General features: G+C 45.9%; 1 protein-coding gene across 7 annotated transcripts; it reads left to right on the plus strand.

The window, feature by feature from the left end:
- The first annotated feature begins 2503 nt into the window (after nt 1-2503).
- ATP9B (ATPase phospholipid transporting 9B (putative)) lies at nt 2504-220310 on the plus strand. Of its 7 annotated transcripts, none has more exons than XM_060029250.1 (29): nt 2504-2637; nt 17487-17660; nt 25127-25277; nt 27764-27877; nt 39031-39139; nt 55065-55123; nt 63371-63422; nt 77637-77731; nt 88674-88754; nt 97246-97321; nt 107686-107762; nt 141709-141869; nt 160491-160633; nt 173167-173279; nt 176528-176773; nt 192311-192472; nt 193157-193249; nt 194788-194871; nt 194979-195149; nt 197755-197853; nt 199824-199913; nt 202455-202599; nt 202864-202928; nt 203489-203644; nt 203745-203809; nt 209221-209329; nt 216582-216639; nt 217304-217507; nt 219780-220310. In XM_060029250.1, the coding sequence occupies exons 1-29, from the start codon at nt 2525-2527 to the stop codon at nt 219914-219916; spliced, it is 3402 nt and encodes a 1133-aa protein (XP_059885233.1). In that variant the 5' UTR covers nt 2504-2524; the 3' UTR covers nt 219917-220310. The 7 variants fall into 7 exon arrangements, with proteins under 7 accessions (XP_059885233.1, XP_059885237.1, XP_059885234.1 ...); XM_060029253.1 differs by lacking the exon at nt 2504-2637 and adding an exon at nt 2847-2970; XM_060029254.1 differs by lacking the exons at nt 192311-192472; nt 193157-193249.
- The last annotated feature ends 18305 nt before the right edge of the window (nt 220311-238615 follow it).

Here is a 238615-nt window from a genome sequence, read left to right on the forward strand (position 1 = left end):
GGTTCCCTTTTCTCCACACCCTCTTCAGCATTTGTCTTTTGTAGACTTTCTAATGACGGCCATTCTGACCCCTGTGAGGTGGTATATCATTGTAGTTTTGATTTGCATTTCTCTAATAATTAGCAATTTTGAGCATCTTTCGATGTGACTTTTGGCCATCTGTATGTCTTCTTTGGAGAAATGTCTATTTAGATCTTCTATTTTTTTGATTGGGTTGTTCCACTTCTTATCATTATTGAGACTATGGTACTGTGCCTAGAAAGATTCTCAAGCATTGAAATGAAAGGTAGAAAGACCTTGTCAGCCACAAAGCTGTTGATACTGAACAGCCTTATTGATTCCAAATCCCAACCAACTGTAACGAGACTCCACAGAGTAAAGCTTGTTTCCAGTTTATTTATTCTTTAGCTAACCCTTTGAAACTCTCCATGAGAAGCTATTAATTGCATTTTTTCCCATTTTCATAGAATAGTTGAAACACCTATGGTTCATTACAAAGCAGTAATTGAATGAGTGGTTTAAAGGAAACTATGGACCCTCTAAATACATTGATCTAAACATACTTCAGCTGGATCCTAAACAGCCAGGAGTTCTTTTTCAAGTTATCGGTTTTCTAAGGTATGGCTGAAGTTGCGGGTGCGGAATAAATGCCACATATACATGCACCCACTCACACACATGCACACACACATGCTCACACACACATTTTTGTGGTTGACTTAAATTCTTCCTTCAGAATATGAGAAGCTAGAATAAATGACTGCACAAAAATACATTCATTTTAAATTATGAACTAGCTATAATTAATGTGAGAGCATTGTGTGGTGAATTGAATAAAAACCTTATTCTGTTGGAGTTACATTTTTCTCCTTTATAAGAAATCAAGGCATCATAAATCTGGAGGGTACTTAATATTTCCTCTTTAAAATATATTTCTATTCAAGGAATGAAACATGATGTTGGAAATCTTGTGTTTTGGTCCACGCTGGGATCTTCCGAATCCAGATATATGTTAGAGGGGGTGGGAGTGAAGATTAATTTTGTTTAACTTCCCATCTTCCATCCCCTAGGTAACCTGTAGAGAGAAAGAATGCATTTCTCTAGAGGGAGAGTTCCATGAGAGCAAAGCAAAGAAAGTATCAGGAAGAAATCATAAATGCTAAAATTGGCTTATAAAAGATATATTTAAAGGCAGATTTTTACAAGATTCATATTTTATGGTAGTTTTTTTTTTTTTAAAAAACTGCATTACGATAGCAGTCTTTGAACTTCTTTTTTGTTCATTGACTCCCTAGAATTTTGTAGATGTATTCCTTCACACATTTTGTACTGATAGTTCAAAGTTTTAATTACAAGTGTAAATAGTTACAACTGATGCATTTTTGGCATTTAGTATTTACATTTAAAAAACAGAACTGTGACATCACTCTTTCAAATGTATTGAATGGCATTTAAATTCCATGATTCGATACCCAGTCATCCGTTTTTAAAAATACATAAGGAAGCTCTTTTCCAATATTTGAAAATTTGCCTTTTTGCTAAAGTATAATTTTCGAGAGGTAAAACAACTCTCGTGAAGATACATAATAAAGATGGGCCAAAAATTTTATTCAACTTATTAAGAGGGAAGATACAGTGAGTCAGATATTGAGATCAGCTCAAAGAGTATTGCAGGACCGAGGTATTTAGAGGCGATTTAACATAGGAATGTTAGGGTAAGACTGCTGGGTTATACACAAAACTGGCTAACAGCCTATAGGACAGTAAAGTATATCCTTCAGCGTTGTCAGCTGTTGAGAGTGGTGATCTAGCCGGACACTCAAGGCCCACATGCTATTGTAGCAACAGGCACTGGCCACCAGCTTCATTCACCATAGGGGGGACCTGCAGGGACCGCGAGCTGGGGCGCCGCCGAACGGAGGAGGGAAGGCCGGTCAGCCCCGCGCGGCGTCCAGGTTGCGCACTGCGCTAAGGAGGTGGGTCGGGCTCCGGTGCAATGGGGTACCAGGGCTGGGCGGCAAGGCCCTCGGTGCCCCGCACCGGGCTCTCAGGGAAGTCCCCACGGGCAGGGCACACCGGCACTTCTTCCTGGAAAGCGCTGCGGCTCATGCGCGCTCAGCACAGTCCGGCCAGCGGCGCATGCGCGCACGCACCCGGCCCAGCCCGGTATCCCTCGGCCGCCGCTCTTGCCCTCGCCGCGCGGTGACGTCACCGGTGGCCGACGCGCGAGGAGCCGGGCCTCCAAACGCCACCGCCTTCCGCTCGCCCCCTCGCCGCAGGTGACGTCACTGGCCCCGACGCGCGGGGGGCGGGGCCTCGGGTGCCTCCGCCTCCCGCACCGCACCGTCGCTGACGGCGTTGTCATCGGTTCCCGACACGTGGTGACGCCATCAGGCCTCGACGCACGGTGAAGGGGCAGGGCGCGCGGGCGGAGCCTCAGCGGGGTCGGAGCTGAGAGGAGAAGGCGGGGAAAGGCGACGAACTGAGGGGGATCGGGGAGGGGCGGGAAGGTGGCGGCCAGAACATGGCGGAACAGATCCCTCTGTACCCGGTGCGCAGCGCGGCGGCCGCGGCCAGCTGCAAACGTGCGGCCTACAGCGCGGCGGGGCCCGGGCCGGGGGCCGAGCGGTCCAGCAGGTAACGACGGTGCCGCCCCACCGTTCCGCCCAGGCGCCCCTCCCCGCCCGGCCCGGTGGGGTCCGCCCAGGGCGGCCGGCTCCGGAGCCCCGCGGGTGCGCCTGACCCGGGGAGGGCGTCCACGGTCCGGGAGGTGCCCGGGCGCTGCCACGACCCTGGTGTGCCCCGGCGCCTGGCTGAGCGCAGAGGAGGAAGAGCCTCTGGTTCGGGGGGCTGCTCCCTCAAGTAGCACTGGCACCGCAGGTCGCACGGCACCGATCACGCAAGTTGTTAGTTTCCGAGACCTGTACTGTGTCACCAGAGAAATCGCGAAGATGGCAGATACAACTTCCAGTTAGTTTTAGAAATACAAATCTTGTTGGGAATCACTTTCACAAGTGTAAAGAGCAAGTGAAGACATTTCAGTTTGTTTACTAAGTGCACGTTTTACTTGAACGTGTACATACAAAGTACTTTGTGTTGACAAGAATTTTTGCTCTTAAGAATGGGAAACGGAGATTCAGAAAGGTTAAATTGTTACAGTTAGTAAGAGGTAGAATTAAACAGTGCAGACCTTTGATTTAAAATGGAAGTCTCATACCCTAGTTGGTTTTAGTTCGTAACTTATTTCTTACCCAAAGCGAAGAATACTACACTTATAAATGATAGCGTGGTTAGAAAAAGAAACTTATAGGAAGGGGAGATAATGCTTTTCAGAGTTGTTAAAATTTTATTCCTGGGCAATTGTAGAAGCAATCAGTCTTTAGTACATAGAGTGAAAAAGTACGGGTTTCAATATCCAGTTGCTTCAGGATTCCAATTTTAGAATAGTTTTTGGTTTGGGCTATTTGAGAGGCTGTAACATGTAGTCAGAACAGTACATATTATGATGCTACAGAGCTGGATTAATCTTGGTTCATTTCCGTATTAGCTAGCTGTTTGATCTTAGGTAACCATAGGCCCTAATTTCCTCTGCTGTAAAGTGGGGGGGGGGGCAGTATTTTTCCTCATAGAATTGTTGAGGGTTACAGGAGAAGTTAGTAAGGTGCCCATTTTTAGTGTTTGGCCCTGAAGTGAAGTATCGTTTCCTTTCTTCCCTGATATTACCTGGAAGAGTAATTGCATAGGTAATCTTCTAAGTGGTTGATTTTAGGAGATATTATTTGAAAACGTGCCACCTATTTCACAGTCGGTTTCCATCACAGTTCACATCTGTGAGTTTTTGCCTTATATATTTTAAGGCTCAGTCATTTGGTAAATACACGTTTAGGATCTCTGTGTCTTCAGGGTGGATACTTCTTTTATTGTCAGGTAGTATTTCTCTTTTTGTCTCTGGAAATTTTTTTTACTCTGGAGTCTACTTTAGTAGACTGGTGTAGCCACATCTGCTTTTTGTGGATAAATGTTTGCATGGTGTTAGCATTCAACCTATCTAAGTTGTTGAATTTGAAGTGAGTTTCTGTTGGGTCATGTTTCTCCATTATTCAATCCGTCAATCTCTGTCTTTTGATTGGTATGTTGAGGCCATTACATTTCAGGTGATTATTGATACATTAGAGTTTTTTATTAAGATTTTTTTTTTTGATGTCTGTATTGAATTTGTTACAATATTGCTTCTATTTTATGTTTTGGTTTTTTGGCCCTGAGGCATGTGGGATCTTGGCTCCTGACCAGAGATCGAGCCCATACCCCCCGCATTGGAAGGCAAAGTCTTAACCACTGGACCGCCAAGGAAGCAAGGAAGTCCCCGATACATTAGAGTTTAAGTGTGCCACTTTATTAATCTGTTTTCTGTTTCTTTGGATTCTCATTCTTCTGTTTCTCTTCTTACTTTCCTTTTACTTGAACGCTCTTTTGATATCGCTACAGTGTTTTTTGGTGTAGGTCTTTGTATAGTTTTTATAGTGTTTGCTCTGGGTATTACAGTATATGTATGTGACTTATCACCATAGTGTATTGGTATCAGTATTTTACTATGTGGAGTGATTTGTGGAAACTTCATTTTGGTTCCTTTACCTCCCTTTTCCCCCCTGCAATTTAAATATCATGTCCTGAGTATCAGATGGTGTTATACTTTTTGTTTAAATCATCAAATATGGTTTATAAAACTTGTGATGATAAGGATAGATTATTGTATGTACCCATATTTTTGCTCTTTTTTGTTCTTCCTTCCTGATGTTCCAGGATTCTCTCTTTTTTCATTTCCTTTCTATTTCAAGACCTGCCTATAGCCCGTCTTGAGATTTCGTCTTAGAAGGTCTTTATTTCTCCTTTATTCCTGAAAGATAGTTTTATTGGATGTAGAATTCCTGGTCACTTCTTTTCTTAGTACTTGGAAACTCTTGTTCCACTTCCTTCCAGCCTTCATAGTTTCTGCTTAGAAGTCCACTGTCATTCCAGTTGGTGTTCCCTATAGGTAACTCATCATTTATGTCTGGCTGCTTTCACGTTTTGATGTATGTTGGTATGATTTCTTTGGGTTTAACTTGTTTGGTAGTCACTGAGCTTCTTGATTCTGTTGTATTTTGTTTCCCCAAATTTAGGGAGTTTTTAGCCATTATTTCTTCAAGTCCTCTTTCATTTCCACCCCTTTCTCCTCTTCTTTCTGGACTCCAGTGATACAAATGCTGGATCTTTTGTTAGTTTTACGTAATTCCTTTAGGCTCTTTTATTTCGCAGTTTCTTTTCTCTGTGTTGTTCAGACTGCGTAAATTCTATTTACTTGTTCTCAAGTTCCCTAATTCTGTTCTCTGTCATTTTCACTCTACTATAGATCCCATCCAGTGGGGTTTTGTTTCTACTATTTTATTTTTAAGTTTTATAATTTCTTTGTTTCAAGAGAATTTGAAATTGATTGTTGAAGCATACTTATGTTCGGTGCTTGAAATGCTTGTTACATAATTCCAGTATCTGAGTTCATCTTAGTTTTGGTGTCACTTGATTGTCTTTTCTAATTCCCACTGTCAGTGTTTTGGTTCTTTGTATGATGGATGGTTTTTGATTGTTTCCTGGATATTTCATCTATTGGGAGAATGTGGGCCCTGTTTATATCTTTTATTTTAGCAGATGATCACCCTGTTTAGATTTAGCACGTAGGTCCTGGCCTACCTTTGTCGGCTGTGGTTCCAGTGACAGTTTAATTCTCAGGGTTGTGATTTTTGGTGTGCTTGGTTTATGTGGTGCTACTGGAGCTCTTACTTGTCTCTACTTATGCTGCTGAGGAAAAGAAGGGATTCCCCTAGGCCCAGTGTCTTTTGGTGAGAGGTGGTTGTGTCATCCCATGTGGATGGTGAGGCTGTGTTGGCTGGGAAGTGGCTGTGGACGTGCCCCCTCCATATGTGCCCCCTGACTTTCCTGGTGTGTCTTGGTAGGAGAGGAGACTCAGCACCACTGTGGCCAGGAGGCTTTCTGTGCCCAAATCCTTTTTTCTGGTGCCCCTGGCTGCTCTGGCATCGTGGGGAAGAGGAGAGGCCATGGAGAGAAGCCATTTCCTGAGCTAGCTGCTTCAGTCGCGGGGTTGCACTTGTTGGTGCTGCTGGCCGCCCCCCAGCCTGCTGAGAGAGGGGTGCCTCAGGCTCATGGGGACACGGAGGCTTCCTGAGGCCTCTAACCTCTTGTTGTGGCAGGGACCCTACCTGGTGCCACGTGGATGCCCTCGTGTCCCTGGGTGGGATAGGGGAGTCTCAGGCCTGTGGGGAAGGATGCCAATTCCCATGGCTACTTGTCAATTTTATCTTGCTGGTGGTGGTGGACTCTTGTTCTGCCAGGGGAGTAATGGCCTTCCTGGGCTGCCTTTTCTTGCTAGGTTGGGAGTTAGGCAATGCCGAGCCTGTGTCCTTCCTTTTGTCCGGTGGGGGCATGTGAGATGTCCTGCCACTGTGTTCCTCCAGTTCTGCATCCCAGATCAGCCCAGCTCTCTTCCTCTCACTGCTGCCTTCTTCCCACCTTCCAGAGCTCTCCTGTGGTTGGCTCTTGCTTTATTTCCAAGGTTTATAGTTGTACTTAGGTGAGAGGAGCAGGGAGAAATGGATTGTGACTGGAAGTTGTGCTTCTGCATTATTTTGTGAAGTTCGGCTTTGGTTGTATTTTATCATGGTAACATTTACGAATAGTTTAAAAAGTTAGTTGGTGGTAAAAGGCTTATGATAAGATACTGTGGCCCTCACCCCTCATCTTCATTCTCCCTTATCCCAGCCTCTCATCCCACAGGCAGTTACTTTGGACTCTTCTAGCTGTTTCTTCTGGCACTTACACATCTCCGTTATTTCAGTGGCGTTATTCCTGACTTTGTCAGCATCTGAAATGACTATTTCTAAAGGCTTCCTTGATCTCAACCCCAGCCAGGATAAAATGGGATGCTCCTGCCAGGCTCCTGTAGGACTCTGTTTCCCCTCATACCACAGATTGCACTTGACTATAACTGCTTCTCTTCTCATTAGACTTTAAATTCCATGAATAGAGTGGCAGTGATGGTCAGATTTTACCCCTGTTACCTGGCCCCACGAGATGCGTAGGGAAATGTTCCCTTCTCTTTTACTTTCTGGAAGACATTGTGTAAAGTTGGTGTTACTTCTTTAAATATTTGCTATTTTCCAGTGAAACCATCTGGACGTGGCGATTTCTTTTTAGGGTGTTTTAATTTAAAATTCAGTTTCTTTAATAGTTATTGAGCTATTCAAATGACCTATTTCCTATTTGGTGAGTTTTGATAGTTTGTGCCCCATGACCAATTGGTTTGTTTCAGGTAAGTTGCCGTATTTATGTGTGTAGAGTTGTTTGTAGTAGTCCCGTATTTCCCTTTTGATGTTGTTTCATTCAGGTGTTGGTGGTTTGTGCCTTCACTTCTATTTGTTGGTCATTCCTGCTAGAGGTTTGATCTTTTCAAAGATCCATCTTTATTTTACTTATTTTTTCTATCGTTTTCTTTTTTTCAACTTCATTAATTTCTGCTCTTTATTTTTTCCTTCCTTTGCTTACATTAGGTTTATTTTTCTCTTCCTCTCATTTCTTAAGGTGAGAGCTTGGATTATTGATTAGAGACTTCTTTTTAGTATAAATGTTTAGTGCTGTAAATTTCCCTCTTGGTACTGACTTATCTGTGTCCAACAAATTCTGGTATTTTGATTTTCTCTGAGACATCCTCTTTGACCCATGGATTATTTAGAAGTGTGTTTGGAAAATTTACTGTTATCTTCCTGTTACTAATATCTAGTGTGATTCCTTTGTGATCAAAGAACACACTTTGTGTGATTTCAATTATTCTAAATTTGGTGCAGTTTGTGACTGAGGATATGGTCTGCATCAGTAAGAATTCCTGGGGCTCTTGAAAAGAAAGTGTATGGTGCTGTTGTTGGGTGAAATGTTCTGAAATGTGATTAGATCTTGTTAGTTAATGGTGTTGAGTTCTTCTCTCCTTCCTGGTTTACTGTCTAGTTGTTGTATGGGTTGTTGAGGGTGGGTAGTTGAAGTCTCTTGAGTGTAATCATGGACTTGTCTATTTCTCCTTTTAGTTTTTTCAATTTTTGCTTCACATATTTTGCAGGTCTGTTGTTTGGTGCATTCGCGTTTGGGATTGCTTTGTGTTCTTGAGGGCCTGACACTTTTATCCTTATGTAATTTCCCTGTCTGTCTCTAGTAATTTTATTGCTCTGAAGTTTACTTTTTTTTTTTTTTTTTTGCGTTATGCGGGCCTCTCACTGTTGTGGCCTCTCCCGTTGAGGAGCACAGGCTCCGGATGCACAGGCTCAGCAGCCATGGCTCACGGGCCCAGCCGCTCCACAGCATGTGGGATCTTCCCGGACTGGAGCATGAACCCGTGTCCCCTGCATCGGCAGGCGGACTCCCAACCACTGCGCCACCAGGGAAGCCCTGCTTTCTTTTGATTTATGTTGGCCTGGCGTATAATTTTCCATCCTTTTAAATTCAACCTACTTATATTTCAAGTGAGTTTCTTTTAGTGTGTGTATGGTTGGTTTATATTTTTTATCCACTCTGCCGATCTGTGTCTTAGAGTTGATGTATTTAGAACATTTACGTTCATTGTAGTGATGGTTAGTTAGTGCTTACATCTGCCATTTTACTTTTTGTTTTCTGTGTTTTTTGTTTCTCTGTTTTCTTTTTCCTGATTTCTTGTGGGTTACTTTGAACACTTTTTAGAATTCCATTTTGGTTTACTTATGGTGTTTTATGTTGGATCTTCTCTTTGTATAAATACTATTTAGCAGTTCTAGATATTATATTATACATACATAACTCATCACAGTATACTTGTGTTGATATTTTATCAATTTGAGTAAAGTGTATAATTCTTACCATACATCCTTTTATTCTCCCCTATTAGAAATGTAATTATGGGCATACCTTGTTTTATTGTGCTTTGCATTATTGTGTTTTTTACAAATTGAAGGTTTGTGGCAACGCTGCATTGTTAGATGATGGTTAGCATTTTTAAGTAATAAAGTATTTTTCAATTAAGACACGTATTTTTTTTTTTTTACACATATTGCTGTTGCACAGCTAATAGACTACAGTACATTGTAAACGTAACTTTTATAGGCACCAGAAGACCAAAAATTCATGTGACTCACTTTATTGCCATATTTGCTTCATTGCAGTGGTCTGGAACCGAACCCACAATAACTCTGAGGTATGCTTGTGTCTTGTAAAATTATATGTAAATTTTACATATGTAAAAGTACTTAAATATTTCCCTTACATACAATTAGAATTGCACATCAGACAGTGTTATAATTTTTGCTTCATCTTTCAAACATAATTTAGAAAACTCGAGAGGAGAAGGATGGTCTGTTATACTGACCCATATTTTTGCTATTTCTGTTGTTCTTTTATTTCCTGATGTACCGAAATTCTTTATTTCATTGTTTCTGTTCTGCTTTAAGAATTCCTTAGCTATACTTTGAGGGTAGGTCTGCTGGAAACAAATCTTTTAGTTTTACTTCATCTGAGGATGTCTTATTTCCCCTTCATTCCTAAAGGATATTTTCACGAGATATACAATTTGGGGTCGAGCACTTGAAAAATGTTATGTCACTTCTTTTTGGCCTGCATGATTCTTGATGAGAAATCTGATGTCATTTGAATGATTTTTCCTTTGTAGGTAAGATATCATTTCTCACTACTTTCAAACTCTGTCTTTAGTTTTCAGTAGTTTGATTATTATGGGCCTTAGCGTAGATTTCTTTGAGTTTATACTGTTTCACTTAGTTTCTTGAATCTTGTGTCAAATAGAAGTTTTCAGCCTTTATTTGTTTGAATACGTATGTTTGGGACCTTCTTTTTTCTCTTCTTCTGTTACTCTAGTGACACCTTGTGAGATCTTTTCTTTTAGTCCCATGTGGTCATGAGTTCTGTTCATTTGTTTTAAGTCTGTTTTCTGTTCAGATTGGGTGATTTCTGTTGTTCTGTCTTCAAGTTCATTGATTTTTCCTCTGTCTCCTGCATTGTGCTGCTGAGCCTGTCCATTCAGTTTTTAAGTCTCTGCTATTTTTTTTTCTCGTTTCAAAATTTCCAGTTGATACTAATTTATATTAGCTGTTTCTTTGCTGAGTCGTTCTATTCTTTTGCATATGCTTCAACATGTTTGTATTGCCTGTTGAAACATTTTTATGATGAATGTTTTAAAACCCTTGTCAGATAATTGCAACATCTGCATCATTTTGATGTTAACATCTCTTGATTCTCTTTTCTCATTCAATTTGAGGTTTTTTGGTTTTTGGTGTAATGAGTGATTTTTGCTTGTATCCTGGACATTTTGGTGTTATGCTATGGGGCTGTGGACCTTATTTAAGTCTTCTGTTTTATCAGTCTCTTTTAAAAAGAGACTCATGCTGAGAACAGATGCCTGTTGTCTGATTATCTCTAAAATATTAGTACATTTCTTAGTAGAGGCAACACTATTTTTTTTTAGTGTTAGTTTTCTCATTGAGTGTCTACATACAATTTTCTCTGAATCTTAAAAATTTTACAATTATCATGATGATAAAAAAATATTTTACAATTTGTAAAGATGAAACTTTTCCTTTGCTGTGATGGTTTGCAATTGAAAGCTTTTTTAAAGTACAGAATGATTAGTAAGATAGCATTTATCCAAGTACCCAGGCCCAGGATTCCTTGGAATCAGAGACATAGTCTTAAAATTTATAGAATTAATTTCCTTTACGGGGGCTGTAGTTCGCACACGTTTGCGACATTCTTCACACTTGCCAGCATGGAAATGTCTCACTTAATTTTCTAAACCGACAGTGTCAGCATGAAGATAGAGTTGGTGATTGGGATAGCACATTCTGGGCAACTGGAGTGTGTGTCCTGAGCTAACTGGGCTGCTCATCTGTAAATTTCTAGATTGACATTTACATATATTAGATATCGCACCATTAACTCTGATTCAGAAGTTTGTCTCCATTTATGTATAGCATTAGTGTAATTTCTTATTTGAGAAGGTGGTATTCTCATCTCTTACAGAACATTGTGTAAGAGGAGTCAGTAACTCCAAGGTTACTGCATAAACAGTGTGTGGCCGGGGGCCTCAGCTCGAGGGACTGCCTGACCCTTGTCCCTGTTGCTTGTTTTTGCTGCTGATGTCAAGGCATGCTGCTCTGGTGCTGTTCCTTTAAATTTTTTTTTTTTTTAAACTATTCCCTTGTTCATCTCCTCTGCTGCTGTAGGAAGGAAGGAGTTCCAATTTTTCAGAAGTTCATACAGTTTTGCTGCTCATTAATGACTCATCAGTGACACAGTTGAACTTGGAAGCTCTATTGATGAAGAAAATATGCACATTTCTCTATAGCATTTTGTCGCTTTGTTTTTCTGCGTTACTTACATGTAGGCAAAGAGGGAGTGTTTATTTTTCTTAAAGAAGGTTTAAGCATTAGGCATATTTTAAATGTTTTTCTCCCTTTAATATCAGTTGACTCTCAGAAATGTTTCTCATCAAAGTGGAAACAATAAGGCTGTTGGATACTTAAGATAAAAATGTGAGTTTAAGATAGTTATTGTATTGACCTACTTTTACTTAGATACATGTAAATTATTCGTCTTCCAGTACTTGAATGTTTTGTTGAAAGTTCCTAATTTTTTTAAACCTTTGGCAGCAGCTAAGATAGCTGTCTTCAGTTCTTACCGTGGCGGTACTCTTGGGTTCAGTATCATCCATTCTGTCGTCTTTGTTCACATTGTTGTTACTCATTTTAAAAATATGTTTCCAGAATTATACTTAATTGCTGGAAACGTTGATCTTTCTTGAGTGACAAACCAATTAAGTGTGTATGACACCAGGCAACAAAGACACTTAATATTCTCTGCTTATCCTGTCTCTGAAAAATCCATTATTCATCATCTTATTGTTTTTAAATACTGAGGTAAAATTTTCAATACAATAGGAAAATTGCTTTGGAAGTGGAATAAATTGCTTGCCAGTTCAAAGTCTCCATTTCTGAAGTTGAGGTTACTAAACATGATGTTGCTTATATTCATTATCTTTCAGACTCATTGTACTGCTTTTCTAGCATTAAACTTGATAAGATTGTGACTTTTGCTAAAAAACAACACAACGGCTAAAAGAGCTTAATGAAAAAGAGTAAAAATCTCATTTTGTATACTATGTTATAATATATTTAAGTGTTTTTTGAATTTTAATTGCATTTTGTATAAATATTCATTTTCTAGTTGACTGTTTTAAAAGAAGTAATCTACACAGAAGTAAGAAAAAAGGAATTTTTGAGAGGAAAAATATTAGTTCTGTTTTAGATTTTATGTAATTTTTTGCCTGAACCATCTCAGATGATAGGTCACTTGCTGTAGGGATGTTCGGTGATGGTATCAGTAGTAATTGCAGTTGTTTGTAGAAGATTACATGGAGAGATTAAAACGAGTATCCCTTTGATCAGTGGAGTAAGGTGTTCAAAAGAGAGGTGAAAATAGTGACTGCTACTTCTCCTGACATATGCTTTCAGCTAGAGGTCTTCTGCTCTCTTGCTTTTAGTGATGATATGGTATTCCATCATGTATTAAAAGCAACTCTGATCATTGATAATGAGGTTTTTCCAGGCTTTTGGGGTGCACAGCACGGTGATCATTATCTTTGTAGATATATCTTGTATATATTTTTAATTTTATGAGATAATAGAACCTGTGCATTAAAGTTTAATTGCATTACCAAAAAAAAAAAAGAAAAAGGCTTTCGATGCATCTTCACAAATTAGTCTCCCAAAAGTTGTTCACATTCTTACCAGCAATAAGAGTCCCTGGTTATCCGAGACTGTTGTCCATGCCAAATGTTAAGAATTATTTTTTCAGTTGTTTTAATTTGCATGTTTTAAGCGTCCTTTTTGAAAACAAAAATTGTTCCCAGGCTTAAAGCCTTCCACTGCCTTCCCCGCCTTCCACTTTGAATTCGCACGACGCTCTTCCTTTTGGCCTTCCAGTCTGTGGGGCTTGCCCCTCTGCGTCTGCAGCTGCATTCGCCGCAGCTCCGCCCGGCTCGCTCCCTCCAGCCACACTGGCTGTCTCTCCTCCTGCAGCCCTCCAGGCTCTGCAGCCCCTTCTAGGCCTTCCTAGACCTTGGTGTGCTTGGCTGCTTTTCGTCCAGGTGTCGCTTCTTGAGACTCAGGCTCCTGGACAATCTGAGGAAGACCCCTCCTGTCACTTCTGGTCTCATCATCCCCTTTATTGTCTTCCTAGCACTTTCCCCTTTGAAAATAGTTTACGTCTTGTTTTTGTCCTGTTAGTACCTAAGCTGTGTATGAGCAAGGGCTTCGTGTGCCTCTTTGCTTCTGTACCCGCAGGGACAGCGCTAGCATGTAGTAGACGCTCAAGTGTTTGTCGTAAGGTCCTAATGTGGTGGAGTGTAATTTTCTAAGTATAGCTGTATTTCTTCCTTTGTGAATTGTCTTTGTTCATGTGTCATTCAAAGTGTTTGCTTTTTTATTGATTTTTATTGATTTGTGAGAACTACTTATAAAGAATCATTTTTTCTGTCACGTGCTGCATATTTTCCCCCATTTTCTCATTTGCTTTAAAGTTTTCTTCTTTGATGATGCAGCATACAGACCTCCAGAGTGCCTGGCCATAGTAAGGACTCAGTAAACTTTAGCCGTCCATTTTCCCGGGCTCCTTCGTCTAAGACGCCTGCAGGAGTTCTTTTTCATTCTGGTTTATTGTCTGATTGACAAGCCTGTTCCCCAAATGATGGATCTCTTGAGTAAACTTGCCCCGTGCGTAAGGGTGCAGCACACTGACTGTGGCAGCCAGCAGGAGCACGAGGAGAAAGGGCCCCGTGCTCAGTGCAGGGAAAGCCGTGTTGCAGGAATTAGCTCGCGCGCTGGGGGTGTGGGTAGTGATGAGGGGATATCCGTCTCCCCGTGGTTACTTGGCTGCGGGGGAGCAGGGCGTCATCAACAATAAGTACAGAATCTGTTCTTTTTTAAAGAATTGTGGTAAAGTATGCGTAACGTAAGAAATACCATCTTAACCGTTTTTAAGTGCACAGTAAATGGCGTTAAGTATGTTACCGTTGTTGTGTAACCACCACCGCCATCTACCCACAGAACTTCCATCTTCCCAAACTGAAACTCTGTGCCCCTTAGACACTGACTTCCACCGTCCCCCACTGCCCGCTCACCTGTCTTCCTCCTGTCTCTGGAGTTGACTGCTCTTGGGACCTCATGTAAGTGGAGTCATTCAGTGTTTGTCTTCTCGTGTCCGGCTTATTTCACTGAGCATAATGTCCAAAAGGTTCTCGTTGTAGCTTGTGTCAATTTTCTTCCTTTTCATGGCTGAATGATAGATATCCCATTGTATGTATGGTCCGCGTTTGTCTATGGACATTTGAGTTTTTGTTCTTTCTTATAGTATGGTTTTCTGTGTTAATTGTCTAAACATGGGAATTAAATGAATATACGTGACGTGCCTAGATTACTGCCTGAGAGTCTGAGCTCTCAGTAACTGTTCAGTGCTGGTTTCCTCTCCTTTAGATCAGCAGCATTGTCCCTTCAACAGTGCATTAGTAATCAGCAGGGTAGTGGGAGGGACAGGTTGGTGGCTCCTTCACTGAGTCTTCTGTTTTCAGCACAGCCTCCCTTCCCCAGAGGAGGGGAGGGCTGGTTGCCTAGTTGGGTGGGAGGGGGGCTGCAGTGTAAGGATCCAGATGTTTCTTTCAGAGCTTTCAGTCGGTTCTTATTTCAGCGTCCCTTCAGAGCGCTCCCAGAGGCACCCAGCGCTGCCGGTCTTCAGCCCTGCTAGGGTCCTGAGGTTCCAGTCCCTTGCTTCTCTGGATTCTTCACTGCTGGCTTCAGACTCCATTTTCATGGTTCTGCTTAGTTGTTTACCATCCACACATCTGCTTCCCCAGCTTCTTACATTTTGTTATCTCCTCTTTTGTTTTCTGTTCTTGCAGATTGACGCTTTTTAAAAAAAGCAATATTTTGCATATTGAAAGTAGATTATGTATTTAATCTTCCATGAAAGATTAAACATGAAACATTTTAATCTTGAAACATGAAACAAGAAACATGAAACATTTTTTCATTTTACACGTATCTGTCTGATTCGTTCTTCTCTTTCAGAAGACTGGTTTTCTGGTTTCTTACTCTACGTACTGGCATAGACCTCCAACAGCTCCTATCACAGGAGATAGTAGCTTTAGTTATCGAGAGAGACTGCCGCCTTTTTCTCAGCTCCAGTCGCAGAATTTTCCTGGACAGCTGTGGCTTAGCTTGGTTGGCCGCCTGTCCCCGACCAACCACAGGAGGGTTTGAGGGTCCCAGGCAGCTACACAGCAGCCCTTCCTGGGTGGTGGGTGGAGTGGGCCAGGTTCCTAAGGAAAGAGGAGCTGGTGACCTCCCAGCTCCTGCCTGCCCTTGGCAGGCCAACTCCGTTTATAGCAGCTGCCTGCGTTGTATTTCAGAGACCGCAGACTGAAAATGAATAAAAGCAGACTCAAGATTCTCCCTCTGCTGCCAGAAGCCTGCTTCTGCTAGTGTTTTCTGTCCTACTGAGCGGCACTGCCGTCCTTCCCGTACAGGCCGGTCATCCTTAGGCTCTTGTGTCCTCTGAGTTCACAGTCAAACATCACCTGTCTGTGTGCTCTAGCTCTTAAATGCCCCGAATCTACCCACTTCTCTCCTGTTTCCTCCAGCTCCTTTGTTCAAGCACTGTCTGCCTCTGTCCTGGACTCTTGCAGCGGCCTCCTAATTGGCTCCAGCTCTGCCTCGACCAGTTCTCCAGGGCAGCCAGAGTGCAGAGCGAATCTCATGTTTGCCTCTCACCTGAAATGGTTGTCTTTCCTGTGATTTGCAAGGGCCTCCACTGCCAAGTTCCTTCTGCCTTTCTGGGCTCGCAAGAGGCCCTGATCTTACGTCTGCACGGGCCACCCCTGCTGCCCCTTATCTTCTGAACTGCGTCCAGCTAAATTGAATTTTCCGTACGAGAGGGGAGCAGCCTCGGCCATAGCTCATTGGTGGTGTAGGGCCCGTGTGACACCAAGGTGCTCTCCTTCCCTTAAATGAGTAAATGTACCCGCCCCAGTCTGATAAGGCTGAGGTAAACTGCTTCTCGTGTTTTTGGTATCTCTCATAGCTCTCATATTGGTGGGAGTTTAAATTTGCAGTTTGGCAATATGTATCGAGTGTTTTACAGCTTATGACTTTACATAACAATTCTAGTCCTGGGAATCTCTGAAAGAATTCATCTAAAATATGGGAGAAGTGCTATGCACAGATATATTCACTGAAATATTTTTTAATGGGGAGTTATAAATGTCTTCCCTGTAGGGGATAACTGAGTAACCTGGTAAATCCTTTCGCTGGACTATTTTTTAGTTACCAAATGTTGAGAAGACGGTAGAGAAACTTAGGTGGGAGGTTGACATTGGCCTTCACGTCCAAGGACTTTTTTCCATCACTGAATTCCATTTGGGCTTGGGTTCTTGACAGCTAGGCCCTTATTTTAAGAATAAAGTCTCATGAAGACAGGCTTTGGGAATCTTGCCTGCTGACCTTTTCACAGAATCCTGGTAGGCAGAGTGGTACACGGCACCGTTGCCACACACTCACATGTGCACTGGCACACCCAGGCACCCACCCACCCGTGCACAGGCCACACACACGTGCACACACACACTTCCCTGAAGGATTCTAAAAAGATAGCTAACTGCAGATACAAAGCTTGTTATAAACTGTAGGAGATGCATTTTACTAAAGTTCAGAGCAGAATGGAAGTTCTGCTAGTGCTGTTGGATATTCTCGATTCTCTGGAGTAGCACCCGTCATCGTCCGCCCTTCCGTAGGCCTTCATCTCCAAAGCGTTGGCTCTCGAGAGTGACAGGAGATCTAGAGAAAGAAGATAGTAATGATGGAGAAAACGACAAGTGTCCAGGTGACCACAGGTCTCAGAGGCAGTGGCAGGAGAAAAGATGGAGAAGCTGTAGATAGAAGTAATGGAGAGTGGACATCTATTCTAGTCTTAAATTTTTTTCCCTTGAGTATAGTCTCCCCAGTTGCTCATTATAAGTTATTTCAAGCATACAGAAACATCAAGAGAATGGTCTTTTATGTAGATACAACAGCTACACATGGAAGGCTGCTTGGAGGGTTCCGCTCACGGCATGGTAACGGCAGCTTCCTTGGACAACCTTTCCTTTCCTGCTTACCTTGGTTAAGTTTTTTGCAAAGGAAAGTAGCATTACTGTGCAGTGTTATTTGTAATGCTTTGCTTCCCCTGAAGACAGCTTAGTACGAGGGAAAAAGAAAAGTGTGATTAGTAGAATTGGGCCAGCTCTTGCCCTAAGCCAGACCCGTATCATATACAGAAGACTGCTTGGCCTGCCTCAGTGCTCTGTTCTTTCCTTTATCCAGGTACCAGCTGGAAGATGAGTCTGCCCATTTGGATGAAATGCCATTAATGATGTCTGAAGAAGGCTTTGAGAATGATGAAAGTGATTACCACAAATTACCACGAGCTAGGATCCTGCGAAGAAAGAGAGGCCTAGAGTGGTTTGTCTGTGGAGGATGGAAGTTCCTCTGTACCAGGTTTGTTCTCCATTGCTGCCAAACCTACACACCAAGGTTACACAGTTATTTATAAGCTTAGCTTCTAAACACATTTGTTTCTATATCAAACTAAAGAAGCCACTCTCTAAATGACATCATGGAGAGTATTAATAACCTTAGTCAAAACCAAACAGTGCTAATCCCAAAGGGACAGAAAGCCAAATTCACTTTTTTGTGAGATGTTTTAATGTTTAAAAGATGGAGAAAATTAGTGATTTTGTAATTACTGCATGGTAGAATTAATTCTGGTCACTGTACTGACATTTATAAACTGTGTTCCTTTCTGTTCCGTCTGTGACTATAGAGGCGTCCCTTGGTATCTGTGGAGGATTGGTTCTGAGACCCAAATCAGTGGATGCTCAAGTCCCTTTATTTTTTCAGTTATACGTATATATATATTTTTTCAGATTCTTTTCTATTGTACGTTATTACAAGATATTGAATATAGTTCCCTGTGCTATACAGTTGGTCCTTGTTGTTTATCTATTTTGTATATAGTAGTGTGTATACGTTAATCCCAGACTCCTAATCTACCCCCCCACCCTGCCCTCCCTGCTATCCCCATTGGTAACCGTAAGTTTTTTTCTATGTCTGTTTCTGTTTTGTAAATAAGTTCATTTGTGTCATTTTTTACTTTCTACATATAAGCAATATCACATGATATTTATCTTTTCTCTGACGGACTCGCTTCACTTAATATGATAATCTCTAGGTACATCCATGTTGCTGCAAATGGCATTATTTCGTTTCTTTTTTATGGCTGAGTAATATTCCATTGTATATCTGTACCACATGTTCTTTATCCATTCCTCTGTCGATGGGCATTTAGGTTGCTTCCAGGTCTGGGTTATTGTAAATAATGCTGCAGTGAACATTGGGGTGCATGTACCTTTTTGATTTATGGTTTTCTCCGGATATATGCCCGGGAGTGGGATTGCTGGATCACGTGGTAACTCTACTTTTAGTTTTTTCAGGAACCTCCATACCATTCTCCATAGTTGGAGTTGTAAATTGGCTGTACCAATTTACATTCTCACCAACAGTGTAGGAGGGTTCCTTTTTCTCCACACCCACTCCAACATTTATCATTTGTAGACTTTTTAATGGTGGCCATTCTGACTGGTGTGAGGTGATACCTTATGTAACTCTGTCATGTACTGGATTGGTCTAAGACAGATAGTTCTGTCAGATCCAGAAGCAGGATCTGGACATGTAGGTTTGAGAGTTGTTGTTACTGTAGTGATAGTGGAAACCACCCGGAAGGATGACATTCCTAAAATGGCAGCGGTGTGGTAGAGGTCTGTGAAGGAAGAAGGAAAGGGACCCTTTGGGGAAAAGGACAGTGTTGGAAAGGAAGGCTAATAATCCTTTTCTTAGGCAGCAGAAAAAATAGGGGAGCAAGTGTGAAATAGTGTTGGAGAGGATGACTTTTATCTTAACCTCAGTTGGGAACATTAGTTCATTTAAGTGAGGAGGTGTCTGGGATACACATGAGGACTAAAAAAATGACAAAATTGGTCCTGCCTCGGTAGAGATCATCAGTAATCACACATCTGTATTGAACCCAGCATAATTTTATTACTGTTTGTCCATCAAGGAGAAACGTGAGCCATTACAGAACCAGCTGTGGAAGCGAGGGTGTGGGCAGTTACGGTGGGAATGGTGGCCAGTGTTGTGAGTTGAAGAGACGGCTGCGGCAGAGGAGCTTTGGGCGGTGCCGCAATTGCAGTTTGATGGATGTGTGGTGTGTGTTTTCCATTAGTGTGGGGTGGAAGAAAGAGTGGGATCAGACCCAGTTGTGCTGTTTGAGATGAGCATTCTCACAGCCGAGAACTAGAAGAGGCCCTCTCCTGATAGCTAAGGGCCAAGCCCGAAGTTGAGCCAGAGTCTGACTTGACTCGCCAAAGCCTTTCCTTGCTCTTCGCTCCGCGGACTGGGAAAAGTGCTAGGACGAGGAGGTGTGCCCCAAATGCGATAGGTCCTGATTTGCACTCTTCAAGCAGATAAGTGCCTGGTCTCACCCTCCTAAAGGGAACCTGACGTGAAGATCAGTGGGACTGAGAAGGCTGAGAATCTTACCTACTGTGCACGGAGGATCCCTGCATGACAGAGTTGCTAGAAACTGGGGACGTGGGAGTGGGTACTGATGGACCTGAAACTTTAAGGTCATAGTCTCGTGCGCATGGTGTGGACTTCAAGAGGGCAGGCCATGTGTTGGAAGTGATACTTATCCATACCAGTGAAACGGTTGCCAAGAACTGTGGACATTGTTGAAGGCCGAGTGCCTTGTTGAATTAATTATTTTTGGTCTTTTACAGGATTTTGTTTTTACCAAATGGAACATAGCCAAGTTTTTGATTTCATTTGTAATATTCCTTTTCTTAAGGAAGATATTAAGAATATATTTGAAAATCTAGGTGTTAGTGGCAAAAACTAACATGTTTTGGGGATATTAAAACAGCTCAGTAATATATACTCGACATGTATATATAGTCTTTATCTTAGTGAATGGTGATCATGTGGGCAGAGCTGACCGAACCATCGTGGTGGCTTCACTCACGAGTGTCTCTTTCCATGTGGACGAGAGTGACCTGAGACATGGCCACACTTCGTGTTCAGTGTGCATCCACTACACCAGGAAATTGTTATGGAAATTAAAACTGCACCTTACAGAACAAACTGTACAGTTAGCAACTTAGATGGGTCTTATTTTCTTTATTATAAATTCCCAGTTTTGAATATTTGCTAACCTTTTTATTTTCTAAATACCAGGCATTATAAAAGTCAGTGTTATTAAGGTTATTAGGCGAAGGATCAAAGAGTAGAAGATATATAAAATTACTTAGTTTAATTGCAGAAGAAAACGTCAGTGAATATTGTAGTAAAGATAGATAGCAAATGATATTAATGAGTTGCAGATATTTCATTGTATTTTTATTTGTAGATTCTGTGAGTAGTCAGGTTTATTTTTAAATTATTCTTCTTCTGGGATTGAGTAGGCTTTAATTTCTTCATGGCTTAAGACCTGCCTTCTCATTTTTATTATTTGGCAAAAATTCCAACTCTGAAAAATTTGACTCTGGAAAAACTTTTTCTGTAATCTGTCTTCTAAACCTTTGGGTGTCCTCCACGTGGGTTACCGTGATGCACACCGGTATGTAGTTCTGGGGGACAGTAATGCCTTTCTCACGAGGTTTACATTTCACTTGCTATCAAAAATCACTTTGTCCCCATGAAAGTGGAACCCTTGAATGGCATTTCCATATGAAGGGGGGTATCAAATGCTAGGATTGTTCCCGGTCCTAAATGGCCTCTACACTTTCAGTTAATCGGCAACACGTTTGGAGTGCAGAAGCATGGGAAAATGCTGATCTCTTGAGAGGACATGAGTGCTGTGTTGCTTTTGGCTTGGTAACCAAAGGTACCTGTTGGATATAATTATTTATTTATTTATTTATTTGGGAAGGAGGCTTTCTAAATTTTGGAAGTTATTTAATTATGGCCCCTTAAAATTTTACAAGACAGGATCTTGGCATATAAAGATGTGCTTTATTGAGTATTGGAGTACTACTTTGATTGTAGAGGCATTTGCAAAAACTTACTAATCCTAAAATGTTTTAAGAAAAAAGTATAGTTTGTACACTATTGGATTTAGTTTCAATTTGCCTCGACAGTGTGAGGCGATTTACATATAAATGGGAAAGTGTCTTCTGAATACAGAGTAACTGAGGAAACGTGCAGTGCGCATAGAAATGTTCCTGGGTAAAGCTTCTGGTTTCTTTCTTCCAGGGACTCCTCTGCATCTCCTTCTCACTTACCGGTATTTACCAGTATGTTTTACTCTCATTACTTTGCCTTCAAAAATTGCCCATAGTTTTACTTTCTCCCTTAGCTCTACAGCTCTATAAGGCTTACTTACACGTATTTTTTTGGTTACAAGTATTTTCTTTATGTGGGGGGTTTGTCTTCTCTTTCTGGTCATATTTTCTGTCTGCATAATCCAGTGGCAATGCTGGCAGAGCCCCAGGCTTTTAAAACTTCGAGACTGTGTATTCATTTAATATTGTGGAATAGCGGGTGGTTTAATAGTGGCTCCCTAACCACTGCTTGATTCTGTCTTTGCATGAAGAAATAATAATAAGATTTTAATTTGGTAATAGTAGTAGCAAAGTGTTATGAATAATTTAATTACATTTTGGAAGTCTAGGAATCTTAGTTTTTTCTATACAGTGTTATAGAGAAAAACTGAACTGTTGAGTATGTGTTTTTAGCCCCTCGTATTTAATTTAGTTTCTAGAGTATGAAGCTTTGAAAGTTAATGGGATGTTAGTTTCATGTGCTGCTGACAGTGGTGTAGATGTTGAGGTTTTTATTCTAGCGAATGTTTACAGTGTCATGTGCTGCTGACAGTGGTGTAGATGTTGAGGTTTTTATTCTAGCGAATGTTTACAGTGTCATGTGATGAAGACAGTGGTTTTGCATTTATAGAGCTTTTTGCCTGTAGAATATGCCGATACCAGCCTAAACTCTGGAAAATCCACATTTCCTAAGTTTTATTTATATTTTTTCAAACACTGAGCTTTGACTATCCTCCGTTTCATCTTAAGACTTGTCTGACTTTTGCACATTAAACCATTAGATTAGATAATTATGTGTTTCAGGAGAAAAATTCATATCTGAATACATTCCTGGAGGATTTTTGCTGTATTTGAAATGCTGAAGGAAGCGTGCACACGAGGACTGCTGTCCTAGCTGTCGTGCTTGCCTGAAGAGTGCTTTGTGTGTACCAGCCCTGCTCCAGTGCTTCCCTGGGATGCTGAGAATATTCTAGATCTGTGACGTCCAATATGGTAGCCACTGGACAAGGTGGCTGTTGAGTCCTTGAAAGGTGGATAGGGTGACTGAGGAACTGGACTTTTTATTTTACTTAACATTAATTAATTCCCACTAAAATAGCCACATGTGGCCAATGGATGCTTTATTGGACAGTAACTTTTTGTGCCAATTAGTGTTATAAGTTTGGAGACATTCTGAATGTGACAGCGAGAGGCAGCACAGTGACAGCAGAGCTCTGAGTGCTTTCCCTGTGGCAGGCATTGTGCCAGGAGCTCAGAGCGTGTCACCTGTAACCTCATCAGCGCTTCTGCGGTTGAGGAAACAAAGACTTAGACCAGGGGACCACCCCAGTGCCACTTGCTGGGAGTTGTTTCCAAAAGCACGACCTTAAAGTCCACATTTTTCCCATGGAGTCCTGTGGCCTGCTCATGCGTTTTTCATTTATTTCCATCGTCTGTTGAATGGCTGCCGTACTGTGTGCTGTGCTAAGCACAGGCCGTCTGTGAAGATGAGCAGGCGCCGGCCTGCCTGTTGTCCTCGCGGCAGGAGGAACACGGGGTTGAGTGGGGACTGAGGTCCAGGCTGTGTGTCAGCCCTGCCCAGCTGTTGTGCGTACATCGCTCACTGACCTCTGTGGCCTCCGGTTTTCCCTTGTGTACCGTGTGGGAGTTTGTCGTCTGTGAGTGTGGTTGCGGGGGTCTGAGACGAGGAGTTGGTGTTGTAACTGGACAGAGGTGGGCAGTGTGCGCCCTCCCTCCCGGCTGCGGGGAGGTGCCCCAAGGAGAGGCGCGGGTCCGGCAATTTGGTTCCGTGTGGGTGTTGGTGAGGGAGCTTGGGCTGGAGGCAATCCAGGTCCTACTGTAAAAGCAACAGGAAGGTGAGAAATAGTAGTTTGAAGCTTATTATATTTTATTTGAAGCCTTATTTAATTTTTGTCTCATACAAGCATAAACAAGATAAAATATTACCAATATTGACTGAGATCTACTTGACCAGTCCCCTTTCCCCCACCAACAAACAGTAAGGATGGGAATACTTATTTTGACAGTCTTAAATCGTTTAGTAATACTGTGATTTATAACTGTTGGGGATTTAAAAGTATGCTTTATGCGTGGAGATGCTCTCCGTTCTGATTTATTTTTTAAAACGTGATGGCAAGCAGTGATAAGAAATTTCTGCTCTTGGAGAGTTGGGTCTTCTTTGCTCCAATTGAAGCAGAAGACGGGGTGCGGAGAATGTTTTAGAGCTGATCTGCTTGGTATGCATTTGGCGTTCCTGGACCCCCCATGGGGTAGCTCCTCAGGACGGCAGAGCCTGACACTCCTGCGGGCGATGAGCTGTGCCCACGCCAGGAGGACTCGGCAGTTTTCAAAGGGCAAAGCCCTGTCCTTCCAGGATGAAGGTTTTCTGAGCACAGCCAAGAACTAGGTGGATACTTAATAGGGATATACTGATTTCAGTTTAAACACATAATGTATTCTCTCATACGGGGTGCTGCTGTGGGTGATTTATGAAGTAACACATCTGAGTGTGTTAAAGGGAAGAAAGACATGCAGTGAATTTGACACATAGTCCTGAGGGGTCAGCCTCATCTTCTAGTCACACCTTCTAAGGCTGTCATTATCCTGCAGGATTTCAGGTTAACTCTTGAGCTTGCTTTGTCCCAAGTGAAGTTAGGAATTTCCGCCTTATCCTTCTGGCTTGCAGTTCTAGCCTTGGCTACGTTCAGAAGATGACGTTTAATAACTTCCCTTCCCTTATTAAACCTCTCGGAGTCTTTCTCTGCATTTTGGAAATTTTAATTAAACTGAATTGTTAATACTGAATTTTAAATTCAGGATTATTTTATGCTTAATAGAGGTGAATTTGATACCTTTTCATCATTTTCTGAAGTATTTTAAGAAAAGTTATCCCACTAGAAACTTTATACTCTCTATTCAAATATGGTGGTTTGGATGTCCAGGAAGGAGAAGAGTTTGTGCTCCTGGAACCCTGAGCAGGGTTGGAGCAGGGTAGATTTAGATTAAAATCTTCGTTGCATAGATGAAGGTAGCCACATGGAAATACAATCAAGCTTTTAAGCCATTAGAATAGTCCATTAAACATTGGTATCCTTTCTAAATACTGAATTGAGCCATACGTCTTAGTTTTATATTAACGCGATCACTTAAAGGAGGAAAAAAGTGACTGCTTAAGACAAGGGGGTGGGTCACATCCTAGTTAATTGACGTCTGAGAGCCTTTATCACTGAATCACCAAGTGGTGTATTGAGAATTACCCATAACATATGGCGATTCTTTTCTCAGCATGTAAAGCATTGACTGCTTCAGAATGTTAATGGTTTTATTTTGCCAGTAAGAGGGTCTAAACGGGGAGGATAATTTCCCTGAGGTTCTAGGAGTCATTGCACACTTATTCAAGCTCCTTCAGTATCTTCATATCAAATTTAAATTAGTATAGCTGACCTGTTTTAAGAAAACCCTTACAGATTAACAGTAGATATGCTATTGGTGTCTGGTAAATACAATCAGTATTGGCTCTGGATATATAGAATTAATTCAAAAACTTTTGAAAAAGCATACGCAATATGTATCTTTTGTTTCATGCAGTTGCTGTGATTGGCTGATAAATATTTGTCAAAGAAAGAAAGAATTGAAAGCTCGTACAGTGTGGCTTGGATATCCGGAAAAGTGTGAAGAAAAACATCCCAGAAATTCTATAAAAAATCAGAAATACAATGTATTTACCTTTATACCTGGGGTAAGATTGTTAAATTCTTGAAAACGGGCTGCATATCAGAGATTGCTAACTTTGTTTTCATTTTTTTCCCTCATTAATTCTGTCGTATCCAAATCAGAGTCCTTTTGCTTTGGAACCATGGGTGTTTCAAATAATTGTTAAGTAATTCATATGCATTTGTAATAGCCACATGATAAGGGTTCAACTCAAGAAAGTTTATAGTTTGATTATTGCCTTCAATTCTAGATAAACATCACATTTATATTATTGTAGAAATAATCAAGTAAAGCTGAATAAAATTATCAGAAAATAAGTCATAGATTTTGTTTGGCTGGGAATTTGTTAGGCGGGAAAAGTGGAATGTCTCTAATGTTTAAAGCCTGCCGAGGCTGTCACATGAAAGTAGAATGACTTTTTACACAAACATGACTCCATAACAAAGTATCTATAAGCATTTATAGATTTCTTTTCTACTTCACATTGTAAATTTCAGGCCTTGTTGTATTGTTATGTCAGTAGTTATCTTTAATTAGGTATTATGCTAAATTTAAATTCTGAAGTTTAAATATTTACTACTTTTTTTTGTTGCCAGTGATATTTGTGGCTTAAATTATAAAACTGCGATTATATGTATTTAGATTAGTGGAATTATTTTTGCTTTTTGTGCATCATTCCCTATTTTAATAGACAGATTTATTTATCTTTCTAAAGGCAAAAGAAAGCTGGGACTGATTTATGTTTCCAGTATCAAAGTTTTTGATATGTTCTAGGTGTTAGCTCTTACGCTATTTTGCAAAAACCCCTCTTGATTATGTGAAATGAGGGCTGCTTTATCTTTCATGTTTTTATTTAAATAACCATGCTGACTTGATATTGGGCATTGATCAGCCCTCACCCCCCCATCCGTCCAATAGTTGTCAGATGCTTGATGTCTAATATGCTCCTTTATTAAAACACACAAAACTAATGGCTTCATAATTAAAAGACTGATCTTTTGTTAGGACAATAAAGTGTAAACTCGCTTTCAGGCAGATAAATATTCTCATCTTTATTGAATGAAGCTACTGTTTTCTCCTTAGGTTTAAATTATTAAATACTCCCACGTTGGCTAAGTGTTGTACATTTTCCTAAAGCCCTCCAGAAGTTCACTCAGCAGACAATCACGTCTTGATTGCAGTGGTTTAAGGTGGATCGGGCAGCTTAGTTTTGATCCGAGTGAGTTCACTTGGCTACCAGGACGGCTGTCCAGAAGAGACCTGTTGATGTGTCTGTACAGCTGTTACCGTGGGAATGACTTTTTTCTTAGATTGTCTCTTAAATTAGTCTTTTCATCTAAAACGTAGTATTTCAGAAACATTTGCTAATTGCACAGCAGGAATGCTATGCCATTTTTAGCACGAACGGCAATTTCTGAATTGCTCCTAGATATAATCTATGCTAGCTGAGACTTGAAAGAAATCACTGAGGAAAAAGAGTTTTCTCTCCTGCTAAGATTAATTTATGAAATGATTCAAAACAGTTTTAGACCGCAGTTGAACATGATTATGAATATAAATGTGTCATTGATGTAACTGATGTTTTTAGTCATACACATAACTGTGTGATGATGTATATAACTTCATTATATAAACACTGTGGTTCCAGACTCTTTAGGTCAACAGTAAGTACTTAACGCATTGCTCTGCCCTTGTGAAAATTTCTGTACCTTCCACGTTGTATTAGAAAATGGCATCCCAGGAGATTTTGATGTGCAGTTTGCAAGTCTGTAAGTTTCATTGTAATCGTAGTGTTGAAGGTCAGCTACCGTATATCAGCTATCATATAAAGAATATGCAGGTAGCTGTCTTCCTGAAAATTGGTCTGCAATTTACGTATTTTTATATTTTATCATTTCTTATACTTCGAGGGAAGTAAATACCGGAGATTAAAGTAGGTTTTTGTGTGTGTGTGAAGTCATACCTGTACATGGTTTGCTTGTTCACTCGATCTTTGTAAAACTACCTAGATGTCCACATTCAGAAAGCGTGGCTGTCATGTTTTATTGTTTACCATTTCATAAATACAAGGTTAACACCACTTTTCCATAAGATTTTCTGAGTTGATATGAAGAGATACATTTGTATATCTATATTAACTGACTTACTAACATTGGGAAGGTTTTGCTGTCTCATTTGGTGTGCGTGTAAAGATTTATAGAAGATGAGAGTGGGAACCTGGAAAATTGCATGCAAGAAAATAAGAAACTTTTAGAGGACACTTAACATAGTTGAAAGTTCTAATTGTCTTTTTTTTCAGTTTATTTTAAATATAATTTGGGGTAACCTTAGCTCTTTTTTGTGATTTAGTTATTGGAAAGCCATTGTCAAAATTAATGTATTGTGACTCAGGGCATGTTTTCACTGTTTGATGGAAATACAGTTAGATATTATGTTGATTTTAGTTATTTAATTAAGATATGAAAGATTTTCCTTGAAGAGATTATGTTAATTTTTTCTTTTTCTTTTTAGGTTTTGTATGAACAATTCAAGTTTTTCTTGAATCTCTATTTTCTGGTAGTATCCTGCTCACAGTTTGTGCCAGCATTGAAAATAGGCTATCTCTACACCTACTGGGCTCCTCTGGTAAAAAGAAAAGATTTTTGAAATTAAGTGAAATTATTAAGTATTTAAAATATAGCTTTAAGAGTGGAGATGGTTAAAAGATAAATCAATCGTATTTTTAAAATGTGATATGTTGCTGTGTGTCACTGAACTTTTGTTACAAGGTTTCACAGGAGTGTGAGGGCAGCGTGCGGCGCTAGGTTGGCTGGAGAAGCTACAGAGCACCTTTGCTGGTGGGGCTGGGCGTTCTGTCGGACCCTAGGGTGGCAGCTGTGTGTCCCCAGCCCCGCTGCCCCGTACCGGAGGAGCTCTTGGGAGAGATGGGGCGGGCCTGTGCGAGTCTGCCCAGCGCCTCTGACATCCTGACGGGTGGGGAGCTTTTCCCTCTGCCTGATGGCGACAGTTCTGAAGCATCTCAGTGAAGTCTGGCAGCCGCTGGTTGACAGCTTGGGGCGTGACATTTTTGGGAAGGCAAATGATGTTTGTCATTGAATATTTCCATCTCAAACATGCTATCTTGATAGTTTTATACTGTTTGCAGATAGTTTTCATTGCTTTTCAGTTTACAGAGGTAAGAGGTATGTCTCCTTCCTTCTTTTCACCTAGAAGCGGGTACTGCTCCCTTTGGTGTGCTCCCTCCTGGGCAGATCACCAGTGTGATCTGGGCAAGAAAACATGGCGAGTGAGATGATTCCTGTAGCGAGGGAGCAGGGCAGTGCTCAGGTTTCCCGCCCTCAGAACTGGAGATCGGAGCCCTGTGCTCTCCAGTTGATCTGTTCTGCTTCGTGCAGCCCTGCTGCCTCTGAGGCTGTGCTTTCAGGTGCGGCAGGAGGGCTGGAAGCGGGGGTAAGTTTAAGTCCCTCTCCGGTTCCTGTTCACGTAGACTTTAGGGTGGCGTGGGTCTGAGCAATGAAAGCAACTTATGTGTAATCTAGATACAAAATTACTGAATAAATGGATACCTTTTCCACTTGTTGTATTTGCCAGATCAACAGAGACATTGGTGCTGATGATGTGAAGCTGTGATTCTCATCCACTGTTGTGTAAACATAAATCTATACAGCCTTTTTTTGGAGGATAGTTTGGAAATATATATAAAATGCCTTATAAATGGATTCAGCGTTTCTATTTGAGGAATTTATCTTAAAGCAATAATGATCAGTCATAGAGTCTAAAGAATGTCTTTACTAATGTCTATTATTATTCTTTTTAAAAAGTATTTATTTATTTGTTTGTTTATTTATTTATTTATTTATGGCTGAGTTGGGTCTTTGTTGCTGCGCGCGGGCTTTCTCTAGTTATGGCAAGCTGGGGCCACTCTTCCTTGCAGGTGCGCGGGCTTCTCATTGTGGTGGCTTCTCTTGTTGAAGAGCACAGGCTTTAGGCGTGTGGGCTCAGTAGTTGCGGCTCGCGGGCTCTAGAGCGCAGACTCAGTAGTTGCGGCGCAGGGGCTTAATCGCTCCGCAGCACGTGGGATCTTCTCCGACCAGGTCTCGGACCCATGTCCCCTGCATTGGCAGGCGGATTCTTAACCAGTGTGCCACCAGGGAAGCCCTATTATTCTTGATGACAAAATTATTTGAAAAGTCAAATGTCTAACTGGATTGTTTAACTGTGCTTTATGCCATGCATTGTTGGAATACTGTGCTACTGTGTACCTTTGAAAATGATGTTTAGAAAAAGTATTTAATAACACTGAAGGTGTACATATTAGAAAAATGGGGAAAAATGGGTTAAAATATGTATGGAATGAAATACACAATTCTTTGATCAGCCCCCACTGAGTTCGTTTGTGTCCAGCACTAGTGAAAGCAGTGTTGATTCAATTGTGAATAAGACAAACCCTGTCCTAATAGAGCTTATATTCTGGGGGAGAAAGACAATTTAAATGATCCGTCATGCCAGGAAGCCTGCCATGAAGCCGTGAAGCCGAAAATGTAAAGCAGGATATGGGGGTAGAGAATGACCGGGTTATTTTAATAGGGTGGCTAAGGAAGTCGCCTTTGTTGGGGTGGCATTTGACGACATCTGGATGATAGGAGGGAGTGAGTGGGCCGTGTGCAGAGCAGGTGTTGCAGGCAGAGGGCACAGTAGTTGCACAAGGTCTGGACGCCCTGGAGTGTGTGGACGTGCAACTCTGGTGGGAAGGGGGCCCGGAGGGGCGGTGGGCGCTCAGATTTCATCCTGAATAGGATAGGGGCGTGTGTCTGTGTGTTGCATATGTCACACGAGGGAGAACACTGAAGCTTACACCACAGTTTTAAAAGTTGATTTTCAAGCCACACAGCCATGGAGAGGGAACATAGGTGACTTTTCCTTCTTTCTTTTCTCTCACTTTTCTTCTCATTGGAGGTAACCTCTATTCTGAATTTGAGATTAAATTGCTGTGTATCTCTTAATAATTTTGCTACTTATGTTTGTATTTTTAAAACAAGATGCACTGTTTTGGCATGCTTTAAAAATTCTATGTAACATTTGTCTTGCTCTAAGTATCCTTTTGTAACATGCTTTTTTGACTTTACATTGATTTATAAAATTGACCCATGTGGACACACATATCTAGTTCCTTCGTTTTTCACTTCTCTAAAATATTCCATTGTGTGAATGTATCACAATTGATTTGTCCATCCTCTTGGGAAAGGAGACTTTTAGGTTGTTTCTAATTGTTCTCAGTTACAGACTGCTGCACGATCAGTCGAATTGTGTGTTATTCCTTACACACTTGTGCCAGAAATTCTGTAGGCTGTATGTGCCCTCCTTAAAAGTGCTGTTTATTTTGTCCATTTTCTAATAAAGCAGTCTAGCATTACAGAAATTTTAGAACATAGAAAATATACTTGCTAATGCTGAAAACACAAACTTATTTATGGTTTTCATGTGTTTATTTCTAGCCCCTATTTTCTATTCCTAGCAGTATTTACCATTTAAATAGTATTTTCTACCTTGGGTTAAATTAATTTTAACTCAAACAATGAGTATCTGAGAACACAAATTCTTCTTAAAAATCTGAAGTAAAATATATTCATTTGTATCTTGCTTTTGTCTCTGGCCTTTTTAACTCTGATTTAACTAGCTTTTAACCAAAGAAAATGTTCTATTTTGATGGATTCTTTTCGAAGAATTCAGTGTTATCTGTTCACAGATTGACCTTGTTGGCCAGGCTTGGACTGAGTGCACAGCATACATGGGCCTCTCTAGTTTCTCTGTTCTCTAGCGAGAGCTCATTTCCAGTTCTAGATTGGATTTTAGGTCCTTTAACTTGAATTCTCAGGTTTTTTGAAGTACTTTATCATTTTTTTTTGACATGAGAAATAAACTTTATTATATTTAGATAAATACCTCAGTACGAACCTCAGTATCCACATAAGGGGACCATTATTCTGCTGTGATTATGTGTTCCTGCTCCAGAGAGCAGAGAAAAGCCCCTCCCCTTCTTCGATTCGGGCGGGGCTCGACACGCGGGCGGGCGCTCCCCTGCTCCGCTCTGCTGGCCGCCACACCCTCAGACCTGGGTTCCCACCCTTCCCTCTGCTCCTGGGTTTGGCAGCAGCCACAGGTGACGCCTCTTCTCAGAAAACACATAATGAAGGTTTGTTAGTATCTTTGCTTGCACTTTTTATCTGCATTTTAACCTTTGACTTGGCAAGAATCTCACAAAGTTGATGTGCGCATTGGGCTCACTTTTGAATCCACGAAGCTGACTTAGGGTATATTGGTTCTTTGATCCAAACTCACCTCACAACACCTTTTAAATTTTTGAAAATTTAGATACTATCTGTAGAAGATCTTTTTTATTAATCTGGGCAAAGTTAAAGAACCTTTAAACTAAATCTAAAATATGCATGTGTATTTTTTTTTTTTTTTCTTTACCAAGGGAAGTATTCTTGATTTCTTCCTAAGCCCTTGTTCTTTCTACGCCTGTGTATCTTACCCTGTCCCATCCCAGGGCCTAGAAGAGCAGGGATCTTCATATACACATTGAAGCTTTTGACATCTTTTCTCTGCTTGCACTCTAAGGTTCTATAAGTTGCCCAAAAGAGGAATCAGTTAGCATTTGCAGTTTTCTCCTAGCCAAAAACCTGCCAGTGAAGCATAAAAAATCTTAAAGCTGGTGATTATGAAGTCTTATGTCTGATGTCCACTCATTTTAAAGAAAACAAGTTAATGCAAACTTAATCCCTCTGCTCTCTATCTAAAATTAGGATGTTTCTGAAAACAGTGATAGCTTAATTAATAATCTGTCTATTTCAATTACTCCTGGCAGTGTTGTTTACTGGCTTCAGGTCTGAACTAATTTCTGTTATATTTTGTTGTATAATAGGAAGAGTAAACTGAAAATAAGTGATTTCATTACATTGTATCAGAATGAATATTACCCTTCATACTGTTCAGATTTCAGAACACTTCTTCAAGGCAAAGCTGCTGTAATCAGAGTAACAAAATGGGTTGTAATGCTTCTATCAAAATTAATAAGGTGGAGTAGATCTATCCATACAAAAGGTTTTTAGAAAAAGAATATACGGATTTTTAATCTGTACATCTTCCATATAAAATATCTTCCTGGTGCTCTGTTAATACATAACTGGAAACCAGACAGGCTGTGTAGGTTGGAAATCAGTCCTGTGGGGGACTCTGATTTTCAGTCTGATTTTAAAATCCTTCCTTCTATCCACCCTTTCTTGTGAGTGTCTCTGTGAATTGGAGGTGTGGGCAAAGTATGAAAAGGAGAAAACAAAATCAATCATTTGGAATCCTGCCATCCAGAGACAACCACTGTTTACATGAACTTTGTGACCCTGACTGAGTTACTTTTTCTTTTTGTATTTCAGTTTCCTTATTTGTAAGTTAGAGCTAAAAGTACACGTCTCCTAAGGTTTTTGTGACATTTAAAAGGTAATTCATTTAAAATATGTAGGAGTGTCTGGCATATAATAATCCCTCAAAGGTAAACTGATGTGGTAACATAATAAAATCTTTTTTCTCTTTGCTAAATTATATATTGTTTTGACACTCACTCCATATGGTTCCTGGGTTATATGGAGAAATAGAAAAGAATCCCACTTTGTGATGTAAGATTTCATCACGGGCTGTGGACAGGCCATGCGAGATATTCTTGTCATCAGTGCTGATGCACCAGTGCTGTTGATTCTGGGGGACAGCATGTCACTGTGACCCTATTGTGTGCAGTTTTGGTTTTTCTGGGTAGCAGTGCTGTAGCCGACATCTCTGACCTGGTTGGTGCTGAGGTCATGGGCAGGCCCAGCTGCTCCTGCAGGAGACTTGTGTATCCACATCTTCCCTAAACCACCCATCTGTTATGAGCCCAGACCTCTTCTGAGGTCTTAACCTCAGAAGATGTAAACTTGAAAGGTAGAGGCCCATTGGTTGTAACTCCAGTGGTCAAGAAGGAGATGGTGGCATCAGCTTGCCTTTCCTTTGATCTGTTTTATGTTCCTAGGCTGGTCACTGGGCATCTTCTCAGAATATATGTGCTAGAGGTGGGCATGACGGTGTGGGAGGGACCCCTCTTGGCTGTTTCTGGCCCTACCCGTCTATTATGTATCCAGAGGAACCTTAGACTTGGAATGAGGCCTGGAGCAGCTTAGAGCTGTCAGTAGTCCTTGCCTGTGACCGGGACTCTGCTTCCTCTTAGGGGTGTTGAACTCGTCTTTAGAAGTTGGGACCTGCCCCTCTTTGGCGCGTCTTCTCTGATGATATCACATGAGAAGGGGCAGCTTGCGCTCACTCCTGGGGTTCTTAGGGGCACTGGGAACTAGCACAGTTGTTGTGGTTTATAAACTTAATAGATTCAGAGGTAAATTTTGCTGTCTTTAAGCTGTAGGTTTAAAGGGTAAAAGTTAGATTCATCTGGGGAGTTTAAATACCATTTGTATGTCGGGGTGGGGGAGGGGGTCAGTTCCCTGGAGATTAGAGGTAAAGGTACATATTTCAGGTAGGGCCTGAGCACATCTGTGTTGCAAACAGTTGTCTGAGTGATTCTGATATGCCTGTCTGATAGAAAGCACTTCTTTAAAAATACTGTCTTCATTGTATAAATGAAGCATTCCTGACACTCACTCTCCTCTTGTCTCTCAAGGTGAGTCAGTCACAGGTAGAGTTTTAAGGAATTACTTCCACACCGTCACATGAGTCTGTAACCGTAAATATTCTCCTACACGAGAGTGGCTGCATAGAACTGTATTTTTTGGATTCATAGATGCATATTTTTCATGTTACTGAAATTGTGACTTATAAACGGTTTATGTATTTAAAGTGATATTGTCTTCCCACCAGGACTGTTACTAAATTAATAATGATGTATCTTTTTTTTCAAAATAAATCTATCTATCTATTTATTTATTTATTTTTGGCTGTGTTGGGTCTTTGTTACTGCGCACGGGCTTTCTGTACTTGTGGTGAGCAGGGTCTAGTCTTCGTTGCGGCGCGCGGGCTTCTCCTTGCAGTGGCTTCTCTTGTTGCAGAGCACAGGCTCTAGGCACGGGGGCTTCAGTAGTTGTGGCACGCGAGCTCAGTACTTGTGGCACATGGACTTAGTCGCTCCATGGCATGTGGGATCTTCCTGGACCAGGGCTTGAACCTGTGTCCCCTGCATTAGCAGTGAGATTCTTAACCACTGTGCCACCAGGGAAGTCCCAATAATGATGTATCTTAAAATCAACAGCATCTTTGAATTAGGGAAATAAAATATTTCATCATATAGAGTATCATAAATTTCTTATTTGGACTTTCAGGTTTCCATTTTTTTCATATTCAGTGCTGGGATCCTTGGTTTTATTTTATTTTTTTCTTTAGGCTAAGTTTCTAGAAGTGAAGCTGCTTGGTTAATATGTGTATAAATTTTAAGGCTTTTGATAATACTAAATTTCTTAAAGCTAATGTTTTTGATATTTGATGCTCTTATTTTATTTTATTTTTGTCTTACCTTTGCTAACCCTAGCTCTAATAAAATGATGAATTTGCATTCAAGATAAGAGTACTTCTCTGCCCCCAACTAATAGTTTCTTTGACGACCACTTTATTTCATCACTGCTTTGTCATGACAAGTCACCAGCTTTGGAGAGGCTGGCCATTTGTCCCTAGAGCACATACTTCCCTCTAGTATGGAGATTCTTGGTCATAATGTAGAAATCTCTCTTGTTCTTAAAATTTTGTACTTTGCACAGCTAACATACTTTTAATGGTAAAAGACTGGATGCTTCCCCCTAAGGTCAGCAGCAAGACAAAGATGGCTACTCCCACTGTTTCCATTCAACATTTTATTGAAGGTAAAATGAATAGTGCAGTTAGGCAAGAAAAAGAAATAGGAGGCATCTAGATAGAAAAGAAGAAAAGCTATCTGTCTCTATTCGCAGATGGCATGATCTTGTATATAGGAAAATCTAAGGAATCCATGCACACACAAAAATATTGGGACAAGTTAGTGAGCCGTAGGGTACAAGATAAATATACAAAAATCATTTGTATTTCTACACACTAGCAATGATCATCTGAAAATGGAATTAGGATAACAATTCTGTTTATAACAGCATCAAAAAGGAAAAAAAGGAATAGATTTAGCTAAAGTGCATATCAAAAACTATAAAACATTTTTGAAAAAAATTAAGATATAAGTAAATGGAAAGTCGTCTCATGTTCAAGAATTGAAAGACTTAGTATTACAATGACAGGACTCTCCAAACTGATCTACAGATTCAGCGCAACCCGAATCAAAATCCCATTTGGCTTCTTTTGCAGGCATTGACAAGCTGATGCTAAAATTCATGCAACAACGGAAGGGTCCCAGGGTAGCCAAAACAACCTAGAAAAGTAGATCAAAGTCGTAGGACTCATGCTTCCCCATTTTGAAACTTCTTACAGAGCTGTAGTAATCAAGAGAATGTGGTACTGGCAGAAGGATAGGTATGTAGATCAAAGGATACAATAAACATTTATGACAAATGGATTTTCAACAAGGTACCAAGACGGTTCAATGGAGAAAGAGTAGTCTCCAACAGATGGTGCTGGGACGTTTGGACAGCATGTGGGAGGGAATGAAGTTGGACCCCTACCATAGCATACACAAACCGTCACTTAAAATGGATCATAGACCTAAATGAAGCTGAAACTGTAGGACTCCTAGAAGAAAGCATGGAAGTAAATCTTTGTGATCTTGGACACTAAGAGCCCAAGGGACAAGAGAAAAAACTTGAGTAAGTTGGACTTCTTCAAAACTAAAAACTTTTGTGCATCAGAGGACAGCATCAAGAAAGTACAACGATAACCCAGAGTGGGAGAAAGTGTTTGTAACATCGTATTTGTAGGTCACATATTTGACAAGCACTTGTATGCAGAATGATGTAAAGGGCTCTTCCAGCTTAACAACTAAAAGATAAGTTGACCCAGTTATAAAGTGGGTGTAGGATCTGAATTAACATTTCTCCAAAGAAGATATACACATGGGCAATAAACACATGAAAATTGGTGTCATCGCTTTAGAAAACAGTTTGGCTGTTGTCAGGAAGCTAAACGTCGAGGTTACCGAATCACCCGTAATAGGCAAATCCACAGAGATGGAAGGTAGATTAGTGGTTTCCAGGGCGGGGACCGGAGGGGGAATGGGGGCTGGTTGCTCTTGGGGTTTCTTTTGGGGGTGATTAAATAAATAAATAATATGCTCTAGATGGTGGTGATAGAGGCACAGCTCTGTAAATAAACTAAACAAGTGACGTGCGTGCTTTAAAAGCATTTTAAGGTATGTGAATTAATCTCAACAAAACTGTTACTAAAAGAAAAATGTGTGTTAAAGGTCCTGCTACGTGAGGGTCACCCTGCCCATCGTCAGCTGTCCTCAGGCGGTGATGGCAAATCCCTGGCACGTGCCGTGCCTGCCTTCCTCTCTGTGGGTGGGGCCCACCAGCAACTGCTGTTCACGGCTTCTCTTTATGATTCCAAGAGTAGCTTTGGAATACTTCTTAAAATAGTGCTTTTAGCAGCCACTGGAAAGACACTGGCAAAGACCGGATGGGAGGCGTCATGCTGTTGCAGGAGACTGCTGATAGTGTCCTGGCGTTGGAGGATAAAGGCGGCACTGAGTGGGCCACGAGGCTAGAGGTCTGTCCTTAAGGCTGTGCTTTAGCGAAGGAGCGTGAACAGCGGGGACTGTTGAGGTTTCAGGCAGTGAATTGCTGGGGCCCATCCCTGGAGAAGGATTTTGCCACATACTTGTCAAATTTATATTGCAGAAGATACTTTGGGAACTGTGTGGAGGGATGACTTTGAGGGGAGTGAGGCTGGAGGGCGGGAGGCTGGCCCAGTAGTGATGGTGGCCGTGAGAACCAAGGGGGCCTGGGCCAGGCTCCCACATCACCGCTGAGAGTGGTCTAGGCCTCAGGCGTGCTGGGAAGCACAGTCAGCAGGTGGTGATCCGTGATGACACTGAGAGTCAGAGAGCAGTAGTGATGCTGCTTACTGGTGGTGCCTGTACCATGAACGTCAAGACTGAAGGCTACTGAGTGAGTGGAGAACTGGGCCGTGTGCACTGAGCCTGGAGCCTCACACCAGCCTTCAGGCACAACTGCTTAAAGAGGACTGCACTTCTGAACACAAGAAACATTCTCCAGAGGCCTACTTACTTTAGCCTATTGGTTAGACAGAAAAAAACCTATGCAGAGCTGATTCACTTTGCTGTACGGTAGAAACTAATACGACATTATAAATCAACTGTATTCCAATAAAAATTAATTAAAAATATATAAAACAATAAAAGCGGGATGGTGGACTTCCCTGGTGGCGCAGCGGTTAAGAATCCGCCTGCCAATGCAGGGGACACGGGTTCGAGCCCTTGTCCGGGAAGATGCCACATGCCATGGAGCAACTAAGCCCGTGCACCACAACTACTGAGCCTGCACTCTAGAGCCCACGAGCCACAACTGCTGAGCCCGCATGCCACAACTACTGAAGCCCGCACACCTAGAGCCCATGCTCTGCAACAAGAGAGGCCACTGCAATGAGAAGCCTGCGCATCACAATGAAGAGTAGCCCCTGCTCGCTGCAACTAGAGAAAGCCCGCGCAGCAACGAAGACCCAACGCAGCCATAAGTAAATAAATTAGTTAATTAAATTAAAAATAAATAAATAAAAGCAGGGATGGCAAACCATGGGCCAAATCTGGACCTCCCTCTGTTTTGTACAGCCTGAAAGCTAAGAGTGGTTTTTAAACTTTCAATGTTTGAAAAGCATCAAAAGCAGAATAATATGCTATGACATATAAAAATTATATAAAATTTAAATTTCCGTGTCAATAAACAAAGGTGTTCTTTTAATTCAAAAAAAACCAAAAACAATAAACCTGGAATAAGAGATTATTGTACTTTCAGTGGAAATTCATCCAGTGTTGTGTAATTTACATGGTACGCTGGAGCATGTTTGTCATTAAAATGAAGCCTACTGAAGAGGTCTCTCTTTAATCATAGGGAACTTGACTTGAAGAATATTCTTGTATTGTGTGTCAGAAAATACATATGTAGCCTTTAAAAAAGATGGACGTTAGCCATGTGTTAGTAACAGATTTCACAATCGATTACAAGCATACAGAAGTTTTATTTTGATAGCATCAAACTCATCTGTTCAGGTTTTTGCTTAACAAAATGAGAGAAAAAGAGCACTATGGCCATACCTGTGCTCTCAAATGCATTTGCATGGTAATGCATGCTGTAAGGAAGTTGATGTGTAAGTGTCATATATGGGAATTGTTTTGTGTTCCTAAATGCTTTTATTCTATCAGAAAGATTTAAGTGCACGTATTGTAAGATTTTTATGTCAGTCTTTGTTAATGTGATATTTGAATGCCTGAGTGTTCTAAATATAATTCATGGGTTTATTGAAGATTAATTTCTTTTTCTTTGGGTTATTAAATATTTTCTGATGTTTAGCTTGAAGTATATATTAAGGTGTGAATTTTTTAAGTTTTCTGGGGTATAGTAAGAATTGTAAATCTTTCACGATGCATTACTATGTTCCTTTTGTAGCGTTTGTTACTTTTTGTCTTTTTTTTTCATTTATTGTATATTTTACAACTAATATAAATTGAACGAAAAAAAGTAAAGCTAAACAGTAAAAGAATTTTCCCTTTTTGTTGAAGTCCAGTTTTCTCAAATACTTTATTTTGTTTAAAGGGGTTTGTCTTGGCTGTTACTATCATGAGGGAAGCAATTGATGAATTTCGGCGTTTTCAGCGAGACAAGGAAGTGAATTCACAACTATACAGCAAGCTTACAGTAAGAGGTGAGCAAGATACTTTTAATTCAGTTTATCATTGTTTAATATAATCATCATTTTAGAATTAACATAAATGTAAGAAAACGTCTTAATTTAGTTACTGAAAATAGTATTATGCGATTGTGTGTTGTCTAATTTTCTTATAATACTATAATGCATATAATTTCAGGGTAGCTTTTTATTCATTCTCTAGATGCTTGGATGTATGTGTTTATGAATATTAATATATACACAAACCCTTAAATACATGCATGCACACATACATATACATAAATATTAATAGTTTTAGAGTGCGCTGTTACAGTTTGTATATAATGCACGTGTCCTAGAGACACGTGAAGCTCAACTGGTGTGTACGCATTGTCTGTGAAGGGTAGTTATCACTTCCTCTAAGGTCTCTCTTTGCTTTATATTTTAAACACAGTCATTAAGGTCAGACATCTGGTATCTTGGCCTTGAACTATACTTAAGGAAGAGGGCTTTGAGCAGCTGAAACAAATGTCATGGTCCAAAGTGGTAACTGATGTGCGCCGATCCCCCTGCAACGTTCATTTAAGGCTTTAACCCTCGCCCAGTTTATGTTCTTGAGAGTTGTTTATTTGGTTTTTCAGTCCATTGTAGAAAAGAAGCAATGTATTAGGGAGAGAGTGGGTGAAGGTATTACAGGTAAGCGTGATGACAGTAGAAAGTGACAGTGAAAAACTAAATGGATATTCATAATGACTCAGAGCCTGTTTAAAAATGGAGAAGTTTAGAGTGGAGTTTATGTCTTCTGTTTATACATGGACATTTGTACAATGAATTATTATTATTTTTTAATTGTCCAAAAAGTGTTTTTATGCTTTATTGGAGTATTTTTCACATAACATAAAATTCATCCATTTAAAATATACAGTTCAATAGTTTTGGGTATAGTCACAGAGTTATGAAACCATCACCACCATCTAATTTCAGAACGTTTTTAACATTCTAGAAAGAAGCTCTGAATATCTATTAGCAGGCATTTCCCATTCTTGCCGCTTCCCTATCCCACTCCAGCCCCAGGCAACTACTGATCTACTTTCTATCTCTATGGATTTGCCTGTTCTAAACATTTCATATAAATGGAGTCAGGGAGTGTGTGGCCTGTTGTCACTGTTTCCTGACACTTGGCATCATGTTTTAAAGGTGCATTCATGTTGCAGCACATACCAGTACTTAGCGTCTTGTTGCCAGGCGATATTCTACTGTATGATATATCATATGGATGGACATTTGGGTTGTTTCCACTTTTAGGCCATTATAAATAATGCTGCTGTGAACATTTGTGTACAAGTTTTGTGTGAACATTGTTTTTATTTCTTTTGTATATATACCTAGGCGTGAAATTACTGGACTGCACGGTAATTCCATGTTTTTGAGGAATTGCCAAACTATTTTCGTAATTGGCTGCACCGTTTTACGTTTCCACCAGCAATGTGAGAGGGTTCCAGTTTCTCCACATCTTCAACAACACTTGTAGCCATCCTAGTGGGTGTGAAGTGGTATCTCACTGTGGCTTTGGTTTGCATTTCCCTAATGACTAATGATGTTAAATGTCTTTTCATGTGCTTTCTGGCCATTAGTATATCTTCTCTGGAGAAATGTTTATTCACATTCTTTGCCTGCTTTTAAACTGAGTTATCTGTTTTAATTGTTGAGCTGTAGGAGTTCTTTCTATATTCTGGATTTAAGTCCCATGTTAGATATATGTGATTTGGAACTGTATTGTCTCATTCTATGGGTTGTATTTTTTCTTTCTTGATGGTGTCCCCTGATACACAAAAGTTTTTAATTTTCATGAGTCCGAGTTCATCTGTTTTTTTCTTTTTGTCGCTTATGTTTTGGGGTTGTATCTAAGGAACAGTTTGCCAACCCAAAGTTACAACGATTTACTTCTGTATTTTCTTCTAGGGGTTTTATAGTTTTAGCTCTTACATTCAGGTCTGTGACCCATTTTCATTTTGTATTTTGTATGTGATGTGGCTTCTCATCCTTTTGCTTGTGAACACCAAGTTGCCCCAGTATCATTTGTTGAAAAGACTGTTCTTTCTCAATTGAATTGAAAAATTAATTATTAAAAAGCTTTAATGCATAAAGTATTGGCATGGTAGAGGAAAGGTGTGTTGTAGAAAATAAGGTAAGCTTTAGCTTTGGGGAAAAGAGTCCTCAGAATGGCCAGGTAAATTAGGTGTAACTTTGGTTTGTCTATTTTGGAATACAGTGTAGGTCCTGGCTTATGTTTTAAATTGTTTCGTATTGTGGAATTTGGGCTGAGCAGAGATTTGTTTCTGGGCACTAATTGTATCATTCACAAATAAACGGTGCGGTGATGTCAGCAAAAATGACAGAGTACGCAGCTCCACAAATCAAGCAGAACGTGGCAGAGCTAACTTCGTCAAAACTCTGGAAACAGTCAAACTTTACAGCATCCAGGTGATTGTTGCATCCAGGAAAAGGCCTCCTAAAAATCGTAGGAAAGCCTTTTAATATTTTCACCTGCCTTTGCTCCACCCACTCCGTGTCATGGCAGCCGCCGGGAAGACAAGCAGCAGCCATGTTCCCAGTCTGGGCTCTGGACCCGGCCCTGGAGGGCACAGAGCAGGACGAGCTTGCAAAGCTTTGTGTCTGTCTGTCTAACCTGTCTGGGGGCTACTTGAAGGACTGACCCAGTTCACTCGCCTGTCTTTCACCTAGCTTGGAGTTCAGGGCAGGAAGGCTGAAAAGCTGCAGGCGTATCTCCTTGTGTCAGACTCGGGTACAGCCGGAGTCGCCGGGCAAAGATTAGTTGGGGTTCACACACGAGAGTGTCACTTCCAGGCAGGAAAAGATGCGAGAGAATCCAAAGTGCCCCTGTTTGCTCGGGGAATTTTGAAAGCTACATTCAAGGCCAGAGCTGGATGCAAGCTCAGAAAAGGCCTGACAAGGTCTTTTGCTTCTGACCAGTTTCTAGGCTCAGGACAGGCGGAAGTGAAGGCTGAGGCAGAGCTGTAAACAGCCGGACTAAGCGACAGGGTGCCCAGCACAGAGCCACGGTCTGCAAAGGCGGAAGAGGCTGTTCTTCCTTTCTGTCGTCTTCCCTCCCTCCTTCCCTCCCTCCTTCCCTCCCCCCTCTTTGTCACCATATGTGACAAAGAATACATGCTTCACAAAAATAGTTTAGAAAAGTCACTAAATATACATGGCTATAGCATATACCAAGCAGCAAAACAAATCCAGAAGAGGGGGGGGATAGCTCATTTCCTGGGTTACCAGATTATAATACTCAAAATGTCTAGTTTCCCACAAAAAATTACAAAGCATGCAAAGAAAGTGTAGCCCATTCACAGAAGAAATTAACAAAAACTTTCTCTGAGGAAGCCCAGACATTGAACTTACTAGACAAACACGACGTCATCCGCCTCAGATATGCTCAGGAAACTAAGGCAAACAATGGACAAATTGCTAAAAGATACCAGAATGAGATGTTAACAAATGGAGAATATCAGTAAAGGTATGTAAGTTTTAAAAAAAGAAGCAAGAAATTCTGGTGCTGAAAAGTACAATAGATGAAGAGAGAAACTCACTAGAGAGTTTCAGTAGCAGATTTGAGCTGGCAGAAGAAAGAATCAGTGAACTTGAACCTAGATCACTTGAAATTATCCAGTCTGAGGAGCAAGAAGTAGAATGAAGAAAAATAAACAGATCCTAAGAGACTTGTGGGGTAGCATCAAGTGTACTAAGGTACACGTGATGGGCATCTTAGAAGGAGAGGAGAGAGAGAGCACAGAGAGAATACTTGAAAGGATAATGGCCATTAACTCCCCGAATTTGAGAAAAGACGCAAATCTACACATTCAGGAAGTGCACTGAACCCCAGAAGGATAAATGCAGAGATCCACACTAAGACACATTACCATCAAACAGTTGAAACCCCAGGACCAAGAGCACACCCTGCAAACGGCAAGAGAGGCGGCTTAGCACATGCAGGGGGTCCCCAGTGAGGTGAGGAGCCATCTGCAGACTTCTCATCAGAAACCTTAGAGGCCAGGGGGAAGTGGGGTGATGTTTTTAAAATTGGGAAAGGAGAAACCGTCAACAGAAAATTCTATGCTAGTAAAACTGTCACTCAAAAATGAAGGCGAAATTAAGATATTCCCAGATAAATTGAGAATTAAAAATAGGGACTCAAACACAAATACACATATACCCATGTTATCACTGCACTGTATACAATTGCCAAAAGGTGGTGATGACGGTCCAGATGTCCATCAGTGGGTGGATGGATAAACAAATTATGGTCTCTTCATACATTGGGATATTGGGATATTATTTAGCTGTAACAATTACTGAAATGCTGATACATGATAGAATGTGAATGAACCCTGAAAATACTATGCTTTGTAAGAGAAGCCAGACACTAAAGGTCATATATTGTATGATGTCATTCTTTTGAAATATGCAGAAGAGGTAAGTTAATAGATGAAGAACGCAGATTGTGGTTGCCGTGGCCTGGGGGAGTAGGGAACGGCAGCTGCTTAATGGGTATGAGGTTCTTTTGTGGTGATGAACGCGTTTTGGAACTTGATAGAGTTGGTTGCACAATACTGTGAATGTACTAAGTGCCGCGAATCATTTACCTTAAAGTGGCTGACTTTATGTCATTTTCACCTAAAACAGTATAAAATGATGAGGAAGACAGACTGGTGTATGTCTTTTACAATTCTGTAATATTTGAATTCAAAATACTCTAAAAACAATTTCAGTGGTTTCATTTCAAATGCAAGTGAAAATTCACGTTTTTTAAAAAAATCGGTCCTCATTGCCTGTGATCTGAGAAATGGACATTTCCCATGCAGATAGATGTCGGGAGCGACAGCTGCTCTTTTGGACTTCCGTGTGTGTCAGAGCACTTTCCCTGTGCTCATTCACATAACCACCGCCCAGGGGTGGCTGGCGTGGTCTCCAGTGACAATGAGAAGCCTGCAACTCATGCTGAATAATTTGCCCGAAGTTGCCATCCTTCTTGGCAGAGTTCGTATTTGAACCTGGACCCTCTGACCTCAAATTCAGTGTTCTTTCAGCTGTGGCACATTGCTTTGTGGCTGGTTATTCTGATGTAAATGACTGATAAGTAAAACTTAGTATATAGAAAGTGCATGTGTATGCTTATTATTGAGTATAGTTTAAAATTTATTTTTGGAATGGCATTGATTTCTTTCTGTGATTTATTGCAGTTTGTTGTATCATTTTACAGCATGTGAACTTTTTATATTTAGAGTTCTGAAGCACATTCTTGTAGAAATACATTGAGAAAATGTTCTGTGTTGTTATTTTTTTCTTTTGAAAAGGAAAGCCACTTCCACTGTTAAATATGCTAACGACTTGAAGGTGCTGTGTTTGGAAGCAGAGAATATTTTAACTCTGGCATATGACCTTAGTGAGCACCGAATGAGTTTTAGTTTGCCCTTTATTTCATTGCCTGATAAGCTGCTTTTCTTGCATGGGAATTTTCCATACCTGTTGCTGCTAGCTTCCTTCCTTTCTCTTTATGACTACTTCTGCTATTCATTGTCTCCTAGTGAACAGCACCAGAGGCAGAGGCAAGGAAGAGAAAATAACGTAGATTTTCCTACTTCCTGGCAGCTTTTGCGAAGAGTTGGAATTGTGTGGCCATTCTACTTTTGGCTTCTTGGAGACAATGCTGTTTTTTTCCCTTGTTGCTAGGGAGTCATGTATAGATTGTGTACCTTGTCTGTAATCATCCAGATGGCTAGTTCACAATTCATTTCCACAGATATTTACTAAGTACCCACTATGTGTTGGGTACCGTGATAACTTGATGAGATTCAAATATGGATAAGTCCTGAACTAAGCTTTTTAAAGAGCTCATGCAGTCAGTATTCTAGCAGATAGGATCAATTCAGAAGTCTTCGTTTATTTGTGTTTTCATCAGCTGCCAGATCTCAGCAGGGCTAAGTTATGTCAACCACTATTAGTGTATTTCCCAAATTTAAACCTAAAGCTAACATGGAACTTGATATTTAGAAATGAAACTTGAATTAATTTTGTGCTGTTGGGTCCTTCATACAGCTCGTGATGATTGTTTTCCAGTATATCTTAGTTATTTCTTTTTTATTTTTTAATAAATTTATTTATTTTTATTTATTTATTTTTGGCTGCATTGGGTCTTCGTTGCTGCACGCGGGCTTTCTCTAGTTGCGGTGGGCGAGCGGGGGCTTCTCATTGTGGTGGCTTCTCTTGTTGTGGAGCACAGGCTCTAGGCTCGCAGGCTTCAGTAGTGGCTCGTGGGCTCTAGAGCGCAGGCTCAGTAGTTGTGGTGCACGGGCTTATTTGCTCCGCGGCATGTGGGATCTTCCTGGACCAGGGATCGAACCTGTGTCCCCTGCATTGGCAGGCGGATTCTTAACCAGTGCACCACCAGGGAAGTCCCTTAGTTATTTCTTTTACTAGTTCTGGCGTTTTGTCGTTTAACATGTTTTCAAGTATTCAGACATAGGAGAGAGAGAAAAATGTCTGTGACTTGAGCCTTATGTAAAGTACTTGTGTTTGCGTATTCGTGTGTGTGTGTGTGTGTGTGTGTGTTTGAGAGAATGTGAGAGAGAACATTTGCATATTTACATGTCTCTTGTGGTCCAGTTTCCTTGCCAAAAAGGAAGCTTATCTGTGCAGAGTATAGAAATTCTTTATTCCTGTGTATTTTAGCATCTTTGATTCATATTATCAACACTGTGTTGTCCCACACTTGTTAACATTCTTACTCTGTTTTTTTTACGTTAAAAAGATTTTTATGGAATGTCGAATGAAATTTTGCCATCTTTTAGTGAAATTGACTCCATTTGTCAGTAATAATCATTCCTTGAAAATCAAGAGATTTTAAAATCCCTCGTTAGTGCCTTTTACATATTGTCTATGCAATATGTCGCTTTCACTAAGTCATCTTTCTTGTCTGTGATCTGAGCAGCATTTTAAAATACCCTCTTCCAATGCTCATTCCAGAATATTCAGCATACACTATTGCATTTTTACTCTAAGTAACATTTGTCAATCCATTACTATATGTCAGGCACAAACACTTTACATACACTCCCTCATTTGTTTGGTTCTCTGTGGCTGTATCATGGTGGACACGTATCCTCAGGACTGGATAGATAGGCAAGAGTGGATGTACATACTCATTATCTGCATAACTGGTATTTTTTCTTAGGTCACCCTAAGTATGAATTCATTTCTTCATGATATTAAGCGTTTAACATTTTTTATTGCATCGTTTGGAGATTAGGGCCTGGAACCCATGAAACATAACTTTAAAAAATACTTGCTTGCACAGGGTACCTTCTCACACAGACGGGCGTTTCGTGTATGTCTGGATGCTGGTAGCATCCTCTGCTTCCCTCTAGTGACTGGCATCAGTAGTTACCTTTAATGACTGCTGGTTACCTTTAATGACTGAACTCCCAGCCACACGTTTTTTTAAATTTCCAGTTTGGTGAAAAATGCTCTCATTGTGTTTTCTTGCTATTTATCTTTTAGCACTTCACTGTTTGTTTCTTATCCTTTATGGACGTTTATTCCGCCGTTGTTCCTATGTTCATCTTTATCTTATAAGTTCTCTACTAAGATAAATTTATCACATGTGGGAAATACTTTTATCTTGCTTGATTAATTTTTTCATTTTTTTTAAGATGTAGATAAATTTATATTTTTCATGTAGGCATATCTTCTGATCCTTTTCCTTTGTGGTTTTTACCTCCATCATAGGAAGTCCATTCAATACCAATATATTATAAGTGACTATTTTATTTTATTTCTTTTAATTAAAAAAATATTTATTTTATTTATTTAGTTATGGCTGTGTTGGGTCTTCGTTGCTGTGCACAGGCTTTCTCTAGTTGTGGCGAGCGGGTCTACTCTTCGTTGCAGTGCGTGGGCTTCTCATTGCGGTGGCTTCTCTCATTGTGGAGCACGGGTTCTAGGCGCGCGGGCTTCAGTAGTTGCGGCACGTGGGCTCAGTAGTTGTGGCTCGCGGGCTCTGGAGCACAGGGTCACTAGTTGTGGCGCACGGGCTTAGTTGCTCTGTGGCATGTGGGATCTTCCCGGACCAGGGATTGAACCCGTGTCTCCTGCATTGGCAGGCGGATTCTCAACCACTGCACCACCAGGGAAGCCCCTAAGTGACTATTTTAATTTCCTTACAGTATTTCTGTGTTTTCATTTTTTGTACTTGAATTTATTTATTTATTTATTATTATTATTATTTTTTGCGGTATATGGGCCTCTCACTATTGCGGCCTCTCCCGTTGTGGAGCACAGGCTCCGGACACGCAGGCTCAGTGGCCATGGCTCACGGGCCCAGCTGCTCCGCGGCATGTGGGATCTTCCCGGACCGGGGCACGAACCCGTGTCCCCTTCATCGGCAGGTGGACTCTCCACCACTGCGCCACCAGGGAAGCCCTGTACTTGAATTTTTACCCCATTTGCAGTTCTACGTGTAAAAGTATGTATTGTATGGAGAAGGGATCTGACTTTTTTTTTCTCAAATGGTCAGTTAGTTACTTTAAAACCAGTTATTCAAGTTACTAACTTCTCTCAGATCTTTGAGAAATATGTTAGATTTGTTTTGGTCCTTTCCTCTAGTTTCTGTGCTCTTCCACTGATTCATCCAAATTTCCATGCCAGTCTCATACCAGTTTTAAATGTTCCTTTACAGTACATTCTGGTATCTTGGGAAACCTCTCCGTTCCTCCTTCATCCCCTCCCTCCACCAGTTATTTTCATTTTTTTCTTGTGTTCTCTGAGAAGCATGAAACGCTCTAAATATAAGAGTCCTGGGGAACTTTCTGTCTGCTCGTGACTTAGGCCAGTGGCCCCTGGCCCTCCAGCAGCCTCACAGCTGTCTTGCCACCTCCATCTGTGGATTTCTTCACTGTCTCCAAGTCTCCACACTTAGGTGGATTGAGAAGTAAACCACTGTCATGTGGGTTATGTAAACGTTAGAGGAAAAGAGAGACCAGGGACTGTCTTGACCTGGGTTTGCTCACATCTCTCTCCATAGTAACATGACCGTACACACTCAGGTAGGACACTTGGGGTTTGTCCATGGTGTGAGTCCATGGTAGAGGGAGACTGCTTTTTTGTACTGTTTCTGATTTTAGTGATTGAGAGTCTTAGAACTTGTTAATTACGAACCATTCATATTAACAATATTTTGTATCTTCACCTTTGATAGATATTTAACAAGCCTATGTAACTATAGGAAACAAAGGTTAGAAATTTCTTTTATGCAAACAGCAGAGGGCTTAATGAACACTTTGGAGTGTGTCCTCTCTTTATTGATACCATATAATTTCTATTTGTATCTGTTAGTTGGTAAAATATCTAACGTTTGAGATACTTATTAAAATTTTCAAACTGTTGTGATTTTCTGCAAAATCTTTTATCTGGTGAATGCAGTGAATTACTGTTGACACTTATTTCAGTGTTAGGTTCTGCATATAGCTTTAGGCAAAAGCACGTGCACTGGCTGGCTGTAAAGCCTGCCTGATAGCCTCCTCTGACAGCCCCTGGAGTCTCCCTTGGCAACTTGCATAGATAGCTTGGACTCCCTTAGCCAGTGAGAGGCTAATATAGTTTATCCGGTGAATAACATTCAGTGTTTTATCTTTAAATATTTCTTATGGTAATGTAGTATTTCATTATTCCAGTATTCCTCCCAAAGCTATTCCAGCTCTTTTTTTACTGATAGTAGAGGAAAAAGAATTGATTGTGTTTAATTTGAGCATCTTAATTTTTTTGTTGTTGCTTAGGAATGTTATTAAATAATACCTTGGTTATTGCTAGTAAATGTTTAAGAGTAAAAATTGGTTACTTTTGGCAAGATGCTTTATAATTCTTACCCCCAGGCTGTAGTATTTCTTTTTTTTTTCTTATTTCCTAGGCTGTAATTATACAGTCCATTTGTTGTTATATTTTATTTCACTCTGCCTTACTTAATATTGCTAGAATATAAGCTACCCATTTTGTTCCCACTTATGTCCCTGGCCTGTACCGGGGGAAGGGTGTCCACGTGCCCTTGAGTTAATCCTGACTTCCTCTGGCACCCTCAACTTCGTCAGCCGAGGTCAAGGGGAAGCCTGTGCCCTGCCCAGCTTCAGCCGGGGTCAAGATGGGGTCCTGGGCTCCCCGGGCCTCTCAGCCTGAGCGCAGTCTTGGCCTGTGTACCCCAGGACTAGCCTCACGGGACCTTCATCTTGGTTCGTGTCTCAGACTTTAAAATCACTCTTCATCTTCTGCGTTTTAATCACCACAAGATTCTGTACATCTTCATTCTTAGCATTGCCCTTTTTTCACTGTGCCTTTGGAATTCTGGTTTCTTCATCACCTGAACCTTTCCATCATCAGACTCCTCTGAATGTGCCTTCTTGCTTTCATTAAAATGTGGCTCTTCTGTGAGGGTCCTGCTTCCCCTGCAACTCTCCTAAATGTTTGCTATTTTTCTCCCGTAATCTTGGGGCCACTTGACCTGGAATTAGAGTCCTTCCTATCTTTGTAGCTTATTCCCTCTTGCACCTTCTTCCGGCTATTTTTCAACCGCCAGTTCATTGATCTTACACCTTTGTGCTGTTCCTTGCCCCTTTGATATTCTAGTTGATGGAGTCCAGTGTATCAGTTTTTTCTTTTATGATTGTGCTTTTGGTGTCCTATCTGAGAACTCTTTGCCTAAACTCAAGTTCACAAAGATTTTCTGTTACATTTATTTCTCTGATGTTTCTTCTTCTAGAGGTTTTTTAGTTTTAGGATTTGCCTTATATGACAGGTCTTTTGAGTAAAGTTTTGTATTGGTACAAGGTGTGCGTGTTGTTGTTTCTAGCACCAGTTTTTGAAAAAGTGATCCCTTTACCACCACATTGGCTTACACTTCTGTCAACAATTAGTTGTCTTTCATGTGTGGGTTTATTTCTAGACTCTCTCTTCACTCTGTTGATCTATTTGTCTCTTTTATGCTAAAACAATGGTCTTTTGATTACTGTTGTTTCATAATAATTCTTGAAAGCAGTAGCGTTTGCCCTCCAAGTTTGTTTTTCCTTTTTAGACTTGTTTTGGCTAGACTAGATCCTTTGTATTTCCATGTGACTTTTATAAATTTATTTATTTATTTATTTATTATTTTTGGCTACGTTGGGTCTTTGTTGCCACATGTGGGCTTTCTCTAGTTGCGGTGAGCGGCGGCTACTCCTTACTGTGGTGCGCAGGCTTTCCATTGCGGTGGCCTCTCCTGTTGTGGAGCATGGGCTCTAGGCGTGCGGGCTTCAGTAGTTGTGGCACATGGGCTCAGTAGCTGTGGCTCGCGGGCCCCAGAGCGCAGGCTCAGTAGTCGTGGCGCACGGGCTTAGTTGCTCCGCAGCATGCAGGGTCTTCCGGGACCAGGGCTCGAACCTGTGTCCCCTGCACCGGCAGGGCAGGCAGACTCTTAGCCACTGTGCCACGAGGGAAGTCCCTCCATGTGACTTTTAGAATCAGTTTGTTAATTTCTATTAAAAAAAAAAAGCCTGCTGAGGGCTTCCCTGGTGGCGCAGTGGTTGAGAGTCCGCCTGCCAACGCAGGGGACACGGGTTCGTGCCCCGGTCCGGGAAGATCCCACATGCCGCGGAGCGGCTGGGCCCGTGAGCCATGGCCACTGAGCTTGCGCGTCCAGAGCCTGTGCTCCGCAATGGGAGAGGCCACAACAGTGAGAGGCCCGCGTACCACAAAAAAAGAAAATAAAAAGCCTGCTGGGATTTTGATTGGGATTGCATTGAATCTATAGATAAATTTGGGGGAGAATTGACTTTTTAATAGTATTAAGTCTCCTGATCCATGAATGAGGTATATCTCTTCCTTTATTTAGGTGTTTTAAAATTTCTCTCAGCAATATTTTGGGTTTTTTTCAGAGTATAGGTCTCTCTCTTAATATAATACGATGTGATATAATATAGTATAGTATAAAACTTATTTCCCAACTACCCACTTTGCTTCATAATCTGGAGTTAGGCTCCTACCTCCACACCCACTTCAAATGGTGAGAGAGTTGGGGGAGAATGCCATTCCCACCCAAATAATGAAGACAAGCCCAATAACTTGCCAATTTCACGGGTGGTGGTCTGCCCAGGAAGCAATACGTGTTAATCCGAAGTGACCTTCTAGAGGGCTCCTTATATGCGATCAAGTGCTTTTTAAAAAAGTTGCTTAATTATTTGTCACCCTTATCTCCTTGTGTGTGTTTTGTTGGGAAATAAGTAATTAATACCTTTTCATCCTTATTTGGTAATGTCTGTGTCTAGTTAGATGTGGTGTTTATGGTTATGCTCTCTTTAATCCATTCCGGCATTTGACCCATTTTAACTGATTAGGGGTAGAATGGTTATCAACTCCTGTTCTTTTAAAATGGGTTAAGTTTGGATATGCATTTGCGAAGAACAAACTAAATGTCCTAAAAGTGCACAGGATCTGAAATTTGGTAGACACTCAGGTGTTTGAATATTTATAGCATTATAGCATTTTAAGCACATTGTGTAGCAGTGTGTATAAAATCCTGCTGATGCTTATACAGGTTACAGAAGGCTTCATGGGGTTATATTTGCTGTGCAATTAAGGAGGCCTGGGGAGGGAGGGATTTCAGTCAAAAGGAGCAGCAAGTGCAGAGAACCTGTAAGAATAAGCAAGGGCCTTACACGGTTGTCGGATAAGGTGCCAGACTAACATAGAGCAGGAGCAAAGGGAAATAGTAGGTAAAGCCGGAAAGTTAATTTGAGATCAGCTGTGAAGAATGTGTATACATGCTGCAAATTTGATTATCTTCTAAGTAATTGTCCAGTAATGGAGGGTTTGGGGTGAGGATGAACATAATCCTTAATTTTTCAACTAGTTCGTTTGGAATTATGCTGAATTCAGAAAATAATAACAGTGGCGACCATTTAGTTGTGTCTTGTTTCTACAGGTGATGCTGATGAGTGGCAATGAGAGTGGTAGACAGGGCACGTGGTTAGACACTCTGCAGGAAGAAGAGTGGTTCTTGGAGTGATTTTTGATCTCTCTTCGGAGGAGCCAATAAAACTTGGTTCACGGGGCAAGTGAGCTAAATGCTTGCCTCCCGTGATAAGGCACACATAAGCCATCATACTTTTGAGGCATAGTGGCAGGGAACGTTTATTGCTAGAAGAAGGATTTAATGGAAGGATTTACCTGCAGTAGTTTAGAGAGAGGAAAGGACTGCTGTTACCTTACTTGGTAATAGTCACTATTCACTGTTTCATCAAAAGAAAAAGGCTGGTAAGGTACGACTTCCTGAGTATGTACTTGACAGTAAATGGAGTAGGATATTTTTAAGGAAAACTGTCATTAGGTTTAAATACTGGTGTACACATTGAAGTATCTTTGTTACTCTATTTAGAACTTGCTTCTATCAAATGGAGCTCTGAAGTTACTAAATTTTAAATGCTCATTCAATAAACACTTTGTGTTGTTGATGGTTCCATTGGTTTGTGAGAGCAGGTGGCCGTTGTGTGTCTTCTATGTGCTGTGACTTGTAAAACTTAAGGAATATCTCTTGTTACCAGTCTCTTCCAACTCTGATATTAGTATGTTGCTAGCTAGGATCAGCTATCCGTTCAGCTCACAAAGGGTGGCCAGAAATCAAACCGTTAGTGGAGGCGTGGACTCTGCAGATTAGGCTGCGGAAGGTCATGATGCTGGGCTGTCAGTGCTGGACAGGTGCATGGGGAGTGGGTGGCTTTCCTCCATCTTTTCTGTCCGATGCCTTCGCTGTTCTTTGGGAAAGAGAACAGAGAAGAAGTCCGTGAGTTCATGTGACAAAGGCTGTAAAGGAAGTGCAGGCAGTCCCTTGAACACAAGATCAGAGTTATTAGAGAATTCAGAACTGTTGAACAATTTGACCAATTCTTCAAAATTTAGACATGTGTACTTTGAACAGATAAGTGAGGCAGATTATCATACTGATTTGACACTGTGCTGTGTTTAGCCTTCTCGTATTTTGTTCATGTTGTAATATTGTGTAAGAGCTGAGAACTTTCAACAGTGCGTTTTACCATAAACTGTTTTACTTAAACATGTAATTGCTAGTAAGTTCCATAGAAATGAATAGTGATCACAATTAATGCCTTAAAAATTAAAGGCTATTAAATATAAATTGTGTCTATTACCATGTGAGAGAAGGTGATAAATCTCTCAGAAATGTAAGGTCTTGATTAAGGAGTCAATAAAGGATGCGTTTTCTTTGTTTCAAAATAGTTTAAAATTATTTACTACATCTTATGACTGCAACCATTTCTTTTTCTCTCTTTTTTAAATGTGTCTATTAAAATGTAAAAAAGCAGAAGGAAGGAAAAGTGGATTGGAGAGTAGGAGAGAAAATAAAATTAAATGATAAGACAGGAATTCTGCTGAGTTAATACTCAGGGAGTATGAGATAAGTAATATGTCTTTACTGCCTGATGCTTAGCTATAAAAAACATAATAGTGGGAGTACAGACCTGAAGCTTGAAGTGACCAACTGAAAAAAAAGATTTAAAGTAGACATTCTTTTGCAAGTATGTTTTTTGGCTACTAATTGATGTATACTTATCACTTATGAAAATATCGTAAGATTTGCTTCCATGCAATTCTAAAGAACTTTGCTATTTTATAATATGAATAAAAAGTAGCTTCATCTCCCCCCTGAAAAGTTACTCCAGCCCTTATGTATTTATTGTATAATTGAGGAAAATGGAAAAATATAACAGCAAAAATATAATATTTACAAAACGTTTTGATATCCTCAAAACAAATTGTTAGGAACTGGTATGGTTCTATTGAAACTCAGCTGCTTTAAGAGGTATTTAGGAAATAAGGCTTTATAATAAGTTGAATTGGTCTAAAAGTCAGTGTAATGACTGGTAATGTTAGTATTTGATAATGTAATATGAACTTAGCTCTTGTTCTGTGAGCTTTCAGAATAAACTGAATGTAAAAGAAGTGGACCTTTTCCCATGTCAAAACAGTAGTTACAAAAATGTAAAGGCAGATCCATAAGGCTGTTGCTGGTTTCAAAAGGGAGATGGACGGAGGGAGGGAGACCAAGATAGGGAGGTGGGGAGAGAGGGAAGGAGGGAGAGAAACAGAGGGGCGAAGGGAGGCAGGGAGGGAGGAGACACAGGGAGCGAGAACTGACCCAAGTCTTGTTGCTGCTTCAGGACGGTGTCTCCCATTGTCCACGCCAGCTTCTCACCTCCTCTCTGTGGCACTAACATGATGTAGATGTTGTGTGTTAGATTTTGTAAATGATTACAGTGCACTAGATACTAGAGAGACAGTTTAAGAATTTACACAGTATACCATGTGGAAGCATCACATTTTGTGTAAATCTCTAGACCTTAGTTTTCAGTCCTGACCTGTGTCTGTAAAGCTACTAGTGGAGGGTGGTTTTACATGTAATTTTCTTCGTTTCTTTTTTCTGCCAGTTATGTGCCAATCACTGCCTCCAAAACATTAATGTAAGGATTTTACATCTACGTGTTACTCAGCTTCAGTCATCAGATTATTTTATTTAGTGATATTTTTGATCATCCGTAACTTGACTCAGACCTGAAATAATGGCAGATGTGGGAAGAACTTTGCAGATGGAATCCTCTTCCCCACTCTCGCACGTCTTTTATTGGGGGATAGTTAATTGTATTTGGGAGTTCACTAGGAGAAGTAAATTTTCAGCGACTGTGTCTATCTGAAATAAATTTATTTTGAAAGTATAAGTATAGATAAATTTCTAAAGTGTTATTTTTTTCTCCCAAAGTTATTTCTAAAGTATTATTTATCAACTGAAAGTTTAACTCTGATGTGCTATTATTTCCTTGAGTTGATTATACTTCTTCTTTTTTTTAAGGTAAAGTGCAAGTTAAGAGTTCAGACATACAAGTTGGAGACCTCATCATAGTGGAAAAGGTTGATGCATTTTTAATATCTTTTAGACATGTATATGCCAGTTATGAACATTTAGCCTGATTGCAAGTAACTTTTGAATCTGAAGGAAATTGTTTGAGACATGTATTTTAAATCTTAACATCTTTGTGTAAGGTTTGATATATGTGAAGAAAAAAATACAGGTTTCTGTGTAGTCTGTTTTGCTAAAGTACGTTTCAGTGTGTGTAGGTAGTCATATTTTGTCTAAAATAAGACATGTTAACTGTTTATTGTTGCATTATCAGAATTATATCTTTTGACCAAAGAATTATATTAGTTAGAACCTATTTATAATGTTTCAGTTTCTAGAGCTTCTTTTTATAGACAGATATATATGTAATTATTGGATATTAATTCTTATGGCTTAAAAACTTAACGAGGGGGCTTCCCTGGTGGCGCAGTGGTTGAGAGTCCGCCTGCCGATGCAGGGGACACGGGTTCGTGCCCCGGTCCGGGAAGATCCCACATGCCGCGGAGCGGCTGGGCCAGTGAGCCGTGGCCGCTGAGCCTGCGCGTCCGGAGCCTGCGCGTCCGGAGCCTGTGCTCCGTAACGGGAGAGGCCACAACAGTGAGAGGCCCGCGTACCGCAAAAAAACCCCAGACAAACAAACAAAAAAAACAACTTAACGAGGGAAAGGTAAATGGAAACAAGAGGATTAGAAAGAAAAAGTTTAGGTCAATGTAGGAAGAAGCCATTTTAAAAACCCCACAGTGGTCAGAGGTGGCTGTTGGCAGGCCGCTACTGGCCCGGAGCCTGGAGGCCTGGGCTGTCTGCCTTTGCGGAGAAGCGTTTCTGCCCGCACAGCCTTCCTGAGTAACAGTGACTGAGGGCATAGTCTTTTTGTTTTTCCTTTTTTAAGGCTCTAGAACAACATTTCAAAAAATATAGAATGAGAGGTTTTCATAAGGCCTCTTACAGAGGAGTGTGAGCCGCTGGTACCAGCTGATAGCCACATGGGGACCCATGGGAACATACCCATCCTGAGCCGCCCGTGGGGAGGTTGAGTGAGAGCCTTCTCCTCAGGAGGAAAGCGGTCTTCATCTCACTGCAGTAAAAATCCATACGCAGAGAACGCTTCGGGCTGTCTTTGTCGGATTTTACGGAAAGGAGAAAATTAAACATACTGATTTGCAGCTTATTTACGTAGTATTCAGTTATATGGATACTGTAAGTTACTAACTTCTGATCCATTGTTAGATTTTGGATGGTTTCTCTTTTCTGCTGTGAGAAGTGCTATAATGAACATTCTGGTACACATATCCTTGCAGGACTCTGTAGGATAAATGCTGACAAGAGGGATGGCTGAGCCATATGTTAGTCATATAAATTTTGATGCAATTTTTAGGAAACAGCAACCTTTGTTTTCTCAGGTTTCTGTGGTCAGGCATCTGGATGCAGCCTAGCTGCATCTCCTGGCTCTGGGTCCCCCTTAAGGCTCTCAGTCAAGTTGTGTCAAGGTGTCAGCCCAGTAGCCATCGCCTCCAAGTTCCACGGGGGTGGAGCTGATGCCAGTCTCACTCTTGGGGTTGTTGGCAGGACTTGGTGCCTCTTTGGACTCAGGGCCTCAGTTCTACGAGCTTTAGGCCTGTGGCCACGCTCATTGCTGGACACATGGGCCTCTCCACCGGGCAGCCCACCACCGGCCTGCCAGCAGGAGGGGTAAAGAGAGAGTGTGAGTACCAGCAGAAGGGTTGCACAGTCTCCGAGACCTGGACTCCAGAGTGATGCCCCAACACTTTGTTTTCCTCTTGACTTTTAGGAGGATATCCTGTGTTTGTTGTGTTGAAGGTTAGGATAGAATCTCTCTTTGTGAATCAGGTGAGTACTGTTTGGCCTTTTCATTCTTTCATCTCTTATTTCCTCCTTAACTTTCCTATTTACCCTTTTTTTCCCTTACCTTTGCTGTTTAGTTTGATGTAGAAGTACACTCACCTTCCTGTTTTCCCTCAGTCCTCCCATTTTTACTGAGTAACAGGTGCACCCTTCTTGGCCATCTCATTGGTCATACAGGTAGATGTGAAAGAGAGATCTACATCTGTGTCTGGGTGTTCCTCTTCAGTGTCTCTCTGGCCTCACAGGTGTCTTCTCCATCAGTAAGAAAGATTGGTGAGGGACATAGGCCTCTGTAGACATCCAGGTAAAGGTTTCCGTTTGATGTGGAGCTGCACCTCTTTGTGTTTGTTTGTTATTTCAGTGTCCAGTGGATAGCACGTTGTGGATGACGCACCAGTGTTACATATATGTGAGCATGTGTGTGGTATCCTGCGCTACTCTGAAATGTAAAGGTTTGGTGGCAGAGCTAGAGGGAAGGCTTCTGACTGTTTTCGCTAGCCTTCAGGAAGCACTGCTGCCACAGCATAGGGCGGCACCACCTGCCTCATTCAGGTTTTATATTGCCAATTGTACTTTCATTTTCATATATTTCAATTCCCTGGAAAACATTGAGTATTCTGAAGTTTGATAACATAGTTTCCAGTAACTACTGGGAAATGATAAATTTTTAGTAGTAGGTTCATGGTATTTGTCAAACCAATTTTGTGATTTTTGTAGTGATAAAAGGTTTTTTTCTTGCCAGTTGATATAATCATCATAAGGAAATAGCAGAGATCTGGCAGCAAATGGCTTTGTCCTTCTACTTTTTTTTTTCTTTTTTGCGGTACGCGGGCCTCTCACTATTGTGGCCTCTCCCGTTGCAGAGCACAGGCTCTGAACGCGCAGGCTCAGCGGCCATGGCTCACGGGCCCAGCCACTCCGCAGCATGTGGGATCTTGCTGGACCAGGGCATGAACCCGTGTCCCCTGCATCGGCAGGCGGACTCTCAACCACTGTGCCACCAGGGAAGCCCATATTTCTCTTTTATTTGACCATATTCCTATTTATAAATTAACGTTTGGATATTTCCATGGTGGATTTTATGTTATAGGATAGTTGTAATTTTTTATCTTAACATGGAATTAAAATTAGTACATCGATATTCATTTTATGGGTATTTAAAGAAATAATGCTAATCAGCTTTGGCTCAGTGTTATAGATGTCAGTAGCCGTAGAACATGGGAGAGCAGCAGCCTGGGACAGAAAGTGGAAAGAGGATGATGCGGCCTTCAGTGTTCACTGAGTCTAGGTTTAAACTCCTAGTTCTCCAGTTTCAAATTCAGCCTAGGAGAAGTATGTGTTTGACATGTATGTGGAAATTGGGAGGGTAGGACCGTTCAGAGTCAAGGTCAGATGATCCTTTATGCATGCAAGGTGAAGCAAGAAATTCCAAAGATTATCTCCCAGCTTAATAAGGAAACCTGAACAGTAACTGAATTCTTACACAGATGTATGTATCAAAATCTCAGCAAGGTTTTTTCTTCGTTCGTTTGTTTTGGTTTTAAAGACAAAATAAGATTTTTCTAAAACTGATTTGGCAAGGCACAGGCCCTAACATGGCAAAAACAACCTTGACAAGGAGAATAAAGTGAAAAGAGTCACTCTCCTAATCTTAAGGCATACTTCCTACTATATTAACATAGGGCAGAAGAAGGGTAGAAACAAAGATAATGAAACATCAATGGAGAACCCAGAAATAGACCCACCCAAATATGCTCAAGTGATTTTTGACAAAGTGCAAAAGCAATTAAAATGGAGGATGGATAGCCTTTCAACAAAGCAGGCTGGAACTAGTGGACATCCATGGGTAAAAAATGAACCATAATCTAAATGTCACACCTTATGTAGATATTAAAGTGGACCAGGGACTTAAATATATAATGTAAAACTGTAAAACTTTTAGAATAAAACAGGAGAAAATATTCAGAATCTAGGGTAGGAAAATAGTTTTTAGACTTGACACCAAAAGCACAATGCATATAAGGGTGAAATTGATAGATTGCATCATTAAAATTAAAAATTTGTGCTTTGTGAAAGAACATGTGAATATGGTGGAAAAACAGACTGGGAGAAAGTATTTGTAAACCATATATCCACAAAGATTTGTATCTAGAATATGTAAAAATGCTAAATACTCAACAGTAAAAAAAAAAATCAAATTAGAAAATGGGCAAAAAAAAACCCATTTAGCCAAAGAAGACATACAGATAGAAAATAAGCATATGAAACGTTATTCAACATCATTAGTTATCTGGAAATGCAAATGAAAATACAGTGAAATATGACTACACATATAGCAGAATGGCTACAATGAAAACTGATGACAGCACAAATGCTGGCAGTGACATGAAGACAGTGGATCACATGCAATTCATGTGGGGATATCAAATGTTACAGCTATTCTGGAAAATCATTAGACAGTCTGTTAAAAAACTGAGTATACAACTATCATTTGACCCAGAAGTTGAACTTTTGGACCTTTATCACAGGTAAATATTAATTTAGATTGGCACAAAAGCTTGAACATGAATGTTTATACCTGCATTATTCATGATAGCCAAAAATCAGAAACAGTTCAGATATCCTGAACGGGTCATGGTCAAAGAAACTGCTGTACATTATACCATTGGTAATTTCATATTAAGAAAACACAGGTCCCTGCTCCTAATTGCTCAGAGTCTTGAGAGGAGGGAAAAATAAAAATATCCAATAATTATTCTGAAGTTTCTAGTTTACTTATTAATGCCTCATAGAAAAATAAAACAGGATAAGGGAATAAAGGGTAGTGGTCTAAAATTAAGAAAAAAATTCCATGTATGATAGTATCAAAGGAATAAAATACTTATAAATAAAATCATGGTTAAGAATAAACTTAACAAAAGAACAAAACTTGTACTTTGAAAACTACAAAACATTGTTAAAACACAGTAAAGAAGAGCTGGATAAACAGAACGACGTCCCATGTTCATGGATTGGAAGTATTCATATGTTAAAATGGCAGTACTCCCAAACTGACCTACAGGTTCAGTGCAGTCCCTCTTAACATCCCAGCTGACTTCTTTGCAGAAATTGACAAGCTGATTCTAAAATTCATGTGGAAATACAAGAGATTCAGAATAGCCAAAGCAGTTTTTAAAAATGTGAACAAAATTGGCATATTCACACTTCTCCATTTCAGAACTTTCTGCAAAGTTAACATTAATCAGGACAGTATGGAATTGGCATAAATTAAACATTGAGAGTCCAGAAATAAAGCTTTAAATTTCTGGTTAACAGATTTTCAACAAGGGTGCCTAGAAAATTCAGTGGGATGGGGCTGTGTTTGGGTGGGTGCTTATTTTTGACCCAATACTGATTATGAGAGTCTTCATTTTGTTGTGTGCAGCTGTAGTTCATTCATTTTGTGGTTACATAGTATGCCTTGTGTCCATTCTACTGTTGGTGGGTATTTGGGTTGCTTCTAAGTTTTGCCTGTTAGGGTTGATACCTCTGAGTCATACTTGACCACGTCTTCTGGCTCACATGTGCACACATTGCTGCTGCATGTGTACTGAGGAGTGGACTTGTTGGATTTGGGGGTGAGTGTGTATGCTGCACTTGAGTACTTACTGCAAATGATTTTGCAAAGTGATGTATCAAATTATACTCAGATCGACAGTGAGTAAGAGTTCCCATTCCTTCATGTTTGCCAACACTTGGCATTGCCAACCTTTTAAATTTACCATTTCCAAATTGTACATAGTGGTTGTGGTTTTAATGTGCATTTCTGTAAAGACTAACAAAGTCGGACACCTTTTCATATGATTTTGGATATTTTTCTCATTTGGGAAAAGCCTGTGAGAATCTCTTGCTGTTTTTCTTCAGAGTTATCCTTTCTTAACAGTCTGCAGGCCTTCAAGTACTCTGGATGGGAGTCCTTTATTAGTTTTATGTTGTGAATATCTTTTCCTTCCTAGTGTGCTTTGTGGAACAGAGATGCTTAATGAATTCAATATACTATCATTCAAAGAAAAATTCTAATGAAGTCAACCTTATTAATCTTTTCATCTGTAATAAATTTTTTTTAAAATTTGTGGTGGTAGGGGGAAGGAGTCTTGTTTAAGAAATCTCTTCCTACCAAAAAGTCATGAAAATATTCTTCTGTATTATCTTTTAGGTTTTATTGTTTTGACTTTGACATTTTTTAAAAATTTATTTATTTATTTATTTTTGGCTGCGTTGGGTCTTTGTTGCAGTGAGTGGGGGCTACTCTTCATCACGGTGTGCGGACTTCTCACTGCGGTGGCTTCTCTTGTTGCGGAGCACGGGCTCTAGGCACCCAGGCTTCAGTAGTTGTGGCACATGGGCTCAGTAGTTGTGGCTCGCAGCCTCTAGAGCTCAGGTTCCGTAGTTGTGGCGCACGGGCTTAGTTGCTCCGCAGCATGTGGAATCTTCCCGGACCAGAGCTCGAACCTGTGTCCCCTGCATTGGCAGGCGGATTCTTAACCACTGTGCCACCAGGGGAGCCCCTGACTTTGACATTTAGAAGTATAATTCGTTTGGAATAGATTTTCGTGTTTCGATTGAAGTAGAGGCCAGGTATTATCTCTTCTCATTGCCCATGGGTATCTAGTTTTCTCAGCACTGTTTATTGAAAAGATGTCTGCAGTGCCAACTTTCTCATAAATCTGGTGTCCATGGATGTGTGGGCCGACTTCTGGATTCTCTGCTTTTACATTACTATAATCATCCATCTTAGTGGAATACCATCTTGTCTTAATTATTCTATTTTAGTATTTAGTTTTGTTATAGTGTACAGACAGCTCTCCATGTTGTTTCTCACACTTGTCTAGTCATTCTTGGCCTTTGCATTTCCCTGTAAATATTAGGAATATCTTGTCATTTCCCACCAGAAAAGCATGTTAAGATTTTGCTTGGGTTTGTGTTGGATGTATAGGTCAGTGTATGCACACCTCACATCTTTGCAATACTGTCTGTTCTAACTTCAGGACATGGTGTTTTCTGTTTCCTTAGGCTTCGTTTAATTTCTTTCAGTGATGTTTCACAGTGTTGTGTTTAGAAGGCTTGCCCATCTTTTATCAGTTTTATTCTAGTGCTAGTCTTTTCTTATTACCGAAATGGGCCTATTTAAAGAAATATTTACCTTCTTGCTGTTTGTTACTGGTATGTATGTTTTTGTTTCCTGTGTCATTAATTTTGCTCTTATATTTCTTTACATCCTTGTACTTTCTTTGGGATTTATTGGCTGGGTTTTTTTTTCCTGCTTTCGAATGGATATTTAGTCCTTTGTATATTTTTAGCCTCCCTTTTCTGTTGTGTGCAGTTTAGTCATGTATATTTTCCTCTTATCATTTTCCTGACTTCGGCTGTGTTACACACATGATATGTTGATATGTTGAGTTTTTATTACCATTTCATTAACAATATTTTCTAGTTTCCATTGTGATTTCCCCCTTCACCTAAAGGTTCTTTAGATCTTAACAATTGCCTAAAGAAATGTTAGAAATAAATAGCTCTGTTCTACAGCATATCTTCTTTCCGCTTTAACAACTTATGTTTGTTTTTGTTGCTTGCTGACTGACAAGTAGTTCATTTCTTTACTGTGTGTAGATAAATCTTAACTTAGGTCTTAAAGAATATAAATAATTCATGAAACTATGTGAAGTATTCTTATTATAATTATATTTTTCTTTTAGTTTGTATAGCTTTCCCAACTAATTAATGGTAATTAGTATTACTAATTATTATTAGTAATACTAATTAATACTAGTATTAGTAATAGTGATTAAATAAATGTATGAATAGTGACCTTTGAGTTTTTCTCCTTTCCTGCTTTGTAAAAAGAATATCTCCTCAAATTTGTGGGGTTTTGTTTGCTCAGTTGTACATTTATTCTTTCATTCAACATTTATTAAGTGTTTCGTTTTCGATATGCTCTGTTTTGTGTTAGGTGTTGGAAGAACACTGTCCTCACTTTCTAGGTCATTAGTCTGATAGGGAGGTCGTCATTTTTTTATAAGGCAGTAACTGTTATATTGTACGTGTGAGTTGAGGTACAACAGAGGCCACAGAAATGGTAATATTTAACATTTTTCAGGAAATGAAGTAGTTTTCAGGCCATCACTAAATGCCATTTACGTGGTTCATTGATGCGGAAAGAAACTTCGAGGTCTAACTAAAATATGAGTTAAAATATTCATTTTTATTATACAAATTATGGATGTTAATTGTTTCAGCATAGAGTTGAAATATAACATTATTTTAGTTGTTTTTAGGAGCTATTTCTCCTTTGGAATGGAATTGTGTTAATTTGTAGACTTGCATATAGATAATTAATATTTTATATTACTCTGCAGAATCAAAGAATTCCATCGGACATGGTATTTCTTAGGACATCAGAAAAAGCAGGTATTTTTATTTTTATTGCTGATGATTGGTATTTTGGCAGTTTAATTTTCATTTTGAAAGATAAAAGTTAAATTTATTCTTGTAAGAATTTTTCTTTGATAATGTATTGAATTCATTAATTTCTAAATCACATTTAACTGTTTATGTTTAAAACAATGATTTTACTGTGTAATATGTTGGTTTAAAAAATATCCTTTCCTATATCAAGTGAAAGTTTTCATTTGAATCCATTTTGATATCCAAATAGATGGTGACGTTCCTCAAAACTTGATTGCTATTCTGCATTTGCATTTCTCATTCAGCAAACATTTATTTAGCACTTACTATATGCCAGGCACTACCTGTTGCTTAGAATACAAAAGGGAGTAAAACCGAGTTGCTCTCTTCAAAGAGTTTATGATCTACTTATTTATGGAAGTACACACATTGACGATTAGCAATACTCTGATTGTATAGATAGTATAAATATTAAAAGGCATGTGGAGGGCTTTGCTGGCGGCGTAGTGGTTAAGAATCCTCCTGCCAATGCAGGGGACACGGGTTCGAGCCCTGGTGTGGGAAGAGCCCACATGCCGCGGAGCAACTGAGCCCGTGCGCCACAACTACTGAGCCCGCGAGCCACAACTACTGAGCCCGCGAGCCACAACTACTGAGCCTGCATGCCACAACTGCTGAAGCCCGTGTGCCTAGAGCCCGTGCTTTGCAACAAGAGAAGCCACCACAATGAGAAGCCCACGCGCCACAACGAAGAGTAACCCCCGCTTGCCACAACTAGAGAAAGCCCATGCACAGCAATGAAGACCCAATGCCGCCAAAAATAAATATACAAACAAATAAATAAATAAAAGACATGTAGGGGTAATGGGAGGGAACAGACAATTTGCCTAGGTGAGTTGAAATGGGCTTCACAGAAAAAATGATACTTATATGACCAGAGCTTTAAACAATAAGAAGAAGGTGCAAAAGGGGTAATGAGAAGGAAGCCTCATGTGGTCAAGGAAAAAAAATCCATTGGTTGGAAATCAGGAAACCTAAAATCTAGTCTGCTTTGACCAATTTCTAATTATATGACCTAGCCACGTGGTCATACATTTTCATCATCTCTAAAATGATGAGAGGTTTGTCAAGTAATATCCAAAGTTCCTTCTGCCTTATATTTCTGACTTCGTTGCATAAATGAGCAATATTTTTATGGGAAGCTCAGCATATGTATTATTATTTGTAGCATGAAAACTCTAGAAAGGACATGGTTAAAATTTAGAGTTGTTGATTTAGTTTTTTCTCCATTTACAAACAGTGGGGGTTTTTTTGTTGTTTTTTTGTATTTTTTAAAAAATTTATTTATTTGGCTGTGCCGGGTCTTATTTGTGGCATGCGGGATCTTCATTGCCACATGCGAGGTCTTAGTTGTGGCACGCAGGATCTAATTCCCTGACCAGGGGTCGAACCCGGGCCCCCTGTGTTGGGAGCGAGGAGTCTTAATCACTGGACCACCAGCAAAGTTCCTAAACAGCGTTTCTTTAAAAGGACATTTTAAGTCATGAGAGAGAAGAAAAATGTTTTCTCTTTTCACCAACTGTAGTTATGATTACTTACATCGTAAGATGAGGCTGCCATTAACAGCAGAATTCAGTTACACCTAATAATCAAGTGACCTCTGTACACTTGATACCTTTACTTTATTGTGTGCTGTTTAATGTGTGGTTTTGTTTTGCCCATAGGGTGGAGACTGGAGAACTACTTTTCCAGTCCATTTCCCTTTCCTGTCCAGTTAGATGGGGCCATGCCCTGAGGTATGGCCGAAGGAGGGTGGCTGAAAGTCATGCGTACCACTTCCAGCCTCGGCTTTCCCTGTACTGGCTATGTGTCCATGACCAGGGTAACCTTGGAAGCTGCCTGTTGAAGATGGCAGAGCTTCCCTCAGTTTAGGTTCCTTAATGTCTGTGCGGAACAGACTCCCCTCCCATTCTGTCACCAAGTGGACTCTGTATGACAGAGAAGTATTATTAAGTACCAGAGTTGCAAGTTTTATCTTTTACAAATAGCTAGTGTTCCCTTAACACCTGCAGAGCTGTGTCAGGCAGTTAAAACTCTGCCTTTGCCTTCACTTGCTTGTACAGAGCCTCAGAGTCAGCCAGGTGTGAGAGATTCGGGCCTCTCGGGTTTTCAAGGGCATTGTGTGCAGCCCTGCACTGGCAGGTGGCCTTCTAGGCTCTTGGGAATATGATAGAGCTTTTGCTCCTTGTTATCTGATTTTTCTTTTAAATTTTTTTGGTCAGCTTGTTGTTTACCCCAGCTTTAACCACCACCCAAGGTAGCTGTGACATTAAACAATGGCCACTGTTTGTTTTTGACAAACATTCCAGGGAAAACACATTCTCAGTGAATGAACTGTGGGTTGAGTCAAATCCAGACAAGCTCTACCTGATCAGGTGGTTACAGTTGTCTGGGCGTGGGGTTTGGGGAGTCCTAGCCCTGGTTTCTTCCCCTCAGTGGCTACCAGACCATTGGTTTGCTCAGCTACTGTGGAGTTTGACTGGGGGCAGGGTACTGGCAAAGGGACAAGTCAAAACACCACACATCTCACTCATAGCTAGATTTAGCCGTGTTTCTTGAATAAGTGCACCTGGGATTGTTGCAAGTCTTTGATTATTTTCCAGAGTTTTGAAAAAGTTGCTTTAGACAATTTTTGCTTATGTTGTCATTACAGTTATGGAGGAACGGGTTTTCAGAGATGTTTACACTGCCATCCCTACTTATTTATGATTTCTTTGTCTTTGTTTGTAAATGTATTCAGTATAATGAATAACAAACAGTTTGCATTTGGGAGATACTTTTTTTTTCTTTTTTGGCTGCACCACTTGGCATGTGGCATCTTAGTTCCCCGACCAGGGATCGAACCCGTGTGCCCTACACCAGAAGCACAGATTCTTTTCTTTTCTTTCTTTTTTTTTTTTTTGCGGTACGCGGGCCTCTCACTGCTGTGGCCTCTCCCGTTGCGGAGCACAGGCTCCGGACGCGCAGGCTCAGCGGCCATGGCTCACGAGCCCAGCTGCTCCGTGGCATGTGGGATCTTCCCGGACCGGGGCACGAACCCGTGTCCCCTGCATCGGCAGGCAGACTCTCAACCACTGCGCCACCAGGGAAGCCTGGAAGCACGGATTCTTAACCACCGGACTGCCAGGGAAATCCCGGGAGATGCATTTATATTTAATTGCCCTTGTAGTGATCATGGTAGGAATGTATGTAAAATTAAGAATATCATGCTCAATGTGGAAATGGCTTTAGGGAATTAACGTAGAAGAAATAGAGTATACAGACTATGTGAGGAGACAAAGTGTGGACAAATCCATCTCTTCAAAGCTGGAAGGTTGTTAGAAGTGTCCATTTTTCAGAGGAAGACTCTGAGGGCTAGTAAATGTTTGCTGAAGTTTCAGAAATTGTTCTTCAGCCACCGTATCATTGTTATGGCGTAATAAGATAGCAAAACATGCAGAGAATATTAGAGAATTAGGCAAGTGAGATACTCTCTGATGTGCCAACTACAGATAAATAACGTTATATCCAAATTGATTATGTTTTAAAAATGTTTTTTTTCCTCAAATTTTGCTTTGTATTCTATGTTGTAGGGACAGTTTCTTTCTGTAGGGTAATGATATTTAATATTTTGGAGGTCATGGGTCTTTCTGAGAATCTTAAGAATTATCACTTTGTTCCTCAGAAAAATGTACATAATATACACGTATGCTAAATTTTTACTATTTAACATATTCCTGGAAGGTTATTAATGGCTCCAAGTTTAGGACCTTACTGTCATCTGTTTTAACCTGTGGTTCTATTATATTCCTCAGTTTTATGATTTTTTTCTGTCAAATTTAAATTGTTAAAACAATTACTGTTACTCTTATGGAGATACTAAATGTCAGATTACTGTTTCATGATATTTTTCTTCTCTTTATAAAATGGACCAGACAGCTTCCCAGCTGTGTAAAATGTGTCATAACACTGCTTTCAATCAAGGTTTCTTAGCTTTAGAAATTCTGTTTGTGTGACTTTACATAATTATTTAAGGTTTTAAATTAAAGCCTTGTTTTTAAACTTACATGTTTAGAATTTTTTATGTATCTGCTAACACTGTTAATATTACTTTATTATTTTTCAGTTTCAGTTCAGAAAACCCTGGTAATACACTGTCTGTTATAGTAAGAATCTCTAAACCCTAGCCAGTGTGAAAGTCTTAAATCTACGCAGCGTGTTGAGTTTGGACGATAGCCACTGGGCGTTTGTCAGTACAGCTCAGTGAGTCTCTTCGTGGCATCATATTGACTGTGTATTAATACAGGGTATTCTGTTGGGCCGTCAGTTGATTGTTTAGAATGTAAATGAGGCTGTTGATGGATCTGGTGACTGATGGCTTAAATTCCAATTAATCAATTGCTTCATCAGTTTCTTAATTCAGATCAAATATCTCCTGAATGCACACAATTCTTTTAGTGGTATTAAGAGAAATTAATGCTTTAGAACTAATTTTCATCAATCTCTTATAAATGCCAATATCTTTTTCACTTGCCTCCTAAGTGATGGCATTATCGTTTAAGTGTTTGGGACATATTACAATAGCTCAGCTGTCACTTGTTAGAGGGCGAGGGGTAGGTAAATGACACTGTACTCATCCACATTCTCTCCGTGGTGCTATTCATCTTGCCACCAGCTTAAAAATTTCATGCAGAGTCATTAAGCCATATAAATGATTTAGAAATTAAGTTTAATGGCAAACGATCTGGTGTTATATATGCAAAGTCAATGTCTATTTTTCTTTTCTTGGGCACATACTGTAGCTATCTCTTTCAGACCTATTGGATTTGTGAGCTGTTGCAGGCAGTCTGCTAATATTACAGGGTAACTTATTACAACATATGACAGACTCATGTGCCCTGTGTCACAGTGTCCCATCAATTACTTTATCACCACTTGATGCGGCTCTCCTAGGTGACATATACACGAGTTGATCTTCATTTGATTGTCATTAAACCTGTCCTTTGCTGTCAACTCTTGTCAATTATACCAAATAAAATCAAGTATTCATAAGAAGTCAGTAATAGGATATAAGCAGACCAATTTAATAATTCATTTTTACCGAGCCTTAACTGACATCAGTTGTAGCTAGTGCTTGCTGTGAAAAAATTACTAGATATACTTTGTGTAAGACAAGTCAAGTTGGCCATACTTCTGATTTTGCTGCAGTTCATTCCCTCTCTCTGTCTTTCTCTCTGTCTCTTTAAATCATATCAGTTACTGTGAGCCTAGTAATGTAATTGTACTTGAAGATAAGTAATACGTCAGTTTCCTCTAAATTTTAAAAAGTGTGTAATTATTTAACATGAGGCATACCCTTTTACTTTTAAGAATGGCAAGTATATTGTTTCCAGTGTTTAATAAGTTTATAGACATCTACATAAGGTATTAGTTTCACTTTTAGAAACACAAAATGTTCGAAACTTAAGAGACTGTAGATATTCTCACCTTTTCCTATTTTCTATGTTAGAAAGCAAACCTGGAGCAGAGCTGTTGGCATTGATGTCTCAAAGTCTGTGTCATACAGAATCTAGAATCCAATCCCTTTTAAGTTGCTTTTATACTTTATAAAACACACACATACAGATATATATAACCATGCATATATTTAAGAGGAAAAAAAAATCAATCTTGAGTAAAAGGTTTAAGTGTAAAATAATGGATACTGCAAATTTCCTAGTACTCCTTTTTAGTTGAAACCAGTTATTCTCCTTATCATAAATCTTTTTTTTTTTTAAATTTATTTATTTTTTATTTTTTGTGGTAAGTGGGCCTCTCACTGTTGTGGCCTCTCCCGTTGTGGAGCACAGGCTCCGGCCGCGCAGGCTCAGCGGCCATGGCTCACGGGCCCAGCCGCTCCGCGGCATGTGGGATCTTCCCGGACCGGGGCACGAACCCGTGTCCCCTGCATCGGCAGGCGGACTCTCAACCACTGCGCCACCAGGGAAGCCCCATAAATCTTTTGACAAGTAATACATAAGAAAATTTATTTACATAACTAGATATATTTTTCAAAGTGCATGAAATCAGATGAAGGTCTCATAGATATATCTTCAACTGATAAAATAGGTGATTGAAAAATCTTTTCTTAGCTCTCTATCTTATTATGTCTTACAGAAGTGACTTAACCTGTATGAATCTCCTAGTTTCATGTTGGCAACACTAATGCCTGTGCCATCGGTAGTTAAAAGGGTTAAATGCACTTGGTTAAGGAATCAGTGGGGCGCATTTCAGATGCTGAATTGCTGGTGGCTGTAATTAGTTGAAAGTGCATTGGCTCCAAGAGAAAAGTATTTGGTATTTACGCAGAGTAAGAGAGCAAGGAAATGCTTACAGATGTGCAGGGGTCCATTTCTTCTAGGGGTGGATGTGGATTCGCACGGACCCATTTTAGTTTTAGAACATTGTGCAAAAGGTGCACTGGGCTAAGCTGTGTAAAGATGTGTTCTTACATAGCTACCTTAGCTAGTTCCCCAAATTTCAGAAATAATTAGCTAAGGAATTAATAGGTTCCTGGTGTATACCATTCGCTGGCAGATTTCAATAGATTTGCCTCTAAATTTTACACCACCACTCCAGAGTAAGTCTTATTTTTTCCACTGTGCACATGAAAACCTTCATAAGGTGAAGTACCTGGACAGGGAGCTCAGTGAGTGGGTTATTAGGCAGTGCTCAGCCCAAGACTGGCTCTTCCCACTGCTACACCAGCTTTTAAGTTTTGAATTGCCTTCAGTACTGTTGACGTTTGGGGCCTGGTATTTATTTCTTTGTAGTGGTGGCTTGTCTCTGCCCTGCAGGGTGTTGAGCAGTATTCTTGGCCTCGACTCCTCGGGTGCCAGGAGCACCCTTCCAGCCCCCACCCCCAGCGCCTACTGTGAAAACCAAGTCTCCAGACGCTTCCTGAGGGCAAAATCGCCCCTGGTTGAAAATCACTAGAGGATTGTTTCATCGATGAAAATCCCTAAAATAAATCTTCAGTATTCAGTTGTATATCTTTTGAAAGTAATTGTTTTAATATTCTTCAGAGATCTTTCTTGATAAGAACAGATTGATCCTGTGGAATTTTAGCCATGACCTACGCCAGTTCCATGTGAAGGAAGCTTCTGCTCTAGGCCAGTGCAGCCGAGAAATCAGGGCCTCCATCTCCCTGCAGCTCCCAGGCGAAGGCCAGGGCCTCACCCTGGAGGGGTACCCACCGTCTAATGCTTCTGTTTTGCTGTAGTGATCACTACTGAAAGCTGACCTGGCATACGGCAACCTCTTCCTCTGGATAAAAGGGAAAAGGCCATGAGATAACTTGTTGATGAAATTAGCTGCTGAAGTGGAGAGGACATGCAGTGTGAGCTCTACTGCAGGACCACGTTTGCAGTCAGCTGTTCACCAGAGCAACACTGGTGCTGAACTGCGCTGATCAGTAGTATAATTCTACATGAAATTGATGGATAGGAGCAAACACTGATAGACAGGGGAAGGGGAGCTCGGAAATACAGATATGAGAAAAGTACAATGGAAAGTAGTCTCCATCTTTGCGGGTGTTCAAATATAAATTTAAATGTGAATTTCTGTAGTGCAGTTTCAGTTATTTGCAGTGTTCTTTTCCTGCAAAGAAAAAAGTTTGTATAATATGTTTGGTGTATATTTTCTGTGTTAATCTGAATATGTTTCTTAAAAAATTTTTTTTATTTTGTACATTTTTTAAAATTATATTTATTTTTATTTGTGGCTGTGTTATGTCTTCATTGTTGCATGCAGGCTTTCTCCAGTTGTGGCAAGCAGGGGCAACTCTTGGTTGTGGAACATGGGCTTCTCATTGCGGTGGCTTCTCTTGTTGTGGAGCACGGGCTCTAGGAGTGCGGGCTTCAGTAGTTGTGGCACGCGGGCTCAGTAGTTGTGCCTCGCGGGCTCTAGAGCGCAGGCGCAGTAGTTGTGGCGCACGGACTTAGTTGGTCCGTGGCATGTGGGATCTTCCCGGACCAGGGCTCGAACCCGTGTCCCCTGCATTGGCAGGCAGATTCTTAACCACTGCGCCACCAGGGAAGCCCTGTACTTTATTGTTTTAAGTTCACAAAAAAAAAGTGAGAAGGCGGTACAGAGATTTCCAGTACGCCCCATGCCCTCACACCTGCGTAGCTTCCCTCATCATCAGCATCCCCCACCAGATGATGCATTTGTTGCAGTTGATGGACTGACGCTGACACATCATCCTCACCCAAATTCCATAGTTTACATGAAAATTCACTCTTGGTGTAGTACATTCTATGGGTTTTGGCAAATGTATAATGACATCCATCCATCATTATATATATCATACAGAGGATTTTCACTGTCCTAGAAATTTTCTGTGCTGTGCCCATTTACCTCTACCCCCAACTCCATCCTGGGCAGCCATAGATCTCTTTAGTGTCTCCCTGGCTTTTTTCTTTTCCAGAATGTCACGTAGTTGAAACCACATAGTATGCAGCCTTTTCAGAGTGGTTTCTTTTACTTAGTGATAAACATTTAACGTTCCTTCTTATCTTTTCATTACTTGATAGCTCATTTCATTGTATCGCTGAATAATTCTCCATTGTCTGGATTTACCATAGTTGATCCATTCACCTACTGGAGGACATTTGGTTGCTTCCAAGTTTTGGCAGTTATGAATAAAGCTCGTATAAAATCTGCATGCAGGATTTTGTGTGGACATGAGTTCCCCAGCTCTTTCGGGTAAATGGCAAGGAGTGCAATCGCTGGATCGTATCGTAAGATTATGTTTAGCTTTGTAAGAAACCACCAAACTGTCTTCCGAAGTGGCTGCACCATTTTGCATCCCCACCAGCAATGATGAGAGTTCCTGTTGCTCCGCATCCCCGCAAGCCTTGGTGTTGTCAGTGTTCTGGAGTTTGGCCATTCTCATAGGTGTGGAGTGGCGTCTCGTTGTTTTACCTTACATTTCCCTGATGATGTGATGTGGAGCATATTTTCATATGCTTATTTGCCATCTCTGTATCTTCTTTGTTCTGGTTTGGCCCATGTTTTAACTGGATTGTTTTCTTATTGTTGAGTTTTAAGAGTTCTTTATATATTTTGGATAACAGCCCTTTATCAGATGTGTGTTTTGCAAATATTTTCTCCCAGTCTGTGCCTTGTTTTCTAATTCTCTTGCTGATATGTTGCAGAACAGAAGTTTTAAATTTTAATGAAGTCCAATTTATCAGTTTTTGCTTTTTTTTTAAATAGATCACGTCTTTGGTGTTGTATCTGAAAAGGCACCACCATAGCCAAGGTCATCTAGGTTTTCTCCTAGGTTATCTTCTAGGACTGTTATAGTTTTGCATTTAAGTCTGTGATCTATTTTGAGTTAATTTTTTATGAAGGGTGTAGGTCTGTGACTAGATTCATTTCTTTTGTGTATGGATGTCTGGTTGTTCCAGCACTATTTGTTGAAAAGGCTATCTTTGCTCAATAGTACTGCCTTTGCTAGTTTGTCAAAGATTACTTGACTATATTTATGGAGTTCTATTTAAAGGTTCTCTATATTCTATTCCCTTCATCTATGTCTACTCTTTCACCAATACCACACTGTCTTGATTACTGTAGCATTATAGTAATTTTTTTTCAAGGTTGGTGAATGGTTTTACTTTTGAAGTGAATTTATTTTTTTTCTTTTTTACTGTGTTCAAACACACGTAACATAAAATACACATAAGCCCCAGCCCTGGTGCCACCGTTCCACTTTCTGTCTATGAATTGGACAATCTAAGACCCTCAGGTAACTGGATTCATACAGTGTTTGTCTTTCTGTGACTGGCTTGTTTCACTGAGTGTAATGTCCTAAAGGTTCATCCATGTTGTAGCATATTGTAAAATTTCTGTCCTTTTTCAGTCTGAATAATACTTCATTGTATGTATATACAACATTTTCCTTATCTATTCATCCATCAGTGGACACTTGGGTTACTTCCATGTTTTATTTATTGTGAATAATACTGCTATGAACATGAGTGCACAAATGTCTCTTTCAGACCTTGCTTTCAGTTCTTTTGGGCCTACACCCAGAAGTGGAATTGCTGGGTCATATGGTAATTCTTTAAAAAACTTTTTTAGAAACTGCTGTACTGTTTTGCATTGAATATCTTCTTCCATCCTTTCACTTCCAGCTTCTTTGTATCTTTGTATCTAAAGTGAGTCTCTTGCAGACAGCATGTGCTTGGATCGCGCCTTTGTCCATTCTGCCAGTCTCTGTCTTTGGTAGGAGTCTGAATAATATTTACCTATTTACCTATTTATATTTAAAGTCATTGCTGATAAGGAGCAACTTCTTTCATTGTGCAGTTTGTTTTCCTTATGCCTTATAACTTTTTTTTTTTTTCCTTCATTTCCTACATTACTGTCTTTTCTGGTTGATATTTCGTAGTAAAATATTTAAATTCCTTTCGCATTCCCTTTTGTGTATATTCGGAACTCTGCTCCTTTATAGTTCTATCCCCGTCCTTTCAGGTGTTGATGTCACAGAATTACATCTTCATACACTGTGTTCCCAAGACATAAACTAATAATTATTTTAAATGCATTAACCTTTTAAATTATGTAGAAAACAAGATTAGAAGTTACAAACCAAGTTACAGTAATTCTGGCTTTTAGACTAATAATTTCTTTAAATGTATTAATCTCTTGAATCGTGTAGAAAAAGTGCAGTTCAAACCATTCTTACAATAATAGTAGCTTTTATAACTGCCATGCATTAGTAACCTTTACTGAGATCTTTATTTCTCCACACAGCTTCACGTTACTGTCTACTGGCCTTTCATTTCACCTACCAGACTGCCTTGAGCACTTGCAGGGCAGGTCTAGTGGTCACCAGCTTCCTCAGCTTTTGTTTACTTGAGAATGTCTTGATTTCTCCCTCACATTCAAAGGGCAGTTTTGCTGGATTGAAGATATTTGGTTGCAGTTTTTTTCTTTTAGCACTTGGAGTTGATTGGTTCACTGCCTTCTGGCTTCCATAGAAATTCCATCTCTTTCTGATGAGCAATCTGGTGGTTATCTTACTGAGGATCCCTTGTATATGATAATTCTCTTTTCTCTTGCAGTTTTCAAGATTCTCTTTGTCTTTGAAAGTTTGATTATAATGTGTCTTGGTGTGGGTCTGTTTGAGTTCATATTACAGGCATGGTTTCCTGGTACTTGTAAAAGTTATGTTTACACTATACTTCAGTCTGTTAAGTGTGCAGTAGCATTATGTGTAAAAAAAAGTACAACCTTAATTAAAAAATACAAAACAAAAACAATAAGTTTTGTCTTTGTAGTAACAATTTTACTACAATAGTAAAATCAAAGAACAATGATCACAGATCATCGTAACAAATATAACAATAGTAAAAAGTTTGAAATATTACAAGAATTACCAAAATGTGACAAAGAGATGCAAATAGAGCAAATGCTCTTGGCAAAAATGGCCCTGATAGACTTGCTTGATGCAGGGTTGCCACACACTTCCAATCTGTGAAAGAACATAGCATCTGCAAAGTGCAACAAAAGAACGTGTCTCTGTGCTTGGATTTTGTTGGGGTCCTTGGGAGTTTATATTCATGTCTTTCATCAAATCTGGGAGGTTTTCAGCCATTATTCAGATATTCTCTCTGTTCCTTCTTCTCTGTCTTGTCCTTCTGGGCCTCCCACAGTGCATATGTTGGTCCACGTGACAGTGTCCTATGGGTCCGTTTGTCTCTGTTCACTTTTTTCCCATCTTTTTCCTTCTGTTCCTCAGGTTGGATCACTTCCATTGTCCTATCTTCAGGTTTGCTCATTCTTTGCTATGCCTGCTCAAATCTGCCTTTGACTCCCTCTAGTGAAATTTTCATTGCCCTTGAATTTCTTTTTCATTTCTTTTTGGGTTTTCTCTCTCTTTATCGATATCTCCATTGTGTTCATACATTGTTTTCTTGACTTTCTCCACATCTTTCTTTAGTTCTTTGAGCATCTTTTTAGACAGTTGCTTTAAAGTCTTTGTTTAGTAGAACTACCGTCAGGTCTTTTTTGAGGACAGTCTCTGTTGATTAAGTTTTTTCCATTAAGTTGGCCATACTCTCCTGTTTTTGTTTTTGGTTGTTTTTTTTTTTTTTTTTTTTTTTTTTGAACACTGGATATTTCTATCTAATAATGTGGTAACTCTGGAGATTGTCCCCCAGTGGTGGGACAGCTGGAGACTCTATAATAATAGTAATGGCATTGGAGTGAAACTCCTCAAGTACTGGAGCTCATTCAGCACACACAAACACACATACACACACATGCCTAATTGGTCTCCTTCCGAGGATGGCAGGGTACTAGTTCATTGCCTTGAAATGTGGGTAGATAACAACAGGAGTCAGTGCTTTCTTATAGGAACTTTCCCACCAGGTGAGCCAACTGGATCCAAAGAGCAGAGGCCTCTCCTTTTACATTTTATTCCAGGTAAAAGGTGAAAAAGAAGGATAGACTGCTGCCTTCTGCACCCTCTGGTGCAGTAACGGGTACCTCTAGTGGGCATTAAGCATGAAGGGCTGTTGGCATCAGAGAAGAGCAGGCCATTGTACCTCTGGACGGAAGCAGGGCAGCATTGCTGAGGGTCAGTGGAGTCTGAGCTGGGCTCCGTGTGCAGGAGCCAGCGTTGTAGGACCCACAGAGGGAAGGGGAGCAGGCTGGCCTGGACCCCGAGTGTTCAGTCAGCAACACGCAGAACCAGCCTTTCAGCAGACAAATTGGAAGGAGGGGTGGGGAGGGCCTGGGGTGAAAAGTGATTTTACAGACATTCCCAGAGTGGGCTCTGCAGTGGTGCTAAGGATGTACATCTGCACAGGGACGTACAACTGACAGTCCTGCTGCTTTACAAGCAGGGAAGGGGCTGCAATGGGGTCGGGGCACATGCAGCATCTCCTAAGGGGTCTCACAGTTGTGCACAAGATATTTATCTTGTAGTAATTTGTAAGGTGTACATATGCTTGTGTGGCTTTCTGCAACTATTTTATTTTACAGTTAAATTTTTGAAAAACCTCAAAAGTCACTTGAATTCATTATGTGGTTAAACTACTAATTTGTTACTTAGTTTTATCTGATTCCTTTTATATTTTCGGGGTCACTTTTTTGAAGTTTGATGTGATTTGGCTTTTTAATTATGTGAATCATGTATGATCTCAGAGCGAACAGTGTAACATGGGATGCACTCCCCAAGGTGTTGCTTCTGGCCCGCCCCTCCCCTTTCCCCTTCCTTCCTGTGGGCAGTGTCCCTCCCTGCACACGCGCATACAGACACACTCACTCACGCTTTCCCCACCTTGATCTCCAGTAGCTGGTGTTACTTTGTTCCCAGTGTTGTGCACCTGGCTTTTTTCATTAGATGGTATATATATCCTAGAGAGATTTCTCAGTAGAAATGGAGGCCTTTCTCATCTCTTTTTCTTTTTCCTTTCTGTCTCTTTTTCCTTCCTTCCTTTCTTTGCTTTTTTTTTTTTTCCACTGCTGCATGTGCTCCCTTGTATTCAGCTGATTCCCTGATTTTGTGTTCCCACTCCTTTGGTTATGATTAATAATGTTGCACAGTTGCCCTGTATGTATGTGTTTTGTGCTTTGCTGTTGTGTAAGAGGATACGTTATAAGAAATGGTGTGACAGCATGGGCAAAGAGTAAATGGACTTCTGTAATTTAATATTTTTTATGTTTAAAATTGGATGGGGTTGTGAGTATGACAGTAGCTCTTTTCAGGCTTTAGCATTTTAGCTGTGCTTTTATTATTGAGCATATGTTTTATAGTGGTACATCATATATTTTATTAGCAAAGTTATATCACACACTCTTGGGTATTTTTGTATATTTACTTATTATTGTGTTATTATCAAAACATAAGCTAAAGGTAGAAATGATCAATGTAGTCTTTCTAAAATAAAGTAAACCTTTATTACTAGTAAACCTTAATAGTCTAGAACACCAACTAGGAGACAAGTGAATAAACAATGACTTCTATCTTTTCAGCAGACTCATTTTGTGAGTCAAATAAATAGTACTTTTAAGGATTTTTTGTTAATGGGAATCTGTAGATATATCATTTCTGTATCCCACTGTGCTGTGAATTGTGGCTTTAAAGTACCTGTAACTTAGGAGTTTTTCCTCTCTTATTCCAAGGTTCATGTTTTATTCGAACTGATCAACTCGATGGTGAAACTGACTGGAAGCTGAAAGTGGCGGTGAGCTGCACGCAGAGGCTGCCGGCTCTGGGGGTGAGTGTTGCTGTCATTATTCCATCATTTACTGTAGTGGCCATTTCTGTGCAGTAGATACAGTTCTGTTTATACCAACTTAATTAATGTGTTGATAATGTTTTAAAATAATTTCTTCGTTACTAAGTTCATTGAAAATTATGCCCACGTAATTTCTCTGGTGTCTTAGCACATAACCTTTTTGAGGTATAGTTTTAAATGTTCCTTTTGGCTTGACTCTTAGGTTTTCTTTCTTTTCTTTCTCTTTCCTTTTTGTTTCTATTTTTAAAACCCCCCCTCATGCGAGTAATCTTTGAAATCGAGAACTCTTGGTGGGGTTAGCTACATCCATTTTTGGTAACTGACTGACTCCCAGGAGGCTGTTCAGATACTGCTTTGGTAGAACGCACGTGGGCTTAGCCCAGCCTTGGACACCAGCCTGTCCACTTCAGCTTTTCCCTTTGAAGGTGAAGGGGAAGTGAATTGTTCCTTCCTAGGGAGGGGGAAGTGAAGTGTTCCTGTGTGTCTCGGCAGAGTGAGAAGGGGAAAGACACCTTTGGACTTCTTGCTTGGCCTTTGCTGCCTGGGGAACGGGCAAGAGGTGGGACCAGAGGGCACAGTACTTAACGGATCTCAGTGTTTTTAGTGATCTCTGAAACAGATCTCACGAGTGCTCAGAACCTCCTAAACTGCTATACTTCTTTTTTTCTTTTTTTTTTTTAAGTCAAAATCACGGTTGTGGTCATTTGGTGTTTGTTTTGTGTTATACGTATGATTTATCTGAATGAGAGAAGCTTTATCTTACATGATTTGCTGATATTCACTGGAGAGTAAAGAAAGATTGAGGGTCTTCAGAATGACCTTGGACCCAAGCAGTTGTTGGTTAAGGGAAAGGAAATTGAATCCTCTGGATTTGGTCACTTTCCTTAGATGGGTTGGATTTGATAGGAATAGCTACTGCACATAGCTTACAGTTAATTACTGTGAATAGCAGGAACCTTCCTTATTGTAAATATTGTACTTTCTGGAAACTAAATCTGTTTGGCATGTATAAGGCTTGGCAGTATTTTGTTTCTTTAGGTATCTTCCATTGCCTGTACTTAGGTAGTACCAAGGTTGAAATTCATTCCTTGCTTAGAGTTTGTTGGTTTCTTGGAGCTGTGGGTTCCTGGTTTTCTTCTCTTTTCCGTCCTCCTTTCTGCGCAGACCCCTGTCTCTGGGACACGAGCGACAAGTGTGTTAGACTTGCTGTTCCTGCAGGTGTCGAGCTTCTGCTGCTCTCTTCTCAGTCTTGTTCTCTTTCTGTGACTCAATTTTGACAGTTTCGGTTGCTCTTTTTTTTAGTTGCACAGCTTTTGGGATTTTAGTTCCCTGACCAGGGATTGAACCCAGGCCCTCAGCAGTGAGAGCACAGAGTCCTAACCACTGGAGCATCAGGGAATTCTCATTTTGCTCTGTCTTTAGATTCACTAATTTTATCTTGTGCAGTGTCTAGTCTTCTGTTAAGACCACCCAGCTCATTTTTTTATTCCAAATCTTGTATTTTTAATCTCTGGAACCAGATTCCACCTGGTCACCCATTTTTGTTATTGTTTGAATACTTTTCTTTCCTAATATGTTCATAGTTTCATTTAAATCTTTCAGCAGTTTACAACACTTATTCTTCGTCTGTTAATGCCATTGTCTCTGTTATTTTGGGCATGTTTCTTCTTAAAAAAATGTTCTCCTTGTTACAGGTCACACTTTCCTGCTTCCTTGCACAGCTGGTAATTTTTAGTTGGATGCTGGATATTGTAAATACTATATTTTTTTCTTCCTTCAAAACCTGTTGATCTTGATTTTCTTAATTCAGTAACTTGTGGATAAACTTGATCTTTCCAAGAGTTGTTCTTAAACTTTGTTGGGGTGGCCATGGCTCACGGGCCCAGCCACTCCGCGGCATGTGGGATCTTCCCGGACCGGGGCTCGAACCCGTGTCCCCTGCATCGGCAGGCGGACTCTCAACCACTGCGCCACCAGGGAAGCCCCTGTTATATGTTTTTAAAGAGGTCTTTATATATAGTTTGCGAATCATCTTTCATTCGTTTGTTTTAATCTCTTCTAAATATTTTCATTTATAGTTTCTGTTGTCCGTATAAAAGTTTAGCATCCTTATATAAGGTGACCTAACAGTAATTTTACAATAGTCTTTAAAATAGTTACTTATGTAATGTGATAGAAGTGCTAATTATTACTATGGTGATGATCATATTACAATACGTAAACGCATCAAACTGACTTGTACACCTTAAATTTATACAATGTTATATGTCAAGTATATTTCAATAAAAATATTTTTAAAAAAATAAATAGTTACTGCTTTTGGTTTTATGCTTAGACCATTTCCACTCCATGACTATGTTTTAAATGGTTACTTTAAAATCACTCCTCCTTTACACATGAACTCTCCAGTCCAGCTAGCATTTGTTTGGAGTCGAGCTCTGAGTAGGAAATCAAACGTAAAACAACCTGCTGGCTGGTCGTAGCAGTACCGTTTGCTGAATAGCTCACTGTTTTAGCACAATTCTAAAATTGCCCTGGGAGGTTCCAGCTTTAAACTCTCGCCCTCAGTGTGTGAGTGTGCAGGGTTCTCCAAACCTTTGCCGAGTGAGTACGTGTCGCAAACCTATTCCCCCAGCCTGTTTCCTGACTTTTCGCTTTAAAATACCTTTTGCCATATAACTTTGTTTAGGTAAATATTAAAATTAACTTTTGTTTAGGTAAATATTTATACGTTTTCCTTTTTGTTTGTGGATTTTGTGTTGTGCCAGAAGGCTGTTCTCCCACCAGTGTTCATTTATCATCTTAACCACTGTCAGTGTTTGTCAGTGGGTAGTCTAAAAGTGAGAGGCTGGCCATTAGCACTTACTGTCTTGTAATTATTAAAATATTCCCCGCACATGGACCCGTAGAGAAGAGAGTTCAATCACATCATGAAATCTGTGTGGCTGAACGATAGATTTATGAGTGAGGTCGAGTAAGCCCTTGTTAATAGAGCCTGCAGCTGGGCCGCAGTTTTCTCTGCCCAGGCTCCTCCTCTCTGCTCTCTCCAGCCTCACTCAGACTCCCAGTGTTTTCTGTGTGCTCTTCCTTCTTTCGCGTGGTGAGATAAATCTGTGCTGTCGCCTTGTCCCTGAAGACACCCAGCTTGCAGTTCTCACGCTACTTGTTAAAATGGTTAGTTTTCATCCTGAGACAGTCGTGGAGCCTGTTGACTTTCTAACGTGCTTTGAGCCCATTGCTGGGCTCCCGCTGCTCTTGCGCGCTTGCCTTTTTCCTCCTCTTTGTGCTTTCTCGTTTTTCTAGTGCGCGTCCTCAAGTGGTCTCTCCAGGATTGAAGGGGGAGGAAAGGTCACTAACCCCAAGTGACCGGAGGGTTTCTGTTTGCCATCAGGCTTGGAGGCCGCACCTCGGAGTCTGTCCCTCTGCACCTCACTTCCAGCAGTCACAGGTGCTCCAGGGCACACTGGGAAGCAGTTGCACAGAATAATCCTTTGTAGCAGATTTAATTCGCTGAGAGTGTTAGAAAAGAAGTGCATTGTTAAGATACTGTATTAGAATTTTTCTGAAAGAAAAGCCGAACGACGAGTATGTGGTATGTGATGGCACTACCTGGATTCCAGGAGAGTGGGTCAGCTGTGACAGAGGCTAGTGTCGGGGAGGGGCGTGCAGAGGACTGCTAGAAATGTCCACCCCTTGGTCCTGGTGGTGTTGTTGGTGCGTGCTTGTATTCCAATGCAGAAAATTGTACACTTTAAGCATGCATAATTTATTGCTTGTAAACGATATCTTAAGAAACTATTTAAAATTCCACTATGATGTTATCTATATTTTTGAATATTCCCTTTGCTGTGATCACAGGAGGTACATTTTATTATATTCAATATTATAAGGATGTTTTCCTCATTTTTATTAGTGACAGATATGTATAAATTGCAAAATACTTAGAAAGTCAGAGTATGCAATTCATGCAGTGCTACTTCTAAAATTTTATGGTTGATACACTTTGATAAAGAGTGTGTTAAGCATTTGGGTGAAGTAACTGGAAAATGAAAACGTTTTAAGTTTTGATATTATCATAAAACCAAAAGGCAATATATTTTAGAAAGCAGGAAATTTAGCTGAATTTGTGATTCATCCATCAATTTATTTATTTATTTATAAAATTTATTTATTTATTTTTGGCTGCCTTGGGTCTTCGTTGCTGCACGTGGACTTTCTCTAGTTGCGGCACGCGGGGGCTACTCTTTGTCGTGGTGCGTGGTCTTCTCATTGCCGTGGCTTCTCTTGTTGCAGAGCACAGGCTCTAGGCGTGCAGGCTTCACTAGTTGTGGTACGTGGGCTCAGTAGTTGTGGCTTGAGGGCTCTAGAGCGCAGACTCAGTAGTTGTGGCACACGGGCTTAGTTGCTCTGCGGCATGTGGGATCTTCCTGGACCAGGGCTCGAACCCGTGTCCCCTGCATTGGCAGGTGGATTCTTAACTACTGTGCCACCAGGGAAGCCCCATCCATCAATTTAAATTTGTAGCTTCATATAATTTGACATATCAGGTATAGACTTTTTTTCATAGGAAAGAAAGCTCTAATTTCATTATGGACATAGACAAGGCAATTTGGTTTTTCATCAAATAGCTTACGCTGTCCATAACTGTCACTCATTTTGACTTTTATGTCTCTAATGTGATGGACCTGGGGAGTGTTTGGTGACATTCGCTGTTTGTCGCATCATCAGTGGAGCATTGTGTCCACAGTGACACCAAGAATGATTAAACCTACAATCCTTAGAGCTCTTTTTAAAGAATTGAGGATGCCACCAAGAATAAGCTCTCGAATTCTGTTGTGTCCAGAGCACCTAATGTGATCAGAGAATTGAAATTTAGTTGGAGCGGTGCTGCCGATCCAAACCTGTGACGGCAGGTCCGGCTTCTTGCTGTCGCGGACATGGAGACGTGTGGGAATGTGTTTCTGCTCTTGTGATCAGGCAAATTTATTAACGACAGTGAGGGCACAGTAATTTTCAATAAATCATGACTCGCTGATGTATTTCAAAAGATCCATATAGGAGTAAACAATACCATTTATATTTAATTAGTTTTATTGAACGAAAGGCAACTTTATTGGTAATGAACCACATGTTATGATTAAGGATGTATTTTAATGACCTTTAAGTAATGCGAACAAATGTTGCCCTTGACCTAATAGCAGAGGCTTTCCTACATTATTGAAAACTTCAGAATGATTTTTAAATTATCATGAAAAGCTTCGAATGACATTCTCATTATTGTGCCATTATTCAGTCATTTGATGTCTAATGTACTAGATGAAATGCATTCCTCTAAATGTTCATGTGCATGTGGAAATACGGGGGTTGTTGCTAGGCTGTTCTTTATTTCCATGTATCAAAAGGCAGTCTGTTATAGGAGAACTTCATTTTTTGAAAATGACTGTGACGGTATAGGACTTAAATGACGAGTGATCCTCCAGCTTGCCTTGTGCCAGGAGTCGGTTGGCTGTCTTTTCACAAGTCTAAAATTATTACGCAATGCATTTCTTCTTGTGTAAACTAGCCTGGCTTAATTAACTTGAACATAAATTTTTATTAGTTAACATATAATCTAAGCTGCAGTAGCAGACCCACTGTGGTGAGCTGGTGTGTTCACCCTTCATCCAGTGCAGCGTCTCTGTTCTTCAGAACCTTAAAAACTAACCTGCACGTATTTTGCAGGCCCACTTGAAGGCATGTGAATGAGCTTCCCCAAGTTTAACGAGCTCTCAGAGAACTCTCACGGCAGGATGGGAGTGAGCTGTCCCTCTGCCCCACTGGCATTCTCAGCTGGCAGGTGCTGTCCTCAGCCCCAGGGGTCTGTGTGGTAGTTGCTGTGTAGGCAGTGGCCTCCCTTGCAGCCTGGAGTCATGGCTACTGGTCTGGAACTCAATAGTGGCCGTGGTGTTTTCGGTAGAGGATCATTCTGAGAGTGATGTTTGGAGGTTCAGTCATGAGCTCAAACCTTCCTAAGGCTTTGGAAGCACTGCATTCCATGTGTTAAGTCCCTTTCTGCTCTGAGATCTGGAGTGATACATCCCAGATCCAGAGAGACGTTTCTTCTCCCTCACCTAACAGCCCAGAGGTGGGTGGTCCCAGCTGAGCGCGCAGCTCTGTCCTCCGCAGTCAGTGACCTTCAGCCGCGTCCCAGTGTCTGCTCCCCTGCAGCCTGGCCAGCGGGAGCGGAGGGCACGGGGATGGGGCAGCGGCCTCGTCACCCTCCTCCCTCCAGGTGAGCGGTGTGGGGAGGGCTGGCTGTGACCGTACTGAGGGGGAGCCACGCGCCCACGCAAGGTCGCAAGTTCCGTCTTAAAACGGCGACGTGAAGAATGGTGGAGAGTGGTGTCTGTCATCATTCCTTCATTTTGTTTTCCATCGAGTTTCTTTGACTACTTCCTACGCTGCTTACTGGGTGGTGTACGCTAGCGCTTCTCCGTTGGTTCTCCTGGAGGGTTTACTGCCCTCAGAGCAGGCTGCTCCATGTAGAACTGTTGCTACGATTACCATTTTTATTAGAGTCACTTGTTCTCCAAGGAGCTTGAAGCAACATGAAAACTTGTATGTCCCTCAGCTACGTTGGAGTAGGAAATAAATGAAATGTAAGTGCCAAACCGTCCGTATGTCTTCTAGGAAGGAGAGGAGCCATATTAGTTGTAGAGTGTTGCCTGTTCTCTGTTGAAGAATGTTTTCTTGAAGGGATGGAGCTTTCCAGACAGCCCATCAGGCAGGGCTGCCCTGGCAGAGGAGCTCTCCTGGGGAAGAGCCCACAGCCAGCTGCCCCTCCTGAGAGCCGGTGGGCGGCCGGGAAGGCAAGACCCGTGTCAGCCGAGCCCTGAGCCTCTGTGAATGTGGAGCGGCAGGAGCAGAGGGAATGAAGACGGGTCTCGAGGTTGCTGTAAGAAATCTGGGAGGACATTAAGTCCAGACAGGAGCTGTGAGAAACGATCAAGAGCAGAGTAAGACCTCTTGGAAAGACACGTGATGGCAGAGGTCCGTCGAGTATCAGGACAGGAACGTGGCTCAACAGGGGAAGCAGAGTGGCACTTCCGGGTCTAGCTTGGTCCTCAGCACCACCTGTCCTCCTCCTCTGCGTGTTGTTAACTGTCCCGAGGTAAAATTGGCATACAAAAAAAAAATTGCCCAGAATTAAACTGTGCACTTCGCTACACCAGTGAAACCATCACAGACAAGATAGGGAAACCCCTGTCACTGCCAGCCTGTCATCCTTTGTGTGTGTGTGGTCAGCTGGGGTTCCTCTTTTCGATAGCAGTGCTTTCCCACTTTTCCACTCTCCTGTAATTTCTGCTCCACCCGCCTTTCTCTCATCAGGTGATCTTACCTTGCAGAGAAAAAGCATTAAATCAAATGGAAATCCACTCCATTTCCCACCCTCCCGGCACCTCACCCCCCACCTGCTGGTGCAGCGAAGCCGTGTCCCCTCTCCTGTCTGAAGGGAAGTCTTCTGCCGCCTTTGCCTCCCCCTGCTTTCTCGAGACCTCCACCTGCCGGTTACTCCCTGCCCTGCCTTCTCCTAGCCTCTCCCTCTGCCGACCCCTTTTTCTTAGCCCTCAGGCCTTCAGCCAACTCTAGTGTCTCAGGTGGCGCTTCCTCAGGTTTAGGTTACTTGAATATATTTAGAAAGCTGACTTGCTTTGTTCATTGGCTTTTCAGCTATTCTACCTCTTTGCATGTTTTTACTACTTGCTAGAGATGGCAATATGCAGTTAACTAAAAGTGTATTGTGAAAACAACGTTGTATCACTTCACATTAAATTAAGAACCTTGTAGTTGAATAGATCCATTTACCCCGCTCATTTTTGACGCTGAAGCACATTGCGCATGTTTTGTGTGCATACATATTTGTATGCATTTAGATACTTTTTGTATATGCAGTGTATCTACGTATAGCATAAACTGTTCTGTTTTATCTGTATCTTAAAGAAGTAAAGTGAAGAGACAGGATTTTTGTTTTTCTTTTGATATTAACCATGTTTGTTCCTTACCATTCCTTCCTAAAGATCTGAGTTTCTACTGGATATCATTTCCCTTCAGCCTAAAGAACTTCTGTTAGCATTTCTCGTAGTGCATGTCTGCTAGCAGTGAATTCGCATTTTCATTTATCCAAAAATATCTTAGTTTCACCTGTCCTGTTTTTGTGAAGTATATTTTTGCTGAATATTGAATTCAGGGTTGACCAGTTTTTTCTCCCCACAGCACTTTAAATGTTTTGTTCCATTGTGTTCTGCTTTCCTTATTTGTGATGAGAAGTCAGTGTTATTTTGCTAGTTTTTGCCTGCATGTAATGTGTCATTTTTCTCCAGGTATTTTTGAGATCCTTCTCTTTGGTCTCCTATTATGCTGTGACTTTGATTGTTTAAAATTTTCCTCATCTGTCGAGGGTTCGCTGGGCCTCCTGAATCTGCACATTTATGGCTGTCAGCCAGTTTGGCATATTTTCAGTCATTGTTTCTTCAAATACCTTTTCTTCCTCGTTCCCTCTGTGTGCTGCTTCCAGGAACCCAACTGCAAACAAACTCCTGCTGTTCTCTCAGGGACACTGCGCCCAGACTCACCTTCAAGATCTCTCTCCTCTGTGTTCTTCAGAGTCATCATCTCTTGGCCTGTCTTCAAGTTCACAGACTGTTCTCCAGTCTGCTGTTAAGCCATCTAATGCATTTATTTCAGATGTATTTTTTTCAATTATAGAATTTCCAGTTGGTTCTTTTTTTGTATACGTGTTTTCTTTTTCTCTGCTGTGGTTTCCTGTTTGTTTATTGTTTATTAGGAGAATGTTTTCCTTTAAAAATTTGAGATGTTCTAGTAACTGCTTTGAAATTCTCGTCTCTTAATTCTGATGTCTAGTCATCTCAGAAGTAGTCTTCTTTGATTGGACTCTACTTGAATGTGGATCCTGTGTTCTCATTTCCTCCTGTGTCTGGACATTTTGATTGGATCTTCAGCATTACTGATGCATTGTAGAGACTCTGGGTTCTATGATGTTCTTCTGAAGAGCATTGGGGGTTTTGTTTGGTTTTGTTTTGACTGGTGGTAACTGAGTGAAGTCAGACTGCCAGCTCCATCTTCCCTTCAGTGAGGAGCGGCGGAGGTCTTTGTTCCTTTCTTCTGGCCGAGCCGGACTGCCTGAAACCTGCCTGCACAGTGGCTTGGGCTGAGCATCAGAGCGCGCACAGCACTGCGGCCCCCTGAGGCCGCCTATTCCTCCCGCACGTCAGCGGCTGTGGTCTGACCTTTGTTCTTCATGTCCGGAAGGCTGTGTTTTCTAAGTGTTAGCAGCCATGAGGCAAAACCAAAACAAAACAGGAAACAAACGAAACCTATAAAAATGGCAAACTGTCTGTGACGGGGGATCCTCCAGACGCCCCCAGTTTTGATGATTCTCTCGGAGGGCTCCCAGGGCTCAGCGTCTTGTCCTCCTCGTGGCCATGAGTGGTTACAGTGAAAGGGCTCAGAGCAGTCAGCACAGAGAACAGGCACAGGGCGACATCGCAGGAAAGCAGGCAAGAGCTTCCAGACTCCCCTCCCAGGGGACTCACACAGGACACGCTGAGGTCCCCACCATCATGTGGGAACATGTGGGAAGTAGTTTCTACCAGGGAAGCTCATTAGAGACTCACAGGGCCTTTACTGGGGGCTGGGCCTGGAGGCACCCTCTGCCTGGGACGTACCACACGCCAGATGCACCCCCCCATATCCCCCGCCCCCCACAAGAAGGAAAGTGGGTGTTCGTCATGAGCCGTGTTGCTTGAATAACTGGTTTAGGCACTCTCTTATCTGGGAAGGGTGGCAGCTCTCCTGGGATCCACATTCCCAGACCGCAGCCAAGGGCCGGCCTTGCAGGCAGGGCTTTCTCAGGCCTGCTGTGTGAAACTTCCTGCACAGCCCACTCGCTTGGCCGGGGCGTGTTTGCAGCAAAAGTATACGCAGCATTGTTATCCTTAGACCCGGCGCAGCTGGGTGAGACCAGCCCGCACTCTTGGTGTTGGTGAGCCCTTTGGGAGGGCTGAAGCAGTGCCCGTGCACCGTCACCGAGGAGCCCGAGCTGTCAGGTGTGCCCAGCGGCCCCTTTGGGTTTCAGGCGCCGGCCTCTGGCAGAAGCGGTCAGGACAGTGCAGGTTTCCTCAGCGGGAGGGGAGCCTGCGGACGCTTGTGGGAGGCTCAGCTGATCTTGTCCTCTCTCTGCTCCTCCCCAGGGTCAGGGCTTTGTTCCTTCTGTCATCACAGGATCCTCGTGCACCAGGCAGCAATCCTAACTCTGTCTCTTCAGACATCCCTTCCTCCCCAGGCCTTTCAGCTGGAACGGTTTTAGGCAAGAAACAAAGTATTTTTTGCAGGAAAATATTTTCCTATAACTTAACCAGGAAGACACACCATGTTCAGGATTTGGTCAAGAAGAACGCTGAATCCTCAGACTTTTTCAGATGGCTCTCCATAGCTCCCACCCCTTCCATCCTGAGCGTTAATCTTGGGCGTGGCCCAGGACAGGTCACCCCCTTGCTGGGACAGCTCTCTTAGTAATCAGACCGCAGCGTTACGTGTGAGTCTCGGGAGGGGGGGCAGGCTTGCGGGCCGCGGGGCTGCCTCGGTGCCCTGTGTCTTATAAGCGTCGCCGGCTGCTTCTGACGCAACCTGCCAGGGGGCAGCAGTTGTCCATTGGAGTTGGGAGAGTCCGCACACCTCCGTTGGCCTTAAAAACTGTTCCTTTGAGTTCTCTTCCATCCTCATCCGTAGCGTTGGCAACAAAACATAAGAAAACCGTCACTTTTGGTAAATAAGATATGAAAAGTATTAATTGGTAATTGGAAAATTTCCAAGTCATTTTGTTTAATTATTATGGAATTAATTCAGATATTCTGTTTTCCAGGACCTTTTTTCTATCAATGCTTATGTTTATGCTCAGAAGCCACAACTGGATATTCATAGTTTTGAAGGCACATTTACCAGGGTAAGTTAAGTCTTTTGTTAAACACAAATGTATTCACTATGTAAGTTAAAAGTAGCAAACCTTTATTTTGAAAAAGTAATTAAATCAATAATCAATTCAAACAAGTTCTGAACTAAAAAGTGAAGAACTAGAGAATGTTTCAAGTTCTTAAATTTTCCTATAGCAAATATTTCTTTGGGGTACATTCAGTACAGTTTTTCTATTTTTAGCATATTTACTCTTTTTTTAAAAAATTTATTTATTTATTTTTGGCTGCGTTGGGTCTTTGTTGCTGTGCGCGGGCTTTCTCTAGTTGCAGTGAGCGGGGACTGCTCTTCGTTGCAGTGTGGCGGCTTCTCCTGTTTCAGAGCGTGAGCTTTAGGCGCGTGGGCTTCAGTAGTTGTGGCACGCGGGCTCAGTAGTTGTGCCTCGCGGGCTCTAGAGCGCAGGCTCAGTAGCTGTGGCGCACGGACTTAGTTGCTCCGCGGCATGTGGGATCTTCCCGGACAGGGAACCAAACCCATGTCCCCTGCATTGGCAGGCGGATTCTTAACCACTGTGCCACCAGGGAAGTCCCAGCATATTTATTCTTGATAAGATCCTTTTCCCTTAAAATATTATGAGTCAGTAAAATGAAGTAATTCAGCTATTTCAGTTTTGATTTTGGATAATAGTTAATACATTATGATACCCACATCATTTCTTGATTTTTATTAACTGGTTGGATGGATATCTGTATGTGCACGTCCATTTCCTTATATACACATATGTGTGTTTCATTCTACATTCTCTTCATTATTATGGCGTTTTGGTATAGCCATCTACTTCTCTCTTTTTAGAGTTGATACTTTGTTCTATAAAACCATTAAAGTCAAAAGGAAAACTCAGTATTCCTGGATTATCTATTTCTGAGTTAGGCAGCTTTTATCTCTTTACCTTGAACGGCTACCCTGGTTGTAAGCACAGGGTGGTTCCCTGCCGGACAGTTTTCTGTGGAAGAAACAGGGAAGGGTGCTGGTGCTGCAGCCAAGGACTTGGATAAGCTCCTGTGTTGTGAAGACTGTAATGATGGTGTGGGAGCCACTGGGCGAGAGCTTGATTTGGTTCCTGATATATTTGGAAATTTATAAATATATTATCACCATTAGTATAAAACTATATAAAAATAAAAAGGTTAAAGGTATTTAAAAATTTTATAGCCTTACCATCCTAATATAAATAGTCATATTATTCTTTTGACTCTTCCCCTTCAAATTGTTTCCCATGTACGTACATACTGGAATAATATAAGCCTCATTTTTTTCCCCGCTTAAGATATATATTTCCTTAGTATTTTCTATATTGATGCAGCCATATAATTATCAATAGATATTTTTAAGCTAAAACTACTAAATGCAGCAAGTGTAACATATTTTACTTGACAAACTGTAACTCCTAAGGGACTTTGAAATGAAGGCAAAAGTGTGTGTGTGTCTGCAGAAACAGAGAATGGCCGTGTGCTGGCTTCAGAGTATGGAGTAGACAAACCCCTTTAATCAAGGGCTGTCTGCGGAGCTCCTGCATTTCAAGACCCAGTTTAAGTACCATCATTTGGAAGGCTTCCTTGTATTCCCTTTTCTTTGATATTGTTGCACTTCTGCCTGCCTTTATATTTGCCCTTGGGGTTCTATTTTGTCACTGTTCTGTGCTCGTTTAGCTCTCACATGAAACCAGAAACTACTTAGGTGAATGGCTGTCTTACTTCTTCTCATAGCTCCAGTTTCTAATACAGGACTTGGTGTATATTCAGATACCAAGTACACATCTGAATGAATTGAAGAACTCTCCTATTTACAGATGATATAACTAAGGCACAGTTAAAAGAAACACCAGTTTATAATCCTAAAGTGAATTGTTTCTTGAGGAATAGCACCCCACCTGTGTGGACAGGTAGGGTTGCTTCTGTGTTTTAGCTATTGTGAATAATGCTGCTGTGAATGTGGGAATACAGATATATCTTTGAGACCCTCCTTTTAGTTCTTTCAAGTATATACCCAGAAGTGGAATTTCTGGATCATATGATAATTCTATTTTCAATTTTTGTGGAGCTGCCAAAAGCAGTTCCACAGCGGTTATACTGTTTTACATTCTCACCAGCAGCGAACAGCGGGTCCAGTTTCTCCACATCCTCACCAGAACTTGTTGTTTTCTGATAGTAGCCATGTTACTGGGTTTGAGAAGTTACCTCATTTTGGTTTTGATTTGCACTTTACTAGTGATTAGCAATGTTGAGCATCTTTTCATGTTCTTTATGGCCATTTGTACACCTTCTTTTTTTTTTTTTTTTTTTTTTTTTTGCGGTACGCGGGCCTCTCACTGCAGTGGCCTCTCCCGCTGCGGAGCACAGGCTCCGGACGCGCAGGCTCAGCAGCCATGGCTCACAGGCCCGGCTGCTCCGCGGCATGCGGGATCTTCCCGGACTGGGGCACGAACCCGTGTCCCCTGCATCAGCAGGTAGACTCTCAACCACTGCGCCACCAGGGAAGCCCTGTATACCTTCTTTGGAGAAATGTCTATTCAAGTCCTTTGCCCATTTTCAAATTGGGTTGTTTGGGTTTTTTGTTGAGTTTTAGGAGTTCTCCATATATTCTGGATATTAATTCCTTCTCAGGGACTTGATTTGTACGTATTTTCTTCCATTCTGTGAGTTGCCTTTTACTCTGTTGATAGTGCCTTTGAAGCACAAAATTCGTTGATCTTCATGAAGTCCAGTTTGTTTATTTTCTCCTTTGTTACTTGTGACTTTGCTGTCTTATCCAAAAAATCATTGCAAAACCTAATATCATGAAGCTTTTGTCCTATGTTTTCTTCTAAGTGTTTTATTATTGTAAGTCTTGCATTTAGATCTTTGATCCCTTTTGAGTTATTTTTGTATATATTGTTAGGGAAGGGTAACTTCATCCTTTGCATATGGATATCCAGTTTTGTCAGCATCATTTGTTGAAAAGATTGTCCTTTCCCCATTAGGTGGTCTTGGCACCCTTGTCAAAACATTTAACCTTATATGCAAGGGTTTTTTCCTGGGCTCTCCACTTTATTCCATTGGTCTATATGTCTGTCTTTAGGCAGCACTATACTGTTTGATTACTGTAACTTTGTATTACATTTTCAAATCAGGAAGTATGAGCCCTCCAGTTTAGTTTTTCTTTTTCGAGATTGTTTTGAATATTTCAGTTCCCTTGATATTCCATATGAATCTTAGAATGGATTTTTCTATTCCTGAAAAAATGTCCTTGGGATTTTGATAAGGGATTGCATTGAATCTGTAAATCACTTCGGGTAATACTGACATATTAACAATATTCAGTCTTCTCATCCATGAACATGGGATGCATTTCCATTTATTTATGTCTTTTTTACTTTCTTTTGGAAATATTTTGTAGTTTTCATTGTACAAATCTTTCACTTCCTTGGTTAAATTAATTCCTAAATATTTTATTGTTTTTGATGCTATTATAAGTGGAATTGTTTTTGTAATTTCTTTTTCAGATAGTTCATATATAGAAACACAAGTGATTTTTGCATGATGAATTTGTATTCTGCTACTTTGCTGAATTCATTTATTAGATCCAACCATTTTTTTGTGAACTCTTTAGGATTTTCTACGATCATAACATCTGCAAACAGAGATAATTTTACATCTTCCTTTCCAAATTGTGCCTCTTATTTCTCTTTTCTGTACAACTGCTGTGGCTAGAACTTCCAGTATTATATAGTATGTTGAATAGTTGTGGTGAAAGCAGACATTCTGATCTTAGAGGAAAAGGTTTTAGTATTTCACCATTTGGTATCGTGTACCCAGTGGGTTTTTCATATATGGCTTTTATTATGTGGAGGTAGTTAGTTCCCTTCTATTCCTAGTGTGTTGAATGTTTTTTTATCATAAAAGGGTATTGAATTTTGGCAAATGTGTTTTCTGCATCAATTGAGATGATCGTGTGGAGTTTTTCTCTTCATTCTGTTAATGTGATGTATTTTGTTGATTGATATATACGTTGAACCATTGTTGCATTTCAGGAATAAATCTCACTTGGTCACAGAGTTTAATCCTTTTAATATGCTGCTGAATTTGTTTTTTTGGTATTTTGTACAGGATTTTTGCATCATTGTTCATAGAAGATATTGGTCTGTAGTTTACTTTTCTAGTAGTCTCTTAGTCTGGCTTTGATATGAGGGTTGTGCTGGCCTCACAGAGTGAGTTAGGAAGTGTCCTTCCTCTTCAATTTTTTGGAATAATTTGAGAAAGATTAATATTAATTCTTTAAATTTTTGGTAGATTTCACCAGTGAAGTCATCAGATCTAGGGATTTTCTTTGTCAGGAGATTTTTGAGTATTGATTTAATCTCTACAAGGTATAGGTCTGTTTAGTTTTTAAATTTCTCCATGATTAGTCTTGGTAGATTTTGTGTTTTTTAGGAATTTGTCCATGTCACCTAGGTTATCCTGTTTGTTAGCGTATGGTTGTTCATAATACTCTCTTATAATCCTTTTTATTTTTTTAGAATCATAGTAATATCCCTACTTTCATTTCTGATTTTAGTAATTTGAGTCTTCCTTTTTTTCTTAGTCCATCTAGCCAAAGGTTTTTCAATTTTGTTGATCTTTTTGAAGAAGTAACTTTCATATTTATTAATTTTTCCTGTTCTTTATTTTGTTTATCTCTACTCTGTTCTTTATTTTTACCTTCCTTCTGCTAACTTTGGGTTTAATTTGTTCTTCTTTTTCTAGTTCCTTAAGTTCTAAAGTTAGGTTGTTGATTTGAGATCTTTCCTGTTTTGGAATTTAAACAATTATAAATTGTTATAAATTATATAACTATATAAGCTAGAAATTTCCCCCTTAGCACCACTTATGCTGTATCCCATGGGTTTTTATAAATTATATTTTCCTTGTCACTTGTCTCTAAGTATTTTCTAATTTCCCTTTTCATTTTAATTCATTGTTTTTTTTAACATCTTTATTGAAGTATAATTGCTTTACAATGGTGTGTTAGTTTCTGCTGTATAACAAAGTGAATCAGCTATACATATACATATATCCCCATATCTCCTCCATCTTGCATCTCCCTCCCACCCTCCCTATCCCTCCCCTCTAGGTGGTCACAAAGCACTGAGCTGATCTCCCTGTGCTATGTGGCTGTTTCCCACTAGCTATCTATTTTACATTTGGTAGTATATATAAGTCCATGCCACTCTCTCACTTCGTCCCAGCTTACCCTTCCCCCTCCCTAATTCATTGTTTTTTAAAAAGAATGTTGTTTGATTTCCACAATTTTGTGAATTTTCTGTTATTAATTTCTAACTATACCTTGTCATGGTTGGAGTAGATATAGATACTTTGTATGATATCTATTTTTTAAAATCTATTGAGACTTAATTTGTGGCCTAACATAAGGTGTATCTTAGAAAATACCCCATATGCACTTGAGAACAATGTGTATGCTGTTGTTGTGTGGAGTGTTCTATATATGTCTGTTAGATCTAATTGGCTTATTGTGTTAAGTTCTCTATTTCCTTACTTCAGTCTGGTTGTTCTGCCCATAACTGTGAGTGGGATATAAAAGTCTTCAACTATTTCTCCCTTCAGTTCTATCAATTGTTGCTTCATATATTGTCTTTTATTAGGAGCATAATGGTGTATAATTATTATATCTTTTTACCTTATTGAACATTTAATTAATACATAATGTCTCTTGTGATCCTTTTTGATTTAACATCTGTTTTTTCTGACATTAGTATAGCTACCCCTGCTCTCTTTTGCTCACTATTTGCAGGGAATATCTTTTCCCATACTTTAACTTTCACCTTCTTTGTGTCTTTGGATCTAAAGTGAGTCTCTTGTAGATAGCATATAGTTGGATCATTTGTTTTTATCCATTCTGCCAATATCTGTCTTGTGATTGGTGAATTTAATCCATTTATATTTGAAGTAATTAGTGATAAGGAGCAATTTATTTCTGTCATTGTACTATTTGTTTTCTATATGGCCTATAGTTTTATTGTCTCTCATTTCCTGCATTACTGTCTTGTATTTTGTTTCATTGATTTTTTTTTTATAGTGAAATGTTTAAATTTGTTTCTCATTTCTTTTGAGTATATTCTGTAGCTGTTTTCTTTTTGGTTACCATGGGGATTACATTTAACACCCTGAAGTTATAACACTCTAATTTGAGTTTACACCAAGTTAAGTTCAATAACATATTAACTCTGCTCCTTTACAGCTCTTTCCTCAGCTCTTTCAGTTGTCATTGTCACAAAATTATATCTTTATGTATTGTGTCCTAAAAATATCAACTAATAATTCTTTTAAATGCATGAGTGTCTTAAATTATGTAGAAATAAGATTTGGAGTTACAAACCAAAGTTACAATAATACTAGCTTTTAGAATAATAAGCTTTTTTCCTCTAAATATATTAGTCTCTTAAATCATGTAGAGAAGAAAGAGTACAGTTACAAACCATTGTTACAATAATATTTACTTTTATAATTATTCATCTGCATTGAGATCTTTAATTCTCCATGTGGTTTTGAAGACTGTCTAGTGTCCTTTTATTTCAGTCTTCAGGACTCCCTTGAGCAGCACTTCTTGCCCGGAAGGTCCAGTGGTCACCAGCTCCCCTCAGCTTCTCCCCCGCTCCCCAATTTGGCTAAGCATGCATTTTTAAAAAACTTGTTATTGGAGTACAGTTGATTTACAGTGTTCCTCAGCTTTTGTTTATCTGGGAATGTCTTGATTTCTCCCTCACTTTTGAAGGACAGTTTTGCTGGATATAGGATTCTTTGTTGACAGTTCTTTTTCTTTTAGCACTTTGTCTATACCAGTGCACTGCCTTCTGGCCTCGATAGTTTCTGATGAGAAATCTGCTAATCATTTTATTGAGGATCGCTTGTATGTGACGATTCACTTCTTTCTTGCTATTTAAGATTCTCTCTTTGTCCTTGTCTTTGGAAAGTTTGATTATAATGTGTCTTGGTGTGGGTCTCTTTCAGTTCTTACATGGATTTGACTGAGCTTCTTGAATACTTACATTCATGTCTTTCATTAACTTTGGGGGATTTCAGCCATTATTTCTTCAAATAGTCTCTCTGCCCCTTTATCTCTCTCTTCTTCTTCTTGGATTTCCACAGTGTGTATACTGGTTCGCTTTTTTCTGTCCTTCAGATCCCTTAGGCCCTTTGAACTTTCTGCAGTCTCTTTTCTTTCTCTTTCTCAGCCTCAGTAATTTCCATTGTCCTACCTTCAGGTTCACTAATTCTTTCTTCTGTCTGCTCAAAACTGCCTTGAATCTCTTTAGTGAATTTTTCATTTTGCTCATCGTACTTTTCAGCTCTTGAATTTCTTTTGGTTTCTGTTTGGGTTTTCTATTTCTTCATTCACATTTCTGCTTTGTTCATACATTGTTTTCTTGACTCTCTACATCTTTATGTCTCTGAACATCTTTAATATTTTTCTTTTAAAATCTTTGTCTAGTATAACTGCCATCAGATCTTTTTCAGGGATAGTTTCTGTTGATTTATATTTTTCCTTTGAAAGGACCATACCTTTCTGTTGGTTTTTATGCCTTGTTATTTTTTTGTTGAACACAGTACATTTGAATATAATAATGTGGTAACTCCAGAAGTCAAAACCAGGGTTCGTTGGGTTTCTGTCATTGCTTTTGTTTATTTTATTTTATTTTTTGATTGTGGTAGGCTCTCTCTCTGCTGAGGCTCAGCCTGAGGTATAAACTTAATGCTTTCTTATGTCTTTTCTGAGCCTTTCCTGGGCATGTGCCATCATTTTCTGTCTTTTCGTGTCTATGCAGTTGTTTTTCAATGCCCTAGTCTTTAATGTCTGTCTTCCGAAAGGGGGAAAAGAGAAAAACAAAGGGGGATAAACGGGGCACTCGCCCTTGAAATCCACTTGGTGGGGGAGGGGTTTGCAACAAGGGGGGAGGTGTGGCAACAATGGCCACCTGCCTCTTTGGCTGCATCTCTGCCATCTTAAGCAGCATCAGAGCACAGATTCCTGATATTGGAGGACAAGGTCCTTTTGGTCCACCCTGGCTGGCTTCTGCAAGCTGCTCTAGAAACACGTGTATGGCCTCCTGCCATGTGGCTGAGGGTGGGACAGGTAGGTGCTACGTGCTAAGACCTGAAAGTCACCACAATTGACTGCAGTAACCATCCAGCACTTCCCCTGGAACTTGCAAGCCTTAACCAGCTCTGGATTCTAAATTAGTTACATCAGACAGATTCTGTCCCTGTAGTTGTGGCCCAGGTTGGGGGCCATTCCTGGTGCTTCTTGCTCTGCCATCATCCCAGAATCCTCTGTGTAAATTCCTGTCTTATACCCCTATTTTTCACTGCCTTTTCACTGCTCGTTAGCTGGATCCAGCTGGTGGACTTGTTTTTAACACTGTAGATATCTGAAGTACGAGTAATAAAAAAGTTGCTAATTTGCTTTTTTCTTACTTTTCTCTCCTTGAACAGGAAGATAGTGATCCACCCATTCATGAAAGTCTCAGCATAGAAAATACCTTGTGGGCAAGCACTGTTGTTGCATCAGGTGAGAAATAAGCTCTATTTTTCACATGAATTCGCACATATAGGAGATGCTTTGTGTTTTTAAGTGACTCCAAACAAATGTTGTCAAAGTGCTTTGCACCACAGGGACCTTATTAAACATATACTCCCGTTCAGTGGATGTGGACCAGGCCTTCGAGTCTGCATCTCAGACAAGCCCAGGGCGAGGCTTGCGCTGCTGCTTATCACGCTTGGAGGAGCTAGGCTGAAACAGCTAAGGAGGGTGCACCCTTGTGTAGCAAGGCAGGGGGCATTTGGCTAGTTTTGACATCTGTTTCATGGCAAACTTGTCAGTGTGCCTTAAAGACAGGTGGCACAGCAGAACCGGGGAAGCAAACGGTGACTTCAGAGGGCTCTGACCACTTCTCATTCATCTAACAGCTGAAGAGGTCGGTGTGGTCGCTTGTCTGTGAGGGAGAGAAGTATTAGATGAGACAGGGACCTTAGGAGGGAGATTGGGTTGGGCCTTTAGGGGCCACGATGAAGGTTCTTTTAAGTAAAATTGGAGTATGTTGGAATATTTCCAGTGGTTGAACAGGGAGGCCACTTAAATGTACATTTTGTAAAGTAAATTTCTCTGAGAGGCATTGAAAATCTAAGTGATTATCACCTTTTCAGAAAATGATTGACCTTGTGGATGGTACCAGGAGGTAGCAGCAGGGAGCGTTAAGGGTGCTGGTGGGATAGGATGCGGAGAAGCACTCAGGGGAGGAATGTCTGTCTCGGCATCTGTCACCAGTGTTGGCAGCGCTCCCCTTAGAGCACAGTCCTCCTGCTGGGGTGGTGTATGGGATCTCCGCTCCAGACCTGGCGCTGGTGATACAGTGTGGGACAGCTTATGGTGAGAAAGAAATGAAGAAAATGAGCCAAAGGGAATTCCCTGGTGGCCTAGTGGTTAGGATTCGACGCTTTCACTGCCAGGGCCCAGGTTCATTCCCTGGTCGGGGAACTAAGGTTCTGTAAGCCGCGTGGTGCAGCCGAAAATAAAAAGAAAGAAAAAGAGAGAAGTCATTTGAGCTATGCTAAGTATCTCAGAAAAGTGCAGGGTGCCTTGAAAACAAAGAAGTGAAAACCTTACCTGGTCAGGGTCTGGAAGAGGCTTCCCTGAAGAAGAAACACGTGAACTAGATTTTAAACCACACAGACGGCACTGACTGTGTGCAGAGGCCTCATGCTGAGGGGGACAGCAGGCTGAAGACAGGGTTCCGAGGGCCATGTGCCTGGCACGTGGAGCAGGAGGGGCTCAGATCCATGCAGGGCACTTCTGCGTTTGTGCTAAGATGGGGCGTGGGTACACAGAAGGGTCAGGGAGCTGCTAGACCAGAGCACATGTCCCCTGTAGAGGACAGGGAATGAACAGTTTATTTATTTGAATTTTTGAATTTTATTTATTTTTTATACAGCAGGTTCTTATAAGTTATCTATTTTATACATATTAGTGTGTACATGTCAATCCCAATCTCCCAATTCGTCCCACCACCGTCCCCCCTGCCACTTCCCCCCTTGGTGTCCATACATCTGTTCTCTACATCTGTGTCTCTATATCTGCCCTGCAAACCGGTTCATCTGTACCATTTTTGTAGGTTCCACATATATGCGTTAATATACGATATTTGTTTTTCTCTTTCTGACTTACTTCACTTGTATGACAGTCTCTAGATTCATCCACATCTCTACAAATGACCCAGTTTTGTTCCTTTTTATGGCTGAGTAATATTCCATTGTATACATGTACCACATCTTCTTTATCCATTCATCTGTCAGTGAGCATGTTGCTTCCATGACCTGGCAGTTGAAAACAGTGCTGCAGTGAACATTGGGGTGCATGTGTCTTTTTGATTTGCGGTTTTTTTTGGGTAATATGCCCAGTAGTGGCATTGCTGGGTCATATGATAATTCTATTTTTAGTTTTTTAAGGAACCTCCATGCTGTTCTCCATAGTGGCTGTATCAATTTGCATTCCCACCAACAGTGCGAGAGGATTCCCTTTTCTCCACACCCTCTCCAGCATTTGTTGTTTGTAGAGTTTTCTGATGATGCCCATTCTAACTGGTGTGAGGCGATACCTCATTATAGTTTTGATTTGCATTTCTCTAATGATTAGTGATATTGAGCAGCTTTTCATGTGCTTCTTGGCCATCTGTATGTCTTCTTTGGAGAAATGTCTATTTAAGTCTTCTGCCCATTTTTTGATTGGGTTGTTTGTTTTGTTAATATTGAGTTGCATGAGCTGTTTATATATTTTGGAGATTAATCCATTGTCTGTTGATTCGTTTGCAAATATTTTCTCCCATTCTGAGAGTTGTCTTTTCGTCTTGTTTTTAGTTTCCTTTCCTTTGCAAAAGGTTTTAAGTTTCATTAGGTCCCATTTGTTTATTTTTGTTTTTATTTCCATTATTCTGGGAGGTGGATCAAAAATGATCTTGCTGTGATTTATGTCAAAGAGTGTTCTTCCTATATTTTCCTCTAAGAGTTTTATAGTGTCTGGTCTTACATTTAGGTCTCTAATCCATTCTGAGTTTATTTTTGTGTATAGTGTTAGGGAGTGTTCTAATTTCATTCTTTTCCATGTAGCTGTCCAGTTTTCCCAGCACCACTTATTGAAGAGACTGTCTTTTCTCCATTGTATATCCTTGCCTCCTTTGTCATAGATCAGTTGACCATAGGTGCATGGGTTTATCTCTGGGCTTTCTGTCCTGTTCCATTGATCTACATTTCTGTTTTTGTGCCAGTACCATATTGTCTTGATTACTGTAGGTTTGTAGTATAGTCTGAAGCCAGGGAGTCTGATTCCTCCAGCTCCGTTTTTTTCCCTCAAGACTGCTTTGGCTATTTGGGGTCTTTTGTGTCTCCATACAACTTTTAAGGGTTTTTTATTCTAGTTCTGTAAAAAAATGCCACTGGTAATTTGATAGGGATTGCATTGAATCTGTAGATTGCTTTGGGTAGTACAGTCATTTTCACAATATTGATTCTTCCAATCCAAGAACATGGTATATCTGTTTGTGTCATCTTTGATTTCTTTCATCAGTGTCTTGTAGTTTCTGAGTACAGGTCTTTTACCTCCTTAGGTAGGTTTATTCCTAGATATTTTATTATTTTTGTTGCAGTGGTGAATGGGATTGTTTCCTTTATTTCTCTTTGTGACATTTTGTTGCTAGTATATAAGAATGCAAGAGATTTCTGTGCATTAGTTTTGTATCCTGCAACTTTACCAGATTCATTGATTAGCTCTAGTAGTTTTCTGGTGGCATCTTTAGGATTCTCTATGTATAGTATCATGTCATCTGCAAACAGTGACAGTTTTACTTTTTCTTTTCCAATTTGTGTTCCTTTTATTTCTTTTTCTTCTCTGATTGCTATGGTTAGGACTTCCAAAACTATATTGAATAACAGTGGTAAGAGTGGACATCCTTGTCTTGTTCCTGATCTTAGAGGGAATGCTTTCAGTTTTTCACCATTGAGAATGATGTTTGCTGTGAGTTTGTTGTATATGGTCTTTATTAGGTTGAGGTAGGTTCCCTCTGTGCCCACTTTCTGGAGAGTTTTTATCATAAATGGGTGTTGAATTTTGTCAAAAGCTTTCTATGCATCTGTTGAGATGATCATATGGTTTTTCTTCTTCAGTTTGTTAATACGGTGTGTCACATTGATTGATTTGCGTATATTGAAGAATCTTTGCATCCCTGGGATAAATCCCACTTGATCATGATGTATGGTCCTTTTAATGTGTTGTTGGATTCTGTTTGCTAGTATTGTGTTGAGGATTTTTGCATCTATATTCATCAGTGATTTTGGTGTATAATTTTCTTTTTTTGTAGCATCTTTGTCTGGTTTTGGTATCAGGGTGATGGTGGCCTCATAGAATGAGTTTGGGAGTGTTCCTTCCTCTGCAATTTTGTGGAAGAGTTTGAGAAGGATGGGTGTTAGCTCTTCTCTAAATGTTTGATAGATTTCACCTGTCAAGCCATCTGGTCTTGGACTTTTGTTTGTTGGAAGATTTTAAATCACAGTTTCAATTTCATTCCTTGTGATTGGTCTGTTCATATTTTCTATTCCTTCCTGGTTCAGTCTTGGAAGGTTATACCTTTCTAAGAATTTGTCCATTTCTTCCAGGTTGTCCATTTTATTGGCACAGAGTTGCTTGTAGTAGTCTCTTATAATGCTTTGTATTTCCGCGGTGTCTGTTGTAACTTCTCCTTTTCCATTTCTAATTTTATTTTATTTTTTTTAATTAATTAATTTATTTGTTTTTGGCTGTGTTGGGTCTTCGTTTCTGTGCGAGGGCTTTCTCTAGTTGCGACAAGTGGGGGCCACTCTTCATCGCGGTGCACGGGCCTCTCACTATCGCGGCCTCTCTTGTTGCGGAGCACAGGCTCCAGACGCGCAGGCTCAGCAGTTTTGGCTCACGGGCCTAGTTGCTCCACGGCATGTGGGATCTTCCCAGACCAGGGCTGAAACCAGTGTCCTGTGCATTGGCAGGCAGACTCTCAACCACTGCACCACCAGGGAAGCCCCTCTAATTTTATTGATTTGAGTCCTCTCTTTTTCTTGATGAGTCTGGCTAAAGGTTTATCAATTTTGTTTATCTTCTCAAAGAACCAACTTTTAGTTTTATTGATCTTTGCTATTGTTTTCTTTGTTTCTATTTCATTTATTTCTGCTCTGATATTTATGATTTCTTTCCTTCTACTAACTTTGGGTTTTGTTTGTTCTTCTTTCTCTAGCTCCTTTAGGTGTAAGTTTAGATTGTTTATTTGAGATTTTTCTTGTTTCTTGAGATAGGCTTGTATTGGTATAAACTTCCCTCTTAGAACTGCTTTTGCTGCATCCCATAGGCTTTGGATCATTGTATTTTCATTGTCATTTGTCTCTAGGTATTTTTTGATTTCCTCTTTGATTTCTTCAGTGATCTTTTCGTTATTTAGTAACGTGTTGCTTAGCCTCCGTGTGTTTGTGTTTTTTACGGTTTTTTCCCTGTAATTGATTTCTAATCTCATAGTGTTGTGGTAGGAAAAGATGCTTGATATGATTTCACTTTTCTTAAATTTACCGAGGCTTGATTTGTGACCCAAGATGTGATCTATCCTAGAGAGAGTTCTGTGTGCACTTGAGAAAAAAGTGTAATCTGCTATTTTTGGATGGAATGTCCTTTAAATATCAATTAAATCTATCTGGTCTACTGTGTCATTTAAAGCTTGTGTTTCCTTATTCATTTTCTGGCTGGATGATCTGTCCATTGGTGTTACTGAGCTGTTAATGTCCCCCACTATTGTGTTACTGTCGATTTCCTCTTTTATAGCTGTTAGCAGTTGCCGTATGTATTGAGGTGCTCCTGTATTGGGTACATATATATTTGTTATATCTTCTTCTTGGATTGATCCCTTGATCATTATGTAGTGTCCTTCCTTGTCTCTTGTAACATTCTTTATTTTAAAGTCTGTTTGATCTGATATGAGTATTGCTACTCCAGCTTTCTTTTGATTTCCATTTGCATGGAATATCTTTTTCCATCCCCTCACTTTCAGTCTGTATGTGTCCCCAGGTCTGAAGTGGGTCTCTTGCAGACAGCATATAGATGGGTCGTGTTTTTGTATCCATTCAGCGAGCCTGTGTCTTTTGGTTGGAGCATTTAATCCATTCACGTTTAAGGTAATTATCGATATGTATGTTCCTATTACCATTTTCTTAATTGTTTTGGGTTTGTTTTTGTAGGTCCTTTTCTTCTCTTGTGTTTCTCAGAGAAGTTCCTTTAGCATTTGTTGTAGAGCTGGTTTGGTGGTGCTGAATTCTCTTAGCTTTTGCTTGTCTGTAAAGCTTTTGATTTCTCCATCGAATCTGAATGAGATCCTTGCCGGGTAGAGTAATCTTGATTGCAGGTTCTTCCCTTTCATCACTTTAAATATATTGTGCCACTCCTTTCTGGCTTGTAGAGCTTCTGCTAGAAATCAGTTGTTAACCTTATGGGAGTTCCTTGTATGTTATTTGTCATTTTTCCCTTGTTGCTTTCAATAATTTTTCTTTGTCTTTAATTTTTGTCAGTTTGATTATTATGTGTCTTGGCGTGTTTCTCCTTGGGTTTATCCTGCCTGGGACTCTCTGTGCCTCCTAGACTTGGGTGGCTACTTCCTTTCCCATGTTAGGGAAGTTTTTGACTATAATCTCTTCAAATATTTTCTCGGGTCCTTTCTCTCTCTCTTCTCCTTCTGGGACCCCTATAATGTGAATGTTGTTGCATTTAATGTTGTCCCAGAGGTCTCTTAGGCTGTCTTCATTTCTTTTCATTCTTGTTTCTTTATTCTGCTCTGTGGCAGTGAACTCTACCATTCTGTCTTCCAGGTTACTTATCCGTTCTTCTGCCTCAGTTATTCTGCTATTGATTCCTTCTAGTGTAGTTTTCATTTCAGTTATTGTATTGTTTATCTCTGTTTGTTTGTTCTTTAATTATTCTAGGTGTTTGTTCTTTAATTCTTCTAGGTTTTTGTTAAACATTTCTTGCATCTTGTCTATCTTTGCCTCCATTCTGTTTCCGAGGTCCTGGATCATCTTCACTATCATTATTCTGAATTCTTTTTCTGGAAGGTTGCCTATCTCCACTTCATTTAGTTGTTTTACTGGAGTTTTATCTTGTTCCTTCATTTATCTTGTTCCTTCATTTAGTTGTTTTTTTGGAGTTTTATCTTGTTCCTTCATCTGGTACAACGTCCTCTGCCTTTTCATTTTGTCTATCTTTCTGTGAATGTGGTTTTCCTTCCACAGGCTGCAGAATTGTAGTTCTTCTTCAGAGACGAAGTTTTGCACTAGTGTTTTAACATCATTAAAAAAGCATGAAAGCAAACATAATTTTAATAGGTGGAGATTCTCTTCAGTTAGTAGATGTTGGTTTTTTGTCATGATGAATTTTTAAAATTTCTCACAATAAAAAGAGAGCGGAAGTAAGTGTAGCACACTGTCAGAGACATCAGAGAGGGCAGGCCAGTCCTTCTTGAGGTCCAGGTAAGGGCTGTGGCTCAGAAGGCCTACCATTGTTAGCAGGGTCATGTACCCAGGATTTGATTCCAGGGGTGCTGTCCTCCATGGCCTTTGACCTTCAGCACTTAGCATGTAATAGTTTATAGGAAAATACTTACAGCATACCACATTTACATACCTGGTCACAGATTTTACATTTTCTATATCTAGTTGTATCTAGGTGTTGTATCCTATTTTTTTTCATCATGTTGATATTTATTCTTTTTAATAAAGAATCAAGATTGAGTTCACTCATAAAGATATTTGAAGATTCTCTTTTTCTTTTTAAATTTATTTCATCTTTTGTTTCCTGTATGTTAGAATGTTGTTACTGATCCCCAGTACTATTGATTTTTGGCCTCTCTTCTCAAAGAGCCAGAAGCAAGCCAGGCTGGAGGCTTGAGGTATCCTAGATAATTCACTGTGCACAGTGTTTCTCTCCTGACCTTCATTCTCAGGATGACCTTGGCAAGTGGTAGCTCCTGCTTGTGAACTTCGGCAACACAGACACAAATGTAGGCATCATAACACATTTGCCGCATAGATAACCCTTTCTTATTCTTCCAGAGATAGAATTCAGTGGCCAGAGTATTGTATCTTCTGAGAGAGTATTTAGGTTGTTTAAAACAATCGTTCCACAAGTTTAAATAAAGTGCCTTTAATTTTAAATTTTGTTCAGTCATTTTTGAAATGCAAGCTTTTTCATGGATTTCAAATCTTTCAACACATGCTTAACTCTATTTCAAAGCCTATTAATGTGAGCAATTGCTAGACTCTCTATATAAGCAGCCTTCCGTATACTGAGATATGTTTGAAGTACTTTGGATTTCCAGGAGTAATACAAGGGCTCTTATCTTCTTTACACTGGATTACAAGTTGATAGGGAAAGACCAGGATTTTTAAAAATTTTATTCTTTAAAAGTTATGTGTCACTACTATATTTAAAATAGATAACTAATAAGCACCTACTGTATAGCACAGAGAACTCTACTCAGTACTCTGTAATGACTTATATGGGAAAAGAATCTAAAAAAGAATGGGTATATGTAAACGAATAACTGGTTCACTTTGCTGTACAACTGAAACTAACACATCGTAAATCAACTCTACCCCAATACAGATTAAAAAAAAAAGTTATGTGTCGATTGAATTCAAGTTGCCTCCTGGTGAAGTGAGCTCAGGCCTTCCTCCCTGGCTGTAGAAACCAAACGCATGGGAGCAAGGACTCAAGTTGACACAGACAGATAAACAGACACAAGGACTGAGGGCACCAGAGAGGGAAAAACACGACTTCCCAGGGTGCCATGCTTCTTCCCCTTGTTGGTTCAGAGAACCAGGAAACTTGCCATGTTTCAGTAATAGGTGGATATGGGAGCATTCGGATCTTAAGTTGCCGAGAGCCTGGAAGGAAGGATGAGTCCTCTAGAGTCTGCTGGACGTCTGTGCTCAGATGGGGGTCCAGGCTGAGCCCCAGAGCAGGACTGCAGGTTCTGTGCGCAGTCAGGGGTCCAGGGCTGATACTGATGGTAGAAAATACAGCAAATGAGAGTAAACTTTTGGAAAATTTATAAGAATTTGATGAAGGAATTTAATGTTAAGAAGATTGGAACATATGTTTTGTCAAATTTTTTTTGTTATTTGTTTCTCTTAATAATTTATTGATGTGATATTTTGCAAAACTAGGCCTTGTGACCAATTAGAAATTTAAAAGTAAAACCTGTACCACACATAGTTTGCAAGGCTTCTGCTTTAGAGAAAACTTAGTATCTGGGATCGGCCAGCAGGGGAACCCGTCCCACTCGGGCGTCACTCAAGGGGCTGGACCCAGAGAGCTCTGGTGCAGGGCCACAGAAGCAGCATGGAGTCTGAGAGGCAGGACCAGTGGGGGCGCTGGAGCGCGCAGCAGCCTGCAGCTCGCTGCTTCTCAAGCTTCGGTCTCATGGGGCAGTTGTTGTGGGCTGAGAAGTGGGCGACGAAACTCGGTTCCTCACTTCTGGGGTCTTGCTCCTTGATGCTCCTGATGCGCCATTTGCAGCCCAGCTCAGTGCAGGTGTCACCAGTCGCTCTCTGTGTCCTCCGTTGGTGGAGTGGAGGTCCATAGTCACATGGGGCCGCTCTGCGTTGAAGAGCGCAGTAAGTGCAAGCCTCACAGCTTCCCAGGGCACACAATTACAAAGGGGGAAAAAGAGATGCTTATTCTAAAAAAGAGCAAACATGTAACATCTGCAGCTGTCACTGCTGAGCTGTACGTACCCTGGCATCTTCTGTCTTCCTGGGCGTTCCGTGGAGGAGGCTTTTGTTGGTGTGCTGAGATGTGTGGTGCACACCTGTCATTATTATGTAGACCCGAGATCACCTCGGTCACATTTACTCCACAGGTCCTGCCTTAGGACTCACTAAATTCCACACATTACATTAATGTGACATCAAAGAGTTTTTGTTTAATTATTAGGGTTAATTCTGCAGTGGTTGTTGATTTCAGTGAGTATTATGGATATATCATCTTTCTCACCTTAATTGTGTTTCTCACCTTCAAATTGTGTGAAAATTAGAAATATAAATTATGCACAGCAGCAGTTCTAGAGGCGGACTTCCATGGTTTTTAATTTGACATTCCAGAGATGAATGCCTCTGATCTGAGCCTTTGTAATGTATAGATCGTTCTAGGGGTATTTTACTGTTCTTTTATCTTAAGTTTGATAGACCGCAAAATTATCATTTCTTCTTAACATGTACAATTAGAAAACCAAACTTTCAGGAGACAGGAATAAAAGAGACATAACATATAAATTCAAAATCAAATATTGTCTTTATAATACTCCTCTTACTGTTTTCATTGTCTGTGTCCTGAAATGTGAGCAGAGGCTCTTGTGCCTGGTTGTCCTGCATCTTTACAGTGAAAGGATGCTCTCAGACTCCTGTTCAGAGAAACTGCCCCCCCCACCGGTACCATCTTGTTTGGGATCGCATGAATTGATCAGTTAGAATGTAAGCTCTCTTAATGTAGCTTCAGTGTTAGAGTTACCATTTTAATAGGCATTAATGAGTGAACAGTGTCACGCTCTCTATTGCCAGTGAAAAGAATATTAGTACATTTTCTAATGTTTTGTGTAGGTAAATTAGTATCACTTAAGAAATCATTTGAGTTTTTCAAAGTTTATTTTTAAAGTTGAGATTAGATTTTCTAGAACTACTGAAATTAAATATGCTGTTGGATAAATCTGTATAAAATCAAATGGTGTCATAATATTTTCCATCAAAACGATTAATTAGCAAGTGTTACTTCTGTGCATATCCTTCAAGTTTATCTGTAAGGACCACTTTTGTGTTTTGCAGGTACTATAATAGGTGTTGTCATTTATACTGGAAAAGAGACTCGAAGTGTAATGAACACATCCAATCCAAAAAGTAAGGTAGGCTCGCTTGAGGACCGACTGCTTGACGGAACTCACCTCCTCCTTTCAGTGAGAGAGCACGTGTAGTTCTGAGTAGCTTGTTTGTGAAACAGAGTTTCAAAATGTTGGTGATTCAGGATATGAATTCTCTGTGTTTGTGTAACAGCATGCTCGTGTAGAAGAATTTTCAAAACTATTTTTTCGTGGTTAATCAGAGTTTTATATGTCTCTTAAATTTTCATTGTTGTATATATAATTTGCCCATAATTTAACAGTTAATTGTGGGTCTTTTAATTTCTCCTCAATCTATTTATTTTATAATTTGCACTCTATTTTTATGTTGATGATTCTTTTTTAAAATAAAGGAATCTGTATTAATGTTTTTATGGTATGTAATTTGACAGTGTTTTATTGTTAAACCAGTTTTATTTGTTATTTCCATTTCAGAAGAAGCATATTGAAAACCAGATTTTAGTTTTTAGACTGCTTGATTATATTCCTAAATTAATTATATTCCTGTTACAGTCCTAAAATTGTTATTTATGCAGTCACGGTGTGTGTAAGTTAAATCATAACAAAAGGTTAGTTTGAATTCTCAGTAGTTATGATTTGAACAACACATTTTGTATCCAGTCATAATATGTGGTAATGTCTACTGAATGAGAAGCTCTTTCTAACTGTGCATTTTACTCACTTTTCTTTGAAATATAATGTGTGTGTATCTAAGTAGAACAAAAAAATCCTCTCATGGAGTCACACCTTGCTTTGTGAGTAATTCATAGGACAGGTTGTCTTCTGCAGGAAATTTTATAACAAAGCAATAGAAATGAAATAATTCTTTGAAAGATATCTTTTAGGGCAAGATGTGTTTCATTTTTTCAGCTAAATACCATTTTAAAAAATAGTTAACCCTTCAGAAACTAGGGACGCATCACTGACGCTGTGAATGCCTGGACCTGCGTGCAGTGCAGCCGACTGTGCTTCCCGTGTGGAGCGCATCCCCAGCTGCCTCCCAGGGCTGCGTCTGGTGACACTTTATATTCCTGTATTTGTTAGGGCTCCAGATGTCTGTGGGTGACATGTTTACAGAAGTCAAAGAAAAATGTTGTGCTACTATTATTTTAGTATAAATTCTGATTTTGATAATGGGGGAAAAATTCTCTGTCGATTTATATATATATATATATAAAACTTGGCTTTAATTTGAGTAAATCAAATATACCCCAGTCAGTAATTCTACAGTAGAGTTGAATTATTTAAAAATAAATTACTAAACTAATGGCAAGAGTTAGAATCGCATACATAGTTATGTGTGTTTTCTGGCAAGTACGGTGTTTTTCTTTAGTAAGCAAAACTTGGACGTCTAGTAACACATATATGATTTCTGGGGGGTTTTCCTTAATCATTTTACTTTTACACTTATGATGGTATTTGAGGGTAAATTTAATTTTAACTATTAAGTTTAAAATCTGAAAACTTTGTAATCCAACTTCTTTTCTTGTTCTCCCTTTCCCTTCTGTGCCGCTCACTTGCTGTCACTTTCTCACCGTCTGTCTACACACAGCCACTTCTTTCCTCTGGGCACCTTCGGTTTTGGCTCACGTGCTTGTTCCCTTGGGTGTTGATCCAGAGTTACTTAGGTGACCTTTCCCAGGTTTCTGACCGCAGTGAAGAACTCTGGCGCTGGAGGTTGACCAGCCTGGGTTAGAGTCTGGGTGTTGCACTGACCAGCTCTTTGACTGTGGGCAAGCGGCTTAATTCTGTGCCTTATTACTCGGTAAATGCTACCTATCACCGTTACCTTTCTACAAAGTGAAATGTGAAATATGAATGAGTGCCGTGGTTTTTCAACCCCACCCTCGTTGTCACTCAAGACACACTCCCTGAGTAGTGCCCAGGCCCTGAGCGGCTTCAGAGCTGCCCGCCTTTCAGGCCCTCCCCTCCGCCCTCCCCTCTGCCCTCCCCTCCACCCTCCCCTCCGCCCTCCCCCCTGCCCTCCCCTCCCCCCTCCCCCCACCCTCCCCCCTGCCCTCCCCTCCGCCCTCCTGCACCCCCTCTTCCTCCTCGTCCTCTCAGCCTCCCTTCCTCCTTCCCGGTTTAGACAGCCTTCCCAGTTTCCTTGCGTTAGCAAAATCTCTCTTACAACAGGAAGAACTCCTTTGGCGTCTTGCAGGATTGGGCTCGGATCTTTGCTCTGCCGCTTGACAGCCTCACGTGGGGAGCAGACGTGCTCTTTCTGGGGCCGAACCTTTCTGGGGCTTGATCAGCGTTTGCTGCTCCCCTTCTGGCTGAAAGCCCTAGGGAAGCTCTCACACAGGCAGGCACTGATCTGAGCACTTTATGTCCATTGTGCCGTGAGTCTGCATGGCAGCCCCCGGAGGAGCCGGAGCCGGCTGCTTTCAGAGCAGGGCGACTGCAGCTCAGGGGGCAGCCTCGTCTGCGTGGGGCTGCCACTCCCTCAGGGCACTGCGGGTGGCAGAGCTCCAGCCTGAAAACCTTCTTGTAAATCAAGGGATCATCTTAGGAGAGAGAGAAAATCTCTCAATGCGCATATGTCATTAAATCTTCCTAAGTGTTAAATGCCGGATTTATAAGAGCAAAATTCAGGAAAAGGTTGCAAGCATGCTACAGTGGACAAAAAGCAGCAGATGTAATTTATCTAGGGCAAGTATTGATATGTGCTGAAAGAAAAGAATGCGTGATGTTTGAATCCTAAACAGAGGGAAGACAGAAATTATGTTCGCTGTTTGTAAGACGTTATTATCTGCAGACGACATCTCAGTGTTCTTCTGTAGCTTACTAAACCAGCAAACTTCTGGATTTCACAGAAGGCTAGTGGAAACAAAAAGCAAACATTTAAAATGCTTTGAATCATTTGCCTGAGTTTCATTGGATTTCTTTGGGGAAGCCACACTGTTCCTAACCCTCCATTCTGAGCGCTGCCCTATGCGTGGAATGCCTGTGGGGATAGAGTGTCAGGTGAAACAGCCCTGGAAGCACAGTGGCGCACACACCAGAGGTTCCTTCTCTCCTCGTGTACATGTCTGAGATGTGGGCAGGCGCTCTGCTCGGCACCATTCCGCGGGGGCCCCTCCTGGAAGCACGCCTTGGTGACCGTGGGGATAAGAAGAAACTGGCGTGGCAGGTTACACACGCCTCCGCGCTCAGCCGGTCAGCGGTGTGGGCGTGTTTCCTTGGCCAGAGCACTTGAATGGCTTCACCGAAGTTGGAGGAATTAGGGACGTACAGTCCTACCCCAGCCGTGGAGGAGGGAGAATTGGGGATGTTTAATGACAAGCACTGCTGACCACCCGCAGTGCGCTTATGGGTGAGAGTTTCCAGCTTTTCACAGAGAGTTAAAAAACAAGGAGCAACCTCGTAGAGCCCTAAAAGTGCCAGCAGCTAGGGTGAAGCAGGGAAGGGTAGCCAGGGAGGAAGGCTGAGAGGACAGCACTTGCAGAGTGGCCGGCAGTTGGCAGCGGGCCATGTGGCGGAGGCCCCGGAGGTGAAGGGCTGAAGGGTCCGCGGACTAAGCACATAGAAGTCGTGGTGAAGTGAAAAGCTCGGGTGGAGGGCAGATGCAGGGGCAGGTAGAAGCCTCCGAAGGAGGGCTCTCGGCCATGGCTGAGCAGGGGAGGCCGGACACGCTTTGAGGCAGGGCCCAGAGCACCAGAGAAGCCGTGGTGGTAAGAACTGACTGATGCTGCCCTGGGGAAAGGATTTTATTGATTTTGTTTCTGGTGAGAAAACCAATATCAAAAAACTACTGATGCTTCCAGTAAAAGAAGAGAGGGTCTTAGTTTATAAAGAGGAAAAATATTCTTTGGAAGAATAAGTTTCATAGGCATCTAATAATAACTTAAATATATAAATACAAAATTACTTAAAAGGGAAATTATATACTGTTATATGGAAAACAGCTACCATAGAAAATATGATGTGGCCTCTTTGATTTTGCAGAAAATATTTACGCTCACAGACGTAGAAAACTTACAGTTACCAAGGGGAACGAGGGGAGGGGAGGGATAAAGTAGGAGTTTGGGATTGACATACATACACTACTGTGTATAAAATAGAGAACCAACAAGGACCTACTGTATCGCACAGGGGGCTGTACTCAATATTTTGTAATAACCTATAAGGGAAAAGAACCTGAAAAACAATAGATATATGTGTATAACTGAATCACTGTGCTGTACACCTAAAACTAACACGAACTTGTAAATCAACTATACTTCAAAAAAATAAAGTAAGAAAAATAAGAATAAAGAAAGAAAAGATTTACAGTCATCTGTTAATCAGCCAGTATCTTCCCCCCTCCCCCGCCCTTACTCCATATTTCACTATGGGGTATACAGCAGCATCATGCAGATCTGTAAATTGCTGTAAGTTCCTAGGATGGAAAACGCTACAGTTAAAGCAGTGCTAATTTAAGGGAAAAAAAGTTAGTGATAATAACAATAATTGATGTAGTGAAATTAATGCAGAACATGGTAAGAATTTGAGACAGTTCCTAAAAGCATTGAGAAAGATTATAGCCTAACAATTTAGGCTCATAAACTATTGGGCAGTGTTAGGGCCCCAGCTGAATCTTAAATTTCTCATGGAGCCAGTAATGAGTATGTGGCTTTCTCAGGCTGCTGTTCAGGAGCCCCCAGGCAGAAGTGAAGAAATGGCTGGTCTAAAGTTCCAGGTTGTGGGGTGGGAGGGTCAGAGGAACTGCCCACAGATGCCCCCGGGAGACACAGGGGCCCTGCAGGTTATGCCACTGGACTTCATAGCGTTCTTAGTACTCACGCCCGCTCGCAGGGCCCCCTTCCCCTGTCCTGCGCACAAGTTCGCATCTTTGGTGGCGGCTGTTCCGAAGAGCCGTCTCCCTCTGACATTACCACGGCCGCCTCTGCTGCCCTAGGAACGTGAGTGTCACTTCCCTGTTGAGGCTGGGGCTACTTGTGGACCAGCCTGGGCACGTTGTAAAATGTCGTCCTTGGGTTGAGCAGATGGCTGTTAGCTAAGCTGACCAGTTCGTATTGGTTGTTTCATAAAATGTATCTTAAAAATTACCTACTCAGCTAGTGTCCGAAGCCCGTTTTGGGCCACTCTCCTGTTTGTCATCGTTTTGTCCGTCTTGCTCTTCTCTAGCTGCTCTTTTAAAGACAACTTCAGACAGAAAAGGAAGGAGAAAAGTATGATCACTCATATACCCTGAACCAGGTTTAACACAAATTCCCTACTAGTTTCATCTTTTTCTGTGGTTACAGATGTCATGCCACTTTATCCCAAGTGTGCATTCTTAAAAAATAGAAAGTCTGGGACTTTCTGTAGCTGTGCCTCAGCCCCGTCTTACTCTGTGGCTCCTGACCTGCACAGCCCAGTTGAGTGGCCCTGGGTTGGCGACATCAGCTTCACATCTGGGGCACTGATTCGACCCCCTAGAGTTCCTCCCCTCAGACTTCCTGAATCCGAACCTCTGGGGGTTCTGACACACACTAGAGACTGAAAGCTACTGTCCCCTCGGTGGACACCGCAGTCGGAGATACACAGAGAATCCTGCAAAATTGATCACACTGTAACTGAATTCTATGACTGTGACAGATGTCCCACTTGAATTCATCCTTTTAGAATGGCCTTGAAGTTTGTTCTGGAAATCCAACTTGCTAATTTTATGTAATCAGCATATACAGTTTTACCCGTATTACAGGAGCTTATTAGAATACTTTTTAAAATGTAGCATGTTTTATCCAGACATGGAGATTAGGAATAAATCCTAAAATGTTGTTAGGTGGAGGAAAGTTCTAAAGTGTTGAGAAATTCCTAAAGCTCCTTCTCAGGGTTAGAATGTGCCCCTCATAGTGTTAACTGAGGCAGGTGTAAAGCAGGGATTGGGGTCTACTCAAAGTTTGAAAATTGTATTTTAAAACTTTGAACAGATCAAAAGTTTTTATTACTTAGCCATTACTTTTACAATAATATTTGGTGAAAGTTTAACTTACAAGGACTACAACTTGAGTAATGGGTTGTTTTATAAAACCTAGCTTCGGATATATTTAATAAGATGATACTTGATTACATTTAAGAGGGAACAAATTCTTACAGGAGGTTAAGAAAAATCAATTGTGACAGGTTGCCATTTTCATGCCATTCATAATAATAAGTTGCTCAGAGCAAAAACAGCAAGGATGAAATGATAATACAAAGTGCTTCCAGCAGTTACTGTAATCCCTTGGGCATATTGATTTGTGTTTCTAATAAAAAAGAAGCTTTCAAATGTCTCATTGACAGACAGACAGGTGATACGTGCCATTATGTGAATTAGAGCCGCTTCTTGTTATCTGAATGGTTGTAAAGGCATTTTCAGATAATAGAGCAAAATAGAATCAGCTATGGTGTACTTGGCAAGTTGAAATATCAAGGCTGTTTGGAGAATAGCTCTTTTATTTTAAAAAGGGCAGTTTATTAATATTTTAAAAGTCGTGTTGATTTATATTAAAATTTTACAGTAGAAAGATGTATTATTCTCTCTTCTTGTGGTTGCATACCATCATCGCAGCCCTTAATATTTTTAATAGTTGCCTTCTTGAGTAACAAAATATTCTTGAATTTAAATACTTGTTTAAAGATGGGATCATGTGGTTCACAAAAGAGCTATATGTTGTGGAATATGGTATTACAGTCAATCTACATAGATAGATAGACTTCGGAATGCTTTTTTGATAACTGTTATTAATATTAACAAATCATAGTGTTTCAGAGCCTCACCGGGAAGAGATTAACTAGAGAAACAAGCCCCAGTAAAGTCACTCAGTGGCACGTAGACAAGGCCCAGTGTGGCTCTCGGGGTTGTGACAGCACACACACTGCCTCACTGCACTTGTTCAGCTGTACACTTTGATATTACAGCTGCTCACAATTAAAAGTCGTGTTTCTTCATGAGCAGTGTGAATATAAATAAACTTATAATTTCAGGAAAGCAATAAAGAGGCAAGATGCTGAATGGAGAAGCAGTGCTAATGCTAACCTCTGGGACGTGATGCTCTATCAGAGTACATGGCAAATATCTCAACCGGAAAACTTGGATTCAGCCCCTCATTCCTTTTAAATATGAATTTGATTATAAAGCAGGTGTTCTAAATAGGAAACACAGCATATTTGTTATTTAAAGTAAATACTTTGTATCACTAAAAAGACTTAGTTTTACATAAATTTCTGAATGAGAAGGGCTTACTCATCACCTGTATATAAAATAAGAACTAATTGATTGTATTTCATCATTTCTGAGCAGTACAGCTAAATTCCCTATAATCAAATTCTTAACAGAGAAGTATAACTTATTCAAGAAGCAATTAAGTATTTTGCTTTTGTTTTTTGAAATCTTTGATTCCTTATCCTGAGGCCATAATAACTGTTAGAAATTAGTGGAACTTGTGATGACTTATTTATCATGACATTTCCATCTTAAGTTATATATGCTCACAAAACTAAGTATTTATCACTCCCAGGAAGCATTTTTGATGAAAGCCTTTCTGAATGGGTGAGAATATGGTCTGAAATGTCTAGTGAGGTTGAAAATGAGAAGGTTTCAGAACTTCTGTATGAACTAGAGTGGATGGATGATTATGCTGTCAGCGAAGACACAAGAGGAGGATCATGAGATTTTCCTGTTGTTTTCAGATTCTCTCAGTAACTATCACCTTCCCAGGCAGGCTGCAAGCCACCAGGCCCTGGTGGGTACGCGTGGTGTCGATGTCCTAGGTTATTATGCAGAACGGGTCCCTTCATGGTCACCGTGAAGAGAAATAGGTTGTGTGCATGGCCGGGGTTCAGAAGCAGACTTGGGGAAAATGCCAAGCCTGAGGTCAGCTGGAAGGGAAGGTCGCTCGGTTTTCTTGCTGTGCCCTGGGAAGGCCTGGGACGGGCAGGACTCTTCGGCCCCCACTGTGGTTCCTCCTTGAGAGGTCAGGGGAAAACCAACGTCACTGCACCTGGCAGGCTGTGCAGGGTGCTTGTCCTTGGGGCTGCCGCTGGTGAGGACATCAGTGGGGGCGTGGGAGGCTGAGGTCAAGGCCAGCCCTTCCCCGCCCGCCTGCTGGCTCCTTGGGCCGGGAGCCCCCATTCCGCGGCCGCCGCCTGCGGCCACAGCGACACTGGTCTGGTGCCCTCTCCGAAGGCAGGCCCGGGACCGGCACCCTTTCGTGGTCGTGGCATCAGTTGGTGTCTCAGCCTCTGGCACGGTGATGACACATGTGTTGAGTGATCATGTTACTTTTCTTAGGAGTAGTCCATGGTTTTTCCCCTCCACAGTTACCTTTTTCTAAGCAGTAATTTAAAAAGAAGTATATTCCTCAGAAACAAATCTTAACACATCTGGTTTCAACTTAGTTGTCTTTTCATACGTCTGAAAATATATTCTGGATACTAATTGTTTTTTTAATATGAGTTGTCAACAGTTAGAGTAGCAACTGGACCAAACTTTCTTTTTTAAAACCTCATTAACTAAAACATGTATATAATACATTTAACATGAAATTAAATAGCTTTCTTTTCCCCTATGGAATTAGCATTGTCAGCTAATAATTACCTTTTGCAAAACTTTAAAATATATCATGTGAGTTTGAGTTTTCCCACTATAATAAGCTCTTAACTGCATGAGATTTCTTTTTGAGGGACAGTTATCCATATCAAACATTTCTGAAAGTCTTGTGTTTTGTTTTTTTTTTAAGTTTTTATTGGAGTATAGTTGATTTACAGTGTTGTGTTAGTTTCAGTTGTACAGTGAAGTGAACCAGTTATACATATACATATATCCACTCTTTTAGATTCTTTTCCCATATAGGCCATTACAGAGTATTGAGTAGAGTTCCTTGTGCAATAGGAACAAGTAGGTCCTTATTAGTTATCTATTTTATATAGAGTAGTGTGTATGTGTGTCAGTCCCAATCTCCCAATTTATCCCTCCCCCGACTTTCCTCCCTGGTAACCGTAAGTTTGTTTTCTACATCTGTGACTCTTTCTGTTTTGTAAATAAGTTCATTTGTACGCTTTTTTTAGATTCCACATATAAGCGATATCATAGGATATTTGTCTTTCTCTGACTTACTTCATTCACTCAGTATGGGTTCTTTTTAAACTGCTTAATACCATCAGAATCAAATATTTTTTCAAGGCCTTGAAGTAAGAAGGAAATTTTTTGAGCTCTCTTATTTGAACAAAGTTAGAACACAAAACTTCTATGGGATAAATTACCACAATGTAATAAATGTTAATTTATCTATGGGATAAATTAATTACAATGTAAATTGGTGTGCCAGTGTATTTTCAAGAGACAATAGGAAAATGAGCCCAAAACATATTAGTGAAGGTTAATTAGTCCCCCCCACCAGTGAGCAGAGCCTTCTAATTAGAAGGCTTCAGTAAAATATATTAGTTCAAATATTTGCTGTTTAATATTTTTAAATTGTGGGGTGGTGGTGACATCTCTGGAAGAGCTCTGGATGGGGCAGATGGGGCAGTGTCCCTCCCAGTGTGCCCTCCAGGTGTGCCCCTCCTGCTGTGTCTCTGTACCTGCGAGGCTTGCGGCACTGCCGTGTGGAGAGCATTAAAAGCAGGGGAGGTACGGAAGGAGTCTGGTCTGATGGGGATGCTCAGAATCTGTTAGGTACTTCACTTCTTCTGAACAGCTCCATCCTGTTAGTGCTAGATATTGTGTGAGATGTCTTAAATCAGGTTAGTTAATGAGGGTGGGTTAGTTCAGTAGACTGGAGTGAGTGAGCTGTTTTGCTTGGTTGATTAGAATTTGTGCTAAAATGAGGCCTCGGAAGACCAATGTCCGCCCTGCTGAAGGCTCTTAGTAGTAAAGGTCTGTGGAGTTACTTCTCATTTCTGGAGGAGGAAGGAGTGCTGGGAATATTTGTTTTGACAATGAAAGGCCAGATAGGTGACTGTGATGAGATGCTGATGGTGCGGCACAGGAAATGGGCACCACCTGGGGCACCTGGGCCGCTTCTGCTGCCCTTGAAACTTCTAGATTTCTGAGCAAGCAAACGAAACCCGGTTACAGACAGACTGTAACTCAACAGTCCTTTTGATTCTTCTTTTTTGAAGCAGATTTAGCTTACAAAATTTTATGCTTTCAAAACAGATAAAGGAGAGGAATTATTTACATGAAAAGTTTATGAATTTATTAAACGGTTGCACCCTAACACTCTAAGGATTTAAAATTATGTTTTTGGTCGGGGGGTGGTGCGGAGAAGGAAGGATTTATTACTTGCAGCAAGTAAGGAGAAGGCCGGGGATCTTCCCCAAAGCAGCGTCTTGGATTGAAAATTCGCGAAGTCCTGTAACACACACAGTCTTTGTGTGTTTTATACAGACACACAAACATGTTTGTCCCCGGAAATTTGAAAATGCAATTAGTGCCAGCTTGCCAGTCACGTTTTTGTAGTGGTCTCTTCGGCAGGAGATGAGGTAAATTTAAAACGGCGCCGTTTATCTGGAGCCGCCGGCTCGCCGCCCTGGCTCCGGCCGACCCCGCTGCGCGGGGCGCGCCGGCCGCCGGGCTTCGGGGCCGCTGTGCGCCGACAGCGCGTGCGCACCCTCCCTGGCGGCCAGCCTCCGGCTCCACGGGATCCGAGTGCGGGCAGGCAGCCTTGTCTGGGATGCCGCCTCCGTCAGGACCCTCCCTCAGCCTGGGTGACTGGTTTCCCGCAGGCGGAGGAGGGCGCCCCCGTCCCGCGTGCCCCCGTCACGATCCGTGCTTCTCCCGTTACAGCACGCACGGGGCACCGTCCCTCAGATCCCTCTCCTCCCTCGTCCGTGCAGCCTGCGCCCCGGGGCCTCTCCCTCTGTGCTCTGCGCACCCAGCGCCGCGTTTATGCGACAGACGGGCCAAGGCTAGTCCCCTGCCTGGGCTGTTGCTCTGGTGGCAAACACCGGACCTCCCGGCTCTGCTGCTCAGGCAGCGCGTGAGCCTGACTTGGTGTGGGCCGCTGGCTGGATCTGCTGTTGCTTGGAGATTAGGAATAAACACTGCCTTTAAAGAGATTGTAATCGAAAGAGGGAATCTCTCATAGAGACATTTGTCTTCTGCCTCTTTCCTTACACTTTGTACATGGTAAACCCTTAATAAATAATGACTGGCTTTAGGTGGGACTTGCTGTGCTGGCATTAGGGATAGTTTTTTTTAAATGCCCCAAATTAAGTGACTTCAGAGTGAACAAACAGATTTAGGAAGCTAGGCCTAGAAGTCAGACTTATGTCTTCTAGCTAGAAGTCATAGCTAGCTTTCTGTTCACTTTGCTGTTAATACTGATGTGAAAGAGAAAGCTTCTTCTTCATTGCAGTAATGTTGACAGGTGATGCTGTGTTACGTGCAGCCGTGTGACTGCAGTATGGACAACCCCCCCCCCCCGCCCCCCAGGGGCACAGAGTGAAGGCGTAAAAATAAGACAGAAAAAAGGACAGATTTAACATCACTATGTACAGTTCATTAACCTGTGGAGATGAGCAGCTTGTGTACCATACGATTCAGAGAAGGATTTGTTTTGTTTTGGATGAATATTTAGTCATTTGAACAACAGTTTTCTTAAGTTAAAGTCAATAATTTGTTTTTTTATTACAATTACAAAAATTGTTTCATAGCCTTAAGATACAGACATGGTCTGACACACACAATATAGAGAACAGAATTTTCACAATAGATCAATTTAATGTTTCTAATTCTAAACAATATAAAGAAAAATGACTCCTTCCATGGTTTACTTTCAATCTAAGATGATGCCTTTGCCCCCTACTTGAGGTGAATGTGATGCCATTGCGGCAGCCTCGTTTCAGAGGGTAAGTGCGTGCCCTTCGCCCTGTGAGCAGTCAGCTCAGGTCACTGCGGAATGTGCTGTAGATTCAAGAAGGAAATCAGATTGAAGTGTTCTTACAGTCTCGAATTAGTAATCAGTCCTTACTCAAGATACGCGCTTAAATCTTGGCTTTCTGGATTAAGAATCATAACAATTTTGAAGGTGATTTATGGTTGCTAATTAAATAAACTAAAAATAAATAGGTTCTGGACATTTTAAAGTATCATGTCATTTGCACAGTTTCATTCAGTACACATTTTAAGTCATTGTAAGGATGTGTAACATGCTAGGTTGTAATTACATGTTCTCTTTTGTCTTAACGCTTCGTTAGTACATTAAAGACGAAGCAGGACGCTCAAGATCCACGTCTCCTCTATAAAGTAGGAGTAACGTCAGGAAGGACATTCCGTATGTAAGATTCAAGAGTGACTAAAGGGTGGTTGAATTATTTTCCCTCTGACTATAATTAGTTCCAAAAGTACAACAGTGTTCAGCTTGTTATTTTGTTAATGCTACAGTATTAGTTTTTCAGATTAAAATGTGAGTTGCTTGGCCATCCTTTTGTCACCCGGGAAGGCAGGGTCCTCCCCTTGCTGGTCCAGCCCGCTCCTGTCTACTGTCTGACCTGAGTTTCTCTGTTAGTTCTCGTTGTTGTATGCTGGTCCAGCTAGTTGCTGCTGTTACTAGTTAATGTAAAGTTGTTTCTTTCTGTTTATCCTCTTTTGATGTCAATTTACCATATAAGTTGTGTTTCACACTAACAAATGGAGTGTAAACTCTCTGCGGGCCACTTAGTGGGTGACTTCTCTCCTGAATGCCCTGGAAGGCTGATGAGCTGCTTCTCATGCACTCAGCAAACACGTACCTGTGTGGGTGCTTCGTGCGGTGCAGTAAAGACACAGGTGCGTGAGCATCTTTCCCTCAAGGAGTTGTCGTCTGCTGATGTGGCAGACACAGTAACAGATCATTTAAAAGCCAACTTGACCTTGACAGTCTTTGTGTTGGTAGGGTGTTTGGGGAGCACTGAAAATTGGCCCTCACAACCTGGCTTGTTAGGGAGACCTGGCCCGAAGGGAGCCAGACCTGCGAGGAGGGATACACGGTGGCCCAGGGCAGCGGCCCGGACCAGAGCGGTTCAGCTGTGCTGGCGTGTGCATTTCGGAGGGAGTGGCGGGAGCCGGGGTTGAAGAAACGGTCGAGGGTGGATCTTGGAGGGTCTCCCATGCCTCTGATGCCTGAGCCGCATCCTGGACCAGGGCCACGAGCCCCGGCGGAGGTGCACGCTCCGCTTGCTCTGAGAGCTCTGTGGAGGGCTGATGTAAAAGATGAGGCGGAAAACCCATTGGGCCCGCGAGACGCACTTCAGACGTTGAATGTCGGAGTCGCTGCAGCCTGTGATCAAGGACGCGTCGCCGGGCACATCAGAGATGCTCAGAAATGTAGTTAGCGGCACAAGAGAACTGGGAGTTTTAAAATATTAATGTAAAGGAAAAATATAGTAGTCTGGTGCTCAGCTTTTGAGTTTCTAACTCCAGGCGTACCCCAGAGATACTGTGGGCTTGGTTCCAGACCGCTGCAGTAAAGTCAGGCACGCAAATTTGGGGTTTCCCGGTGCGCGTAAAAGTGATGTTAGACGACACTGCAGTCTAGCGAGTGAGCAGTAGCTTTGTGTCTGAAAACACAGTGTACACGCCTTAATTGCAAATACTTTCTTGCTAAGTGCCAACCATCATCTGAGCCTTCAGCGAGCCACAGTAGTGACGTCAGAGATCAGTTAGCACAGACCACCCTAACAAACGTTAGTGATCATGAAAAGGTTTGAAATACTGCAAGAATTTCCAGATTGAGACAGTGAGCAAATGGTGTTGGAAAAATGGCACCAATAGCCTTGCTGGACACAGGTTGCCACCAACCTTCAACTTGTAAAACTCACAGTATCTGTGAAGGGCAATAAAGATGAGATGCGCCTGTAGGTCTAAACAGATTTGACAGTCCTGAAAACCGAGACTTTGATTTGCAAGAGCTGGGTGCTGTGGAGGCTGAAGAGGCCAGGGGAACAGGGTAGAGTTGAAAGCATGAACAGTGACAGAGACGACGCAGACCCCCGCCGTCGACGCCCCGGCCTCGACGGGAAGCAAGGAGGACGGACGTGGTGTGGGTTTCTTGCCTAGCTTGGCAGCTCCCCGGACTGGGGGAGGACTCGGAGGCCTGTGCTTGGCCCCGCCGGAGCCCTGACTGTCCCGGGCTCCAGGTTCATGCAGGACGGGGCCCCCAGGAGGAGGGTGCAGACTGCAGAGAAGGGGCCTGGGCCTGCGAAGCATTCAGTGACGAACGGGAAAGTGCCCTGTGTGGTTGAGGGACCTACGCTCCCAGAGCTGACATCACACGGGGAGCGGGCAGGGAAGGCTGAGAGTGCCTCCCTACTCTCAGAGGCCACTAAGTGCCCATCATCCCGTCCCACAGGTTAGATGTCGGGGAGGGGAGACGGACTGGCAAAGGCCCGAGTACAATTTAACTGAAATCCGGAATCCTAATTACTAATCTTCATGAGTTAGCTAGAACGTGACCGGATTATATTCCCTTAGAATAAATGTTAAGAAATTTATTTTAGGAAGATAAAAGACTTGGCACATCCAAGCCTATGTCCTATAAAAATGATATCCACTACCTAAAACGTACCAAATGTTGACCTTTTGAGGTGCTTTTATCCTTGCAGGTAGAGAACCTAGATGCAGTGAGGTACGATTCTGCATCTCCTGGTCAAGATAGAGACTAGAGGGTCAGGTGGAGTCTAGGGGGTGGATACTGTACCCATGGAGACCGTGTGAGGAAGGGCAGGGCCAGCAGAGGAGGGCCCGCGGTCAGGCAGAGGCAGGAGCCGAATCTGAAATGGAGAGAAGTCTAGAGACCCGAAACGGCCGCAGATGTCCAACGCGGCAGAGCAGTACAACCTGGACTAGAAAACAGTTACGGGACTGACTGGAGGACTTTGGTGAGCTCTGGGCAACAGAACTTTCAGGAGATGAAGGTGAAGCTAGCTGTAGGGCAACAAGGGGGTCGGAGGTGGACGCGGTGAGCGGATGTGCCGAGGCCCGGGGCGGAGATGGCACGGCCAGGTTTCAAGGCCGGGCCAGTAGCAAGGGAGGCGCTGGGGATCCCAGAGAGGCAGAGCCACTGGAATAAAAGCCCAGCGGAAGCAGCAGGTGTCTTCAGCGAAGAGGAGCGGTGGCCCCGAGCTGGCGGAGGGACCTGACCTTCATGAAGCAGGAGGCGCTGTGGGCGGGAACAGGTGAGTTGAGGCTCAGGCGGTCCTGCAGTCGGTCGGTCAGGGGCAAACTGGGGAACGTGGAGAGGGGAGGCTTGGAGGCCAGCAGGCAGAGGAAAAGGACATGGACGGGCCAGGTACCGAGGGCCCAGCAGAGGCTGGAGACGCGGTGTCCAGGAGAAGTGTCTTAAATTGCTGCGTGACTTTCCCCAGCAGAGCTGTGCTGCTCAGATGGAGAAGCAGTGACCCAGGTTTGGGATTTGCTGTCCAAGTTCTGAGGGGGGCGATTCGGAGGGAGGCGGTGTGCAGTAACACACGGTGCCCACGTGCAGGGTGGCTCGTGTCCGCGGGGAGCGCGCTGCTCAGGGTGCTGCGGCCGTCCTTGCATCCCCGGGCCCTCGGCCCTGCTTCCGCTTCTAGAGGAGCTGGGGGAGAAAAGCACCGTCACAGCCAGCCTCAGCCCCGGCCCCACGGCGGCAAAGAGCTGAGCACACAGAAAGTCCCCGGACAGACACATCAGGTCGCAGCCCAAGCCTTTGGGGATGCCAACCAGTAGGAAAACCAAATGCTCACTTCGACACGCTGCTGGAGGGCGAGTGCCGACTGGTGCACGTGAGAAGCCCTGGGGGCCGCAGTCTGGGCGGCTCCGGCTGCAGGAACTCGTCGGGGGCCGGGGTGGAGGTCTGAGAAGGGGCATGTCCTCCGTCACAGGGGCTTACTTGTGGGTGGGGGTGCCCATCCCTGCCCCGTCCCACCTGGGGAGGGCCCTTCTGCCCAGTCCCCTCGTCCGCCCGGCTCACCGGTGGGGTGGGGGGTTGAGAAACACCTGTGCAGGTGGCCTGGATGGGCCATGGGATCGCAGGAGGCTCCCCTCCCCACCTTGCACCCCGGTGCCGGCGGGACTCCAGCAGAGGGAGGCTCTGAGGCACGGCGTCTCAGAAGCCCAGAGTCAGCAGAGGGACACACGGGGCACCGGCGGACTTGGCAGCCTCTGTCTCCCACGGCTGCGGCGACGTCAGACACACCAGCTCCTGCCCAGATGAACATAAAACCCCCCACCGAGGCTTGTTTACCTCTCTTCTTACTACCTCACGCTCATCACATGTCCTGCTGCAGACAGGCATTACAAGCTGTGTGCCGAAGGGTAGGGAAGACGGTCTGGAGAAGCAAAGCAAGCATCAGGCCCAGACTCAGGTGTGGCACAGCTTTTGGAATTACCAGACAGGGAACGTGAAAGAACTGTGAGTAACATGCTAAGGGCTCTGGTAGAAACAGTAGACGTCATGCATGGGGAGTGTCGTCGGGGTCATGGAAACTCCAAGGAAGACTCAAATCAAAGTCAAGCATAACAGGAACCAGGAGTGCCCGTGATGAGCTCTCAGCAGCCTGGACAGGGCCAAGGAGGGGACCTGTGAGCTGGAAGACACGTCGGGGGAAGCTTCCCAGGCTGAGGAGCAGAAACAAAGGAGAACAGAAAGGGGGAAACAGAAAATGGGACAGAGCATCCAAGAAGCGTGTCACGGTCTCAGCAGGTGTAACGTATCTGTACAGGGCACCAGCAGGAGGAGAGGGAAGGGGCGGAAGAAATATTCGGGGTGAACCTGGCTGAGGGCTTTCTAGACTTGATGACAGACACCTAATTACAGACCCAGGAGCCTAGAGGACACCAGGCCAGATGAATGCCCGAAAGTCTAAGCCCGGTGTAGAGCCTTCCCACTGCAGCAAACCACCGGCAAAGAGGGAACCCGGAAGAAGCCAGAGAAATAGAGGCGTTGGCCTGGAAAAGGCGCGGGACACTTCCCACCACATGGGATTGGGGGAGGCCTGGCTGGTGTCATCGTCATCATGCAGGGGGGGCGGTGGTGGGAAAGGAGTTGACACAGCCTGGAGCACAAGCAGGGAAGGTCCTGATGACCCGAGGGTGGCGAGGACTGGCTGGAGGCTTTGGAGTCCAGAGTGAAAAGGAGTCAACACATCCAAGCGGGTTAGGAGTTTAGAGCGTGGGATTCCCCTCACCTCTGCCCCCTCCCCAGACCCACTGTGCCCAGAAACCGTGGTACTGCCAGGCCTCCCCCCGGCAGTCACTGGTCAGGGTCGGGGCTGGGGGTGTGGGCTTCCTGCCAGCCTCGCTGAGCCTGCTCTGCCTGCAGTCTGTGTGGTCCACTGAGCGTGTTCAGTTTGTGGTCACGGAGCAGAGGCTGAGCCCGTGGGTAGGGTTTCCTCCGTTGACTTCTACCAGCATTTCTGTATTATAATCTTAGATTAATGCATATGTTATTTCCTCAGCTGCCCACTCATTTTCTGAGGTTTCAGAAATGCTTTTTATTTAGCAGCTGTTAGGTCATCAGATGCAGTTTTGCACCTGAAATAGTCCTCCAGGTGTCATTTGACTGACACTTACGCCACAAGGCAGCGCAAGCTGTGCTCCCGTGCAGCCGTGAAGCTTGTGGTCAGCACTTGAGTTTTGCTTAAGAACAAGAATAATACTTCATTTCTGTTATACTTTTTTGGTTTTTGTTCTTTAATTTTGGTTGACTTAACATAATACACAAAAGTATACCAACTTTAAAAAGCATGGAACTCGCTGAGTCACCACAAAGCGAGCGCACGCCCCAGCCCCTGACGTGGTCAGGAACTAGCGCTGTGCCAGCATTCCAGAAGCTTCCCTCTCTGCACACCTGCTCTCCCGGAAGGGCGCTGTCCCCGTGTCTACTTGACTGGCAACTTTTGTCTGTTTCTGAAGGTTACAAAATGCGGCTGTACAGCGTGCATTCTTCTGCGTTTGGCCTCCTGTGTACAGTGATGCGCATGGGGGTTTTGTCCACGTGTCACATGTCACAGGGCTCTGTTGGTTTGCGTGTCTGTGCACCATCCCGCCACAGGACTGGCCGTAGCTGCTCGGAGAAGCCATCCTGCAGCTGATGGGCCCTCCGCTGTCCCGAGTCGCTCTGCCCGGGCGTCTGTGTGCACCGTGTCTCAGTGCAAACACGTGCGTTTCTGCCGCGTACGTGCCTAGGAGTGGAGTTGCTGGGTCACGGATACGTTTACATTCATTTTGTGGAATCCCGGTCCTCCAGAGTGATGGCGCCAGTGTTCACTCTTCCCTGCAGCGTGAGGATTCAAGTTCCTCTATGACCTTGTCTGCACTTGGGTTGTCCGTTTTTTTAAAAAAGTGTTTAATGTTCTATTGAGGATGTAGTAATGTCTTATTGTGTTTTTAGTTTCCGTTTCCCTGAGGACTAGCGAGGTTGCATTTCCTCTGCACGTTGATGGGCTGCCTGGGCATCTTGGTTTGAGGATCACTTCAGTGCGTCTTTTGTGCATTTTCCCGTTGGATTGTTAGTCTTTTTTCATTATTTTGTAGGAGTCCTTTATATATCCTGGCACGAGCGCTCGCTGGTTATGTGAGTATAATGTCCTCCCTCTCTGTGCCTCCTTACTCTCTTCAGTGTGTCTTGACAAATAGCCATGCTCAGTTCTAATGGAGTGCAATTTATCAGTCTTTTCATGGTTTAAGAAATCTTTCTCTACCCTGGGTCATGAAGGTACTCTCTTATCTTCTAGAAGTTTTGCTATTTACCTTTCTCAGCTAGATCTCTAGACGTCTGGGATTGGGTTCTGTGTTTGTTATGAAAATGGGAAGTTTCCATTTTTTCCCCATGTAGATTGCCAGTGGACCCATAACCAGCTGTTGCAGGTCCATCCTTTCCCACCGCAGGTTCCGGCATGAATCATACGTGCACATGCGGTGGGTGTGCATCTGGACCTCCTCTCTGATTGGTCCTCGATTCCCTTTTTGTGCTAATCGTCTGTAATTACTATAGCAAGTTTAATTGGGATTGCATTTAATCTCTGTAGATCTTTGAGGAGAATTGATTTTTAAATTCTGAGTTTTTTTAATCAATGAATATTCTGTATCCTTTGTTTATACAGGTATTCTTTAATTTTCTCAATAATATTTTATGATTCTCTCTGTGTAGAGCTTTTGTATACCGTTTGTTTGATTCATTTCTAGGTATTTAGATTCTGTTGATGCCGTTTCATTCATTATCTTTTAAAATTTATTTTCTGTTTGCTGCTATATAAAAATACAATTGCAGCAAAGCTTTTTATTTCCAAGTTGGTTTCCCATTCAAAATATTAAATATATGCTTTGCACTTTAGTTACAGGCTAAGTCGATGTTGAGCTCTGTCATCTCAAGAGCTGACCCTGTCTGGCTGACTGATGGGTTTTTCATGAGAAAGTTGGCGTCTCATCCGCAGTGACCCCCTCCCTGGGTTAGTCAGATGCTGCTGTCTCGAGGCCACTGGGGGTCCGTCCGTCTTTATGGGAGCAGGTTGGACTGTGGGTACCTGCAGCACGGGAAAGAGGCCATGCACACACTTGTACTCCTGGTTAGTGTCAGGCCAGGGTGCAGCGCGACTCTGAGGACTTGAAAATCAGGTCGGCCCCGCCATGTTGATTCTCACTCGTACACGCCCAGATCACGGGAGTGGTGGCTGGTTGCTTCAAAGCTGCTCCGCGTGGTCCAGATGTCCCCCAGCCCCTCTCCTCACGGAACTGGTGAGGCGGGGATCGCCTCTGATCTGTGGGCACAGTGTTCGGAGGCCCCTGACCGTCCTGGCCCTGGACTCCCCTCCTCGGGAGCTGCGGGCGGGCGGCAGGTAGGGTTTATTTGAAACTGGCTTCCCTCCTCTGCCTCCTATGTGGGGATGGTGGCCAGTGAGGAATGGCTGAGGGGCTGGAGCTGAGGCGGCCTCCCTCCCGCGGGAGACCGTTGTCGCTGTACTTGTCTGGGCTTCAGAAGGGGGAAGATCTGCAGTGTCAAGTTCGGGTGTTATACAGCAGCATTTTCGCGTAGACTTGAAAGTAAGTGGGGGAAATAAAAGTGAAGGTAACAATAAGATCAAAGGAGAAAGACATGTATTTTTATCACATCAGTAAGAAGAAGAATGATCGCAGTGGGCATTTAAATGAGCAATTACTGTGTGTCGGTTACATGCCTAGGACAGGAAGGTGGCCATGGAGCCCGTCCTGAGTCATCAATACAAAGGGTCAGAGACCCAGATGTGCCCAGAGCTATTTCACCTCTTAAGAGCTTCAGAAAGCCCAGCTGGAAGGCGCGTGGGGCAGCTTCGTGGTCATGTAGAGTGACTGGTCCAGACGGGGCTCTGGCATTGGCGCACGCCCACCCGCGGCCCCCTCCCTCCACTGCCCCACAGTTTCGTGCTAGGTCTGCATCCTGACACGGAGACAGGGGTGGTGGATCTAAGGACAAACCAAAGTAAATCACTGTGCTTCACACCGATGCTGCCACACCCGCCCGTGCGCACAGACCCTTCCCGTGAGGCCAGCCCAGGGTGAGGCTCCGGGCCTGTTGTGGCGGTGACAGAAGGATGGCAGGATGCCGTGAGCCTGCCACGTTACGGCACTTTGCGCAGTCCCGGAAGAATTCACTCGTTTGAATGCCGGTCATTATGGTGCCATTTCTTACCATCATGTCCTACTTATTTTGAAAGGAAATTGAAGGAAAATTAGCTTACCTGCAGTGTACCGTTGTTCAGGAGAGATCTGATGACCAAGCTTACTTCAGGCAGTTTCTCTTTTCATTTAAAATTGTCTTCCTGTAAGTTATATGATTCCCCTTTAGGAGGAGTGTGTTTCTCCCTTGCTGTTTCTTCAGAAAGGGCAGTTAATCATCAGTTAATTATCATTGCTCTGAGAGATATTGGAAGACACCTAGGATGCAGGTTACACCTCTGAAAGTCTGGGATCCAGGAGAGTCCTGCTGGCCTGGCGTTTCTACACAGGAGAGGAGACGAGCGGCCGCTGCCTCCCCCGGCCCCCGCCCCGGCTGCTTCCAGAACAGCGGAGCCTCAGGGTCCACACCCACTGCCACTGCCCCGCTGGTGCTGAGTAGAGGCGTCCACAGGAGAACCTACGTGTAGCACAGGAAGAGCGCCCGTCCAGCAGAAGGCTCAGCACAGAGCATGTAGGTAGGATGAGGTGCTTTGTCCTTTAACTGCTTCACCAGGCAAAAGACCCTCAGCTGAGTGTTTACTTCCTCGGTCCTTGTTTTGGTTACAACATTTAATCACTTTGTTTAATCTGTTCTTCTTTTCCCAAAGTATAGTAACGGCTGCCAGTTGAGCAAGTTTCACCACTTTTAAATAGAAATAGTGAAGGAGAACATTCTGATAAGCAAGATGTGGCCAGTCTTCATTTCATAAACCTAATGGGAGTCTGTGTAGTTAATGGAAAGTACAGCTACAGATCTCATTACGAGAGTGGGAATAATATCATTTCTGTTCACATCAGCCAGCCAGGGAGGCCCGTCTGCGGCAAGGGGACGGAAGCCGCAAGCTCGGCCATACACCTTAGCTCCCTGGAAGCGAACCAGAAATTTAACCAGGCTGGAGCTAAGCTGAGTAACAGAAATCATGCAAAAGCACTTTGCAAGTTGTAAAGGCTATTGGCTTGGAAATTGCTAGGGTCATAAGCGGTCAGAAATTAATCAGTTATAAACAATTTAGACCAAAAAGAAGCCATTTTATGTGTTATTAATGGGAACTCATCTTGTTAAAGTAAATTGGTTATGCATTTTGTTTGTTTGAAGCATTTAAAAATTTTTTTTATTTATTTAATTCATTTATTTTTGGCCGCATTGGGTCTTCGTTGCTGCACGCAGGCTTCCTCTAGTTGCATCAAGCGGGGGCTACTCTTCGTTGCAGTGCGCGGGCTTCTCATTGCGGTGGCTTCTCTTGTTGTGGAGCTCGGGCTCTAGCCGTGTGGGCTTCAGTAGTTGTGGCTCGTGGGCTCTAGAGCGCAGGCTCAGTAGTTGTGGCACACGGGCTTAGCTGCTCCGCGGTACGTGGGATCTTCCCAGACCAGGGCTCGAACTCGTGTCCCCTGCATTGGCAGGCGGATTCTTCAACCACTGCACCACCAGGGAAGCCCTGTCTGAAGCATTTTCACCTGCATTTTTTTTTCACAGGAAACATGTCAGCTTCACCTGAATGGCCCGTGAGGGGTCCGTCCCCCCTGCGGATGCCACAGTCTGTCTAAAATCGTACCGCCTTCTGTCTCCTGGCTTCAGCCAAGCTGCAGCGACCTAAGACTTTAGTTTTGAGCCAGAAGCCTTGACAGACCACCTCGAGATCTGAAGTCTTTTCTTAGCTCACCAACGCCCTTTCATGGTGACGCGTGTCCCGGGTCCTTGGGGGCTCTCCTCGCCTCCATGACAGGCCAGGGTGCCAGGGGTGTCTTGTCAGACTCCTGCTGCGTGGTTGGTTCTTGCTTTGGCCGTAAACGGCCTCCACCCGAGTCAGAGCCTGTTGGGTGTACTTTGCCCTACGACAATTCACTAATTACTAGAATTTTAGCTCTTTTTGTGTAGGGCCCCCTCTCCGTCATTAGGTGCACGTTCTGAACAGCTAATATGTGTAATTACGTTTAAAATAAGTGCGCTCCAAGTGATTAACAGCATTTTGATGTCAGAGTTGTGACCTCGCTGTTGTCTTCTGGTGGCTGAATAATTAACTCGTGTCTGAGAGCTTTCGAGTGTGAGAGTTGCCTAACACAGGGCTTCCTCGTGGAAGGTTTGCTGGCTTCCGGTGACCCTGAGCTGCCATCTGGTGCAGACTCTAAGTGCTGCTGTCATCTGCTGCTAATTGCTGTCACCTGCCGTTGCAGGCCCTCGGCGGAGATGGCGTGAGCAGGCGGCCTGTCGCCATCGGCGCGGGTCCTCTCAGCACGCGCAGGTGCGCCCCGGAAGGAAAGCAGGGCGGCGGGCTGGGCTTGCTCAGTAGAAGCACTTTTCAGTTAGTTTGCATTTTAATACACAAGGTGGGGAAAATGGTGACCGTCTTGTGGAGGTTATTACTTCACTAAGTCCAAGCGTGTTGCCTGTTTTATGATTTGTTTTAATGGTTCTGGCGCTTAGGAGCCTATTAGGCTGGCGAGGTTGTTTCCACGACGTTCTACAGAAGACTTCTGTAATCCTCTTTCTCAAGCGGATAAGCTTCGGTCGGGGCACTCGCCTATAGCACCATGTTATAGTAATGTATTTTACTTGTAATTTAGAGAACAAGAAGGATGCCCTGATTTGAAGGCTAAGCTGTCCCCTGTGGCACTGGCACAGCTGATAATCGCGAACTGGAAAGATGTGTATATCAAATAGTTTACAAAATGAAGCCAGCTGTGTTTCCCTACATACTGTGGCTTCCTGACATGCATCATTAAACCTTATTAGCTACTTCCTTTTACAAAGATTCTTGTAGTCTTGAACATTGCATATTAACATTTTCTGCCCCTCCAACTGGAAATTATTTGCTTTATTGTAGAGTGTCAACTTGCTCTGGTTTCTGATGCGTTCTAATTGGTACTTTAGAGTATAATCATCGTGAGATACCACGCCATGCATTTCTTTACTTGGAAATTAATACAGACCTTTTCACCGTATCTGTCAATCTGGGCAACTTTTCACACAACTCCCAGCTCTTGGGATTGCTTACAAGCCATTAAGTATGAAATGGTTCATAAAGTGTCCTTGAAGACATAAAGTAACACAAAAATTTTAGATGGTTGAAAGTAGTGCTATATTTTGCCAAGATCCCAGTAATAAACCTCTTAAGTAGACGGTTAATAATAAAAGGGTAGTTAAGGAGATGAAAAGGTTATTTAACCGTATTATGCTTGTCATTTAAAAATTTCAGCAAATCTCCTGAATTCCGTTTTCCTTTCAAAAGAATGCAAATCATGAGAACTATGGATTTTGAAAACTAAGTAACGCTGATTCAAAGTTAGGTGTTAGGCCAGTATGATAACTTTCTTCATTCTTTTTCTCTCTGTGCCATTCTGTGTCTGCTGTTCTGCTACGCTGCCTTAAAAATTAATTATGTTTACCTACTGTTAACTTTCGTTTGTTAGCTAGTTATGCTGATATGTTGGTGGGACAGAGAATGGACAAGATAATAGCAATTCTGAGGTGTTTCAAACACTGACCAGGGTTTTCTGTATCTTTTCACATGTTTAATATAATCACAAAGAGGTGATATGCATTTCATTGAGACAGAATTTCATGAGTTCAGTGAAACAGTGATCATAGTTTTGTTTCCAGTAAATATCTTAGACACAGATCTTGTCAAGTCAGCTAATGACTCTTGATTTAAAAACCCTACTGAGTGGTTTTATGTCGTGATGGGTACCAGGTATCTGGAGACTGGGGTGGAGACCTTAAATGGTCCATAAATTCCCACATATTTACACAATAAACCAACAAGCGGTGAAGGGGGTAGTGACCCCATCGCAGCCTTTGTGTCTCCTCGCGGGCTGCACGGTCCAGTGTACATTATAGTAGCGCCACGCTGCCTGCAGAAACTGAGACGTGAAACATGCTAAGCTGAGCTCTGCCACACGCGACACTTAGGCGTTGAGGGTCTTTCCTGCCGATTGTCTTTTTTTTTTCCCCCTAAGATACTGTTACTTAGAATTAACAACTTTATAATACTGTGTATGGGACTGAAGTAGTCCTTAAAGAAACCAGACTTTCTGGAATCTATTATTATATAGAAAAATTGTTAACTAATGTCTAGTAAATTCCCTGGCACAAACCATGAAATGCATTTTACTTGTTGGTATGCCAAAGAAAGAATTTAGATGGTAACGTTTTGAATCACCGAACAAATCTCGGACTTTGTTATAGAAATTCATCTGTATCATGACCTCTTATGAGGAAAATCTAGGGCTGGAAATTAAAGTTTCATATAAATGAATGACCTTGTTTACTAATAAAAATTTAACCATTCCCTTTCCCAGAATTTTATTAGGAAAATAACCAAGCAGGTAGAAGGGTGTCTCCCCGCCCCCCCCCCCACCCCCACCAGCATCCCATGCAGTTTCTTTAAAGAAACACAGCAGTTCTTCTGGCCCTGTCCCAGGCAGGCTCCAGGGAGAAGGGCAGCCCTGGTACCTGCCTGCCCGGCCATTCCCTGTGCCTCCCGTGCTGGGGGCCACCAGGTACTGGTCTGATCTACTCCCGTCGCCTAAATCCCAGTCTTTCCCATCATGTACGGTCCAGCAGTTTCAAGCCACTAACAGGAATGCGTCCTTCAATATGTCGCTTCCTGGGTGTTAGAAAGCCACCAAATACTTTTCCAGCTCTTTGAAGAGTTCAGAGGGTGCCCTGAAGGGATGCAGTCACTGTGCTGGGGAATTTTGGGTGCAATAGTGTTAGAAGCCCTGGCTGTATGTTCAGCCATTTCTTTAGCAAGCAGTGACAGAGCCCAGATTTTAACAGCATTATTATTGATGTGCTTAAAAATCTAAGGGTATTTTCTATTCAATAATATATTTTATAAATTATATTTAAATGAATATTTAAGAGTATATTTGAAGGGTGTTTCTAAAATGCACACATCCACAAACAATATTTAAAATAAGGGACTCGCCACATGCAGGAGAAATAAAGACACACACACACACCCATATCTCCCGGAAGAAAAATGTGCTAAATAGTATAGCCTCCTCAGTATGAAAAATCGACCAGAAAATGAAAGGTGAGGACTGTCCCATATTTCAACAGATTTACAAGAAGCCATGGTCTGCCCTTTCTCTCTGAGTCTGTTAAAATTTTAAGACTCCTAATAAAAGGCTTTCTTTAAAAATATCAGAACCATTTAGAGTTCTTATTAGAAAAAAATCTATTTTTCATGTTTCTAGGGAAAAAAGAATTTCCAAGAGTGTGGGGACTTTTAAAGTCTTTGAAGAAGCATAATATAAAAGTCACAGTTCCTGAGCATATCGGTGACCACGCACAGAATCTGCTTTTGCTGGCATTTTTCCAGACTTTTTTTTTTAAAAAACACAGTTACTAATCCCTAAACTCATGGGTATTGTGTTTTTGGATAGTAAGGATTCGAAAGTAGGTTAATGCTACTTGTAAAATATCTGTTAAAATAAATATAAAATTACCAAAATAAACTGCTTATTTAATTAGATTAAATTGAAATCAAATGCCTGACCTCAAATTTCACTTACATGACTGATGTTGAAGGTTGAGGTTTCTGGTGTCGGTAGATAGCTCAGGCTTGAAGTAATCATTTTGAATTGGTGGGTGGTCTTAGCAAAACCATTTAAAACTGATAGCTTTCTACACTGTTAAGACAAAAATAAGGTAAATATATGCAGGATCTCTAAACCACTAATGTAAGTTGTTGTTACAGCTTTATTGATTTAGTTTGTAGATCTAAATCTTTAAAAACAGAAAAGCCATAGCACTATACTACTGTACCGATTACCTACAGTATTTTGGTTGTCATATCTTTAAATATGACAAATATCAAATATCCTTATTTGATAGTAGATTTTTATTTGGGAAATTTCCTTCAATATAATTAATTCATCATGTTAAAGTCTATAAATTCTGTCTTGGATTCTTCATGACAACATAGATATTTATGGTAACTTTTTTTGTTGTTAATAAAACTAAGACAACATGTATTATATATACTGAATTGGCTGATCGAAAATCGAAGTTCTGCTTTTATCAAAAGCAGGCTTTCAGCATTCGAAAAACAAAAAAAGCAACAATCTTGAGCGCCCTCTGCTGGCGAATCCGCAACATACTGCACCTTCGCTTTTGCTTTCTCTCCCCAGCTAAGAGAAATGTTTTTATAAAAGCAACAACGGAATATCAACAGGAAACATGACAGCAGTGCACACAAATCATATTCAGCATAGTGTTGGGCTGATAGTGGTTTGTGTGGTGTAGTCTCCTTGCATCCCTGGTTTTTAAATAACCTGTGTGGACTGTTGTAAAATAAGGCTGGAACTACTGTACATTAGAAAATTATGGTCTCTTTGAAATATTCGGTGCTGTATTTTCATGTAGTTTGTGTACATAGAGTACAAATTAAATTTCCAACGGTTTCCAGACCGTTTTGCATATTTGTGCACACTCATCTTTGTTTTAAACATGACTTCGATGTGTCTCAAGTTGAGCCTATTTGAAATAGTTTGTAGTAATTATTAGAAACACAAAATTAAACTAACCACTTAAAGTCACTATATTGCTTTAAATTTGATGACTTTTTAATATACTGGTTACGCCTTAATAAAGGCTCTACTGTGACAGAGGCTGTCAGACAGTAACAGCCTTGACCAAATTGTCCTGCATGAATATAAAAGTAAGTCTGCATTTTGCAAAACCAGACCTGACGTGTGTATATGTGTGTGTCCATATGTCCATAGATAGTGTGCTATTTTCTGGCATTTCTGATGACTATAAAATGTTACGTGGATATGTGTTATAGCAAATGCTCAAGCCACTATTGAAATTTCTCAAACGATCTGGTAGGTTGACGGCTTGAGAAGACAGCCACATTCTGCCCTCATGAAGCCCCCTTCAAACTCAGCAAGTAATATGTTTGTAGATTTTAGGAATAATTTCACCCTTAACAACATGTTTATCGTGTCTAGCGGACAGAGTGATCTGATGACGTGCATTGTCCTAAACACGGAGCTGATCGGTACCAAGGTTGTGTAAACTAGGTGAGGGCTTGCACTGGGTCCCCCCTCTCCTGAGTTTCTCACATTAACATGGAAAGAGGCTGTACTTCCTTGCTGAGGAGCTGAGCTTTGCATTAAGACTTTTTTTGTTTATCTAAAAAATGTAATAACCACATTTTCTTTTCTTTTTTTTGATGTGGACCATTTTCAAAGTCTTTATTGAATTTATTACAATATTGCTTCTGCTTTTATGTTTTGGTGTTTTGGCCACAAGGTATGTGGGATCTTAGCTCCTCAGCAGGGCATCAAACACGCACCCCTGCATGGGAAGGCGAAATGTTACCCACTGGACCGCCAGGGAAGTCCCCCCATTTTATTTTTAAATGTTAAATATTCAAGAAAAAAAATATCTTATGTGATAACTATTTGGTAAGCAAGGAAGAAACCTTAAATGCTGAATATAGAATAGTCACGCAGAATTTATTTGCAGGTAAAAATGTAGAATATGAAATATTCTTTCAGAATAGACTTTTAAATGTTTATTGTGTAAATATAGATTTTGACTTTTAAAAATTAAGGTGATATAACATTAAGAATTATCGTGCTGATACTTACTTAGGGAGCTTTTAAAGCACAGATTATTGAGCCAATAGACTAGAACGGCTAAAAGAAGTGCTTCTTATTTCGCAGATCACTGGGGCAGTAAATGATAATAGCCGAGTTGTCTATGGGTGGGTGGCGCCTGCGTGCAGGACAGACACTTAGGACTGAGGCGTTCATATCCAAAGATGAATGAATAAATAAACTGGAGAATAAGAAAAAAAGGGCTACATCGCATCACTTTAAAAAAAAACAACTAATACTTTTAATTTAAACTCCAAACTGGAAAAAAGTTATCGCTGTAAGATTTAGGAGTTAGATTTAGTGTAAGAGTTTCAATTATTTGAATTGAAGGTATGTACTTATTTTTTTCTTATTTTTAAGATTCTACTAAAAGTAGAAAATATAGGACCGATTTGTTTCAAAGATATTTAAAAGAAATGTGTTTTTTAATTTTTTATTATTTTTTTAAATAGCACAGCACCTGATTTTTTTTTTTATTAATTAATTAATTTATTTATGGCTGTGTTGGGTCTTTGTTTCTGTGCGAGGGCTTTCTCTAGTTGTGGCAAGCAGGGGCCACTCTTCATCGTGGTGCGCGGGCCTCTCACTATCGTGGCCTCTCTTGTTGAGGAGCACAGGCTCCAGACGCGCAGGCTCAGTAATTGTGGCTCACGGGCCCAGTTGCTCCGCGGCATGTGGGATCTTCCCAGACCAGGGCTCGAACCCGCATCCCTTGCATTGGCAGGCAGATTCCCAACCACTGCACCACCAGGGAAGCCCCAAGAAATGTGTTTTTTTATAGGAATTTCAACTAGGTTAAAGCAGTAGCCCTATGTCAATTTTGTAGTCACAATCCAAATTCTGAATGATGTGGGGCTGATGGGCTGATCCGAGAATAGTTTTGCTGCTAAAAGATAAACAACGTTAACGGTAATGTTATAGTTTCCCCTAAGTAGTCTCTCACGTGTGAAGCTGTCTCTCTGTCTGTGTAGAGTCGTCGTGAGTGCATTTGCTAGAAGATTGGAGGCGTTTGTTTTTCAAATTGAGATATATTTACAGGGAAAATATAGGACAAATTAAAATGATATTTAGCTTTCTGCAAGAGTTTAAATTGGCTTTTTCACATTTTGCATCTTACGGTTTTGCTATACTAAAATACTTTCACGTAGCAAGTAAGGAAATGTGAGTTTTAGAAGCAAGGTTACAGTACTTGGATGTTCACATAACATTGATCCAGGGGTAACATCACGTGAGGAGCAGTTGGCAGTGCTTCCTTTTATGCCTTTTGTTTTCTCTGCTACTAAGTTTTTATAACACGAGGCTCCTACATTGATTTCTTGGGGACTTAGGGGGACTTTGAGATGGGCTGGAAACGCATTGTGTTACTGAGATAAGGTGGGGTCTCCTTCGTCTATGGGTGCCTTAAAAAACCTGACTGATCTTTTCTTGATTAAGCAGGAGGATACTGTATTTACCCTTCATTGTTGGTATAAACCATTATTTTACTGAGAACCATTAGCTGTTTAAAACTTGGTACATAAATTAAAGAGGAGCTAAGTGGATCTGTGATCGTTGCCATTAGTAGCGTTTTAGATTATACAGGCAATTATTGTGTTCATTATCCCAGAGCAGCCCCTTCCCAGAGCCATTGTGGCATCTTAGACATTATGCACAGATTTTCCCTTGGAGATTAAAATTTCCAGTAGCGTATTTAATTTTGTTATCACAGTTGTTTCAAATCAAACAAATATTATGACAAGTGGAAGAAAATTTGCTTTACTAATATAGGAAATTACAAAAATGTTGAAAATTACTTCCTAGTGTACTTACCTTTTCTTATACAGTCATAATTACTTCAACTGATTAATAATATACCTTAGGAGTAAAAAGGTCTTGAAATCATAGTAAAAGCTCTCTGGCCTGTTCAGATGTTCTAGGAAATTTTTGAAAGAAAGAAGAGTTTCACATCAAAACTCAGGCTACCACCTTCTTTATAGAATTTGTAGCTTTAAAGTTAACTAGCTTTCATATTGAATAGTTTTTGAGTCCAGATTGCATTTTAGACAAGTTGAAGAAACTTTTAAGGGTGTTCTAGTGAAATGAGTATAAAATTGAAAGTGACCTTTAAAAAAATAGTTGAAGTATCTCTTTTCTTCTCACTGTGCTTTGTTAGAATTGACCACCCCCCCCACCCCCACCCCCACCCAAAAAAAGATCATACTATATACTATAGCTCAGTTGCAATTATGTTCGAGGAAGAATAATCATAGTTCAGGAAAGGCTCCTGAAAGAAAGCAGGGAACAGCCCATTACTGAGAAGCTGTGTTTTCTCTGCTAAACCTTTCATTCGTCCTTTAAATCAGAAGGGGTTGGTGAAGACGACATTCAGTTATAGTCACTAGTCAGGCAGTTGAGCACATGTGTCCTCGTCAATTAGAAAGGTATTAATACTTTGAATTAGCTGAATATCAGTGTGCAGTGGGCTGCTTGTCATGTTTCCATCCTATATGGGTCATTTTTTCAAAGGAAACTTTGTCCTCATTCCTGACTGTTTTGTCCCAGCTCTTACAGTCCTTCACTGCCATGATGCAGGGGAAAGTGTGAGGCAGTGGTTATGCATTTTGCAAGACAGTGATTCTTTATTTTATTACAAAAAAGGCCAACTCTGGAAGGCCAGATTAAATCATTCCTTTCACTTTTTAATGGGATTTGGATGAATAGAGTAAAATATGCACTTTGCATTCATTGATAGCATCTTTACGTTGAGGTAATTGAGTCTTTTTTCCCTGACTGAATGAGTAATGACTTCATCTGACCCTCCGCGAGGCTTGGAACTTAGGCCGTCTTTGTCACCGCAGAGGGCCCGGGCTTTGAAACATGCTCTACTTCCCTGGCTTAATTTTTCTTCATTTTAATCCAAAACCCTATTTTTCTCAATAATTCAAGCATAAACTATATAGTAGTTGAAGTAGCGGAAATTGCAACGTATTTGTCCTGGTTCTGCCGGTTTTTAAATGGAGTTGATAAATCAGGCGCCATGGCCCTGGCCGCCGCTCTCACGGAGCCCAGTCCCGCTCCACCGGGGAAGCTTCCAGAACCGTCGGCGCGGTCCTTCCTGCTGCTCGTCCCGGCCCAGAGGTGGCGAGCCCGGACCGGCTGGCCCCATTGCCCACTCGCCCGGTCCGTGCGCTGGAAGTGACCGCTAGGGCGGCAGGGCGCTTCCCGCAGAGCCCTGCCCGCAGAGCCCTGCAGACACGGCCGGCCTGGCCGGGAAGGGTCTCATCTGCGCACAAGCTGCGCACAAGAGACAGCGCATCTCTAGGACTTGCCTAAAGTCTCTGGGGTTCCGAGTCTGAAGAGTGCGCGCGACCAGAGGAGGCCGCGGGTCCCAGGCGAGGGGGCGGGGCCTGCTGGGGTGGTGGCTGTGGAGAGGAGGGGCCTGGTGAGGGGAGGGACTTAGTGGGGGTGGGGCCTTGTGGTGGGGTGGGGCCTGGAGGGGCGGGGCCTCTGTGGGTGGTGGCTTGGAGGCGCAGACGCTGCAGAGCCGCCTCGCCCCTGGCCCCGCTCCCACCTACAGGGCCCTTGCAGGTGGGGACCCGTGGCTCCCAGACCACTGCGCAGACCCTGTAGTGTTGGGATTGGTGTGGAGGTAGGGCGAGTGTGCTAGACAGACTTTCAGCGGTGTAGCTTCTGGGTCCCTGTTGTCATTCCCGTGGTTTCTGGAGCCTCTAAAGGCCGTTAGGTGTCAGCCAACAGCAGTGATGACGGGCAGCTCTAAGAAGTGACTTCCCCCATAAGCTTGGTTAGAGATTTCTCTTCTATAGGGTATATTACTGGTGTTCGCCTTATACTTCCTACTAGATTGGCTGTTTCTTGAAGGGTGAAATCTCATAGTTGACTCATTTTTCATAATCATAGAGTTCAGCAAAAAATGTAGTAGGTATTTAAACTTGCTTGTATAATGAATGAATTTTCTTCACTGCTGCACTTAACTGGGTTTTCTGACAAAGTTCTGTGCTTTCTTTGTAACTACAGGTGCTAACGTTCTCATGAGCCTTTGTGGCAAACCCTAATCAAAAGCAGATATAAACTAAACAGTGAAGTGTGGAAAAGGCTAGCTTTTTATTGGCCAAAGACATGGTATTCAAAAGGCATTCCAAAATAAACTGGTATTAAGTAGGTTAGTAATTCTAAAAGTTTTAAATTTGAGAATAATAGTAGAGTTTTGGTAATCATGTTTTCTTTTTTAATTTCTCTTTTTCAAAATTTGTACCAGATTCAGAAGAAACTCAGATGGCAGACGGATAACCTGATAGGATTCAGTCTTCTGCTAGTGTCATATAAATTACATATAAGCAGTTCTGTTAAGCACCTGCTGTGCCCTGGCCTGAGGGTGACCAGTAGTGACAGTGAGCTTTGCCACATTGTTTGGGCTTCTCCAGGCACCTCTGTTAGGAGATGGGTAACAGCAGTTTACAGAGGAGGAGAGTGAGGCTTAAAGAGTGTAAGAACATTCCCCAGGGTCACACAGTTAGTAAGCAGAGACTCAAATCCAGGTTTTTAATAATAATAATAACAATGATAATAGTAATGACAATAGTAGTAGCATGCATGCAGGCTTGCTCTCTACCAGAAGCTGTGCTCCCTGTGCTGTGCGTCCTCTCTTTCCCCCCGGGTCCTGTCAGGAAGACATGTTACAGCCCATTTTACAGATGGGAAAGCTGATGCTCAGCTTGCCCAAGGTTGTGCAGCCAGGTGGCAGAGCCAGACTAGCCTAAACACAGAGTCTTGAGGGATCTTAACTGCCGTACGGCGTCACTTGTCCTCTTTGTGGCTCTAAAGCCCTTCTACAAAGCCTGGCACCACCCTCCCCGCTCCTCGCTCTGCCCCCCACGCTGCATTGCCCGGTAGTCTTTCAGCAATGACACTAAGCACGGAGCAGGACTTGGTGGAGGTGCTGGGCTTGAAATTGAAGCTGCATGCTTCAGAAGAGCTGTGTTCTCTTCGCTTGTAGAATGGATGGTGTCTGCGTATCTCGTTCTTACTGTCCCCAAGATCCCACACAGGACGCACACAAAAAAGGAACTAATTCTTATTGACATAATTCTCCCTCACGTTTTGCTCAGCTGGCAAATGACCCACAGGATGAACTGGAGTGTGTGTGCCTTACCGGGAGGACCTAAAGTACAGGACCTCAGCGAATTAACAAGCTGTCATTGCAGGCTAACCACTCCCCCTGTTGCTTTCCTTCTTAATTAAGAGAAGTTCTTTTCAGGGAGGCTCTTGGCAGAGAGAGATGACAGACATACTGTCCTGCTCTGAAGAAAATCCTAAGTGATCCCCTGACGTGGCACGTGCAGAGGAAAAGGCGCGTGTGCTCCCGGAGAGCTGGCCGGGCTGCCGGGCCGTCCGTGCGGCTCTCGTCCCGCATCCCCTTTTGTCCACTTGCTGGTCGTAACCTCATTATCTAGAGAAAGGATCTGAGTTTTTTGTGGTTGGATACTCAAGACTCGTGTTTTCTCAGTAGACTCTTTCTGGAAATGCTCTGGGGACCATGGGTCACTTTCAGAAATTCTCCCTAAATCTCTAAAAGGCTTTTCAGAAAGAAGTGTGAATGTCAGGAGAAGTTTTCAGAAGAAAATGTAAAGTTAGTACATTTTTGTATTTCAGTATAATGAAAGCTAGTACAAAAGAAGATTTAAGAATGTGGTTCTGTCCTAACTCTCCATTTTCTTTCAGGTTGGTTTGCTGGACCTTGAGCTCAATCAGCTGACCAAAGCGCTGTTTTTGGCGTTGGTTGCCCTCTCGGTTGTCATGGTGACCTTGCAGGGATTCTCAGGTCCCTGGTACCGCAGTCTCTTCCGCTTTCTCCTGCTCTTCTCCTACATCATTCCCATAAGGTGGGTTTAAGAATGAAGAAAAACAGATGTCTGGTTTCACTGAATATGATGTTATTGAATGTATTGTTCTCAGTGTGAAAGAAATGATCCACCTAGAACGAAAGAGGGAACCCCATTGACCTTGCTGTGAACCCCATTGACCCTGCTGTGAACCCCACTGCCTGGTGTGAACCCCACTGACCCTGCTGTGAACCCCACTGACCCTGGTGTGAACCCCACTGACCGTGGTGTGAACCCCACTGCCTGGTGTGAACCCCACTGACCCTGGTGTGAACCCCATTGACCCTGCTGTGAACCCCAATGCCTGGTGTGAAGCCCACTGACCCTGGTGTGAAGCCCACTGACCCTGGTGTGAACTCCACTGACCCTGGTGTGAATCCCACTGCCCGCTGGTGTGAACCCCACTGCCTGGTGTGAAGCCCACTGACCCTGGTGTGAAGCCCACTGACCCTGGTGTGAACTCCACTGACCCTGGTGTGAATCCCACTGCCCGCTGGTGTGAACCCCACTGACCCTGGTGTGAACCCTACTGACCCTGGTGTGAACCCCACTGACCCTGGTGTGAACCCCACTGCCCGCTGGTGTGAAACCCACTGCCCGCTGGTGTGAACCCCATTGACCCTGCTGTGAACCCCACTGCCTGGTGTGAACTCCACTGACCCTGATGTGAACCCCACTGCCTGGTGTGAACCCCACTGACCCTGGTGTGAACTCCACTGACCCTGATGTGAACCCCACTGCCTGGTGTGAAGCCCACTGACCCTGGTATGAAGCCCACTGACCCTGGTGTGAACTCCACTGACCCTGGTGTGAATCCCACTGCCCGCTGGTGTGAACCCCACTGACCCTGGTGTGAACTCCACTGACCCTGATGTGAACCCCACTGCCTGGTGTGAAGCCCACTGACCCTGGTATGAAGCCCACTGACCCTGGTGTGAACTCCACTGACCCTGGTGTGAATCCCACTGCCCGCTGGTGTGAAGCCCACTGACCCTGGTGTGAACCCCACTGACCCTGGTGTGAACCCCACTGCCTGCTGGTGTGAACCCCACTGACCCTGGTGTGAACCCCACTGCCCACTGGTGTGAACCCCACTGCCCGCTGGCGTGAACCCCACTGCCCGCTGGTGTGAACCCCACTGACCCTGGTGTGAACCCCACTGCCCGCCGGTGTGAAGCCCACTGCCCGCTGGTGTGAACCCCACTGACCCTGGTGTGAACCCCACAGCCCCATGTGAACCCCACTGCGAGCCCCACCCAGTGCCAGCTCAGCCGGCCTCCTGGGACTGAGTCTCAGGGTCAGCACTGCCCATCTTAGCTGTTAACCCAGTCCTTCCCGCATGTCCTTCTGCAGCTGCCAACAGACAGCTCCTATTCCCATATCTCTTCAGCACATCTTCTTTTCTTGGGAATTCCCAGGGTTTTCTCCTTTGCTTTCATTAATCTTGTTTTTCTTCGTTTCTGTTGCTTGTATCAGTTCTGAAATGTTATGTGCTGTCACTTCACTACTGTTTGTGTTGTGTGATGCGAAAGGCCAGGTGAGAACTCTCTTCCTTCTTGTTTCTGGGGCACTTCTGTCCTTAACTGATAGAAACCATTGAACAATATTCAACTTTTATTTTTTTAATATTTTATTTAATTCTCTTTATTTATTCTCTTTATTTTTTTTAATTCTCTTTAACTTCTTTCTTCAGTAAACTGACAATGTCAGTATGTATATCCTTTTTTTTTTTAAGAGTTTCCTGTGCTATACAGCAGGTTCTCATTAGTTATCTGTTTTATACATAGTATCAATAGTGTATATATGTCAATCCCAATCTCCCAGTTCATCCCACCTCCACTTCCCCCTTGGTAACCTTAAGTTTGTTCTTTACATCTGTGTCTCTACTTCTGCTTTGCAAGTAAGTTTGTCTGTACCATTTTTCTAGATTCCACATATAAGTGATATTATACAATATTTGTTTTTCTCTTTCTGACTTACTTCACTCTGTATGCCAATCTCTAGGTCCATCCACATCTCTGCAAATGGCACTATTCCGTTCCTTTTTATGCCTGAGTAGTATTCCATTGTATATATGTACCACATCTTCTTTATCCATTCATCTGTCGATGGACGTTTAGATTGCTTCCATGTCCTGGCTATTGTAAATAGTGCTGTAGTGAACATCGGAGTGCATGCTTTGTATATCCTTTTAAAAAGTCTGATTATATGGGACTTCCCTGGCAGTCCAGTGGTTAATACTCTGCGCTTCCACTGCAGGGGGCACAGGTTCAATCCCTGGTCAGGGAACTCAGATCCCACGTGCTGCATGGTGTGGCCAAAAAATAAAAGTCTGATTACAAAATGAGAAAGGTACAAGGCTTTCTGCAAATCTGGCTTGTTCTAGTTTTTCCATCAACAATTTTCTATTTAGGGTAACATGTTTGGTCAAGCTTGGAGAGACTTACTAGACAGAATTATGACTGTACCTCTGTTTAGCTTCATAATATCTCATGCCTACTTCAGCACGATACTTTTCCTTGTTTTTCACAGTCTGAGGATGCAATTATACAGATTTAGCAGAGAGATGAAAACCATAAAACATAAAAAGTATAGAGGGCACTGATTTAGGGGCCTAAGGCTTACATTTGACTCAACCAAGTTTGTTTTCCCATTGCAAAGTTTCCATTAAACTATGAGTAGCGATACTTTTAGTATTTACTAAATACACTTCTGCATTTAATAAAGAATAGATTAAAATTTTTTTTTGTTTTGCAAAATACACAATTCTGAAAAGTAAAGTGCTTTTTCTTCTACTGACCTAACACTTTTTTTTTGAATTTTATTTTATTTATTTTTTTGTACAGCAGGTTCTTATTAGTCAGCAACTTTATACACATCAGTGTCTACATGTCAATCCCAATCGCCCAGTTCATCACACCACCACCACCACCCCCTGTCACTTCCCCCCTTGGTGTCCATAGGTTCATTCTCTACATCTGTCTGACCTAACACTCTTAAAAGGCTTTTCCAACTTAAGGAAGAAAAGCTGTTTCATAGAAATTCTCTACAGAATTAAAGATGTTTGAGTCACCTGATCCAGTTTACTTTGTCTGTCAAGGAAAATAGTACAAGACGTAACTCCTGTAACTCTAAAATGAATGTATGTTCCGTAGTTCGTTGTGTCACTGACAGCACAAAGCAAACGATCAGAACACTTTACGGGGCACGTCAGATTCCCTCAGGCCAGCAACTTGCAGTTACATGTCTCTAATGATTATGTTCTTTGCGCATACGCGTTAAAATGCTGCATAAGTCTAGCGGATCAGAAACAACCGTCTTGCCAGTGCTGGGTCAGGAAGGGTTTACCCACGTGAGGCGGATGTGGGCAGTACAAGCACGATGGTGTTCCACGAGGCGACAGCGCGTTCCTTCCGAGCAACACTTGAGAACCTCTTGCCAATAGGGTGTGTTTCTGTAAACGCTGATGTCGATGAGAGCTTATGTGGCTTGGGAGGCAGTTTTCCTCTCATGTTCTGTAGGTTGGGCGGTCGGATCAGCAGGTGTGCAGGAGGCTTGCCAGGGAAATGCCCACACGCACATTCCACCACGTGCCCGGGGCAGCGCCTGGTGCCCTGCTCAGAGCCCTGCTCGGTCAGTACACCAAGAAGGGAGTGTCGAAAACGTTATCTACACAGGTACAAAATTCACTTCCAAAGTTGGAATTAACTTTCCTGAAGTTTTGTTGAAGGAAGATTCTTAGGAGGTTTTTGTCAAGTTATTTACAAATCAGGTGCCCTTTCTGCGACATTTTACAAGTTTGAGCTAACCTACCAGATATTTTCAGTAAGGCCTCATTTTCCAGGAAGCATGCTTGGGGAAAAGAGTTCTTTCAACCTTACTTAGACCTAGGAATGATATTTAGGTATTGATGGCTTGGGAAATTTTTAGCCTATCCAGGTTGCAGAAGATGCTAATATTAGAAGATTCAGCATTTGGAAAGCATGCACAGGAGAGAAGTCCAAGGATGTGACTGGACAGCCTTTTGCTGAAGAGATTAGGTGTGGTACTCATGGACCCACTTAGCCATCTCAGCAGAAGTGAGGAATAGATGGGGTTGTCCAGCAAAGACCTGTGGAGGAGCCTTTTGTGTGGACGTGTGGACCCCCATGACACACACGAGAGCCCCACAGAGATTTTGAGAATATTACACCAGCAGTAACACTGCCAGCTTGGACTGGAAGGAACAGAGACAAGACAAGATCAGAAGCCTGTCAGAATCCCAAATTCTGCAGGCTGAAAATGGACTGATAGAGCTTCCTAGCTGTAAACATGTGCTGCGTTTTGAAAAAGGAAGAATAACTCAGAGACCAGAGCTGGCATGGGTCAGGCAGAGGGCTGTGGAGCTCTAATGCTATACCTACCTTGTATTCTTTTGGGGGAAAAACACAACTTGGTCATGGTATAATACACCTTCATGTATTACTAGGTTCCATTTGCTTGTAATTTTTGTGAAATTTTTGCATTGGTTTACATGAGAGAGATTGACATAACTTTCCTTCTTACATCATTCTTTTGGTGTTTAGTATCAAGATTATGCTATTCTCATAAACTATATTGATGAGTCTTCTCTAAAATATTTTTGTTTAAAATTGTAATTATTTATCCCTTGGACATATTTACATCAAGGAGGCCATGTCAGCCTGAACTTCTTGTTGTGGAAAGATATTTGACAGAGTTGATTTCTTTACTAGTTTAACTATATTTCTGAACTAGTTATAGTTTAAACAGTTAACTTTAAAGAGTTAGAAAAGCTGCTTTCAGGCTTTTAATTTCCTCTTGAGTCAGTTTTGGAAAAGTTACGGTTTTAAGGAAGTATGTCAACTGTACCTAGATATTCAAATTTTTAAAAAAATTTAATTTACTATTTTTTTGGCTGCGTTGGGTCTTTGTTGCTGCGGGCTTTCTCTAGTTGTGGTGAGTAGGGGCTACTCTTCCTTGTGGTGCAAGGGCTTCTCATTGTGGTGGCTTCTCTTGTTGTGGAGCATGATCTCTAGGTGCATGGGCTTCAGTAGTTGTGGCACGTGGCTCAGTAGTTGTGGCATGTGGGCTGTAGAGTGCAGGCTCAGTAGTTGCAGGCATGGGCTTAGTTGCTCCACGGTATGTGGGATCTTCTGGGGCCAGGGCTCGAACCTGTGACCCCTGCATTGGCAGGCATATTCTTAACCACTGCGCCACCAGGGAAGCCCTCAAAGTTTTTAAATTAAATTTTGTTAATAGTGTTTTCTTGTTATCTCTTCTTATATGTAGGATCTGTGATATTGATCTTCTTCATTCTTGATACTTATTTCTGCCCTTTCTCTTTTTTTTCTTGATTAGTCTTCCAGTGGTTTGTCAACTTTAGCAGTCTTAAGGTTGAGTTTATTGATTTTCTATGCTCTATAATATTTTTCTATTTTATTAATGTTACCTTACCTTATTTCTTTCCTCCTACCTTCTTTGGTTTCTATTATTCTTACTTCTTCAGATAGATGCTTAATTCACTAGTTTTCACGGTTTTTCCCCTTTTTGAATATATGCAGTTGAGGCTATAAATTTCTCTGTAAGTACTACTTTGGCTGCATACTAAAAGTTTTCATATGTATAGTGTTTTCGTTATTGTCAACTACAGAATATTTTTAAATCTCCACTGTGATTTCTTCTTTGATCCATAGTTATTACAAAGTTATTTCTTAGTTTACAACCATATTTGACTTTTCTAAGTATGTCTTTGTTCATATTTGACTTAATTGCATAGTTGTCAGAAAACATAGCATTCATTATTTCAGACCTATGAAATATGTTGAGACTAGTTATAGGGCCTGATATTTAGTTGGTTTTTGTAAACATTCTCTGTGTGCTTGAAAAGAACATGGAATCTGAATTGTTGGCTGCAGTGTTTTATATGTCCGTTAGGTCAAGATTGTTCATCTTGTTTTTCAGTTTCTGTGTACCCCTGCTTGATTTTGTTCTTTCTTTTCTAACAGCTACTGAGGATTGTGTTTAAATCTCTGATCAGTATTGTGAATTCATCTGTTTTTCCTTGGAATTCTGTCTGTTTTTGGTATCATATATTTTGTGACTTTGGCATTGACTATATACAAATTTTTTTTAACATCTTTATTAGAGCATAGTTGCTTTACAGTGTTGTGTTAGTTTCTGCTGTATAACAAAGTGGATTAGCTATATGTATACATATATCCCCATATCCCCTCCCTCTTGTATACAAATTTAAATTGCTATATATTTCTTCTGAATTAGGCATTTTCTCATTACAAAGGGACTTTCTTTATCTCCGCTAAAGCTTTTTGCATTAAATTCTACTTTGTTTTATGTTAATATAGTAATGCCAGCTGGCTTTAATTTGCTTGGCATGTCTTTTTCCATCTTTGTACTTTCAACTTTTCTGTGTAATTATATTTATATGTGTCTCTTGTAAATAGCATAAAGTTTAATTTTTATCTACTCCCATAATTTTTGACTATTTAGTGCATACACAATTATTGTAATACTGTTATATTTTTAGTTTAAATCTATCATTTTATATTGTGCTTTTAATGTGACTTAACTATTCTATATTTTTCTACTTTCTTACCATTTTATTTATTATTTTTTATAATTCCACTTTTTTTCTAGTAGTTTGTAAGTTTTCTAAGCAGTTTCTGTTCTTTTAGTATTCTAGAAATTAAAAACATTCTTAATTTCTCAAAGTCTAAAGGTAATCATTTCCTTTGCATGTCACCTTAGAAGTGTTTAACTCCATTTACCCCTTCTGACTTAATCCATTTTTGTCATTTATTCTAATTGTAGTTATTCTTAAACTCCAAGATATTACTGGTTTTTTTTGTTTTTTTAATTCTTTATTATTTATGGCTGTGTTTGGGTCTTCGTTTCTGTGCAAGGGCTTTCTCCAGTTGTGGCGAGCGGGGGCCACTCTTCATCGCGGTGCGCGGGCCTCTCACTGTCACGACCTCTCATTGCGGAGCACAGGCTCCAGATGCGCAGGCTCAGTAGTTGTGGCTCACGGGCCCAGTTGCTCAGCGGCATGTGGGATCCTCCCAGACCAGGGCTCGAACCTGTGTCCCCTGCATTGGCAGGCAGACTCTCAACCACTGTGCCACCAGGGAAGCCCAATATTACTGTTTTACACATTCCCTCTTTTAAAAAAAAATATTTATTTATTTATTTTGGTTGTTCTGGGTCTTAGTTGTGGCACTCAGGATCTTCGTTGCGGCATGAGAGATCTTTAGTTGCGACATGCAGACTTCTTAGTTGCAGCATGCAGACACCCAGTTTGCAGCATGCATGTGGGATCCGGTTCCCCAACCAGGGACCAAACCTGGAACCCCTGCATGGGGAGCGCAGAGTCTTAACCACTGGACCGCCTGGGAAGTTCCTACAGATTCCCTCTTAATTTTGGTTTATCCATGTTTTGTTTTTCTTGTTGCATTTCACACCTTCCACGTAGAATAATTTTTCTTCTGTCAGAAATTTATTTTTTTAGTTTTTGTTTAGTGCTGGTCTTTGTTGGGAACTCTCTAGATTTTTGCTTGGCTTTTCTTCTTGAAAAATAGTTTCACCTGTGTACAGATTTCTAAGTTGTCATGATTATTTTACTCTCTTTTGGCTTCCATGGCTACTGTCTACTAGCTGTCATTTAAGTCTTACTCCCCTGTGACCCTTCCAGCCTCTTTCAGATTTTCTCTCTGTTGTTGTTGTCCTGCTCTCTGATATAATATCTAGATGAATGTTTATTCTAGAATCTGTAGATAGGTTTCTTTCATTCATCCAAGAAAATTCTTAGTTTGTCTTTTTAAATACTGCCTTTGCCCTATTTTGTCACCTCTCTTTCAAGGTTGGTTAGATATCCACACTGTACCCTTTGTTTCTCCTGTTTTTACTTTTGTATTTCCCACCTTTTTGTCTCTGTGCTTTATTCTATTAATAAATAGTATTCCTAGTGCCCTGTCTTTCAAGTCACTAATTTCATCTTTGGCTGTGTCTAATCAGCTATTAAACCAATCAGTTTCTTAATTTCAGTTATTGGTATTTTTTTAGTTCTAAAAATTTTATTCAGTTTCTATATCACATTGACTATTTCATTTTTACATTTGCCTATTCCATGCAAGTATTCTTCTAATTGTTCTTGTGTATCCAGGTGTTTTATAGTTTGTGTCTGTCACGTGTAATATCTGATGCCTTTCGCAGTTTTGTTCTCTTGTATTTTTTCCTCGTGGCTCTTGTTCATGGTATGTTGTTTGGGTACTGTGTGGTGTTTGCTGTTGTGTTGTGCTGTGGTTTATTTGGGTTTTGTTTGTTTGCAATTATATTTAAAAAGCTAACTATAGGAATCATTTGAAATAAAAGATGAAAATATGTTTTTCCAACACAAATACCCTGCTTCTGAACTGTGTACTTGGAGGTACTGCCTGTCTTGGAACATCTTCATCCAAGTTCAAGGTTCACAGTTACTGAATTATTCAGGAAACGTGAGCCTGGCTCCATCTCCACGTGTAGGTGCCTTGGTCCAGGTTCTCTCTAAGTTTGAGAGTTAGCCCTTCATGGCCCCCCACGTCATGGGAAGGAGGCCCTCTTGTTGGACCTCCACCTTTTGATGTTCCTGGTCTTTACTTTTGCTCCTTGCACAGGTGGACTATGGAAGAGCAAGTCCAAACTCCTGGGGAGGGCGTGTGCTCTCAGGGCAAAGGAGATTGTATGGTCGTCCCTGACCTCTCTGGTAGCTGATTTGGATTTAGTCCAGAAATTTCTCGCTATCTACTCAGTTCTTTATTTCTTTTAAGAATTAAAAAAAAAATTATACAGTATTTCTTATTGTTTTCTGTGGGAACATTGGTTCAAATAAAATACCTCCCATTACCCTAGGTCACAGAACTGTTTTGCAATTTTTCTTTTTTTTTTGACTGTGCTGTGCAGCTTGTGGGATCTTAGTTCCCCACCCAGGGATTGAACCCAGGCCACGGCAGTGAAAGCGCCAAGTCCTAACCACTGGACCACTAGGGAATTCCCTGCAATATTTGTGTAAAGGAAGTTATACAAATTTGATTAACTTCCATGGCAGTACTTCCCAACCTAAAATTTTGAGGTCTCAAATATGATAAACCTTATTCTTGAGAATGCACCAAGCTTTCTTTTAACAACAAAATACAACTATATCGTAGAAAACCTGGGAAATGAAGGCTTGTATAGTATTCTATACAATGAATGCTATCCATCAATAAAAAGGAATAAACTGTTGATCCATATAACTTGGACATAACATTCTTGAAGTTACAAAGTGTAATGGTGGAGAATACATCACTGGTTGCCATGGGTAGGGCTGGGACAGGTGTGACTCGAGGGGTAGGGGTAGGAGGATCCTTGCTATGATGGAAACGTCTGTGTCCTGGGAGAGATGGGTGGACAGGGTGGTGATGGGAATCTCTCCGTGGGACACAGAGCAGAGAGTGCGTGTAAAGCTGGCAGAGCTTGGATCAAGTCTGCATTTGAGTTAACCGTATTGTCGCATCAGGTCTGTGTTTGGGTAACATGCAGTGGTCGTGCAACATGTTACCTTCAGGGGAAGCAAGTGAAGAGCACACGGGACTCTGTCCTGTTTGCCACTTCTTGTGAATCTAAACTATTTCAAAGTTAGAAGTCATTAAAAAGCACCCTTGATCTAGGAGAGTGAGTATCTGTCTTAGAGGCAGACTGCAGGCTCTTGAATCAGGGGGTGTGAGTCTGCTTTCTTGCGTTGATGCCATGACAGCTCTGGCCGCGGGCAGGTCTCCCAGCCTCTGCACCTCAAGCGTTCTCACCTGTTTTTCCATGGGGCGAAGTTGTGTATAAAGCAGCGCGCCAGGCGCGTGACTCTGCTCTTGGTGCCTTTGTCCTGGCTCTTCTTACATTTCAGCTTCTTGTATCAATTGGTGTTGGCTTTTAATAGAATGCTGAGTACCTCTTTCGTCTTATCAAATACATTTACTACCTCATTTGCCTTTTAACTAGACTATGGTGTTTCGTCATGAAAGAGCTACTGATGCAGTTTTTAGATGATGTGAGTGTAAGGCAAAGGGGGATAACCGACGTGCCGAACAGCCTCTGGGGAAGGACAGCCGCTGCTGTCTGGGTGTGGCTGGAACAGGGAGCCCGACGTGCCCTCAGGCTCTTGCCGCGCCTGTGGACTCTGCTTCCCTCTGGCCAGCACCTTCCTCACCTGGCTACACAGATGGCGTTGGAGGCCTCGGGCTCATGTTCTGCCTTCTTAATTACACTCGTGAAAAGCGAGTACTTCTCTCCAACCCGTTGAGGAAAACTCCCAAGAGGGGCACCAGCCTCCCGGTGCCACTGCTTGCCTGCATGCAGTGTGGACTGTCCAGGCCCAGCACGGGGGTGGCCGTACGCACTGGCCGGGCATGGCAGTCTCTGAGAGCGCGGGGCCACCTCCTGCCAGCCCCGGGGCCCCGCTGCGTGGGTTCGCCGTGGGCAGTGTTCCCTTTGGGACGAGAGCCGAGCTGAGCTGAGCTTCTGCAGCCGGGGAGGCTCCTGACTTTCTGCCCCCGCCTTTCCCTCCATCAGCTTCGTTATTAAGATTCTGCTGGATCTGGCGTGTTTGCCCTGTTTCCTTTTGCTATTCCTTCATCCTTTGACTTTTGGAGACATTTTAAGGTGTATCTGTTAAATTGCTTGTAATTAGTATATTGATTTATTTGTTTAGAAACTGAGAGACGTGCTATTTTTAATAGGAATATTTACCCTTTCACGTAATTGACACAGACTCTTTGGCCTCACTTCTGCTGTGTGTATTTGTACTGTTGCTACACAGATGTTTTACACGCACGCGTGCACATACAGCCCGGCAAGCCCCCCCGCCCCCCCGCCCCGCATGCGGCCTGAAACCACTGTGAATGCTGGGAGAATCCTGAATTCCTCTGTCTCCATTCACCCCAAGATTTGACCCTCTGATCAGTATTTGGTTGTTGTGGGACCTGAGAAGATGGACTGATTCTCCCTGAAGAACCTTCTGGGTTTGTGCCCGTCCTCCTGACGTGGGAGACGCGGTCTCAGAACTGCAGGACCCGTGCTTACCAAGCCCACGGCCTGTGCCACCTCCTTACTTGCCTCTGGCCTCCAGGCTTTCTTTGGTTCCGTCCACCTTGAACACTGAGGCTCAATTTATTTTTTGAAACACTACTTTATTTTGAATCCCCAGTCCACCCACGCCCACTCCAGAACTTGATGATGTGGTTTAGAATTTTGCTTCTACCAATTTCAACTACCTTCCATACTTAACTAGATTTTCTGTTCCTTGGGACCCAAGACTACATTTTGTTTATCCTCTTGTGTGTTGCAGTGGATACAAATCACAGGGGCAGTTAGCCTATTGGGGGGAATATCCGATCCGCCAGTGGCGGAACGTCCATGTCTTCTGAGCCCCGGAGCCTGGCTGACCCCCTGCCTTCCTAGGTGGCACCCACGTGCTGCCCACCCCCATGCTTTCCATTTCAGCTCTGCCTTTTCTGTGAAACCTTTTCTGGCTGTTCAGGGCCAGTGATCATCTGCTCCACCAGCATGACTCTCAGCCACCTGCTTTGATGCGCTATTGCTGACACGTGGCATTTTCCAGGTGCTGTTACCAAGGCTCCGAAGGGTCAAGTCTGTCATCAGCCCAGATCATGGAACTAGTACATTTGGGAATTAGGAATCCATACAAGTCATATGTAACATCATTCCTGTAAAATTCCATTAAGCCGTGCTTCCCCCCGGTGCGGCAGCTTCAGGGGACTTTAGGGGGTTGATGTGACAGGAGTGGACTATCTGGAAAAAGGAACCTAGAGTCACTTCCAGTTTCTGGCTTGGGTGACGGGTAGATCACACCATTCACTGGTGGGAGAAGCGTCTCCTCTTCCTTGAGCAAGAATAAATTGGCTCTTATTTTGTTTGGCACAGGACGGGGAGGAAGTGGGAAAACTAGCTCCATCGTGCATATATTCATTTAAAGGTATTTGTGGTAAATCTAAGGTCAGATACCCTGTAGGCAATAGAATATGCAGTCTGAAGCCTGGGAGAAAGGTTCAAACCAGTAACAGAATATTACCATCCCAGTGCATGGCCGTGGGTGAATTCACCTAGTGAAAACATTTTGGAACCATCCCTTGCCATCGGTGGTGTCAAGAAAATTTTAAAGAATCACAGAATGAAAAATTTGGGGGGGAAATTCAGATAAAATAGCATCTGTGCTTTTTCCTTTAAATGACAATTTACAGGAAAAGGTTTTGATTACTTTAGATAAAACTTGTCATTTAAATGACTTTTGTTTTGCTCAGATTAGGATCCAAACATACGTCTCACTTCAGAGGAATGCGTGTGAATTATTTCAGGTAGATTCACTCCCTGCGGAGCCTGGTGTGAGCTGGGGCTGTTTCACCTGGTTCTGATAAATGCTGCAGGTTTAATTGTAACAAATTAAGTTGAAATGTAGCAGGCCTCATGGGGCGCCAGTGGGGTCGCACTGCATGTTTTAGCAAAGTACACCTCACCTATTCAGGGTCCAGGTTGCCTCCTCAGACACTTTTGTGGCTGTAAGATGAGACTGTTTGGAAAAGGCAATGCCACCATTAGGATGATCTTATGTCTAAAGTTAACCTCGTGCTTTCTCTGTAGTGTAACGCGGGTTCACACACGTTCCTCTCGGTGGCTCCCCTGAGCACCCTGGCCCATGAAGATGCTTTATTTCATTTTTCTTACTTTATAACAGTAGAGGTCACAACTGCCTCTGGTTCAGCTGACCATCTAAAATTGCAATGACTTTTCCACTTATTTGGAGTAGGTCTCTAGATAATTTCACAGTTGTAAATTAGCAACATAATTTAGCTTAAATATATATATGGTATCTATTACCTTATAATCTGTTACTGTAATACTCAAAATAGTAGGCTTAACATATATTTTTTTGTTCACAAATCATGTAACTATAAAGTACTAGTCGAATAGAGGTCTGGGTTTTTAAATTCCATTAAATTAGAACATTACTAAAAAGTAAGTTAAATATGGTGATGATAATTACTCTGTCAACTTGGTGTTTGAAGTTTGAGCTAGAAATTTTTTGCATTAGAAAGCAAATTATTGTACTAACTTTTTTTTTTTTTTTTTTGGCGGTACGCGGGCCTCTCACTGTTGTGGCCTCTCCCGTGGCGGAGCACAGGCTCCGGACGCACAAGCTCAGCGGCCATGGCTCACGGGCCCAGCCGCTCCGCAGCATGTGGGATCTTCCCGGACTGGGGCACGAACCCGTGTCCCCTGCATCGGCAGGTGGACTCTCGACCATTGCGCCACCAGGGAATCCCTGTACTAACATTTGATCAAGATGTACCGTGTGAATCAGAGTAAACTTAAGCTCTACTTCCTACCTGTATGGTATTATTGTCCTAGTTGAAGGTATTTTTCCTTTTAATAGTTTTTCACTTGTAAACCATGAACTTGCGTTCTGCAGTAGTTCTGCTTTATTTTTCTGAACGTGAAGGTTATCTCCATTCCCTTTTTCACTAGTAACTACTGCTTTGTACATTCCTTGAGGGGATTTAGGTTTGTAGTCAACCTAAACTATTCCAGTGGTATTGATTTGTGATGTAGTATTTCATGAAGTATTATATTCTTACAGTTCTGTACAGCAGTGGTTGTATTAGTAAACCCTCTCTGGCCCAGATCTCAGGAGCACGACCTGGAGGAACCTGAGAGATGCTCCTTTGGCTCCCGCTCAGCCCCATGCCCAGTGCAGACTGCAGGCTCTTGAGAAAGGCCCGTCCGGCTGCAGATAGGAACCCACTTGCCTTGAGATCCCTGAGGCAGGCTGATGTCTTCAAAAGTAATTCGACCAAAAGCTGCAAGGAGACCACAGCACACAGAGAAGAGCCCTGTCTTCCCGACTTCAAGGAGCCAGCTGGGCCGTCTTCACAGGGGTCACATGCCCCGCCCAGGCCTTGCCCCTGCTCTGTGCCCACCAGGCTCCTGCTCGTTCGTTGGCCATCTGGCCTGCGTGTTACCAAGTGACTCTGACTCTCACTTTATTCCCTGACTCCTAGAGACTCTGTCTTATGACCACACCCAAATCACAGATAAGTCCCTGTAAAATCCTTCTTTTTTTCCCTTAAATTTATTTATTTTATTTTTTATTTATTTATTTAATTTTTGGCTACATTAGGTCTTCGTTGCTGCACACGGGCTTTCTCTAGTTGTAGCGAGCGGGGGCTACTCTTCGTTGCGGTGCACAGGCTTCTCATTGCCGTGGCTTCTCTTGTTGCGGAGCACAGGCTCTAGGCCTGTGGGCTTCAGTAGTTGTGGCTCATGGGCTCAGTAGTTGTGGCTCGCGGACTCTAGAGCACAGGCTCAGTAGTTGTGGTGCATGGGCTTAGTTGCTCTGCGACACGTGGGATCTTCCCAGACCAGGGTTCGAACTCATGTCCCCTGCATTGGCAGGCAGATTCTTAACCACTACGCCACCAGGGAAATCCTGTAAAATCCTTCTTTTTCTTCTTCCAACCTTCCTAGCGGCTGAACTCTTCCTGGGCGGCTGCTGAACTCTTCCTGGGCGGCTGCTACTTAGTGCCTGTTGGCAGGACGCTCCCCAGTACTTTGCCAGCCTTTCCTCCTGGCTGGCCACCCCTCCGAGCGCCTCCCTACAGCTGATGGGAGACCCCTGGGGCTCACACAAGCCAGGTGCTGTGTGCAGGCGATGGCACATCCTGGACCAGCGCCCCTGGGGCAGGGGAGGCCCGGGGACTGCGGTGCTCTCCCCGCAGGTCACCTTTCACAGGCCGTGTCCTCACCCTCCTAGCAGGGTTCGGAAGAGCCGAGAGCTAGCGAGGGGCTGTTTTACAAGGTCTGTGTCGCTGTCAGTTAGAGATTTTCTTTCTGACGAGTACAGGTCTTATAATCTGTAAGATGTGAAGGTTATGGACAAATGAACTGTGATTCTTTTATTTGAATTTCTCTGACTCGCCTGCAGGCTTTCTTCGCTGACTGACTCCTGGAGATCGCCTTCCAAGTGTGTGTTTATTAATAGGCAGGTCGCAGGGTTGGACACGAGCAGCTTCACCACATGGAGTTTGTCCGTCCTGTCTGCTGCTTTCCTGGTAGAATTAAGTCAGGTGCAGAGTTCCCGGTAGAACTTGAAACCTGTCTGAGTGGTCTTAGGTCTGATTGTTAATGAGGACGAACGAGGCCCGGCTGGTGATGTACAAAGGTATAATTCCTCTGTCCTTGTTCTACCTGGTGATAATCTGGGGCTGAGTGACTCCTTGCTGACTAAAGGGCTTCACCAGCCTGCCTCGGAGGCGTGCAGAAGGGCTGCCGATCACCCACCCACGTTTTCGTGTCCTACCTGCCGTAAAAGTGGCCGCCACCCACGCCCAGCGTCCTGCCTTGAGGGACAGTGGCACCCGCACCCCTGCGCCAGGTGTTTGGTTCCTTTACTGTGATTGGATATTTTCTTTACTGGCTCTCCAAATTCTAGCCTCTTGAACAAATGAAATTTTCTTACCTCTAAATCTAGGCCCTGTTTTCACCGTTGCTAAGGGGCCTCTCATTGTTGGTGGTCCTTACTTTTCGCCGAAACCCTGGGAGCCCTTCCTGGTTCATGGGCTGCTTCTGTGCTGGCTTCTTCCTGGGGGTATCTCAGCGTTAGCTTGAGCCGTGGCACATTTCCCCGTGCCAGCCCCTGTCGTTTCAGTGCAGTATTGTTCCATGTCCCTGGGTGTCTGCCTGCCTACGTGCACCCCCTGGATGTCTTGGATTTCCTGGTTTTCGTCGCCAGATTTCACTCTTTTTGCCACACTTATAGTTTGCATTTCATGCCTGTGCATTCTTTTAATCAAATGAAATAAAAATCTTGTGAATAAAAATATTCTGTGTAAAAAAAATTAGACACAGCTGAACATTTTTGACACACCTGGTATATAGAGAGAGCTGCTCTGGGAACAGCTAGCAAGCAGCCCTCCCCGCAGTGGTACGTTCTTAGCGCGTGTCCTTACAGGGGGCTCTTTAGAATTCCAGGCTTGGAAGGTCTCTATTCTAGTCCTGTGCTTTCGGGCAGGATTGCAACAAAACTGTCCAAGGTAGGATGGACCACCATTTGTTTTAAGTTGCAATCTTACTATACAATTGTAACTTATGAAATTTCTAAGGTAAGTAAAAGGTCCAGAGTCTAGTGACAAATGCCCTTGTGTTTGCCATAGATTTAAGATGTTCAGTCTTTGTTCAGATCCTTTTTCTTTTTAAGAAGGTAGATGTCATAAAGTCATGGACCTTCCCTCTCTCTGCTCCTGCCTTCCCCAGAGGTGATTTTTCTCCCGAAATTGGGGTGGGTCCTTTCTGTTGATGTTTTTATGGCCTTGGTGCATATGGTGGGACCCGTGAACATTATAAAGTTTTGTGTATTTTTAAAACATTCATAAATATGATTGTATTAAGTGTATTTGTACCTCGGTTTGCTATTGCCCCAATTTTAACTATACTGTTGCTGGGCGGCTTGGATGCTTTCATGATCAGTGCTACACGGACGGCATCCTGGTACGTGCTGCTGGGCGCACGTCGGGGCTTCTCCTGGTGGCCCGATGGCTGGAAGAGGTACGGCTGGGAACACTCTGGCCGATCTTCATTTCACTGCGTGCTGCCAGGTCCTCTCTAAGTGGCTCCGCTGTTACACTTCTACTTGCAGTTCATTAAAATACTTGTTTCCCCACATCCTCACTAATGTTTGCTGTTGTCAAGCTCTTCTGTTTTGTTTCACAGTTCTCTAATATCCTAAATATTCTGAACTCGTGTTTAGAATAACTTTGTGGTTATCCACGAAGATGATGGTGTGTGGTAGAGGCATCAAAGGAAAGAGGGCTTTTATTCAAGCCCTTGCTGGTTGGAAGCAGAAAAGGGGTGAGCAGTCTGGAGCCCCACATGGGACCCCGATGGACTGTCCACAGAACAAGGTCTGCCTCCGTGGGAGATGGCGGTATCGTGAGGGTGTCCAGGGAACAGGTTTCAGACGTGGGGAGTTTGTGTATGTGGAATTTGGGTTTTGGAGAAAGAATCACGGGGAAAAGTTGGGTCAGAGAGTAACACGTAGACGTCTAAGGTGACAGGAGTGTGTGGGGAGACACGGGAGTGTGAGGGGGACCGGCGTGTGCAGCACGACTCTGGATGCGGGCTGCCGGGGAATGCCGGTCGCGGTCCGGGTGGCTCCATGGGCTCCGCAGAAGGCTTGTCCCAGGGGTGCTGAGGCCAGAGGGCAGCGGACCCTGCACAGGGCAGAGCAGTCCCCGGGCGGAGCGCCTCAGCCGGTGTCCTGCAGGCCCTCCTCCTGGACCACCGGCCCGCGTCCTGCACAACGGGGCTGCTTAAAAATGGGTCAATGAGAAAAACGAATTTCGACAAATCATACACATATGTGTTTACGTTTTACATGAATTCATAGGAATGTGTGTTCATTCCCCAGTCTGTTCATGTAGAGCTCTGGCCCTTTTTTTAAGTATGTTTTGAAAATCTGCGTTTTCCTCATACAAAGAGGTATTTGTAGTGCATGGTTTATAATTTCCACTTTGGATTTCCTTACGGCAGAGGGAAAGTGATTTTACAGATCTGTCTGGTGAGAATTTTCCTGAAGATTTAAGTTCCATGTTTTTTGTCTCACTCACACCTTATTAAAAATATTTTTTTAAAACAATTCATCACTATCCAATCTTTCAAAACCATTCCATTTCACTGAAGTGGAAAAACATCTCTTGATTTCTGTTAATAATCCCATTTCATCAAATTACATAACATCAGTGTGTACACCTGGCATGGGTGGGCCACAGCGGCTCTTGGTCGGTGGAAGGAGACGGTCAGTGTTGTGTCGGAGGGCAGCTTACAGGTACTGGTGCCGTGGACATCAGTCACCCCAGCAGAACGGTGCATGCCGGGCGGGTGCGGGACGGTCCACCGTAGGCGTAATTCGGGCCGTGGCTAAGCCTGCTGTGGGGTCGTGGCTCTGACCCTGAAGTCCAGGCTCCGCGAGGCGGGCTGGCCCCGCCCCCCACTCTCAGCCTTTCTGGTCCTCTGGTCTCAGGGCCTGGCCCAGGGGCTCGCACGCTCAGAGGGCCTTCCGCCTGCCCGGTCCTCCCGCGGAGCCTGTTCCCCTCCCGCAGGGCACTCATCACACTGGGGCCGCTTCTTTGCTTTTGTAAAATGACGGGCCAGATATCCAGACCCGTTTCAGATGTTGATTCCCAGGAAGGCCGGCGCCTTCCTTCCACATGGTGCTCTCCCCTTTGAGCCTGGATGGGGAGCTGCGCTGCGTCCACCTTTCCCAGGTCCGGCCGCCGTTGCAAACCGGGCTGGAGGGCCGAGTAGGGGCACCTGCTTCACCGGCATCTGCCGACACACTCTGGGCGTGGGAAAAGACGCCTGTTGACTCAAATGTCAACATGTTCATTTATCTTAAAGTCTGAAATCCAATATGATCTATTTATTCCATGTAAATTAAAGACAGTGCATTTAAGTAAATAAATTTATATGGAAAACCTGGACGTGAGGTGTTGGATCACACTAATGACTGCGATGGGTTTTCTTTGGCAGTTTGCGTGTGAACCTGGACATGGGCAAAGCCGCCTACGGGTGGATGATTATGAAAGATGAGAATATTCCAGGCACAGTGGTCCGGACCAGCACCATCCCGGAGGAGCTGGGGCGCCTGGTGTACCTGCTGACCGACAAGACAGGTACCGCTGTGCGCGCGTTCACCTCTGGAGGCATCTAGTGGCGGGGGGATCCTGGCGTGTCTGTGCCCACACACGTTTATGGTGTGTGTGTGTGTGTGTGTGTGTGTGTGTGTGTGTGTGTGCCTGCACGTGTTTGAGAAACAGAGTATTGAATTCATGGTTAGAATTCCCCAGACTCGGGACTTCTCTGGTGGCACAGTGGATAGGAATCTGCCTGCCAATGCAGGGCACACGGGTTCGAGCCCTGGTCCGGGAAGATCCCACATGTCGCGGAGCAACTAAGCCCAAGCGCTACAATTACTGAGCCTGCACTCTAGAGCCCGCGAGCCACAACTACTGAGCCCGCGTGCCACAACTACTGAAGTCCGTGGGCCTAGAGCCCACGAGCCACAACTACTGAGCCTGCGTGCCACAACTGCTGAAGCTTGCACGCCTAGAGCCCGTGCTCCGCAACAAGAGAAGCCACCACAATGAGAAGCCCGCACACCGCAACGAAGAGTAGCCCCTGCTTGCCGCAACTAGAGAAAGCCTGTGCACAGCAACGAAGACCCAAAAATTAATTAAATTAAATAAAAGAAACTCCCCAGACTCAGCCCTTGAAACTGGCCTCCAGCTAATCTTCATCTTCTAACATAAGAATATCATAAGAATTAGCAAAATGTGACATTCTTAGAGATTTAAAACATATATTTCCGTATTTTGAACTTTCTACAGCCTTACAGTTGTGTTTTTGTTTTATTTAACTACCTGTATTAACACCTCTCTATTGGCTTCTTAAGAGCAAAAAGGGCTTGTTTATTATAGAATGATAGTTATGAGCTATTAGAAGAAAATAACAATAAGATATGTGAATTTGTTATTTTAACAGTGACATTCTCCTAAAGAGCTGCACCACAAATGATTTATCCCACCCTAAGTTTGCATGCTCCAAATTCTCTTTGTCCTTATTTCATTTTTTTCTTTCTTTCATCAGAGAATTCTTGTCAATCCATAACATACTAAGTAAAAGACAAATTGAATCCAGAACTATAACAAGAGCCATATCTAAGGGTTAAAATCCCTTTTTGATTTGTGGATTCATGGTGTAAAATCCTAGTAATTCTTAGCGAACCAGAAATAAAAGAATATTTATATAAACGGTAAAGAAAATATGTCTTGAATAAAATTAAAAACTTTATTTTTAATAAAATATTAGATGAGTCCTCACTATAGTCAGGAAGAAGAAAGACTAATCTGTACCATGCTTTGATTTAACATTTATTACTCCAGCCACTGCTGTGAGACAGGAAATAGAAGGTCCACAACCAAAAGAAGAAACATTTTTACAGATATAATGATCAACCAAGGAAATGAACTGCTAAAAATAAGAAATCAGTAAAGTGGCAGCTTACAAATTAAAATAACAATGGCAGTAAAAATAGCTCCCTTATGTGTAGAATAGACTGAAGAAGAAAGATCCCATTCACGATAGCTCAAGTACATGTAAAACATGTGGGCATAAACTTGGGGATGAAGAAAGTGACCAGACCTGACAGAGAAACGTAAAAGACTGGCATTAGTGGAGAGGTGTACCGTGTCCCGAATGTGAAAATTCAGTATTCTATAGCAGCCAGCCTTCATAAGGAATTTGTAAGTTTACTGCAGTTCAGTCAAAATCCAGTTGTTGGATCGTATTTGGTTTTCATTAGGACTTGTCTTGGTGGGACATTGAGGAATTGACCCGTAAGGTAATGCTCCATAAATCAAAATAACTCAGAAATAACAACTTGAGGGCCTCAGGGTCAAGAAGGTAGACAGAGGGCTTCCCTGGTGGCACAGTGGTTGAGAGTCCGCCTGCCGATGCAGGGGACACGGGTTCGTGCCCCGGTCCGGGAAGATCTCACATGCTGCGGAGCGGCTGGGCCCGTGAGCCATGGCCACTGAGCCTGCGTGTCCAGAGCCTGTGCTCCACAACAGGAGAGGCCACAACAGTGAGAGGCCCACGTACCGCAAAAAAAAAAAAAAAAAAAAACAAGGTAGACAGAGAAAATGCCTTCCCAACTCACTGCACAGATGGGAAAAACTTTAAAGGATAAATCTTTAACGATACTAGAAATCAAGCAAAAGTGCCATTAGATGATCCAGAAATTGGAATTCGTTTGATGGAGAAGCAGGAACACAGCAAACCCAAACTCAAAATGGCTCGTGAAGAGATCCTACAGAAATGTACGAAAATGTCTCCAGAACAGAGTCCTGGGGAGATACTGAATTCATAGCCAACTTGGATCTGCAGCGAGATACAGGGAGTCATGAGGCTGCCCATCATCAGGAGAGGACCGCCCCGAGCCCCTGGCTACAGCACCAGGCAGCCTGGCCTCTATTGATACGTACAGTCAGAAACCAGGAGCCACCAAGATGAGATCAGAGTCCAATTCAACCAGGCGAACTGTTCCCAAAGAAAACAAATCCAATGGCTTTTTTACACAGACACCAAGAAGAACCATCAGGAAAATGTCTAGAATTGTAAGAGTTCAATTACATATATCAACTCGGTATTCAAAGTTAAACTGCATTTCTCTGTACCAGCAACAATTGGGACACTTAATTCTAGAAATGCCAATTAGAATAGCAACAAAAAAGTATAAAGTAATTAGAAACAAATTTTAACAAGAAATGGGTAAGAACCATGCGGATGTATGTTTTTAAATTTTAAAAGACCTTTTACAGAGACCTAACTCAATGGGTGGACACCCTGTTCTCGTGAGTAGGACACCTTAATGCAATGAACGTGTCATTCCTCCTGCATTAAAAATCTGATGTGTCTGCAAGTACAGGACGAATGGGGAGGTCCTACTCACTGTTGGTGGGAGCGGCACGTGGCACACTGCCTTGTAAAGCGGGTCTTGAGCATTTCGGCCCAGCGTCTGTTCCCTAAAGAAGCATCTGCACCAGGAGATGTACCAGGATGTTCACAGCGATGTTCTGGCCACAAGAACAAACGGTCCGGATGTGACACAGAGAAAGTCACCACCAGGACAGCGGCACACTGTGGCATGTCCTTACAAGAACACACAGCAGTGACACGGAGTGCAGGCGTTCACCTCCGCATGGACGGGCGCCGCGGGGAAACGCTGAGCAGGGGAAGGGTTGGGGGCAGGGATGCCGGATGCAGCCCTGGGCTCATCCTCGGGCCTGGGCCCCACCAGCTGCCTTTCCTACCACCTTCCAGAGGCCTCCTGCAGGCACCTCCTGCACCATTCCTGAGCTTGTGGTCGTGCTTATCCGGGGGAAGCAGGTCTGGTCTGGACCAGAAGTCCTCTTGTGGACATTTTAAATCTGCCTGTAATGGTCCTAGAGTGATATTGACCTATTATTTCATCTTAATTTACAAACAGAAAGCACATGCCTGAGAACACACAGTAAACTCAAGGCTCTGTGTCTCTGGCTGTTTGATATCAATAAGTAAAGGTTTTGTGACATTATTTGTCCTTAAAAGGCTAACTTTTATTTTGCATTTTAAACAATAATGGGTTTATTGTTCTGTAGCTCCTCCAGTTTTCTTTGTTGAATTGGAGTTACTTTCAGGGTAAGGATAAGTGGTTTTTGCCCAGAGTCATAAAGACAAAGTCTCATTTTTCCCACATTTCACTCTGCTGCTTTTAAAAGGCAAGAACATCGCTTCTTAAGGTTTTAGCTTAATAAATAATCTTGGTTCCTGAGATTTTTTTTTTAAATCACAGAAAAATTATATTAAATTTATTAGAGAAAATATTTTGCATTTCATCTTCTAAAAGACCTTTTTATGCTAGAAGTCATCTGTTCTGATGTTGAAGCCGTGCAGAGGTTTTTTTGAATTTTTTGGTCTAGAATTTTTTTCAGGCCCTTTTCAGTAATCCCAAGGTGAACGCCATCTGTGGAGCACCTCCTGTCGGTGTCAGAGGCAGGGGAGGAAGGCAGTCTGCAAACATCTCAGTGGCCCAAGCGTCAGCCAAGAAGGTTAGGAATGAGCTGTCGGCAGGAGCCTTCCGTGGCTCCCGAAACTATGAGGTGGTCCTTCGTGTGGCTGTAAATTGGGTTTGTGCTTCATCGATAAGCTTTCTGACGAGAAGCGTTCATCACAGTGTCTCTTATTTGCCACAGCAGAATAGAAAATGAAGTATCCCAGTAATTGCATTCTAGTTTCCTTCTCGTGGACAAGAAAGCGATGTGCTATAATTAGATTTGATTGGAGTGCACGTTTCCGGTAAGATCTGAAATTAATGATGTTGCTATAGTGACACATCTGCGGCCACCAGTGCGTGAAACATAAAGTAATTCATTCGACAGGAGTAGACATCTGTTAACTGCCAGGATGCAGAGCGTATTGACACTGACCAGAAATACTAGGCGTTATGTGCTCAACGCGCAAACGATGCTGAACCCGGAGGACAGATCGTTTGCGCTGAACCTGCCGGGAGGACCTCCACCTCCTCCCTGGCTACCCCGACAATGCCATTGTTTGAGAACAATGCTGCCGAGGATTCATAAATTTTAAAACTTGACTCAGGTGCAGCCTATTAAAGCCATACATTAATTCCTTTGTTAGTTTTTATCTTCGTGTAGAACAAAGCCATTCCTGAAACACCCACGGAAACAACAGGTTTCCGGACGCGTTTTAATATAGCATCCATTACCCAACACGCCACGTTGTTTAGACTGGAATCACGTGTGAGTTTCATAGGACGGCATCATCGTGTTGGGGAAGCGCTGTTTCCATGGTTTCCAAGGGCACCAGAGCACGTGTGTGCCAATCAGTGCGCACACGCAGCGGAGCGCGTGCTGGCGTCCTTCGACCGGAGGACCGCTGCGGCCTCTCCTGCCTAGTGGCCACGACTGGGGCCTCACTTACGACGGGCGTGCACAGTCTCACTGATGCAGCTGTTTGCTGATGCAGGTGCCGGGATGTGAGGGAGTCTGACGTTTGGGGTGGTGGGCCAGTCGAGGTAGCACACACATACAGATGCCAGCCGTTCAGGGCTCGTGGTCTTTTGAGAAAGCCTCACGTACAGCAAAGAGAATATGTGACTCCGCATCAAAGAATGTCGAATAATTTTTAAACGGATGCGTATTCTGCAGTCTGGTAGATTAGTCACCACTTTTTAGAACTTCTGTTTCCATTCCTGCACCATAAGGTCTAAGCAGCCGTGTGTGAATACAGCCATGGACCGTGTGTGCTTGTCGCTTTGCTGGGCCAGAATCTGCAGAAAGGCCTGCCCGGCGCCGGTGGGCCACTGGCCCGCAGCCGCTCCTCCGCGGCCTGCAGAATATTGGTCTCAGGCCAGATCACAGCCCAGGAAGGTTTGACCAGAAAGCTTTGTGTCTGCTTCTCCGACGCCTCCTCTGCATGGCTGTGAGTCACATCTGTCGCCACCCGGAGAATGGTGCCCGCAGGACTTTTTCTTTGGAAACGAATTTTCTTTTTGCCTGCTTAGCTCATTGTAGCCCCAAAAACTGCTTTGTTAAAGAGCCACAGCTTTTTTTTTTCCCCAGGAATCACGAACAAACCTTTTGTCACATTTTCTGTCCACAGAGCTGCCGCGATGATCAGGTCACTGTGAGGCCGCTGCCCACCTCGCTCAGTCCCCGCCCTCTTCCACGTTTCAGATTTGGGACATCTTAACTTTTGTTGTATTAAGATGACAAAAATTGTAGAAACTATCAACTGGCTGGAATCATGAAAATATTTAAGATAAGACTTGAAAAATCATTCTGCATTGCTGACTGTTTAGTAACCAGTAGAATCTTATACTTACCTGCTGTCAGGAGGGCACAGAAAGCCCGAGACTAGCACTGACCTTCCCGCTCAGCACTTTGCAGAGTCAGCTGCAGAGTAAAAACACCACTGAAATCTTAAAAATATTTTGATGATTCATCTTAATATGTTAAGTAATTACATGTGTCACATGAAGGACTGTCTGCATAAATATTACAGTTTCTTCAACCCAACAGGATGTGAGTACATTTACTCAAGTGGCAAAATAACTAATATTTTATTATTTATTTGATGAGGAGTGCTAGTCATTTGTTCAAATGTATCAGTTCTAAGTCATCGACAACATGATTTATTAGCAACTTAGATACTTTGGAAGATGCCACAGTCATCACTACACAGCGTTGGATTCAAGTGACAGAAGTGAGGCTGTGTCGCCCTTAGTGTTTGGTGTAGCTTCTGAGTTTCCAGTGTCTGGTCTCCGCACAGCCCCGCCCAGCCCACGTCGGCCAACTTCCCCACCCTCGCCTTCCCGCCTCCCAGCCCTGGTAACCCCTAATTTCCTTTCTCCCTCAATAGATCTGCCTGCTCTGCACATTTCACAGAAATGGAACCGTACAATACGTGGCCGTTTCTGACCAGCTTCTTGCACTCAGCATAACATTTTCAAGGTGCATCCGTGTTGTAGCCTGTGTCAGTAATCGCTTCCTTTTCATTCCAGAGTAACATTCTGTTGCACAGATACACCACATTTTATTTATCGATTTATCAGTTGATGGACATTAGAGAGTTGTTTCTGTTTTCTTGTCTATGATGAGTGACACTGCTGTGAACATTCAAGGTCCCAGCCAAGGCAGTTAGGCAAGAAGAAGAAAAAGACATCCATGTTGTGCAGGAGAGCAGAACTATCTATTTGTGTGGGACACGGTCTTCGTGTAGACAATCCTAAGGAATCCCCTAAAAATCTACTAGAACAAGGTCAACAAACAGAAAAGAATTTTATTTCTATACACTAGCAATAAACTATCCAAAAAGAGAAGTAAAAAAACAATTCCATTGACAATAGCAGCAAAAGATAAAATCAGTACTTCATAGTATTAAAATGGAAACAGTGTTTCCCAACTTGATCTGCAGACTCTACACAATCCCTATTAAAATCCCAGCTGCCTTCTTCGCAGAAATTGACAAGGTGATCTTAAAATTCATACGGAAATATAAGGGACCCAGTGTAGCTGAAACAGTCTTGGAAAAGGAACAAAGTTGGAGGACTCACCAGTTCCTCATTTCAAAATGTACTACAGAGCTACAGTGATCCAGACGCCATGGTGCTGCTGGGAGGGTAGGCATCAGGGCCGAGGGGACAGAAGTGAGAGTCTGGGAGAAAATCTAACACTTACAGTCAGTTGTTTTCAGCAGAGTGCCAAGATACTTAATGGGGAAGAGTAGTCCTTTTAACAAACAGTGCTGGGAAAACTGCATATCCACACACCGTGTACAAAAGTTAGCTCCACATGGATCAGAGACATAAATGTAAGCACTAAAATGTCATCTTTTTAACTTGCTCAATTTTCAGAAGCCATTCTGAATTTGTTTTCTATTTCATTCTCCCCAACTCCATTAAGCAACTGAATAAAGGACTGTCAGGTATCTACTCAAACAGAAAGCTTTTAAACATAACCCAGAAGGAGAAAGCAATAGTTCAAACCTGGGCTTCAGTTACCTTTTAAATTATTTTAAACTATACGTGTAAGTGCAACAATATATTCAGCATGTTAGCGTCTGCTCGCATGTGTCTGTGGTGGCTCTCCGCCTGCCCTGTTTCCAGGGGATCTTCGTCCGTACGTGGAATTACTCTCGCGATTTCTCTGACTGGTAGGAAGTAACAAGCCAGGTGACGCAGCACAGTCGAAGCTGGAGCCTTAGCACTTGCAGTACAGCTAATCAAGGTGTTAAAGCAGCAGCCACTCTACAGCCCCAGATTCCCCGCCTAGAAGTCGTCTGTGAATGGAGCGACTGGAACCACATGCCTTTGGCTGTGGAAAATACCTGTCACTCGCGTGGCTGCAGCATTCGGGAGTGTCAGATTTTTGTCTTCAGTGACCTCTGGGGATCTGATTCAGTTGCATGCCACTTTAAACCCAGGGCGGATTTACGGGCCTGGGGACTGACCACCTGCGGGGGGCGGCGGGGAGGTGTCGTGCCCCTGATAGAGAACTGCCCCCCTCCGTCCACCCCGCGTGCGTAGTGGGCTCCAGAGCCATCTCTGCAGCCTCTGTCCAGCGCCGTCACAGCAAATCCCGGGCCTAGAGGAAACGCGTGAATCAGCCCCAGGGCCAACAAGCCACTAAGTGCAGACTGTGGGGAACTGAGGCCCTCGGGGAGTTTCTGAGGACAGAGCTGGGGGTCAGGCTTGGGAGACCTCACCAGGTCCATATTCAAACCACAGTGTAAAAGCCCGACACACAGGAGACAAGACAGCTGGGAGTCAGGACCGGCCTGCCGTGTGATGTTGAGAGGTTAGGGTCATTTCTGGTGTGATGGCGTTGGGGTTGTGTTTATTTTAAGAGCTCTTCTTTTATTCGTAACACGGACGTGCTCGTGGATGAGGTGGTATGTTTCTGATTGGCTCCAGCTGTGACGGGGCAGTGGCTGGGGCCCTCGGGGACCCTTGTGGAAGGGATGATGGTGCCGGGCCTGTCGTGATGCTGCTCTGTCCACTTGTGTGTGTGCAGTGCTCCCGTCAACAAGTGCAGAAGGTGGGAAGGAAGATAACATTCCTGACCTCCAGTCCCTGGCATTCCATGTTCCTCAAACTTGTAGTTGAAATTTCCTGCGCGTTTTGCTTTACTCCGGCTGTCGGTGTGCACTTGCACACACACAGAAGAAAGGGGGTGTCCAGGGTGCGTTTCCACGTGTTTCCAGGAAGGAGGGGTGGTCGACAGGGAGGCCTCCACATCCACGTTTTTCACTGCGAGTCAGCTCCCCTACTCAGTAGAGCAGCAGGCACGCCTTGGCTGCTGGAGTAGAACTGGCCCATAATCACATTTGTAACTGTCAGGTCATTCACTTCGGCGGGAGAACCTTTTGTTTTCAATTCCTCCAGGAGAGCTGTGTGAATATTAACATCAGATTAAAAGCTTCATCTCAGAAACTTTGTGAAGTTTTTCCTGTTCCTCCTTGGCCCCCGTGTGTACCTGTAATCGTTCAGACGGAAGAGAGAAACAGAAAGAAACGGCTCGCTCTCGGGTCGGCAAGTGGGAGGAAGGTCTCTGGTAAGAGCGCAGACTGCGGAGAAGAAGTGTAACGTGTGTTCGTTCTTTCAACTAGAATGTGTCTTATGGAAAAGCACATTTACCTTACTTTTTGCCATCATTTCAGTGATATCCCTACTAGCTGTTATTTTTTAAACTGGGGAACGATAATTACATAGCGATCCTCTAGCGTTTCTTGTAGCCAGAGCCCAGGCGTGTCCCCTGGCGGCTTCCGCTGCAGGAAGTACGCAGCTCAGGAGCGGTCCCTGCGCTCGGCCGCCAGGTCCTGGCCGCACACACGCAGTCCCACAGCCCGGCCGTTCCTTCCAGCGCTGCTGTGAGAGTCAGGGAAGATCACTGTGAAAGTAGCTGCTGCCGTTTACTGTGCGCGTGCTGCCTTTCAGGGGTAGATGTCCAAGGTGAGCGTGTGGCACGCTCCAGCTGGAGGGCCCAGCCACTCGGCAGGCCGGACGGCGTGTCCCAGGAGGGGGCCTCGCGGGCGTCACACGAGCAGTAGCGTGCGTCGCCGAGTCCGCTCACACGATCGCTGACACGCACAGCGTTATTCCTCCCAAACACCTCTCGCTTCCTCAAGTGGGTTTCACGGTGTGAGATAGAAGGTTCGTTCTGTGCACTTCTGTCGTGAATTTTCTTCCAAAAGTTGTAGTTGTGGTATGATGAATACGAGATCGTTCACGTTATGTAAGTGTGTTTCGCTTTAATGTTGTGATTATTTTTCTTGACAGTTTTCACTCCCACCCAGACCTCGGCACACGCCAGCCGCCCTGCACCTCGTCACCAGCACAGGGACCAGTCCCTCTCACGCGGCCAGGTGTCCAGCACGAAACCAGAACCCAGAGGCACGACATGCGTCGTGATCTTGGGGATCGGGCACATCCGTGCTCCGCTTTCCCTCAGCTCCCCCGCCAGCCCCTCGCCTGCGTCCTCGCCGTCCTCGTGGGCGGCTGCATGGGTGCCTTCCTGCAGCCCCTCTTCCTGGCCGTCAGGTTCCCCTCAGCCTTTGTGTCTCAGGCACTTTATATGCTTATTTATTCTTCGCCATATCCATGCGGGACCGGTGGTAATTTCTCTGGTTTGCAGACAAGCACTGAGGCCTGAGAGCTTAAAGCATCTCCGTGAGGCCCACCAAAACCCAGCATGGAGTGAGGCCTCATGAGGGTTCTTTAGCCCAACGAATGACTGAATTCCAAGTTCACTAGAGACGTGTGGGGATGTGAGAGCTGCTGGTGTGTCTGGAGAATGGCGGCCATGTTCCAAGGCCGGGTGAACTGTGGCCTGTTTATCTAGGGTCTTTCTTACCTGTACGAGGTGGTTTTAAAAACCTAGAGAAATAACAGTTCATTCTTGGTGGGAGCTGTACAGGTGTTTGTTGTAATGTTCTTTAACTTTGCTACACAGATTAAGTTATTAGTAATAAAAAGTCAGGTTAAAAGAAGTGTCGTTAACCACAGTCCTGTTTATAAACTGTTTAGCGTGTGCGCCTACTTACCATCCCCACCGTAAGCTACTGCCTCACGTTCAAGGTATATCAGAGAAAAAAAGTCTATATGAAATTCTTCAGTTACGTCAGTTAATCTGATACGTAAACTATTTTTAATTTAAATAATGTATTTGATCATTTCTCAGAGAACTGTCCATTTGGGCGCATGTAATAGAGGTAAACTTCATACTTACTCTAATAGGAATCAATGTAAAATTTCATTATCTTTTGACCATAGGTCAAAATAATAGAACTGTTGTTTTCATATCAAATCTTTGAAATAAAGCATTTATAGAACTTCCTTATTTCATTTGGAGGCTGAATTGTTGCTAACTATATTATTTAATATACCCTAGTATTTAAGTTAGTTATTCTTTATTTAATTAGGATGGCATAACCAGCAAAAACCCTTTAAACTGCACTTCTCATGTAATTTTGATTCTGTTAATCAAAGAACCGTAGGAGCCATTTATTAAAGGGGCTACATAGAATTTTGTAAAAGGCAGAATTTATGAAACTGACAAGCGTCCCTGACAGTAGCTGCTCTTTGGAATTTATGAAACCCTGGATAATATGTTATATACACTCTTTAGGGAGTGTTTGCTAAAACAATCTCTAAATAGTCATTGTAAATTATAGATGTTCCCTTTATTTTAAAATAACCTCTGAGTGCTGGGGGGTGTCCTGTCAAATGAGCTGTTTTGCTTTGAACACTAGTCCTAAGTAATGGGCGCGGAGTCACAGGTAGATATGAAATCAGTTTGTATTATATTTTCAACATTGTGTGGGCCAAAGAAAACAAAAATTAGTTACTGTGGTGTCTCATAGACACGCAAAAGGTCCGACTTTTACTGTGACCGCGTGGCTCTCTGTTCATATTCACACCCTTAACTACGTCAGTGCCCGTGGGTGACCCTTCTCTGTGCTTTGAAACAAGTGCAGAAATCCCGGGGACAGGGTTGGGGGGGACAGCTCGTAGCACGCGGTGCCGGGGTTTACAGGGAGTTCTCCCTGCACCACAGCGTGTGGCTCTCCTTCTGTAAAACCAGAGCAGCCGAGGCTGTGTGCGCGTATGCTTTCATATTAAGTGCTGGATGCACGGTGTTTAGGGTCTCCTGTCAGGGTCACAAGATCAATAACACTGGGAACTTATGCGCCACTTTTTTTTTTTTTTTTTTTTGGCGGTACGCGGGCCCCTCACGGTTGTGGCCTCTCCCGTTGCGGAGCACAGGCTCTGGATGCGCAGGCTCAGTGGCCATGGCTCACGGGCCCAGCCGCTGCGCGGCATGTGGGATCTTCCCGGACCGGGGCACGAACCCGCGTCCCCTGCATCGGCAGGCGGACTCTCAGCCACTGTGCCACCAGGGAAGCCCTTATGTGCCACTTTTAATGGAAGTTCACCAAGTTTTTGAAATACACGACATTACCTCTGCTGCCCCTCTGTTCATTGCTGTTACTTCACTGCATTTGGTTGTGTATCTTTTGAATGGAAACTGAAACCTAAAACTGACCTGCCCGGGTTGGTGGGCAGTGCCAGGGCAGATGCAGAGGGCCCGCACCGGGGCTCACAGGCTAGAGACCAGCTGGAGAGAAAACGCCTCTCCTTCCTCACCTCCTCTCCGTACGACACACGTGGATGCCAAGGCCTAAATGCATTGTTTCTGTTCAACGAAAAATACTTAATTTTTCGAAATAGACTTAATTTGAAACGGACCGACGCACTGGTCTCTCAGGCAGCGTTCTAGGGTGTAGTTACAAAGAGAGTGACTCAGAACTGGAAGACAGAGTCCAGACCTTCTCCACAGAACCAGAACGCTTGCCGTTACTAAAAGTTACTGAAAGGGGAACCTGACGTTCCAGGAAGAAAGCTCTGGTCCTCACTAGTGAAATGAAAGCATAGTGCAGGTGACGCTGGAGGACACTTTGTGTGGCCGAGCAGCGTGTTCACAGGTGCAGAGCGCATCCAGCCCTGGGCGTGGGGCGTGTGGGGTGCGGCCTCGATCTGACTGATGGGCCACCCGAGTTGACGGTGTCCTTGCTGCTTCTGTCCTAGGAACCCTCACCCGGAACGAGATGGTATTTAAGCGGCTGCATCTGGGCACCGTGTCTTACGGGACGGACACGATGGATGAGATCCAGAACCAGCTCATGAATTCCTACTCACAGGTGAGCCGGTTCAGTCCTGCAGGGGATCTTCTGGCAAAAGTACCCGGTGCTGCTGAGTGACACGGAGCCTGTTACCTGCTTGACCTGCAGCGTGGCACCTTCTCTGATGATGCTGAGGCATTACTCATCATTCGTTTATAAATCAAGAAACAGATTTTGGACTAATTTTAAATTAAAATTTCTATATGGTGTAACCGTAGGCTTAACGACCTTAAATTGTTTATACTTATTAAATTTTCTTAGTGGATTATTTATATAAATCACTCAGTAAACATAGTATTTTTAAGAGTATCGAGTGGAATCCTGCGTCAGATATGTTTCTTAACAATCCCTCTGTTTTTCCTCATAATAAATAAGGCTTTCTCATATTTTTTAAAGGTACATATTTTTAACCTTTTCAGTAAACAAAAGTAGGAACCGTAATTTTTCTGCCCTTCAACTTCCACGATTATCAGCGCGCAGCTGATCCTGTTTCATCATAGCCATTGTCCTTCAGATTGTTATTTTGAGGTGAAACTTGAATATAATATCACATTAGTTCATCTGTAAATATGTAGTCTGTATCTCTCATAGATAAGGACAGGGGTTTTTTTGTTGTTTGTTTTGTTTGTTTTTTTTAAGACAAAACCTCAATCTTGTCTTTTTCACCGGAGCTTCTACAGGAAGAGGAATTGTTTCTTTCACGTGAGGGCGCAGCCTGGTGGTTACAGCATCCGTTCTCTGCCAGGGCGTCTGGGCTGGGATCCTCCCAACCTTTCAGGCTCCCGACGTTAGATGTGTCAGGTCCGCTGGGTGCCCAGGTCAGGCGAAGACCATGGAGCGGTGAGGACATAAGCCACCTTCCAGTTTATTTTCGGCTGTGTGGTTTCCACGGCCCTTTCCCAAGTAGGGCTTGTGTTTCAGTCACTGGGTTTCTTCTTACCCATTGTATAACTTGCAGTCACTGATTCGGTGTCATCAAACCCAGCCATCCCAGGGCATCGATTCAGGACCACTTCCTGAGGCCTTTTCTCTCCTGAGGAGCTGAGCGAGGTGTGTGGGGTTGGCACGCACAGAGCACTCACGGGCTGTGATGTCTCCCTGCTGCCAGCAGGCTCCCTGGGCTGCACCAGCGCCCTCACCTGCCGAGGCCGGCAGGTTCTTGTTTGCAGGCCTTTGTTTCCCACTTGATTTCACGAAGACTGGACTGAATTACCCTTGCCCTCTGCACTTCTTCCTTGTATGCTGTCAGCCTTATATTCAGTTTTGTGAAAACCGTCTCTTTTTTCTGTGATGTGCACCAGTCTGGCATGTACTTTACTTTTGAGATGCTGTCAAATGAAAACAATCTTATATGAGTATATATTTATTATATGTGTGGTCATACGTGCCCGGAAGCACACATACGTGCATGAACACTTAAAACCAAGCATTTTATTAATTTGGATGTCATTCGTTTTAATACAGAGTATTTTGTAACCTAGAATATTTATTAATAGAATACTTTAAAGGGGAAGGAATACGACTTCCCTTCTTGTAATCTATGTCTAGATTAAATAGTACCAGGTAACATCTGTTTTAAAAAATATGAATTTATATTACCCATGAATATGATTTTAGTAATTCCAAATAAGTTATTTTACTAGAAAAAACATTAAAAGCAGAAAAGATGAGTCATATAAATACAGCGAATATAACTCCCTCTAAGAATTTAAAAATCTTTTTACCAAAAACTGTGTGTTGGTTAGCTAGGCAGACAGTCCTTTCACGCGAAACTGATTTTATTCCTTACGGCTCATGTTTAAGATGATAATTGTCTGCTAGGTCCACAGTAACGTAACACAGATCTTGTGTAACCCGATCATGTTTACCCACTGGAAGCATTTGGTGATGAGGACATGGTCGTGAGTGGAATTTGTGTGGAGTGAAACAATACAGCCGTCAGTAAACACGGCACATTCAGCAGGAAGAGGCCGCCGCATTGCTCGGCTGCGCTAGCGGCGGGGCAGGCAGGACGCAGGCGTGGGTCAGAGGCGCGGGCTGGAAGGGGCACCAGCTGAGCAGAGGAGCTGCCCCTCATTAGCCGGCACTGTGATTTGATGGGCTCTGCACAGCTGCCCAGAAGCAGGGGCCTAGCTTTCTAAGGGTTGTCGGGAGCTCCCCTGAGGTCTGAAGTGTCTGATGGGCCTTGGGGTTGGGGTCCTCCCAGGCCCTCCCCCACCAGGTGAACGCCAGCGGAGACGTCTGTCCAGAGCTGTCAGGCACATCCGGAGGAGTGGGTCGTGGCTTCAAGGGAACAGTTTTGAAATATGACGGGAGGGTTGCTTTTCCTCCCACAGCGGTGATTGTTGTATCTGATGATTATTATCTACAAACCAGACACTCTAACTTCAGAGACTGTTGCAAAGCTGGATGAGTTCATAGTATTAAGGGAACGTTCATAATCATGTTTTCCTGCTTTTAGCTTTATACTTTTTTTTTAATAAATGCTTGTTTTTTTGGTTTTTATTTATTTATTTTTGGCTGCGTTGGGTCTTCGTTGCTGTGCGCGGGCTTTCTCTAGTTGCAGCGAGCGGGGGCTGCTCGTCATTGCGGTGCGCAGGCTTCTCATTGTGGTGGCTTCTCTTATTGCAGAGCACGGGCTGTAGGCGCACAGGTTCAGTAGTTGTGGCTTGCGGGCTCAGTAGTTGTGGCATGTGGGCTTAGCAGTTGTGGCACGCGGGCTTCAGTAGTTGTGGCTCGCAGGCTCTAGAGCGTAGGCTCAGTGGTTGTGGCGCATGGGCTTAGTTGCTCCGTGGCATGTGGGATCTTCCCAGACCAGGGCTCGAACCCGTGCCCCTGCATTGGCAAGCAGGTTCTTAACCACTGTACCACCAGGGAAGCCCAGCTGTATACCATTTTGTGCCCAGCAGTTTTTAAAGAGAAATTTTGTGAGTATCCTATTCCATTCTGGTTTTAACTTTGCTTTTAGAAAGGACTTAGCAAATTCATGCCATGGTTACAGTGAATCTACTCAAAGGAGATGGTGAGATTTTGAGTATTATAGCAAATATTTTGGTTACTCGACGACTGGGAAATGTCAAAGCACTTTGTAGTACAAGGATAAAAGGGTAACTTGTCACCCCAGTGGGGCGCATGGCAGAGGTAATCGTCTCGAGCTGGTCTACTTACTCCTGGCTAAGGCTAAGCAGCCCATCAAAGTCATGCGTGTTACTCATCCCAGCATCGGCTCTGCTGTCTCTAATTCTTTGGCGTGCTGTGTTTGACAGACGCAGTCTCAGACCAGTGGAAACAACGCCAGTTCAACACCCCCAAGAAAAGCCCAGTCCTCAGCGCCCAAGGTCAGGAAAAGCGTGAGCAGCCGGGTCCACGAGGCCGTGAAGGCTGTCGCCCTGTGTCACAATGTGACCCCCGTGTACGAGGCCCGCGGCGCGGCCGGGGAGACCGAGTTCGCCGAGGCCGACCAGGATTTCAGCGACGACAACCGCACCTACCAGGCCTCCAGCCCCGATGAGGTCAGTCGGGCCGAGCGGCCCATTCCCGACGGGTCCTCGGGGTGCAGACGGCGCCTCTCCGAGGGCTCATCAGGCTCCGGGCCTGAGGAGTTTCTTGGGGGGTGAGGAGGGGGCTTGACGGTGGTTTTCAGTGCGGGCGTTCGCCACAGGCCAGAAATCTGGCCAGCTCCCTCCTGGTGGGACCCCTGCCCTGACCCAGGCCTTGCGTTGTTGTGCCCACACGTCCCAGAACAGCCTCGAGTCAGTTCCAGGAAAGCCGTGAGCGGACTCAGGGAGCTTACTGACTCCGTAAGGTCTGCAGGCTGCACCCTCCCGTGTCCTCTTCTCTCCAAGTGAATCTTCAGATTTGCACGTTAAATTTCCAGTTATTTTTGCCAGAATTTAGATACGATGTATGTGTTTCAAAACAGAATTAGGATGTAAATAATTTCAAAAATCTACAGAAGACAGAAATGGTAAAATCTTAAGTGTGATAAATGAGTCATTTCTGACTTTACATCAGTCATTCTTTGATTTTTAGGTTGATAAAAATTATTATTAAATTAATTTGTCCACTTCCTGTACAATCTTAGTGTACTTTTTTTTTTTTTTTTTTTTTTTTTTTTCCCAATACGCGGGCCTCTCACTGTTGTGGCCTCTCCCGTTGCGGAGCACAGGCTCCGGACGCGCAGGCTCAGCGGCCATGGCTCACGGGCCCAGCCGCTCTGCGGCATGTGGGATCTTCCCGGACCGGGGCACGAACCCGTGTGCCCTGCATCGGCAGGCGGACTCTCAACCACTGCACCACCAGGGAAGCCCCCTTAGTGTACTTTATGTATAGTTTTCTCATCTACCCTTTGTACTCAGGGTTCTGATAATTCTGTAAAGTCATCAGACTTCTTCAACTAGCTTGTAAAACTGGATCACATAAGTAAGTAACCTCTCAAAAAATGCCTTCAATCAAAGGTTTTAAGAACTCTGACCTAATGTCTTCAAGAGAGGACCCTGCCGATCCCATTAACAAGTTTATTTCCAAAGAGAAGGGTCCTTCCTCCCTGACAGCACTCCCGCAACCCCTGGCTCTGCGTCCAGGAGGGGCCCCTCTGCTGCCCACGGGCAGGCTCCTCTGTGCTGTGCAGCCTTCCTGCTCAGCAACAGCCGGCGGTGTCCCTCCTCTGGTTTCCACGACAGTACTCTCGTTCCCAAAAGTGCCCGCACGGCCTCGTCTGCAGACCCCTGGGGGCTACAGGTGGACCACCGGCACGGGTTCTTAACCCTGTCTACACATCCCGTGGACTACTAGCTTTGTTTTGTTTTTTTCATACTTGCCGTTCTCTATACACATCCTCAGTTCTAGAAGTGCTGATTTTCCAGCAGGCCTGGTGGGACTGACGTTTCTCCATTCTGAAAATCCAGTAAGTTGCACCCACAACTGAGAACCACTGAGTCTTGTAAATCTTTCCTTTTGACGTGCTTTCAGGATATGAGGTGAGGCCCAGTGCTGTCAGCAGCGCCCCTGACAGTCTCGGTGCAGAGCGCAGGGGCCCAGCTAGGGCATTCTCGCTCCCTAATGATAAACCCTGAGTGCACCAGCAGGCTCAGGGCATTACCAGCTCCTAACGCAGCTTTCTTGTTCGAGAGCAAATTTACTTTTGAAGCTTTAGTCACATAGGTATTTCCTTTTCCTTTTTAATTGAAGTAGAGCTGATGTACAATGTCATGTAAGTTACAGGTGTACAGGATAGTTAGTGATTCACAAGTTTTAAAGGTTATACTCCTTTTATAGTTATTGTAAGAGATTGGCTGGGTTTCTTCCCTAGTGGCGCAGTGGTTAAGAATCCACCTGCCAATGCAGGGGACACGGGTTCGAGCCCTGCTCTGGGAAGATCCCACATGCCTCAGAGCCTCTAAGCCCGTGCGCCACAACTACTGAGCCTGTGCTCTAGAGCCCGTGAGCCACAACTACTGAGCCCACGCACCACAACTACTGAAGCCCGCGTGCCTACAGCCCATGCTCTGCAACAAGAGAAGCCACCACAACGAGAAGCCCGTGCACTGCAAGGAAGAGTAGCCCCTGCTCGCCGCAACTAGAGAAAGCCCACGTGCAGCAAGGAAGACCCAGTGCAGCCAAAAATAGATAAATAAATAAAAGATTATTTTTTAAAAAAGATTGGCTGTATTCCCCGTGTTGTACAATATATCCTTGTAGCTTATTTTATACATGATATTTTGTACCTCTTACTCCCCTCCCCCATCTTGTCCCATCCCCTATCCCTCCCCACACTGGTAACCACTAGTTTGTTCTCTATATCTGTGAGTCTGTTTTTTGTTATATTTCCTAGTTTGTTGTATTCTTTAGATTTCCCACATGTAAGTGGTATCATACAGTATTTGTCTTTCTCAGTCTGACTTATCTCACTTAGCATAACACCCTCCAAGTCCATCCACGTTGCTGCAAGTGGCAAAATTTTATTCTTTTTTTATGGCTGCATAGTATCCCATTGTATATATATACCACATCTTCTTTATCCATTCTTTATCCTGCTGATGGACACTTAGGTTGCTTCCATATCTTGGCAATTGTAAATAATGCTGCTACAAACATTGGGGTGTATGTATCTTTTTGAATTGGTGTCTTCGTTTTTTTCAGATATATAGCCAGGAGTGAAATTGCTGGGTCATATGGTAGTTCTATTCTTAGTTTTCTGAGGAACCTCCATACTGTTTTCCACAGTGGCTGCACCAATTTACACTCCCGCCAACAGTGCACAAGAGTTCCCCTTTCTCCACATCCTTGCCAACGTTTGTTATTTCTTGTCTTTTTGATGATAGCCATTCCGACCGCTGTGAGGTGTTGTCTGATCGTGGTTTTGATTGGCATTTCTCTAATAATTAGCGATGTTGAGCATCTTTTCATGTGCCTGTTGGCCATCTGTATGTCTCCTTTGGAGAAATGTCTGTTCAGGTCTTCTGCCCATTTTTTAATCAGGTTGTTTGTCTTTTGATGTGGAGTTGTATGAGCTGTTTATATGTTTTGGATGTTAACTCCTTATCGGTCATATCACTTGCAAATATTTTCTCCCATTCAATAGCTTGTTTCGTTTTGCTGATGGTTTCCTTTGCTGTGCAAAAACTTTTAAGCTTAATTAGGTCCCATTTGTTTATTTTTCCTCTCAATTCCTTTGCTTTAGGAGACATCTAAAAAAATACTGCTACGATTTATGTCAGAGAGAGTTCTGCCTATGCTTTCTTCTAGGAGTTTTATGGTTTTTGGTCTTACATTTAGGTCTTTAATCAGTTTGAGTTTCTTTTTTGTATGTGGTGTTAGAGAATGTTCTAATTTCATTCTTTTGCATGTAGCTGTCCAGTTTTCCCAGCACCACCTTTGTTTTGTCAATTTAGAAATTATAACATGTTGTTAGTCATGTCAGTGCTTATAGGTGGTGAAAAAACAGCCAAAAAGATGAAAGTTTGGTTTTTTTTCAACATGGAAAGCTGAGAACATTCCCACTTGGTCCTTCATCTCCACTGAAACTCAGCGTTTCCTCTTTTCTCTGTGGTTGTCACCACTGCTGTGACCTCGGGGTCACGCCTCCAGTCTTGGTGCCCAGAGTTAGGAGGCAAGGACACCTGCCTTGAGGACATCTCTCCAGGCCCAGCCCCCTGGCGCCACACCGCAGGACCGGCCTCCCTCCCCCAGTTCACTCTCCAGGGCTCCTGCGCGCAGCTGTGCCACTGTCCCTGGCACTCTCTTGCTGGCAGCCGTCTGCTCCAGAGCCCGTGGTGCCTGCCCCGTGCCTGACACCTTCCCGCTCTACGAAGTGGGCCTGGGCCTCATGGTGATTTCCAGATATGAGGCCCTCAAGTCTGGCCGCTCGCGTGGTGCCCACAGGCCTGACCTCTGCCCCGGCCTGTGTCCAGTTCTGCCCGATGCCAACACTCGTCTTGGTCTCGAGCAGCTAGTGGGCTGGGTGCACCCCTGTGACGGGGGTGACGGGGACGTTCTGTTTTCCAAGCACTGTTTATTATTTGAAGCGGTTACAGTAAACTTAACTGCTTTTATAATGAGTCAGAATTTTGGTATTCAACCAGAAAGAATGAAAAAGCTGAAGGAAACGCAGCAGCTCTGCGCCTGATCTCAAGTGACTGTGGCCCTCGCCAGCTTTGCCCTCCCAGTGCCCTCTGACTTTTCGCCCACGCTGTGTGACGTGTCCCAGCCACGCGGTGCTTCTGTCATGTGCAGAGTCTGTGCTTTCATTCCGTCTTCTGGGACCTGGGCTCTGTGCATCGTGGCAGACGGAACCCCAGGCCTGGGAGGTGGTGGGACGGCACTGCTGATCCGATTGGAGCGGGGCCGGAAGGTGTGGTGGTGACCTGAGATAAACCTCATCGACACGGGGCCTCGGTACCGCATCCCCGTCACTGCATCCCCAGCTGGTCCGGGAGGAGCTGTCCCTGTGATTTAGCCGGGTGGTGTCTCGGAGTTAGATGCTTTTCCTTTTTGTGAGACACCATGCCTCTCTTCCCAGGAAGCGTTAGGAGAGCCCGTGGAAACTGGGGCTGCCTGCGGTGTGGTCAGTTGCTGAGTCGCTCCACAGGGTAGCTTAGTCACTGTACAGAGGGGAAAGCAGGGGGTGTGGAAGCACCCCGCTGTCTTCAGGGCGCATATTCCAGGCGCCACGTCCCAGGTCAGTTACGCGGTGGGCGGGAGCTCAAGGTCCCCTTCATCATCACCACTGCTCTGTTTTATAGATTATGTTAACCAATAGGTGTGTGAGAATCTCTCTGCAGCCGCAGCTCAGCATGACTTTTGGAATCGTGTGTGTGTACCAGATGTTTTTACTGGGTGACGGGGAACCTAGGAGGACGTGCACAGCTCAGTGGTCCCAGCAGATGTGGCGGCCTCGGCTGATGGGGTGGGTGGTTAGGATGCACAGGAGCTGCACCTGTCATCCTGCCGCGCCCTGTCGGCCTTGAGACAGGTACCGGGTCCCGGTGACGCTCTTCGAGAGGACATGCACCACCGCTTTTTCTTACAAAGGAAGGGTTAAGCACATTGTTTTTCATAGTCTAGCATTCTAGAGATTCTCTCAAGTTCCACGTGATTACATACTGGAACGTGTGCTTGTCCCGTCCTGAGCATGGGGAACTTAGACCACAGATGTTTCCCAAGGAAAATTTTATTGGAAGTTTCAAAAATCCTGTATTACGTATTTACCTTATTACCTCCCAAAAGTAAATAAAAATTTTGTTGAAAATACCTGGGATTTTTTTATCTTTAGGTTTTTATGTTACAACACTTTTGAAATCTTAAAGCAGGACTTCACAGTAGAGAGGGTTTCACTGATTCCAAGATTCCCAGAACTAGATAGAAACTGCTAATCTTATGTTTAAATTTTTACTTCAAACTTTCTTCCCACTTTGGAAATTGGACCATGATTAAAAGTGCAAAGCATTAAATAGCCTTTAAGAAATCCCTAACACGTGCTTTACATCTAAAAATGAAAAGACTCAACTTCATCATAATTTTTAAAGCACTCTGTCGATGCAGTGTTTGCAGGTCCCCAGAGCCCGAGGAAAATCATCTGAACGGTTCATTATTTCGCTTATTGAACTTCGCTGCGTTAGGTTGACGGATGATGGCGGTGTTTCCCAATCACCAAAGTACTGTTTTAAAAGCATTTTTTATTGAATAAAGTGCTTAGAATATTGCACCCTGGAGCTTTTTTCAGGGAAATGGCTCGGTTGATGTTCTCTGTTTGCCCTCAGCCTTGACCTATCCCAACGTGTACGGTTAATAAGCAGCCTATTCCGTTTAGGAGACTTAACTGGCTTTGCACACTCTGCAGCAACACTATTCTCTTATTTTCCCTGTTTGCTTATGGCTCTTGTGTCATCTCATCTTAGTTTTCAGAAAGAATGTGACTTATTGAGTAGAACGTGCTGGTTTTTGAGTCTCTGATCTTGCAGCAATTCTTCATTTTCACTTTCCTGAAAACAGAGAGGCTCTCCTACCTTACCCCGCGTGTGCACAAATGCATTTTATTATACAGATACTGGAATTCTGGGGAATTGAAGCTGGTAAAGGCTTTCTGAGGCGTGGTCACTGGGCACTTTGCAGTGACGTGTGTGTTCGGAGCTGTCACCTGCAGTGGGTGCTGGAGCGTCAGAGCGGGAGGGGTGATTTCGGATTCAGAACCTGCAGCCTACTTAGGCCCCGGTCGCTGTTTCTTTTGATAAGTGATCAATATTTCATTTTCTCCAAGAGCGTAGAAAGTTTCACTTGCCTGTCACTTTGCAGCCTCAGCATAGCAGACTCCAGCTTAGCAAACTTTAAATGTTCCTGGAAATTCCTGGACAAAGTTAAAATCCAGCCCTCGTGAGCTGTGTGTCCAGTGCAGCTTCAGGAAGCTGAGACGGAGCCAGCGTCACCAGCAGGCACCACCGAGTCAGCTCGGGGGCAGCACCTCGGGCGAGCTAGGCCAGTGCGACGCAACCCCAAGACCCCTGCCCGCGTTGGTTCAGAAAGATTGATTGGCCGTGATTTTCAGTGACTCTTAAGCCTGTAAACTTGCTGTCTGTTGGTAACATCCTTTCTCCTCTGTGGCCATGTCCCTCACATATGTAATTTCTATATTAAGTATTATTTCAAGGTGTAGGTATCATCTGCTCGTGTGGACATTTGTGTGCAAGAATCAGCTAAAGTTTATGACAAACCATGAGTGGATGACTTAAAAACAGAAGCGCGTCCCACCCTTAACAGCACTGCTTTTGATTTACTCTAATGTATGCAGTGTGCTGTGGATTTAAATTCACTTTATCGTGTCTGCTTATTGAAGCAGGACTTGCTGTGGTGTGGCGTCAGCATGTCTGTGGGGAGCAGGTCCCTGTCTGCGACGTGAGCCCCCGTCCGTGACCTTCAGGAGCGGGACAGCACACGAACCACACGGCCTGCCATGAGTATTGACTGGCAGCTTTTCCAGGCGATCAGGTTCACGTTATGTTCATAATTCTATTAAATTAGAACCGTGATGGTAGTACCACAATTGAAAATGAAGACATGTCAGTGATCGAATTATGATTTATAAAGTACACGGTAAAAAATATGTCCCTGGGGGCTTCCCTGGTGGCGCAGTGGTTGAGAGTCCGCCTGCCGATGCAGGGGACACGGGTTCGTGCCCCAGTCCGGGAAGATCCCACATGCCGCGGAGCGGCTGGGCCCGTGAGCCATAGCCGCTGAGCCTGCGCGTCCAGAGTCTGTGCTCCGCAATGGGAGAGGCCACAACAGTGAGAGGCCTGCGTACCGCAAAAAATAATAATAATAATAAATGTGTCCCTGGAGTAAAGCTGGCAGCTATGCGGGTGTAATTGCTAATATGGTAAAGGAAACTTCTCCCAAGCTTTTCAAGAATGATAGCACAGGGCTTCCATGGTGGCGCAGTGCTTAAGAATCCGCCTGCCAATGCCGGGGACACAGGTTTGAGCCCTCATCCGGGAAGATCCCACATGCCGCGGAGCAACTAAGCCCAGGCACCACAACTATGGAGCCTGCGCTCTAGAGCCCACAAGCCACAGCTGCTAAGGCCTGTGTGCCTAGAGCCCGTGCTCTGCAAGGAGAGAGGCCACCGCAATGGGAGGCCCGTGCACCGCAACGAAGAGTAGCCCCTGCTCGCCACAACTGGAGAGGGCTCACACGCAGCGGCGGAGACCAACGCAGCAAAAACTGAATAAAAAAATAAAATAAATGTAAAAAGGGAGAAAAAAGGAAACTTTGATTAAAAAAAGAATGATAGAACAGAAATTTCTGAATAATGGAATTGTAGAGAAAATTAATAATAAAATCTTGCCCTGCACGAGTTACGTAGCATGGAGAAGTGTGAAAGCATAAACCAGTTGCCTGTGGCAGCGATTACCCAAGTGTGCTGCTGACGTGGCCTCTGGATGAGAGTTAGCGGAGGCTCCCACTTAGATATGTAACTTTTACACTCACATTTTGATTATTTTGACCTTTGTATTATTGTCAATAATCGCATTGTTAGAAATGTCTTAGAGCTAAGTTAGAGAAATAGTCATTCTTACATGGCCTGTACCACCACTGAAAGCATCCAAAGGAAACAGGAAGAGGTGGCACCTCCTCTGCCCCTTCCACTGGGAGGGCCACACCAGTGGGGAAAGCAAGCAGCAGTGTGTTAACTGCTCCTGAGATGAATCCTGAGTCAGAGACCTAAACATTCCACCTGCCCCCAGCAGCTTTCTTGTTCTGTTAGAAGGACCCCATGTAGCGGCAATCTGACCCAATACGGGGATAACATCCCAAGAGGGGCCGTGGTCAGGGGAAGCCAGTGGTCAGAAGCAGCCTCCATGCGAACACCGAGAGTCTCCCGCTAAGACGCCACCTCCCGGGAGCCGTCAGCAGATGGAAACTCCACCTCCACCGGCTTATGTGTTAGGCAGTGCCTTGCAAATCAAACCGGGGCTGTGCACTGGTAAAAAGAAACGAAACAAATGAGGTTGGCGTCCAACTAAAACGTTTAGAAGAAAAAGGCAAGACCAAAGGAAAGTAAGAGAAAGAAAAGATAAAGGAAAACGTAAAAGTTGGATATATACTGATTGAATATACTGATTGAGTCCTGCTTCAATAAGCAGACACGATAAAGTGAATTTAAATCCACAGCACACTGCATACATTAGAGTAAATCAAAAGCAGTGCTGTTAAGGGTGGGACGCGCTTCTGTTTTTAAGTCATCCACTCATGGTTTGTCATAAACTTTAGCTGATTCTTGCACACAAATGTCCACACGAGCAGATGATACTTATACTGATTGAATAAGCAGTAAATTCAAAAGCTGATCCTTTGAAAAGTAAATAAAATGGAAAAACTGTTGGCAAAAATAGTCAATAATACAAAACAGTGAATGCAGACTAAGAATACACACATAAAATTACACATATGAAGAGTGTATAATAGATGAGCTTAGATTTTTATGAGAGTATATTAAAACACAGCCCAAATGCTATGATTTTTGAAAACCTCATTAAATAACCGTGTTCAGGAAAAACGTATATTAGCAAAATGGCATCTAAAGAACAGCATAAAACCTCGGTAGACCAGAAAAGAGGAAGAAACAAAACTGTCTCTTGTTTTAATAGATGATGTGATTGTCTCCATATAAAATCCCAAAGGCGCTACCAAAAATTTAACTCTCTACTAAGATTTAATAAGTGAGTTTACCAAAGTTGCACATTGTGATAGCCATATACAAAAATCACTCATGCTTGTATATACTAGCAATGAGCAATTAGAAACTGGCATTTAAAAATGTACCATTTATAAAGCACCAAAAAAAAAAAACCCATGAAATGCTTAAGGATATATCTAACAAAGTATGTGTAGGATTTGTATGCTGGGAAGTGTAAGACAATGAAGAAAACTCAAGGACAGTCTATATATGAGAACCATATTGTGCACGTGGATTGGAAGACTTTCTGTTACCAAGATGTCAGTTTGTTACCAAGATGTCAGTTGATTTTTTATACAGATGCCAAGGAAATCCAATGCAGAAAGGATGATTATTTAAATAAATGGGACCCAGAACATATTTTTTAAACATCTTTATTGGAGTATAGTTGCTTTACAATGGTGTGTTAGTTTCTGCTTTATAACAAAGTGAATCAGTTATACATATACATATGTTCCCATATCCCCTCCCTCTTGCATCTCCCTCCCTCCCACCCTCCCTATCCCACCCCTCCAGGCGGTCACAAAGCACGGAGCTGATCTCCCTGTGCTATGCAGCTGCTTCCCACTAGCTATCTACCTTACATTTGGTAGTGTACATATGTCCCTGCCACTCTCTCACTTTGTCACAGCTTACCCTTCCCCCTCCCCGTATCCTCAAGTCCATTCCCTAGTAGGTCTGCGTCTTTATTCCTGTCTTGCCCCTAGGTTTTTCATGACCATTTTTTTTCTTTTTAGATTCCATATATATGTGTTAGCATATGGTATTTGTTCTTCTCTTTCTGACTTACTTCGCTCTGTATGACAGACTCTAGGTCCATCCACCTCACTACAAATAACTCAGTTTTGTTTCTTTGTATGGCTGAGTAATATTCCATTGTATATATGTGCCACATCTTTTCCCATTCGTCTGTCCATGGACACCTAGGTTGCTTCCATGTCCTGGCTATTGTAAATAGAGCTGCAATGAGCATTGTGACTCTTTTTGAATTATGGTTTTCTCAGGGTATATGCCCAGTAGTGGGATTGCTGGGTCGTATGGTAGTTCTCTTTTTAGTTTTTTAAGGAACCCCCATACTGTTCTCCACAGTGGCTGTATCAATTTACATTCCCACCAGGAGTGCAGGAGGGTTCCCTTTTCTCCACACCCTCTCCAGCATTTACTGTTGGTAGATTTTTTGATGATGGCCATTCTGACCGGTGTGAGATGATACCTCATTGTAGTTTTGATTTGCATTTCTCTAATGATTAGTGATGTTGAGAATCCTTTCCTGTGTTTGTTGGCAGAGTCTGTATGTCTTCTTTGGAGAAATGTCTGTTCAGGTCTTCGGCCCATTTTTGGATTGGGTTGTTTGTTTTCTTGATGTTGAGCTTCATGAGCTGCTTGTAAATTTTGGAGATTAGTCCTTTGTCAGTTGCTTCATTTGCAAATATTTTCTCTCATTCTGACGGTTGTCTTTTCGTCTTGTTTATGGTTTCCTTTGCTGTGCAAAAGCTTTTAAGTTTCATTAGGTCCCATTTGTTTATTTTTGTTTTTATTTCCATTTCTCTAGGGGACCCAGAACATTTGAACAGCCATATGCAGAAAGAGCCTAAACTAATCTCTCTCACTCTTATAAAAATTAACTCAAATTGGTCATAGACCTAAATGAAAAACCAAAAGTATAAAATTTCTAGAAGAAAACCTTTGTAGCCTTGAGTTAGTTAGGCAACGATTTTGTAGGTCACAAACAGTACAAATTGTATAAGAAAAGAATTGATAAACTAGACTTAAAGGTAAAAATCCTACGTTCTTCGACAGACATTGTTAAGAAAATGAAGGCAAGCCACAGGTTTGTAGGATATGTTTGCAAAATACATATCTGATAAATGACTAGTGACCAACATAGATGAAGAACTCCCAAAACTCAATCGTGAGAAAACGAGCACTCTGTTTAAACAGAAGCCAAAGATTTGAACAACTGCATCACCCAAAACAGCCGTGGATGTGACCGTGTAAAGCCACGGAACAGCGAGCCTTGGAGCTTCGTTCGGGTGACGGGCACTTTGCACGCTAAGAAATGGTTAGAGGTGAACTAGTAATCCCAGGGCGAGAATCAGTTTTCTTATGCTCGAAGCCCAGATCACACTGGACTAGCGCTTCATCCCCATCTCTTCCCGGGTCCTAGGAGACTGCCTCACACAAGCCAGCACCCAAAAACTGCTCCGGCTGTGTTTTCACGCCTGTCTTCAGTGTCCCGTTGAACTTGCCACTGTTAAATCACCTTAAATCAGCGATTGTTAGTTCTCGCTGATTGAAGGAATGTCTTGCGCTGGTTCCTGAGGGTAGAGCAGTGAGCACAGCAGGCATCGGGGGTCTCGGGGCTGCTGGAGGCCCGGGTGGGGGACATGGCAGCGTGGCGGGAGGGGGAGCCACAGCGGAGAGAGCGGGGGGTTTGGGGGAAGGTGACGGGGAGCCGGCAGGCAGCCCCGGCGAGGCTGGAGGACGGCTGGTGGCGTGTGGCCGCAGAGGCCCAGGCGGCCGGCGGGGGCGACCCGAGGCCATTCGCAGGCTCGCCACGCTGTTGTCCAGCTCCGTCACTGGACGTTCAGCTCCGTCACGGGGGACACCGAGTGGACTGTGCCCAGCGGGTCTGCACGGGGCTCCAGGGGAGGCCTTGGCCGGCACAGCCTCCACTCCCCACTGTGCTCCGACCGCCTGGCGAGTCTCCACCCTCGGCAGCCGTGCTGTTCATTTTGCTGTAGGGGAGGCATCATGCTTTCAAGACGTGTGTTTGGTCTAATCGCTTAAACGTCCTCAGGAAGAAAATAGAGTCAAACTGCCCATTCCTTAGAAATTTTCCTTCCTCTGATTTCGACGTTCAGTATCACCGGATGTAAGTGAGCCCTCAGAGCCTTCTGAAAAGAACACCTCTAGTTTATTTCAGACATACAGAGGGAACGGTCCGAATGCTGACCCGCTTTCCCCCAGCCCCGCTGCACTCCAGGGCCAGGTGGCAAAGCTCGAAGCTGCAGGGGGACCCTCCGGTCGCCGTGGGCGTCGTGGCGGCCTCCACTGAGGTGCCGAGCGTATGGCGGCCAGTTCTGCACGTTCGTGTCCCCCCTTCGTGGCTGCTGGCTTGTAAGTCTGTTCAGAAATGTTACATTTTACATCACCAGAGAGAATCCTGCCCAGCGCTAAGCACTGACATTAGAAGACTAACGGAAGCGCCCGTCGCGTTGAGTGTGTGAACGCTCTTCTCCTGGTCGGCATTATATAGCGAGACCTCGACATGCTTACTGACTAGGAACAGCTGTACAGATGCTGGACCAGGCAGCAGAAGCCCAGCAGACTCCTCTGATACGTCGCTACCCCCAGTGGGTTATGAAACCAAGCATAAACTAAACAGTAACCAGGTGTGAGTCACCAAATAGAGAAACTCAGGTCCTGACTGCAGTGGGACCCAGTGAGATGAGAGGGTGTTCGCAGGGAGATACAATTTACAGGTCAGAATGTAATAGTAACCTTTCACTGTGTAAACCGAAAACGAAACTTGGGGTCTTGGGTCATCTGCAGACACAGAGAAGTCGTATAGAAATAGTCTATGGAGTTTCACGTTCGTTTTACATTTGCACTGGGGTTGCAGAGCTGTTGACTTGCCCCCACTCGACGTGCTGACGTCCAGGTGTCTTCTTTTAGAGCTATAATTTGGAGTATATCACTGATGCTCTAAATTATAGTACTGTATCCTCGTGGCGTCATGTTAGGATCCCGGCCTGCTTCAGTATCCTAGTAATGCGCTGGAAAGCCAGGGCATGCGGCTTCTAATTCGAGCTCCACGGTGACTCACTGTGTCACATTTAATGCGTTCGTGGGACCCCAGAGCTGACAGGGCCCCTAGAAAGCTGATGTCATCCGCCCTGTAAGCCAGCAGCTGGACTCCGGTGTCAGGAGTATTGACAGGCGTCTCCACTGCTGCCAGCAAAGCAGGACTGGGGCTGGGAAGAAGCCGTTTCAGTGGACACTGGCACGGGGGTCAGGAGTCCGGCGGGGCCCGGCCTTCAGAGCCCGCTGCGCTCACGTGTCTCGTGGAGACCCTGGTTGCAGCCTCGTGGACTGGCTGTGCCGGGCGGTATGGTGGCCTCAGCCAGTGTCCCCTTGGGCAGCAGGGCGGGAGCGTCCACCGCGGGTGGCCTTGCTGCGGCCTCGGCCGCTGGGCTGTCGGGCCGTCTGGTGCTGTGTCGGTCTGTCCTCTCCTCTACTGGAAGCTCCCGTGCGTGAGTGCCGCCCCTCGGGCTGCCCAGCTGCGGGGAGGACGTCCTTCCTTCGGCTCCGCCTTCTCTGTCCAGGGTGGGCTCTCACTCCCGAGCTGGCCCGGCCCACCTGGGCTTGGGGGCTGGGCTCGCTGGCGGTTGCTGGACGCGCATCCTGGGCCTGGTTGGCGCAGGGCTCCCTCGAGATGCCAGCTGCAAGTCCGGGGTCCCGGGACCCCCCTCAGCATGACCCTCACTCCAACTCCTGCTTCTCCGAAGCTGCTGTAACCTGTTTATCACAGGCCGACTCTACCATGTACACTTTTTAAAATACCAGAAGTTTTTATAAGATGAATTCTGATGCATTGACTACGTATAAAATAAGACGAAATTGTAATTTAAAACCGTATAAAAAAGTATGCCTTTACTCTTCTGAAACAGTCGTCCCGCTTGTCTGTTTAGGTCCTTTGCAAAATCCTAGAAAATGTTTGGGAACTGAAGTCACCCTTTCTGGGAGAGGCTGGGTACCATCTGTTCTGGACCCCTTTCAGGGAAGCCATGTGGGAGTGTGTGGGGAGCCAGGCACCAAAGGACCGGCACAGGCGACTTAAAGTGTCGCCCTCGGCTGTGCCCCAGGGCATCCCTGCCCCACGGGGCGCCCCTGCAGCCCCAGAAAGTGTCTCGCGCCGGCTTTTTCTGCCTCGCTGTCTTCGGACGCCCTGTCCACCCGTACCATGCGGCCCACCCCACAATGTCAGACACTTGACAAGCTTGTCGGGACTTTCCTCCAGTTATATTTGTGGAAAATTACTTGGAAAACCTCATTCGTAAAGTGATTCCCGCTCCGCCTAAATGGCTTACGTGAGAAAGGGCGGAGGGTGAAACCCTGACATTGATCATCAATGTGCCAAACGCCCCACGGGTGGGTCAGACCTCAGCGTAACCCTGGGAGGTCGTCACCGTCTTATCGACGAGGAGACCGGGGCTTAGGGGTGCAGCCTGTCACCCAGATTCACGGAGCTGGTACACGGCAGCTCGAGGATTCCGAACTGAGCGGTCTCACCTCGGCACCAGAGCTGCTGAGGATCTCGTCAGACGGGAGTTTTCAGGAATGACTAGGAGAGAACAGTAACATTTGCACACTAGACAGAATTTAAAATGCTCTTGAATGATATGATTTCTCAGAACCCCAGGTCAAACGCTAAAAGCACAGGTGGTGAAAGGAACTGCAGGTGAGGGCGAGGCGCCAGGGTCAGGAGAGGCCCAGAGCCCCCAGGGGGAAGGAGCCACTGCCTGCGGCCGCGGGGCCCTCACCTGCACGGCGGGGGCAGCACGTCATGAATTTCTTGCAGTGAAGTTGCTTTTAGAGACAATTTTTTTCTGAAAACGCTTATTGTCATAAAAATTACTATGCATAAGTGGTGAACTTTAAAAATTATTTTTCCACTTAAGATTTTTACGTTTAAATCATAAAGGATTGTAAGTAAGAATACTTTCTATTTTTGAGTCCTTGCCACATGCCAGGGCGCCTCCTCTGATCGTTCCCCCTTTAGAACAGTTTGCAAACACATCTTCCACAGAACAGGCGGTGAGCCTCAGTACGCAAAGGACCAGGTCACGGGGCTTCCAACTGTCGGAGTTGGGCCTGGCGCCCGGGCCTGCCCTCTCCGCAGACGTGCTGGCTGTGGAGCCCCCAGTCGCCAGTTGGTCCGTGATGGAGACACATGAGGGATTCAGGGCATCACTGTCGCGGGCGTCCTCGAGCCCAGCCCCACCTGCTCTCCGAGCCGTCCAGCCCGGCGGGCGCTCCGCATAGATTTTAAACCCTAGCTGTAGGCAGCTGGTAACACAAATCGCAGCACAAGTGTGCTCACCAACGGCCTTTATCTTAGACGGTAAGACCAAGGCCCTCAGTCTCGCTGCGTATCGCTTCCCTGTAACGAATACTAGACGCGGCCTCAGAAACAGCAGGGCCTGGATGTGGTCAGTTTCATCTCTTGGTGGCATCTCGGTGAGCTCACTGACCGCTGGCCTGATGACCCCTTCCCGGGGAGCGAGTGCCCTCACGTCTCGCTGGTCTCCCGCAGGTGGCCCTGGTGCAGTGGACGGAGAGCGTCGGCCTCACTCTGGTCAACAGAGACCTCACGTCCATGCAGCTGAGGACCCCCAGCGGCCAGATCCTGACCTACTGCATCCTGCAGACCTTCCCCTTCACGTCGGAGAGCAAGCGGATGGGGGTCATCGTCAGGGTACGCTGGCCTCTGTCCCCGAGCTGGGTGCCTGCTCTGGTCACTGTGAGGACACTGCAGCGGTCTCTTAAGGCTCACTCCAGGGCTTTATGCTCGTCGCAGTGTTTTGTAATAATAAAATCCAAACTGATCATTTATGCTGAGAAGCTGGTGTGGCTCTAATAGTCATGATTTAAAACAACTTTCCTAAGACGGCTGAGGCAGGATAAGTAGATGCTCACGAATGTTTGAAATCGGCTCGCGCTGCTTTGTTTCCCACAGCAGTCGCAGCCAGAGTTCACCTGAAGATGATTTATGACCATAACGTTGCTAAAATATACCCCTATTACATTTTTTGTAGCGAATACCACAAATACATCTTGGAAGTTGGCTAAACTAAGAAGCTTATTCACTCAAGCTCTGGAAATTTGAGAGAATTTACCTTGCAGTCCAAGGCGTATATTCATCTACAGATTTTATTTCAAAACCCTCAGCGCAGCATCTTGAGAGCCACAATTATGCTCTCGGTTCCTGGTGGCCTGAGCATCTAGGGAGGACACAGCCCTGCCTAGACGGTGTCTGAGTAACTCACCCAGGGGAGTGGGTTCACAGAGAATTGCCCTCCTGGTGCGTTCCCGTTAGAGCAGCCCCCAGTAGCCACAGCGTGGCCTCAGCGTGTCTGTGTTCGCTCCCGTCTCGTTCCAGGACGAGTCCACAGCGGAGATCACGTTCTACATGAAAGGTGCCGACGTTGCCATGTCCGCCATCGTGCAGTATAATGACTGGCTGGGGGAGGAGGTATGAGCGGGCTCACGCTGTGCAGGGGCTTTAATGACTGGCTGGGGGAGGAGGTATGAGCGGCCTCACGCTGTGCAGGCGCTTGTGTGAGACTCAGGGTGGTGACAGAAGCACGGCATCCTCCCTCCGACTTGGAGGTACTTGCTGGTGTCACTGGAGTGGATCAAGATGCCAGGTTTCACACCAGACGCTGTCGGTTCATAAAGCAGAGAGGATAGGAGTACTGTAAATTATAAATACTGTACTTTCTGGGTGAACAACTACTGTTTTTGGTTTCTGTGTGAATACGTGTAGATGTGTGCAAGTGGGTCCTTATGAAGAATATTTTGTTTATTTTGGTGGAAAAACAGAAAGCATCCCTAATCATTCACTAGAATATTCTGAATAGTGTTGTGCATGTAACTAGAGTTATACTTTAACATGATAGTTATTTTGTAACCTAAATTATTTACCAGGATATTTTAGTTAGAATTTAATTCTAATACGTACATAGGATTCACTTTAAATGTGGAGATAAGATCCAAATATAACCAATCCTATATTTTCCTCAAATTCTCCCTGAACAAATACGATTTGTATTTAGCTTCATGAGATGACTTGTTGTTTGCATTTATGTATTTGTAAAAACTTAGATTTCAGAGCAAAACTAAACCGCTGAATGCATGAGTGTGACCCCCTTCTGTGCGCATGTTGTCGGTGGGGCTCAAGCGTGTCCACCCCCCTTCAGGCCAGGAGTCTGTCAGTCCAGGGGCCACAGCCCACGTCCACGACGGTATTGGCAATATGAATCAATAGCTCCTTCAGGCACTGGATTTAATCAGGGACATGAATAAATTAAACTCCCTGAAGACCTAGTAAAATGCCATAAAAATTACTTTGGGTCATAATGATGTGCAATTAATTATAAAATCCTTGTTTAATTTATTTAGCTTTATGAGGTCAAATCGATAAATGTCTTGCAACAGACAGATAATGTCAGACTGTTTTTCAGATAACTTTATTAAAAATCCTTTGTGCATTTATTTCCAACATTGTAGTTTCTCCCATCGATAAATCTTTCCACACCCTCCCACCGCAGTCTTTGTTGTTAATACTCTTGTCGTGGGGAAAGCCTTTCACTTTATCCAAAGCCAGCAGGTACTCAGAGCCTGAGTTTACAGGGGGCTGTTCTGTGTCACAGAAGCTCCCAAGCTGGATTCTTGGTTATCAACGTGTGTTCCCCAAATACTAATACAAATACACCTACGCTGTCCGTCATGCAGCGGAAAGGGCGATTTTGTAAAGCCTGCAGTGCGAGCCCATCCTCTGTGTGGACGTGATGCCCGCGAGCCGAGGCGGCGGTGCCTGGGGGGCAGCCCCTTCCTCTCCGCGCAGGCTCCCCTCTTTGCCCCCAGATGTGTGTTTGTTAGAAACGAGACGGAGCTAGGACTGGGGAGCAGGGCGGGATGAGCTAGCGGAGGACGTGGCCGTGGCTGCAAGGAGCGGTGGCCGAGGCTGCGGGCCGGCCGGGCCGCGTGTGACCTGCCTCTCTCTTCCAGTGCGGCAACATGGCCCGCGAAGGCCTGCGCACCCTCGTGGTGGCCAAGAGGGCGCTGACGGACGAGCAGTACCAGGACTTCGAGGTGAGCGGCCGTGGCCTCGGGGAGACGGTGCGCACGGGGGCGGTGCCGCGGGTGTCCCCGCCTCGGCCAGCCCTGCGCGAGTCACAGCACCGCCCGCCTGTCCTCAGAACCGCTACAACCAGGCCAAGCTGAGCATCCACGACAGGACGCTCAAGGTGGCCGCCGTGGTGGAGAGCCTGGAGCGGGAGATGGAACTGCTGTGCCTGACGGGGGTGGAGGACCAGCTGCAGACGGACGTGCGGCCCACCCTGGAGATGCTGCGCAACGCGGGCCTCAAGGTACCGCGAGGGAGCGGGCGTCCCCTGGAGGTGGTCCCGGGAAACCCGCCGAGGTGGAGGGGGTGAGGGCCTTGGTGAGCGGAGGTCTCTACGCGTCCCGCGGAGCCCCGGCCCGCCCCGCCCGTCACCCAGACGCAGCGGTTCTGCTGACCCCTTCCCGGCGGCCGTCTCCTCCTGGCTGCCTTCCCGGCCGCGGGCGTCCTCACGGCAGCCTGAGGCCTGTCCCAGCCCGAGCTGCTCCCCACGGCAGCCTTTTATCCGCGTGGGGATATCCCCGTAGACCGCATGATGCTCCCTGCCTGACCTACTGACCTGCTGGCTTTTTCTAACGGTTTGTCCTCTTCGGGTCCAGGGGAGATTAGCACGTTGTGGTGTAAGTTTCAGTTTTCAGGAAACTGCTTTCTTGCCTTACTTACCTGTGCTCTCACGAAAGCTGAAGTTCAGTTACAGATGGCTGAGAAAATGCATTTCAGTGCTGCCTCGAGGACTGAGAATGAAAAAAGTACAGCTTGCTTTTAAAAGAAATACTTGTGTCGAACTGGAGCAGAGAGAGAGAACTGGAGGAAAATGTCAGAAGGCAAAGCCGTGGCCGGCTTCAAATAACAATACGCTCAGCACGTTTTGATGAGGGCCCTGTGACGGGCACGGCAAGGGGGCCCCTGCCGTCCAGGCCTCTGGGCGGGGGAGATGTCGGAGCCTCCCCACCCGTTCAGGGCCGTGGCAGGGGCGGCCGCTGGCATCTGCGTGTGCTGTGCAGGTGCTAGTCACAGTGGAAGAGAGCAGTTCAGCCTCAGAACGGTGACCCGATCTAAGCCTGTGCGACAGAAGCTTGCGTGGAGCAACATGGTTGACTAGAGGCAGACAGCCTGCTCGTTCCATTGTGGTTTCTCACGAGCTCCCCGTCAGTCTCGCTCTTGGGTGTCGCTGCCGGCTTGTCAGCACAGCCGAGGCCTGCGCGTTTCTTGTGTAAAGATTTGGGTGCTTTGTATTAGCTGCTTGCTAAGCTCTGAAGTCAGTAAGACTTGCTGGGCTTCTGCCCCTTTCCCTTCTCATGCTCCGTCAGGAGAAGCAGACTCTTTTGTCCCGTTATAGTTCAAGGATGTGGTTTCAGCCCGTCCTCTGAGCCCGAGACGTGGCGCTCGGCCAGGCCACACTTGTCCCTGAGTTATCAGCAGCGGGACTTCTTGTTCTGTGGGGTTAATTGTCCCCAACTTTGTCACGGTGATGTGTCGTTGTCTTAGATCCAGGCTCAGTAAAGTGAATATTAATGTGTAACATAAGTAAAAAACACAGACCCTCAGACACTGCAAAGAGCCCCAGGTAGATTGTGCCTAAGCAGAGAACCAGTATACAGTGTAAGTTCCCCAAAATGCGTATTTATGTATGATACACATGACACATCTGAAAAGTCAGATGGTAGCAAGAAATTGCTGCTGTTATAGAAAAGATATGTACACCATCCTGTTATGCGTGAAGTGTCCTGGTTTTGCTCTCTTTTCAGTCTAGGGATGTTTACACGTACAATATGTGCATGTGTTTGATATTTTTAAGTAAAAGTGGTGTTCGGGAGTTCCCTGGTGGCCTAGTGGTTAGGGTTCTGGGCTTTCACTGCCGTGGCCTGAGTTCAATCCCTGGTTTGGGAACTGAGATCCCACAAGCCATGCGGCCTGGCCAAAAAATAATAGTAATAAATAAAAAGTAAAACAAAAGGGATAGATTTTAAAAAAATATATTTTTTAGTGGTGTTATTTGACATGACTTATTTGATACGAAACAACTTTCGGGTTAACTATTGCCCGTTTACCTATTTTGAACCTCAGTTTTCAACCGAAAAACTCACACAAGTGACAACGAGGATGTCAGGGTCCCCCTAACTCTGCAAGCCCTCGGCCTGTGGTCCTTGGGCCTGTTTGCTTGGCCTGCAAGGCCGCGTAGACGTGGCCTTCTGACATACTCAGGCGTCCTCCTCAGCCCCAGCCGCGAGGCTCCTAATCCCCTGTCGCTCACCTGCCTCAGCCCTGCTGCTGTGTCTAAACGTCACTTTGCTCTTACCTGTTTCAGTTAAGCAAGTTGGCAGAGGCTTTCATTGTGGTAAAATGTGCATGATGTAAAGTTTACCATCCTCACCATTTTTGAGTGCACGGTGCAGCGGCACTAAGTACATTCACACTGTCGTGTAACAAGCAGCACCCTCCGCCTGCCTGAACTCTTTATGCTGTAAGACTGAGACTCTGTCCCCGTGAAACGCTAGCTCCCCCTCCCCCAGCCCGGGCACCCTCCATCTCTTTCCTGTCTCTAGAGTCTGACTGCTCTGGGGACCTCATTCAGGTGGAATCATGTGGTGTTTGTCCTTTTGTGACTGGTTTGTTTCTCTCAGCATAGTGTTGCAGGTGTCAGATCCCCTGCCTTTTTTAATATTCATTGTATGGATGGACCACGTTTGGCTTCTCCATCGTCCATCCGTGGACTCATGCGTTGCTTCATGTTTGGCTGTTGTCAATAGTGATGCTGAAAACACAGATGTGCAGATATCTTTTCAAGGGCAGACACTTCAGAGATGAACACGTGATAGCGTTGGGGTTCACCAGCTGAAACTGTTTCTTAGATATGGATGCTGACGGGAGATAAACTGGAGACGGCCACGTGCATCGCCAAGAGTTCTCACCTGGTGTCTCGAACGCAGGACACACACGTTTTCAGGCCGGTAAGTGCACGTCCACATCACTTTGAATTTTAAATGTTTTGAATCGAAACTTACTGGTTTTGTGAGAATGTATACACAGTTATTTATTAATTAATAGATACTATTTTAAAAGAGAAGTAAGTTTCTTACTCAGTTTATAAAAACATGTTAGAAATAGATTTCTATTAGTTACATATATTAAATGTGATCAAAAAGCTGCTTTTGGGCTTCCCTGGTGGCGCAGTGGTTGAGAGTCCGCCTGCCGAGGCAGGGGACATGGGTTCGTGCCCTGGTCCGGGAAGATCCCACATGCCGCGGAGCGGCTGGGCCCGTGAGCCATGGCCGCTGAGCCTGCGCGTCTGGAGCCTGTGCTCCGCAACAGGAGAGGCCACAACAGTGAGAGGCCCGCGTACTGCAAAAAAAAAAAAAAAGCTGCTTTTGGTAGAGTAAAACAAGGTCTAAATTCAAGAGTATTTTTCTGTTGTACTATTAGAATTATTAACGACTAAATATCTATTTTAAAATAGACATACTGCAGTCATTTTCTGTTCAATTTATAAAAGTATATATTGAGAAAAAAATGACGTTTGTCTATTAGTTAGACACAATACATGTGGTCCAGAAGCTGCTTTTGTGAAACAAGCTTTAAATACGAAGTAGAAATGTGTTTTTAATCTACTACCATCTTCAGATTAAATGATCTTCCTCAATTAGATCAAAGAAAATTAAGAGAAATGATCGAAATTTGTGTGTTTACTGTATCTACGAGTTATGATGAAATTTGATTCAAACAAAACATAAAAGTTTCTTGGGTCTTGATGGATGGCAGCTGAACAGACATTGTGTGTCTCTGTTCCGAAGGAAGCCCTTGCACCTACAGAAATAGTGATTTGAATATAATTTACATGTAAATGTAGTTTATTTCGAATCATCAGAATCACAAATTAGGCCCTGCAGAGGACTATTTGCAATTAAATTATTAATGATTCTGATAAAACTTCAGATCAATTTTTGTTGACTTTGCAGTGTTATAGCCCCACAAATAAAATTTCCACAATAAAACCTACCTATCTAAAGATGAGTCTGGATTGATTAACCTGGACCCATGAAGCTTTTTATTTCAGTCCTGTAATATATCATTTCTTTTATGCCCCATAAAATCTCCACAGAAAGAATGTCAAAAACTAGTATGTTGGTTTCTGAAATATTTTCATACAAAAATTAACGATACTTCAAGATTATGACTTGATTTTACTCTTTTCCACCATTCAATCTCCCAGATAACTCAGTTTGCTTGAACTGATAGAATAAGTTGAAACCCATGGTAGAGACAACAGAAACAGTTTTATAAAAGCATTTTGTATCACTTGGCATGTTATGAAAAGAGGCGTCTTTAAATGAAGCCTCGATTTTAGGTCATTCCGTCCCTCCCTGCTGTGTGGCCACGAGGAACTCAGCTTCCTCGGGCTGTGATGCTGAGGTGTGTTGACCTGTGACTATGCAGAACGGCATCCCTGGCGTTAACACTCACACACACCCCCACTGCCCTATGAAAGTAGAGAGACTTTCAGTTAACGGTCATCATGCTCTCTTACCCGTGTATATTGAGAAAAGCCAGTTGTCTTCCCCAGCTACGCAAAGGCACCTGTTAGCTCATGGGGGCAGTGGTGGGGGGCCGTTTGTCCCTCTTTCTTGACAAGCCAGTTCTGTTCACTTTGTCTTACTGTAATTGTGGTACTTGCCCTGCACTTTACAGTGTACCTTTCCTGCCTTGAGTTGCCACACGTTGGAAAGCAATTCGTATTAAATTAGTAGGTATTTATTCCCATCACTGTAGGAGAAATTTGAAAGAGCGGTTGGCTATGGAATTTCCTGTGTAAAGCCCTTTCCGGTTTTAGGAGTGTCTGAAGGTCTGTGCTTTGTGCATCAGGCTTGTTTGTCTGTGTGGTTAAACAGTGTTGTAACTGGGCACTTCTTCCCCTTTCATGGAGGTAACCAGTCGGGGAGAAGCCCATTTGGAACTGAATGCCTTTCGAAGGAAGCATGACTGTGCACTGGTCATATCCGGGGACTCCTTGGAGGTGAGGCTGGGCCCTGACCAAGCAGGTGTCTGTGTGTCTGTCCTTCTCCCTGGAGGTGAGGCTGGGCCCTGTCTGTCCGGTGGACTGTGGGCTTCCTCAGTCAGACGTGTCATCAGCCTGCGTTGCCCTCTCCACTGGTTTTGACGTCTCTGCTCACAGCAGTGACGTGTGCGGGTGGAGCCTGAGAAGAGGCCAGGGCCATGTCGCAGTGAGAACTTGGTCCTTACGGCTTTGGCGCTGGTCTGTCTTGGGCTCGTTCAAAGCTCTTCGGGCGCTTGGAGGCCTGCTCTTCGTTCCTGGCGTGGCCGCCTTGGAGCCTGGCTCTGGTAGCCGTGATCTCAGTTTATCCAAACGCGTGTTTCCAGCAGCGGCCCTGGTACCCAGGACCCTCTGCTCCTGGAGGCCCCGCGTGGGGCTGGGCGGCCCGCTCGGGTCCAGCCCCCTTTACTCACTCGGCGCCAGGGTCGCAATGGCCGGAGCCGCCGGGTGGGGGGTGTGCGGGGGGCCCCTCCCACTGCAGCTTTTGCCCGCGGGTCTCTCAGATGTTTCCAGAAGTCTGGGCGGAGCAGCGCAGCCTCTGGTGACCCAGTCAGTGTGGCCACTGAGGCCAGCCTGGCGGGGGCGGGGGGGCTGGGGGTTGGACGGGACGTCAGGAGCAGTGGAGACGGTGCGACCTCTGTGGCCACGTGCGTGCAGATGGCGCCGTGTCCGGCTGGCTCTCCCGCCTGCTGCATTGCCGGGGCCGCGCATCCCAACTCTGCGTGGCTGCTTCCGCGGAGCCACCGGGACCGCGGGGCCTGGACGATGGGGGCCAACGGCAGCGCTCTCACCGCCCGTGCCCAGGATGGAGGACTTGGAGGGCGCCCCGTGCTCCCCGCCGGGCCGTCCCCACAAGCTGACCCCGGGGACGCCCCCAGCCTCGCGGGTGTTCACTGCGTGTGTGTTGTTTTATGGGAGCCGCGGGCCCCTGGCTGACTGTCCAGCTTGCTGGCTGAGCTCTGGCCTCACGTTTGCATTTCTCTGTCTGCAGCGCGGCGTCTGCGCAGCTGCCGCGGGCTCCTGAGTGCTGCTCCTGTCCCTCTCGCTGCGTGTGCGGGACCCGGGACCCCTCGCCGGCTCGGCACACCCCCATCCCCGCAGCGCTGTGAGCTCACGCTTGGGTCGCCTGTTTCCGTGGTGCCCGGTGCTGCGCGACCTGCCCTCCGGTCTCCCCGGAGCCCGCGGTGTCTGGTCCCCCCCGGGCTGGGCCCTCCATCCAGCCGCTGAGTCGGTCCAGCACCTGCCGGTCCCGGGCTCCCTGAGCCCCAGCTCCTGCCCAGCGCAGCGCCCTCTTGATGGTGCCAAGGAGTGCGGTCCAGTCCCTGTCCACGGATCACACTTCCTTGGTTCTGGGGGATGAAGGATGACTGTCCCCTCCCCAACTCTGGCGGCACTGATTGGGGCCTGAGCCGGCCTTCGAGCCCCCTTTCCTTTCCCGCCTTCTGTCTCTTCGCTCCGCCTCCCGCCCCTCGTCCAGAGGGTGAGGCCGGCCTCTCCAGGGCAGAAGGGCTCCGTTCCCCCCCCGGCCCCCCGCCCCCTGGCTGCGCGTGAGGAGGGGTGAGGGGCCTGGGCCTCGCGTGTTCTCGGCTGGTCCCACCGCCGGCTTCAGGTTGCTCACAGCAGCCGAGCCGCGTGCACGTGGCTGTCTGCTTTCCAGCCCAAAGCGTTTTGCGAATTTCCCCTCCGTTCTAGCCCCTCCTTGTAGGTGGATGTCTTTTTTGAAACCTCTCTGTAGTTGGGGCTTGGGGAGGGAGCAAAAGTAGCTGCTTGTGTTAAGCGCGCTTCTGTGAGTGTGTTTGTATTGAAATCCTTCTGCTGTTTCTGTCCCCCAAATCCACATGTTCTTCCTGGCAGCCAGCCGGCCCCAGGGAAACCGCAGGCTGGAGCGCACATCCCCCCTCCCGCCAGCACCCCAGTCCCGCTCCCCAAAGGCGGCGTCGCTGTTTCTGCTTCTGGGTCCTGCGGTGGTTCCTCCCCTCAGCGGGGATACTGTGTCCGTCTGTGCTGCTGAGTACCTGCCGTGAACGCGGGTTTCGCTCACCACCCAGGTTTTAGGTGGCAGAGGGCCTGGGACTGCGTCTTGACCTCTTCACGCGGGGCACGGGCGCCCACACGGCTCTCCTGCAGGCGGATGTGCTGTTGGTGGTAGTCGGCGCCCCGGGGGCTCAGGACCCTCATCTCTGACTCCTGTCCTTCGTGTGGGGTGACTCTCGGGGTGTCCAGCTCAGCAACGGGACCCCACAGACTTCAGGCAGCTTTGGGGAATTTTTATTTTCCCCACCAAGATGGGGAACTAAGGATCGTCGCTGAGGGTATTGTGTGCTAAAGACCAAAGACCTTTTCAGCCAGCCCCGGAAGGTGGTGCTGGCATCCCCTGAAGGCAGATGGGCTTGTCCAGGGCTTCCCTGGAGCCCTCCCCCAGCCTGCGTGCGGGCTCCGTCCACCCGTCCTCCGTCCATCTGTCCGTGCCCTGAAGCCCGGCCTCGCTCCTGCCGCCCCCAGGTCTGCCTGAAGTACTACGAGCACGAGTTCGTGGAGCTGGCCTGCCAGTGCCCGGCCGTGGTCTGCTGCCGCTGCACGCCCACGCAGAAGGCCCACATCGTCAGGCTGCTGCAGCAGCACACGGGCAGACGCACGTGCGCCATCGGTGAGCGGGGGCGTCCGGGCAGACGCGCGTGCGCCATCGGTGAGCGGGGGCGTCCGGGCAGACGCGCGTGTGCCATCGGTGAGCGGGGGCGTCTGGGGAGCCGGGGTCCTGAAATGAAACGCGCGGGGACGTGCGCCCGGCTCCCTCCTGCCCGCCCGGTGGATTCCCCCCGTCTTCCTGGGTGTTGAAACCCCGTCTGCCGGTTGGCGAGGAAAGCCGGCCCCTCGCAGGTTCCCACTTCACATCCGCGTTCCGTGCTTCCAGGTGACGGAGGGAACGACGTGAGCATGATCCAGGCAGCGGACTGCGGGATCGGGATCGAGGGGAAGGTGCGTCTGTCCCTTGTCCCCGCCAGGCCCCTGGTCAGCCCGCTTACACGCGTGGCCGGGGGCTGGGAGGAGGCGGACCCACGCACTGAGGGAGCAGCTCCACGAGGGCACGTAGAGGACAGGCACGTCCTGCCGGGACTCGGGCACCTTCCTGGTCCCCGAGCTGTGCGGGGCTGCACCTGGGCCGCTCCCCGAATCCCCGCAACCCTCTCTCAGCCTCACACACACGGCCCGTGCTCGGATGTCCGGGTCTCCCGGCCAGTCGGGAGCTGTGGTCTGCCTCCTGTGCTCACGTGAAAACACCCAGAGAGACCTGGACACAGGCTGGATCCCGGGCCCCTCTGCTTCGTGAGTCAGGCCACAGTGCTGAACCCGCAGCCGCTTGGCGGGGTGGCAGGTTCAGAGAACTGTCTTGAAGATGCCCCGGTCCCTGCTTAGTTTCCGTGACACCGTCGGTACCAGGCCGGGTCCTCCCAGGGTGCTGGCGGGCGGCTCCCGGGGCGGGGCCCGCGCTCTGCCTCTGTCCGGCCCTTAGCCCGGCCCCTCTGCCTTGGTCGCAGGAGGGCCGGCAGGCCTCGCTGGCGGCCGACTTCTCCGTCTCGCAGTTCAAGCACATCGGCCGCCTGCTCGTGGTGCACGGGCGCAGCAGCTACAAGCGGTCGGCGGCACTCAGCCAATTTGTCATGCACCGCGGCCTCATCATCTCCACGATGCAGGTGCGGCGTCCGGAGGGGCCTTGCGGGGGCGCCTGGTGCCTTGCGGCCTGCGCGCATATCGGCCGACCGTGAGTAACGGGCGCTGCTCTCCTCCCTCCAGGCCGTGTTTTCCTCCGTCTTCTACTTCGCGTCCGTCCCTCTGTACCAGGGATTCCTCATGGTGGGGTAAGTGGGCCCATCACGCGCAGACGTGGCAGCGGCACGTCGGGAGGGCTTGTAGCCCGGGAGCACGTGCAGGGGGTTGCTTGCGTGGCTCCCACACACTCAGCCTGAGGACGAATCGACTGGTGTGCGGAGCCGCGAAGGGGGGCACCCAGCGGCGGCACGTGTCCGCTTATCCCTCCTACGACGCTGCTGTTATGGTTCTCGTGGAATTTCTGTTTACATGGGGCAGCGCACCTGGGTCGGGAACTGTGTCGGAGCCGGGACTTTCTCCAGCCCTCGGCGGCGGCATGGTGGGTGGGGGGTGGGGGGTGACTGGGTCGCTCCCAGGCTGGGGAGCCCCTTCCTGAAGCCTGCACCCTCCTGGCTGGACACGGTTAATCCTGATGGCGGCGTGAAGTTGGCAGCAGAGACCTCGAGAACGGGTGGTGCTGGCACGGGACCTCACATTCCGGGACAGACTCCGTAAGGCCTCCCGCGGTAACAAAGCTCATCCTCAGGGCGCCCGCCGGGCAGCTGGGAAGCCCGTCCGCAGAGCGGCGGCCCGGGGCCCGTGGCGAAGGCTGTGCTCGTTGCGCTGCCAGAGCTACAAGGCGGGAGGCCTGTGTCAGACGAGAGTAGACCGGAGTTTCCTCCCCTCCCCCTTCGTGACCGCGCCAGCAGGTAAAGCCAGCGTGGCGGCCGCTGTGCACTGAACAACGCGCGCGGCTTCTCTCCTCCGCGAAGCCCCTGAGCCGCGGGGCCGGGCCCCTCCACCGCGTGGTGCGGGCGACGGCGGTTAGCACACGTGTCCCAGCGCCGTCCTGAGCGCCGTCCTGTCCCCCCGCATCCCTAGGACACGGGTCTCCCGGCCTCAGCGTCTTCCCGGGTCGGCGGAGGACAAGCCAGCGGGTTATCGCACCCCGTGGAGCCCGGTTCAAGGGCACGGTTACATGCGTGTCGCCTGGCGGCTCCCTGAACCCCGAGAATCCCGGGGATTTCAGCGAGAGGCATCGGGGGCATCAGGGGCGCAACGTGGGCTGATTTCAGGGCGAAGCTGGGCGGGCGAGGTCCCGTCGCGAGTGACGGGGCTCCCTTGGCCTCCCGTCCTGTGTCCTGGCCTCCTCCCCCCGGGCCAAGGGCGTCCGCTGCCTCCGCACGCCCGTGTCTCCAGAGTGGACGTCAGAGCGAACTGGGGACCTGGTGGGACCAGTTCTGGGGGTGTCTGGGGGCGCAGGGCAGGCGGGAGGGGCGGCGGGAGGCTGGCGAGGGGTGGGCCGAGCCCGGGGTGTGGGCGCAGGAGAGCTTTCCAGGAAGAGGGAGCCCTGGGGCGGGTGCTTGGGCCCCGAAGAGGACAGGGCGCTGAGCTCGGCAGCGGGGGGCCGGGGCAGTGGCGGGGGTGTGAGGTGAAGGTGCCGCTCTCCTGCCACGTGGACGCATCCCTGAACGCCCGGCTTGCCGCCCAGGAGCCGCAGGGGCTGGATCCCCTGGAGGTCCCCCTCGCCCCGGGGCTCCATCGTTTCTCCCCTCCGTCCCTGGCTCCTGTGTGGCTTGAGCTGTTGAACAGGTTAGGTTCTTGTGGAAATTAGAGCCTATCCTTCCCCACGGAACTCATGCGGACCCTGCCCAGGTCCCTGGAGGCGGAGGGGAAGCACTGCCCCTCCCCCACCCCCAGGCCCAGGTCAGGATAAAGGCTTCACTGCGACTGGCTGTGGGGCTGGGCCTTGCGCCAGTTCAGGCAGCCTGCCCTTAATCGCAGCAGGAGTTCCTAGAGCCCTTCAAAGAGAGGGAAAAGCCTAAAGGTACAGAAAGCTACAAATTTTTTTACATTTTTCCGTTGCTTGCTTAAGTCTTTGCAATAATTATCACGTTAATTACTCTAAACAGCACAGAATTTGCACAGTAGTGCTGGTAATGTCTTGAGCTTGTCCAGGGCATTTCTTCCTCGGAGGCCAAAGAAAAAGCGTAACCATTTTCACTTTCCATTTTTCAAAGTGTGGATTTGGAAGTTTCAAAGGAAGTGTCAAGGGGCAGAGGTGTTACTCCTTAGGTAAGAACTGCCTGAGTTTGTGGAATTACAGCCCTAGGCCTGATTTCCCGTCTGCAGCCTGAGCCCGTCAGCGTAGCTCGCGTTATTTTTAAAGCTTCTGTTTATCATCAGGCTTCACTGAAAGTTTTATTTGAAGTTTCTCTGCATGTCCATCACTTAAACGAGGCGCCTGTAATTCTCTGAAGCATTAGTTCCTTGGATTTGGCAGGAATGGAGGGAGATGCTTCTAAGTTAAGCTTCTTCAAAAATAAATAATAAAGTAGTTTTGCCCTCACCTAGAAAACAAATATAAAGAACTGGGCGGGAAGCAATGTGGTGTTTTTATCAAATAAAATCTAACCAGACCAAACTACTGACCTTCCATGATGGAATAACTGGCTCTAGAAACTACAGGACAGTTGATAGCATTCCGTTCCACCTATGTACGGTTTTTATCCGAGTTCATTTCATTAGCTTTCTAGGGACTGGTGACCCAGGTGAGGCCCACCCGCACTGCTGGTTACTTCACGGAAGGAAGCTCGTGCCGAGGCCACCCCGGTTCCCCCTGGAGCCCACCAGGCGGCACGTGGCCCACTCCCCTCACTTAGCCTTCGGTTGCGTCTGCCCACATACCTGAGGTCCTGGGAGGGGCTGTGCCCTACCTCCACACGCCTCCCTCAGCAGGTCCTCTGGGGAAGCACCGTGCATCCTGGCCCCACTTAGCGTTCACAGGCGTCAGCACATCCAGGGTTCTGCGAGACCCGCTCCACATGGTCGAGCCAAACCCCTCCTTTGCCCGCCAGCTGCCGACGTCCCGTGTTCAGGCAGCATCCTTGGAGACACGCAGGTCTGCTCTAGCTGAGGTGTCCCTCTCGTGATGGCCATAGCTCCCAGAAGGCACCCCCGGGCCATCACAGGTATGCATCCTCGCAGGGGATTTCAGTGGGGAGCCTGAGGATGCACGTGGGAAAACTACCAGATGCCGTCTTCACAAGGTGCCAGGAGGGCACGTGATATCTGAGGAAGAGTCCTGAGCTGCAGGCAGGAGCATGGGCGAGTGATGAGGAGGTGGGCTCGCAGCCCGTCACCGAGGGGCACCACGGAGCGACAGGAAATGCCCTGTCCTCCCAGCCCACGCGACTGGAAGACAGGGTGAGGTACAGGGAAAAGCTGTTTTCGGACCGTGGACACCAGGCAGCAGGCACTGATGCCGGAGACAAGGGAAGCTGGCAGAATTCACAGCTGGAAATCCCTGGAACCTTGGAGGATAAAGATTCCTTAGGCACAAAATGCGTGAACTGTCAGTCACAGGAGAAATTGACAAGGTGGACTTCATCAAAATTAAGTCTTCGCTCTTCTAAAGACAGTATTAATCAAATGAAAAGGCAGGCTGGGAAACAGTCTTTTCAGTACCTATATCTGATAAGAGCTCTGTACCCAGAATGTTTCATGATCTCCAAACAACTTAATTTTTTAAGAAAAGGCTAAAGATTTGAACGTACATCACAAAAGAAGATGTAAGAATAGCCAATAAGCACACGAAAATATATTAACATCGTTAGTTACAGGAAATGGAAATTTTAAACCCACCTAGAGGCCAAGTTAAGACAGACCGCGCTAAGTGTCAGCAGGAAGCTGGGGCTCCCGGGACTTACAGCTCCTGGCCGGAGCGCACAATGGTGAAAGGAGCCTGGAAGACAAGTTGGTCGGTTTTTCATACGATTAAGCATATGGCCCAGCAACCCTCCCCTCCGAAGCCTGCTCCTCCTTTATTTGCGGTGAGATCCACCGCGCCACGTCTCTACCACCCCCGGGGGGTCGGGCGGGGTGGGGGGAGCCAGAGAAGCAGCAGACGCCAGGTCCCTGCGGCCCAGCCTGGGGGCTGATGGGGGGATGGGGGTCTGCGCTGGGACCCTGGAGGAAGCCACCCAGTCGCATGCTGGAAACTGCCCTCAGCAGAATCAGCTGATAAAAGAGGTGGTGATGATGTTTGTGATTTGGTTGTAAAGCCGGAAGAGTTTCTGGCACAATAACAAGGTTCTCATCGACGCTCTTTACGAAAATAGAGGCTCCTCGGGCCTGCGCTGTGACACTCGTGAATCCCGGTGCAGGAGGGTCACCGGGCCTGGCGCACGTGCAGCTTGGTCCTCGTGCATCGGCTGGCTCCGGGGGATGTGGGCCAGGTTCTGCCTGGGTTCCTTGGCCCTTTCAGCCCCCTGAGTCCTAAGGGGACTAACAACAGCAATTAGAGATTTAGAGGAAAGTAAAGAGCATGTGCTTGTTGACCTGATGCAGAAGTTAGAGGTTGAACCTGTAGGTAGAGAATCGAGCCATCAACGTGCAGGCTGACACTGGACGGCAGACGGGAGACTTGAGCAGGGGACTGGGGACGGCAGACGGGCCCGTGACGAGGCGGTCAGTGTCATCAACCACCAGCAAATGCGTATTTTAACCACAGTGAGCTGCCCCTCCACGCCTGTCAGAATGGCTGAAACACCTGTGACGGCAGCAAATTATGGCGAGGATTCAGCATCCGGACCCCTCATACGTGCTGGCAGGGATGTGAACCGGTGCAGCTGCCCTGGAAGGCAGCTTGGCAGTCTCTTATAAAACTAAACACGCAGCCACCCTATGACCCAGTGCCTGAACTTGTGGACATAGGATCCCAGGTGGCACCCGTGTCTCAAATAAGTGCAACTTTTACAAAAAACCTGGGCAGTGGATGTTTATAGCAGCTTTATTTGTAATAACCGGACCCTGGGAACGACCCAGATGCACTTCAGAGAATGCCCGGGGTGCAGAGCTGCTCTGTCCACAACCACGAATGCTCCTCAGCCACCAGAGGACGGCCTGTCGTGTGGCCACACCTGGGTGACCCTCAGGGACTGGGGCTGAACGAGAAGCCAAGCCCCAGGCTCACCTGCTGTGTGGTGCGTGTGTGTCACCTTGAAGTGACAAAAGTTATAAGATGGAGGACAGTTGCCAGGGGTTCAGAGGGGCTGGGAGAGAAGCAGGCTTCAGGGGTCCCTGGTGGGCTTGGGTGCTGCGTCTGGACCATGTCAGTGTCGGCGTCCTGCTGGAGATTGGCTGCAGTTTTGGAGGTGCTGCCTCTGGGGAAAGCTGGTTGAAGGTCCCCGTGGTCTCTGTGTTACTTCTGGTAACTGTGCTCACCTCTGCCGTGACCTCAAAATAAAAGCTTTAATTAAAAAAGGATCCTGCTGCCTGTCCGCATTTGTGGCTTGTAGACCTTGCTCCTGTACTGTGGGTAAGTATTCAGTTTTAGGACAAGTCGTGCTTGGTTGCCAACTTGTTTTTTTCTGCTTAGGGTTTGACCTTTGGCCTCTGGTTCAGAGGTGTGCTCCTGGTGGTGCCGAGTCCCCCGTGTAACCTCCCTGCTCTCCTCCAGGTATGCGACGGTCTACACCATGTTCCCTGTCTTCTCCCTGGTGCTGGACCAAGACGTGAAGCCCGAGATGGCAATGCTGTACCCAGAGCTGTACAAAGACCTCACCAAGGTGCGGCCTCAGTTAGGCATCAAAGGGGAAAACGGTGTTTGCGCGAATGTTGGCAGTGCGGCTCTGATGTCACGCGTCGAATTATAATTGCGAAGCGTGCTCATAACCGTTCGTGGAGCTTCTGTGGACTTAGAACCGTGGCTGAGGGCTCCCTCTTTCTGGGTGAAGGGTGCTTTGAGCGGGGGCTCCCGGTCAGCACTGCGCAGTGGGTGGGGCCGGCTCCCGGCCCACCTGGAGCGGCCCGGCGTTCGAGCCGGTAGGGACCTGGAGCCCTGGCCAGAGCCCCTCTGAATGCCCACATCTCCGGCCATGGGCTTCAGAATTTTGTCTGAAAGGGATCTGCAGTATGTTTCCGTCCCTGAGACCCGCGTGCTGTTGTCACGGTGACGCTACTGAGGTAGAAGTCCACTTCCCCGAGCTGCGCAGGCTTCATTCACGCAGCCCAGAACTGCTCTGGGACAGTTAAACATTCCTGAAAGAAGTTTTAAATTTATCGTGTTTTTTTATGAAAACATATCTCTGTGGCATAGAAAACATGCTCCACTGGGTGGAAGACATGCCCAGCTTCCCACACACAAACCCTGGTGACCTCAGAACCTTCCAACGCTGACATATATACACTAATATGTATAAAATAGATAACTAGTAAGAACCTGCTGTATAAAAAATAATTTAATTTAATTTAAAAAAAAAAGAACCTTCCAACACTGAGAACAAAGTCCACGGACCCCCAATTAAATTTAGGTTTACAGTTGATAACCTGAAGTTACCGACTGATTTTTAAAGCTGTAGCCGTATGTTGTAACGGAGAAAGAGTCAGATCAGGCATTAACAGGTAGACTCGCCCAGCTAACCTCTAACCAGGCCCAGTGGTGTTGGGTGAGTCACGTAAATCTTTGGATTTGATGGTGTTATTGTCAGAATTTGATGAGATTAAGATTTTTTTTAATTTAATTTTATTTTATTTATTTTGGCTGTGTTGGGTCTTCGTTGCTGCGCACGGGCTTTCTCTAGTTGCAGCGAGTGGGAGCTCCTCTTCATTGCTGCACGTGGGCTTCTCATTGCGGTGGCTTCTCTTGTTGTGGAGCGCGGGCTCTAGGCGCGTGGGCTTCAGTAGTTGTGGCACGTGGGCTCAGCAGTTGTGGCACATGGGCTCAGTAGTTGTGGCTTTTGGGCTCTGGAGCACAGGCTCAGTAGTTGTGGTGCACGGGCTTAGTTGCTCCGCGGCATGTGGGATCTTCCCAGACCAGGATTGAACCCGTATCCCCTGCCTTGGCAGGTGGATGCTTGACCACTGTGCCATCAGGGAAATCTGAGATTAAGACTTTTTCAATCCATTGAAAAAAATAGAAAATGCCTGTATTACTTCTATAATCAGGGCAAAAATAAAGCTAGCTCAACAGTATAGTATAAAATAAAATAGCAAACATTATATTTTATAATATATTTTATTTGATAATAAGATATAGATGTGAGACATATATAAAGCATTATTATCATGATAAAAATATCATTGTGAATATTACAAGTAGAAGAAAAACTTTTTGGTTTAATATCCTAAGATGGTGAAACCATCATCATTCAGTGAATCAGAAGAGGCTCAAAGATCCACAAACTACAGGAGGCTGTTGCGAATAATTATAATTTTAGTAGATTGTGTGTTTCCTTATTTCCAGTGGCTCCAGAAATGTTTCCCTAAACGCCGCCTCACAGATACGAGGGGAAACCAGCTTCTTATGAACATCAGTGGAGGGGCTCGGTGGATGCTCAGGGTTAAGGTCACTGCAGGTGAGGCTAGGTGATGCTGCCAGTCCGTCAAGGTGGGAGGACTTCCTCGCAGGACTTCAGTGTCCCCACCAGTGAGGGGACCCGCCGCTTTCACTGTTGCCCACCAGAACCTTCTTTGTGGGTTGCCACGTTACTCTAGTGATAAAAGCAGGCTCCCGGGGTCACAGGTGTCCGGCGCTGAGTCCCAGCTCCCCTCTGACTGTAGCCGCGAGGTGGTGAATCCACACCATTAGCTGATACATTTGAACTTGAGGGGATGTTAGGAAACCACGTCCAATTCCAAGTAAGTTGGGTCTTGTTAAGGGTGCTGGCTTTCCATTCTTGTTAGGGTGACCAACAGTTAGAATATTTCAATATCCTAGAGTCAGGACCACATTCCTAATCTTTTTGACAAGAGTTCAGTCACTTATTTTCTCTAGACGCCTTTTCTTCAAGATCCGGAATCTGTACTTTTTGTCTTTAAAGTATATATTTCTTTAAAAATTGCATACACTCGAAATGCTTTGAAAATAAAGTAGCCCTAAGGCACTCAGCCAGTTAACTTGCTAAGAAGTGAGTATTTTTCTTACTGAAGCTAGAGAAACATTCTGAAGCTTTACACTGCTTCTGAGCCCAGCACTTTGCACCCGCTGGGGACAGGCAGTCTGTCCGAGTCCATCCCTGTGGGTGGCACGGTTGAGGGTCCCGTGCCGGGCACTTGTAAAGACCTAGAAGGCTCTGCTCCTGGTCTCCACAAGCCTTCAGTCGGGAAAAGAAAACATGAATTCGGGGTAAATTAAATGATGGTTGGACAGTAGCAGAAAACAAGCCACGGGCTGGAATGTAAGTTACTGTCCAACAAATGATTTATCTTGTAAGTTCTGAGCAGAAATCTCAGGTCACAGTGAATTCATTAAATACCACAAAGGTAATCAAGGGAAGCAGCGTGCACATCCCTTGTAAAACAGAAAGGAAAGAACTCTACTTCGAAATAAAATATCCTGGTTTTATACTTATTTCATAGCCAGTCTTTTTTTTTTTTTTTTTTTTTTTTTGCGGTACGTGGGCCTCTCACCGTTGTGGCCCCTCCCGCTGCGGAGCACAGGCTCCGGACACACAGGCTCAGCGGCCATGGCTCACGGGCGCAGCCGCTCCGCGGCATGTGGGATCTTCCCGGACCGGGGCACGAACCCACATCCCCTGCATCGGCAGGCGGACTCTCAACCACTGCGCCACCAGGGAAGCCCCATAGCCAGTCTTTTTATGCTAAGAGTATAAATGCTCCAAGCATCACCAATCTGACTTAGAGTTCTAACGAGATTAGGCTCTAACGAGCCTAAATAAAATTAACCTTCTAACAAGATCCTGGATGTAAACATTTGTTCTCTGCTGTGTCTCCAGGGCCTAAACCTGGACACAGTGTCTGTTCCGTAATTGGTGAATGAACGAGGGAGGGAATGAATCAGTTAAACAAAGAGGCAGCATTTCCTTCCTCTTCCTAAAACCACATAGTTCTCATTCCTTACAGAAAAGGATGTATTTGTAACGATGTTTGGGTCACGTTCTGCTTTGAGCTATTAAGCTTTACTCATGGTGAGTGCAGTCACTTCTGGTTTTCTGGTGCTGCCAGTTAGAGGGGAAACATGTACTCATCCCTCTCCTAACCCTACAGATGACTATTTGTCCTGAATGCTCTGTGGCCTCTTATGAAAAACCACCTGAGCCTGAGCCCTGGGGTCAGGACTTAGGTGACGCGTGGTCAGCTGAGCCGCCTGTGTGTTCCTGAAATAGTTCGGTCTTGTAGCTGTGAGTTCAGTTACCAAGTCACAGTGTTATATTCGTGATAAATTAAACTGCTCACTACAGAGACACCTGAGTTATAGTTGTACTGACTGTCAAGATACAAGTAGGTGATGTACAGTCATTCCTAAAAGCCCTTGAAACCATTAGACGTTGAACTATTAGGACTACGTCACTATTTTCATTTTCTGTTGAATAGTCTGAAAATGGTTTTAGCTTTTGAAATGTGTATTTGTATCCTTGTATAATTTTAAAAATAACAGTGATAAGGAAAGGAAATTCAGGGTATAGAAATTAAGAAGGAAGAAATAAAAATATCTGTTTGCAGTTGCCAGAATTGTCTATGTAGAAAATCCCAAATAATCCACAAAAAAACCCTCCTAGACTAGTAAGTTTAGTAAGGTTGCAGGATACAAGGAAAAAATATTTTTAATTATTTCTAATTCTGTATAGTAGCAATGAACAATTGAGATCTGAAAACAATTTTAAACACTGTTTATAACAGCATAAAAAAGTGAAATACTTTGGTATAACTAACAAAATATGTGCAGGATCTCCATGCTGAAAATTGTAAAACTGGCTGAAAGAAATCCTAGAAAGGAATAAATGAATGTTCGTGGATTGGAAGTATCAGTGTTGTTGAATATTGACAACTGATTCTAAAGTTTATATGGAACAGCAGAGGAGCTAGAATTACCAAAACAAATTTGAAAAAGAAGAACAAAGTTGGAAGACTCCCAGTACCTGGTTTTTATCACTGGCAAAGGATAGACACACAGGTTAGTGGGGTAGAACAGAGAGCCCAGAACTACAGCCACGCATGTCAGCCGGTCTTTGACCAATGTGAAGGGAAATCCAGTGGAGGACGGTCGTCTTCTCAACAGACGGTGTCAGGAGAGCTGGTCACCCTCGGTCCACACCTCAGGTCTTACACAGAAATTCACTCACAGTGGGTCATAGACCTAAATGTAAAATGTAAAACTATAGACCTTCTAGGAGAAAGTACAGAAGGAAATGTGCATGACCTTGCGTTAGGCAAAGAGCTTTTAGATATGAGGTCATAAAGGAAAAAATGGATAAATTGGACTTTATCATAATTACAGACTTTTTTTCTGTGAATGACACTGTTAAGAAAATGGAAAACAAACCACAGACTGGTAGAAAATATTTGCAAATTACACTTTTGATAAAGGACTTGTATCCAGAATATATAAAGAGCTCTCAAAACTCAAAAAGAAAACAACCCAAGTTTTTAAATGGGCAAAAGACCTGAATTGACACCACACCAAAGATGATGATGTACAGACGGCAACTAATCACTTTTATGAAAAAACGCTCAACGTCATTTTTCATTGGGGAATTGCAAATTAAAATCAGATGCCACCGCAGTCTGTTAGAATGGCAAAAATGCAAAACCGACACCAGCAAATGCTGGCAGGGGTGCTCAGCCGTGCTGGTGGGAATGCAGGCTGGTGCAGCTGCCCTGGAAGACAGCTTGGCGGTTTCCCGTAAAGGTAAACATACACTCATCACGTGACTCAGCAATCCTACTCCTAGGTGTTTACTCAAGAGAAATGAAGAGGTACGTTCACACAAAATCACGTGCAGAAAAGTTGATGATGGCTTTGTCGTAATTACCAAAAACTGAAACGACCGGCTGCCCTTTCCCCCGTGAGGGTGCAGCCGCACAGTGGGATCGTGTCCGTGACGGGAGAAAACCCGTCCGTTCAGCAACGCAGACGACTCTCAGATGCATTTTGCTGCACAGAAGAAGCCAGGCTCCAAAGTGAGTGTGGCCCCAGTGATCTGCCGCTCCGGGAAATGCGCATCTTTAGGGACACAGGACAGGTGGGCGGCGGCCGCCCGAGTTTTGGGGTGGGAGGGCATGACTGGAAGGGGGCAGCGCGGCAGCTTTGGGGTTAGGGACTCTTCTGTCACACTGTGGTGGGTGGAGACTGGACCTCTGCCACCACAGAACCGTCCACCCAGGAGCTGGCACGTAGACTGGGACAAAGGGCTCCAACCGCAGGACACATGAGCCACAGAACCACAGCGGGGGTTGCTGCCCTAAGAAGCCTCGGGGAGGGCGTCCATGAGTGCCTGCGGAGGGGGCTGGAGACGGACAGAGCCGCCACCGGAGGCAGGGCTCCCGCCACGGGACGCGGCATCGCAGGGCCCCTGCACTCGGCGGGTCGGCGGCGGCCTGTCTGCTGCAGGTACAGAGGCAGGAAGGGGGCTGGTGCAGGTACAGACAGAGGCAGGAAGGAGGACCTGTGTGCACGCATGCCAGGGCCTGTCCCTGAGCGTGGCTGTTTTCTTCCTTTAAAAAGCAATATTGCTTGGGGCTTCCCTGGTGGCGCAGTGGTTGGGAGTCCGCCTGCCGATGCAGGGGACGCGGGTTCGTGCCCCAGTCCAGCACGATCCCACATGCCGCGGAGCAGCTGGGCCCATGAGCCGTGGCCGCTGAGCCTGCGCGTCCGGAGCCTGCGCGTCCGGAGCCTGCGCGTCCGGAGCCTGTGCTCCGCAGCGGAAGAGGCCACAATGGTGAGAGGCCCGCGTACCACAAAAAAAAAAAAAAAAAAAAAAATTGCCTTTTAACAAATGATGACATATTGGAAGGTTGCTCTCCACTCAAACGCAGTGAGGCCTCGGGCTCAGCCAGGACGTTCTCAGGTGGCCCCTCGGGACCAAGCTGCTGCAACCGTCTCTTTCAGAGGTGTCCGTGGACGCCGGGTGGACGGGATTCAGCCTCTGGGTGTCCTTGTGCTGGCGCCTGCCCCCGTCCTATGTACGGTTTGTTCTTCCCTCGTGCCGTTTAGCATCACGTGCCGCCTCCTCCTGGCGGGGATGCCCCGCACCCCAGCAGAGCCTTGGTCTCCTCCGTCAGGCCTGGCTGCAGCGCGGCCTTCGGGAAGTCTCCAGCTGCGGTGCTTCTCCATCCATAAACGGAAACGACGTCTGTGGGCTGTGCCGGCGGGCGGGAGACGCGGGGGACGAGCGTGAGGGTCTGGAGTCCCGCGCCACGGCCTTGCCGGGCTTCGTCCCGACACCCTCATCACAGGCCTCGGGGACGGCGCTGCCTCGGCCAGCTCTTGGCGGGAATGGGCTGGGCGGCGACTTGTGGCCCCCCCTCCTTCTCGGATAGAAGCGTCTTCGGGAGTGTGGTCGGACAGACGCAGGCTGAGTGTTCAAGGTGAAGGTTGCTGTGCCAGAAACCCTTGTTTGTGCTGGGCTTGTTGATATGGCATCTTTTCCAGAAAGGACCTCAGGGCCTAAATTCTGACTTCAGGTGTGATAGACCGTCCTTTGTCACCTAAGGAAACTAAGAAGTAGATATAGGAAGATTTGTTCCCTAGAAGTAAAGAAGAAATAAAGGGAAATTGTTTTTACTATGCAGAATAGTGTGTCTCAATGTTTGTTTTATACACGTCGACTCCTGGGTCACTAGGAAGCCCGGGAATGGAGAGCCGTGGCTTAAGGTCACCAGAGGTCAAACAGGAGACCGCTCACCCCTTTACCATAAGCGGAGCGGGGCGGGCGGCCCGGGTGCGCGGGAGGAGGACGGTGGCTGGATCGGTACGTGGGTTGGGCTGGGGGCCTGGGGTCTTGACAAGTCACCCGCACACAGCTACTTAAAAACGTGTGTTCTGCTCTGTTAACTAAACTGCCCCACTGTCTACCCTAGGGAAGATCCTTATCCTGTAAGACCTTCCTCGTCTGGGTTTTAATCAGTATTTACCAAGGTAAGACGGACCCGCCTTCTCCTGCACTGAAGCTTTTTTGTTTTCTATGGGCAATATTGTTTTCACCTCCCAGTTAAGTTCCAAAAGCTTAACATTTCATCAGCAGTTGAATATTGCTTTCAGTTTATCTTGTGAATCGATACCCCAGCAGCTGGTCCCGCAGGCCTCTTCACAACGCAGCGGGGGTTGGCGTTTTTACTGGTGCAGGTCACCTAAAAACTGACCTGTTTTTAAATAAAAGACAATCCAGAAAAATTTAATCAGCACTTACCACGCTGCCTACGCCCCGCAATGGCTTTCTTTCTTGGCATGATAGCTGGACTTCGAGAAATATGAATTAGGAAGTCCGCAGTCACCAGCTGCCCCCGCTTGGTGTCCCAGACAAATGGGAGCCTGTGGGAGTGGCTAGCAGGCGGCCCCGGAAGGCAGCAGCCAGCGCGTAGCTGCTAACCGGCGCGCAGGCACGGCTCCCCCCACACTGCCAGAATCCACGTCTCACTTTGTCCCCGGTCCAGAGTTTACACGGATCACTGGGTGCGGGTGTGCACAGCCCGTGTCTGTCAGTGTCAGCGGCTCTCGCCCCTCATACAGTAACGGAGCGGCCGACCCGAGTAGGAGGGTCGTCGTGTCCAAAGCCACACCGCGCACCCCGGCTGTTTTGCAGGCGGCATCCTCATGTTTGGGGCCCTGGTGCTTTTCGAGTCCGAGTTTGTGCACGTGGTGGCCATCTCCTTCACGGCCCTCGTCCTCACGGAGCTTCTGATGGTGGCCCTGACCGTCCGGACGTGGCACTGGCTGATGGCGGTCGCCGAGCTGCTCAGCCTTGGCTGCTACGTGGCCTCGCTCGCTTTTCTAAATCAATATTTTGGTAAGTTGCTTTAGACTTCTTTTCTGAATAGCTGTCTCTTACTGGTTTTTAAACGTTTTCTTTGTTGCTTCTAATACGTTATCTTAGATTGCAGATCGTAATAAAACCCACATCAGACAGCTTCACCACACAGAGCTTATTTCTGTGGAAAGATTAAACCCCTTGCAACAATGCGTGAAGCCGTGCCGAGTTCTCCCCACACGAGCTGTATTGTTTGTCCCTTTTCCTGACGGAGGCCGCTGAGGCTGCAGGGAAGAGGGCTTCCAGGATGGGGCCTGGCGCCGCCCGCCCTCCTTCCCCGGAGCCACGGGGCCCAGCTGCCTCGGTCCCGAGCGGCGTCAGAACCTGCAGGCGGCACGTGGCCCGGGTCGCTGCGCCCCTGCCCCCTTCTCGCCCGCCCCCGTTACCAGCAGGGCCCTGAGGAGGGGGGCTGCTTGCTGGGTGTGAGCGCTGGCTGGAGTGGGAGGGAGGGCGGGTCTGGGGGGGGAGGGGGGGGTCACCCAACGTGGCCCTGGGGGAGGGTTGAGCCGCTCTGGGTGCGTTCCCACGGCCGTCCCCAGTCCCTCTCCAAGACTCCCGCTTCCCGTCCACGGCCGGCGCTCTGATCTCGCCTCACCCGACGCGCCTCATCAAACCCAGCTCTTCACTCGCCACCGTCGGAAAACTCATCTAAGGCAGAGCCCTGACCCTTGAAGTCACAAGTCGGCATCTACTTCCTGTTCCTAACACCAGCGACTTGGGACGAGCAGACTTCACTGGGATGAAAGATGAGAGCCTCATATTTCTGTGAAGTGGAGGAGAGCAACGGACCACAAAGTTATTTTTGGTGAAAAGTGATGGTAACATCACTTTTCACGTATTGTGAAAATATCTCCATCCTTCACAACAGAGCTATAAATTACAAAATGAATGTTCAGGCAAGTTCCAGCAGCGGGAGTTCATGAACTGTGTGCCCCGTCCATAACTCTAGCGTATTATAGATGGTAGAGAAGTAAAACGAGCTCCATCGTAACAGCAGAAGCCGGGTGAATTCACATCCAAGTATCTACTCGATGGTGAGTACGCACATAGGAAAACTATTACAGATTCGTGTTCTTGCATTAAAAGAAACATTCACCAAAAAATAGCCATGGCACATAAGAAGTGGTTATTTTCAAATTACAATATCTTGGTTACTTTGTTTTGAGAATGGACGTTTGCTTTCCTGTGTGAACGCGAGTTGACACTCTTGGACGGAGCGGTGTTGGCTTCTTCTCGGGCGTTTCCTGGGCCCGCAGCTCCTTCTCCCAGCCTGTGTGCACAGAGCACAAAACAGAAGCTACAGCTGGGACACCAGCAGCAGGGCCGCCCGGGGCCCCGTGTGAAGCAGACACAGGCAGGGTGTCTCGTGCAGCCTTCTCCGGTCGTTGACGCTACCGCGTCCTTCAAGACTGCAGAAACTTAGCAGAACGCCGTCACTCCAGAGGCTCGACTGATAAAGAGCCCCGCCTCCCCTCTTCGTGGCGTTTGCTGTGGGCTCCTCCCACCTGGCGACAGCGCGGGAGGCCCTGGGCCCCGTCGGGGTTCTGCGGCTCATAAGAGGCGACGGTGCTGGGTGTCCTGCGTCCGCCGATGAGCACCCGAGTCCGTCAGGCGACCGTGCGTTGTCCCCGCAACATTTTGCCGTGAATTTTTAGTGATTGGACCCCTGGAAAACACTTCCCGGGTTTTCTACAATGTGCTTAAACACAGCCTGGGACCCCGTGTGCCCTGCATGCAGACCCGGGGTTTCCCTGCCCTTTTCTGGGCCTCAGCGGCCATGCGCCTACCAGGCTGCTTCGTCCCACTTCCGACGACAGTCTCCAGGGATGGCTGTCCTAGGATCGGCCGCCCGTCGGGCTCTCACACGGCTCTTCACCCGCAAGGATTAGAACAGCCGTTAACCCTGGGGACACCACCCTGTGGTGGCAGGACGGAGGGGCACGGGAGGTGGGCTCACGGGGACAGCTCTGCCAGCGGCCTCAAGGCCCCGACGCCCAGGGTCGCCTGTCCTCAGGACGACGCAGATGAGCCTGGATGGCCTGAGCCGGCCCCAGGCTGCCTCTGGACCGAGCCCGCGGGCCGTGCAGCACCGGCCCTGCGCAGCTGGGGCTTTGCGCCTCCTGTTAGAGGAGCCCCTGCCCGTGGTGTGCAGGGAAAGCAGTGCTGTAAGCCAGACCCCGAGGCTCCACGAGCCCCGCCCCTGGGCGCCCTGGGCGCCTCTGACACCCGTTCCCGGATTTCTCTCCCACAGATGTTCCTTTCATCATGACCGTGACCTTCGTGTGGAAAGTGTCCGCGATCACGGTGGTCAGCTGTCTTCCTCTCTACGTCCTGAAGTACTTGAAGCGGAAGCTGTCCCCTCCCAGCTACTCCAAGCTCTCCTCCTAGGGCCACGCACCTGCCACGGAAGGTTCCGGCACCTTCGGGCCCGTTTCCGTGATGCAGGGTGCGCGGCGGCGGCTGCCGAGAGAGGGCGTGAGGCAGGAAGGGCCCGGGAGGGGGCCAGGGTGGGGCTCCGCAGACAGTCGTGCCGCGGCCGGATTTCCTTTCCTTCCCTTTTTATTGTTTCTCCAAGTTTAATTTCCATGTCGAACCAGCTTGACTTTATGTTGAAAATGCGGCCTAACGATTTCACTGCTCCTGTAAAGCGTCCATCTTTGTCTGCTGTTCTGAGAACTGAAATGAAAGGCCGCTTAATGTTCTGCAGTTTCCTAACATTCAAATTCTTTCTTTGATGTTACAATACGGAAAGCCTCCCCGCTTAACCAGAATAAAGTCTCGATGCTGTAAAGGCCCGTGTCTGTGCCGCTCCCTCCCCGCCTGCCCCTCCCGCGGGCCACGCTGGTCCCGGCGGCGCCCACGGCAGCCACGTGGCGCAGGGCGGGGCATTTGCCCCTAAGTCCATGGCAGCAACTCAGGTACGTCCCGAGGCTCTGCTGTTAGTCAAGCCCGTTTCTGAGTTCCCATCCTTTCGACATTTGTGAAATCACACAACTGCACACCTCGTTAGCGCCTGGCTCCGGCCGCCTGGGCCCCCCCCCCGGCTGTGGGCGCAGCGCCTCACTGATGCTGGGCTGGAAAAACGCTTCCCTGAACAGCCGAGTTCTTTTGTTCAAGGGGCACTTCTGGGCGGGCAGCGGCTCCACCGCTGGGAGCTGCCCGGGGTCTGAGCGGTGTGCCGGGACCCTCGGTGTGCCCGAGGCCCCCAGGGCTGGGTCCCAGAGGAGGAGGGGTGATGCCCAGAGCTGCTCAGACTGTCCCACCAGCACCTCCCAGGTGGCCAGTCCTCCCCTGCCCACCGGGCGTCGCTGTTTCAGCTCCTCGCAGAGCTGCGGGTTTGCAGGGATCTGGGGCCAAGGGAGGAGCTTGTGCTCAGGACCCAAGGGGGACCTGGGGGAGGCCGGAGGGGCTGAAAGGGGACAGGCGAGGCGGGCTCATGGGCTGTGCCAGCCACGTGCCCTGAGAAATCCTGGACGTCTCACCAGGGGTTGGGCGCTCACCTACGAGGCCTGAGGCAGGTGGACGGGCTCCCTGCCTTGGAGGGGCCAGGAGGGGGCGCCTGGGGGTGGAAGGGGCTGGAAGGCCCTCGTGCAGAGTGAGCACGGCCGCGGCCGGCCGTGAGGGAAGGGGTGACAGGACGCAGGCGACCAGGAGGCAGGGGCTGTTTGCAGGCCGGTAGGTGCGCCCTTCAGAGGATGTGAAGCCGACGCAGCGGCGGGCAGGCGGGCGTTCTCCCTGAGAGCCCAGGTCCGGTCTGTAGTTTGTACCTGCGTGTGGGGACCGCTGGTGACGGAGGGAGGGCACGGTGGGTGTGAGGAGGGCCCAGTCTCCACCACCGTGTCCCCAAGAGCCTAGACGCCACTGGCCCCCATTACTGTGTGACGTAGACGGATGGGGGGGGTCAGATGGACAAGTGGAGGAAGGGTGGGCAGGTGGATGACGAGTGGAGGGGCGAGTGGAGGGATGAGGGGGTGGGTGGGGGGTGAACGGCTCTTCCGCAGCCCCTGGAGGTGGCCCCGTCCTATTCCAGACTCGTGACCGTCATCAGTGTCTCTGAGTCAGGGCTGCACTGTGTCCGCCGAGCCTGTGAACTCGCCCGGTGGCGCCCCGGGGGACGGGGGTGTGGGCTGCGGAAGTGGCCTCTGCTCCTTCCAGCTGGGACGGCCTGCGTCGCCTGCCCGGGCCCTGCTGGGCCTCCTGCTGTGGGAGGGCTCAGGGACCCCCCCACCAAGGAGTGCACCCCCCGCCCCGTGGGAGGGTGGCCGGAGCTCCCTGCACCTCAAGCCCGTCCCCTGAGCCACGTGGGTGCAGGCGTGTCCCCACGTCCTGTCCGGGGGTCCCTGGGAGCCCTCCTGCTGGGCCCCCTCCCTCGCTCCACCAAGAGGCCCTGGAAAGGCCCCTGTGCTCTGCGGACCAGGGACTGGGTCAGGGCTTGCTGTCTTGTCACCCCGTCCCACCAGAAGCCCAGATGGCCCAAGGGCAGGACCTCGAACAGAGCTGGGGCCCCTCCACCCCCTCAGGCTCTGAGTACCCCAGAACGCGCGAGAGGCCCAGCCCGGGCCCTGGGAAGGGGTCACCCGCTCGAACCCAGCATCATCCCCCTGGACGCGGCCTCGGTCTGTCCACTTGGCCTACCAGGCCACGCCTTGGGGGGGGAGGTCACTGCCCTGGTGACTCAGTGCCCTGGCGCCCCCGGCCTTGACCCATCCCAGGACAGCGCCGGACAGACAATGAGGGATGCGGAGACTGAGGCTTGGGGAGGTTTAAGGGATTCCCCACCTGGCCCATGGCAGCATCCCCACCCCGTGCAGGTAAGGGCTGGGCGGGGACTCCGGGGCTCTCGGGCACAGGGTCAGGCTGTGTTCCCCTGCAGCCACCGCGACCACACCCCTGCTTCCTGCACGCGGGCCGCCTGGGGACACCGTGGCCAGAGGACGGGCCTGGCGTGTCCTCGATCCCAGACACGCCTCGGCCTCGGGGAGGGGGAGGGTCCTTCACTGCCACTTGGTCCCACGGCCAGGTCCCCACAGTCAGGCCAGCAGCCCCAAGCCCCTCAACACAGCCCAGCCCCTCGCTCAGGAAACAATCCTGTGTCCCCCAAACAGGCGGGACCCTGGGGCGCTGCTGGGCGGGTCCACACCTGGACGGGACCTTCCTGCATGTTCTCTCCTGAAAGCTCTTTATCTTGGAATGATTTAGACTCGGGAAGCTGGCTGTCCATGCGAGGAGGACCGTGCTGGGCTCCCCGACTTCCCAGTAAATCCTGGTCTGAGCCCTCCGGTCGGGAAGGTTCCTCGTGGCCCTCTCTCCCAGCCGTGGGGAGCTGGGCGGGGAGCCCGCGCCCCGAGCTTCTGGGCAGGGCTGGGACGGGCCCGGGGCACGGCGGGCAGGTCGTATCGGTTTGTGTCCTCAGGAAGGGGGTGCGGTGGCTGCTCCCCTGCGATCCTGCAGTCGCCGGGCACTTTGGGGCCCAGCGGGCCCTGCTCAGCCGAGCTCCGGCCGCCTGGCTGGGCTCCGATAAACAGGAAACGCCTCGGCCACCGCGCCCTGGGGAGCAGCTGTAATTCCGGGAGATTCCAGCAGGCGGCGCTGGAAGCTAAGAAATGCCGCCCACGGCCCGCAGGGTCCAGGCTGATGCCTGGGCTCTTAGGCTCCGGGCGTCTCCTTGGGCTGGAACAGCCGAGCCCAGAAAGTGTGATTCCCTGAGGGGCCGGGGTTCGTCGCCTTGAAGAACCTGCCTTCACCCGGGCGTTTGTGTCCGCGCGGCGTCCACTCTGCCTGCGTGGGGCCCGGGGTACCTCCTCATAGTAAAACCCAGGCGGCACCTCCCTCCGTCCTCCCGGGGAGACCCCGCCAGCGGCCCCGCGGCTCCTGCCCCCGTCCCAGTGGAGGGGGGCTCCCGGTGGGCCCGGAAGGCTCTGGGGCCTTGGGCCTCGGAGACGACGGCTGAGCGGAACCGCGGGGCCCAGGAGGACCGAGGTCTGAAAACAGTCCTGCCTGAGCTGCAGGATTTTCCCAATTTTTAAAACCAGAGAACAGCCCCGCTTCAGCCCCGGTGCCCTTTTCCAAGGCTCTTCCCGGAACTGGCCGCCTGGGCTCCGCAGCTGCAGCCGCAGCCCGTCCCCGCGCCGCTTTCGGGGTCCCGGGGCCCTCACGGCTCAGGGAGGCCGGGAGGCCGGAGACGCCAGGCCTAGCGCGCGGCAGGGGCGCCTTGAGGGCACTTGTGGACGTGGACGGCCCCCGCCTGCCTCTCCCGTCCCCTCTGCCGGCCGCGGGGGGGCGGGAGGGACACCGTGGACGGCTCTGAGCCCCGGGGGACGGGCGTGACGTGGCTGCTACCGGGCCCCCAGGGTCGCAGGAGGCTCCGCCCACCGCGGGCCGCCCCGGGACACGTGGCAGCCGGCGCCCGCATCGGTCATCCATCTGGGCCCCTCCTCGGGCCGCCTGGAGCTCCATGTCTGTCCACCTGGAGGGGTGGCCAGTCAGTTCCGGAGGCAGAGCCGGATTCGCGGCCAGAAGGCGCCGGGCTGAGGCCTGGGCAGAACTTTGGACCCTCTGGGCCGACGATCAGACACGACCTGTGCAAAGGATGAAGAAAAGGCCAGAACCGGCAGGGGAGCGGCGCGGGGGACGCCAGGCTACCACTACACAGGGCCCTGAGGGAGGGGCTCCCGGTTCCCGGGCGCGGACGGGCCCCCTCGCCCCCCGCAGCCCAGCAGAGCCCCTTCCGTGTTCACTCGACACGATGCCCTCAGCAGAGCCCGAGGGGCCGTCGTCCCAGCCGCGACCCCCAACGTCCTGGGAAGGGGCCCCCAGACAAAGCACCGCCAGCCAGGTGGAAGGACGGAGGTTCACCCCCTCGGTTCTGGAGGCCGGGAGTCGGCGTGAGACGGTGTCCAGGGCCGCCCTCCCTCCCAGGCTCAGGGGCCCCGCCTGCCTCTCCCCGCCTGGCCTGCTGCGCTCCTGGCTGTGGCCGCGGCGCTCCGCCGACCTGTGCCCGCGCCCTCAGCCCCGCCACCCCCCGCGTGTCTGTGTCCAAAGCCCCGGGTTCTCTGACGACGACGCCCAGTGGGTGGGGCCTCGCTCCGGGACAGCCTCATCGTGACCGAGCCCATCTGCAAAGACTCCTCCCAAGTCCTGCGATCCCGGGTGACCTGCAGCGGGTGCGGGACACCTCAGCAGTGTTGACTCGGAGTGACTTGATATCATTCAAGGGGTCCAGTCTCTTCCTGACCCGAAGGTGCAGAGAAATCGCCAGCCAGGCACAGAGACGGTTTTAGTCTGTGATGGAATCAGGTGCCAAGGTGCGGGCTGCGCCCTCGCGGCCACACTGTGCCGGGCACCCAGCCCTGCCACCCGACCCCGAGGAGCTGGATCTTGAGAAAAGTCAGACGCCTGCGTGGCTGAGTGGAGCCTCGGCCTTTAACCTGTTGGCTCCCGGGAGCCGCCGGGGGTTTCTGTAAAGCTGGGGGCTTCTGGGCACAACTGCAGGGGGTACCGTCCACACACAGGTGAGCTGCACTGTGGGACGTCCCCTCAGTCCCGACGTCCTCCCGTCCTGAGTGGCCCTGACTGTCGCTCCGAGGGGAGCGGGGGTCCTCTGGGCGTCTGGAGGCTGTTGCCGTGACGACGACTTTGGGTCTCGCCCCAGGACAAGGGGTGCTATCCTTCTTACTGTTTTCCTCAAACAGGAGAGGAAGGCCGCTGCGCCCCCAGACCCACAGCCCGAATGGGGCGACGTCTCCCAGCTCGGCATGCAGCCTCCTGGCCCATGAGCCTGCGTGAGGCCCCCGCTCCAGCTGGTAAGTTCCACGCTCATCCGAAACCACAGAACAGAGGAACCAGCAAATGTCGCGTTTACCTGCCCGCCCCGGGCCCGGCCTGAGCACCTGCCCTGCGGCAGGTCCCGAGGAGGTCCTGGAGGAGGGACACCTTCGTCACCCTCCAGCCACACGTCTCACTGATGTCCTCGGAGCAGCTCCTGTTTCTCTCTAAGGATCTGTGGTTTTCAGTCCCCGAAGGTCGTGAGGCTGCGTCACTGTCACGGTGCCGAGGCCACTCGGGAAGAGCCGCCAGCTTCCTGACAGAGGTGATGGCCCACAGGTGGTGGGTGCGTCCCACGCGGCCACCAGCTCGAGCTCAGCGCTCCCACTTCCAGGCCCCACTTGGCGGGATGTGAGGCGCGCGTGCCCAGCAGACTGGATGGGCCCCTTGGTTCAGGCGCCACCGCCCCGGTGCCGAGGACCCTGGGAGCCTGGGGGGCTCCGGGGCAAACCTCCCACTCCCTGGCCACCCTGTGTCCTCGGCCCAGCCCTGAGGTCCCACTGCCCGGCCGCCTGGAGCCCGTGCTGACGGCGGGGCTGTGAGGTCCCCAGCTGGCCGTCCCACCCCCCGCCGCCTCTGGGCGTGAAGCCTGTGGCGGGAGCCCCTCGGCAGGGGTGAGGAGCTCCCCCCGCGACCTGAGGGGGGCCACCTCCTAGCAGCAGGGTGTCCTGGGGGTGCCGGGGACCCTCCTGCCCACCGCCTGCCACCCCGCGTGGGCACACATGCAGGGCTGTGGATCCCGCCCCCCTGAAATCGCTGCAACATTCGGACTGATGCCACCCCGCCCCTCAGGAGTTCTCTCTGCCCCCGACCATCCCCCCAATTTGTGACAAAATGAGAAGAAGCTGAAATGGCAGCAAGAAGGAGGCAGGTGACCCGGGCAAGCCGAGCTCCGTGTGCCGTGCGGGTCGGGGTTCGGGCAGCTGGCGGCCGAGCCGGGTCTCCCGGTGCAGGCTGGAGGGGTGGGCCCGGGGGTGGAGCCCACGGGGGGTGTGGAAGGTGACGGGCGCAGCGGCTGCCCGGTGCCGGGACCCGGGGCCAGGCTCAGGCTGGTTGGATCCAGACGCAGTGCTCGCAGGGTGACAGGCCACCAGGATGTGAGGGATGCCAGGCGTGGCCAGCGTTGCTAACCCTCCCTGGGGGCTCCCCACCCTCCCACCCCAGCACGTGGCCCTAGCGGTCTGCAGGACGTGCTGCCCTCGGCCCAGGGACCCTGCTTCCGGAGCCTCCAGCTCGGGGCACCCACGTGGGTCCTCAGGAGGAAACTGGGGAAGGTGGACGGCGGGTGGACACCCAGCTGGTGAGCCTGGTGGGAACCTGTAGCCATTTCAGCAACCGTATCCCCCAGGCTGGTGGGTGAGCCACTCGGCTGCAGAGCCCTCGCCCGGGACACAGGGGCCATCAAGGGCCCCGTCACACTGCCCAGTAGGGCAACCAAGGCCCAGCCCACCCGGCAGCCTGGTGCCCAGCGTGACCAGATCAGGAGGACACCCTGTGAGGACCACAGCCGAGAGCACGGCTACGTTCATCATTAAAGAGCAGTGACGGGGGCTTCCCTGGCGGCGCAGTGGTTAGGAATCCGCCTGCCAACACAGGGGACACGGGTTCGAGCCCTGGTCTGGGAGGATCCCACATGCCGCGGAGCAACTAAGCCCGTGAGCCACAACTGCTGAGCCTGTGCGCCACAACTGCTGAGCCTGTGCTTTACAGCCTGCGAGCCGCAACTACTGAAGCCTGCACGCCTAGAGCCCGTGAGCCACAACTACTGAGCCTGCGCACCTAGAGCCCGTGCTCCGCAACAAGAGAAGCCACCGCAATGAGAAGCCCACGCACCACAACAAAAAGTAGCCCCCGCTCGCCACAACTAGAGAAAAACCCACGCGCAGCAACAGAGACCCAACGCAGCCAAAAATAAAAATAATATAAATAAAAAATAAATTGAAAAAAAAACCAACAACGATGACGAGGGAGGGACAGAGACAGGGAGACAGAGGGGGGCCCAGCCATAGAGCCACTCCTGATGGGGACGAGAGAACCCCCGGGTTATTTCTTTGCTCCCCCAGGCCCAGAGCCCGCGAGGCTGTGGCCACGCCCTTTGTCCTTGGGCCCCAGAGGCCTTGGTTCTCCACCTGCACTGGGACGGGCGCTGTGTCTTCTTTGGAGCACCTCCAGCCTGGAGCTGACTGCACCCCAGGTGCCTGGCCTGGAGGCCCCCCGCCGCCCTCCCTGCTGCCCCAGGCGCTGCCGAGGTCTGGCCACCAGCCTGGAGGTCTCACCGGAGCGCAGACCCCCGGAGGGAAGTTGTTGAGAACCTGTCCAGAGCGGCCACCGCAATGCCACGTACAAACCAAGCACAGGCCACTGGTCCCTCGAAGAGCCCAACTCAGGAGCACCGTAGGGTCCAGAAACCCCACGTCTGGGCGTGTCGCCCAGAGACCGAAGGCAGGGTCTCGGGGAGTCCGCACCCACGGTCAGGCCAGCACCGCTCCCACCGCTGAAAGGTGGACACGACCCAAACACCCGTCCACGGACGAGCACGGAGGACAACGTGGCCCCTGCGCACGACAGAATCTGATTCAGCCTCGAAGGGGAGGAAACTCTCACCCTGGTACAGCCCGCCTGGACCTTGAGGACATGATGCTGAGTGAAATAAGCCGTCCCGAAAGGACGAATCCTGTGTGATTCCACTTACACGAGGGGCCTGGGCTAAGCAGGCGAAGTCAGACAGCGACGGTGGGGAAGGGCGGGAGCGGAGGCGCTCGGAGACCGAGTGTCAGTTTGGGAAGATGAGAAGGCTCTGGAGACGGATGCTGGTGACAGTGTGAAGGTACTTAACGCCAGTGAACTGTACACTAAAAATGGTTAAGATGGTAAATTTCTGTTATGAGTATTGACACAAGTTTTAAAGAGACAAGCACAGTACAGGCTCTCTTGCTGTCTGGGTACCTGAGGCCCAAATGGGGGACAGCCAGAGGGCTGTGCGGGGGTGTCAGCCCCATTCCCCCACCCGCCTGGGGACCCAGCAGCCCAGGGCCCTGCGACAGCCCCAGGCTCTTGGGTGTGGGTTTGAAACAGCATCGTCACCGAGGGATCGTGTCCATTTACACGGTGGCAAGATGCCACTTCCTGTTTCCAAGAAGGAAAAAAGGCCAAGCAGGCTTGTAGAAAGCCGCCTGTGCTTCAGAATCAAACAGCTCAACACGGCATCGCAGCGAGCTGAGTGTAAATGAATCAGAAGCACGTGGATTAAATGTCCCTTGAAATTCACTCCGGTTTAGAAATTAATGGAAAAAGTGGCTGGCAGAACTTGTTTAGAGCTTTATTGAACCAAAGACACTTTAAAAATAGTTTGGGAAGCCCGGCAGCCCCAAGCCATGGGCAGATTCCACCTCGCCGCGGGGTCGGAGCCCTGGGCCCGGGAGGGGCGGCTGGCCTGTGCACCCACCCCCGAAAACTGCACCGCAGAGACAGGGACTCGGCAGCCTACCCATCTAAGGCTGGGGTAAAAGCGGCGCGCCCTGGGTTGCTGCCTAATTTAGCAAATTTGCCGCCAGAAAACTGTTACTATTATTCCTCTTACTCTTTCACAAAAGGAAAGCATTGTGAGCTCCCAGATGCAGACCCCGACACTCGCCAGAAACAAGAGGTGGAACCTAGTCCCCTCCGGCCAGGTCGGTGGCCAGAGCAGACGCCGCGACGGCCAAACAGGGGAGCTGAGTGCCCTTCTCTTCCGCACGTCCTCCGACTTCTCAGAAATAAAGGACAGGGCTCACCAAGCCCGCAGCTGGCCTGAGGCTGGCAGGGAGGGCGCGAGGCAGCCGCCCGGGGCTCAGGGCAGGGGGAGCTCCGGCAGGTTTCCCAAGAGAGCCGACGTGAAGCTCGAGGACTCTGCTCAGCGGGGCGCTCGCAGCCTCCGCCCTCACCCATCCGTCTGCATCCGCCTCCGAAGCTGCCGGTCCCTCTCGGGCCTTGCAGGGCAGGGGCAGAGCCTGGGTGCCAGCGGCGGCTCCTGTGTGGCCTGGGGTTCTAGCTGAGGCCGAACCCCACAGCAGAATAGATGGAGGCAGCGAGAGAGGGGAGGGGTCTCCTCCCCTCGTGAGGAACCCGGAGTTGGGCTTTCAGGTGCCTCTGGGTCCAGGTGATCAAACCGCCCAGGAATCCGCCTGCGGCCGTGCCTTCCTCGCGGGCCCAGTGGGCACGGCTACCGGGGGGGCCTCAGAGCCGGGGGCCCACCCCCCTACGGCCCCCAGGAGCTGAGTCCCAAGGGGAGCAGGGCAGCCCACGGCCCACACGGAGGGGTCCCCGGGCGAAGTTGCCTGACAGGGGTACCGTGGGGAGAAGAGGGGCCTGGGGTGGCACCACGGCCACCAGCCCGGCAGTGGGTCAGGAGGGCCCCCAGCGGGCCGTCAGCCGGGCTCCCGGAAGGAAACACACACCACCCAGCCTTTGAGTTTGTTCCCTGGAGCCGCCGAGCAAAGTACCACGAACTGGGGCCTCAAACTGACAGAACAATATTCTCTCACAGCCCCGGAAGTGCAGGGTCAGGGCACCGGCAGGGCCGCGCTCCCTCCTAGGCTCCAGGGCAGGGTCCTCCTGCCTCTCCCAGGGGCCGGTAGTGCTGGCGTCCTCAGGGGCACTCCCGTGTCGCTGCCCCGTCACCTTCTCTCTCATGAGGATGACGGCCACGTTGGGTCAGGCCACGTAATGACCTCCTCTTCACTGATCCCATCTGCAAGGACCCTGTTTCCACGTTCGGTCCACTCACAGGTACCAGGGGTCAGGGCTCCAGCGCCTCCTTGGAAGATGCAATCCGGCCCAGGACACTCTGGCTCTGAGATGTTCATCACGTTCGTTGAGCGGCTGGGGGCCAGTCACCGAGGAAAGCGGGCAGGGCCTCCTTTAACCCTCACCACAGCCCACGAGCTGAAGGCCTCGAAGACGGCTCCCCTGGGTGCCGCGCGGGGCTGCAATGCAGACGCCACGTCAACTTCTGCACTGCAAGCATGAGCTCAGCTGACCTGCTTCATAGTGAAAACGCAGAAAATCATCTAAAAGAAAACAACCATTCAAAGCCTCTGCAAATGCTCCTAAGGACAAAGTGGCAAAAGAAACATCTATTCAAGAAAATCTACGGAAACTGCTTTAAAAAGGAGAGTCTTTGGTATTTGAACCGAGACTCCCCCAGCGTCCCAGCTCAGCGAGGAGGGGGCTCCAGTCTAGAGGCTGCAGCCACCAACGCGGGGCTCCCTGGTCCCGTGGGCTGAGTCCCCGGGGAGTGCGGCTGGGAAGAGGGACACCTGCTCCCACGCAGCCCCCACTCCTGCAGTGGAACGGAGGCTGTACCTTGAGAATGCCGGGAGCCCCAGAGCCCTCGCCCCCGCTTGTGAGGGTGGTTCCACGCCAGGAGAGACCTGCATCACAGTGAAGGCGCTGAGAACCACAGCGAGGAGAACATCCTGAGAGCAGCAAGAGGAGAGTGTGGTCCCTTCAAGGGGCCCCCGGTAGGACTGCCTCCAAATGAGACTGGCCTTCCGCAGAGACACCGCAGGCCGGAAGGCAGTGGCTGACACATCCCAAGTGCTCAAAGGAAACAAAGAAACTGTCAACCAAGGATCCCATACTCAGCAAAGCTGTCTTTCAAAAATGAGGGTGAAATGAAGATCTTCCCAGATACACAAAAACTGAGAAGTGGCTGCTGGCAGATCCACCTTTTACGAGAAGTAAAGGACGTTCTTCAGGTTGAAAGCACATGACCCCAGACGGAAACTGAATCCACACGAGGAAAAACAGGGTGCTGTTAAGGTAAGCAGGTCACTGCATAAGGCAGCGCAAATGTATAGTTTCCTCCTGTGTTCTAATAACTGATTTAAAAAGCAATTGTATAAAATTACATAGATATAATGTAATGGCAGGCCTATTACCAGTGGAAATGTAATACATGTGTAATATTTTCATCAATAACAGTACCAAGGAAGTGGCTGGAGCAGAGCTGGGCTGGAGGAGTTGACTACAGGTGGTAAAGGAAGCGCGCTTGCAGAGTCCGCGGAGTTTGCAGCATTGCTATTGGTCGTGTAAGTAACACAATGCCATAAACAGGGGAAAAGGAATAAACCCACATGGGATCAATGTTTACGGATATCACTGCAATTAACCTGATTGTGACGTTAAAACGTAAGTGGTAAACCCTGGAACAACCACTAAGGAAATAACTTCAGAAACGGTAAAAATCATTAAAGAATTCATAACGCTGCATGAGACAACATTCACTTAACATAAAGAAAGCGATAAAGGGAGAACAGAGGAACAAGACAGACACGAGAAACATGAGAAACAGGAAAAATGAAATGGCAGACATAAACCCAACGATATCAACGATCACGTTAAGTGTGGATGAATTTAACAAGCTAATAAAAAGGCAGAGATTGTCAAACTGGACGAAAAACAAGGTGATCCAACTTGCAGCTGGCTGTAAGAGGCACACTTTCGATTCAAGGCACGAATGGACTAAAGGGGTGGAAAAGTATACTATGCAAAGAACAAGTGCGGGAGGGCTGGAATGGCTGCACCGATGTCAGACAAGATGGGCTTTAACACAACAAGTGTTATTACAAATAAAGAGGGATGTTTCGTAATGATAACAGAGCCAATCCATCAGGAAGACATAACAGTTAGAAACATGTGCATCTAACAGCCGAGCTCCAAAATATATGAAGCAAATCTGATGGAAGGAAGGGAGAAATAGATGGTCCTACAGCGACAGGTGGAGGCGTCAATACCCCACTGTCGATAACGGACGTAACGGCCAGACGGAAGCCAACCAGGAAGCAGAAGGCTTGAGCCACACCGTGAAGCAACGAGGCCTACAGACGTGCTTCGGACGTGCCACCCCGCCACAGCGGGACACACATTCCTCTCGAGGTCACGTGGAACGTTCTCCAGGGAGGATGTTTTAGGCTATAGAGCAGACTCGGCTGTCCAAGGCCACCACACTGGACGGCAGTGCGAGGGGCTACGGAGGTGGGCAAAGATGTTTCAGACGGTGATAAGGACCCGGGGAGGGGGGGCAGGTGGACTGGAGGAGGGCTCTGGGCGTTGGTGGGGGTGAGGCTGAGACTCAGGGTGGGTGGCAGGGAGGTGGGGGAGGGGGAGGGACAGCAGGAGCCACGCTGAGAGCTGTGCTCAGGGGAGGTGACTGACTGATGACTGAGGCTTTAGACCTGGTGGTGGTGCTTGGAGTGTGTGCTCGGGAGACGAAGGAGGCCCCTGCACCGTTCCAGGGAAGAGGGGTGGATTAAAGAGCGATTTCACAAGTAAACGCACAGTGTAAACTTCCAAGCCCTAAATCCATGGACCTCTAAGGACACGTCAGACCGAAGCGGGACGTCCGGAGGGGCTGACACAGGTGTGCAGCCCCGTCTTTCTCAACTTCAGCCACGACCTGGAGGTGCACTGCCGCTGGCTTTTTGAAAACCACCTCAGCTAAGTTTACTTAGAAGTAAATACCCTCTTCACAATTCTGATTTTTAACGTCATGCCAGTCTCCACCCTCTGGCTAGCTGCCGCTGTCCCCAAGCGCACCTGCCAGCGCCTCTGTTCAGTCCGTGTGCTTCTCGCTGCCTGCAGGAAGAACGCACACCTGCCCCTTATAGAGGATTCAGGTGCCCAAGGTGTTTCCAAATGGGAGAACGTCAAGCTGGCCACTGCCGGGCTCACCACGTGGACCTGGCGAGCACAAAGCATTCACGTGCAACCCGCAGACGTTTGAGGTGATTTTCACCAGCAAGAAGTGGCGCCTGGGTGTGCGACTGAGGAACAGGAAGAAAGGGTGGGCCGTGGCCTGAGGAACAGGAAGAAAGGGTGGGCCGTGGCCCAGCACCTGCCCAGGAGCCCCTGCCAGTGCAGTGTGTGCACGGAAGCTGCCTCCCTGGAGGCTGGAAAGCCCCAGGCCAGGTGGGCCAGACGGTCCCCAGCGGGGCTCCCAGGGCGGGGGACAGAGCATCCCCTTCAGGGCAGCTCCAGCCAGGCCAGGGCTTCCCAGGTCCTCCTGACCAGGTCCCGGACCGCCCACGTCACTGAGGGTGGCGTCTCCATAGCAGTTGTGCTTAAACACAAAAGCCCAAGCAACTGCAGAGTCTATAGGAAATATTAGGCAGGGTGGATGGATTACCCAAGTGTGCGCCAAGAGAGAGGATTTGGCATCCGAAGCGACTTTGAAAATGGTAAGCTTCTTTGGGTGTATTTGCCCCAATAATCCACAGAAACAACAGTAATCTAAAAATAGTCTTGTTTTCTGTCCTAAGCTCCTTTTAACTTCGTTAGTCATCACCCATCCTTAAAATAAAACCCGTGTAACGTCTCTCCTAGTAGCAGCTATAAACACACTTCGAGAGGAGGCCCGAGGAGCCGGAGAGGCGGAAGGGGAGCGCGGGGGGCCGCGGCCGCGGGGACGGAGGCCCGTGGTCCCGCAGTGGCCGCAGGACCGGCCCGAGGCGGACACGGGGGCGCGCTGGCCGCCGAGCTGCGCCGCCGCCCCCGGAACTCCCTGCGCCCTGGCGCGCGGCCACCGTGGTCCCGGCAACGGAATTAAACAGAGGGAAACAGACGGGGATTCCGTCACCCGGGCGGGGGAATAAGGGGCGCGTTGAGAGCAGACAGGAAAAGAGCTTTTCTGGATGGAGTGAAAATTATTTATTGGAGGAAGAGGAGGAGGGGCAGTGGCGGCCAACAGCCCCCAGCTCGGCCCCTCTGCAACCCAGGGGCGCCCCCGGCCCCAGGGGGTCCCGCGGGCTCCATGACCGGGAGACGGTCCCGCGCGCGTGTGAAAGCGCGAGAGGGGCGGAGGGGAGGGGGTGAGAGTCAGTCTTTATTTTCATACAACTTTCCACACCCCCCTTCGCCCCCCGCAAGGACTCGGCCCCCTCCTCCTGGCCCGTCCCGGTAGTGGGGCGGGACCTCTCCACGCACACTCTCCTGGCAGAACCCTGGCACCCAGGTCTGGGGACACCAGAACGTACAGCGGCCAGATCATTTTAAAGGGAGGGGCGAGGGAGGGGCGTGGGCGGCCCGACCCTAGCGCCCCCTGGCGGCTTCCGGCTCTGTTGCACGCCCCGGCCCCCCCCCCGCCCCGCCTCCGCCCCCGCCCCGCGTCCAGCATCCTTGAGGGGTCCCCCCAGCCTCGTCGTCCTCGCGGGGTCCCTCCAGCCTCGGTGTCCTGGCGACTCCCCCGAGCCTCAGCATCCTCGCGAGGTCCCACTTTTAGGCCTCCAGCCTCCTCGTGGGGTCCCCCCACCCCCAGCCCCGGTGTCCACGCGGGGTTCCTCCCCTTTGCCTGGGGCACAAGGCGCGTGCCAGGCCCGGCTCTCGCGGTGGGAGCAGACCCACAGGTAGTGGCACCCGAAAAGTGTCCTGACACCCACCAGACACCCGAGGGGAGACCTGAGCCGGAAGAAGGGATTTCAGCCCTGTCGGGTCGACGCCGCTGCGATGAACCGATAACCGGCAGCGGTGACGCGGGTATCGCCCCCGCCGGGCACCTTCTTACTGTTTAATATCGCGCCCAAGGGGCAGCGAAACACACAGATGGGGGTCAAATGTCGCACCCCACTTTCCCCAGGTCCCGGGCGTGAAGTCGTTGAGGGTGCCCACCCGCGCGACCTGCAGGCCTCCCGGTCCCCGCGGCAGACAAGTTTTTTGCTTTGGGTTTATTTTAAACCACATAGGGTGTCGTGCAATAGATTTATTATTTTTATACACCAGACATTTTAACCGCCCGAACAAACACTCCAGTCCCTTCCCTCCAAGGCCAACACGAAACTACGGTCCCGTTTTGGCCGCTGAGCCGCGCCGAGGAGAAGCAGCAGGGTCTGAAAGAGGAAAGTGTAAAGTGAAACGGGCCGGTTGGAGAGGTTTCCCCGAGCGCCGGCTCTCGGTTCTCAGACCAGCCCCCGTCGGTTAGAAATCCCGAAGTCGCGCCCGTAAACCGCCCCTGGCCCTCTGGGGCGGGCCGGGTGCCGGCGGCTGGGAGCCCGGGGAGGGGCTCGCGGTTCTCCAAGACACCCCCTCCCCCCAGCCCGCCATGCAACAGGCAATCTGGGTCGCTCAGATATCTACAGAAGAAAAATGACAATAACTCCACGTCCCGGGACTGCCGTGCAATCTGTTAGTAATTTAGCGGGATGGGAATTTCCTTTCTCGGGCCTGCCAGTGGAAGCGCTTTTCCAAATTTCCACAGCAGGGAAAGCCTGCGATTTTACATAATGACTTCAGCATGCAGGGCCCTCTCGGCACCCCCCTCGTCTCCGGCCCCCCTCCCCGCCCCCTCATTAAAGCAGAGTGTGGCTCTCTCAGGACACCCGCGTGGACCCAGGCGTCCGGGCCGGGCCGTGCGCCGGGTGCGCCCCCGCCCGCCCCCCGTTGCGCCCCCGCGGGCCGGTCGAGCGGCTGCCCGGCGCGGGGAGGGGCGGGCGCTCGGCCGCTGGTCCCCCGGGCCCAGCGCTGGCTCGGGCGGGCTGGGGCGTGATGTCACGGCAGGGAGGGGGCGCGGGAGCGGCCGGGCCGGCGGGGAGGCGGGGGAGGTGTTTTCCAGCTTTAAAAAGGCAGCAGGCAGAGCGCGGCCCTGCGTCAGAGCGAGACTCAGAGGCTCCGAACTCGCCGGCACAGTCAGTCACCGCGCCGGGGAGGGCGGCCGGGCGCGGGGACCGGGGCGCGGGCGCACACCTCCGAGCCCCCGCCGCCCGTCAGCCTGCCGGGCTCCCGGGGCCGCCGCAGCCCGGACCCGCCACGCGCGCACACGCCCCTCACAACGCTTCTCTGGGGCGCGCGGCGCTGAGCCCGGGCCGGCGCGCGTCCGCCGGGGGAGAGGCGTCCTTCCTCGGGAGACCCGGCCCCGCGCGGCGGCGCAAGACGCCCGCTCCTCCTCCCGCTCCTCCCGCTGCCGCCGCCGCCGCCGCCGCCGCCGCGTGGATGCCAAGTACCAGTTTTCCAGTCCCTTCCAAGTTTCCACTCGGCCCTCCGGCTGCAGTCTGCGGGAGCGGAGAAACTTTGGGGCCCTCTGCGCCCGCCGGCGGCACCATGAAGTCGGCAGAGGAAGGTAAGCCGGAGCGGCCGCAGACCCCCGCCGCGGCCCCCGGGGGCCCCCGGCCCCGCGCCCTGAGCCCGGCGCCCGTGCGGCCCGCGCCCGTCCGACCCCCGCCCGGCGGGGTCCCGGCCCGCGGAGGGGCGAGCAGGCCGGTCCAGGGTCCGCGCGCAGGGAGGGGCGCGGGCGGCCGGGCGCGCGGCGGGCGCGCTGCACAGATTGGGAAGCGGTGTCCCCCTGGTGTTTCCCCAGAGCAGCCCTGATTTCGTGCGCGCCTTCTTGCCAATAGGTGTCTCCTCTTCTCTAGCGCTGAGTGCGCGCACTTGGCCTTCGCTGGTGCAGCCTCGCGGCTGCTCCGGCTATAGAAACTCAGTTCAAATGCAGGCGGCTGGGGGACGGGGCGAGGTTAGGGCCGTCAGAACCACGAAGGAAGGACACTTTGGAAAGCAGCGAGGTTTCTCTGGGAAAGGGGGATGGCCGGTGTCTTCCCCCGTGGGGCAAGGCCCCAGGAAGACCAGCCGTACGGTGAGGTTGCGGGGGGGGGCGGTGTTCTGCGCCCCTCCACGAGCTCAGTCGGTAGCAGATTCCTTCCAGGCGCTGGGCCCCGCGAACCGCTCCGTGTGGCGCTGCCCCGCCGGTGGCTCGACCCGCAGGACTAAAAACCATCAGAGGAGCGGTCGGGCACAGCCCCTGATTCAAGACAGTTTGCAGCCTTAGAGACTTGAGAGTTCCAAACGTAGATGTTCCAGGACAGTTGGAAAAGAGACCTCCGAGTTTCAAGCTACTTGTTCATAGTCACGAAGATGGCATAAGTGTCTGCCCTGCCCTGAAGGCTGGTGATGGCGAGGCCGCCGCTACTGACGGTGCGCTTGCGACCCTCCCGCGTGCGGTCTTAGGTCCACAGTCCCCTCACCCGCACCCTCTCAACACTCCTCCCACCCCTGACCAAAGCAGCCCAGAGTTCCTACGGCGTTCCTGAAGGTGTCTGAAGATAGCCTCCGAAAGGGGTGACGAGCATCCTCGTCAGGGAGCACGATGGAAGCTGGGAGACACCTTTCCAAATGCCGTAGCAACCCTGAAGTACTTTGTCTAAAGAAAACCGCCTCGCCTGCCAGTGCATGATGAGTGCTCGTACTTCGCAGGGCAGACACCCCTGTGGGGAGAGCTAGGAAGTAACTGCTGCCGTCTCCTGCACGATCTAATCACTGTGACGCGGCCCCTCCTGCATTACAACTGCGCTTTTCAAAGACTGCCGGCTCGGGAGAACTTCCTTCTCTTTAGCGAACGTGAGCTCAAGACCGTACATTCAATATAAGAACAGCGGTATGGGCTCAGTGTCTTGATGTCTTATGTGATTTCTACATATTTTCATCAAGGGAGGAAGATGTATCTCATGTTTCTCACCATTTCATCCCAATTTAGAAGATGCTGAAATGTAAACAGCAGGTGACGTTTACAGGACAAGCTCTTACTGTTAAAAAAGTTGTAAAAGTTGTCGAGATTTTGATTTTACATCCTTGACACTTATTTCAAAGTTTCTTATCACTGCTTTTTATAAATGTGGGTCTTTCAAAGTTTAGGTTTCTTTACCTCTACAGGCGGTGGTCTGTCTGCGATAGAGAATCTTTTTTCTCTTACAAGAGGAAAAGGCGTCTATGGGGGTGGTGGTTATCTTTCAGGTTTCCAGCTTAAGAAAATACATTGGAAGGTGTCCCTGCTAAGAGGCAGCACGCCAGGCGTGATGATGCCCTTTGACTAAACAAATATTGGTGTATTTATAAGGACCACAGAATTAGGCTAAACAGAAAGTATGATCTAATCCTTCACAGAGCCAGGCACAGGGTATGAGAGGCAGGGCCTGCAGGTCCACGCCTGCCGTGCTGAGGCCTTCCCCCGCAGGCCCGGCTGGGCTTTAGTTGCCCATGTGAGAATCTCAGGGATTCCCCAGCGCTTCCCTCCAGTTTAGTGAGCATGTGGTCAAAGCTCACTGGGCACTGCTGTTGGAGAAGGCCCTGTGCTCGTTCTTGTGCGTGGGGAATGCAGAGAGATGCAGGCCTCGTAGGTACACCCACCCACCCATCCAGAGGTGGTTCCACACTGAGTGCCCGGGGCTCTCCAGAACGGAACAATGCCCGCGCTGTTCTCCTGCCACTTAACTTCGCGGCGTGGTTTCCTAATCCAGATTAGAA

This window comes from Delphinus delphis, chromosome 13 (genome assembly GCF_949987515.2).
Source record: "Delphinus delphis chromosome 13, mDelDel1.2, whole genome shotgun sequence".
Taxonomy (NCBI): domain Eukaryota; kingdom Metazoa; phylum Chordata; class Mammalia; order Artiodactyla; family Delphinidae; genus Delphinus; species Delphinus delphis.

Bases quoted from the DNA above. Each gene is read 5' to 3' on its own strand.
- ATP9B (XM_060029250.1), top strand. From the start codon at position 2,525: ATGGCGGAACAGATCCCTCTGTACCCGGTGCGCAGCGCGGCGGCCGCG. The intron at 173,280-176,527 runs GTGAGCCGGTTC...TGTGTTTGACAG, and splicing joins TCATGAATTCCTACTCACAG to ACGCAGTCTCAGACCAGTGG. The intron at 195,150-197,754 runs GTACCGCGAGGG...ACTGTTTCTTAG, and splicing joins TGCGCAACGCGGGCCTCAAG to ATATGGATGCTGACGGGAGA.